Source organism: Camelina sativa, chromosome 18, assembly GCF_030686135.1.
Source record: "Camelina sativa cultivar CO46 ecotype springtype chromosome 18, ASM3068613v1".
In the NCBI taxonomy this organism is placed as follows: Eukaryota; Viridiplantae; Streptophyta; class Magnoliopsida; order Brassicales; family Brassicaceae; genus Camelina; species Camelina sativa.
In genome coordinates, this window is record NC_141897.1 from 14,048,621 (window position 1) to 14,296,088 (window position 247,468).

General features: G+C 34.8%; 31 protein-coding genes, 1 long non-coding RNA gene, 2 other non-coding genes and 8 pseudogenes across 52 annotated transcripts; 17 read left to right on the top strand and 25 right to left on the bottom strand.

Annotated features, from left to right (window-relative positions):
* Window positions 1-2,754: 2,754 nt before the first annotated feature.
* Window positions 2,755-3,709, bottom strand: LOC104761041 (protein transport protein Sec61 subunit gamma-1). Its single transcript, XM_019240311.2, has 3 exons — window positions 3,521-3,709; window positions 3,278-3,393; window positions 2,755-3,017 (listed from the first exon to the last, which is right to left on the bottom strand). Exons 1-2 carry the CDS (start codon window positions 3,612-3,614, stop codon window positions 3,278-3,280), a joined length of 210 nt encoding a protein of 69 aa, XP_019095856.1. The 5' UTR covers window positions 3,615-3,709; the 3' UTR covers window positions 2,755-3,017.
* Window positions 3,710-7,863: 4,154 nt separating this feature from the next.
* LOC104763345 (nuclear transcription factor Y subunit C-7 pseudogene) lies at window positions 7,864-8,710 on the bottom strand (annotated as a pseudogene). Its single transcript, XR_015588860.1, has one exon. The product of XR_015588860.1 is annotated as a nuclear transcription factor Y subunit C-7 pseudogene (transcript).
* A 1,074-nt stretch (window positions 8,711-9,784) lies between these two features.
* On the bottom strand, window positions 9,785-10,523 carry LOC104761042 (nuclear transcription factor Y subunit C-6 pseudogene; annotated as a pseudogene). The gene has a single exon (XR_015589361.1). The product of XR_015589361.1 is annotated as a nuclear transcription factor Y subunit C-6 pseudogene (transcript).
* Window positions 10,524-12,480: 1,957 nt separating this feature from the next.
* On the bottom strand, window positions 12,481-16,025 carry LOC104763346 (uncharacterized). The gene is made up of 3 exons (XM_087499213.1): window positions 15,721-16,025; window positions 12,840-14,918; window positions 12,481-12,748 (listed from the first exon to the last, which is right to left on the bottom strand). Exons 1-2 carry the CDS (start codon window positions 15,938-15,940, stop codon window positions 13,186-13,188), a joined length of 1,953 nt encoding a protein of 650 aa, XP_087355339.1. The 5' UTR covers window positions 15,941-16,025; the 3' UTR covers window positions 12,481-12,748; window positions 12,840-13,185.
* Window positions 16,026-27,724: 11,699 nt separating this feature from the next.
* Window positions 27,725-28,478, bottom strand: LOC104763347 (nuclear transcription factor Y subunit C-8 pseudogene; annotated as a pseudogene). Its single transcript, XR_015588861.1, has one exon. The product of XR_015588861.1 is annotated as a nuclear transcription factor Y subunit C-8 pseudogene (transcript).
* Window positions 28,479-40,319: 11,841 nt separating this feature from the next.
* Window positions 40,320-44,093, bottom strand: LOC147922898 (uncharacterized; annotated as a pseudogene).
* Window positions 44,094-45,460: 1,367 nt separating this feature from the next.
* On the bottom strand, window positions 45,461-48,393 carry LOC147922899 (uncharacterized; annotated as a pseudogene).
* A 2,833-nt stretch (window positions 48,394-51,226) lies between these two features.
* LOC147922900 (uncharacterized) lies at window positions 51,227-53,770 on the bottom strand. Its single transcript, XM_087497829.1, has 3 exons — window positions 53,441-53,770; window positions 51,901-53,010; window positions 51,227-51,454 (listed from the first exon to the last, which is right to left on the bottom strand). The coding sequence occupies exons 1-3, from the start codon at window positions 53,768-53,770 to the stop codon at window positions 51,227-51,229; spliced, it is 1,668 nt and encodes a 555-aa protein (XP_087353955.1).
* Window positions 53,771-55,091: 1,321 nt separating this feature from the next.
* On the top strand, window positions 55,092-61,295 carry LOC104761044 (uncharacterized). Of its 2 annotated transcripts, XM_010484062.2 has the most exons (3): window positions 55,092-55,475; window positions 55,961-57,244; window positions 57,427-61,295. In XM_010484062.2, the coding sequence occupies exons 2-3, from the start codon at window positions 56,722-56,724 to the stop codon at window positions 57,552-57,554; spliced, it is 651 nt and encodes a 216-aa protein (XP_010482364.2). In that variant the 5' UTR covers window positions 55,092-55,475; window positions 55,961-56,721; the 3' UTR covers window positions 57,555-61,295. The 2 variants fall into 2 exon arrangements, with proteins under 2 accessions (XP_010482364.2, XP_010482363.2); XM_010484061.2 differs by having other exon boundaries at window positions 55,099-55,475; window positions 55,961-61,295.
* LOC147922901 (uncharacterized) lies at window positions 59,959-60,941 on the top strand. The gene is made up of 2 exons (XM_087497830.1): window positions 59,959-60,163; window positions 60,595-60,941. The coding sequence occupies exons 1-2, from the start codon at window positions 59,959-59,961 to the stop codon at window positions 60,939-60,941; spliced, it is 552 nt and encodes a 183-aa protein (XP_087353956.1).
* Window positions 61,296-64,090: 2,795 nt separating the features above from the next.
* Window positions 64,091-64,197, bottom strand: LOC147922902 (small nucleolar RNA R71). The gene has a single exon (XR_015589891.1). It is a non-coding gene; the product is annotated as a small nucleolar RNA R71 (small nucleolar RNA).
* An 8,458-nt stretch (window positions 64,198-72,655) lies between these two features.
* Window positions 72,656-73,524, bottom strand: LOC147922903 (uncharacterized). Its single transcript, XR_015588862.1, has 3 exons — window positions 73,493-73,524; window positions 73,322-73,394; window positions 72,656-73,208 (listed from the first exon to the last, which is right to left on the bottom strand). It is a non-coding gene; the product is annotated as an uncharacterized LOC147922903 (long non-coding RNA).
* A 9,327-nt stretch (window positions 73,525-82,851) lies between these two features.
* Window positions 82,852-84,724, bottom strand: LOC104761045 (uncharacterized). 2 transcript variants are annotated; one of them, XM_087500293.1, is made up of 3 exons: window positions 84,551-84,724; window positions 84,381-84,433; window positions 82,852-84,055 (listed from the first exon to the last, which is right to left on the bottom strand). In XM_087500293.1, the coding sequence occupies exon 3, from the start codon at window positions 84,051-84,053 to the stop codon at window positions 83,115-83,117; it is 939 nt and encodes a 312-aa protein (XP_087356419.1). In that variant the 5' UTR covers window positions 84,054-84,055; window positions 84,381-84,433; window positions 84,551-84,724; the 3' UTR covers window positions 82,852-83,114. The 2 variants fall into 2 exon arrangements, with proteins under 2 accessions (XP_087356419.1, XP_019095614.1); XM_019240069.2 differs by lacking the exon at window positions 84,381-84,433 and having other exon boundaries at window positions 84,551-84,722.
* A 290-nt stretch (window positions 84,725-85,014) lies between these two features.
* On the bottom strand, window positions 85,015-87,003 carry LOC104761046 (protein NUCLEAR FUSION DEFECTIVE 4-like; annotated as a pseudogene). Its single transcript, XR_015589523.1, has 3 exons — window positions 86,638-87,003; window positions 85,653-86,385; window positions 85,015-85,547 (listed from the first exon to the last, which is right to left on the bottom strand). The product of XR_015589523.1 is annotated as a protein NUCLEAR FUSION DEFECTIVE 4-like (transcript).
* An 8,906-nt stretch (window positions 87,004-95,909) lies between these two features.
* LOC104761047 (CBS domain-containing protein CBSCBSPB5-like) lies at window positions 95,910-104,313 on the bottom strand. Of its 2 annotated transcripts, XM_010484064.3 has the most exons (15): window positions 104,008-104,313; window positions 103,742-103,915; window positions 98,655-98,835; window positions 98,434-98,566; window positions 98,174-98,344; window positions 97,978-98,056; window positions 97,755-97,868; window positions 97,596-97,662; window positions 97,412-97,517; window positions 97,278-97,336; window positions 97,005-97,114; window positions 96,803-96,921; window positions 96,626-96,711; window positions 96,447-96,536; window positions 95,910-96,327 (listed from the first exon to the last, which is right to left on the bottom strand). In XM_010484064.3, the coding sequence occupies exons 2-15, from the start codon at window positions 103,891-103,893 to the stop codon at window positions 96,148-96,150; spliced, it is 1,647 nt and encodes a 548-aa protein (XP_010482366.1). In that variant the 5' UTR covers window positions 103,894-103,915; window positions 104,008-104,313; the 3' UTR covers window positions 95,910-96,147. The 2 variants fall into 2 exon arrangements, with proteins under 2 accessions (XP_010482366.1, XP_087356148.1); XM_087500022.1 differs by lacking the exons at window positions 98,174-98,344; window positions 98,434-98,566; window positions 98,655-98,835; window positions 103,742-103,915; window positions 104,008-104,313 and having other exon boundaries at window positions 97,974-98,057.
* A 16,594-nt stretch (window positions 104,314-120,907) lies between these two features.
* Window positions 120,908-121,407, top strand: LOC109130623 (uncharacterized). The gene has a single exon (XM_019240440.2). The coding sequence runs from the start codon at window positions 121,061-121,063 to the stop codon at window positions 121,262-121,264; it is 204 nt and encodes a 67-aa protein (XP_019095985.1). The 5' UTR covers window positions 120,908-121,060; the 3' UTR covers window positions 121,265-121,407.
* A 1,031-nt stretch (window positions 121,408-122,438) lies between these two features.
* LOC104761048 (squamosa promoter-binding-like protein 13A) lies at window positions 122,439-125,079 on the bottom strand. The gene is made up of 4 exons (XM_010484065.3): window positions 124,583-125,079; window positions 123,501-124,008; window positions 123,284-123,417; window positions 122,439-123,195 (listed from the first exon to the last, which is right to left on the bottom strand). Exons 2-4 carry the CDS (start codon window positions 123,959-123,961, stop codon window positions 122,690-122,692), a joined length of 1,101 nt encoding a protein of 366 aa, XP_010482367.1. The 5' UTR covers window positions 123,962-124,008; window positions 124,583-125,079; the 3' UTR covers window positions 122,439-122,689.
* Window positions 125,080-126,266: 1,187 nt separating this feature from the next.
* Window positions 126,267-128,567, top strand: LOC104761052 (SUMO-activating enzyme subunit 1B-1). Its single transcript, XM_010484067.3, has 10 exons — window positions 126,267-126,508; window positions 126,759-126,810; window positions 126,913-127,108; window positions 127,204-127,283; window positions 127,364-127,480; window positions 127,596-127,646; window positions 127,743-127,809; window positions 127,882-127,985; window positions 128,069-128,173; window positions 128,272-128,567. The coding sequence occupies exons 1-10, from the start codon at window positions 126,426-126,428 to the stop codon at window positions 128,371-128,373; spliced, it is 957 nt and encodes a 318-aa protein (XP_010482369.1). The 5' UTR covers window positions 126,267-126,425; the 3' UTR covers window positions 128,374-128,567.
* A 140-nt stretch (window positions 128,568-128,707) lies between these two features.
* On the top strand, window positions 128,708-130,598 carry LOC104761051 (11-beta-hydroxysteroid dehydrogenase-like 4A). Of its 3 annotated transcripts, XM_087499077.1 has the most exons (8): window positions 128,708-128,848; window positions 128,924-129,184; window positions 129,272-129,464; window positions 129,546-129,631; window positions 129,807-129,938; window positions 130,017-130,145; window positions 130,229-130,336; window positions 130,435-130,598. In XM_087499077.1, exons 4-8 carry the CDS (start codon window positions 129,575-129,577, stop codon window positions 130,492-130,494), a joined length of 486 nt encoding a protein of 161 aa, XP_087355203.1. In that variant the 5' UTR covers window positions 128,708-128,848; window positions 128,924-129,184; window positions 129,272-129,464; window positions 129,546-129,574; the 3' UTR covers window positions 130,495-130,598. The 3 variants fall into 3 exon arrangements, with proteins under 3 accessions (XP_087355203.1, XP_087355201.1, XP_087355202.1); XM_087499075.1 differs by having other exon boundaries at window positions 130,229-130,598; XM_087499076.1 differs by having other exon boundaries at window positions 128,924-129,179; window positions 130,229-130,598.
* Window positions 130,496-132,580, bottom strand: LOC104761049 (11-beta-hydroxysteroid dehydrogenase 1A). The gene is made up of 6 exons (XM_010484066.3): window positions 132,103-132,580; window positions 131,760-131,952; window positions 131,559-131,644; window positions 131,332-131,463; window positions 131,066-131,230; window positions 130,496-130,976 (listed from the first exon to the last, which is right to left on the bottom strand). Exons 1-6 carry the CDS (start codon window positions 132,283-132,285, stop codon window positions 130,683-130,685), a joined length of 1,053 nt encoding a protein of 350 aa, XP_010482368.1. The 5' UTR covers window positions 132,286-132,580; the 3' UTR covers window positions 130,496-130,682.
* Window positions 132,581-136,559: 3,979 nt separating this feature from the next.
* LOC104761053 (uncharacterized) lies at window positions 136,560-137,508 on the top strand. The gene has a single exon (XM_010484068.2). The coding sequence runs from the start codon at window positions 136,737-136,739 to the stop codon at window positions 137,289-137,291; it is 555 nt and encodes a 184-aa protein (XP_010482370.1). The 5' UTR covers window positions 136,560-136,736; the 3' UTR covers window positions 137,292-137,508.
* Window positions 137,509-139,135: 1,627 nt separating this feature from the next.
* Window positions 139,136-140,464, bottom strand: LOC104761054 (HVA22-like protein e). The gene is made up of 5 exons (XM_010484070.2): window positions 140,297-140,464; window positions 140,094-140,120; window positions 139,881-140,003; window positions 139,649-139,781; window positions 139,136-139,370 (listed from the first exon to the last, which is right to left on the bottom strand). Exons 1-5 carry the CDS (start codon window positions 140,341-140,343, stop codon window positions 139,350-139,352), a joined length of 351 nt encoding a protein of 116 aa, XP_010482372.1. The 5' UTR covers window positions 140,344-140,464; the 3' UTR covers window positions 139,136-139,349.
* A 1,636-nt stretch (window positions 140,465-142,100) lies between these two features.
* On the bottom strand, window positions 142,101-144,556 carry LOC104761055 (heavy metal-associated isoprenylated plant protein 7-like). Of its 2 annotated transcripts, none has more exons than XM_010484071.2 (5): window positions 144,216-144,556; window positions 143,951-144,122; window positions 143,643-143,851; window positions 143,445-143,526; window positions 142,101-142,721 (listed from the first exon to the last, which is right to left on the bottom strand). In XM_010484071.2, the coding sequence occupies exons 1-5, from the start codon at window positions 144,222-144,224 to the stop codon at window positions 142,345-142,347; spliced, it is 849 nt and encodes a 282-aa protein (XP_010482373.1). In that variant the 5' UTR covers window positions 144,225-144,556; the 3' UTR covers window positions 142,101-142,344. The 2 variants fall into 2 exon arrangements, with proteins under 2 accessions (XP_010482373.1, XP_010482374.1); XM_010484072.3 differs by having other exon boundaries at window positions 142,516-142,735; window positions 144,216-144,549.
* Window positions 144,557-146,914: 2,358 nt separating this feature from the next.
* On the top strand, window positions 146,915-149,052 carry LOC104761056 (putative UDP-arabinopyranose mutase 4). Of its 2 annotated transcripts, none has more exons than XM_087499279.1 (3): window positions 146,915-147,550; window positions 147,647-147,897; window positions 148,308-149,052. In XM_087499279.1, exons 1-3 carry the CDS (start codon window positions 147,221-147,223, stop codon window positions 148,852-148,854), a joined length of 1,128 nt encoding a protein of 375 aa, XP_087355405.1. In that variant the 5' UTR covers window positions 146,915-147,220; the 3' UTR covers window positions 148,855-149,052. The 2 variants fall into 2 exon arrangements, with proteins under 2 accessions (XP_087355405.1, XP_087355404.1); XM_087499278.1 differs by having other exon boundaries at window positions 147,004-147,550; window positions 148,299-149,052.
* A 1,605-nt stretch (window positions 149,053-150,657) lies between these two features.
* Window positions 150,658-151,566, top strand: LOC104761057 (uncharacterized). Its single transcript, XM_010484073.2, has one exon. It carries the CDS (start codon window positions 150,772-150,774, stop codon window positions 151,321-151,323), a length of 552 nt encoding a protein of 183 aa, XP_010482375.1. The 5' UTR covers window positions 150,658-150,771; the 3' UTR covers window positions 151,324-151,566.
* A 1,110-nt stretch (window positions 151,567-152,676) lies between these two features.
* On the bottom strand, window positions 152,677-154,772 carry LOC104761058 (11-beta-hydroxysteroid dehydrogenase-like 6). The gene is made up of 6 exons (XM_010484074.3): window positions 154,527-154,772; window positions 154,266-154,458; window positions 153,895-153,980; window positions 153,664-153,795; window positions 153,398-153,562; window positions 152,677-153,093 (listed from the first exon to the last, which is right to left on the bottom strand). Exons 1-6 carry the CDS (start codon window positions 154,710-154,712, stop codon window positions 152,824-152,826), a joined length of 1,032 nt encoding a protein of 343 aa, XP_010482376.1. The 5' UTR covers window positions 154,713-154,772; the 3' UTR covers window positions 152,677-152,823.
* A 3,037-nt stretch (window positions 154,773-157,809) lies between these two features.
* On the top strand, window positions 157,810-163,568 carry LOC104761060 (protein MICRORCHIDIA 4). 3 transcript variants are annotated; one of them, XM_010484076.3, is made up of 21 exons: window positions 157,810-158,123; window positions 158,733-159,147; window positions 159,263-159,337; window positions 159,418-159,452; window positions 159,548-159,626; window positions 159,724-159,816; window positions 159,899-159,983; window positions 160,114-160,189; window positions 160,565-160,693; window positions 160,843-160,941; window positions 161,050-161,151; window positions 161,349-161,510; window positions 161,614-161,709; window positions 161,812-161,863; window positions 161,941-162,052; window positions 162,150-162,226; window positions 162,304-162,653; window positions 162,744-162,823; window positions 162,924-163,008; window positions 163,092-163,214; window positions 163,299-163,568. In XM_010484076.3, the coding sequence occupies exons 1-21, from the start codon at window positions 158,094-158,096 to the stop codon at window positions 163,353-163,355; spliced, it is 2,412 nt and encodes an 803-aa protein (XP_010482378.1). In that variant the 5' UTR covers window positions 157,810-158,093; the 3' UTR covers window positions 163,356-163,568. The 3 variants fall into 3 exon arrangements, with proteins under 3 accessions (XP_010482378.1, XP_010482379.2, XP_087354771.1); XM_010484077.3 differs by having other exon boundaries at window positions 157,891-158,123; window positions 158,730-159,147; XM_087498645.1 differs by lacking the exon at window positions 157,810-158,123 and having other exon boundaries at window positions 158,325-159,147.
* Window positions 163,569-163,865: 297 nt separating this feature from the next.
* On the bottom strand, window positions 163,866-165,736 carry LOC104761061 (bidirectional sugar transporter SWEET10-like). Its single transcript, XM_010484078.3, has 6 exons — window positions 165,396-165,736; window positions 165,218-165,254; window positions 164,921-165,131; window positions 164,667-164,828; window positions 164,450-164,569; window positions 163,866-164,338 (listed from the first exon to the last, which is right to left on the bottom strand). Exons 1-6 carry the CDS (start codon window positions 165,439-165,441, stop codon window positions 164,048-164,050), a joined length of 867 nt encoding a protein of 288 aa, XP_010482380.2. The 5' UTR covers window positions 165,442-165,736; the 3' UTR covers window positions 163,866-164,047.
* Window positions 165,737-177,118: 11,382 nt separating this feature from the next.
* Window positions 177,119-179,704, bottom strand: LOC104761062 (bidirectional sugar transporter SWEET13-like). The gene is made up of 6 exons (XM_010484079.2): window positions 179,169-179,704; window positions 179,015-179,051; window positions 178,712-178,925; window positions 178,409-178,570; window positions 178,109-178,228; window positions 177,119-177,647 (listed from the first exon to the last, which is right to left on the bottom strand). Exons 1-6 carry the CDS (start codon window positions 179,212-179,214, stop codon window positions 177,339-177,341), a joined length of 888 nt encoding a protein of 295 aa, XP_010482381.1. The 5' UTR covers window positions 179,215-179,704; the 3' UTR covers window positions 177,119-177,338.
* An 8,848-nt stretch (window positions 179,705-188,552) lies between these two features.
* On the top strand, window positions 188,553-189,215 carry LOC147922904 (secreted RxLR effector protein 161 pseudogene; annotated as a pseudogene).
* Window positions 189,216-196,223: 7,008 nt separating this feature from the next.
* On the top strand, window positions 196,224-197,772 carry LOC104763349 (uncharacterized). The gene has a single exon (XM_087498646.1). It carries the CDS (start codon window positions 196,451-196,453, stop codon window positions 196,970-196,972), a length of 522 nt encoding a protein of 173 aa, XP_087354772.1. The 5' UTR covers window positions 196,224-196,450; the 3' UTR covers window positions 196,973-197,772.
* A 663-nt stretch (window positions 197,773-198,435) lies between these two features.
* On the bottom strand, window positions 198,436-204,008 carry LOC104761063 (uncharacterized). 4 transcript variants are annotated; one of them, XM_087497593.1, is made up of 6 exons: window positions 203,557-204,008; window positions 202,910-203,232; window positions 202,639-202,725; window positions 202,102-202,431; window positions 200,671-202,002; window positions 198,436-198,744 (listed from the first exon to the last, which is right to left on the bottom strand). In XM_087497593.1, exons 4-5 carry the CDS (start codon window positions 202,138-202,140, stop codon window positions 200,923-200,925), a joined length of 1,119 nt encoding a protein of 372 aa, XP_087353719.1. In that variant the 5' UTR covers window positions 202,141-202,431; window positions 202,639-202,725; window positions 202,910-203,232; window positions 203,557-204,008; the 3' UTR covers window positions 198,436-198,744; window positions 200,671-200,922. The 4 variants fall into 4 exon arrangements, 3 of the variants coding, with proteins under 3 accessions (XP_087353719.1, XP_087353720.1, XP_087353721.1); XM_087497594.1 differs by having other exon boundaries at window positions 202,102-202,412; window positions 203,557-203,993; XM_087497595.1 differs by having other exon boundaries at window positions 202,102-202,412; window positions 202,639-202,742; window positions 202,844-203,232; window positions 203,557-203,993.
* LOC109130606 (uncharacterized) lies at window positions 199,640-200,576 on the bottom strand. The gene has a single exon (XM_019240324.2). The coding sequence runs from the start codon at window positions 200,437-200,439 to the stop codon at window positions 199,768-199,770; it is 672 nt and encodes a 223-aa protein (XP_019095869.2). The 5' UTR covers window positions 200,440-200,576; the 3' UTR covers window positions 199,640-199,767.
* Window positions 204,009-204,134: 126 nt separating the features above from the next.
* Window positions 204,135-204,206, top strand: TRNAQ-UUG (transfer RNA glutamine (anticodon UUG)). The gene has a single exon. It is a non-coding gene; the product is annotated as a tRNA-Gln (tRNA).
* Window positions 204,207-204,761: 555 nt separating this feature from the next.
* LOC104761064 (mitochondrial import inner membrane translocase subunit TIM8) lies at window positions 204,762-205,749 on the bottom strand. Its single transcript, XM_019240234.2, has 2 exons — window positions 205,592-205,749; window positions 204,762-205,164 (listed from the first exon to the last, which is right to left on the bottom strand). The coding sequence occupies exons 1-2, from the start codon at window positions 205,637-205,639 to the stop codon at window positions 204,979-204,981; spliced, it is 234 nt and encodes a 77-aa protein (XP_019095779.1). The 5' UTR covers window positions 205,640-205,749; the 3' UTR covers window positions 204,762-204,978.
* Window positions 205,750-208,401: 2,652 nt separating this feature from the next.
* Window positions 208,402-209,641, top strand: LOC104761065 (NAC domain-containing protein 83-like). The gene is made up of 3 exons (XM_010484085.3): window positions 208,402-208,612; window positions 208,696-208,967; window positions 209,310-209,641. The coding sequence occupies exons 1-3, from the start codon at window positions 208,426-208,428 to the stop codon at window positions 209,430-209,432; spliced, it is 582 nt and encodes a 193-aa protein (XP_010482387.2). The 5' UTR covers window positions 208,402-208,425; the 3' UTR covers window positions 209,433-209,641.
* A 1,108-nt stretch (window positions 209,642-210,749) lies between these two features.
* Window positions 210,750-212,339, top strand: LOC104761067 (uncharacterized). Its single transcript, XM_087497442.1, has 3 exons — window positions 210,750-211,575; window positions 211,808-211,872; window positions 211,948-212,339. Exons 1-3 carry the CDS (start codon window positions 210,963-210,965, stop codon window positions 212,110-212,112), a joined length of 843 nt encoding a protein of 280 aa, XP_087353568.1. The 5' UTR covers window positions 210,750-210,962; the 3' UTR covers window positions 212,113-212,339.
* A 1,745-nt stretch (window positions 212,340-214,084) lies between these two features.
* On the top strand, window positions 214,085-217,365 carry LOC104761068 (uncharacterized). Of its 2 annotated transcripts, none has more exons than XM_010484090.3 (11): window positions 214,085-214,565; window positions 214,647-214,732; window positions 214,900-215,008; window positions 215,114-215,181; window positions 215,292-215,369; window positions 215,907-215,971; window positions 216,211-216,277; window positions 216,367-216,549; window positions 216,718-216,774; window positions 216,877-216,972; window positions 217,062-217,365. In XM_010484090.3, the coding sequence occupies exons 1-11, from the start codon at window positions 214,253-214,255 to the stop codon at window positions 217,194-217,196; spliced, it is 1,257 nt and encodes a 418-aa protein (XP_010482392.3). In that variant the 5' UTR covers window positions 214,085-214,252; the 3' UTR covers window positions 217,197-217,365. The 2 variants fall into 2 exon arrangements, with proteins under 2 accessions (XP_010482392.3, XP_019095469.2); XM_019239924.2 differs by having other exon boundaries at window positions 214,150-214,565; window positions 214,897-215,008.
* Window positions 217,366-225,340: 7,975 nt separating this feature from the next.
* Window positions 225,341-226,288, top strand: LOC147922905 (uncharacterized). The gene is made up of 2 exons (XM_087497831.1): window positions 225,341-225,613; window positions 225,665-226,288. The coding sequence occupies exons 1-2, from the start codon at window positions 225,341-225,343 to the stop codon at window positions 226,286-226,288; spliced, it is 897 nt and encodes a 298-aa protein (XP_087353957.1).
* Window positions 226,289-228,781: 2,493 nt separating this feature from the next.
* On the top strand, window positions 228,782-233,095 carry LOC104761069 (pyruvate dehydrogenase E1 component subunit beta-1, mitochondrial). 2 transcript variants are annotated; one of them, XM_010484092.3, is made up of 15 exons: window positions 228,820-229,000; window positions 229,135-229,194; window positions 229,366-229,428; window positions 229,929-230,009; window positions 230,098-230,124; window positions 230,219-230,281; window positions 230,389-230,475; window positions 230,676-230,801; window positions 231,290-231,423; window positions 231,513-231,585; window positions 231,672-231,737; window positions 231,934-231,972; window positions 232,092-232,216; window positions 232,314-232,428; window positions 232,528-233,095. In XM_010484092.3, exons 2-15 carry the CDS (start codon window positions 229,144-229,146, stop codon window positions 232,576-232,578), a joined length of 1,101 nt encoding a protein of 366 aa, XP_010482394.2. In that variant the 5' UTR covers window positions 228,820-229,000; window positions 229,135-229,143; the 3' UTR covers window positions 232,579-233,095. The 2 variants fall into 2 exon arrangements, with proteins under 2 accessions (XP_087354773.1, XP_010482394.2); XM_087498647.1 differs by lacking the exon at window positions 230,098-230,124 and having other exon boundaries at window positions 228,782-229,000; window positions 229,929-230,013; window positions 230,200-230,281.
* Window positions 233,096-233,265: 170 nt separating this feature from the next.
* Window positions 233,266-236,773, bottom strand: LOC104761070 (putative serine/threonine-protein kinase At1g54610). The gene is made up of 7 exons (XM_010484093.3): window positions 236,125-236,773; window positions 235,765-236,049; window positions 234,956-235,273; window positions 234,506-234,733; window positions 234,218-234,318; window positions 233,985-234,111; window positions 233,266-233,841 (listed from the first exon to the last, which is right to left on the bottom strand). The coding sequence occupies exons 1-7, from the start codon at window positions 236,494-236,496 to the stop codon at window positions 233,515-233,517; spliced, it is 1,758 nt and encodes a 585-aa protein (XP_010482395.2). The 5' UTR covers window positions 236,497-236,773; the 3' UTR covers window positions 233,266-233,514.
* Window positions 236,774-246,283: 9,510 nt separating this feature from the next.
* LOC104763351 (uncharacterized) overlaps window positions 246,284-247,468 on the bottom strand; it is a 2,034-nt pseudogene continuing 849 nt past the window's right edge.

The window sequence follows — 247,468 nt, forward strand, 5'->3', positions numbered from 1 at the left end:
ATCATGACGCTATTTGGAGACATTCGCCATGTACACAAGCAAACTTAAGTTCTTGAAACGACACATATATCTTTATTTATTTTTAATAGTGAAAAATCTTTCAGGAGTTTGGTAGATCAGCACCCACAATAATGTAATTAAATTAGAGTCGAACCGTACCTCAAACTGTCGGGACTTACATATTTGAATTAGTATGAGACATATATATATATAGAGTTATTATTTTAGCCGCAAGTTTGTATTATTGTTGTGTTTGTTTCTTTTTGTTTCATGTTTAGAGCACCTCCGAAACGTAAATGCAACTTAACCACAAATAAACAATGATAACAATTCGAACCACAATGCAAAAAAGAAATGGTTACGAATCAAATCTATATTCACAGTTTAAATGTGATAGATCTCTTCTAAGTTATTTCTTTGGAGTTTTCAACTCAAAACCACAACTAATTATACTGAATCAATTGCTTCATGCTTTAAATATTTGTTGAAGTCCAATATAAACTTTGACGTGGAGTGGGTTCTTAATACGTGTAGTCTCTCTTTGCTAACTTGGAGACCGAACTACCACTTTGATGAGATTCTAAACCATTGGTTTCGAGATACAATAATGCAAGTCGTATAATAATTATATATTCATAGATAGAAGGAGATAGAGAATATAATGAGGAGAGGAGGTCAATCAAAATGGTAGAGAAATTTCTTTTGATCACTTCCATTAAACACCGTTAAGAAATGCAAGACGAGTCACATATGAACAATGTCCAACGGCGCACGAAATAACGATCTTTTATTTAAATACATTTTATGATATATGCCAATGATTTATTGGTATATGTTACCTTTTATTGTTATTTTATAGCGAGAATATATAAGACTCCTTCCAATTAATCATCAATTCTAAGCCAACCAGCTTATCAGCTTGTCTAAACCGACTAGACATGCTTTCTCGTATTACTTGATGTAGGTTTGTATAAAAGTGGTCACAATAGCCAAAAACTTGTTACCACTTCGTCATATAGTTTTCTTGTAGCGATTAAATATTGGATCTTAGATATTTTTCTTTTAACTTTATGAGATGCTAAACTAGAGAGGGTTCTATGTCGTCGAGTTAAAATCATGGACCGGCTAAAAAACAGTCTCAAAAAAAAAAACGAAAAAGTTCCATGACAAAAGAAAATAAAGAGAGAAGATGTTGGAGCAATTGAGAAATTATAGGATGACATGATGAGATTCCAAAGCTAAGTGGCCACATGCTTCATCATGAATTTGGGGAGTTTCACCAAAAGGAGTCAATAAAATTAATTGAAGGGAGAATTGCTGCATGTTCAAGATTTACCAATAAAGACCATTTTTAAAAAAGAGACCAACTTAATAATATAGAAAAAAGAAGAAGCATGTTAGGGGAAAATGCTTGGCCTCCTTTAGGCAAACCGTTCATGTGTTTCGTTGTGTGTGATTTTATTTTGTACCAAAATATATGTTAGTTTGGGCTCCCCAAACACACGCAATGTATATGTTGAGAGTATGAGATCACACCTGATGTGAATAGCTCACTACGGCCGTGACTCACAGTTTTGGGGTCCCTAGGCATAATTATTATTTCCCCCCTCCTTTATAAAGATCTGTAAATGTTACTTAAAATGAAATTTATGAATATATGATAGAATTTTTTGTGTTCCTAAAAAAAAAGAGAGTTTTTTGAAAGACGAAATCCCATTCAAAAGCTCAATTTAAAGCTATTATACTACAAAATATTATCAGTCTCTATATAGATAATATACATTATTAAACGTGATAATTGATTGACACAATTCGAATATATGATCAACTATAACATATATTTTTAAAGAAGAAAAAAACTATTATGAGTTATAAAGTTTAGTTACAAAGAAAACAATACATACTACATAACATATAGTCTAATTATTTATGTTCTTGTTATTGTTTGTGTACTTGTGTTATTGTTTTGTGTACTCGTGTTGTTGTTCAAATTTGAACTTGCATAAGAAATGTGTGAAAAGAAAAACGACAAAAAAAAATTGTAGAACGTACTCATGGGCCTTGTAATAAAATCAGAGAGGCATGAAGGAAATTTGTTTTTTTTACTTAACAAACATTTGATATATTATGTGTTTGTCTTGTTATCACAAAATCATGCTTTAGTTTAAATGCTATGAGCCTCAAGATTCATAAGAACAATGAACATTCTCATAAGACATAGAGTTAGGGTAAAAATAGAAAGTTATAAGCCATAGCATAATTTCCACAAGCTTAAACATCCTTTTACTTTTAATCTGACTCGCTAATTTCAAAAGAACAATTTTTTTTTCCCAGAAAGATGAAGTAGAAGATTGAGGAAAAGTTTGGAAAATAATACGCGATAGCATAATTACCACAAGCTAGCTAGCCCTGAGTCTACAGTGAACTAAAGACTAAATGCTACACTAGACTCTAAATGGTCTCAACTGGAACATGTTCTCTAGCTGTTTATGGTGGTCTCTACTCTTTCTATGCACTATTCTAAGTCGCCCCCTATCGTGATCTAGAATATCCAAGAACAAAATCATTGACTTATTCTGTTAAGCTCTAAAATCGGCAGAGAGCATTTATTTATATCCAATGTTTGTAGCTTTGTGCTCTAAATATTTGCATTGTGTTCAATGTTCATGTGCATAGATAGACTTTCAAAACAACCAAATCCACTATCACATTGTTTTTTTTAACCCAACTTTGGGGAGACCAAGGCGGCAGAGCTTTGGTTTTAAAAGAGAGAGGGACCAAGTGGCAGAGCCATTGGACTCTTGAGGTCCTCAACCATAACTTACTAAATTAGTTTGTTCTACATTCAAAACAAGTCTGATTTTTTGTTGTTTTTCTCAATTGTTAACCCAAAAAAAAAAGAACAAAAAAGAACATTAAAACAAAAGGAATCCGATTACACAAAACACTTGAAACAAGAAAAACCTCTAATCTTACTTTCCTCAAAACATAGAACCTGACTTTGTGTCCTTTGCTTTCTGCAAACACACACCAAACAAAGGCTTAGAAGAGTAGTTCCCCAAAGTACTAAGCACATCATGTAATAGAAGTAAGCAAATCTTATGCTAAGCAAAAATCTCTAACATGATCGGATTCTAGAGTTTCTATGTATCTTATACCAATCTCTCACTCAACTTGAAATGCTTCAGACTCAAGATCTTAAATTTATATCATATCACATAAACAGTGACATCTACACCAAGTATGCTCAATGCACAAAATCGAAGATTTGTTTTACCTAAGTAGCGCCGACGATGATGTTGTTGATTGGAATAAAGATGAGTTTCACAAAGAAGCCAACGAATCCCATCACTACAAACCCAATCGCAGTACGAACAGCCACTTTCGTGAATTCTAACAAACAACAACGAAAGCAAAATCAAAACATATTCTCACCAATACACAGATCTATCTTCCCGAATCGGAACAAGAGATCCACCAAATCGAAGGAAGAAGACGGAGATATATAAATTAGATTTACCTTTGCGATCTGGCTTGTGGCAACGCTTAACGAGACGAATGCTATCTTTAGCGAAGTCTCTGAGAGGATCAACTACGGAATCAATGGCGTCCATGGCAATTTCCTCTTTTGCTTTCGAATGATCGAGATCTCAATTTCTCTCTTTATTTTTTTGTTTGGTTACTTTTCTTAAGAACGTGTTGAAAGAACGTCACAACGGCCAATCACGAAGCGAGCTTTGATGACACGTAGGATAAGTTTACCACATCAGCATTATAATGGGCTCGTAATCAATATATAGGCCCAGATCCACTAATGCCAGATCCAGATCCTTTATATTGTTTTCTTTTTTAAAAATGTAAAATCATTAGGCTATAGACGATAAAAAACCAGGATTTTGGCATATAGCAATTTATTTTTGGGTTTGTTTACATACTAGTACATTTTAGAAATTTAATTGACAAACTAATACATTTACTCTTCAAAATTGGAAAGGGGTGTATTCAAAACAGAATTTGGGAGGATTTTGGAAGATTTACTGTGAATTTTTAAGGTAGTTTGATGGATTTATTATTATTTTATATTTTTGAAAAAAAAAATTAGTTTGTGATTTGATGAGATTTGGTGAGACTTGTGGGTTTTTAAGAGATTCTCAGTCCAAACGAGAGGTGTTCATATAACATAACACAAAGAATACATTGAACATATTCATATGTATAGAGGTTTGGTTTTTGGTTTTTTGGCAATTTGATCCGAACAGACACCACCGTAATTTGCATCATGAAGCCTTTACCCTAATCTTGAGAATATATATACCTAACAACTAATCCTAATAAAATAAAATAAAACAAGAACACACAAGAAAAACAAAGAAATGAGAAGAGAGAGCCCATAAACGAGAAAGGAGAAGAGAGAAAGCCCAGAAACGAGAGAGGAGAAGAGAACAGAGAAAGATAGAGAGAAAGAGCCCAGAATTTTGCAATTGGTAATTTGTTTTTTTTTTTAAACCAATTCTTCAAAAACACTCTCCGGAAGGTGAGATTTTTTAAATAGGATTTCCTTTACAAAAATGTACCCTCTCACAATCACTATTATGTTTTTCTAAAAAAAAGAGAATTTCATTTTGAATAACAGTGGATTTGTTATGATTTTTGCAAATTGTTGATTGAATAACAGTGGATTGTGAGTGATTTTGAATGATTTTCAACAAATTGCATATTCAATAACAGTAGATTTGAGATGTGATTTTAAAATCACTAGTTGAATACCAGGGGATTTAAAAAAAAATCACAAATCCTTCCAAATTCTGTTTTGAATACACCCTCTAGATGTTGTGTAAGGGCATCAATAGTGGAGTAACGGCCGAACATTTCTCAAAAAGATTAATTTTTTTTTTTAACATATTATTATTATTTATTTATATTTTAATAGTTGTTCCATTGAGCAAACAACACTTGTCATATATGATATGAGAATGGCTTCTCAAGTTACCATGGGAAGAAACTGTTTCCCTATTTTTTCTCTTTTCTCTCATCTTTTTATTATTTTTTATTAAGAGAATTTGTAGGAGAATCAACCACTAAAGATGGTCTAATAGAGAATGTGTGAGATATGAGAGATTGTGGGACATAGGCTTAGATGAGAAGATTACCAAAAAAGGGTATGTGTGTGGGTGAGAAATAAAGTTTTTTTTCTTTCAATCATAATTATTCAAATAATTGTTAATATATTTTTTTTTGAAATTTTTTTAGATACAAAAAAAATCTATATTTTTTTCTTTACAATTTGATAAGAATTTTATTTGATAATTTATATATATATTATATACATCTTATGTATTTGTACACTTTATTTAGTGTACAGATGTCTATACACTTTATTAAGTTTACAAACACACAATATTAAGTGTACATATGTAATTTGAACAAAACCATTGTGATACAAATATCTTAAACCCTAAGAATTAAACAAATTACACAAATTACATTTGTACACTTAATAATGTGTACATACATATGTATACTTATTAATGTGTACGGATACAAAATTTGTAAAAAATATTTAACGTTATCAAATAAAATTATCAAACAAAAAATATATCAAATTATAAAGAAAACAAACAGAGATTTTTATACATTTTTAAAATTTTCAAAAATCAATTTTAATTACCCAGCATTTTGTTTTTAAGATTGTAGGGAGCATATATTAAAAGAAAAAAATCAAAGACTCAATGACATTGTTGTAAATATAAAATGTTGATGAGGGTTGAAAGGTCATGTGAATAGTAGAAAACAGTAAAAAATGTGGAATTTGCTAATTGTAAATAGTGATTGTACTAATTTTACAATTATGTTTTGAAAAGTATCTATTTTTCCAAATAACTCTTTATTTTTTTGCTGTGATTGAGATTATCACTACCTCTGTTGACGAGTGATCTTTGAATTTTTTATTTTTATTTTTTTTTCTGAAATCGTCCAAAATACCAGCTCTAAGAGTGTGATTTTTTTTTGGTGAGATAGAGTGTGATTTGGTTAGTCATTTTTTCAACTAAAAGGGTAAAAGAAATTTTCTAAAACAGTTTCAATAGATTTTTTTATAGAAAAAATCTGATATTTTGAATAACACTGGATTTGATGGTTGAACTTAGTTATGGTTTAATGGTTTGTTGCTATCTTTGTTGACCTGTATTGTTATAATTCTAGACTAGATTTGATGTCAGTTTTAAAAATTATAAATGGATTAACAAGAGATTGTGAACTGTTTTAAATGATTTTAAATTAGTTTAAAGTTCAAAACATAGGATTTCAATTTTTTTTTCAAAAACAAATTTTTAACTGAATAACATGTGATTTTAAGAATACTCAAAAAATCTCTTTAAAATATCACGTTGAATACATACATATACAATTCATAAGACTAATAACAATAAGATAATTTATACTTTTATAAATTCTCAATTGAATATCATGTGATTTTAATATTACCCAAAAATCTCTTAAAATATCATGTTGAATATCTATATATATAATTCATAAACTAATTAACAATATGATAATTTATATATTTATCCTTAACAATTTTAATTTCTACACTGGTAAACGGGACGTTGACTGTAACAGTTCTCTCTTTTTCGTTGACCAAAACAACCAAAAATATTTTCTGAAAAGTAGGTATATGACGTACAAAATAAAACCTAGGTTTTTAAACCATTCAACAACTATATTATTCCTATTGTCCATTGAATCCACTCGGAATAACCTCTTTTTGCTTGATTATTACTAATATAATTATTAAAAACTATTTTATTTAGGAATTTTAACTCAAATTTATGATAAATTTTGACTTTTGGCCGGTCTACATAAACCTCATACACTTGGAACTATAGAAAATGTGAGATTCAGTTAATATCATTACAAGCAATGATATTTCTTATATGTTCACCAATAGTAACTCGGAATATGTTGTTAACAATATAATAAATTTGTAGGTCTATATATTGTCTTATCTAAATATTTTAAACTTTAATTTGAGAATAATTTTTAGACGTGAACCATGATTAAACTACATGATTAAACAATATCTAATAAGTTGTCATCTTTATCCCTATTTTCACAATAAAAATCATAACAGTAACAAATGTACGAAAAATCCATAACTTGAAAAAAAAAAACTCATGATAACAATACTTTGATATTTGAACAATTTTTTTGAAAAAATTGTTTAATCTCCAAACAGTAATTGGAGTAATTATGTTCATGAAATTTTATTTATGTTTTCCGGTTACTCACTTATACTCTCTGTAATGAAGTCATTTAAAGTAAAATATAAAATAAGTGTTAAGATGTTGTAGACCCTTTTTATATGAAGAAATATTTATTGCTTCTTAAAAGTAAAAATACTCCAAGATATCTTTTCTATCTATAATTTTTTTAAGTGGTCACATTTGGTTTTGAAATCTGTCTCCTAATTGGTTATTAGGATACGTAATTATTCTAAGAACCAATCATGTTTCATACTTATTTATCTTATCAACAACTATAGTCAAGGGGTGAAGTTAAACTATATGATCACTTAACATAATTAGCTTACCGGATAAACTAATATATCAAACACTCTAAGTCAGATTATTAAGTGATGACATTTTGATTTTCAAAAATTAAAAATAGGAGAATAAGATGTGTTCTACTTCGCCTTTGATTTTCTTCTCAAAACAGCATTATCTCTTAAAACCAAAATGCTGTGAATCTTTAAGAAAATTAGATTTAGGTTTCAAAGAGATATTTTGCTAGATCCTAAAGTAGTACAAAATATGATTTTGAGTTTTTGACTAAATTCGTTTGTCTTCGACATTGTTTTCATCAATATTCACATGAAAGACCAACGGTAACATTAACAACAGCAAAATACATAACATTAACAATCAAAAATACAAAACATAAACAACAAAGATACATATCCTCACAAAAAGAGATACAACCCTAAAAAAACCCAACCAAAACTTTTTAATTCCCGCTGTTTTCTTCAATCTCCCCAGCTGCCTCCTCTTGGTCACCAGCCGCCTCCTCTAGGTCACCAGCCGCCTCCTCTCCGTCACCAACCGCCTCCTCCTCCTCCCCATCACAAGGCGCAGCCGGCAACTCCTGCATCTGCGGCGGAATGAAATACATACCATTACAACCTACCACCGGATGTCCGAGCACCATTCCCGGCGGCAGGTCTTCACTGCAGGGAATTAGCATGTCCACAAAACGAGGATCAACAACGTTGACGGACTCGTCTCTTGGAACAATGTCAACAAGAAAGGTAAAACTCAAACCACGAGTCACTGCGACGGAGATGTCGGATCTCTTGAGCTTTTTTTGTCCCCTCTCCACGGTATTAAGCCACGATCGCATCGTGAGATCAACAATTAGCATCTCACAGGCCTTCGATAAGAGTATCGGAGCCTCCCCGGCGATCATGTTGACGTTGGGGTCCGACTTCATGATTTTCTTGATTCTCGCTGGTGGAAGCTCATGGTTTCGGGTATTAGAGGCGTTTCCAATCTGCTCAATACAAAAATCCCGTATCTGTAATGGGTAAGGTAGCGGCCGTGGGTAAAACGACGACAGCAGCAGGTTTGAGAATGATGGCCGCGGTAGCAACGGCCGCTGGTGATGGTCGGCGTTGGTTTCCATCTTATCTTTTAACTTTTAGTGGTTTTTTTTGGGTTCACTCACTGTCTAGGAGACTAGGGTTTCGTATTTAAAGGAGTAAAGCATAGTTGGGAAATTCATCAGTTCAGTGGGCTACGAAAGCAGCCCAATATTTTTTAAAATATAAAATTTCACTTTTGTTAATCTTAGTTTTTTTTTGTATGATATTTACTAATATATGTATCTCTTAGAGTGGTTATCTCTTACAGGTGGGTTAGTTGGAAGACGCCAAGCTGAGAAGTTTCCTGTAGGCAATCGAAAGTATGTTCAGTATCCAGATAGATAAGGTGATTTTTGTTTTTTGTTTTTTGTTTTTGAAGAATGCAAAATATGTGATGGATACAGTGTTTGAAACCGGAATGCTTGGCCTGTACGTTTTTTTACGCTATCATCCTCGAAGGAAAATTTTTGGAAGCATTTTAGAAAGAGTGGCACTTTGGTACCCGAACTATCATGTAAAACAAGATGCACATATAACCGAGTTGCAAACATGCCGTATCATATAACGCAATAGAACGTGATCAGACTCATCATACTAGATCTGATGTCTTAATTTAAAGGTAAAATACTAATCTATAAGCCACAAAACTCAATATAGATAACAATATTCCAAATCTATGATACCATAGGTTGTGGAAAAGAGATATATTTGAGTAAGATAGTTTTCACGATCATGCTTCGAATTTAATGATTCAAAGATTTTGTTCCTCCAAAGAAATGTTTTCGTTAATATCAACTTCAACCCTTAATTAGATGTTCATATCTTGAAAGAAATACAGTAACGTAAACATACCAAAATCATAGTAGAGTTTTTCTTTTCTTTTCAAAATGAAGAAACTCCCTATTGGTTATATATAATACACTCTATTATCGTATGAAATGAGTATTATATTTTTTTCTACCTATCATAGAGGACCATAAATATGAATCGTGTTAAAATGCTCAAACCAGATTATTGTTGATTGGTTATGGAATTATTGAAGACTTAAGCGTGGTCATAGAGATGGTTTTTTTCTTGTTGATTATTTGGCCTTTTAAATTGTTTCTGATGGGCTCATCCATATTCACATAAGGAAATTACTAAAAACACTTCAAAAGATAAATTCTCACCAGTCTTAAAAGAACTAAATAATAATTATTTGCCTTCCACATTGTTTACGATTCCGAAACCATATTCACATGAAAAACATATCCCAACAATTTAAAAACCAAAAAAAAATACTTAACCAAACTTCAAATCACCACAAAGGCGGTTTCAAACCCTAGTTTCCACCGCCGTTTCTTCCACTCCCCTCAGCCTCATCTTCTTCCTCACCAGCCTCCTCGGGCCACGCCTGCGTCGGCGGCGACGGATAAATTCCCGGTGGATAATAATACTGCGGTACACCGTCGGGATGTGGCATAGGCGCAAAGCCGGGATCAACGTCCTTAGGGACAACATCGAGAAGGAAGTCGTAGGTATAAGTGCTCGCCACTGCTGCGGATATATCCGATTTCTGAAGCGTGTGGTGTTTGTTCTCCTCGGCATGGCGCCACGAGCGGCTCGTGAGATCCATAATGAACATCTCGCAAGCCTTGGCAAAGAGGACCGGAGCGTCGGCTGAGACCATGTGCACATCAGGGTCGGCCTTCATAATCTTCTTTATTCGTGCCAATGGAAGCTGACGGTTTTTGAAATCTGTGACGTTTTCCATCTGCTCAATCCAGTAGTCACGTATGTTGGATGATTCCGTCTGCGGCTGCGGCTGCGAGTACGACGGTGGTAACTGGTTGTTGTTCTCCATTCTTTACAATTTCTAGGGATTTGTTTGTAGTCTGAAGGATTTTGATGAGAGGGTTTGCATATATTTAAAGGAAACCTAACGCGTAGATAGATACAGTGGGCTTCGAAGCAGCCAATATTTTGTCCAAAATGAAATCTTGACACATTTAATATTTGTTTAGAAGTATTTAGTATTAATAATAGTCTTATGTGTGTCAATGGTTGGTATTATAAAAAAGCAAAAAGAGTAAAGTGAAAAGTTTGTTTTTTTACTTAAGCAAATTAAGATGTGATTTTAAACAAAAATCTTAACTATGAAATACTCTAAAAAAGAGGGAAATAATAAGGAAAAGCTAAAAGGTATATGTTTTGCACAAAAAAAAAAAGCTAAAAGGTATATGTTTCTTAACCTATAAGATTGAAAGGTAAAAATAATATTTTTTGCTAAAAAAAAGTATTTTCTCATAGTAAAACGTAAAAGAAATTTCACTTTTTTTTTTGGCAAAATTTTCGTTCATTTAATTCGTATAGTAATACAAATTTAGAATTTAACATATTTTTCGGCAAACAAATTCTAAATATGTTAAAGCTTCAGCATGAAGAGCAGAATGACTGTTGTAGTTTCGCACAACCCGAAAGAACCATTTGTCCATTGTTGTCTAGTATTATCCAACCTGAGTTGGTAAATCTGTCTTGTATGAAGCCGCTATCAAAGTTACATTTTAGCCAACCTTGGGGGATGCCAATGTTACATTATTCTTCTATTTGGCAAGTCAAAAGAGTAACTAGTTGTAGGAATATTCTCTGTTGGTGTACCCGTAGCTTCATACCATTCATTTGCTTCATGTATCCTTTTTTTTTTGCTTCGGAGAGTGGAGAACGGCTGATCTTTCAAAAAATAAAATCATTTTGAGATTTCCAAATAAGCCACATCATCCAGAAGAGAAGTTTTTGTATATTAAGAGGGGCAGTCTTCTGTTGTTGAATTGGAGTAACATACACAGATTTGCTTCAAAGTCATCAGTGAAAAACATTTGCCTGCAAGTTAACATCAGTACATCGCCATACTGCTTCTGTAAACTGACAAGTGAAAAGCAAATGATTAATTGTCTCATCCCCCACTAACATAGTTGACAAACCAGATCAGCTGGAATATTCCTGGTTCTCAATCGTGTTGTTGTAGCAAGAGCCGCCGACAAACATCTCCATAGGAAGTATTTTAGTTTTGGAGTTATAGGTAGTTTCCAAACTGTTTGTTTGAGATCAATGTTTCCATTTGGTGGCTGAATAGCATCTGCTACCTGAACATCAACATGAGTAGCAATCCAATTAATATTTCTACAAAAGTTAATTTTGATGTTATAAAGCATTTTTATAAATAAATAATGCGTCCCATTTCCATATATGTTTCAGAAAGATTGTATTTCTTATTTCTTATATTTCAATCCCCAAAAATACTAAAAAAATAACAATAATTTCTTTTCTTTTTTATATACTTCAAAACCCAGTATTAAAATCACTAGCAAAATTAATAACATGCCTAAATTATATAATAGTAAAAACAACTCGAGAAAATTACTTATTAGCAAACAAAGCGTCAAAACTTATCACACCAAAAAAGAAAAGCGTCAAAACTTTGAACATGTTTACGGTGTGATGTGAATGTGTAATGCTCTTGTTCCTGAACGTTTATAATTATATTGCTGTGTCGTAGAAAAGCAAGGACGGGAATTGTTGTCGAACGCTCGCTTGTTTGATGAACCACCAAGTCAGAGAACTCATCACTTCCTATCCATGCAAGAATTGTTTTCTCAACAATCTCAGAACATAGAAGAGGTACGAAGGTCACTACTAAGCAGGTCTCAAGCACGGATGGAGATACCATAGTCTCTGGCTAGCTCACTACTGTTCTACACGTTTGGAAATGAATAAAATGGAAAGTCTGAAAAGTTTTGCACGGATGGAGTACCACAGTTTTTACTATGTGAGTATGAGACTGACACAAAAAAATATTCTCAGGGAACTATGAAAATTCTTTTGCTATTTTTCAATAATTTCTCTTGAATATTAAACATAAAATCAAAGTTTCATTCCAATCAGAAAACCCAGCATCAAGATACAATAGTTATTCCAACAACTTTCATGAAACAAAAGATAAAGCCACTGAATCAGTACCATACTAATACTGGACTCAGCTTCGATGAAGTTTCTTAAATCAAAAAAAAAAAAAAGCAAAAAACATAAAAGATATCTCCACCATCGAATTCTCCTCTTATATATCCCCTTGTACACCTGCACACAACAAACCTCGTTGTTACTTTCCATTTCAAGCTTTCCATATGCTTCATAATCAACTATAACATTGTTAATATTTTTCCACTACCTCATCAGCTTGCTCTCCTTTCCATTGCTTTTTCAACTTCTTTCATCTCCTCCTCAGTGAAAACTTTGAAAAGATCCGGTGACATAGCTGCTGGATCAAGTTCCAAGCCACCTTTTGGTGCATCCGGACCTTCTTCACCAGTAATTATTTTAAAAGACACCTGGTGAGAGAACCTGAAGAGTTCTCCCCTAGGGTATATCTTCCACGATTTATGCCTTTTGAATACGGTGCGGAGTCCTGCGACTTTAACAAGTGGTGCAACTTGCACACCTCCTTCGTCATCAATATCTTTCAGCACTTCTACCATGTCGTAATGGTTCATTTCTTCCGGTGAAGTGTAGACGTTCTATTCCGGTGACCATTTTCTAAACAGTGCCCACACACTTCCTTTTTTCGGATATATGTGCACCAATGCTTTATCACCTTTTTGCCACTCGACTCTATGTGAGAATGAGTGCAGCGTGTCGTACTTGATGCGTTTCCCAATTGAGAAGTTTCCGCTCGTCTTGTAGTAACCTGATTCGATCCATTTCATTGGACCCAGTTCGTCATTTTTCCTGCTGTTAAGCCAAGACATGCGCAGCTTAAACGGTTCCCGAGAGACAACCTTATGCACCAGTGCATAAATTCTTGGCATTCCATATTCATCATAAAGAGCCCATACCTCGTTTTCTTGAAAGGAATCTTTGGTTCGATCTTGGTCGAAGTCGTAGAAGTCTGGATCTGGGACGCTCATATCTACCACATAAGGGTCGTAGTACTCCTCATTAACAATCTCTACTCCTTCCCCTTCATCACCATTGTAGAAGTCTTGAAATGTTTCGACAGCTGCTGCTGCACCAATGTTGTTGCATAGAGAATCTTCCATCAGGTCTTCATCAAAATTGTACAAGTCAGGATCTGAGACACTCGTATCTACCACATAAGGGTCCTCCTCCTTTTTAACAATCTGTACTCTTTCCCCTCCATCACCATTATTGGAGTCTTGAAATGTTTCGGCAGCTGCACTAACGTTGTTGTGTTGAGAACCTTCCATCAGGTTTTCATCAAGATTGTAGAAGTCATTATCTGGAACATTCGTATCTACCAAATTAGGGTCCTCCTCCTCGTTAACAATCTCTACTCCTTCCCCTCCATCACCACTGTGGGAGTCTTGAAATGTTCCGGCAGCTGCACCAACGTTGTTGTGTTGAGAACCTTCCATCAGGTCTTCATCAAAATTGTAGAACTCATGAGCTGGAACATTGTTAAATTCAGTATCTAGGAGACTCATATCTACCATATCAAGGTCCTCCTCACTAATACCCTTTAATCTTTTCTCTTCTTCCCATTCCTCTTGAAGTGTTTTTGTTCCGGAAGACGATGCACCAATATTCTTGTATTGATGAGAAGCGGGAACGTACATGTCAAGACTCGTCTCTGCATCCAAAGCAATTTGAACCAAACTTGGAGTAAGCTCGTGCGTATCACCTCTGATCCCTGCGTTGTCTTCGCTGATTCTTCTTAACTGAGGAACATGAAGGTCATTTGTTGATAAAGGCTCCTTTCGTTTTCTTTCTCCTCCATTTATCACCCCTGATTGGTTTACAGGACCAGTAACTCCCGATGGAGAATCAGCATTTTCAAACCGAACTCTTGATGAAGGTTGAGCTTCGGGTCTCTCACGAACCTGCGTGTTCTTTTCTTCAGATATGTGTCTATAGGCATCCATAAGTATTTTCGTTGCTTCATCAGTGCCACCAATAGAGTCGTCAATGTCAGAGAAAATGGTTGAAGATAATATGGTGAAACGTCCAATAACTGTTTCAATATCCTCGGATGGGTCTGCTGATAAAATACCATACCAATCAACTTCACCATTGATCTTCTTCTCATAAGCCATATGCACGTCAAGCACTGCATTTAGACGGACAACACCACGAAGATTAGGATCAAGAGTCTTTGCCTTGACCGCAAACTCTTTGGCCGCATTTAAAGCACCAGCATTAAACATCTCCATAGCTATCGCTTTCGCTCTTCTAGCTTTTTCGATCCTTGCTTTGTCCATTTGTAGAATCTCTTCGTAGAAATAGCTAGATCCTATACAAGAGATAGACATTGTAAGTGCCGAAAATAATGCTAAAAGCAGAAAGTGGGAAAGCTTTTTCCCAAAGTACAAGTTTCATTATTCAACGTAAATCAAATCTTCAAGCCATTAGACCAACTTTACCCAGTAAAGGCAACATAGATAATTAACAATACCAAATCTATGCAACTATAAGTGATGGAAAGAGATATTGAAATAGTTTGTTTTGGAGCAAAAGTTCGTTAAATATAATAAAGCTTGAGATAGATCCCTTAAGATTTATGAATTCTTAGATAAATAATCGATCGAAATTTTGTTCCATAATAACGTAGGATTAGAGTTTGGAGGTGAGATCCGTTGAAAAAACAGATTTTTTTTTTTTTTTTTAAATGTAACATACATCTGCAAACTCAAAGAGTTCTAAAAGGCTTTACCATGATTGATCTCATTTATTCTACCACAAGCATAAACCAGTGATCAAATAAATTGACAGACCAAAACAACATTTTCTAAAATCTGGTATCCCTAAAAAATTCAGACCAAACTCCCACTAAATAACATGGAACCTATGTATATCAAAGGAGGTTTTGTAAATCACAGAAAACGTAGAAATTTAGAGAGAGAGAGAGCGAGAGAGAGAGAGAGAGAGAGAGAGAGAGAGAGAGAGAGAGAGAGAGAGAGAGAGAGAGAGAGAGAGAGAGAGAGAGAGAGAGAGAGAGAGAGAGAGAGATTTACAAACGAGCAAGAGACAAAGCACATATTAATCTAAAGAGCTAAAGAGAAGAAAAGACGATATGCACGGTCAAGAAACTATACCTCTGCGTTGAGAGTGAGATAGGAAGAACAGCTTCTGACTTGTGGGTGATTTTGTTCGTATCTTCTTCTTATTCTGTGACGTTGAAGTTAAAAAAACCTCGATCGAGAGATCAAATTTATAGGATGATGACTTGTGGGTGATTTTGTTATAATCTTCTTCTTCTTTAACGTTTTGAGAGATCAAATTTATAGGATGATGAAGGGGAGTTAGTGCATGCATATGAGAGATTATGAGATTTATGGTCTAAATTTTACAATGTTTTCTACCTTGACAAATCAGATATGCCTAATCATTTTTCCCCTTCAGTCAAAACACTCCTTTCTCGACTTTATATTGTTTCCATAAACAAAATCTCATATTGTAGAATAGAATCATTATATTTAGGCTTTTTATTAAATTTCTTTTCTAATTTAAAGAAAATGTACTTTTGACTAAAGAATATATATATATATATATATATATTTAATAATATCTAAAAAGGTAACCAGAGTATCTCTAAAAACCAAAACCCTTGATGATATTTGGAACTTTAGATACCTCTCTCTATATATGAAATAGGTGGGTCAATTGACCTGGGTAAATTATTGAAATAAGTCATTTTGCAGGTGAATCAAAAACGTATCCGCAGCAAAGTTGGTTTTCCTCTCTAAGAATGACTCTCCTAACCTAAGTTCGATCCTCTCATATCACACCAACAAGATGTTTTTTTTTTCAATCTCAACTGTTTTAAAACAATTATTATTGACCCCCCTAAAATTTTCTTCTGGTCCGCCACTACTAGTTGGCCGATGTTTTCCTCGTTTTGAAGTTGGTAGTGTTCAATTTGGCAGATGATCTTGGGATTGAATTTCACTTTCTACATTTTTTTTTTTAATTGTGCCGGGTTTTGTTTCTCTTTTTGTATTTTTGCTTCCTGGGGTATCCTTTGAAATTAAATGTACATGTCTAATTTGATGCCAAGTACGAGAGATTGTTGTCTTGTCACACTAATTGATAATATTTGTAGCAGTCAATCACGATGTAACAATTACAAGGCATATACATATATATATATATATATATATATATATATATATATATACTAGTACGAAGCCCGGACTACGTCCGGAAAAAAACATAATTCGATATAATTTAAATATAATTTGTTTTAAGAACATTAGTGTGCTTAATTAGAAATCAACACATTAGATAAAAAAAATTTAGATGAAAAAGCATATTCTCCATATGTACCAAAAGTCTATTACTGAAAAATGCATCACAACATTTTAAACCGGGAATGAAGTCTTAAAAAAAAAATTTGGATTAATGGCTTGCATCTTGTGCTTGTGTGGCTCGAATTTCTTTCAACTGTAATTTTAACAAATCAAACAGTCAAAATCGTTAGTGTATAGAAAGCACTTGAGTTTAAGTTTAAAACTATGACATCAATTGTTAATTAAAAACTAAATGAGAATTGATAACCTTCGGTAGGTCACGAACGATATAGATATTATCGATTTGATTTGTGTAAAGAGTTTTCTTTTCCAAATATGTTTCACACGGAACCCTGTGAAAACGAAACCATGTCTCTTCTCACAGTTAGTTTCTCAAACACTTTTTGAAGACCAAATTAATAATCGACAAAAATATGTGATAAGAACGAAACTATAATAATTTACAAAGTATAAAGCAAAATGATGTTAAAACGGAAACCGCGAACAAATACACAAAACCAAGAGACATGCAAATCTCGGAGATACAAACTTGATACCTTAATTGGAATTACAAAAGTTCTCTTCGTTCTCTTAGCCATACAAATGATCTCTAAGGAGAAGGGAGAGCGAGATGAATTCTGATTCTAGAAGGGAAAGCTACAAAAATAATGTAAGAATTGTTAATCTGCCATGGCGTAAATCAGACGGAAGAAAAAGTAGCTGACTGACTCGAATGTGAGAAATTTGGAAGTGTTAATTAAATAGATCGCTTAGAAGATGAAATAATATATATTAGCAAGAAACGGTTGCAAGACATGGGGATGCTCGTAAGGGAGACGGCGACAAAGAAGGCAAAAGTTTAGTGGTTATATTTTTTGTTTAAAATTATTTGTTTTCACAGTACTTAGATTTAATTGTCAAAAAAAGAAGATTTAATTATCTTTTTCTGAAAAATGGTAGTATATATCGTTTATTTTGTGCCACGATCTCTATTTTATGTTTTGCAATTATTTTCTAAAAATATTTATTTTTCTGATTTGTCAAAATTTAATTGGTGAAGTGACTTGTGGATTCTTCCTTTTTTGACAGATTTATTTGGTAGTATATATTATATCTTTGATCATTCAAAACATACATCATTTGTTTACTCCTCGGTTTTTATATCTATAACTGCAGTTTAACGGATATCTTTTAGTTTATTCATACAGTTAAATATATTGTAATTCGAATCTACCTTAAGGTTCTTGAGCAACTATTTCATTTGCAACCAGTAGTTATGAGTTTGTAACTTCCCTCTACGTTTTTCGTTTTCCTATTTCTTTGACTAATCTGGGTGATTCAAATGTGGGTTGCTCGGAAATATTCGTTAAATAGTGAGCTTAAAATCTATAGATCCATATATATTTTCCCTAGCTCTAAATAATATATTTCTTTTAATCTCAATTTCAACCTTATATGATGATATTGTAAGAAAATAATTACTTCTTACCTATGTATATGGTCTTATAGTTAGTAGGTTATTTAATTGAGTTTGTTATATTTTGATTTTAATAATCATTTGGTAACCCAAAGGACAAGTGTTAAGCTATATGTGATGTTTATGCTTATAAAGATAAGTGCTAAGCTACCTGTCATGCTAAAGCTTATAAGAGGACAATTGTTAAGTTGTATATTGTGTTTAGGTTCAATGAACCAAGCTTGAGAAGCAATGCTAGACACCTGTTCTCACACTTGTCACCATTGTCTTCATTTCTACTATAATTGATGGTTGAGATAAGTTTAGAAGAGAAAACCCTTGTGAAGAGTGAGGTCCTCGTCCCTCCAATAAATAGATGGTTTGCTCCATCACAAATCATCACAAGAACAAAACAACACATAGAGAAAAGAGTTTATAGAAAAGGGGAGAGAAACCTTATCTTCCACCTAAAGATCATCTAAGTGTTTCTTTTCAATTCTTCAAGCCATTAAAGAAGAAGAAACCATTCAAGGAAGCATCATTTCTACAATGAGTGGATGTATTACTTTAATCTTCTTTATGATTCTATTATGTGATTAATATAGATGTTGAAGATCTTGGGGTTTATGTTAAAAATATGTTTAACATGTGGTATCAGAGCTTATGGTTATGAACATTTAATTAATCCATTAAGAATCATAGATTTATGGTTTAAAGAAATGAAAATTAAAGCTTTAAGTTATGATGTTTGTACACTTGAATTTTTGTTTGATTTAAGCTTCAAGTTACAATCTTTGTTTAAATTAAAAAAAAAATTCTAAGTGATAAAAGATTGGTTTCTCTTAATGTGCATAATTAAGAAATTGATATCACCATAATGGGTTTATCTTATTATGATTTGCACATAGAAAACCAAAATATTTAAATTTTAATATGTTTATGTATTAGTTAGCTATCCACATGTAGACTATTGACATAAAACATGATCAATATTTTTTTAGAATGTTTGTATATGAGTTAATTAAGTATATCCACATATAACTTAATTAATCTGATACATCATTCAAGAAAATTTTCTGAAAGCTATGACATTAGAATATGTTATAATAACTATCCACATGAGCATTATAATTTGAAGTCATATGCATTCAATAATTTTTGTTAATGTGTTGTTTAAATTTTGAACCTCAATTAAAGCTTGTTATATCTCTAACTCGCAATATCATTTCTTGCTAGTTTGTCATCTATGGTCTCTACTGTTCTGATCCTCACTGGAACAACTTCTTAGAATGGAAAGAGAAAGTTGAGTTCACATTAGGAGTACTAGATATGGATTTAGCATTTTGTGAAAAAGAGCCGGATCCCTTAACTATAATTAGTACTGAGGAAGAAAATGCTCTCCATAAAGCTTGGGAGAAAGCAAACATCTAAGCATGATGTATTTAAAAATGACCATAGCTAGCAATATTAAAACTTCCGTTCCAGATGCTTATAAAGCGAAAGCTTACCTAGCATCTATAGAAGAGCGGTTTAAGACTGCAGACAAATCCCTTGTAGGAAAACTTATGGCAGATCCTAAAACCATTAAGTATGATGGGACAAGATCTATGGCATGAACATTGCATAGAAATGACCAACGTTTCGGCTAAACGAAAGAATTTAGGAATGACTGTGGACGATTCATTTTTTTCCAATTTATCCTAAATTCACTACCTCCTCAGTATGGATCATTTCAGATCAATTATAATGCAATTCATGAAAGGTGGACACATAATGAATTGGCTAATAAACTATTCCAAGAAGAGACTAGACTTGGTCGTGAAGGCATTAAATTTTTCCATTATGTTCAATGATCTGGACCTAAAGTTGGGAAAAAGGCATAAAAAGAGCCATCCAAGAGCACAACCCATAATGAACGATTTCGATCAAGTTAATCCGAAGAAAAAAGCAAATAAAGTTTACAGGTGCAACTTTTGTACAAAGGTTGGACACATTCAGAAAGATTGCCCTAAAAGAAGAGAATGATTTGAAAATAAAGGTAATCCTATGGGTTCTGTAATCCTATGTTTCTTCTAAAACTTGGTGGATTGATAGCGGTGCTAATGTACATGTAACGAATTTCTTACGATCCAACCATAAATTCAAGTGAAAACTACTTACTGATGGGAAATCGAGACAAGGATCCAGTTGAAGCTGTTGGCACCTATCGTCTCATTTTAGATGGTGGATTTTGTCTAGATTTATATCAGACTCTTTTATGTTCTATCCATTTCCCGTAATTTAGTTCCTGTAAGCAAACTTGATTTGGCTGGTTTTAAATCTACTCAAGGAGATGGTTGTTTTAATATTTCTGAACTCTAAACGAATTGGTTTTGTAATATTACTTGATGGTCTTTATATGTTAAAACAGGCTAATCAATCTTATGAGACACATCTCTCCTTGTATTCTGAAAGTAGACTTAAAAATAAAACATGTACTGATGACCCATATTTCTTTTGGCATAAATGCTTACGACATATTTTTTATGAAATAATTAAAAGATTGGTAAAAGATAGAGTCATTCCGAATCTTGATTTTACCAATAAGAAAATGTGTATAGATTGCATTAAAGATAAGCAAACTAAACACACTAAGAAATGAGCCACAAGAAGTACAATACACAACTTCTTGAAATCATACATATAGATTTTACGGACCATTTGAAGTTCCAATTTTTGGAGGTGAAAAGTAGTTCATCACCTTTCGGGTACTCGGGTCGGGTTCGGGTAGGAACCGATCGGGTTTGGGTTTTTCAGATAGAGGAGTGTAGGACCCAATAGGGTAAACAGAAAATATCGGTTTGGGTCTTACCGGGTTTGGGTGGTTCGGGTCTAAAATTTCAGAACCTATAAATACCCGGAAAATCGGTTATCATCCGGGTTCAGGTTTTTTTGCACCCGATTATCCGAAATTTAACCCGATAACCTGAATTTTACCCGATTACCCGGAAATTTTAATGTTAAATATTAAAATAAATTTTTAAAATAATTTTTCTTTAAAATTGTTTATTTTTTTAAAAAATATAGCTAAACATTTCAATATAATTTGGTTATTTTTAGTATTTTGATCTAGGAAGAACTTATATTTTTGAATTTTAAGTTGTAACTTTGAATAACTATGTTATAAATAAAAAAAATATAACTAGTATATTATGTATATTATCTTATTTCGGGTTTGTCGGGTACCCATTCGGTTCTCGGTTCGGTTTCGGGTTCGGTTCCGGTTCTTCGGGTTTAGGAGATTAGGACCCAATAGGGTATTCTACCAGTTTCGGGTTCGGATTCGGGTCTATATTTTCAGGTCGGTTCCGGTTCGGGTTTTTGGGTATGGTTTTTTTGCCCAGGCCTATAGGTTACCCTGAGAAGTTTAAAAGATACATGTTTTATTGTCCATCCCATAGTACAAGAATAGTAGAAACCAATAACACCAGATTTTTGAAAATGGTGAGATTAGTGGGAGTGATAAAGTTCGTGATATAACTATTCGGGAAACTATGGTTGATATTTCTCTACCCTTAGTTCCGAAAAATGTTGGGGTTCCTAGCATTGTTGAACCGTTAAACAATGAGGAAACCCCATTGAATGATCACACAATTCATGATGAAAATCTTGCCAATAATGATCATGAAGCACAAGAGGAATCATCATTAAGAAGATCAACTCGTACAAGGAGATCTGCTATTTCCGATGACTTTGTGATTTATCAAATAGAATATGGAGAAGAAAACATTAAAGATCCGGTTTCTTATTCACAAGCCATGAAAGATGTAAATTCTAATAAATGGATTGATGCTAGTAAAGATGAAATAGACTCACAGTCCATATGTGCCAACCAGAAGGATTCATAATCGAAGGCCAAGAAGATATGGTTTGCAAATTGAAGAAATCAATATATGGACTGAAAGAAGCTTCGAGGCAATGGTATTTAAAGTTTGATGAAACCATCATGAAATTCGGTTTCAAAGAAAATGTTGTGGATCCATGTATATACCTCAAAATCAGTGGGAGTAAGTTCATGTTTTTGGTATTATATGTTGATGATATCTTATTAGCTAGTAATGATCTTGGTCTACTACATGAGACTAAGAGTTATCTCTTTAAGAACTTTGATATGAAAGATATGGGTGAGGCATCCTATGTAATAGGAATTGAAATATTCCATGATAAATCACTAGGAATTTTAGGATTGTCTCAGAAAGCATATATTGATAAAGTTCTTGAGAGATTAGGCATACAGATGTGTTCTTCTAATGATGTTCCTATGCAAAAGGGTGACAAGCTTAACCTTATGCAATGTCCGCAAAACGAAATGAAACATAAAGAAATGGAAAAGTACCCTTATGCATCTCTTGTGGGAAGTTTGATGTATGCACAGGTCTGCACTCGACCTCATATTAGCCATGCAGTCGGAATGTTGGGTAGATTTCAGAGTAACCTAGGACTTGCTCATTGGAAATCTGCGAAAAAAGTTTTGAGATACCTAAAGGTAACAAGAAACTACATGTTGACATATCGAAAATCAACACATCCACATATTACGATTTTAAGACTCAGATTTTGGTGGATGTCAAGATTCTAGGCACTGTACTCTCCGTTATGTGTATCTCCTTGGTGGAGGTGCCATTTCATTGAAAAACCAAAAGTCAAGAATTGATTTATACATCCACCATGGAAGCTGAGTATGTAGCATGTTATGAGGCTTCTATTCAAAAAACATGGTTGCAGAATTTTGTGTCAGAGTTTGGGGTTTTGAATTTTGTTGATAAACCTCTAACTCTTTACTTAGACAATCAAGCTGCAATCTTCTTCTCCAAGCATGATAGAATATCTAAAGGAACCAAGCATATGGAACTATAATATCTATCATTAAAGCAAGATGTTAAAAGAGAAAAGTTTGTCATGTTACATAGGCACTGATCTAATGGTCGCAGACATATTTACGAAAGCATTACTTCCTAAGACATTTATGAAGTCTATCATTTAATTATGTTGTCTGTTCATGTTTTAGCCTATGTTTGACATTTATTAGAGCTCTCTTATGACTTTTACATTTTCTATATATATATTCTGTTTCCAACATGCGTACACATTATTGTTTGTTGGAATTATTGATAACAGAATACGTCTTAAAAGACATCAAAGAGACCATTAAAGATAACTCTTACTTATGGAATAATGTTTATGGTCTGGCTATGAAAAGTAGTCAATGTAGTAGTACATGAAAGGAATCATGTTGCAAAATGATGTGTGACCGCCATGACTCTCAGTGGTTACAAGATTAGCTAAGAAGCTTATGAAAGACCAAATGAAAATATAACATATTATGCCGACATTATGATTCCCGAATATAACCATTATACTAACGACTAAGTTGGAGAATGTAAGAAAATAATTATTTCTTACCCATTTATGTGGTTTTATTGTTAGGGTTGTTTAATTGGGTTTGTTATGTTTTGTTTTTAATAATCATTTGGTAACCAAAATTACAAGTGTTAAGCTATATGTCATGCTTATGATTATAAAGACAAGTTTTAAGCTACATGTCATACTAAAGCTTATAAGAGGACAAATGTTAAGTTGCATGTTGTGTTTATGTTCAATGAACAAAGCTTGAGGAGCAAAGAAATGTTAGACACTTGTCCTCACACTTGTCACCAATGTATTTATCTCTACTATGATTGATGGTTGAGATTAAATTAGAAGACAAAACCCTTATGAGGAGTGAGGTCCTCTTCCCTCCTATAAATAGATGGTTTATTCTATCATAAATCATCACAAGAACAAAACAACATATAAAGAAAATAGTTTATAGGAAAGGGGAGAGAAACCTTATCTTCCGCCTAAAGATCATTTAAGAGTTTCTTTTCAAGTCTTCAAGCCATTAAAAAGAAACCATTCAGAGAAACATCATTTTTACAATGAGTGGAGGTACTACTTTAATCTTCTTTATAATTTTATTATATGATTAATATAGATGTTTAAGATCTTGGAGTTCATGTTAAAAGTATTTTTAACAGATATAACTACATACAATTCATTTATGTTATATCTAAAAAACCTATAACAACGAATTGACGGTTTGAATCAGTTTGCACCACCCAAAATGTAGTTGCATAATAAAATCAAATAAATTTGCATACTAATGTCGTTGATAATTAAAAAGCTGGAAAAGCTAATTAAAACAGCTTTAGGTTTTGGAAAATATTTTTTGCTAGATCCTAAAACTTATTCTAACAGATTTTTCAAACACAAATTAAAGGTCCTAACTCATAACACAAAATGCCAAAATTTGGTTAAAATCCATATATATGAAAAGTACTTGTGAACAAGAACCAAGCACCAAAACAAAAAAATGGTAATAAAATCATAATCTAATTGAATAGATAGGTTGCCAAATTTTGTTAAAAGATTAAGATCAAAATAAACTGTTTTTCTCACGAAATTCCGTTAGAAAACCAAATAGGATTCACCAAATGAAAACAAACTGAAACTTTTTTCAAACAGATCTAAGGTTTCAAAATTAGGTTTGTTATTGCTAGATCTCGATATCTTGTTGCCTTTAGACCATCTCCGTCTTACCTACAAACACCTTGATAACTTCAACGTTCATTCATCTCATGCTTAACACCTTAGTGTTCATTTTTGTTTACAAAATAGCTAGATCATAACACAATCACTTTCCTCTATGGTTCTAACTGATTCCACAGAGACTGTCCTAGTGACTGAATCAAAACCTTTAAATCTCTGCTTACTAACTCAGAAAATCATTCTGAACCACATAGCAGAACTCTAGAATCAAATATGTTCCAAACACCTGAAACAGTCTTCGATTCAACAGCAATTTGTATGACTACAATAGATTGAATCTCAAAATGCACCGCTGTTGTTTCCAACAGGTCACGCCGCCTAACGTCCTAAGTCTAGGAAGAATTTCGACACAAAACTTCGTTCAATCTACTACACATAACAAATATTCAGCCAACAGTTTTGACAGTCACCATATTAGCTTACATTTGTTCAATTCACAATGACCTCTGATACACTGAATGTGAATTCCCACACTCGGTTATAGCTTCAGACAATCTTGATACATTCACATACTCCCTTGACTGCTATTATCAAGACTTTGTTTGATATATTCTAAGAATAACCACATGATTCTTGATTAAACTAGCTTCCAACTGACATTACCAATCCAGTTTAAGCTACACAATCATATTGATTTCTATCACTAAATGTAAACTCCACCTTGATACCAATTATCAATGCAACCTCATGTTTTCTCTTGATCATCATGTCAAACCGACAATGATGGCCTACTGTGCAAACTTTTAAGACCTTGAGTCTTCCACGTCTGAATTTCACTATAACCAGGTTATCTCATTTCTTGTGAAATTGAAGCCTTTAGTCATCACATCACTGGTTTTTCCTTATCAGCTTTCACCATGAGTCTGTACTTGTCTTCACAAAACTCATGTGTCACATCAGCTATGTCATGAGCTTGATCAGTTTCTGCAACATCCACATAAACCTGAACAATGACTACACACTTACATGTTATTCCAACAGTTGATCCATCCGTTCCTTTTGCTTCAGCACTCGTGTGCCACAGAATATCAAACAACAGACCTTGTAGTCTTGAGCCAATTTCTTCAGACTCCTTTCAGCTCCTTGATGATCTCCTTTAACGCCTGATCATCAACACTCTGAACCTTTCTTAGATTCACAAGAATCTAACCATTGACAATGATACTCACATCCTGCAATCAACTACACACTTTCTCAAATCTTAGCCAGACTTGAATTTCCTCAAAGATCCTAACCTGTCTTATTTCCAACAGATTAACCTGAAACTGTTTCATGCCCATCTGTAACTTCTTCTTTGCTCTGAACCAGAAAACCGTATTAATACTCAAACAACCATTAACACACCTAGGAATTCAAGCTTTATGGCGTCCCATTGTAGCAGAATATGGATTGTTCTAACTTCTGAAACTCGCACAAGCTGCATCAGACCTTCAGCAAACTGAATATACCAAAACACAACCTGAAATCCAGCATTGAATCTTGGATAATCCCTTGCAAAATCAACAGCCAAAATTTTGTGCTATACCAAGATTCTCATTCTCTTAACTCATGCAGACCATCAACAAATAGAAACAATTCTTCAGAACATCACACTTTGACCTTGTGACTAGAGGATACAGACTTGACGTCTTCAATATTTGAGCCGAAAGCAAGTAGAGGTTAACTCCACCTCAAACTAATCTCCAGTTGATTGCGCAACATTGATGTTCAACTCTCGAGCCATTGGAGGAGACATGCTGAGTTCATAAACCTGAAAACATCTGATCTTACCGGATCCGCTGTAGTGAATCTTCCTTCCTCCAACATCGACATTCTGAAACACAGAGCAGCCACCATCTTCTTCTTTCATGTTATTGTAGCACCATCTCTCTGAGAACTACAGATATGATATAAAACTATCATTTTCCTTCATAGATCTGAAAGCTTTCTCACAAAGCTTGTTCCTCAAGAACCTGAGGCTCTGATACCACTTGTTGTAAATCGATACAACAACTTTAGATTCAATCAAGTACTGATTGATGGATCTGACACAAGCTTTATACACGAAAATAGAGAGAACACATAAATAGAGAACACAGAGATTTGGTAACCCAGTTCACTGCATCAGCAGCTACGTCTGGGGAGGAAACAAAGTCCTCAACATCCACTATAGATCAAGAGTTACATATGTGTTATGGTTACAACATACTTCTCACACTCGTCTAACATCCTAGATCGAGTCTCACAAGAACAACATATGAAAGAAGAATAACAAGAGATTGAGCCTAGATACACCGAGAATCTACATCTCTCTCTAGCTATGTTCACCTCTTCAGAACCGCCTGAACTAGGGTTTGGCGCAACTGCTTTTGCTCTCTCTCTCTTTCTCTCTCATCTGTATGACCTTATGTATTTATACCTAATACATAGTCGGTTCTTGTATGGGCTTCAGACCAATATCTGGCCCAGTTTCTAACAGACTAAACATGCCCACATTAAACAAACATATACAAGCTTCTGATCCACTACAGATTCCTGTTTCAAGTTGGATCACATCTCAACATGAGGGATGGAGATGCTCTTATAATGACTGCAAACACACAGAGTTCTTAACAGGGACAATTAGTGATGTATAGAGTCTCTAATACTATTATTATCTTATGAAATTGTATGCATAAATTAATTAGAAGGATCATTAGAAGGTTATATGTTTCTATGAGTAATAATTGAAGACATTGCATTTATAAATTAATATGAAGCAAATATGCATAAACCATTAGATTGACATGAAAGACTGCACATAACATTTAACGATATTCAACCACAAAAAAACAAAAAACATAACATTTCACAACGACAACCACAAAACAAAAAACATAACTCATAAAAAAAGTTCAAATCCTTCCAAATGCGGTTACAAACCCAAATCGAAATATTAATTTCCTCCATTTCCTCCACTTCCCCCAGGCACATCCTCTCCCACAGGACACTCACCAGGCGCCACGGTCCAAGTTCCCGGACACGGCTCCAGTACGTCACCGAATATCCCACTACCATCAACAACAGGAGTTCCTATCACCATTCCGGGTGGCAGTTCTCCATCTTCGTGATCTGGCTTGGCCTTGGGCTCCTCCTCCTCATGGACAACATCAAGAAGAAAATCCATCGTGAACGTTCGACCCACTGCGGCGGCGATATCTGGTCCGCGGATCGTTCTGTGTTTGTTCTCCTGGGCATGGTTCCACGCACGCATGGTGAGATCCATGATGAACATTTCACTGGCCTTCGAGAAGACGACAGCAACCTCAGCTGCGAGCATAGACACATCCGGATCAAACTTAACGATTCTCTTTATCTTAGCCAAGGGAAACTCATGATTCTTGAAATCTAAGTCACCTTCCATCTTATTTAACCAGTAGCGTTTTAGCTTCGGGTTAACTTGGGGCGGCTGGTTACTTTTGTTCTCCATATTCACAGTTTTAAAGGTTTTTCTGGTTTGAAGGTCGAGATTTTGATGGGAGCTGGTGCACATATATAAAGGAAAACTGAAGTGTATACAAGATATGGTGGGGTGGGAATTAGCGAAACTTGTCACTGATATGTAATCATTACCCATTTATGATTTTGTTCAAATGTATCTTCTAATAAAAAGAAAGTGATTTATATTTACTTAAAGTGTATACCAATTAAGGGAATGTTTTTTTTTTAAATTATTGAATAAGGAAATATGTAAAGAAATTAGAAATATAACTATATATATATATATTTTTTCTATAAAAATGAAAGGTAAAAATTAGCTCTACCAACTATTTTCTTGTTATATACTGTACGTTTTTTTCTAATAAAAAAAGTATTGGTTAGCCAATCCATACTTTATTGTTATAATAACTATGCGAATACTATTTAATACAGTTATTTATTCAGTTTGACCAATACTAACTTTTTAATACTTGGTTGAAGAGTATGAAATTTGTGGTTTCTATTAGTTTTCTATTGGCAAATATCATGAGCTATATGGATCAGTAGATGTTTATTTTGAGATTTTTGTAGCGACTATTTCGTTCATAAGTTTTATTAAAGATGTGTATATTTTTCAATGGATTTCACCCGCAAGCGTTATTTTGTAGCGACTAAATGTATGTCATTAATCTTTGTATTATTACATTCCGCCTTACTCCAAATGATAATATTCCAGAAAATATTTACAATCATGCACACGATTAAAAAACAAAATAAAAAGCAATTTTTTTTAGTATGAGTATCAAAACCTTAAACTAGACTCAATTTAAAACAGAAGTGTAGGATACTAGGATCTATCATCTGAATACATGGAATAATAAAACACTTATTGATTGTAAGAAAGAAGATTAATTTGATTTTTTAATAAAACATAGTCATTAAAGTAAGTCGTAATAAATTAGTTAATACATAGGTGGCACCTCCATTAGGAAGAAAGAGAGCCAGAAAGGGTTTTTCTTCAAAGACACCATAGAGTGATTCACTTTTAAATTAAAATTTAAATCTATAATTCAATTGTACTGAAATATTAAGCTAAAAAAACCATTATATAAAAATTATATAATCTACAATTTTCCTACTGCCGATTGAAGGGGGATTTTGTATGAAACAGCTGGTAATGTACCTGTAGTATAAGATAATGATAGAATTAGGTTTACAGTAAACCGAATAAAGATGAAGAAGAATAGGAAGTTTACTTTCTTATTATCCTTGATTTGGAAATATCTTTATGTTTTGCTGCACAAAAAGAAAAGAAAAACCCTCACAATCATGCATAGGAGAAAGTAAGTTTGAGAAACAACAAACTACAATGATGTTTTGAAACAAATTTGTCTGTTATTTTAACCTTCAAAGACTAAGTAATTAATGTTTATTTTAACCTTCAAAGACTAAGTAATTAATGTTGTAATTGTTTGACTCATTAAACCCCACTTGAATGCATTCAATTCAAGATTGACCAAAAATTTACACATTAGTTTAATTGTTAATAAATAGTGTGTATATAACTTGAAGAGATTCGATTTTACCTTGTGTTCTTAACGATAGATCGTGTATTCATGGAGGAACTGCATTTGTTGCATGCATCGCCGGTTCTACACATGTGCAGGAGGTACAGTAGCTTAGGATCCACTCATTTTTTTTCTTTTTTTTTTCTTAACAAAATAGGGTCTAAATTTTGTTTTTTTCTCTCAATAAACATAGGAAAAAGGGACAGCTCAAAGTCCTCAAATATTTTGCATGTCATCATAAACATCATCGTACGTGAAAATAGAAAGGTCATACTCCGATGCTTTTCCTTAATTTTGCTTCACTTGTTTATCGGCGTTTGGTCGTGAAACTTATAACTGTAGTTAATTAGAGGGAAAACGTCCACGGAAGACTAAAAAAACCGATTAGGATTAATCAACACGTGGCACTCTTTGACATGCTGATATTGCATTCATAAGAAGAGAGTTAGACCATCTTCCAAAATACTATAGATTATAGAAGAAAAATATATGTATGTTTTTATTAGGGATCGTCGTCCATTCTTATTAGGGGTGGGCATATAAACTGAATCGAACCAAACCAAACTGAATCAATCGAACTCAAACTGACTCAAACCAAACCCAATCCTATACTCCAACCATTCAATTATGTTTCTTCTCAATCCAAATAGTTCGGTTCCATTTGGTTAAAAACAAACAAACCAATAACCCAATATATTTCTTAAATTAATTAATAATATTATTGAAATTATAAATATGTGATTTTATTTATTACCACTTGCATTTTGTTTTAATTTTACTTTATTTTAACTTTTATGATAAAATTAACTAAGTATAAATATAGATTTAATTATATATAATATTAGGTATTAATTTTGATTTTCAATATTTTCTAATTTATTTGGATTAATTAACTATTGTAAAACCATAACGAATAAAATTTTGTTACATTAATTAATTTTTAAAGCGAATTAAAACCAAACCAAACTAAAACAAAACCCAACCAAACCAAACCAAACAAAAACCGACCCGAACACAAACCAAACCAAACTAACTTTGGTTGAGTTTGGTTGGAGTTTTACCAAAACCAAATAAACTGAACCGAACCCAAACTTAAACCGAAATGCCCACCCCTAATTCTTATATTCTCACTGTTCGTGTATGATTGTTTTAAATTTACATATAGAACAAGATTAGGACTGCGGTACACCGTGGGACAAATAGTTTATAACTAAACATTCAAATTATATGTCGTATTTGTTGGTTAAATATGTTATAATTATATAATAATTGTTAATTTCATGGTTTAAAGTTTAAACCATATAATACCACTATATAATTTATTTTTTACATAATATTTATTTAATCAATTTAATTAGATATGTGTATTATCTGATACCGATAGTGTTAACAAAATAATGAAATGATGTTTTACCGGTGTAACACCAAATTAATGATATTTAAATTTATATAAATATAGACAAAATCCGTCCCGCTATATACCTTCATCCTGAGATATTTTAACTCACACTATATCATCTTAAATTTTAAAATTTACTGTTTTGTATTATAAATATTAGATTGAGTTGATGTGTTATTTATTAAGAATGTAACCATTTACATTTTATAAGATTGACGCTTCTTGTAAAGTTTAAATATTTGTAATACTTAGAATTCTTAAAACGGTTGATTATTTCTCATATTTGAAGTTTCGTAGAAGTTTAAATATATTATTACTATTTTAAAGGTCTTCTAACTTTTTTAAAAGTTGAAATATTTATAATATTTAAACTTTATATTCGAAACTTCATAAACATTTAAATATTTTTAATATTTTTAACATTTTATAAAGTTTAAATTTCTAAAAAATTTATATATTTCTAGATTTATAAAATATAAAATTTTATAATATATATATTTTTAAAAGTTTTAAATATTTATAATATTTAAATTTTTTAGAATCGGAATAAACCAAAAAGTTTTTAAGTTTGAATGCCTAATAAATCAAGTTTTCTACTTATTTGTATTATGAATCAATTTTGTCTTTTTTATATTATGACTCTGAACGATTGCCCAATTTTTGTAGGTGATGTTGGATATTGTACCAGTATTTTTTTTATTCATCTATTGAGTAATATATGTGTGTTTTTAAAATTTGTATTAAATCATATGCAGGAAAAAAATCACAATTTTTATTAACTAAATTTATTATAGAATAATTCAAGATATTTAATATATAAATTTAAATAAAAATGAAAAAGAATCATATATATATATTTGAATGAGGTAGAAAGATTTTCTTATTTTTTGAAATCTTATCTATAATTAATTTTGAAAAATTTGGTAACTAATATTAAAGTCAATGCATTGAATGCTAATTGTTTCCAAAATGATTTTTTTTTTGTCAAAAGTTAATGCAAAAATACTAATATAGATCCATCGCTTTAACTTAGAATTATATATTATCGGTTACTCTCTAAAGTAATTATTAAATAATACATTAATACAATAAAACTAGGATGTGTTGCTCTCCTCTTCTGACATATCAGCATCAATTTTAAGGTTGGTGCTGACACATTAATTAAAACAGTTAAGCAATCAAAATATAAGGATTAATACAACTCATCATGTACTGCCAATAGAAATTCAATTATGTTCCACGTAATACTATGTCTCTCACTATAACATCCGCCAACCAAATTGGGGATTTTGGGAGTGGGTATCGATCGACACCATCAATTTTGGTTCGATCGGGTTTTCTAAATTTTTCGTTTTGGTTTGGCTTATTTAGGAATCCCTAACCGCTGTATATAAGCGAAAGCTGACCTAGGGTCGTGGGAAAAAGATAGTTTTGGCCGTTCTCAAGAGTTGTGAAAAGGGGGGAAAGGGTTAGACAATGTTCGTGAGAGTTTTGGGAGTTTCTTGGCTTGGATTGCGCGATCTGTTGTTGTGGAGTGAATATTTTGTGATAGAAACAAAGGAGAAGAAGGGAGTTCCGTCTTCTTCATTTGTGAGGGGATGGATGGGAGATTTGTGGTGGATTGGGAGACACAAGGAGGCTTTCTCATGGATGTAATCCAGGTAAGTGTTTTTGTTTTAATGTTAGATCGATTAGAGAATTGATGGTTGTAGTCGATTAGGGATTTGCGGCAAGAAGAATCTTGAAAGAAGGCTTCGATCGCGATTTCTGGGTTGTAACAACTGTGGATGAACATCAAGGACTGGTTCTAGATGGCTACTTCGGAGCAACGTTTGGAAGATGAAACGGAGTCCGATTCGGCTGAAATTTGGTAGGTAACTTCGTGGTGCTACAAGCTTCATATCCAACGATAGGTTTGTGAAATGAACGGTCGGTTTGCCTTTTTTACTCCACCAAAACTTTGCTAGAGTACTATTTGTTTCTTCACAAATACTTTTTGATAATTTAAAGCAGTTTATTATATAGACCGGAAAGACTAGTGCCACAATTTTTAGAAGGAACTCCTTTCCAGCTTCTGATAGAAAACGAGTAGACCATCATTGATTTCTCTGGTTTACCTTTTCCACATCATAATTGAAAATTTCCTCTTTTTTTTTTTGCCAATAAGTTCAGGGAGACCCAGATACTTGCCATAACCTCTATCATTTTGAATATTTAGAATCTTTCGTAGTCTTGTTTTAACATGTTGTTTTACTCGGGAGCTAAAGCTGAATTGTTAAGGTTAACAGTTTGTCCTGAAATTCTCTCATAGTCCTGCAAAATCTTCATTATGGTAGAGCAAGTCTTTTTATGAGCATGAAAAAAAAGAGGGCATCATCTGCAAATAGTAGATAATTTAGTGTTTGACAGTAGTAGTAATGCTGAAAAATACTAAAAGAAACTATTATGGACATGTTTGTTTAAGAGACGCTGGATGAGCAAATGCGACAGAAAAATAGACATGGATAGAGTTATAACAGTCGCTGTTGCTGAGATGAAGAATCGTCGTACGGTTGAAATATGCTGCCCTAACGGTTGCTAGGCGTTCCGGCGATTCCTCCCTCTTCCAAGTGACACTTTTTTTTACTCGAGCATACATGTCCGTGTTTTTATCTTTCCTTCGTCGTTGTCATTTTGCCTTTTAACTGCCATCGTCCCTGTCGTTTTAATTGGTCACAGTCGCTTGTCGAGCGACTTTAAAAAGAATAGGGCCTATCAAAGTTGAACAATTAAAAAAACTAATAAACTCAAGAGATATGTACATATTATTATATTTAAATGAGTAAAATATTTTGATAGTGTATGATTTATTCAATAAAAAATTTAAAAATGTTAATGAAATTTAAGGAATTAATGTTTTATAGTTTCTTTTTTGTTATATAACTATTGTATAAATTAAAATTAATTAGCATAAGTGATTATACAATAATATGCTCATATGTGATTATGTCATTAAAGTTATATATCTCCTTGTTGATCAAAAAATAGATTATATAACAATCCGTGATTCTCGTGATTCTTTTACCTAATCAATTCTCATAATTGTGTCATAAAGTGATATCTCTTCTTGTTAACTTAATAAAACTAGGATTTAACCCGTGGTATGACAGTTATTTAATTTTATTTATAATCATATTTGATTTTAAACTTACATCTTTTGAATTTTTATTATTTTTTATATATAAGCGGTGATACAACTATTCTTAGAGTATTATAATTTTGTCAGGATAAAACACTAAAATTATGAAATATAACTGTTTGTATAATGTATAATTAATCAGAATAATGTTTTGTGTTTATTTAAAATAATACTATTATTGTTTTGTTCAATATATAATTATTTAATTTAACTGATTATTTATTTTTCAGTGTATACGGTTTAATGATTGATTTTTTTATGATTTTTTATTTTATTTTGGGACACATTTATAGAAAACAAATTTGCTATTAATAGGGAATTTAGGTAGAATTAATTAGTTTCAATAAAAAAATTGATTTTGTCAATTTACCATATTTTACTTATTGCTTTTATTACAATTTTGTAGGGACTAAATTTTTAAATAAGCAAAATTAAAAGTGTAGAACCCAAAATGTACTTCAAAAATGTATATATAGATTTACGAAATCTTTAACCAAATAGTAACCGACCTACTCATTGCCTTCTCATTTGATACATCGATCAATTATCAAACAAAATCCTTTTCACTTTTCTTCTCCAAACGAGGAGCATCATAGGCGGCTGTTACTTAATTGTTTTTCTCCAAACGAAGCTTCAACTTTTCCCAAATACTAATTTCTAAATTTTTGATAAGGATTAAACTGAGGCTTTTTTGGAGAACACATGGTCTTGGCCGCTTGATATTGTTTATCATTTCACTTTTTTTTTTTTTTTTTTCACAAAAAAAGCTTATCCAATGTCGTTGATTGTAAAAATGCAATAATACAGATAAAGACCTCATAGTGCATGATTTTTTTTTTTAAGACAGCATTAAGACGGGTAACTTTGATGGAGCCAAAGATTTCCTCTAACCAAGCAAATTCTTTATACTTCTTCACAGTGCTTTCACTCTTCTAGCTTCTTCTCGGTTGAAAAGTGATTCAAACATGAAAATAAATGGGTAAATTAAAAATAATTGTCACTGATTTTCAATCAAGTTGGAATGTAATTTTCTTTATTGTAGGACATAAGGAGTCTATGGGTTAATGGGTGTCAGTGTCACTTATGTATTTGTCAGTGATATTTTATTTTTTGTAAACTCATGTAGTGTCTTTCAGTTTTAATCATTAGATCATTCCCATCGGTCATACCGTTGGGATGTCTTTGAGTTTTTTTAATAAAAAAAATAAAAAATAAAGTTTTAATTGTATGACGAAGAAGTAGATATGGATGAGGATGGTATCGAGTTTGAGTTGGACCCGCTTTTAAACTTTGTAAATGTTTTTAAAAACTTTGTAAAAGCGTTTATAAGGTGTTTAAAAACCTTTTAAAAACATTTCTAAAAACATTTCTAAAAATATTTTGAAAACCTTTTAAAAACCTTATAAAAATCTTGTAAAAGCGTTTAAAATATGTTTAAAAAACTTTTTAAAACATTTTAAAACCTTTTAAAACTCTTTTCAAATCTTGTAAAAGCGTTTACAAGGTGTTTATAAGGTTTTTATGAGATTTCTATCTTATAAAACCTTTTAAACACTTTGTAAATTTTTTTTGGCGGGAAATTTTTTTTGTCGAAAATTTTTATCAAATTTTTTTTGGCGGGAAATTTTTTCGAATTTTTTTTTGCGGGAAAATATGTCGGAAATTATTTTGGCGGAATATTTTGTTTTTCTTTTTATTGAATAAAATATTTTTCATCTAAGGGTAAAATGGTTATTAAAAATTAAAGGAGGGCAAAAAAAAAATGACCAAAAAAGAGTATTTTTGAAAAAGACTATTTCAAAAGAGGTATTTTAAAAAAATTCTCTTATTTTAATATTATTTAAAATTGAAGACATTCATCTGAGTATTACCAATGGGAATGCTCTTAAAGAATAAAAAACCATTTTGCAAAAACCATTTTACCAATTGAAGACATTTATCTATGTTCGATCATCTTTGTTGACACCTTTGCTTTAACAACATAATTGTAATTAGAGCTTTGCTCCACCATCTCTGTTCATTGATTCGTCCATTTGCGTCATTTTCTCTTAGTGAAAAAAAAGAGTGATCAAAAAATGGAATAACAAAACTTTAATATTGCTAGGTTTCGTCATTTTAAAATAACCATATTCTTTTAAGATAGTTATACCCATTCATTCACCTCTCTTATTTAATAAACCAATCAAACAATGTCATGTCATATTAAATAAAATAAATATTAATAGATATTTAAAAAATCATTAAAGAAAAATTGGAATACATTAATTTAAGTAAATCCAAACTGACATATAATCTCGTTTAATTATAAAATATAAACCTTAATCCTCCTTTTAAAACTCAAACCAATATATATTTTCGTTTAGTTATAAAATCTAAAATCTAATTCTTATTTGTCAATCCAAACCAACATGTAATAATCTATTTTATTTGTAAAATCTAAACTTTAATTCTCATTTGTCAAACCAAACCAACATTTAATTTTGTGTAATTATAAAATATAAATTTTAACCCCTCTTAATTTATAAACCCAAACCTAAACCATAATTTTAATTTAATTAATCATGTGACACCTTGGTTTGTGGAGATGTTTAAAAGAATTGATTTGATCGCCTATATCACCAAAGTGCAATTATCTTTTCGGTCAAGGATCATCAGAGAACTCCAAAGTTAAGCGAGCTGGAGTAGTTTCAGGATGGCCGACCTTCCATGAAGTGATTGTCAGAATTGTGTGAGTGAGGACAAAGTACAAGGAAAGATCATATGACGATTTGCAGGAAGGTGGGCCCATGAACAAATATTAGACTTGAGGCCCACTAAGAGGTGGCGGTCGGGGCGTTACAAATTATAAAATTTAAACCTAACATCCCCTTTAATTTATAAACTCAAACTCAAACCTAAACCATAATTCTTTTTTATAAACAAAAATTGACAAATCATATCATTTAATTGTAAAATATAAATATATTTATAAACTTAAACTAGTATATAATCTTGTAAATCAAAACTTAATAACATCTTATTAATAGTTTTAAAATTATAAAAATATTTATTTTTTTTACTAGTTATTAGGTGGCATAATTTGATTGGTTGAAAGAGAAGATGGTGAACAAAAGGGCTCACCCCTAAGAGTGGACCTAAGTATTTTCCATCTTTTAAGTTGTTTAACCAACTTTATCCAGTAATCTTGATGCAAATAACAACTTTTACTTAGACGAAGAATAAATATTTATTTTACTTTGACGAAGAAAAGGAGTCATCATTAATGAAAATAACCATAACAGAAGAAACAGAAGAAAAATGCTTCACAAAAGATCTTGGTGCTTTGGTGGTCTACTGAAACGACCGCACCCGGATTCCCAATCCTCACACATGATCCACAGGAAACGATCTCACTAAACGGCGACCAAAAGCACATCCACCCCCGACCTAGGTCACTTCTCCACTTCTATACTCGGTTTGGACAACCAATTAAACCAAACCAGCCCAAAACCGCAAATTAAAACAATCTGGTCGAACCAGAAAAAGTTGGTGTCGATCGACACATTTCTGGTGTCGATCAACACCCATCCCCAAATCACACTATTTGGTTCACGGATGTTACAATTCTCCCCCACCAACAAGGATTCGTCCTCAAATCCCGCAGCACCGTCCATCCGTGAAGGACCTTTGTGCCACCGTCAACACGGCCCGCACGTCCTCCAACCGGACTGAACACCGTCAGCCAAGGTTTCGCGCATGCCGAGTACGCTCACCAGCTAACCCCTCTGGTCCCTCCTGATACATTTGCGACGCTCTTACGTGCCTCCTTGTAGAACTCTAGGCCACACACTCGCTGGCCTCAGTAACCTGCCCGACCACGACCACGACCATGCCCACATCCACGACCAACAACTCAATCATCTTTAACTGCTGCTATTCCAAGAACAGAGGCTAACAAACATAAAACAAACAAAAACCGCGCACCAAGACCGTCACGGCAAACGGTGTGAGCCCACTCAACTCCACACGCATCTGGGTTCGGCTCTGATACCACTTGTAACGCCCCGACCGTAATCTCTCAGTGTGCCCATGTCCAATTCCAGTCCATGGGCCCACTTTCCTTAATGGGTTTCACGTCCTCTCACTAGGCTCGTGAGCCCATCAATATCCGACAGTCGGTTTGCTACGTCTCGGAGAGGCTTTAAAGACTTGTTATCGTCCCTACAAATCACTACATGATCTTTCCCTGTGTTTTATCCTCACTTGCACAGTTCCAACAGTCACTTCCCGGAAGGTCACCCATCTTAAGACTACTCCAGCTCAAGCACGCTTAACTCTGGAGTTCTCTCAGGACCCTTGACCAAAAAGATAAGTGCACTTTGATAACATAGGTGGTCAAATCAATTCTTTTGAACCTCCCCGCAAGTCTCTGAAACCGGGGTGTCGCAACTAGGAAAAGATTATTACTATCATAAATAACAAAGAAAGAAGAGTGATGAAAAATGTTTTTCTATTTCCTGGATTGGCAAAAAGTTTGCTTAGTGTTTCGTAAATGATAACTCGTGCATATTAGTTTTTGTTCGAGAATAAGCAATGCATAATCTCAAAATCTAAGGGAAAGAAGATTACGAAGGTAAAGATGGTGTAGATAAGTTTTCCAATCAAACCGAACTTTTCTCAAGAGAGTGGAAAAATCACATTCGAAAGAGATATGATTATGCATGAGATACAAACAACACAAATAGAAGATTCAGATCAAATTCATGATATTTTCTTTCTTGCGTCAAAGACACCACAATCATATGAAGCGTCTGAGATAGTGGCATGGAGTGACGCAATAAGTGAAGAAAGCAGGATATTAGAATTGAATGAAGATTGGTATTATGTAAACAAATCAGAGAAGAAAAATGACATTGTCATGAAGATGAAGTTCAAAATGAAAAATTTGGAGTTGTCTTCTCCAGATTTGAAGAACTAAGAAGGAAATTTGGAGTGAAACAGAAACTCAATTAAACGGACTGTTGGAAGATAATTGAGTTTCTTAGTAATATTTTACTTAGGTCTATAAATTTCATACATTAGGTTTTGTGTCTGTTAGATGAGCGAAGAGTTACAACTCTTATTGTTTGTGTTGTTTCGGTTGTGTTTTGAGTAGAAGAGAGAATCATTTATCATTCTCTGTTCTTCTTATTTATTCATTCACTCATACTCTGTTTTGTAAATCAAAGTTCAACATTTACAAATCCATAATTGGTCAAGAGCATCACAATTACTTAACCAAGAATTATATTCTGTTTATGCAAACACTACAGGAAATGTGAGTATTAATAGCGGCCGTTAAACGCTACGAGTTTACAATTATAGCGTTTCCTAAAACGCTATAAGATCGCCCATTATAGTAGGTCAGACACTTTTAATAGCGGATTGCCGGTTTGCTATAGTTAACTGTACAACGATAGCGTTGTCTACTGTGCAATTGTTAATATTTATAATAATGTGATACAAATGTTATTAAAACTCATTAATTTGATTTTACCTATAGCAAAGATAGCAAATGTTTCGTGTTATTAGTTTGTTTTTAAATTATTCAAAATTTATTTATTAAAATTAATTACGAATTATTTATTATTTAGAATAAAAAATTTATTTTGAATATTTGTAAAAAAAAACCAATTAAAATTAATGCAAAATATATAAATATATTTAAATGTTTAGAAAACCATAACAAATTTTATTTTTTACAAAAACCACAAACACCTATCAATCTATCACTAACAAGCCTTCACAATCATCCCTACCATAAACACTATCATCATCACAAGCTTCATCATCCAAATCATCGACTTCTTGGACAGGCAAATGTGCAACACCTAAATTCTCTTCTGTTTCCAACTCATTATAGCCTCTAGGCGGTGCTCTCATAACAACATACCAATTTGAATTATCATCTTCCCTAGAATAGAAAACATGTTTTGCTTGAGAAGGTAGAATTGATGGATCTTTCAAATAGGTTGTTTGGTTCATATGAAGGTTGACAAGAGTGAAACCATCTTCCTCCTTCACACCATTCCCTGTGTTGGCCTAATTGCATCGAAACAGCGACACTTTGAATATGTGATAGTCCATAAGTAAAATCTCCTTTATCACTCCATAATATGTAAGCATATCAGCGACTTGTCTCATATATCGAGCACTTGATCTACACATGCTAAATGCTTCATAAGTTACTCCACTGTTTTGTGTCTTCCGCTTAACCACAACTGTGTGAAACCGTTGCCCATTAATGATAAATCCTTTATGTGCTAAAGCAACATTTCTTGGTCCAAATGCCAACCACCTTATCTCCTTAGAATGACTATTTGTTGAGTCTGAATGAATCTGCCACAATAAAATTCCAACCTTGATCATCAAGCTGAAGTACTAAAATGATAATCACGAATACCAGTCATCAAGATACAACCTAAGCTAACCAGTCACTAAGCAAAACATAATCATGAAACTAACAATCTGTGCCAAGAAAACTATTCATCCAGCTACAAGCTAAGCTAACCAGTCATCAATCAAAACATGATCATGAAGCTACCAATTTGTGCCAAGAAACCATTCATCAAGCTACAAGATAAGCTAACAATCTGGTCCAAGAAGACCAGCCATCAAGCTACAAGATAAGCTAACCAGTCATCAAGCAAAACATTATCATGAAGCTAACAAGCGAATCAGTCAATTTAACAAGCCGTATAACAAATAATCAAGAAGACAAGTTGCATCTGGAAACCTTTATTTTAAGCCATTGTGCAAAATGCTCAGTATGGTTTTTCCATAACAAAGTTTCATTTTTAGCACATCGAGCATCATTAGCTTGTAATTCTTCCAAATGCATCCTGATTTTACATTAAACAATAGTTTTGAGATTGAAATTATTATAATAATTAGTACATGAAACATAAAGGGTTACCTCTTACTCAATATAAGGATCCAAAGATGACATGTTCATTAGCACATAGCGATGTGCAATGTCTCTATCTTTATCTGATAGGGTAACTTCTATACCCTTCTGTAGAGGTCGACCTTCAACCACGCCTCTATCAGCCTCAATATCTTCATTGCGATTAATTGTTTCTTGAACTGGTACTGAATCTTTAAGGAACTCTAAACAAAATGCAACACATTCTCCAGCTAAATACCCCTCAACCATACATGCTTCTGGCCTTGCATGATTCTTAACAAAAGCCTTAAGTGTTTTCATGTACCTATAACTCAGTCACGAAATGAATATTAGTTGAACATAATTGCAGGAAATACATATATTGAAGCAAATGAGTACATCAAACCTTTGATAGATGAATTGGAAGGTGCAACATGATATCAAAAAAGGATGGAGGGAAGAAGCGCTCCAGTTGACACATTGTTTCCACAAACTCTGTCTCCATTGTCATTAGTTTCTCTGGGTCAATGATGCATTGCACAACCTGTTGAAGTAACTACATAATCTATTGATGGCAATCCTAGGACCCTTATGTAACAACCCTCTTAATGCAGCCGATAACAAGTTCTGTACTAGGACATGATGATCATGCGACTTTAAACTACCTATATTTGGAGGGTTAACTGAAACACTATCTGCAATATTACCACAATAACCATCAAGACCTGTAAACTTAGATAACCTTTGGCAGAAAATAGTCTTTTCTTTATTGGATAACCAGTAGGCTGCTGGAGGTAAGTATGTTTTCTTTCCCCTGACCTCTGTGCGCAAGTGATTTATGATACCAATATCTTCTAAGTCTTTTCTTGCTTTCAAACCATCTTTTGACTTAGCACTTTGCATCAAGATAGACAATATAACATCCGACACATTTTTTTCTACGTGCATAACATCAATATTATGAAGAACAGGCTAATCCTAACACATGAAGGAATACACTGTTAGGCTAGCTTATTCAGATTCAACAATAAGAGAATATAATTCGATTACTTTACTTTACCTTCCAGTAAAGTAGTTCAAAGAATATTGATCTCTTCTTACACCGCCATAGATCATTTAATTCTTCACACTCTTCTTCTTGATCCACCTCATCATCTTCCAACTCAGTTTTTTTTCTTTTCATTTCCTTGTCTAGAGGTTTTCCAAAATCATTTTTTAAAAGCTTGTAGTGTATCATATATTTCAGCGCCAGTTTGTATCCTTTTGGCATTCCCTTCCTCAACAGTGTTATCAAATCAAGCTTTTTTATATATTTAACGATGGCCAGGCGGTAGTCTCTTTCTATTCCCCATATAGACAAACTTACGGCTAAACTTAAGCCATCTGGAAGGTGTATCTTTTCCACATACATTGCAGGCTTGTTTCCCCTTCACTTTACATCCAGACAATGTTCCTAAGGCTGGATAGTCACTGATACTCCAAAGCAGCATGGCTCTAAGTGTGAAATTCTCTTTCGCAAATGAGTCATAGACTTCAATACCCTCAGCCCACAAATCTTTTAAATCGTCTATCAGTGGTGCCAAGTAAACATCTATGTTATTCCCAGGAGCTGTTGGACCAGGGATCAACAAAGTCAACATTATATTTTCAGCCTTCATACACATAGTCGGAGGCGTGTTATAGTTCACCAACAACACTGGCCATGTGCTGTGATTGGTTTTTTGCATGGAGAAAGGGTTCACCCCATCTGTAGAAATTCCAAGTCGAAGATTCCTTGGCTCAGCAGCAAAGTCTGGCCATGTAGCATTCACTTGTGCCCATGATATAGAATCAACGGGGTGTTGCATTGTACCATCTTCAGTGCCATTGGTATAGTGCCACCGCAAATCTTCAGCCATCTTTTTTGATCTAAATATCCTCCTAAATTTGTCCTTGATTGGAAAATATCTAAGGACCTTTGCTGGAATCCCAACCTTCATCTCATTACTGTGCTTATCCTTCTCCCATCTTGAAACTTTGCATCTTGGACAGCTATCTAACTTCTCAAACTCCTTCCTATATAGTATGCAATCATTCTTGCAAGCATGAATATTTTCGTATCCGAAACCAAATATCTTCAGAAATTTTTTGCTTGCAGCTAAACTCTTCGGAAGTACATTGACTTCAGGTAGCATGTCCTGAATTAAATCCAATAGCTGATCAAAGTAGTTCTCTGACACACCACTCTTAACCTTGAATCTGTAAAGTCCCATAATTGCTGAAACCTTTGTGTATTTGATACAATCAGAGTACAATGGAGTTTCAGCTTCTCTTAACTTTTTCCTAAACTCAGTTTCCTCTACTGCTTCACCGTCGTTTGCCTCTAATGCTTCATCATCATTCCTCTGATTTGGTTCAGCTTCACCCATAGAGAATGATGTCTTAAACAAGTCAAATGCCTCTGTTTCATGTTGAGGACCACTTTCTTCTGCAGATGGTCTTTTTTCACCATAAATACTCCAACAAGAAGGCTTATACTTCTTATCCATACCCCTTATCACTAGATGCTCAACAATTTCATCTATAGACTGATGGCATACATTGCGACAATCTCTACATGGGCATAGCATTTCAGACAGATTGCCCAATCTTCTTGCTGATGAATTGGCGAATTTCGTTACTCCTTCTAAGTAATCGATGCTATTCCTACATTGTAAATTGGAAAGGAATTTAGATTTCCATTTGGCAGCAAAAATAATTTCGTTGTAAGCTTGATTGAATTTACTGTATACCTTGGCAGAGAAATCCACGTCTTATCCATTTGGTCACGATGGAGATGGATCCATTCTGAAACGATTTGGTGAACACAAAGGAAGAGTTGGGGAAATTTTGGTAAACCCTAAAGATGAGTTGTGTTATGTAAGCTTGCTATCTCAGAGGTTAGTCACCATTGGCTAAGAACAATAACAGATCATATTAAAGTTAGCGAGACAGATCAACTGTGTAGGTTTCGCCAAGATTGCAATCTCGGAGATTACTGCTCATTGGCTAAGAACAATAACGGCTCAGATCAAATTTAGCGAGACAGATCAACAGTGTAGGTTTCGCCTAGATTGCAATCTCGGAGGTTAATGCTTATTGGCTAAGAACATTTAACGGACCATATCAAAGTTAGCGAGAGAGATCAACGGTGTACATTAATCGCGTCTATAATAAGAAAGGACGGCTGAGATCATAGTCGGCGTTATCTAACGGTGTAGGATTCATCCTATAATCTGGGAGGTTACTTCTCATTGGTTAAGAGTTGTTTTTTTCATTTTAAATTCGAAAATTATCATATAAAATAAATTATTTTTTAAAAAGATATCAATATAAGTATTTCAATGTTTAGGATAATATTTCTTATAATTATAAATTTCATAATTAAGAACAATTAATATAAATTAGTATTCCAACACTAAGTCTTAGTTTAGGGTTTAGGGTATAGGGTTTAGGGTTAGGGTTTAGACTTTGGAGTTAAGTGTTTATGTTTTGTACTTTAGGATTTAGAAATTTAACTATAATGTTTGAGGTTTAGAGTTTTAACTTTATGTTTTGAGTATAGAGCACAAAGGAAGCACAAAAATACAAATTTTTAGCAAACCGGTTTAGACATAACCTGTTTAATTTAGACATAATTGAACAAGTATAATTTAGACATAATCGATGGGATGTTGCTGGTTTCATCTACAAACCGGTTTGAACATAATCGATGGGATGTTGCTGGTTTCATCTCCAAACCGTTTCCAGCAACGGTTTAATTTAGACATCTCAAAGCGGTTTAATTTTCAAAATTTCCAGAACCGGTTTAATTAGCCATGACTAGTTTAATTTTCAAAATTCCCATCACTGGTCAAATTCCAACAATTGCTAATCAGTCATTAACCAAAATAAAAATTCATTACAATTACAATACAAATAAAAATAAAAATTCCAACAATTGCAACATCCCATCCATTCACACAAACTTTATTTTATCATTTGGCCATGCTACAACTGAACCTATTGCATCTGAAATGGTTTCAGTCTCTGAATTTGGCCTCCAAACCTTTGCATTACCAATCTTAGCCACTTCAACCGAGACCTTGCTTGCATTTGGACCTATGGGTACATGATGGCACGAGTCGTTCGGATCTGTTGAAACTACTCTTCCTTCAGCTACTTTACGTCCATAGTTGTTGCAATCTAAAAGATAACACTTCTGCTTTGGACTTCTAGTGGAACTATTGCTGCCTGGACTCTACAACTCAAAGAAAATAATAAAAGTAAGTTCCAACACCAATCAACAGACAAACAAATGAAATAACTTAATTCCAATAACATACCTAGACTTTAGGTAGTGTTGCATCTGTAGTGGTTGCAGCCGTGACTTCAATCTTTAGGATTGGCCATGCGATTTTCTCGTAATTGCATCACCAATTAAACTAGTTTCAGTAGTTGGCCTCCACAAATGAGCATTATCCTTGAAAACCTTCACAACTTCAATACAAACAGCACTTGGACATAGAGGTATATTGTTAACCTTCTCTTTGGAGTTAGTTGAGCACACAACACCTTCAACAATAACCTCATCGTCTTCATTAGTCCAATCATATATTTTGCATCTTCGAATTTCACCTTCCTTGTTTTGCTAAAATGTAAGAAGATAATGATTAGAGATATATCACTTCACCACAAGAAAAGAAGATTTGAAATATAAGAAGATAATGATTAGAGATATATCACTTTACCATGGATACATCTTCAGAAGCGACTGGATCCTTACACAAAATCACATTGTACATTGGCCAAGGTATTTTGCATCCCACAGCTTCCTTAAGATATAGCACATCGGTTGTAGGCCTCCAGAGAGAAGCTTCTGAGACTAGTACTGACTTAACAAGGACAGCCATTGCATTAGGACCAATTAGTATACGACCAATTTTGTACATCGGTTCAGCAGAACATAATTCTCCGTCACCAACAACTACATGTCCTGATTGAATCCAATCCAATATTTGCACTCTAACTCCTTTGAATCCACCAATACTCTCGGATGTTTCAGTATCACTATTACTTGTCTGAAATAAGGAAAAGGAATTCGTAAATGTCTTAGAACCAAACCAATTGACCGAACAATGACAATATGGATTACCTTCTTTCCAGCTAAGTCTCGGACAATGCCCCTTAACTCTTCAATCTCACTTTTCATTTCTGCCATGTTTGCGTCTCTAGATTGCAGAAATGCTAACTTAGTAGCCGTAATCCCTCTACCAAACCCCCTTACTCGTCCAGGTTTGTCTTTTCCCAAAATCTTGCTCACATCATCTTCCATTATGTTATCAGCAGTTGATGTAGAGTCCATTTGACTATCAAGTGATTGTATTTGTTCCTGATACAAACATTTAACAAGAAAACTCTGAGTGATTATGAAGTGATTGTAATCCATTAAGTATACACAATATAACAAGTTCCAGAATTCTTACAATAGTCTCAGCAAATTGAGGCTTCACAGGTCTACCATCAGCATGAGTGTGTCCCGCAATCCATACCTTACTCCTCGTCACCTTACTTGGGTCTCTACTCTTTTTTTCTTCTATATAAAGTACATACATATCTCAATACCATTTTATTCTAACAAGATATACAATATATATAGATATTTGACAACTATTATTACCATATCATCAGCTAAACGAAGCATTCCTTTGCGGCTGGTGGTGTTAGGAATATGATTTTGTTTCATCTTCCTGTACTTGTTACTTATTTCCTACATGATAAATATCAGTGTCATTAAATCTATCAGACATGACATATAAACAAGAAAGTTACTTAGTTGTAGATAACTAACCGTGAAACCTGAGTTAGTCTTGCTCCTAACCCAAGAGTTCCACACTTGAATGGATGGGATGTTGTTAGGTTTTACATCTATTCTCTTAGCAGCAGTCTTTGTAGCACGTACTTTTGACAATAGCCTTGACTTCCAAGCCCTGCAGATATTTCCCATTTGCTTCAAAATAACGACTCTCTGCCATTCTTCTTGCAAGTTAAACCTCCCCTGCATCACATACAACAAGCAAAGGTTAAACATGTTTCGTATCTGTTCAACAAAAAATAGTTGAATATATAAATGTATACCTGAATCTCTTCCCACATTGCTTGTTTAGTCACTGCATCAACTTTCCTCCAATCAGATATTGTAACCGGAACGTGTTCCCTCACAAGGACACCAAGAAAAGATGATAATGTTATTGAACCAGGTCCAACATGATCACCAAAGTCAGTGAAAGTAACTGAAACCTTTTCATTAGGATTTTCAGCCACTTTACGCATCTTTGTTGGTCCTCTTTTTTTTTTTTTTTCTTTCACTCTTTCCTCCGGTACCTGACTTCCTTCATCAGTGTTGCTAGGAATCGCATTATCTTGACCATTGCCAACACCATCTTCTTCCATATTGGCAGCTTCTTCTTGATCTTCCTGCTGTTCTTGTCCAGTCAAACAAGCTTCTCCTTCTATCTCAGAATCTTCTTTCTCATCTTCAGACATTGCTTTCTCAGTCTGATCAGCATCCGGTGTTACATCTTTCTCATTACCCTTCTCAGAATCTTCTTTCTCATCATCATACATTGCTTTCTCAGTCTAATCAGCATTCGGTGTTACATCTTTGTCATTAACCTTCTTAGAATCTTCTTTCTCATCTTCAGACATTGCTTGTGGTGTAACATCTTCTACCTCATCATCTTGAGCAGCCACTTTCTTGCTTCTCTTAGCCACTTTCTTTACTTTTCTTTTCTTATTCACCTTTAGTGTTGTTGCTGGAGCAACTTGTGCTGTTATCTCTTCTACATCTAAGCTTTGATTACGTCTACTACGACGAAGACCAACTTGACCTCCTCCTCTTGTCTTCGCCATTTCTAAAATTGATAAATGAAGAACAGTTTCAATCAACGTAAAATCGAAACCCACAAATCATAATCAAAACAGAAAATCAAAATTGAAACAAGAAATGTGCCAAACTACATCATGCATGTTCACCAAAACTAAGAATCAAAACCCAAAATCAAAATCGATACCCAAAATCACAAACTTCCGCATCAATGTTCACAAACCTTATCTTTAAATCACGATTCAGTCAAACATAGCATATACATACAAAACGTTATCTTATGGTGCTTTCAATACCCACATTTCCTGTAGTGAAAAATTGATTCATCTCTTTCCATTCAGAGGGGTAATTGACCATTGACGACGATAGCCAAAGCCCGACATAGTACGTACCCTCCAAAGAATGATTGGAAATGTCCAAATCTTATTTTTTTTCAAATCAACTGAGCTATGATCTAAGGATGGCAGAGAGATTATGAGTATCATTAAGATCATTGGTTAAGAGTCAATATCTTGATTTAATGGTATAGTCACCTAGTTGGTATAGTTTCATATTAGGCGCTCTTGCACCACCTTCCTTGGTAAATGAATCCCTATATTAGTAAAAGAGAAGTACAACTTCTCCCTATACCAAAAATGCCACTAAAACTTAGTCTAGAATTTGAGTCATTAAGGGTAAATTAGTTCTTCATCGTGTTTTGGGTCGGGTTAAATTTTTGAAATTACCCAAAAGCTAGCAATCGGATATTTCGTAGTCGGATTCTTAATGGGTTTGGTTTTTTAACCCATTCTCGAGTTTTTAGAAAACTTAATCTTTTGAATTAAAAATAAATAAAGCTTATCTTTCATTGTCATATCTGATCTAGGCAGGCAATTACGTCCTTTAAAGTTACAAGATTCAATCCCAAGTCAAATTAGATTATAGAAATATCATTTAATTTAGGAGATATCAATCTCTATAGAATATTGTTCAATCCTATAATTTAGGAAACTAATAAACTAATTAAAAAAGAATTTTTAATATATTAACAATAAAATCTAAATCAATCAATATAAATCCTACGGTAAACTTTAACAAAATTATCATATTTAATGTATCAATAACTAATTTTCCAAATCGCAAAGATCTGAAATTTTTGAAAGTGTTCTCAAAATATTTGAATTAATTTTTCATTTGAATGAGATTTTTTAAATTTCCAAATCGTAAATCTATTGAAACTCCATCCCTAAATAACTGTGAACAAAGCATTTAAATAGTGAACATTATATTACAGAATTAATTATGCAATATATTCTTAGAATATACCCTAATTGTTGATGCGAATCGTTTTGCTATAAATACAATGTTAGTCATCAAGGTTGAATCATTATACCTTCCACTATTTCTTTGTTGTCTATTTCATTTACCGTTTTTCCTATAAATGATGAATTCAAGAGTTTTACAATGTCACTCTCTATGGCGTTTGCCTTGGAGATTGACGTTATCATAGGCATGTTATCTATCGGCTTGGATTGTAAGTTATTCAAAGTTCTTTTTACTATTATAGGTATCATTGAATTTTTTACTATAGGTTTCAATGAATTTCTACTAGATTTAGAAGCTTATGTCTTGCTTTTTCTTAGGGGGTGTATTGAAACAATGATTTTGGAGGATTTGATGGGATTTAGAAAATTTGGAAGTTTGATAGATTTTAGGGGAGTTGATATGATTTATGGTAAAATTCTTTCAAATCCCACCTAAAACCATGAGATTTGTATTTCTGTATTTTTAACTAAACAAATCTTCCAAAATCCTCCAAAATCTTCCAGAATCCCTAAAACTTATTAAAATCCAAATCCACAAACTGTTTTGAATAACAGTGGATTTCAAAGTAGATTTTTAAATCATCAGTTGAATAACAGTGGATTTCATGAGACTTTTTAAAATCCATGATTGAATAACATAAGATTTGTAATTTTTACACAAATCACTTAGATCATGACTATCTTCTCTGCTACTCTCGGATGGGCTGCCCCAAATTTGGTATAAGCCTTTTCCATGTCATCTCTATTTCTCTTCATGTTAAAAATTTGTTACTAAATGCTGAGTCTAATGCTAAGTCTATTTCTCTTCAGGATTTGAATCTAATGTTGTAGGTTGTTCTTCCTGGTGGAATGTTTTTTCAATCATTTTTGGCATCCAATCGTATCTTACTTCTATTGAGGCCAAATGCTTCTTATGGTACGATTCTTATGAGGTTTAAACATATTTTAATGTGTAAAGGTGATTGTTTTTGTATGCTAACATGCTCTCTTTTTCTTTGTTTTCTTTAGGGCAGGAAGAAAAATTAACTTATAATTCTTATTTTTAGTATTCTAATGTTCTTAGATTTTATAGTATTTGGGAGAAATACTTTCAAAAAGCTTTCGGTGTTGGTAAGTTTAATATAGTAAAATTCATAAAAAAAATTAACAGTTAGGTTTTATATGGTGATAAAAAAAAAAAATAGGTCGTAATTGGTTATCTTTTGGTACTAAACCAAATCATTTATAAAACATTAACTCATATATATATATGGTTTATTGATTTTAGTTAATTTTTATGGTTTTAAATATATATATGTGGTTTTAATATATATATATTTTTTCAACCAAACATTAAATTAAATTAAAAGATGACTCCAAGGTTGGTTGCCCAAACCGGAGGAAAAGAGTTTACAAAAGTAAGTTCAGAAACTAAAGAATTAGAAGAGCGCGCCAGACAGTCTGCTCGCACGTTTGACGTCCTCGGAATCTGGGTCAGGGTGAAGGAGGAGAAGGATGATCTAAGGGAATGGAAATCTTCCAGTAAATTCGAGAAGGCTGGCCAATCATCGGGTGCCTACACCATCGCCACCAGCTCTGAGCAATCTGACTCGAAATTCTGACAATCTATCCCCACCGCCCGAAGAGACTCCATAGCCCATATCAAGGCTTGAAACTCTGAATGAAGAGGTGAAGGACTACGTCGAAGACTGCGTGCTCCCATAAGTAGTGTCCTATCTTCACGAATACCATACCACCATCCCAAACCCACCAATGGATCTGAACCTTTCCGGTAACCATCAACCTGGCAACGAGTAGAAAAATCCCGTACCTCCAGGGATGACTAAGGAGCCAAGTAATTCGCAGAGAAGGACTTGGCCTCCTCCCAAAGAAGTTTATCGTTTGACGCTAGATTTATAATATCAATTGGCTCTGCCTCGATTCCTTGAAAAATCTTCTTATTCCTATCTTTCCAAATTGTCCACAATATCCATGGAAGCACATATCCAATACCATAACCCCCAGAATGTGAAAAAGCCTTGCAATAGAGGAAATCTAGATTCGAGTACACTGATCCATAGGGAAATCCAGTCGAAGACAATTGAGCCGGAGATAACTCCCACACCATGTGCGAACATATACACTCAAAAAGAGCGTGATTAATAGACTCCACCGCAGAGCCGCACCAATGACACATAACATCACACCGGACACCCCGATGGGCGATCCGTTCCCTCACTGGAAGAGTACCAGACGCCACCTGCCAGAAAAAATGCTGGACCTTTGAGGGAACTTCAAGTTTCCACGCTTGTGCCCGCAAAGCTGTGCACGTTGGCCCGATTCGGCTTCCTTTTCTAATTCCCGTGCTAGCCTATAACCAGATCTCACCGAATACTTACCGGACTTAGTATAATGCCAAATCAGTCTATCCAATCTGAATGACTTACTAACCGACAAACTCCGTATAAGCGGAATGTCCGCTGGATCCATAAACTTCTCAAGAATAGGCAAGTGCCAATCCATTGTAAGGGAATTAATTAAGTGGTTGACCATCAGATTGGGATGTAGAACTCTCCCCCTACCATTCGCTGGTCTTGGCTGATGATCTGGGATCCAAGGATCCCTCCATACCGAAATATTACAACCCGAACCTACTATCCACCGTGCCCCTCGTTCCACTAGTCCCTTAGTTGAAAAAATGCTCCTCCACGCAATGGATGGAGAATATAGTTTAGTTGCCAATAAAGGATGTTTGTTCCTGAAATATCGACTGCGCATCACCCGAGCCATTAAAGAGTTTGGGTAATGAATCAGCCTCCAATACTGTTTAGCCAGCATTGCATCATTAAATTCTTCCAGAGCGCAAAATCCCAAACCCCCATCGCATTTGTCCTCATACATCTTATCCCGAGCTACCCATTGCATACCTTTAGCCTTATCATTAGACTTCCACCAGAAGTTTGATATGACACTCATAAGTTTGGTCGTTAACGCCTGTGGCAATTTATAGCATGACATAACATGAGTCAGGAGGGCTAACACAACTGATTTAATCATTAGTTCTTTACCCGCTTTTGATAAGTACTTCACCGACCAGCCATTAACTCGCTCATCCAGGCGATCATTAACATAACTGAAAACTTTAGTCCTCGAACCCTGAAGGTTTTCAGGTATACCCAAATAAGAACCCATACCGCCCTCTGTAAAAATACCAATTAGTGTTTTTATCCGAGTCCTTACATCAGGCGGAACTTTCTTACCGAACGTGATAGAGGATTTCTCCAAATTTACCTCTTGGTCCGACGCTTTCCCATAATTACGTATAATATCCATGACCACTTTACATTCAGACTCCTCTGCCTTACAAAAGAACAGACTATCATCAGCAAATAATAAATGCGAGATCAAAGGACAATCCTGAACAATCGATACGATACTGAAGAAACACACCACATAATCTATGAAATCCACCGCCTATCAAATCCTGTTTTAAACATAACCGCTTATAGGAAATCCGATTCAACACGGTCATACGCTTTACTCATATCCGTTTTGAATGCCAGAAACTCCGACTTACAGCGTTGGTTAGTATTTAATCCATGAAACATTTGCTGAGCAACTAAAATATTATCGGTAATCAGCCGACCAGAAACAAAAGCCGATTGCGTTTCTGAAACCAGAGACGGTAAAAACCGCTTAAGCCTAAAACATAAAACTTTTGAAATAATCTATAGCTCACATTACAAAGACTGATCGTCCAAAATTTCATCATACGTTGTGGTCGATCTACCTTGGGAATGAGACAAATATTCGTCTCATTAAGGCGAGGATCAAAACCATCCGTTCGAAAAAATTCTTTAACCAAAGCCACCAGATCCCCTTTTAAAGAAGACCAGAATCGTTGGAAAAATAGAGCCGTCATACCGTCAGGACCTGGAGATTTCTCAGGATGCATAGCAAATAAGGCTTTCCGAATCTCCGACTCTGTAATTTCCCTAGTTAGACTTCGGTTCATATTATCCGTAATGATAGGTGAAATCCCCTGAAGCATATATGATATACCACTTACATCAGATCTTTTAAAAAGCTCCTCAAAATATTTGGAAGCAATATTCTCCATTCCCGAGGGCGATTCATCCGAGACGTTATCTGGGCCAAATAAACCAACAATCTTATTCCGCACCCTCCTCTGCTTAGTCGAAGCATGAAAATATTTTGTATTTTTGTCGCCCACTCGTAGCTAGAATTTCCTACTCTTTTGTTGCCAATATATTTCCTCATCCCGATAAGCCTCTTTTAGTTTTCTCTCGATGCCCTGGATTTCTTCCTGAGAGATCGAGTCATCCATCTTTGCCTCCTGTAGAGCTATCTTAAGGGAAGAAATAAGAGACGGACCAGAAGACACATTATTCTTTCGCCACCACGAAATCGAATTCCGGCAATTCTTGATCTTATCCACGAAAGCCAGTATCCGAAAATTATTCGTATGCGCCCACCCTGACTCTACCGCTCCTAATAAGCCATCCTTCCCTAGCCAGCGTTTATCAAAATGGAACTGCCTAGTCCGTTGCGAAACTGTCCTTAGGCAGGTTGCCAAAATTGGGCAGTGATCGGAACCAACCATCTCCAAATAATCAACATTCAAATTGGGAAAGAAGCTATGCCAATCCTCATTACCTATGCACAATCTAATTGACACCGAACCACCTGGTTATTACACCGATTACCTCGCCAGGATAACTGTTCCCCATAGCACGGGAATTCCAACATACCACAATGAAAAATCATTGATGTAAAAGGCACAAAGGATGATGCTGGACGCAGAGCACCACCCCTTTTCTCATGATTCCCAATAAGTTCCTTAAAATCACCAATCATAAACCAAGGATCACTGCGAAAAGAACCAATATCCATTAACTTCTCCCAAACACTTACCCGATTTTGCGGGACAGGATCCCCATAGACAAAAGACAAAAAAACCAAATGTTGACCAAAGAACGCTTGTACATCGATTATGCGATCACTATCATATAAAATAGGAAGTTTTATTTCATCCATGAAAAATAAAGCTAACTCACCAGTAGGACCATGGGGATCAAACTGTATACAAATTATTATAACCAAACTTCTTCTGAAATTTTTGTAAATAAGAAAACAATTTTTAGTTTCTGATAAAAATAAAATGTCTGGCCTATGTTGCTGCCACAAGTCTCCCAAATATCCTTCTGTCAGATCAGCCCCTATGCCCTGACAGTTCCAACTCAGAATCTTCATGTTCTAGCCGGCGGTTTCGGGAGAGCCCCCATCCCTTTCTTGTTTGGACATCCCCCATCGGAAGGTTTGCCGCCCGCTGTATTGTTATCCTGTTTCCCCATCAGCCTCTGTTTGTTTCCATCACCTGCAGGTTTAGACAAACCCTTAGCAGGTTTAATATTTATAATACTAATATAATTTTACACTAAATAAAAATATTGCAAAAAAACATCAGAGAGAGCGATGGCGATGGCGATTGACGACCGTTTCTAATTTCTGCGATGTGTGTTTTCAATGAGGGAGGACGGAGAGAGGGTCTTTCGTGTCTTCCGGTGGGTTATTGGCCTTGGCGATGGACCGGAAGTCCATCTCCAGGGGGATGCGATTTTGTTTCTCCAAGGAGAGATTGGGCAGTATCGGGTGTTATCTAGTGGTTTCGATCTGATTCGATGGGAAACGATCTGGGGGTTAGGAGAATCCGATTTACAATCCTGGAGTTATCTGTTGGACTCTACTCTATGTATTGGGATTTTTTTGGTGTACGATTTTCATTCCTCACGGAGGATATCAAGGTGAGGATCCGATTGTTTTTTAACTATGGGATTGGTTACTGGTTCTCATTAAAGGTATTCATTTATGGGATCCTTAGAGATTCGATTTTTGGGTTTCATTCCGATTGTGCAAGGATTCGATTTATGATCATGGATCTCCTGAGTGAAGACCTGGTATCATTGAATCGAGATATGATTGATTCTTTCATCTGGTTAGGGACTGTGGGTATCAAGGTGAATATATTATGGTTTGTGGTTTATGGAAAGTTTCATTGCTATTCCCTACAATTTCACGATCCCGAAATCCTCAGTAATTCGATAGTATGGTTTGTTACTGGTTTTGTAGCGATATGCATATATTGTTCTTTAATTAATAGGTTTTGGGTGGTCATCGGATTATTTATTTGGACATTTGTCTTGCAAGAGTTTATTCTGTTCTCATCTTCTTGCAGTCGGATTTTTTTTGTTCTTTCTGGTCTGACTAGTGTTTTTCTCTTCTCCTACAGCTCTTTTCTATTGTTTCGGCTTCTGTGTTCTTTGTGCACTATGGCTCAACTGGCACTTAACAAAGGGAAAGCATCTTTACTACGCACTGAAACAGTAAATGTCTCTAACACTGTTCTGGCTCAAAGGATTCAGCAATTCTCTAGGACTCTTATTGGGAGATTGATGAATCCTTCGATCCAAAGGATGGAGTCTTTAGTTGCCAATCTACCCAAGATATGGAAGTTGGAGGATAGAGTGGTGGGACCAAACTTGGGTCAAGGCATTTTTGAGTTTAACTTTGAGGATGAAGCTGATCTTCAAGCAGTTTTGCAGAATGGGCCTTATCACTTTGATGGTTGGATGATCTCCTTGGTTAAGTGGGAGCCGATTATCTCTTCTACTTATCCCTCAGCTATCAATTTTTGGGTGAAGGTTGGTGGGATACCTTTGCATCTTTGGGAGACGGCAACGTTGCAAGCTATTGGTAAGAAGATTGGTACTCTTCGTGAGATTGATGGGAGCATCTGTGTCACGGTTAATGGCTTCAATCCACTCCTGTTCCAGTTGGTGGTGCCTTTTGATACGGGCGATGAGGTTGTTGTTTCTCTGGATTATGAGAAACTCACGGGTTTCTGTGATCATTGCTCTCGTCTAACTCATGAGGTGAGGGTGTGTCCAGAGCTACACAAAGTGATGGGTGCTCATGGTGGGGAAATTGTGACTGATAAGCGGGGAGGTCAGCGACATCAATCTGTGGCTAAACAATGGTCAGCTCATAGTGATGGTGGCTGGGAGAAGCCGAGGAAATTCGCGATTTAGTGCTGGTGATTTCGGTGGTTACAGTTCTCGTCAGCTGGAGATGTATCCAGCTCCGGCATGGGGTCAAAGGAGACAGTTGGGTGGGGAGTCTAGTGAATCCGGCGGTCAGAGAGGGCTTCAGTCTGTTGGTGGGGACATTCTCGGTTATGGAGCCTCCTTTCATCTTAATAGAAAGGGTGGTGGTCCGGTGTGGCCGAAGCCGTTGTATAAGGCGAAGAATTCTAGTAGTGAGAGGAGGGATAAGGATATTGACTATGAGGCTTCGGTGGCAGTAAAAGTGAGTGGTTCTGATGTGGATATGGAGGCTTCTCAACATCCAGGGGATGATACGACTTTAGTGGTTTCAGAGTTTGAGGAAGAAACAGATGATTTGTTGGAGGACGGTGAATATCCAGATGGTGATCCCATGGTGAATGGGGATTCTGAGTCGAGTAAGGGAGATGATACTATAGCGTCACATAGTGATGCAATTAATAATTTGCAAGGTACTTCTTCTTCTCTCCCTTTGAATTGGTTATGGGCGCCGTTAGTACCGCATTGGGTGATGTTAATTTAGAGAAAAAAGGTGTCCCAGCAAAGAAAGGTGTTAGAAACTCTAGGAGAATTGCATTGCCTTTGGCTTCTCCTGGGAATCGTTTAATTGCTAAGGTAATGTCTAAAACTGCAGGTGATGGTAACAAACAAAAGGTGATGGGAATACAGGGGAATAACTCTACGGGCGGTAAACCTTCGGGAGGTGGCCGCCAAGTTAAGAGAGGGATGGTGGCTCTCCCGAAACCACCGGCTCAAACGTGAATATTGGATCTTTTCGTATTGACTCTTGGTTTATGATCGGGGATTTTAATGATCTTGTGGGGAATCATGAGAAAAATGGTGGTGCTCTACGACCTTTGTCCTCTTTTGTGCCTTTTAATACAATGGTTCAGCACTATGGTATGTTAGAATTCCCTTGTTATGGTGAACCATTATCATGGAGAGGTGATCGGTGTAATAACCAGGTGGTTCGTTGTCGTTTAGATCGTGCGCTAGGCAATGAGGATTGTCATTGCTTCTTCCCACGCTCACAGGTCAAATATTTGGAGATAATTGGCTCTGATCACTCTCCCATTTTAGCTATGTTTCTGAAAACAATTTTAAAACGGAATGGGCAGTTTCGGTTTGATAAACGTTGGCTAGGGAAATATAGATTAACAAAGGTGGTCGAGTCAGGGTGGAACCGTACAAATAATTTCCGGATACCGGTTTTCGTGGATAAATTAAGGGATTGTAGGAACTCAATTTCTTGGTGGCGTAAAAATAATATTGTTCCTGGGCCTACGCTTATTTCTTCATTGAAGGCAGCTTTGCAGGAGGCGAAGATGGATGATACAATCTCGCAAGCGGAGATACGAAGCATTGAAGGTAAATTAAAAGAGGTTTACCGTGATGAGGAATTGTACTGGCAGCAGAAAAGTAGGAAATTTTGGTTAGGAGTTGGCGATAAAAAAACCAATTTTTTCATGCTTCTACTAAGCAGCGGCGGGTGAGGAACAAGATAGTTGGTTTGTTTTGTCCTGATAATGGTTGGGAGGAATCTTTGTAAGGGATAGAAAATATCGCTTCTAACTATTTCGTGGATCTTTTTAAGAAATCAGATGTGCAGGGCATCTCTGATATGCTTCAGGAGATCTCTCCAATCATTACGGATAGGATGAATAGGGACCTCATCCGTGAGATATCTGAATCGGAAGTTCGAAAAGCTCTGTTCGCCATGCATCCGGAAAAGACACCAGGACTAGATGGAATGACAGCTCTGTTTTTTCAACGATTTTGGCCTTCAATAAAAGGGGATTTGGTGACCTTGGTTCGAGATTTCTTTCGCACGGGTTGTTTTGATCCACGCTTAAATGAGACTAATATTTGTCTTATCCCGAAAATCGAGAGACCTCAGCGCATGACGTAATTTAGGCCGATTAGTCTATGTAATTTGTGTTACAAGATTATTTCCAAAGTATTGTGTTTTCGGTTAAAGCGGTTTCTTCCGTCTCTTGTTTCAGAGACTCAATCGGCCTTTGTTGTTGGTCGTTTAATAACAGATAACATTCTGATTGCTTAGAAAATGTTTCATGGGTCAAACACTAATCAACGTTGCCGATCAGAATTTATCGCCTTCAAAACGGATATGAGTAAAACATATGACCATGTTGAATGGAATTTTTTGGAAGCGGTCATGATTCGGTTGGGTTTTGATAAGAAATGGGTTTCTTGGATTATGTGGTGTGTTTCTTCCGTCTCGTCTAAAATCCTTCTTAATGGCCAGCCTCGTGGACATATTATACCACAACGGGGTTTGCGCCAGGGGGATCCTCTATCCCCGTATTTGTTTATACTTTGCACAGAGGTGTTAATCGCTAATATTAAAAAGGCTGAACGGGAAAAAAAGATTATGGGTATCACTCTAGCTCGGGATTGTCCCACCATTTCGCATTTATTGTTTGCGGATGATAGTTTGTTCTTCTGTAAAGCTGAGGCGACGGAATGTAAGACAGTTATGGAGATAATAAGAAATTATTGAAAGGCTTCGGGCCAAGAGGTTAATCTGGCGAAGTCTTCCATCATGTTTGGTAAAAGTGTTCCGTCTGAGATAATAACTCAGATAAAATCTGTTATTGGCATTTCTACGGAAGGTGGTATGGGTTCTTATTTGGGTATTCCCGAGAATCTTTAGGGCTCAAGAACTAAGGTTTTCGGTTATGTTAACGAGCGTCTGTATGAACGTGTGAATGGTTGGTCCGCAAAATATTTATCGAAAGGTGGTAAGGAGGTTATGATTAAATCGGTTGCGTTGGCCCTCCCAACACATGTTATGTCATGTTATAAGCTGCCGGAGGAACTGACTTCAAAATTAACAAGTGCTATTGCACGATTCTGGTGGAAATCTAATGATAAGGCACGAGGCTTACATTGGGTAGCCTGGGATAGAATGTGTGAGGAAACATGCGAAGGAGGTTTGGGTTTTTGTTCTCTAGAGCAGTTTAATGATGTGATGCTAGCCAAGCAGTATTGGAGGTTAATTAACTACCCATCGTCCTTAATGACTAGGGTAATGCGCGGTCGATATTTTAGGAATAAACATCCTCTAGCGGCCACGAAACCATACTCTCCCTCGTTTGCTTGGCGAAGTATTTACTCGACAAAAAGGTTGGTGGAATATGGGGCAATGGTGGTGATAGGTTCTGGGTGTAATACTTCAGTATGGAGAGACCCTTGGATGCCGGATAATCCACCGAGGCCAGCTAATGGTCGTGGGAAAGTGTTACACCCTAATTTAATGGTTAATCATTTAATTAATGCAGTTACTAAGGATTGGCATTTGCCTATTCTCGAGGAGTTTATGGATCCGGAGAAAATTCCGTTTATTCTTAGTATGCCGATTAGTATAAACCGGATAGATTAGTTTGGCATTTCACAAAAACAGGAAAATATTCGGTTAAATCGGGCTACCGACTTGCACGAGATTTGATTAGGGAAGTTGAGTATAGACCGACGTGTAATGCCCTTAAGGCACAAGCATGGAAACTTGAAGTTCCCTTGAAGCTTCAACATTTTTTCTAGCAGATAGCTTCTGGTTTTCTTCCAGTGCTGGAACGACTTGCTTATCGGGGTGTGCGGTGTGATACCCTTTGTAAGCAATGTGATTCTGTGATTGAAACTATTAATCATGCTCTTTTCGAGTGCCTTCATTCCCGTAGGATTTGAGAGTTGTCCCAGGTTAGATTACTTCCTGATGGTTTCCCTTATGATTCAGTGTATACAAATTTAGACTTTATTTACTGGCTGGCATCCTCTCAATCAGGAGTTTCGGATATTGGTTTCCGTCTTCCTTGGATTTTATGGTCAATTTGGAAAGATAGGAATAAAATTTTTTTTGAGGGAACACAAGCAAAGCCAATTGACGTGATTAATCAGGCTACTAATGATAGATTGTTGTGGGATGAGGCCAAGTCCTTTTCCGCGGGAATCCACGTTCCTCCGGTTTTATCGGAAATCTCGGACACCCCGGAAATCTCTTCTCGCTGTCAGGTCTATGGATCTTGGAAGGCCTCAGATCGGTTTACGGCGTTGGGTTGGTGGTATTACAATGGTATGGACAAGACGTTAGACGAAGCCCTTCCCCCCTTCACTCGGAATTACAAGCGTTGATTTGGGCTATGGAGTCTCTCCTCAATGCGGGTGTTATATGTCATGCTTATGAGACGGATTGTGTAGAGTTAGTGGCGATGGTGTAGTCTCCAGAGGAATGGCCTACTTTTTCCAATTTGCTAGATGATTTCACCCACTTCAGATCATCTCTTCCCGGCTTCACTCTTACCATGATTCGGCGAGCGTCAAATGTAAGGACAGACTGTCTTGCTCGTTCTTCGAGATCTTTAGTCTCAGAATTATCTTTTGTAAACTCTTATCTTCCAGTTTGGGCAACCAATCTAGGAGTCATTTTCTAATTTAATATTTTGGTTGAAAAAAAAAATATTTATAATACTACATCTATTGATTTTAGTTTATTTTTAATTTAAAAAATAACTCATAGATATATATATATATATATATATATATATATATATATATATATATATTTTTTTTTCAAATAAGAAAATAAAATAATGCTGATTTTCAGGAAATAATATGAAATCATTAAAATTTTAAACTGATTATGACTATACGGTTAAAAGAAAATTTCATGAGGTTAGGGGTTCAAAATTTGCATAATGATTACATCTATACGTTTATGATGATTGCATGATTTAAGGGGTTTAAATTTTTCATTTACGAAACACATAAGTGAATTCTTATGATTATTAGAGATTTTTTTTTATTAAATATTTTACAATCGAATAACATACTAACTATTGCTACTAAAACCAATAACAAAACCTCTATGAGAGGTTATTGTAAAATATCTCTTTTTAATTTTTAGAGACCATAACGATCACAATTATTTCTAATTTTATATTTGCTTGAAACATAAATTCTAATGCTAATTATAATGTAATTTTATCCAACCAATTGTGTATCCAAACTAGCTGTCCTACAATCAAGCGATAAATGTATTTCTTTTCACAAATAATTTCTTAGATTAATATGTTTATATTAAACTTTTGATATATCTATGATAATTCTCTAATTTACATGTTTTAAGTATTCCTTTTTGTCCATGTTTTACATTGTTTTTACCCTAACTTTAGTATTTTTAGGTCATTTACTGTAGGAATCCACATTTAGGCCGTTTAGGGTGTTGTATTCTTGCATTGGCATATTTTGGATGAAAACAGATGCTTAAGAGCCGAAAATGGGGAGAAACAAGATCAAATCCGAGCATGTACCCGAAGGAGCTATGAAGCAGGAAGAACAGTCTGAACACCAACCCGACTGAAGAGGATCTAAGAACAGAAAGAACAATCCGAGGACCTACCCGAAGAGCAACCCGAGCACATCCTCGTGCACCCCATCGAGCAGACCCTCGGGCAGGACTGGGAAGCTAGGGTTAATGGGTTTCCATATATAAACCTCCCCTCTTCTTCCTCTCGCCCTACCACGTCGCAGACCCTCATAACAGAGAGCGAGAGCTTCTGGGAGAGAAACTGAGCGACTCAAACTCTTTCTACACTTTGTTAGGATTTATTTTACATTTCTTTTGCTATTCTTTTAGATTTCGGTTCTATACCCTTCTACTCTACTCTATTATTAATACAATGCAATTCTCATTTATCTATGTTTTTGTGCTTCTTTCCATGAGATCTTAGTAGTGAAACAAAGTTTCTAGGGATGGGATAGACGATTTTCTGTTCTTGATTGGTTAGGATGTCTTAGCTTTGATATTTGTGTTTTATAAATTCCCTTCTAGATTGGTGTTCTTAATGCTATCAACAGACCGAGAGGTTGAGATTAGATCTAGGGTTTTTTACCATCGAGAGGTGTAGATGAAATGCTTGAATCAATCAATGCTATAGATTTACTCACTTAGCCTAAGAGATTAGATGAGTAAGGGGTTTATTGACAATAATGAATCGGTTTGTATTGCCTGCTTGGTCATGTTTCTCCAACGAGAGTTGGGTAGGGAAGTGATTAAGGTTGATTGTTTCTATCACGAGAGTGTTTTAACAAGATTTTAGAGATTCATTGTCTAGGGAATATTTGTTTGAGACATGTAAGACATCCATATTGGTCAGGAACACTTAGGAGTCGATTACCCCATCCTTAGGAGCTTTTGTATTTAGATTGTTTACATTATTATTCATCACTCGACCCCTTACCCGAACAGGTACACGATCACCTGCTTCGAGTATACCTTCGAGCTGTTCTTGCTTTCATTCTTTACTCGATCACTCCACCCGATCCTGTACTCGAATGCTTGCATCAAGTGCTTAGGTCGTGTGGTTCTTACTTATTTGCTTTCTTTTATTTATTTTAGGATTGTTAGATCAAACCCATTTATTGCTTGGCTTGATTTGCTTGTTTCTGATTGTATCTTATCTGCTAGCATAACAACCATTTATATTGATAACCCTTTGTACTACAACTGCATAGGGAATTGATACCCTGGGTGAAAATCCTGTTATCAATTTGGCGCCGTTGCCATTTGGTTGAAATTAAATTTGCTACGTTTAAGATTTCAGCACTTGCTAGATCAAGTTCTATCTTCCATGTTGGTTCGTTACTGACTTGTTTCCTTTCGTATTTGTTTGTTTTGCATTTCAGGTACAACCCGACCCGTCACTTGGTCCCCTGGATCGGTTTGACCCTCATGTACTCACTCGGTCAACTCCTTGTGCATGCAAACACGATCCAAGGGTAGCAAACACTTGAGTCCCTTCGTCGACAACATCGACAGACCTAGGCTGCTAAGTCAACCACAAGTCCATCAACCACAACCACCAACAATTGAGGAGGAGATGAATAATCAGAATGGTCCAACAGCTCTTCAAGAGAGGACCCACATAGGAGCAGGAGATGCTCCATCTACTCACAGTCAAAGACATGGTATTGTACCACCTGCTGTCCAGAACAATAACTTTGAGATCAAGAGTAGTCTCATCCAGATGATACAGAGCAACAAGTTTCATGGATTGCCAATGGAGGACCCATTGGACAATTTGGATGAGTTTGATAGGCTCTGTAGCCTAACTAAGATCAATGGAGTCAGTGAAAATGGATTCAAGCTCAAGCTTTTCCCATTCTCTTTGGGAGACAAAGCACACATCAGGGAGAAATCACTCCCCAAGGAGTCCATCACCACCTGGGAAGTATGCAAGAAGGCGTTTCTAGCCAAATTCTTCTCCAACTCCAGAATTGCAAGGCTGCAAAATGATATCTCCAGCTTTGTTCAGAAGAGCAATGAGACGTTCAGCGAAGCTTGGGAACATTTCAAGGGATACACTACCCGATGCCCTCATCATGGTTTCAGCAATGCTTCATTGCTAAGTACGCTATACCGAGTTGTGGTCCCAAAGATACAGATGTTGCTGGACACCGCAAGCAATGGTAACTTCCTCAACAAGGATGTCGATGAAGGCTGGGATCTAGTTGAGAACTTAGCTCAATCTGATGGCCATTACAATGAGGAATACGATCGCACTGTGCGATCTACTAGAGAGGAAGATGCCAAGTACCAGAGAGACATGAAATCCCTAAATGACAAGCTGGATAAACTCATGAACCAGCAGCAGCATGTCCATGCCATCTCAGAGGAAGAGCAGTTTCCGCAACAAGATGGGGAGAATGCTCAACTAGAGGATATGAACTACATTAACAACCACAGAGGTTACAACAAAGGGTACAACAACTACAAACCCAACCGGAACATGTCCTACCGTAACCCCAATGTTTTTAATCCTCAAGACCAAGTCTACCTATCCGTAGTCCAAGGGAACCAAAGCCAGAAAAAACCTTTTTTCAATACAATCAAGGCTATGCTCCTAAGCAGCAGTACTCCGGCAACTATAATCAACCGATTGCCCCACCTGGTTTCAAACAACAGCAAGGTCCGCAAAACCTATCTCACGAAGCTGATCTACGCGGACTCATTCAGCTAATGATACATAGTCAAGCATCGGCTGCAATGGACAACGCCAAACGTTTTGCCGAGATGAGCAAAAAGATCGATTCTGGATACAACGACTTGACTGCCAAGTATGATTCCCTCAACACTAAGCTGAGGTACCTAGAAGGCCACCACAACAACCAACCACCCCCAAAGATCAACCAGCTTCCAGGTAAAGCTGTTCAGAACCCAAAGGATTATGTCACTGCCCAAGACATTTTCCTTGATGATGATTATGAGGACTACATCACTGAGGATAGTGATGTTCAAGAAGGGGAGGCTATGGATCATATTGGGATGAATGAGTACCAGTACTACATATTCGAGTATGAACCTGAGCCTTTACCCAAGGAGCCTGATCGAGTTGATGATCGAGCACTAGTTCGAGAATCACAAATCAAGAACCACCCGAAGACAAACCCGATGGTGTTGATCGGATGATACATCGAGTAGAACTTCAGATGACAGATCAACCTGATTTGCTTGTAGCAGCAAAAGGGGAACTAGAGGAAACGTTCAATGCTGCTCTTGACATCCAATTAGAGGCGCTTGCAGAGCGTATGTCCAAGCGAAAAGCTCCACCTCCTAAGCTCTTACCACCACACGAACTTCGAGAGGAAATCATCAAGGAGACAGCTCAGCTAGAGATTGAGGTTAAGGAAGCTGTCAAGGAGATTGGTAATGCAATTCTGAGGAGTGGGATGTGTTTTGATCCCGAACTGCGAATTGAGGAAACATTGGAGGACCCCGGGTCTTTCACTTTGCCATGTTCAATAGGACCCCGGATTTTCGACAACTATTTGTGCGATTTGGGAGCTTCAGTCAGTATCATGCCACTGTCTGTTGCCAACAAGATGGGTTTTAGCAGTTTTAAACCTAGTAGTCTGTATTTGGTTCTAGCTGATAGCACAATCTGACACCCCATTGGCGTTCTGGAAGACTTACCTCTCAGGATTGGAAGAGTAGAAGTTCCTACTGATTTGATGATCCTTGATATGGATAAGGAACCAGATGATCCACTGATCCTAGGAAGACCATTCTTGGCAACAATAGGAGCAGTGATTGATGTGAAGCATGGGAGGATTCCATAACCTCTCCCTCCTAAAACCCATGCTTAAAGAGCATGAAGAGTCAAGGTTAGTGACTTAAAACAAGCTCACTTGGGAGGAATTCCCAAAAGTATCCTTTATTTTGTTTTAATTCTTATTTATTTATTTTATCTTATTTTCTATTTTTGCATATTTTCATTTATCTAACAAAAAAAAGAATAAAAGGAAGAAAGATAAATTTTGGGGAACCCGAGGCTCTACCTGAATACGTACCCGACGCGCCTGATCGTGTTCCCACTCAGGTGGCGAGTGGAGTACGAATTCCACAAACCCAAGCCCAAGTTGCTAACCCTCTTATCTTTAAAGGGACTAGAATCCTTCTCCTTCAGCAGCACAAATCGATAAGTCTCTCAACCCTAAAGCTTTTTGCATTCCTACTTTCTATTTCTCTCTCAAGGGAATTGAGACTTTTCAATTTCTTGGGAACTAACCCTCCTACTCTCGAAGTTTAGCTTTTCTCTCTTTTCAAGGATTCAACAATGACTCCAAAGGTGAAGACTTACCAAAAGAAGGGGAGCAGATCAACCTCCACCGCTGCTAGAACCGGAGGTGATGCCGCCGAAGCTCGCGATTCACAAGGAAGGGGAGATGATCCACATTTTCAACCGTTAGCTGGACGTTTCGCATCCCCAACCCGATGCTCAAACCGATCCACCACCCGAGAAGGTGCTCGAGCAACCGATCGTGTAGAGACCCACGTTCTTTCTCCCGACCCAGTAGCTGTTGCAATCCACTGATCTCCTTGATGTAGGGACCTATCTACGTCCGAGAGAACCGTTATTGATCCTATGGAGGTCGATTCTGATGCCAGTGGAGGAGAACCAGAGGAGATCCAAACCTCACGGTTAAGGAGCAGAGTTGCGGTTGCAAGAGGGAAGAGACCAGCCTTTGAAAGGGCTGAGAAGGTGGCCGAGAGAGCAGCTGAGGAAGAGAATCGAGACTCAGAGGAGGAGAGCCATGACCGAGAGGAGGAGCAGAGAGAACGCACACGCCTAGATTCGCGGAGGCGGAAGCAGAAAGAGGTGGAAACTCCGCGAAGCTCAAAGTCCTCTGCAATATGAGCTTTGTAGGAACTCGTTACCCTCACTGAGAAACTATGAAGCAATTGGGCATCGCTAGAGACGTTGAGTTCCTGTTTGACATGTGCCACATGGGCCAGATGATGCGAGCCAACCTCAAGGCTTATGAGGAGGAGACGGTACACTTCTTATCCACGCTACGGTTACACTTTTTCGAAGATCACCCAACCCTATTACCCGATGGGGGGATCGGGTTCATCACTTTCTTTGTGCGAAACAAGGAGTACCGGCTTACATTCAAGGAGATGGAGAAGCTGTATGATTTCAAGGCTGGGAGTGGAGAAAACATGGAGGTGAGTAAGGGAGAGATGAAGTCCCTATGGCTGACAATAGGAGACAAGCTTCCCTACAAGTCTACAAGCTCCAAATCTGCTCAAATAAGCAGCTCTGTTTTGAGGTACTTTTATAAGTCTCTAGCTTGCACCTTATTCGCTAGGAAGGAGACTGGGAATGTGAACGATCATGAGCTTCAGCTGCTAGACATTGCCTTGTGTGGAGTCTTAGACAATGCTAGGGTTGGTACACCGCTAGTAGGAGATGTTGCGGATACTAGCATGGTCTTTGTGCTGCTCGACCAGTTCCTCTACCTGAAGTCTTGGGCAATGAAAACTGAGAGGATAGATGGAGCTGGAGAGATCTCCATAGGAGGTTTGGTCACACCGATTTTGGTAGCTTGCGATGTGCCCCTAAAGGGAGTGGTTCATGAGCCGAGATGGCTAGACATTGACTACCTCACGCTGGCGAGATTCTTGGCTTATGAGAGGCCAAATGATATTTTCTTGTTCAAGTTTGTCCACCCAGCTGCCGGAGCCGCCCAAATGATCCTACCCAACGTCGTGTGCACCAAAGTCGAGCTAGGGGACAACATAGACTTCACACCACCTTTGGAGGAGCTGTACAATCCGGAGGAGGAATCCGAAGCTGAGGGAGAGCAAGCAGAGCAAGGACAGGGAAACAACTCGGATGAGTATGATTTTGAGGAGTATGTGTGCTCTCAAAAGCAACTTTTTGGGGTAAGGAAAGCTCACAAGAGGATTGGCTGGCTGAAAATGATGAACAAATTCCTAGCCAAGAAGGTAAAAGACCTCATTGGCTCAGTGAAGGTAATGGGAGGACAGATCAAGGAGCTGCAAGACAAGGCAAGCTGTGCCTCAGCTCCCACTTCGGCATATGCACCCACATGGATGGGAAGAAGCGGACCATTGGGAGGAATCCGAGGACTAGCACCTCCAGAGCCTCACAGGGCATCCTCCTACGAACCCCAAGCAGAGGAGGGTGTTATCAGACCAGATTCCTACCCGACGCCTAACCCGATGGGGTACACGATGCCCTATCCGATGCAACCTCCGAGTACACATCCGGGTGACCACTTAGGTACTTTTCCTCCGCCTTACCAGATGTCGTATCAGATGCCCTACTCGATGCACCCTGCAAGCGCCTATACGGGTGACCATTTCGGACCTCTACCACCATACCCATCATATTACCCAATGCCCTACCCGATGAGCTACGCGAGCACTTACCCGATCAATCCCTCGGATGCTGGTCCGAGCAGGTCGTCCGTGCGCATAACCGAGCTCTCTGATGAGCGAATCCCGACACCTGCTGAAGCCGGTGGCGACCCTGGCTACACGTTGGCAAGTATGGAGGCTGCTACAACCTCCTTCTTCACCAAACCATGAGGTACCACATTCATCCAACCTTTGTAAATAATATTGCATTTAATTTTATTTCATTTTGTGTGATTCTTGGGTTCTTTTTCAGATTTTTATTTACACAGGGACTATGTAACTTAAGTTTTGGGGAGGGTCCTAGAATGTATATAACATTGTGTTTTATTTTTTTATTTCAAATTTTTGCATGCTAGTTTTCTTCATTTGAGTCTGCATCTATATGCTAAAAAAAGTCCTAAAAATAAATTAAAAAACAAAAAACAAAAAACAAAAAAAAACAAAAAACAAAAAAAAACAAAAAAAAAGTGTTCATGTAGTTGCATTTTCATATTAGGATTGAGTCTAGATTGCTTCATATAGGATTGTTGCATATGCATTTTAGGGGACAATGATTAAAACCACCTTGTTTAATGCCAAACCTTAAGATTGAAGCTATAGCCCTTAATCACAGTTCATTGTTGCTAGATCAATCTTTGGAAAAAAAATGAAAAATCTTCGTTTAAAACCTTGTGTCTTTTGAAAGTTTCCTCCACTTGGTTGAACATTGAATCATCTCTATATTATTGGACTTAAACTGAACTTAAATTGTCTTGCTTATGGAATTTGAATACTTGCTCATGGTAACTCTAAACTCGGGTTAACACTCCATTTTTACCAATCTTTTCGTTTAACCCAATTCGTTTTTCCCTATCCTTGAACCCAAACCTTTCTTTCAAACCTTGTTGTGAATTGTTGAGTGAGGCCTTTTTATTGTGTTATTTGTTGTGAAACCTTGAGAGTATTGAGAACGACAAAGAACTGGATCTTGTTTTAGCTAAGTTTAGAATCATTTGGACTAGCTAATAGGATCGGTTTTGAAAGATAGGTGGTTAGCATGATTATTTGGGGTTGGGTTGAGGAATAAAAGAGAAATTAAAGAAGAAAGTCCCTAAGTCTCTAAGTAAAAAAAAAAAAGAGAAAAAGATCTACCTATAGTCTCCTAGAAAAGAAAAAAAAAATATATATATAAGAATATTATTAGGAGTTTAGCAAAGAAAAAAAAAAGAGTTAGATGTTTAAAGTTTAGACCTTAGGGATTATAAAAAAAAAGAGTTAAAATCAATGATGTGGATAGTTTTATTTTAGGGGGTTTGATAAAAAAAAAAAAAAAAAAAGTGAATGAGAAAAGGGGTAGATTATCAAGAGCTAAGCTTTGTATGCCCAAATTGTTCTCAATCTTAGATAGTTTTCACAACTGTCTAGCACTCATTCTTTTGACATTAAGCCACCCAAAGAAATTGTTTAAAAACCACCCTACCAAAAGCCTTACCCTTGAGCTTGATTCACCTTTCATTTGCAATAATTTACCAAACACTTTAATGAATTTGAAAGAGATGTTCTTTGGAATTGCAAGTCTTTACTTTTAGTTGGAGGATGAACTAGATCGATGCATGGTGATAAGCATAGAAAAATATTTGTAAGTATGTTGATTGATCTTAGCACCATTAAACTATCTTTAAGGACTATAGCTTGAATCCTTCGCTTAGCTCAAAAGGTTATGAGTCCCATGTTTAACCTCTTCTTCCTACTTCCTTGCTAGAGGACTAGCAAGATTTAAGTTTGGAGGTCTGATAACTCTCTAATTTACAAGTTTTAAGCATCCCTTTTTGTCCATGTTTTGCATTGTTTTTACCCTAACTTTAGCATTTTTAGGTCATTTACTGTAGGAATCCACATTTAGGGCATTTAGGGTGTTGCATTCTTGCATTTGCATATTTTGGATGAAAACAGGTGCTTAAGAGCCGAAAATGGGGAGAAACAAGGTCAAATCCGAGCATGTACCCGAAGGAGTTATGGAGCAGGAAGAACAGTCCGAACACCAACCCGATTGAAGAGGATCTAAGAACAGATAGAACAATCCGAGGACCTACCCGAAGAGCAACCCGAGCACATCCTCGTGCATCCCATCAAGCAGGACTGGCAAGCTAGGGTTAATGGTTTTCCATATATAAACCCCTCCTCTTCTTCCTCTCGCCCTAGCACGCCGCAGACCCTCAGAACAGAGAGCGAGAGCTTCTGGGAGAGAAACTGAGCGACTCAAACTCTTTCTATACTTTGTTAGGATTTATTTTACATTTCTCTTGCTATTCTTTTAGATTTCAGTTCTATACTCTTCTACTCTACTCTATTTTTAATACAATGCAATTCTCATTTATCTATGTTTTTGTGCTTCTTTCCATGAGATCTGAGTAGTGAAACAAAGTTTCTAGGGATGGGATAGACAATTTTGTGTTCTTGATCGGTTAGGATGTCTTAGCTTTGATATTTGTGTTTTATAAATTCCCTTCTAGATTGGTGTTCTTAATGCTATCAACAGACCGAGAGGTTGAGATTAGATCTAGGGTGTTTTACCATCGAGAGGTGTAGATGAAATGCTTGAATCAATCAATGCTATAGATTTACTCACTTAGCCTAAGAAATTAGATGAGTAAGGGGTTTATTGACAATAATGAATCGGTTTGTATTGCCTGTTTGGTCATGTTTCTCCAATGAGAGTTGGGTAGGGAAGTGATTAAGGTTGATTGTTTCTATCACAAGAGTGTTTTAACAAGATTTTAGAGATTCATTGTCTAGGGAATATTTGCTTGAGGCATGTAAGACATCCATATTGGTCAGGAACACTTAGGAGTCGATTACCCCATCCTTAGGAGCTTTCGTATTTAGATTGTTTACGTTTTTATTCATCACTCGACCCCTTACCCGAACAGGTACATGATCACCTGCTTCGAGTATACCTTAGAGCTGTTCTTGCTTTCCTTCTTTACTCGATCACTCCACCCAATCCTGTACTCGAAAGCTTGCATCGAGTGCTTAGATCTTGTGGTTCTTATTTATTTGCTTTCTTTTATTTATTTCAGGATTGTTAGATCAAACTCATTTATTGCTTGGCTTGACTTGCTTGTTTCTGATCAAATCTTATCTGCTAGCATAACAACCATTTGGATTGATAACCCTTTGTACTACAACTGCATAGGGAATTGATACCCTCGGTGAAAATCCTGTTATCAATCTCACAAATCATTTCTTAAATTAATATATTTACATCCTCAGTTCTAACGGACCCTTTTCTTATTTTTACTAAACTCATGACAGTATTAAAATTTTAAATATTTTTAACACTTTTTGTTCTACCAATACTCATTATAATACCATTTAGTGATTGTTTTATCATTTTTTATTTCCAAACTTATTACAAAATATGATTCTCCCTTATCCGATCGAATTATAGTAAAATGAAAATAAATATTGTATCCAATCCGTTATGAAGCACATATATCCGCAAGTTTTTTCCTATGCTGTTAAAATATTCACATTTTTTTCATTGTATCAAAATTCATTATATTACCATTTACTCGTTTTCTACTATTTTATCTAAATTCATTACACTAATGTATTAATCACTATGATGGACCGCACTATAGTGAAACAAAATTGTAATATATTTTCATTTATTATAAATCGATGTATCTGTAAATATTCTCCCTTGCTGTAATACGGATCAGATCCTAGTACTTTTTGATAAAATCATTGTCAACAGGATTAATATAATAAGATATCTTGTTGGTTTCCAACATCGATAATATGAACCATTATTAGAAATGAGCGTTTGGAGAGCAATACTTTTTGTGAGTAAAATTTGATTGAAGTGGACGAGGGGGATGCAAATTAATTAAATTATCTATCCCCATTCTAATAGACTTACTGTCCCCAACGAGAAATTGAGTTCCTTTTTGTAGTGCGAGTCCAGCTAACATGGAAGAGTAACCACAAGATTATTATCTAAAAGCACGTTCATCTAGAATAGATTCATCTTTGAAGTATTTGGTGATGTATCTTGTTTTGATCGGTTTTTATGTTTTTACTTTTTTTTCTGCTTTTCATATATATTTTATTGAGTCAATGAGTGTTTATTAGGGTCCTTTAGTTCTCAATCGAGCTTTTACAGGTTTTAAGAAAGTTTGGAGGAAAATGAGCCATCTTGATTAAAAATAAACATCAAAGAAGAAACATAAGAAAAATGCTTCACAAAAGATCTTGGTGGTCAGTACCGGTCTATCTCTTTCTGGTTCTTGACTGTCAGCTTCACAGAAGATTCTGGTTCTTGACTGCCAGTTTACAGATTGGTAAGGCACTATTTGGGCACTGTTTAAAAACTGGTCACTAATTTGGGACCTTTTAATTTCACTTGAAGTAATGAACAAATATGATATGGTAAAATTCTACGAGATTTTGATGAAGGAAGTGTGATGTTTGCACCGCTTGATCTAGCAGCTATGTCAAAGGAACTGGTGACGTAGCTGCCGGATCAAGAGGTGCAACCATCACACCTCCTTCATCAAAATCTTGCACAAGTCTACCACTTCATACTTGTTCATAACTTCTAATGACGTGAAAAGTCCTAAGGTGGTGATCAATTTGCAAACAGAGCCCAGATAATGTCTTCTCAGTCTACAAACGGGTGAAGAGAAACTCTAGTCACGAAAAACACAAACCAAATCACATTTATCAAAACGAAGTAGATGAGAATAAAACAAGAAACATCAAAAGCAAAGTAACAGTTTTATACTTGCTAAGAAGAAGATACCTTATTTTCTCCACATTCAAAATGAGAGATCCAAACACCAAAACCAGCAATGAGAGATATATATTCAATCAATCTGATACCATAAAAGAAAAAGAGATCTATTCATATTATGTAAAGACGAGAAAAAGAAGACTGATTCACTGTAGCGTAGGGTGATGAAGGTGAACATACCTCTACTATGAGGAGAATGTAGAGAAGAACACGACTTTGTTTTTCCTCCTTCCATAGATTACTGGATTTTATAAAGCTTCAAAACATATACAATTTATTTTTGCTTTATTCACAAATGCATCCAGTCAAAGTTTCCACTGCTCAATTTTATATGTTTCCATACTCAAAAATCTTAATTTACAAAATTAATCATTTTAAAGTATGTGTATAATTTATTTCTCTTTTTGCTTCATAAAAGAATCAGGAAAAAACAAAAAATTTGAATAAGACATATTTAAATCTCTCTAAACAGTAACAAGAGATTTATTTCAGATTTTTATTACATGTGTTTTGGTTACACTTTAATATGATTGTTTGAGGTCAACGTAAGGAATGTGGGTTATTATATCTCCGAAAATGTTAAAAAAAAAATTCTATCTACAAAAAATAGTAAGTGGCAAGATTTGGTTTTATCGTTATGATAAGTATTGTTCTAAGAACCAATCATGATGGTTCACTCCAAAATGTTTTCATAGGGTAAAACTATGTAATGTGAACATTTAAGAGGTCTAAACACAATTATCATAATAAACATTTTTTACTCGACCAAAACTTTGCTATAATACTGTTTATCTCTTCTCAAATACTTTTTGATAATTTAAAGCAGTTTATACTGGAAAGGCTTGTGCAACGGTTTTTAGAAAAATCTCCTTTCCAGCTTCTGATAGAAAATGAGTAGATCATCCTTGAGTTCTCTGGTTTACCTTTTCCACAATATAATTGAAAATTTTGCTTTTTCTTTTTGCCAATAAATTCAAGGAGACCCAGATAATTCTCACAACCTCGGTCATTTTTAATATTTAGAATCTTTCTTAGTCTTGTTTTAACATGTTGTTTTACTTGGGAGCCAAAGGTGATAGCTGACTTTTTAAGGTTAATAGTTTGTCCTTAAATTCTCTCATAGTCCTATAAAATCTTCATTATGGTAGAGCAAGACCTTTTATGAGCATGAAAAAAAAGGGCATCATCTACAAATAATAGATGATTTAGTGCTGAAGAAACTAATATCAAAATTGAACAATAAAAAACTAATAAACTCAAGAGATATGTATATAGAAGATCAATCATATTCATGATTAGATCAATCACTATCTCCATTAGATCAATTACCTCCTAGGAATATAAGATACGTATCTCCAGTTATGTTAACTAGTATATTGTATTTATTGTTGTACATTTACTCTAGCACGATCATACCCTGTATAAATACTAATCGTAAGAATCATCCATTCATATATACTTTACATGGTATCAAGAGCCTAGAGCCTAGATCTCTAAAACACTTATTATTTTCTTCTTCTTCTTTTGTTTTTCCCACCATGAGTTCATCCCCTCATGCTTTCGTTTCTGACACAATCATGGTTGACTCACACACCCTTCTTACAATCAACATGAGTAATGTTCCCAAACTTACTCCCACCAACTACCTTATGTGGAGCCTTCAAATGCATGCTCTTCTCGATGGGTATGGCCTTGTTGGTCATCTTGACGGTTCCATGGTGGTTCCAGAAGCCACTGTCACCATCGCTGCTACAACCTCTGAAAATCCGGCGTATAAACTCTAGAAAAGGCACGATCGTCTCATTTACAGCGCCCTTCTTGGTGACATTGCTATTGTGCAACAACCCATGGTCTCTCGCACCATTACTGCTCGTGACGTATGGGAGACCTTAGCCTCCACTTATGCCAATCCTATTTGTGCTCATATCCGCCAACTCAAGACTCATATCACTAATTGGAAGAAAGGTGACAAGACCATTTAAGTGTATCTTCAAGGTCTTATTACCAAATTTGATCAACTTGCAATTCTTGGCAAACCTGAAGGCATTGAAGATCAGATCGAGGTTATTCTTGGTGGTCTTCTAGAAGAATACAAATCTGTTGTTGATCAAATCGACGACAGAGACACTCCTCCGACGATTGCATATATTCATGAACGCTTGATTAATCATGAATCTAAGCTTCTCTATGTGCCATCTCTGTACTCTCCTCTCACTCCGGTCGTTGTCAATGCTGTTCAACGCACCAATAACAACAACAACACCAATCGCCATTCCAATCGTCCAAGGAACACCAACTGGTCGTCCTCTCCACAGTCCACTTGGGACAGGAACAACTCTCCTCTCCACACCATGTCTCGTCCTAATTCCCGTGGTCCTCGTCCTTATCTTGGGCGGTGTCAAATCTGTGGAACTTAGGGACACAGTGCTCGTCGTTGTCCTCAGCTGTCCACCTTTCAGGCTAGTTCTTCTCACACTTCTAACACCCCATGGCAACCCCGTGCAAACATGGCCGTAGGTGCTCCTTATACGGCAAGTAACTGGATTCTAGATAGTGGTGCAACGCATCACATCACGTCAGATCTTCACAACCTCTCCTTCGATCAAACTTACAACGGTGGTGATGATGTCATGATTGCAGATGGATCTACTCTTCCGGTCATTCATACGGGTTCCACTTCCCTTCCATCTTCTCATCGTGCTTTAGAGATTCATAAAGTGTTATATGTTTCTCATATACAGAAAAATCTTATTTCTGCCTATTGTCTCTGTAATGATAATCAAGTCTCTGTGCACCTGTTTCCTGCCCTTTTTCAGGTGAAGGATCTCAACACGGGGGTCCTATTGCTCCAAGGCGAAACCAAGAATGAGTTATATGAGTGGTCGGTCCCTGCTTCACAAGCCACTGCAATGTCTGTGTTTACTACCTCTAAAGCTCCTTTTTCCTCCTGGCATTCACGGGTTGGTCATCCGTCATCCTCCGTTTTGAATAAAGTTGTGTCTCAATTTTCTCTTCCTCTTTCTTCTTCAATGTCTTTTTCACAGTCATGTTCTGACTGCTTATTGAATAAATCTCCTAAGCTTCCCTTTACTCACTCTACCATCGTTTCTACTAAACCACTCGAATACATATTTACTGATGTTTGGACCTCTCCAATCACTTCTCATGATAACTACAAATATTATCTTGTACTTGTGGATCACTTTACTAGATATACCTGGCTCTACCCTCTTCAACTCAAATCACAAGTCAGAAACACTTTCATAGCTTTTAAAACCCTTGTCGAAAATAAATTTCAGACCCGCATTAGCACACTTTATTCCTACAATGGTGGTGAGTTTATTGCACTTCGTGAATTTTTGGCTGCTCATGGCATTTCTCACCTTACAACTCCTCTCCACACTCCTGAACATAATGGTCTATCAGAAAGGAAACACAGACATATTGTGGAAACTGGTCTCACTCTGCTGTCTCAAGCCTCGGTTCCTAAAAGCATTTGGCCATATGCTTTAGCTACAGCAGTGTACTTGATTAATCGTCTTCCTACACCAGTCCTTACAATGTCATCACCATTTGAGAAGCTTTTTGGGACTCGACCACATTATGAGAAGCTGCAAATTTTTGGCTGCCAATGTTACCCATGGTTACGTCTGTATGCTTCTCACAAGTTGGACAATCGATCGTTACCCTTTGTTTTTCTCGGCTACTCACTCTCCCAAAGTGCGTATTACTGTCTTCACCTACCATCGAATCGTCTATATGTCTCACGACATGTGGTTTTTGATGAATCCCGGTTCCCCTTCGTCTTTCCTATGCCGGTGGTCTCGACGACTTCTGATTCGACTTCTACTTCCTCTTCGCCACTCATAACTCCATTATCAACTTCGGTTTTGCCTTTTGCGCCTGTGATATCTCCCCCGTGCTTGGACCTTCACTCTTTGTCATCGTCATCCGCCTCTGGTTCGTCCTTCTCTCAGGTAAGTTCTTGAAACTCGATTTCCTCCTCTTTTCTCACTGAGCCCACTGCTCCTTCAAAAAATGGACCGCAACCCACGGCTCAACATCACTCTCAGCCACAAAGCCCATTACCAAATACGAGTCCATCAACGCCCATTAATACACCTCCATCGTCTTCGCCTCCTTCCCAACATGAAACTCCGACCACCAATACCAATCATTCTTCATCGTCCTCCTCTCGCCACAATTCTCTTGCTTCAAATAAAACCCAGACCTCTCCGTCAACATCCTCAAATTCCACAGCCTTGATCCACTCTCCACCCGTTCCTGCCCATCTTGACAACAACCATCCAATCCATACTCGAGCCAAATAGGGAATTGTTAAACCAAACCCACGGTATGTTCTCTCTGCCACTGTTGCTTCCTCACCCGACTATCAACCGCGTACTACTCACCAAGCTCTCCAAGATGAACGGTGGCGTCCAGCGTGACTGCTGAAATCAATGCTCAAATTCGAATGCATACATGGGATCTGGTACCACCTCTGTCTCCTCCAGTTACAATTGTGGGATGTCATTGGGTTTTTACAACCAAGTACAACCCGATGGCACCATCAGTTGACATAAAGCTCGCCTAGTCGCTAAAGGATATAATCAACAACAAGGCTTGGATTATGCTGAAACCTTCATTCCGGTAATCAAGACCACAACCATTCACATTGTTCTTGGCGTTGCCGTTGATCTCGATTGGCCGATCCGTCAACTTGACGTCAACAATGCGTTTCTTCAAGGAACTCTCACAGAGGAGGTATACATGTCTCAGCCTCCGGGATTTGTTGATCCTGATCGACCACATCACGTGCGCAGGTTACGTAAAGCTATATACGGTCTTAAGCAAGCTCCCCGCGCCTGGTATATTGAACTCCGGAATTATCTTGTTGCTACTGGATTTGTTAACTCGGTTGCTGACACCTCGTTATTTATCCTGAGAGCTGGTCCTTCTATTGTCTATATGTTGGTTATGTAGATGATATCTTAGTCACAGGAAACGATCAGACTCTTCTCAATGCGACGCTTGATGGACTGGCTACAAGGTTCTCCGTCAAGGACCATGAAGATTTGCATTACTTTATGGGTGTTGAAGCTACTCGCATTCCTACTGGTCTTCATCTTAATCAACAGAAGTACATACTTGATTTGCTGGCTTGAACAAACATGTTACTTGCAAAACCAGCTCTTACTCCGATGGCCACTACTCCAAAGTTCTCACAACACTCGGGCAACAAGCTTGCGGATCCAAGTGAATATCGAAGTATTGTGGGCAGTTTTCAATATCTGGCCTTTACAAGACCAGATAATTCTTATGCAGTCAATCGATTGTCTCAGTACATGCATTCACCAACAGATCAACATTGGCAAGCTGCGAAACGTGTTCTTAGGTACCTAAAGGGCACACCTACTCATGTTATTTTCTTAAAACGACATAATCCTCTCTCTGTACATGCTTATTCTGATGTGGATTGGGCAGGTGATGTAGATGATTACGTCTCTACTAATGCATATGTGACTTATCTTGGTCATAATCCTGTCTCCTGGTCCTCCAAAAAGCAGACAGAGGTTTTGCGGTCATCAACGGAGGCTGAATATCGGTCAGGTGCTAATACGGCTTCGGAACTCCGATGGTTCTGTTCACTCCTTACGGAGCTTGGTCTCTCATTACCATCAACGCCAACTGTCTATTGTGATAACATGGAACTGCTTATTTGTGTGCTAATCCTGTTTTCTACTCTAGGATGAAGCATATTGCCATTGATTACCATTTCATTCGGACTATGGTTCAAGATGGAGCTTTGCGTGTTGTTCATGTTTCTACTCGTGATCAATTGGCGGACTTACTTACCAAACCTCTCTCTCCTACTGTTCAAAGGACTTGACTTTCAAGATTGGAGTCTCCCCAAGACCCTCCATCTTGAGGGGCCTATAGAAGATCAATCATATTCATGATTAGATCAATCACTATCTCCATTAGATCAATTACCTCCTAGGAATATAAGACATATCTCCAGTTATGTTAACTAGTATATTATATTTATTGTTGTACATTTACTCTAGCACGATCATACCCTATATAAATACTAATCGTAATACTCAGTAAGAATCATCCATTCATATGTACTTTACAATGTATGTGTGATAATATTTATTTTTTTCGGCTCCAGCAAGATCAGTCTTCGAAATATTTCTTCACAGTGCTTTCACTCTTCTAGCTTCTTCTTTGTTGAAAATTGATTCAAACATGAAAATAAATAAATGGGTAAACTAAAAATATTTGTCACTGATTTCTAATCAAGTTGGGTGTAATCTTTTAATTGTAGAACATAATGAGTCTATGGGTTAATGGGTGTCTTTTATGTATTTGTCAGTAACGTTTACTTTCTATATATTCATGTAGTCTCATTCAGTTTTAATCATCAAACAATAAAATATTATTTCGCAAAACTATTCTTGTTCTCGGGTCTATCATCTTTGTTGACACCTCTGTTTTACCAACATATTTGGAATTAGAGCTTTGCTCTACAATTTATGTTCCTTGATTCGTCCATTTGTGTCATTTCCTCTTTACTGAAAAAAGGAGTGATCAGAAAATGAAACAACCAAAATTGAACATTGCAAGGTTCATCGTTTAAAAATAGCCATATTCTTTTAAAATGTTTAACAAACTTTATCCGGTAATCTCCATTGCAAATAACAATCACTTATTTACACGAAGAAGAAAATATTCCCTATATATTAATAGAAAAGCATTCAATTGAAAAAACTATTGAAAAAACTGATGTGTCGTCCTCAGAAAAGTCAAGACAAGTTTAGTTACTTAGCCTCATTTTAATTTATTATTTATAGCTATATGCAATTGTGTTTTTAATAAAAAAAAAACAAATGTGTTATTCTTAAAAATTTTATCACATAACTTTATTAATATAAATTAAGTTTAAGCTTTAAATCCCTTATATATTAATAGAGAAACATTCTATTGAAAAAGCTGATGTGTCGCCGCCACAGAGCTCGAGATAAATTTAGTTATTTAACCTCATTTTGATTTATTATTTACAGCTATATGTCATTGTGTTTTTAACAAAAAAAACAAAACCAAATGTCTTATTCTTAAAATTTTTATCACATAACTTTATTAATATAAATTAAGTTTAATCTTTAAATATATTTTATATATTAGAAAAATGATTTATTAAAATGCATTTGGGTTATCCGCAAATCTCACGAATTCAAGCGGGACAGATGTAAAGATATTTTGCGGTTTAAAATATTTAAACCCGTTGCGGGATGGCTTAGCGGACGGGTTTGACCGGGTTAAAAATTTTATTTAAATCATTTGGTTCATTAAATTTTAGTTTTTTCTGTGGCTTTATCTGATTTGATAGTTAAATATTTTGATAAAAATCTAACCGAACACTAATTCAGTTCACATTCGATCCAGATCTGCCATCATGTCAATCTAAAATTTATAGTAAAACTATTATTATTTTAAACGATGAATTCAAACCAATATATGTTTGTATAATAAATGTTATACTAAATAAATATATTTACAAATGTAATATCTCAAACAAAAATTTCATCGAGTGCAATAGCACGGGTTATTATCTAGTGTCATTTCCTCTTAGTGAAAAAAGGAGTGATCAGAAAATGAAACAACCAAAATTGAACATTGCCAGGTTCATCATTTAAAAATAGCCATATTCTTTTAAAATGTTTAACCAACTTTATTCGGTAATCTCCATTGCAAATAACAATCACTTAGATGAAGAATAAAATATTTATTTTATTATTTCAGTTAAATAGCAAAAGATAGTTATAGCTTACACTATTGGTGAAGCCTGAAGTAAAATTTTTGAAATATTTGGAGGTAGATATGAGTTTTAAAATTATATAACATATGATTCTTTCCAATCAGAAATACCTTGATACAAGATACAACCATATATGCTAAGAGCATCAAACAACACTCAAAAATAAAATAAAAAGTAAAGATAAATTCACTGAATTAGTACATAACCAATACTAACTCAACTTCATTAAAGTTCCTTGAATCAAATCTCAAAAGGAAAAAAAAAGAGAATGAAAACAAAAAAAAAAAACAAAAAAGGTTTTAAGCTTCCATGACAACCTTTACTTAATCCTCCCATTCACTCATCATATCCTCCCAAGTGAGAACTACGAGAAGATCCAGTGAAAAAAAGCTGTTGCATCAAGCTCCAAGCAAATGAGCAATCTTTAGGAAGCATATGCACACCTTTCATAACTTACATTGATTGTAGTCGTAGTCTTTTCAGCCCAAAAAACTTCCTGGATTAATCTCGAGTTCATCATGTCTCCCTCCATATTCTAGAATTATATTGATTTGGCGGCTCCTGTCATAAGATTTCTTCATAGATGTCCATGCATCACCCAATATCTTGTTTGCTTCATCAATGCTACCCATAGAGTCGCCAACGTCACAGATAATGTCAAGAACTAGTTTCTTTGTAACCATTTTTGATCGTTTTATGATCCGCATGCAGTTGGATCAACCGCTAAAACAGCATACCAATCAGTTGATTCACCGTTGATTTTTTTTTTGCAAAAGCGGTCCGCACATGAGGAACTACATTGAGACGGAGAGGACCACAAAGTTCAGAATCAAGATCTTTTTTCTTGACAACAATTTTTTTGGCTCCAGCAAGATCTCCCACTTTGTACTTATGTACATCAATATTTGCTCTTCTGGCTTCTTTTCTAAAGCATTCCGCTACTGATCTCATTTGCATCACTTGTGGGTCCGAATAGTGTTACAAGATCATGCAAAACAGTGAGATTGATCATTGAAACAACAACCCTGCCAACATGTCCTTAGCCTTAGTTCTCCATTCACACGCACAAATGACTCCAAAAGGCTTAGAACTCTCAGGAAACTCACAGGAAACTATTTCTCTTTTCTCAAACTCTTTGGAGGACAAAAAGTGGCTAATAGAAACAAGGGTGTTTGGTTTTCTCCTTAAATATCCGAGCCTAGGGTTTTCCACTAAACCAAGCCAAAAAGGAGATTAGAAACAGCCCGAGCACAAACCGCTAAATGGTGTCGACCGGTGTCTATGGACATCCAAACCGGAAATTTGATTTGTGGGTGTTACATGATGTCATTGATGTGTATTTCGCTTCCAAATATAAAACAGGATATGAGTAAACAAGATGGTTAGTTAACTCTTTATGCTAATTACAGTATTATGTTTTAATATTACATTCTATAACGTGAGCTCCAGTTTATACGTAAATTGCGTTCACATTTCCTACTATTGATCTATATCTTCCAATGAAACTTGTAGAAATTGCTTACATATATATCTTAGCATTATCTTCAAGTCTTTGAGACTCGGTGAAGCCTCAATTAAAACACCATTGTTAATTATTAGACACAACATGGACATGAGACATTGAGACGACAAATGACACACCGAGACAGTGTAGATGAGCGACTCAATCTCTGTGGTGGCCGGTGGGTCTGGCTTACTTTCTATTGTAGTATGCATATATGGAGATATGAGTTCTAAAATGATATAGAAAACATAAGATCAAAGTCTCATTACAATCTGAAAAACCCTGCTTCAAGATACAACCATATGCTAGGAGCATCAAACAACATCCAAAAACAAAATTAAAAGTAAAGATAAATTCACTGAATCAATACTGACTCAGCTTCAATGCAGTTTCTTGAATCAAATATAAAAAGCAACGAAAAAAAAAAAAAAAAAGCAGGGTATCAGACTCCGGTTAAAACCTTTGACTTAATCCTCTCATTCACTCATCTCGTCCTCAGTGAGAAGCTCGTCCTCCGAGAGATCCCCCCAAAGCTCCGGTGGCAAAGCTGCTGGATCAAGCTCCAAACAATCTTCTGGAACATTCTCACCTTCCTGACCAGTGAGCCTGTGATAGACCACCTGATGTGAAAACTTGAGCATTTCTTTGACTGAGAATGCCAACTGATCAGAATCGCGACGAAAGACAGATATGAATCCAGGGACCTTCACTAATGGCAAAACCATTACACCTAATTCCCTATCGAAGTCTTCAACCACTTCAACGATATCATACTCGTTCCGATCTTCTTCATCGTCCCAATCATCTTCGTCTCCCCAAGATGGCGACCAGTTTGTATACAAAGCCCACACATCACCTTTGGTTGGATAGATGTGAATAAACCCTTCAGCATCTTTTGTACACTTGAGTCTATGTGAGAATAGCTTGAGAGCTGTGGTGTTGATGCGTTCCCCGATTGAGAAGCGTCCGCTTGTCTTGGAAAAACCTGAATCAACCCAGTTCATTGTAGCCGGTTCCTCATCTTTGGTAATATCCAGCCAAGAAATACACAAGTTGAACGGTTCTTGAGAGACAACACTATGCACCAGTGCATATAGTCGGGGCTTTCCATCAATACCACCATAAGCTGCCCATACTTCGTTCTCTTTAAACGAAGCTTCAACTCGGTCCTTGTCAAAGTCATAGAAATCATTATCTATAACAAACTTAGATCGAAGAGGGCTTATCTCTTCAGCACCACCATTGTTGTCTTGAGAGGTAGATGAAATCTTCTTAAGGCGTTGTTTGATTCCATTCCAAGCCTTTTCAGCAGAAGCACCTCCAATTATATTTGGAGTATTCTCGAGTCTGTCACGTCTGCCTCTATTTTTGCGGATATTTTGTAGGAACCTATCGATATCGTCGCCAGCGTCCATTTCTTGAACAAAGTTGAACCGATAAGAGAGAAAGCTTTTTGAGTATAGTATAACAAATCAATGAAGACATAAGTTTTGTAAAACATAAGTTGAACCAAAATTCGTTATGGATCAATCATGAAATTTAAAATCCAACTAGATTGTTTGCATGCGCCCTAAAATTCGTTATAGATCAATCATGAAGTTTAAAATCCAACAAAATTGTTTTTCTAATTAATTAATATATTTTCCGTAAGATCTGTTTCAAATATAGATGTCCAGATCTAAAGAGGAACAAAAATACTTCAATAACTCATGAAAACAGATTCGGGTTTCAAAACCATGTACGTTTAGTTAGATCCGAAGATATTGATGTCTCTAAAATTGAAGCTAATAAATATCTGAAAACACCATCAAAAGAGAGATATTCATATCATATTACATAACATAATTGAGAAAGGAATGATGCATTGTAACGTATGTGATGAAAGTATATATATATATATATATATACATACCTCTACGTTGAAAAACAACCAAGAAAAGAACAGCTTTAGACTTGTAGTAGGTGATTTTGTTTATGCTTCTTCGTTAGATTAATCGATGAAGAAGCTCAATTTATAGAGCTTCGAACAGCATTTTTTTTTTTTTATGGTAAAATGTATCTAGTCAAAGTTTCCAGTGCTCAATTTTAAGTTATTTCCATTCTCAAACTCTGCAATTAGTGTTTGTCTAAATTAATCAATTTATAGTATATATGTGTTGGATTTATTTCTCTTTTTGCTTTATAAAAAAAAATTTGAACAAATTAAAGACTTATTTATTTCTCTATAAACTGTAATAAGATATTTTATTTATTATTTTTTTAACACAATTATCATAACACACAAAACTGTCTAAACGCATTGAACTCTTTTGACTAATTATCTTTTAATATCAACACATATAAACTCTAATTAGACATGTTTGATGGAACCGAAGCTTGTAGAAATTGCTTACATATATATCTTCGAAAGATCTAAATGACAAATGCTTACGCAATTACAAAATCTTTAAGTCTTTGAGACTCGGTGAAGCCTCAAGTAAAACTTCCTAGTCCTATAAACAACACTCAAACTAAACACCATGGCCATTAGACACAACATGGACATGAGACCACACGTGACTGAATAACAAACTGATCCCGTGCAGACGAGCGACTCAGTCTCTGTGGTGGTTCCAGCTTGCTTTCTGGCGTAGTAGTCATAGATGTTGCTAGCAATCACACCTGAGAAAACAAACGACCCAATAGGCAAAGCTGTAATCTGGAAATTATAGAGAGAACCAAAGCACTTCAAGCCACAAATGTCAGAGACTGAAGCAGGAGCAATGGCCCAATGAGCGCCATAACCCATTCCTATTACAATGGTGACTACGTAGATCTTCCCTGGCCAGTCTATTGCATAGTAGAAAAGCCCTAAAGACATTATCGCCTGAACCGCAGACATTGCCAATGTTCTTGGAAGTGAGAGTTTTCTTGTCAAGAAGAAGAAAGTGATGAAAACGTCAGTAAGAAACAGAGTTGCGTCTATAACATAATATGTTTGATGTGAAAGTGAAATGGTTTTGAGGGTTTTGTACCGTATGATTAGCTCAGAGAAGTAGCCACCAGCAACACGGCCAAGAAAATTCGAGATGCTGATCAGTGAGACAAATATCTTGGTGTTGTTGTAGAACCAGAGACATAAATATAAGCCAGAAGTCAGCTTGTCCCAAAGCTTGTAACAAGGTAAAATCTTCTCCTATACACGGTGCTCTTTTCTTCTCGGCAGTATGTCACTTCTCTCAATCAAAGTTTTAACCTCATGCTCATCCACATTGGAAGTTCCTTCTTCGGACTTCATTAAGGTGACATTATTACCATAGATGAAAACCGATGAAAAAGGGACAATAACCGGAACAACCATGAAAACGACAAGGATAGCTCCAGAGGTTGTGATAGTAGTTTGAGATATATCAACAAGACTCTGAAGTACCAACAGTCCTAGTAAATATACAGCAAGAACAACACAAAAACCGTAAATAGCCACAAGTTCGTTCTGCAACTCCTTTCATCAACGGGTCTAACAATGAATAGCAGAGCAAGAACCACTACTGGTGGTCCAAGAGCAACCATGAGAATAACCGAAGAATCATGAGAAGGGTTGAACATCAAATAAACCTGAGTCAAGATTGCTCCACTCAAACCAGAAAACCCTTTCAAGATTCCAACAACAGGACCACGGCTCTCCGGGAAGTTATGAATGCATGACACAAGCGATGCTGTATTGTAGTAGGTTTCTCCATTTGTTCCCACGAATATAGCAACAAACAACTGTACGAACAAAAGAAAAAAACTGTTACTTTCTATATATAGTTGACAAAACTAGAATCAAGAACATTAAATCAAGTGCTTGCTAAAGCAAGCAAGTCCCCAGAGTGGAATGAGATCAAACGTGGAATCAACTTAATGCTATAACCGATTAAAAATCTTAAGTATACCACAAATCAAAATTGGTTAAGAGCATCAAAATTACTTAAACCAAGAAAACGAATGTGTTTATGCAAAAATTGAATCATCTCTAACCATCCAGAGAGGCAAATTAGGCAATTGACCAGTGACGACGAGCCAAACAACACCATAGCCGAATCCGATGATTAGAACCACCCAGGAAGGTGAGACCTCAGATAAAGCACCGGAGACGAATCCGATGGCGTCACCGAGGTTCTTAGCAACGCCGAGTAGAGCGATCTGTTTCTGATTGTAACCAAGGGATGACTTGATCGCCGGAGACATAGAGCCGCCGAATAAATAACCGACGCCGGCTACGGATTGGATCCACATGGCACAGACGAAGACTAGCCATCGGTCGTTGGCTAGTAGCTCAAGTTTGTGACGCCAACAAGGCATAGTCAATGGCCTCAAAACAAAACAAAAAACACTAAGAAGTTTTCAGTTTTTTTTTTTTTATTTTTTTATTTTTTTTAGAAATAAGAAGTTTTAAGTTTTAACTAAAGAAATAAAACAAAGATCATTTTTGAGAATAAAATAACAAAAACCAATTCAAAAAATCCATGAGGACAAAATTATAAACTAATTGTAAACAGAAAAATAAAAAAAAAAAACAGATAAGATGACAATTTTGCATTACAATGACTTTTAAAAAACAAAATAATGAATTATTATTTGTTTTAAACAATTATATGAATTTTAATCTCTGCGCGTTTTGGTCCAAATCCAATTTGAAAAACTCCTACTTATTTTCGTTATCCCTATCTTTTCTAATATCATCAAAATTCCACTATACCTTTCTTATATTATATTATAAATTTAAATCCCAAAAAGAAAAAATAAAAATAATCAATAATAAAAACTCTTTATCCTCTCTCATTTGCCAAAAATGTAATAAAACGATCCGATATTGAGCTCCTCTCTCATTCTTACGATTTTGAATCATCTTCCGTCTCTTCTTCTTCTTCATCCACGATTAACACTCACTTGAAGGTAGTTTTAAACTCTCTTACTCTCTAGATTAGCAATGTGACAAAAATTACCTTAGATATAACATTAACATTGTTTAGTAAAATTGTTGTGGAATCTCAATTGGAATGATTGGAAAAATTGTAGATTTATAAATTTATTTGGTCTTTATGCTTGTTAAGGTTAGTAGACTAGTTTTCTTAGTGGATGAAGGTCTTGTGTTGGTTATTATGATTGAGAAAGGTTGAATTTGAGCTTGAATGCTGGATTTTGTAAAAATATTGAGAATTTCAGATCTGGGACAACTGGGACCATTTGGTACAACTATGTAGGAAATTAAGGATCCAAAAATTTGGTGCAACTGAGACAGATGTGTACAACTATGTTTATGAACTGCTACTAAAAAATGGAAATTGACTGTTTTCTTTCTCTTTCTTTTTCAGGTGACAATGCCAAAGACTTCAGTGATACGCTTTCTTTATGATGGATACTATTCAAGTATCAGAGAAGATGTACGATGGATTTCAAGAGAAGATAAGGAAGTTTATTCTTTTCTTATGAAGACATCATCTAGTGATGTATCATATGCTAAATTGGTTGAGAAGATATGTGAAAGACCCCGATCCGGTCTCGGCGTTCGTGATCACGACTTTCGTTTGACCCCATTCCCGGCCAAACATCCATTGATTTGACCTGTTTACTTAGCTTTGGCTCGCGTTCTTGCTTTGTAAACCTTTATACGCAGCGGAATGTAACTTTATCCTTGACTCATCCCTTTGTGACTTAGCCATACAACCAACCAACCCCATAGGCTTTGCACACATTAGAGACGGGGACTAATAGTCCCTTCGGGCACGGTGATCGGTTGCGCTATCGGCTTTCCGAACAACTCGTGTTCCCGAAGCTTGGCACTAAACATGGCGTTAGTTGACCCATCGGTCATACCTTTGAACCTTGATCGGCTCATCGGTCTTCGTATCAGAACCAGGTCCGATCGATCGATCCGACCCCATAATTGAATCGTCGATCAAATACCGACCAGGCCGATACTTTCGAACGACTTGTCGACCACCCGACCAGTCAATCCAACCTACGACTCGAATCGTTGATCATACGATCACCCGATCCGACTAGCGATTGAATTACTGATCAATCCTTGATCGATCTGTCCATTGGCGCGGATCGTCGATGACATTTTGATCGGCCCGACTCTATGATCGAATCGCTGATCATCCTGCGATCAGTATGACACCATCGTCAAACAGTCGCTTATCCTTTGATCGGTTTGACCTGATTGTCGAACCGTCACTCGTCTAATCGTACATTCAATAGAGAGGTAACATGCGTATCAGTTCGAACGAATATCGAAGTACTCGCCGAGCCGCACCTCATTTTCTTCTTAGGCATAGATGTACGATGGAGGGATGATGGTGTATTGAATGGGCTGGGCATCCATCCCATATATAAGACGCCAATGGGTGTGTTCCATGAAAGGGCACGCCCCTTCCTCGCCCCTTTTCGATGAGTGGCGTGTATTTGAAGAGTCGCATCCTTTTGATGGTGACCGCTCATGCTACCGAGCTACCACACTCCGCCAGCTCGAGTGTTAGCTAACCGGACCACCCATCTAGGTTAGCACCGGATCAGTTCACCGAGCTATGTTAACCAGCTCTTCCAGCTCGTCCAGCTGAGCTAGCTGGCATTCCAGCTGGTGTAGCTCAGCAGCTGAGCTACCTGGCATTCCAGTATGGTGTCGGTCGACACCAGATTGCCAGTGCTGGTCGATACCATCTGGTGTCGGTCAACACCCTTCTTCAGTTGCGATGGATGATGCAGATGTTTTGTATATTGCCTGGTTTGTTTTATTGATTGTTGTTTGTGGCATGTAGAGATCTTATTGTTTGTGTGTATAGCCCAGTAGATGGGAGGATTGTCTCACTGAGTATTTATAAAATACTCATGCATCTCAATTTTTTTTTGTGTTGCGGGTAAAGGCAAAGTGTGATCGTGGAATCAAGGCAATGAAGAGGAAGATGTTATAGTGGCTCGATTGGTTGTTGTATGGCTTCTGTTACATTGCTAGAGTTGGGTCAATAGAACATTGCTAGGTTGTTGGTTCTTTGTTCTTTGTTGTTTGGATTATTGGTTTAATACTGGTTATTGAATGTTGGTTATTTAGTGGTTTATTGGTATTGAATATCTTCTGCTGTTTTGTTTGATTGTGGTTAGGTGACTAGTGGGTATGTGACTACTAGTTTAGAGTATTTATTATTATTATTATTAATTATTTTTTAATATTTTTAAAAAAACGGATCGGGTAGTTTCAGCACTTGTCCCTCTCCTTTTATTACCAAAAAAAATATTTTCTTTTTTCTAATAATATAGTGTAAAACAAATGTTTTTCATGTTTTTGAACTTTTAAAGTTTACTGTTGTCATTATCTTATTATTAAACAAATAAATAAAATAAATTTCCAACGATTTAAAAGTATGTAAAGATGAAGGAGAAAGTCTGTGTATTTCATTCATCGAAACAGAGCATATATACAATCAATCGTATCTAATCAAATCTGCACAAATGGGAAGTTCTAGAACATGTATTGACACTGTATCACGCAAGAGAATATGCTAGTGTCTGGGCCCAATATACATCAGCTCGGCCCAATACCCCTCTCAAGTTGAAGTGGTAGGTCTCGAACGCCCAACTTGCCAAATAAGTAGTTAAACTGATACGACCTAAAGCTTTAGTTAAGAGATCAGCTAGTTGCTTTGCCGTCTTTGATCCCAGCCTTGATCTTATCGCGGACATAGTGACAATTTACTTTGATATGTTTGGTGCGTTCATGAAACACTAGATTGTTTGCTATATGAATCGCTGCTTGACTATCATAGTAGAAAGGGATCGCTTTATGTTGAGCAACGCCAACGCCAAGACATAGTATAAGCCATGTGAGTTTACGTTGAGTATAAGTCATGGCTCTGTACTCGGCTTCCGCGGAGGAAGAAGACAATGTATGTTGCTTCTTTATCTTCCAAGACACTAGTGAATCACCCAACATGATCACAAAAGTTGTTAACGACCTTCGAGTAAGCGGGCAAGAGGCATAATCTGAATCACAATAAGCAGAGAGCGAAAGATCACTTTAGAGCTGAACAATACTCCACAGCCAGGAGAGCCTTTGAGATAGCGGACCACTCGCAAAGCCGCCTGCCAATGTTGGGTGCATGGTTGTTGCATAAACTGAGCAATCATATGGACAACATAGCTAAGTTCAGGCCTAGTGATCACCAAGTAGACTAAGTGACCAACTAATCTTCGATAACGAGTCGGATCATCAAAGAATGCACCCTGTCGTTTGGCAATCCGTGATTCTGTTACAATGGTGTATCTTCCGGTTTTGCACCCATGAGTCCACGTTCTGAGAGTACATCTAACGCGTACTTACGTTGACACAAGTAGATTCCATCGTCTCCACGAGGTACTTTGATACAAGACCGGTGGTGAGACTCGTATGGGATAGATATGGCGGCTCCACAAGCTGGTTGTCGCTTCTCTATTGTGAAGAAATGATGGTCTAAGATGAAGATCTGACACGCTGGCGATCACTTCTCTCATGTGAGATCAAATGAGGGGTGTGATGGCGGAATGAAGTGCACCACAGAGTTGTGATAAGACTTTGATAAAACACAAGCTCTATGCCTTGATGACTCGCTCAAAAAGACAAAAGAACAAATGTTTACTAAGTAAAGGAATCCACCTAACTTAGATAAACAAAAACAAAGCCTAAGCTTCAAAGTAAGAAAACACTCTCTTTTATTTTCCTAAAATCTTCTATATCTTTACAATGAAACAAATGAGCCTTTTTATAGCTCTTACATATAATCTATATTAATTAAAAATATTTCTAAATTAATTACAAATCAATAACCATAATGGCGAAATCATAACAATGGTCATGATGAGGAATAATGGTGGATCTAGGATTTCTAGCAATATATCTGCCTTAGCAATCAATTTTTTCTTGTTTGGCTCGTAGAGAGTAGTTCAGGAAGTCCATCAGGAAATCTGTCTTGAAGTAGTTCAGCTACATGTTTAGCATATGTGATGATCGCATCATTCTCTACTACTTGAAAAAAGTTTTGTCCTCAAAACTAGATCCAGAATTTGCATTTTTTCTTTTTTTGTATTTTATTTGATCACAAAACGGAAACAAGAATAGTTTTTTTTTAAATAGATCTAAAAAAAATATCTTTAAATAAGAATACTTTTTAATTTTATTAACTCACAGAAATGAATTTTTTTTTTATATATAAACAAAGATGATATAAGATTTGAATCACTCCAACTTAAGATCACACAAGGATCAAGAGATTCCAAGCTTAACATGCGGAAGGTGGAAGGTGGAATTCACGAGCTGGGCGAATTCCGATTTCTCACGGCGAATTTTGATTTCTCACAGTGGATTTGTGCAAAGAGAAGAAGAAAGGGGATTGATAGAAATGGACGACAAAAAAAAGAAGAAGAAGAAGAAGACGAAATAGTTTCGAGAGAAGAAGAGCAAAATAAGATGAAACGAGATTGATCCTCCTCTGTAACTGTCGACTCGAGTCGGAGAAGAAGAAACAAGAGAAGAAAAAAAGAGAAGAAATAAATTAGGGGTTTGTTATGGATTTGGGGATTTAAGATCCCAAATTGATATGGATATCCATATTTAGATCCAAAATTAGGTTGGATATGTAAATATGAAAGAAACCTTAAATTTATTAGTCTTTTACTAGTTATCTAAATGAAAATAAACATTTACATACATTTTTTTATTAGGAGGGGCTAAATAGAATGGAAATAGAGATGAAGGGGACAGAGAGATTAGAATCCCAACTATATACAGTTAATTATAAAGTTAATTGCTCTCCTGTTTTTTTTTAATAATAAACTTGAACAATATGAATTTGAAGTTAGTCAACGAAAACTGTGTTACAGAGTAACAGAGAATATGCTGAAAAAATGTATTTAAAACTAAGATCATATAATGAGACATTATAGTTGTATAGTTTATTTTGGAAAAGAATTACAATGATTTATCAGAAATAGTTTAAAAAATGAAGGAATATAAACCTTAAAATCAATAGTAAGTTTTAAATGGGTAAGACAAATATGAATTACAAAGATAAAAATATATAATGGGGAGGAGAGAAAATAATTACTTTTTTATATAAAATTTGGTCACGCTAATTATATATCAAATTAGTAAGTCTTATAGACATATTGACATACATCTATATTAACATTTTTGAAGTACATTTTGTGTTATGCCATTTTAGTTTTGTTTATTTAAAAAATTATTTACAAAATTAACCCCTAAAATTTTTACAAAACTAACATTACTCCAGATTTTGTTTCCTAAATATTTTACATTTCATTTCAATTAAAAATATAACAGCAATCAATAAGGAAATAGAAACTATCATATATTTAACCATACATTATGTTGTGTTTTGAAGATATTATATATCTGAATCCTTTGTAAACAAAGAAAAAACAATTTGATTCTCATTTTGTTTTCCAAAATCTATGAGATTTGATTCTTAACGTAAGAAAAACTTCGATTGACAATTATTTAAATATTACAATTAACATATATAAACTTAATAAAAATTTTAATTACTACGAATGTAAAATTAAAAAATTAAAAATACTATATAATGTGGTTATATAGTAGATGAGTTATAAATAGAACATGTTGAAAATAATAAAATATTATTAAATTTGTGTTAACACGGGTTAAATACTTATTAATTATTTATCCACACTACTAATATTAGAAATATTTGACATAAAATCAAGTTGATTTAACTAAAATTGTATAAAATAATTAAATCATTAGGAAAAATGTGACTTAATCACAGCGTATAATTACTAATTATGTATTTAGATCCCTAATTTTTTGTTATAATAATTAAAAATCAAAATAGAATTTCAAACACTAAACAAAACAAACTAAATATACCAAACAAATGGTCATGAAATATATTGTGGGTTAAAAAATAATATAAATATTTAGCTGCACAAAAAATAGAAAATTTAGTTATTCCTATATTTACAAAATATTCAATATTTACCAAATATATACAACATAAAATATAAATTATAATAGAAATTATATGTCCGCGGTGTATCGCAGGTTAAAATCTAGTATGTAAATATAAGTTAAGCAGCCACATTGCATCCATGGGATTCAAACTCTCTCTTTTACAAGAAATAACTATTATACAACATCGCGCCAGCCAGGCCTTAAGCGCGGTGGGAACGGACTTCCGAAAAAGCCATCTCAGCCTTCGCGCCAAGCAAGACCGCCCTTGTCTCTCTCCTTTTATTACCAAAACAAAATGTTTTCTTTTGTCTAATAATATAGTGTAAAACAAATATATTTCATGTTTTTGAACTTTTAAAGTTTACAGTTGTCATTATCTTATTATTAAATAAATAAATGAAATCAATTTCCAACTATTTAAAAGTATGTAAAGATGAAGGAGAAAACCCCAATTGGTAACAACTGTTATTTGAGGCTGTAGAGACTTTGACTATAAAATTTTGGCTGTATAAAATTTGACTGCAGAGACTTTAGCTGTAAATACTTTAACTGTTAAAATCTGATTGTTAAAAAAAACTTTAAAAGGTGTGACTGTAATTTTATTAATAACAAAATCGTAAGAAAATATAAAAGTGATGATAAAAATAATAAATTTGTGAAGAGAAGTGGATGTCAAAAAAAAGAGAAAAAAATACTGATAATTAATCTGTAAAAAAAAATTTATGCAAATATATATATATATATATATTTATAGAGTTTTTAATCATGATAGAGGAAGAAAGAAAAAGTTTTTAAAATTTGTTAGATTTAAAGCATCATTTTAAAATTAAAAGAAATAAGAGAAATAAAGAAGGATAAAATAAAGTGGCTGTTGAAACTTTAAAAAATAAAAAAGTCATAAAAGTCTGGTCGGTAAATAAAATGCTTTTAAAACTTTTAAATGCTTATAAAGTTTTAAAAGTCTTCACCAATCACGACCAAAGTCTGTGTATTTCATTCATCGAACCAAAGCATGTATACAATCAATGTATCTAAATCTACACAACTGGGAAGTTCTAGAACATGTATCGACACTGTATCACGCAAGAAAATATGTTAGAATCTGGGCCCAATATACATCGGCTCGGCCCAATAAACTATTGATTATTTTTCTAAAATTAAGTCATTATTAAGTATGTTTACAAAACTCTCCAAAAAATAAATTATGGTAACTAACTTATTTATCTTCTTAGATTAAATTGCCTCTCTTTTTCCCTTTTATTATATGATTATGTTTTTATCTATGAGATTCAATTACAATATTATAAACATGTAAATGCAAAACACAATATGTAGAGTTCATTTTGAAAGTTTGAAATAGTCATAACCTAAACATAGTATGGCAAGATTATACGCAACATTCTCTTGAACAACGGTTGCACAATCTTCTAAACATGATTACAACGTTTTGGAACACTTTTATGATGGACTTATATTATATGCATATAGGAGAAGAATGAGAGACGTTGAGAATTCGCGTAAAGATTTTTTGTTTACTCTTTTTTTTTAACAATTGGTTTTCAGAAAGCAATGTTATCCACTAAACTACTCTTTTTGGATGCGAGTGTTAGAATAAATAACGTGAAACCATGTAAAGTTCCAAACTCTCTAGCCTCAATTCTTTATTACAACCTTTCGTTTCTTATTGGCACATGTGTAGACAAAAAAGAGAGTCAACTATCTCGAGCAACCAATGCAATGACATCAAAATTAAGGATGATAAGATATGGAGTCAACATAGTTACATTTTATAGATAGAATTCATTATTTGAAATAGAAACGAATCATGTAAAACCGGATGGATTCAAATGGATAGAACGAAGCAACTCATATAATTTGTATAAAATAGCTTAAACAACAAGTGGAATTAGAGAGTAGTCATTTTAAACTTCACGACTACAACTATGGTCTTCAGATCATTGGTTAGTAGGACATCAGATTTTATAGTAAACCATCAAAAGTTCAAACATGCTTCATCATTGGATTGTCTATGTCATTTCTATGCATCTCTTAAGGTGGTCGCTGGAGCATGAAAGGTAAGGTGATTTTTACCAACGCGTACATTTAACAAAATTAGTAAGAAAAAATGCTAATAGTTTGAACAATTGCAAAATTGTACTACGAAATGCTAAGAAAGATTCTTCATCATCATTTCAAAGGCTCATCAATAAGAGAAACTTCGGTGTTGTTCTCTCTTGACCAAATGCTCTTACATATCAAACTTACGAAGAAAATTTAAACTTTTGAATTGTCCAAACATTTACCAAATCAACCTTAAAAAAAAAAAACAAATCACCGTCAATACAAATAAATGTTCACTTATTTATATACAATTCATGTGTAAGGTTGAAAAACAAGAATAATGATGACAACAAGTTCAAAAACAACAAACACGAATTAATGAAGAGGTCTACTTCGCAAGCTTTGGTTTGAAAAATTGGTTTGCAAAAGCATTCAACTTTGTACCTCCCAAAAAAAAGAATCTGTTAGTTTGAGTGGCGTTTAAGGTACACCAAAACTCCAAGTCCAGCAGCAAGAGCAGCCCCGGCTGCAACCGTTTTGTAAGCGGCTGCCCATGAGTTTGACTGGTTGTAGTCCATATCCACTGTGCTTAGACCTCCCATGTGTCCTCTCTCTTCTGTGTAGTCCAAATGCAATTTCAAACCCTGCACCGTTTGGAATCCCAAACCAAAATATAAACTTCTTTAACACAAAATCCACATTAACCAAACCGAAAAAATAAGCACGTTCTTGAACCAAATAGAATGGATCTACAATCTATTACCTTCCAGCCTATTGATTTTGCGTGTTCTACAGCAGCTCCAAGATCATTATCTGATGCTAAAACGACTTTATCATTGTCTTCATCTTCGTACTATACACACCACAAAACATGTCAAGAACAGAAGCAGAACTTTTCCTCTTCTCGTTTGTTTAAAAAGTTTTCGAATAATAACTATGTACCATTATCTGAGGCAAGTTATCAGGCTCAATGTCATCCCCCATCCTTTGTAGGATTGCTGTTATCAGAGTTGTCAAGCTCTGTGTTTCTATAATTAGAAAGTAAAAAAAAAGGTTAATGGACTCTGCAGCATTGGCATAAAAGGTGTCCTAGTTTTCAAGTGTTATGAGTTAACGTACCACACATAAATCTATGCATTCGTCCCTTTTTATCTTGGAGTTTAAAAGCAAATGTGTTAGGATATGAGAATGATTTTGTCCCTTCTATCTCCGAAGATAATTTCAACGATTCTTCCTCACTGCCAAATAATATATATGGTTCAGTTTAATAAACCAGCCTACGGTCAAAACTAAATGGTTCAAAGGAACATGAGTAGAAAACCTCCTAGTTTCATCTCCATCTTCGTTAGGAGACAAAGCCATAGCAGAATCCCAAAACTTTTGCATCATTGAGTTTGCTGTCTCGTTATTTATTCCAGCTGTACTCCCAGCCTTGTCAAAAACAAGTAAACAGAGCTTATAACAAAACAAGATTCTCAACAAGAATGGCAACATCAAATACATCATGTTCTGTCTTTTCTCGGATTGTTTATCGATCTTGTCTCATGTTTCCAAGTTCAACTAAAAGAGAATGATAAAGGAAAAAAAGTTTTACCGTAGTAACGGCAGCATTAGTTATGTGGATCACATCAATCACAGCTACAACATCTCCATCTGTAGAAAATCATCAACATTAGTCAAGTGTTGAAATAACAATGTTTCCATACTTTTTTGCGGACGTTTTGTTACCTTTATCTAAAACAGGAAGATGCAGAAATTTTCCATTATGCATGATATGCAAGGCATCAACAATAGCCATATCAACAGTTGCAGATTCTGGATTCTGAGTCATAACCTATATAAAGAATCAACAGAGACAGGAAATGAGAATTGATTTAAATCTAAGGGAGGGATGACTTAAGGAAAACATTACCTTCTCCACAGTAGTTGTCTCTTGAGGAAGGTTTTGGGCTATCACCCGCATCAAGATGTCCTTTGAACTAACAAAAATTCACTATTCAATATCAAACCTTCACTAGAAAAGTTTGAAACAAAACCAAAGTAACAGAACAAGGGCATATATGACACTTACGTAAGAATCCCTACTAATTTGTTTTCAACCATAACCATGGCTGCACTAGACTGATATTCAACCATCTTCATGGTTACTCCTAACACCGTCTCATCCAATCCAACTTTTAAAACTCTGTACGTTTTCATTTCCAAATAGACTCGTTAAGCTTTGCATTGCTCTTTAATAAGAATCATAAGATCAAAGTGAATGATCATAGATTTTAAAAGGGGATATTACCTACTTTGTATTCTCTGGAATTATAGTTGAAAGTGAAGGCTTGAATATCCGTTCTCTGAGTGTCTCCATAAAGGTGTTTGGTCCTGTATCCAACAAAAACGCAATAAGAGACATATCTTTATGTTTAAACACAACCTATGCATGCAAGAAGACAATTTAAAGCTGTTCTGCAGTTGTGAAGGAATCAACTGGAGATATACCAGCGATAGATGTACCCCAGTTCTTTTCAACGCCTTCAACAGCTGCAGCAATGGCCTTACCCTTCTCAACTGATCTTTCCATGCGTGCAATTGCATCATACAAACACTTTGCAATATCGAGAAGTGAAATGACTTCTCCATTCTCTACAACCGGCAAATGTCTAAATTTGCCTGCAGATCAATTAGTCAGTTCATATCATGGAAATGAACATATGAAAGAAAAAGAAAGAAATATGTTCCCCTAATTAAGCATCACAAACCTTGAACCATCTTTTGAAGAGCTTCCACGGCAATAGTGTCAGACAAAACAAAAACAGGGTTCTTGGTCATAACTTTAGATACAGGTGTTTCTTCAAGATTGAGTTGTTTAGCAATTACTTTTGTTGCTATGTCCTTCAAAACCAAAAAGAGAGAAAAAAGATATATCTATTCAAGCCACCAATTACAAAAAGAGAGTGACACTAGTCATGAAATATTTTACCCTATCCGTAAGGATCCCACAAAGCAATGCATTAGAATCAGTCAGCAATAAGGCATCAACGCGACGTGCAGCCATCCTTCGGCAAGCTTCATATAGAGTTGTGCTATCGGGTACGGTAAGGGCCTTACACAACCTTAGTCTCTTTACAGTTCTCTCTCCACTCCTTTCCCCACTCAAGCTTCTAAAACAATTTGCAAAAAACATATTATACTTTAAAACGTGTATCTAATCAAATCGATAAAACTTGAATTATAAGAAACACTTTTCTTATTGATTTAGTAACTTCACAAAACTAAATCTTTCTCAAGCTCTTATGGAACAACTCTCCATAGACTTGTATTTATATGTAGAGATAAGACGACACCTTATTCTACTTGTATTAGGAAAACCTTACACAAATCCTTATTTGTGATTATCTCTTTAGACAACATTCTAGAAGAGATATCTTGTTTCCTAAGATACTTTGGAATTATCCAACATTCACCCCCTTAATTCCAACTTGAACTTGGGGAGACTTGTTTTCTTGAACTCCGATTAACTCTCGCATTTCCTTGAACTTGATCCTTGCTAACGCTTTAGTAAGGATGTCAGCTTTCTGTTCCTTCCCAGGTACGTGCTCCACCACAACTTGCTCCTCTTCTACACATTCACGAATGAAATGGTATCTCAAGAGTATATGCTTACTCCTTCCGTGAAATACCGGATTCTTGGTGAGTGCAATGGTCGACTTATTGTCAATCCTTAGTAAGATCTTCTCATCTAGACTTAGGATTTCATTTAACAGCTCCTTAAGCCAAATGGCTTGCTTCGCCGCTTCCGTTGCCGCCATAAACTCCGCCTCACACGACGACAATGCGACTGAGGAGAGTTTTTGTGAAGTCCATGTTATTAGTGATGACCCAAAGTAGAACATATGTCCGCCTGTACTTTTCCCGTCATCAATATCGGCGTTGTGACTAGAGTCACTGTAACCTACAACTTTTCTTGACCCATCTCTCTTAAAGAATAGTCCAAAGTTGGTGGTTCCTTTCACATACCTCAGAACTTGTTTAAGTGCTTGCCCATGTGATTCTCTCGGACTTTGCATGTACCGACTTAGAACACTCACGGCAAACGTCAAATCGGGTCTTGTGTGAATGAGATACCTTAGACAACCTATGGTTCTTCGATATCGTGTGGCATCGATCTCAGGTTCCTCTTCAGCCTTTGAGATCTTGACGTTAGGATCCATTGGCACAAGGGCCAAATTGCAATCGTCCATCTTTGTATCTTCAAGTATTCCTCGAGCATAGCCTTCTTGTTTTATTTGAATTCCATCAGCCCCTTGAATTACTTCTATACCAAGATAGTAAGTTAACTTCCCAAGATCCGACATCTCAAATTTCTTTGACATATCTTTCTTGAATTGTTCAATGACATCTCGAGAAGTACATGTTACAAACAAATCGTCAACATAAATTGCAACAATTAAGAAACTCTCCTTGTTTCTCTTTAGGTATACTGATGGTTCCTTCCTACACTTCTTGAAGCCCATCCCTTTAAAAACACTATCGAGTTTTATGTTCCAAGCTCTTGGAGCTTGTCGTAGCCCATACAACGCTTTATGGAGCTTATATACTCGATTTTCTTCTCCTTTCTTAACAAAACCCTCCGGTTGAGTAACATAAACCAGCTCATTTAGTTCTCCGTTCAAGAAAGCAGTCTTGACGTCTAGATGGTGTATCTCCCAGCCGCTTGTTGCCGCAATAGCTATGAGTAGCCTTATAGTCTCAATTCTAGCTACGGGTGCAAAGACTTCATCAAAGTCTATACCCTTTTGTTGAACATAGCCCTTTGCCACAAGCCTCACCTTAAACTTGTTTATCGAGCCGTCCGCAAGCTTCTTGACTTTATAAACCCACTTCACTCCTATGGGTTTAACACCATCTGGTTTATCGACTAACTCCCACGTCTTGTTTCTTACGATTGAGTCTAACTCAGCCTCCATTGCCTTTACCCATTCCTTTAAGCTCATTGCCTCTGTTAAGCTTCCGGGTTCTCCATCTAGAGTAAATAAAAGTTTTTCAACTTCTAGGTCAGCAAGTAAGACGTAATCATTGAGATATCTTGGTCTGTTAATAACACGACCGAATCTCGTCACTATCGGTTGATTTTCAGCTCCCATATCTCCATCTACAGCTTCTACGTTTTCATCATGGTGAATAGGCTCGTGGTAAGGATCGTGATTATAATGTTCGTGATCATGATTATCATTGTCCACATGTTCTTGATCTTCATCATCGTATCCAGCACCATCTTCTATCTCACCTCTATACGTTAGCTTAAACCTTCCAGGTTCTCCTTGGTTTTCAGATTCCTTTGTCAAAGCTGACCAGTCCCACATCTTCTTCTCATCAAACACCACATCTCTACTCACAAGTACCTTCTTTGTGATTGGGTCGTAAAGCCGGTAAGCTTTCGAACCCGGTTCAGTCCCAAGATTAATCACCATTCTCGACCTATCATCTAGCTTCTTTAGATGTGGTTCGGTGATTTTTGCGTATGCGACGCAACCAAACACTCTTAAGTGTTCAAGGTTTGGTTTTCTTAACGTGAGACATTCATACGGGGTCTGATTTTGTAATGCCTTTGTTGGGACTCGGTTGATCAAATACGTTGAATGACGTACGGCTTCACCCCACATATCATTCGGTATCTTCATGGCTTTAAGCAAACTTCTTGTCATCTCCATGAGAGTTCGATTTCTCCTTTCTACAACACCGTTTGGTTGTGGTGTGTAAGGTGCGGTTAGGTGTCTTGTAACACCGTTTTCTTCACAGAACATGTTGAAGTCATTCGAGGTAAATTCTCCTCCTCTATCGGTTCGAAAGGTTTGAAGCTTCTTTCCGGTTCTGTTCTCTACCATCTCTTTAAACCTTTTGAAACGATCGAGTGCCTCGCTCTTTTCCCTTAACAACATAACCCACATATATATTGAGAAATCATCAATTAGAACAAACACATATCTCTTCTTTGCTGGTGTCGCTGGTGTAATTGGTCCACACAAGTCGTTGTGTACTAACTCCAAAGCTTGAGTTGCACGGTAGGTTGCTTTAACCGGGAATGGATTTCTGATTTGCTTTCCGGTTAAGCAGGCGCTACACACACTCTTCTCGTGTGATGTTTGTGGAATCCCAACAACCATTTCTTTCTTCACCATGTTGTTCATAACACCAATACTAACATGTCCCAATCTCGCATGCCATATTTCTGTAGTGTTATCATCTTGTGACAGTAAACACTTAGGATATTCAATCTTCAATGAAGTCTTGTAGAGACGATTGGAAGATCTTTTAACTTGCAAGAGTAGTCTTCCAGCTGGATCCTTTAGTGTCAACGTATCACCTTTCATATTAACTTCACATCCATTCTCGGTTGCTTAACCAAGACTTATGATATTGTGTTTTAATTCTGGTATGTAGTAAATCTCTTTGAGTGATCTTCTCTCACCCATTTTAGCTACAAACGTTATGGAACCCTTTCCCATAATGTTGACGAACGAGCCATCGCCAAATTTTACTCTACCTGTGATAGACTCATCGATGCTTGTGAAGAATTCCTTGTTCCCGGACATATGGTTACTCGCTCCATTGTCTAGATACCAAACGCTTTTGTTATTAGTGTCATAGTTCTTTGGGAACACTTTATCTTCGTTCAAGAATACCACTTCATGAACATATAGTGCATCAGCTTCATGAGTCTCGTTTAGGTTTGTTTCTTGTTGTATTGGTTTATCTGGACACTTCGTTGCATAGTGCCCTGTTTTGTCGCATCGCCAACAAGTAATCTTAGAAAGATCCCTCTTCTTTTGATCTTTCTCTGAGACTTCTCCTCCTTGGCTTTGGTTTTGGTTATTAGATCTCCCTTGACCTCTACCTCTACCTCTTCCGCCCCTTCCTCTAGGGCCTCCTCGGGAGTTACCGTAACCTCCACGGTTATTGGTGTTGGCGAACATTAGTTTTCCTTGGTCTTCACTTGCAGAATTCTTCTTTACTCGTTCTTCATAAGCTTTGATCCTCCCTACTATGTCTTCAAAGCCAGTAGTTTTTAAATCAAGCACTTGTTCAAGAGATGCTACTATGTGAATGAATTTCTCTGGAAGTGCTGACAAAAACATCTTCACAAGTTTTGTTTCATCAAGGGTTTCCCCTAGAGAGGTCGCTTGGGCTGCTAAACCTGACATCTTCCCTATAAATTCATCCACCGTCTCTGAATTTCCCATTGTTAACCGATCAAGTTCAGCTTTTAGGGTTTGGAGTCTCGCTTCCTTCACCCGGTCTGCTCCCTGGTGACGAGACTTGATTGCATCCCATATGCTTTTCGCTAGATTCTGCTCTCCTATTTGTAAGATGAGTGCCTCGGGGATGGATTGGAATATCAGCGTCGTCGCGACGTCGTTTCTCTTTTGATCCTCGTCTCCTGGATCAATTGTCCCCCATACATCACTTACACGGAGTAAAACCTTCATCCGCATCGCCCAAACTGTGTAGTTTGACGTTGTTAACATCAGACATATTGTATCGTCGGAGCTCCAATGTCCTTTGTTCGTGGTGGAGGATTCTGCACATCCGTCATGGTTGATCACACACAGATCTCGATCTCAAAGCTTCAACACAAGCTCTGATACCAATTCAAATCGATAAAACTTGAATTATAAGAAACACTTTTCTTATTGATTTAGAAACTTCACAAAACTAAATCTCTCTCAAGCTCTTATAGAACAACTCTCCATAGACTTGTATTTATATGTAGAGATAAGACGACACCTTATTCTACTTGTATTAGGAAAACCTTACACAAATCCTTATTTGTGATTATCTCTTTAGACAACATTCTAGAAGAGATATCTTGTTTCCTAAGATACTTTGGAATTATCCAACATCTAAAACAGCCACAATATAAAGAAGAACAACACTCAATGAAGATTCAACAGCCAACAAAACAAGTGTCCTCCTAAAAGACAACAAAGAATACGGATAACACCTGAGACGAACACGTAATGAATAAAACATTTATGAAAATGTAATAAAGAGGTAATCAATGATTACATGGAAGAACGAGAAGATGTGAGAGATCTCCGAGGGAGGAGGTCAGAACCACCACCACCTTCGTTTTCAGGACCTTTCTTCCTCCCTTGAAATGAATTACCAGAGAACGAGAGGCTTTTTCTCGATGAACCACCAACACCTTTGTTTGCCATTTCAACTTTTTCCGATCAAATTCTAAAAAGGAAAAAAAAAGACAATCATCAGATTTTGAATATGGTTGCAATTTTCGAATAAACAAAAACAAAATTTCCCAATTGGAACATTACCAAATAATGTTTTCTCTTGGGAAATTTTTGGGAGATATATCAATTTACAGAGAAAAGAAAATTCGAAATGGCAAATTTTTGTAAGATCGATACGAAAGGAGGAGACCGAGAGGGAAAGCAAGAACCAAATCTGCCAGAGGAAAAAATAATTTAATATTAAAAAAAAAAATGCATGGGTGGTGGACATGGAACTTTCCTTCATTTGCCAATCTGTTATCGAACGAAACTACATATTTGCCCTTGAGAGTATTATTTATCAGGCGGGAACGACGACGGTATCATTGTTTTCTTCTCTAATATTGTATTAGGGGAGGTCCGTGCTATTTTTTTATTTTAACTTGTTTTTTTTGTTTATATAGTGTTTATTTGTATATTTGGGTTATACTGTAAATTGGAACTCTTAATAAAGTAATTTTAACTCTTAATTGTAAGAGAATAGACACTCTGAAATATCGGATATTAGTTTTGTAAGAGAATATATACACCGCAATATCGGATAGTAGTTTTGTAAGAGGATGTGTTTTTCAAAATCACTGTCCAAAAGTTGGTTCATGAGTACTCTTGTTTTAATAGAGATAATTTCAATTTTTTAAATGATTATTAAGGAAGCAACTTTAGACAACTTACAAAAATATCTCGCAATTACACACATTTGCTTTTTAGGACGGTTACGAAGTGAAAAAAAATTGTAAAAAACCAATTTAATTTATAGTTTGATAAAAATACTTGTTTTAACGGGTTTAACTCAAACTTTTTTATATTTTAAAATTTTTAAGAGTAAATATATTAATATTACTTAAATATTTTATAAACTTTAAATATATTATAATATTTTAAACTTTCGACAGAGTTCAAATATTTATAATAATTTAAACATTCAATCAAAATTTAAATATTTATAATATCTTAAACTTTTTAAAAAAACGTAAATATATTATAATATGTTTACTTTTTAAAAGTTTAAATATGTTCAAATATAGAACCAAATTAAACTGTTAAATTTGGATACTTGATAAATCAAGCTTCCTGCTCATTTATACTCAAAACATATTAGTTATATATTTATATTGATTATGAACTATATTCCAAAAGATTTAGTCGATGTGGGATATACAGTACGGGGGTGTATTCAACTTGATTTGTATAAAACTTACAAATCCTATGTTATTCAATCATGAATTCTTAAAAGTGTATTCAAATCCACTGTTATTGAACTGATGATTTCAAAATTTACTTTAAAATCCACTGATATTCAAAACAGTTTTTGGATTTGGGTTTTAATAAGTTTTAGGGATTCTCGAAGAGTTGGAATGATTTGTTTAGTTAAAAATACAGAAATCCAAATCTCATGGTTTTATGTGGGATTTGAAAGAATTTTAACATAAATTATATCAACTTTCCTAAAATCTATCAAATTTCAAATTTTCTAAATCCCACAAAATATTCCAAAATCATATTTTGAATACACCCCCCTACACTTTTCTGTAAATTAGTTTACAATTTTACATATATATAATTTCTGAGTTTTTTTATTCTTTCCATCTATTAAAGCGTGTAGAATTAGTAAGAATATGATTTTGGAAAATGTTGGTGAAGAGTGGTGCTATTAAAGCGTATCCACTATTCAAGTGTGTCAACCTGGTTATAAATATGTTGTCGCCCAAAGGGTATAATTGTCATTTAGAGAAATCGAAACTATAGGGTACTTTAATTTAAGTAAGCGATTCTTTAATGATTTTTAATGAAAAATGTACCAAATAAAAGTCATAGTCCAATTTGAGTGTAGGGATTACTTTTGCTTTAATAGCATAGATATATATATATATATCTCAAAACTGGTACGCCTGCTTTAATTCGTATATCTACGGAAGAAAATTGAAATAAATAATCGATCAGATTGCATATTAATGAGTCAGTATGGTTTATAGATTTTTTTTTTATTAATGAAAAAATAATAATTATAAGAAGGCATATTTCTTCATTAGTCGTACTTTTCGCAAATAAGTGTTTTTTCAAAGACAATTTATTTTGGTTGTCAAGTCTAAGAATTAATGTTCATATTTGTTACGAAAATAAATAAAAAATTTAAATTGTTGTAACAAAAAATGTTTTTAAAAAAACTAAAATTTGGTAGGTGCATTTATATGTTTTTAACGGAAATAATGTTATATTAAATACGATGCAATAACACAACTTTTGAATCTATCAACTATGTATAAATTATTTTATAAATAAGATATTCAAATATTTTAATAATTTATATTATACAAATTAATTAGCCTTTACGTCATTCATAAGGTTAGACATATATATATATATATATATATATAGTTTCAATTTAAAATTTTAAAATGTATGAGAAAATTATTTGGTGTTGAAATTCATTTAAAATTAGGCTTATATTGTTTAATCGTCCAACTGAAAAATGCATTTTATATAAATGAAATATCTATTTATAAGGTTTCTTATTTGAAAAACAAAAATGATTAATTTTGATAAGTTAAGTAAATATATATATATATATATATATATATATATATATATTATATCAATTAGTATTTAGTGCTTCGAATCTAGACTAATAATAAGTAGGAGCTATAAGGTTCTAAGGCTGTCCACATATGATTTTAAAAAACCAATAGAGATTAACCATTTTATCATTTAACATTTTTGAAATATACAATAGTTTTCTATATTATTAAAAAAAACTGAGTACATGTGGTGGCTATGTTGGTCTTCATGAATTGTACAAATCTTACGAGAAAATAGTCAATTATTTTGGTCTTGGAATTTGCTGAGAATAAGTTTGCGAGGAAGTAGACGAGGAAAGGGAAGAATAAGAGTATAACGAAAAAAATGGACGTTGAAAATAACGATGACAACTACCATGCAAATTTGACAATGAAGATGACGAGAAAGAATACGAAGAATAAATGCAAAAATACAAAGACATGAGTGGTGGCGTTCAATTGAATAAGAGAAAACAAAAATGGTTCATGATTCTTTTTATCAGATTTGATTCTTAAACACAATTGACGTTCATATATTTTTTAAGTCACTCCATAGCTGGTTACATGAAGCATTACAAATTGATGAAACTGTATGAGCTATGACATTGATGAATTTTTAATTGCTTAGATCGTTGAGCATACTTTCAAGAGCTTGTATTGAGTTTCTGAGCATAACTATAGCGTGGATTAATTTCCGAGTGCAAACTTATATTGATGTACATACCTGCCAAGATGTTTTAATCTTATGTTTGTTTAGCAGAGCTGAGGCAACGTGATTTCATGTTCCGCCTCTTTTGTGAACCAGACGCACTAACTAGACGCATATGCAAAATTGGTTCATGATTCATTTGATCAAATTTGATTCTTAAACATAACTGAATATAAGAAAACAAAATTGGTTCATGATTCTTTTGATCAGATTTAATTCTTAAACACAATTGATTTTTATATTTTTTTAATTGTGTATTTGAAATAAAATTATTGTCTTAATAATAATTTAAAGTTTTTATGAGATAATATTTCATAACTATCATCAATTGTATATAATTTCATCTAAATATATCAAATAAATCCATGCGTAGCGTGAGTTCAAAACTTTGTAAATAGTATTAAAAAATTAAAGTGTTTGGGAAGAAGAATAGTATAATTTATTAAATGAAAAATCTCTATATAATTAAAAGAGAAGTACATTTGGGTAAATGTCTGAAATCCTCTTTATATTTACAGTAATTGCCATCCAATTTGATAAGAAGGACTAGCCTTTTCGAAATTGAAAGGGATACAAACGTCAGAAAAAAAGGAGAATCAATTACCCGACCCGTTTAATCAAAGGTCCGCGTGTTTTACCAAGCCCGACATGTTGGTGGATGATATGTCTATATTTTGTCTCTCCTTAGCATATATTTATCATGCATTTAGCTAGGATAACACATTGTTTTGCTTCATTTTCTAGTCCTTTATATACACTTTGCATGTTTAGGTAGTTCTTGCATCATCCTTGCATACATTTTGCATTTTGGAGTATTTCAGGTATTTAGGAGACGTTGGAAGCCATTCTCGTCCGAGCCATTGTCGTCCGAGCCATTGTCGTCCGAGCCATTGTCAACCGAGCCACCCGTTCGAGCCGTTCCACTCGAGTGGGATTTAGCTTTCGACGTCTTCATCAAAGTCGTAGGGAATCGAGTTATCTTTCTAACTCCGTTTATTTCAAGCCAATCGGAGCTGTGGTTCAAGAGTTATCATCGTTTTAGTGAATGCGTATACACCACGCTCGAGCCATGCTCCCCCGCCACGCACTCCAGCTTGTTTGATCGAGCCATGCTCCCCCGCCACGCACTACAGCTTATCTGATCGAGCCATGCTCCCCCACCACGCGTTCCATTCGACGCGCACGGACTCGATCGTACATGACGGGAAGAAAGACGTTTGGTTTCACACGCTTCAGGAGATTACCAAACCGACGCTTTACCTTGTCGTTTTAAGTTTTAGGGCTTTCCATGTTGGACTACTATATATACATTTTGTTAAGTCTTTTCTGAGAGGAATCTTTTATCTCGTTTTGTTCTGAAGGTTTTACCCTAGCCACCAAAAAACGTTCTCAGACTTTGTATTCCGACACCTTTGAGTTTATTCAGTATTTTCATTTGATTTCTTTAACAAGTTGTTCTTTACTTTTAAATCTATCTAAGAATGCTTGTTTCAATGTTTTCTGGGTTTGCATCCTTGATGATGATTTTCGGATCTGAGTAGTGTAGTAGTTCTTGAGGATGAGATAGATTAGGTGGAAGATCTTAGGATGTAGAGTGTTTAAGTTTTGATTTGTATTATTTCCTTCTGGACTAGAGTTAGAAATACTTGTTTCTCTCTGATCAATTGGAACTAGGTTTTAGACATTTCCGCACCCAAAAGGTGTTCGATGAAATGTCTGACCAACTAGTGCCAGAGACTTATGTTCCTAGCCTAAGAGATTAGTTGTCTAGGATGTTTGTTGACGTGAATGAACTTGTTTTTCATACCATGCTTGATCATGTTTCTCTAGCGAGAGCTAGGTTTGGAAGTGGTTGAGTTTGAGTAGCTTCTGTCAAGAGATTGGATTAGCTAAGTTGTGATGTTCATTGTTTAGGGATAGTTTGCTTGTGGTATGTTAAACACTCTATAGACTAGGATACTCCACCAACATCAATTACTCCCATCCTTAGGACTTCTTTCTTTATGATTTTTATTACATTCCTGAGACTGTTTCGTTTCTTGATTTTTAGTTCATGCTTAGACTCGTCTCCGTTTTCATTCATTTTAGTTTCTCGTCATGCATTCTCATTTCTAGTTCTGTGACTCATTTCCGTTTTTGTATTGTCATCATTCTAGGACTGTTAGACAAACACTCTATTTGAATTGGCTTGACTTGTGATTTCTTGATTGCATCTTAATTGTTAGTAAAGTTTCCCAACTGGATTGACACCTTAAGTATTATAACTGCATAAGGTTAATTGAACCTACTAGGAGACACAAAAATCTTAGTATCAGTGGATCGGGTCAGCGAAATCGGATTATCTAACCCAAAATAAATTCAATTTGGTTCAATTTAAATTTGTGATTAAATTTTAAACTTCTTCCTCCTGCAAAACACGAAAGGAATATTCTTATCATATATTCGAGTAGTTTAAAACATTCATAATCAATCATATACTCAATCAATCACGCCCTAAATAATCTCTTCATAATGTCAAAAATATCCTAAATTGTTACGATCATATATTGAATCTTTCCCGTAAATCAATCATCATTCATTCTAAATTAGCAAACTATCCTTTTATGTTAAGCGTATCCAAGATTTTTTTGCCTTCACAAAGAAATAACATTAATACTTTTTAACCTAAACCCTAAACTACTATTCATTTATAAATATGGTTATCAAACTCACTCTGAAAATCATCAAAACACTTACCATTCCTCCTTTAAAAGTCGCTAAACACACAACAAGTATTGGCAATGGCTGCATCCTTTGCATTCCTCCGAGATGATAATTAGCCTTACCAGAGTTCATGGAAAGTTCAAGTTCGGGTTCTTCATACCTAGAAGACGTATACAGAAAAGTTTGGTGAAACCTTGGACATGGTATTCGCTAACGTTCAAGTGAAGTGAGTAAAAAGAATTTAATTTAAAACTATCACCATTTTGTACACATGCATATTCAAGTTTTATTCTTATAAAACTTACCAAATCTAATGTCATTTCAGGGTTTAAAGATCCACGCTTCCGTAAAAATAATTTTATGAACCGGTCCGAAACAAGATCATTCGAGGAGAGTGGAGATCAGTTGAACATTTTGGCTTAAGTATTTGCAGTGGTCAGTTCAAACCAACACATCATCGATATACGAAGTGAGTTTGATGACTCAAACCATTGTCATGAAGAAATAGAAATCATCAAAACATTTAATTTATTTAGTAACTTATTTTTAAAGTTCTTTGGCTGATTGAATGAAATAAACCCCTTCTTTTTCTGTTCTAGAAATCATAAAACAATGCAATTTATATTTAACGTATTTTAAACCACTTCGAAGATTATACTTTCGATACACTAACTTGAAAAATGTATCCAGTTCTGATTTTGCAGGGGTTTATTTCAAAAGTATGAAATGAAAAGCTGAATGTTCAGAATTTCAAATCGTTGGGGACAGACGGACAGTAACTGGAAATACTTAATGTTATGTGTTTTTGAAGTGCGCTAGCAATGTTTAAAACCATCATGTTGAGTACGTTCTATATTTTTTATAATCCGAAGTATGCTTCAATATTGTCTTTTTCATCATCTTGCTGGACTATTCTGTTTGGTTTGGATTATTTTTTTTTGTCTTTATACTATACAGATTGGATCTTTATCAGAGGTTGAATTAACAAAATTAAATTCAGTAAAATTGAGAACCAACCTTTTTAACCTGTTGACGTTGCCGACCATCCTACAACCATATTAGACGATGCACTATCTTCATGGATTTTCATCTGAAACATAATGAGAAGAATAATAGATATTAGAATAGACATAGTTCCTTATCTTTGTGCTTACACATAAAACGAACGGATTAGACAGTTCCTTAACTTTGTGAGTGATTCTCTGTTGTCAATTTGGTGTAAAATTCCATATGTTAAGAAAAAACAGATTATTTGAACACAACTAAATTGAAACAAATAATCACTTTGATTCATATTTAAACTTAAATTAAGGTCTCTGAGATGCATAGTTGCTTAAACGAATACAAACTTACAAAATTCATACTCGATTCTGAAATTGTATAAACCCTAAATTTTGAATTTTATTTTTCATGATTATCAATATATAATCGGAAATTATTGTCATCATATCTACAAATATCTTTTGAGTGATGTTTAATTCGAAAGGGGTAAAATTTGAAGATCAACAACCACAAAAATTACAAAGCGATTAAGTTGTGAATTGGTTAGATACAAACCTCGAACCAACAAGAATCGGGTGTTTCTGTTGGAGTCTCATTTTGATTAATCATACACAAGAGAATCAAGTATGAAAACAAGAGAGGAAAGAACAAAAAAAATAATCGGAAGAAGAAAGGGAAGAGAAGAAGAAGAGAGTTGTTGTGTAATGGGTCCTTATGTAGAATTAAAGGCCCAAATGTTAAATGAGTTATTTTGTGATGTTAGAAAAACAATTTCAGTAAGTAGGTTAAGGTTGTAGTATAAATGTTATCTTAAAATATTTATTACATATTTATTTCATGTATGGAATAAACATGTTAAAATAAAATATTTGTTGTAAACTAGAGAAATCGAAGGAGGTTTTCTCTTATTCTTATTATTCATTAAGTGTTCGATAATCATACATATATATAGTGAAGGAGAAACCCTTATCACTTTATGAAAACACTAAACCGACTAAGTCGAAAGGAGGCTGCCGATGGGCCTTCGGCCATGGGCCGTAAACTCTAGGACACACATGGACCGTGTATGGGCCGTGCATGGGCCGGTTATGGATATCCACCATCCAGTGTTTTACAACACTCCCCCTTGGATGACATAACCGTGCAAGCGCAAGGAATGATCTCCGAATGCGCTTGGGGGTGCTGCCTCATTCAAACCTTACTAGGAAAACCCATTGGGATAAAACCATAGTGATGGAAAAAGAGTACAATATGCATTACTCCCCTTGTTCCAAGCATCCCTAGAAGTCCTTAAGTCTTCGCATTCCAATCTGGTGCGCGAGCTTCTTGAATGTTGATGCCGGTAAAGACTTGGTGAAGAGATCGGCTGATTTGTCGCAGGATTGAACTTGTACCACTTGAACTTCTCCAGCCTTCTGTAACTCGTGTGTGAAGAAGAACTTGGGTTATATGTGCTTCGTCCGATCTCCCTTGATGTAACCTTCCTTAAGTTGTGCGATGCATGCCGTATTATCTTCATAAATAATAGATGCTTCCTTGTCATCGGCCATTCCACAATCTGATCGGATGTGTTGAGTCATCGACCTCAACCACACACACTCACGGCTGGCTTCATGCAGTGCTAAGATTTCGGCATGATTAGCTGAAGTCGCTGCAATGGTTTGCTTCATAGAACGCCACGAAATAGTTGTACCACCGTGTGTAAACACATAGCCGGTCTGAGACCTAACATTATGCGGATCCGATAGATAACCTGCATCAGCAAAACCAACTAAACCTTCTTTTTTATAGTTAGTATAATATAAACCCAAATCTAACGTTCCTTGTAGGTAACGTAATAAATGCTTAATACCGTCCCAGTGCCTTTGGGTTGGACAAGAGCTAAATCTAGCTAGGAGGTTCATGGCAAAACATATGTCCGGTCTAGTGTGGCTAGCCAAGAACATTAACGCTCCTATAGCACTGAGGTATGGCACTTCCGGTCCGAGAACTTCTTCATCGGCCATCTTTGGACCAAATGGATCTTTATCCAAATCAAGGCTCCTCACAACCATCGGGCTAGTCAATGGGTGAGCTTGGTCCATATTAAATCTCTTGAGTACATTTTCAGTATATGCCATTTGATGCACAAGGATTCCATCATTTATGTACTCAAGATGCAATCTCAAACAGAATTTTGTCTTGCCTAGGTCTTTCATTTCAAACTCTTTCTTTAGGTATTCAACTGTTTGGGCGATTTCCCCAGAGGTTCCTAGGATATTCAATCATCCACATATACTGCTATTATCACATACCCTTTGTTTGCAAACTTCTCGATAAAAATACATGGACTAATGGGATCATTCTTATAGCCCTCTTTGGCTAGGTACTCACTTAGCCTATTGTACCACATTCTCCCACTTTGTTTCAGTCCATAAAGGTATTTGTTTAGCCTTATGCAGTATTGTTCTCGAGAACCGCTCTTATCCTTGAGCTCTATACCCTCTGGTAATATTATATAAATCTCATTATCCAGTGGACCATATAAGTATGCGGTTACAACATCCATTAACTACAAATCAAGTTTTTCTCTTATAGCTAGACTTAGCAAATATCTAAAAGTTGTTGCATCCATCACAGGGGAGTATGTCTCCTCATAATTTATTCCTGGTCTTTGAGAGAATCCTTGTGCTACAGGTCGTGCCTTATATCTCACGATTTCATTATTCTCATTTCTCTTTCTTACAAAGACCCACTCATGTCCTACTGGCTTTATATCGATTGGTGTCCTTAAGATCAGACCAAACACATTCCTCTTCTTTAAAGATTTTAACTCCACGTCAATAGCTTCTTTCCATTTTAACCAATCTTTACTTTGAGTGCACTCTAATATAGACGTGGGTTCATGATCCTCATTTATTTCAAGTGCTATCTTATACGCAAATACTTCATCAATGTCGACATCTTTATGGTTCCATTGTATTCCAGACATGATATAATTGATCGAGATCTCATTATTATCAATACATTCAGGACCTTGAGGTTCTGTGTCCCAAACCTCATTTGGTACCTTAGGATTTGTCGCGGCCATGTCTATCATTTCTTTAACCTCGGTTTGATTTGCACCTTTCTTAGATTTCCGAGGGTTCTTATCTTTGGAACCTAATGGTCTACCTCGTTTCAAACGGATCTTAGACTCTGTAGCAACTTACTTATTGTGTTCCTTCTGAACATCAATACGTACTGGTGCATTACAAGCTGGTATGTACGATTTAGTTACTCTCTTTGGGTCAGCAAAGGAATCTGGCAATTGTATAGCTAGCTTTTGCAAATGTATTATCTTTTGGACCTCTGCATCACAGGCTAGAGTCTGAGGATCTTGCCAATTTAAGGATGTTTGATTCCATGTTATTTCTTTGACCAGCTTGTTATTCTCTCCACCCAACATAGGAAATTCGGATTCAGTAAACTGACAATCCGCGTATTTGGCCTTAAAGAAATCACCCGTAGTTGGCTCAAGATACTTAATAATGGTGGGAGAATCATATCCAACATAAACGGCACACCCGAATGTTCTCTGTGGTGGAGCAATCGGTACATAAACGGCACACCCAAATGTTCTTAGATGGGATATGTCTGGCTCATGACCTGTTAATAATTGGGATGGTGAATACTTATGTTCACTAGATGGCCTGATGCGTATCAGTTCTGCTGCATATAATACCGCGTGTTCCCAAGCCTACATAGGAAGCTGTGACCTCATAAGCAATGGCCGAGCAATCAATTGAATACGTTTAATGAAGGATTCAGCTAATCCATTTTTTGTATGGACATGTGCCACAGGATGTTCCACACTCACCCCCATGGACATACAATATTCATTAAACGCTTGGGATGTAAATTCACCAGCATTGTCTAGACGTATAGTCTTTAGTGGAAAATCTGGAAAGTGGGCTCGCAGACGTATAATATGGGCCAGCAATCTAGCAAACGCAAGGTTTCTAGTTGACAATAAGCAAACATGCGACCATCTGGTCGATGCATCTATCATGACCATAAAATATCTAAACGTCCCAAAAGGTGAGTGTATTGGTCCACATATATCTCCTTGTATCCTTTCCAGAAAATTTAAAGTCTCTTTAACGACTTTTACTGGTGACGGCCTTATAATAAGTTTCCCTTGTGCACATGCTACACACATGAGATGTCTAGGGATAACTTTTCTCTCTTTAAGAGTGTGCCCATTTGAATTCATTATTAACTTATGCATCATGTTAGAACCCGGATGGCCAAGCCGGTCATGCCATAAAGTGAATTGTTCATTGAACCTTTTGTTCATTGCCAAATTAGCTTCTATCGTATTAGCATGGTATAATCCAGTGGCTAGTGCGGGTATAGCCTCTAGGACTTTCTTATGTCCTTGGTGATTTAAGTAATAATAAGCTCCTTTTGAGCTGGTTGGATATAAGGCATCACTTAGTTCAAGATGTGTGCCTGGCCGTAGCCTTCAATTATCTTGCTATACCCACTGCTAATATTGGCATTGTTCTTGTCCTTAGCCATTTCTCAATATGGACAAGAATTATGTTTTAAACATAAACAAATATTTTTATAATGAAGGAACTAAAATAATTTAATTTAAACCAAATAATAACCAAAATAATAATCTAATCAAATAAAATTAAATTAAAACCACATTTGAGTTTAATTATCCTCTCTCAAACAATCAGAGGTTTCATAGTCCAATTGGTCATCCTTCTCATGGTCGAAATCACCTTCACTATCGAGATGAACCAGGTTAGCTTATGGTTCCTTTTTCAAACTCTCTTGATTGAGGTCAACAAGATGCTTAGGGGTTCTGCATGTCTTTACCCAGTCGCTATTCATTCCACATCTATGGCAAGTGGACTTGGTCTTATGTTACGGTTTAAATGTAGCGCGGCCTCTACCCCGACCACGACCAAAGACGAATCGGTTTCCATGGCCTTGACCACCAAAATTGTGTCCTTGATAGGTCCCACGACCAGGACCACCACGTCCACCTCTCCCACGGACACGGCCATACTTGTCCCTATGGACATAGTTAGACTCTTTAGTCTCTTTTGGCTCTTTAGGCTCGTTGGGATTTTTCTTTGCCACATCAACCTTGTGAGCTTCCGGTAATGGAGCTGTACCCAGAGGTCTCAAAGCACTATTCATCATCAATAGCTCATTGTTTTGCTCAGTAAGCAACAAACAAGAGATGAGGCATGCAAACGTCTTAAACCCCTTTTCACGATATTGTTGTTGAAGCAGTACGTTATTGGAGTGAAAGATAGAGAATGTCTTCTCTAGCAAGTCCTCCTCAGTCACCTCGGTACCACATAACTTTAGGATTGAGACTATCTTAAATAGCTCTGGGTTATACTCATCCACGGTTTTGAAATCCTGGATCCTTAAGTTTTTCCAATCAAATTGAGCCTTTGGTAGGAGCACCGTCTTTTGGTGTTCGTATCTGTTTTTCAACGCTGTCCAAAGGTCAAGAGGATCTTCAATAGTGAGGTACTGGTTTTTGAGACTCTCAGCAAGGTCATGGCGAATATGCATTATTGCCTTGTACTTGTTCTTTTCAGAACAGTCATTATCATCCTCAATGCACTCACAAAGATCCTTTGATTTTAGATTGATCTTAGTGTCCAATACCCACTGCAAGTAATTATCTCCAGAAACATTAAGGGCAGCATAGGAGAGATTGTTAAGTTTTGTCATTTTACAAAACAGAACATGCATCCGTTTATTAGCATGCAGTATTTGAGACCGAACCATGCAACATATTTAGGCCATGCGGTATTTGAGACTGAACCATGCCAATCACTTAGGGTCATGCGGTATTTGAGACCGAACCATGCCATGCTTATTTATACTCAAATTTTAGTGGCTTAGTATGCATGAAACAACAATCCTAGAAAACAATTTTAATCTAGCATGCAATGCTTTCCTTTTTACTAAATTTCTTTTTTTTTAAATTTTCCTTTTTCTAGATTAGGACAAAGACAAAATTTTAGGAAATATTTTTTTTTCTAGGATTTTAGGATAATGTCTAGAATTAATTTAGGGGTTATCCTAATTTAGTGTTTTAATTTTTTCAGGCAAACACATAATAATTTCCGATTTTAATTTCTTAGTTTTAGGGTTTGATTAAACAAACAAATTTAATCGTATTTAAACCTTAGAATAAACAACTTAATATTTTCTCTATGAATTTCGATTTAGGTTTCTTATTCTAAGGTTCTCATGCAACAAGCAAACAATCAAACATAATCGGATTTTAATCTTTGCATAATAGGTTTAATTTGCAAACAATCTAAGCAGCTCTAAACCTCACAATATCCGATTTTAAAGTTTTAAAGTTTTTAGGGTTTTAGGGTCTAAAGCTTAGGGTTTCTGTTTGTTGATTGTTTCCTTGTAGATTTTAGGGTTCCATTAGTTTTATTATCAGATTCGATTTCATAGGTTCTAAGGGGGTTTGATTATTGTTTACCTTCCACCGATTTGGGGTTGACTGGATTGAACCGGGAGCTAAAGACCTCGGTTTTACTTTTCTCTTGATCACGAACCTCGGCCTAGGTAGGAGGAAGAACCGATCACGAACTGCTGCTCCGAACAAAACTCACCCCGGACAAAATCGGACTACGTACTCGGACTAGTTGCGGACGAGAATCTGATCACGAACGGTAGCCGACAACAAACTTGGACGAACTCGGACGGATCACGGACAGGAACCGATCGCCGAGCTTTGGACGAACAAGGGTTTTGTGCGGCGGCGGTTTTAGTGTTTTTAGGGTTTTTCTCAGTTGGAGTTTTAGGGCAAACTCGTGCTGATAACGTGTTGTAAACTAGAGAAATCGAAGGAGGTTTTCTCTTGTTCTTATTATTCATTAAGTGTTCGATAATCATACATATATATAGTGAAGGACAAACCCTTATCACTTTAGGAAAACACTAAACCGACTAAGTACAAAGGAGGTTGCCAATGGGCCTTCGGCCATGGGCCGTAAACTTTAGGACGCACATGGACCGTGTATGGGTCGTGCATGGGCCAGTTATGGATATCCACCATCCAGTATTTTACAACAATATTATGTATGTACCGTAATTATCAGAATTTTGATTTTACTTAAAAGAATGGTTTTAAGTATTATTGAGTATTGACTGCTTTAAATATATTTTATAAGTCAGAAGAGTGATATTGTTCAAACAAAATCAGAGAAAGGGATTTAGTAAAATAACAAAAATCGTGTGAACTCAAGCATAGCATATGCGAACAAACTATATACTAGCTTAGGATGGTTTTGTGCAGGTTAAAAGTTTTTAAATCTATTGCGAGATGGATCTAGCATGACAGGTTTGAAGTTTAGAATATTAAACCAACACTAAAACAATTAATTTCATATATTATATATTTGTAATTATAGTTTATAATTAATTAAGTGACAAATTATATCTATACTTATTATATGAACTACAAAATATACCGATACAACAAAGAAAAATGATAATATGCTCCCGATTAACACTTTAAAAAATAAGAAAATTAAAATATATTAAAAATAAATAAATAAATCATCTTGCGGTGTAAGTTGCTGATCTTCAAATTTAGTACTATTAACGACCAACGAGAATCAAAATAATTAAACTATAAATAACACTACTAATTTAAAATTACTACAAAAATGTATTACATAATTTAAACATGTTATACTAAAAACAAGTAATGTTTAGTTAGTAAACTATACATACTTTCAAAATTATGTAAAAAAATATACTGCTATACCATTTTGGCTCCTTAGTAAAATAACATAACATATAAATGTATATATTTTTTACTTTCTTATACATAAAAATTCTACTTAATTAGTACCTAAAATTTAAAACATAATTATGATTTGTCCCACGGTGTACCGCGGGTTCAAACCTAGTAAATAAATAAACTGAGAACAATCTCACACATTAACACCAAAAACTTAATTTCAATTTATGCAGAGGATAGGTTACAAAATCTTTAGTCAAAGACGTAAAAATAGTATTGACTAACACATAAATCATAATTAATGGTGAAAGAAAAGCATTATCTTAATGAACAATGTATTACCATAATTAATGGTGAAAGGAGATCTGGTCGTATTCAGTATTCTACAGTGATAAGATGAGGAGATCTGGTGGTTTATAGAGCAAATGCAAATATGATTTATTTCACCATTAATTATAATTTGATCTAGTATTTGCATTTGCTCTATAAACCACCAGATCTCCTCATCTTATCACTGTAGAATACTGAATACGCCGATCATTCTAAGTGACCATTTTCTAGTAATACCAGTACTTTATTAGGTTACTTTCAGTCTTTTCTGATTGCTATGCTTCCATAATGCACAAAATAAATCATCTTTCACCATTTTCTTTCGTTTTTAGCCTTTTTCTACAATCACGAAAAAATTGTAGTTCATATAATTATTGGAAAAATAAAAGAGTCTCTCCAGTGATAACATTCTTAATCGATTATTTAAAATAATTTTACTATTAAACATTGTACATTATTACTCTCTTTGAGACTTTTGAGTACTCATATATTTCCTATCGCAAATTTAGTAAGATGTCCTTTTGTGTTTGATGTGGTAAACACATGCTAAAGTAACTTCACCAGTGAACATGATAAGTATTTCAACTTCAATGATATAGCTAGGTAAGATGAATGCAATAACGGATGCATGTTTTTTTGTTATTAAATAGCAAATTTGATGAACAACTAAATAAATAAATAAAAACTTGATTTACATTCTTTACTAGTACAAAAATCTTATAAAATAACATAATTAACAGGTAAGGTCCCATGTTATACATGCTATGTACACTATTTACCTTATTCTTACGTTCATTTGTTATAGTTTTCAAGCTCTTGCATTTGATGCTTATTTTAGGATTTTTCTCCATGTTTAAAACTTAGTGAATTTTAGAGTAATCCCTCATTTTTTTTAGTCAACTGTACAATCAATTGGTCACCATATTAACATGTACAATCAATTGGTCACCGCATCGACTTTCTCTCATTTCTAAGGTTTTCTCTGCTCATTAGGGATCAATTTGTTACTGTATAACTACCGATCGATCCAATGACTCCAAACAAACAAACAAACAAATATATTTTTGTCAAGGAAGAAAAAATGAATTTCATTCAAAAATTTTTACTTTGGGTTCGGTTTTTCAGGTGATTAGATCAGTACATATCTTTTGGTTCAAGGGCAAGGCTTAGTGTGATTGAACAAAAAGGTGAAAACATATGTACGGTTTCTTGTATTCAATTGACAGACTCCTTATTTTAGCTGTGCAACAGTATCCAATTTCCGCCCGTATCCTCTTAACTAAGAAGGGTTACTAACTTAGTACACTACTTTTGGAGCTGGCATCTACAATCCAAGGCCTGATGAACTCCCTAATGAAAAGGACGATGGCCATCTTATTTTGCTCATGGGTATTTGTAATCTAGCACTAAAACAGACGGCCTACATTTTCTGTTTTCGGACATAGTAAAATTACAATAGATCAACAGGAAGACTTTTTATGTCCTCATCGAACTAAAGAACATTAACAATAACTAAACTATAGAAAGTAGTTTGTATAATCTATGGGTAATTATGTATGATGACTTGATGATAGAAAGCTACCCAAAAAAAAAAAAACCCCGCTTCTGAAGGCATGAAAAATGTGCTTCTATCATATTCGTTAATAAAATTTGAATCTCGTTCCTATCTTCTTTTAGTCAAGGAGACCCAATGATTAAGTGATTAACAATACTAGAAAATGAGAGAGACCACCCAACAATCGTCTAACGAATCTCTCAGGACATTAACCAAAGACGAAGTCATGAACGACCAACAGTTTGACCACGACATTTATTGTCGTGTAACACCAAGTCACTAGGTATTATTTATGCCATTTCACCAACCGTACCCCAAGGGTTCAATATCACCAACCCAAGTATTATAACTTCTCTATCTCTCCCTCTCTTTTTATTATAACCTCTCTCTCTCTCTCTCTCTCTCTCTCTCTCTCTCTCTCTCTCTCTCTCTCTCTCTCTTTCTCTTTCGTTGGGATACAAAAGAAGGATAGGAACATGTCGGATTGGGTTGCGGCGGTGGTAGCGACCGTGTTGTTTGTGGTTCTGACGCCGGGATTGTTGTTTCAGGTTCCGGGCAACAACCACTTTGTAGACTTCGGGAAGATGGAAACGAGCGGATACTCAATCCTTCTCCACGCCTTCATCTACTTCGGCCTCGTCACTGTCTTCACCGTCGTCATCCACTTTCCAGGCACTTAATAATTCTACGTAATCTTTTTACTTACTACACAAATATTTCTTCTTTTTTTCTTACCTATATATATATGCTTTTTATTGACATTTTGTATATTATCAGTTTTACCATATTTTCCTATATTATTCACGTGATTATTATTATGCTATTGTTTTGTGCCGTACGTTATAATGGTATCAAGTGTAATTCACTTACCAAAATGATCAAAGAAGAAGAAAAAAAAACTTGCGATTGCATTTGCATATAAGAAACCTGTTTCGAAATTTCGAGTAATGACAAAATGGAGAGTTGACCGATTATACATTTTTATTACGAAATTTGATAAGTTAAAAGTATATAATTATTTCAAATGTTATTAAAAATTTATCCTAAAAAGACAGGGCAACAAACATAGGCGTATATAATATGAATCTCTTTGGAACGTCTCAGCAGCCATTTGCCCATTTCTATTATATCTGTTTTATCTTTTCGCCAAAAACAATGACAAAATAGCTATAATTGAACTGATCCCACTCCACTCCTGAGTATCAGGCTATCAGCCGTTGAATGACTGAATCTGCAACATGACAGTTCTGATATCACTTGTTGCAAATCTTGCATGAACCTTTACCACAATAGAAGCTTAATACTCTATACTCATAATAAATCCATCCGCATTCGAAGAACAAATCAATCGAATATATTCTATTCAAGAATAGAAATGAAACAGAAAAATAAAAATAAGATGGTGACTAACGAAGTTTACGATTTTAGATCAACCGGTTTTGATCGATCCTATGTCTAGGCCAGAACGAAATCTAGCAATCTTATCTACTACCTTAAGTTTACAATCTCATCGAGAGTTCCACAACTCTGAAGGTTCACACTTACAAGGACGACATCAAAATATGGCTCTTGTTCTGTTTTGACTAACAAATTACTAAAACGGGCCAACAACTAATTTAGTTCAATCTGTCTTCCATTTAATGTTGTTTACTCGAACTTAGCCAATTGACTTGAGTTAACAAATCAATAATATCTCTAGTTAAAAAATTACAAGCAAATAAAAATAAAACAAAGCCTCTAAAGAAAAAAAAGTTTGGAAATCCATATTAAAATGTTTGCCATATATGTAACCAGAAGCAAAGTTTGTATAGATTTGAAATGTTTTAAAATGCATATAACCCAAAAGGATAAGACTGGCTCTAAGATTCTATACTTGGAATAAGATGTGTACATAAAGAGTTATCTACTCTCAACTGTTACCTTGTAGCTAATTGGAGGTTACACGACCAATACAAACTACAAATCAACTAACAAAATGTCATTAAACACCCACAGTTCAGCATTTAACATAAACAATGATGACATAAAACATCGAAAATTGAAGGAGAAGAGGAGAGAGACACATAGAGATCTTTGTGATTCAACCTACCTACTTCTTTTTCCTACTACTCCCAATGAAACGGGAACGTCTGTGGAAGAGTGACAGTCTCATTACCGGATATAACCGATCCATCAGAGACTGCATTCACATTCTCAAACAATCCCGACCCGTAAAAAACTGTCTCTACTGCTTCTTGGGACAAAGAAAGTGGTGGCTGAAGCAAATGAGGGACTGAGGACGAGGAGGATGACAGAAGAGAGAGAGCACAATCAGAGTCATGGATGCAACTCGTCATTCTCTCACACAACGATGCTGTTCTAGAGCTTTCTTCTTCTTCTTGTAAGAAAGGGAACTGTTTCCCTGTGCTTCTATTGCTGTTCGGAGACGAAGAGATTGGAAACACTATCCCTGTCTTTGCGGGAGAAGAACCAACATAGCTCTGGTTCTGCCCGTAACTCGAACCATTGGCTGCCACAGCAACGCTTACAAGACTATTTCCCCAGCTCGGATTCACCACAGATGTAGTTGGAAACACATGTGAACCGCCCGAAAACTCAAGCAATTTGCTACCTGAAAAAATATAAAAGAATATGCTTCTTTATCAACCAGGGACACGTCTATTGGATCCAAGAAACCAAGTTTTCTTAAAGCAAGAAACCTTGAAAGCCGGTAAAGAAGTTCGCAGGACGAGTCATATGGTCAGGCTGAGGCTTCCGTCTTCTTCGGTTATGTCCATCAAGACGTTTCCTACAACTTCTCTTCCCTTCATCAAACTCTTCCAAAGAATGAAACCTAAGTAGACACAAATGTTAACATTATCATTACATAAAAACATGTTCACTAACACAACAGAAGAAGCTTAACCATTAATTTACCTGCTGCATTGCTGACAAAACCTCTGCTTATGGCCATTGATTGTAACCACAGGAGTTTTGGAATGAACCTCACAAACCTTATGTCTCTTATGATACTCTCTACAGTTACTAAAATCAGAATCACAACCATCCACAAGACAAATTGGCATCTGGTTGGTTCCAAGACCATTCCCTCTTGTCCTCTTCGAACTCAAGCTTCTTGAACTCTCAGGTTTTGCTATAACGCTCTCTTTCCACTTACTTAGACTTATCACTTGCTCTGTTGTATCACCAAAAACAGAGGAAGAGTTGCCAATGTTTCTTCCAAGTTTCAGATCAAATGAAAAATCCCCTTTGGGCTGTGTTGATGATGATGATGACCCACCAAACGAGATCGAACCATCCATTGGTGATAAATCCGGTACAGATTCTTGATCAAATCCAGATAAATACCCAGAGCTGAGTTTGAAGTTCCAATCCATTTTAAAGATGGTGTTTTTTTTACTCTTTTTCCTTGATTCTTCACTCACTGTAAACAAGAAAGAACACACAAACACAAAACACAATCTCAAGATTTCTCCTTTTTTATATGGTTACTCTAAATTCAAGAAAAAACACCAACAACAACTGTTAAACACAAAACTTAACATTTATGAAGGGGGAAAAAAAAAAGAGAAGCAGAAGCAAAAAAGCAAACACAAAGGTATGTGAATTTAAAAGGTACACTGAAATTACAGTTGAAGCTCTTTAACACAATTTTCTATATATTTTTCTTTATATATAAATAATCCCAAAAAAGGCAAACTTATAGTACTGTAAAAACAAAATGGGAAGTGCAGAAATATAGAACTAGAGAATAGATCCCACGAAATGGGAACAAAGCAAAAACAAGAAGAAAAAAATGAATAAATTTGCGGTTTTCAGTTTTTTTTTTTTTCATTTCATCATAATAAAAAGCCTTCCTTCATCTTTTTTTTTTGTTGTTGTCTACTCAATTCCAAACAAGAATTAAAAAAAAAATAATGCAATAAAGATTAAAGAAAGATGGAAACATGTAAAAGAAAAAATTATATAGAAATTAAGGAAAAGTTGAGAAAGCTTACCAAATCCATACACCTACCAGTAGAGTCAGTCAATAGAAGAAACTCTCCAATAGAGAAAAAAATATGTTTTAAAAAATTGGAGAAAGAGTGAAATAAAAGAAAAAGAAAGAGAAGATGGAGGGTTTGTAGTAAGTAGCAAGAGAAAGTGGAGACAACAAGTGTGGCTGCTGCATCAATAATGTAATAAGAGAGACATACAGAGATAGAAATAGAGATATAGAGAGAGAGAGAGTAGTTGATAGTAATTGCTATTACTAAGTTAAGTAATGATTTGCTTACTTTAATTGTTTCTTTGCTTACCTGATTTAGGGTTTATTGGATATCATTTTTATTTATTTTGAGTCAGTGAGAGAGAGAGAGAGAGAGAGAGAGAGAGATGAACAAAAGTGAAGAAGAAGAAATTGAGGAAAGTGACAGCTGTTGTTGTTTGGTCTTTTGCTAACTTTTTAGTCTTTTTGTTTACTTTTCTTTTTTTTTTTTCAATCTGCCATTTCAACAAAGTCTGAAGTCTCTGAACATCCGATTAAATTATGAATGAACAGAGCAAAAGGCTAAAAGACTATAGGGACAGACATGTAGTTTAAATGCTTGAAGTAAATTTTCAAAATACTCAAATATCTTGAATCCTACTGACCTTATCCAGTTATCCATAAACTACACTCCATGTCTCCATTATTATAGTGAAATAACTGTAAACTGATAAGTTAACAATAAGTTAACATAATTATTTTTGACTTAAATATGTGTGTAATTTTTGTACCGTTACATATTGGTTAGCAAAACCCAACATATTTGTATTTCTGTCATATAAAATATAGTGTTATGATTTGGCGTTTTAAACGTATCATTGTTATTCAACTAACTCATAATCAGTCCAAATAGGTCGTACTAGCTTGTGATGATAATCCAAAGTTTTTACTCTCTTCTTTTAACCATCCAAAAAAACTTACTTTAAACTTATGGTGAGATTTTTTAGATCTTTTGGAAAGTAATAGTAAAAGGTACATACTTATATAAGATGCTTAGTTGATTACGGAAAAAACATAGCATGTGAATGTTGTGCTCCGCATTAGACAACATCTTCTTCTGTTTTTTTCTTATTTTCTTCTATCTTTCCCCCATACGCGTTATTTCTTTGACTTACGCTCACAATCACATGTCACACTTTAATAATTTTTTGACATCATTTTTTTTTTCTTTTTTTTTTCTACTCAAAGCTAGCCTCAAAGTAGTTCTCATTTGTTAGAGAAAATAGTATAATATCTTGTCAAAAGGAAACAAAAAATGGAAAACGAAACAAATTACCCAATTATCATCAACTACCAACTAAAATTTAGAGAAATTCTCAATATACCACAATTTCAAATTTTGTTAACTATATATGTTCCAAAAAAAATACCATAAAATTTTAGTTCTTCAAAAACACCACAAACACAACTATTCATATTCAAAGAATTTTGAATTTAATTTTTAGGTTTAGGTTAACCAATTTAAATTAAGAGTATATTTTTTTAATGGGGTAAGGTTTAATATTTAAAGTTTAGTAAAACCAAAACTTTTAGTGATATTTTTGGAACATATGGAATTTAAGAAATGTCTTTAAATGTTTTAACTTTTCGAAATAGTTAATATGTGTTACTCTTTAATGGATTTAAAACTTATAAAATTGTCCCATTTTAATAACAGACCGGACCAAACCATGTAATAGTTATTTTCCGGTTAACAAAAACCAATAAAGCTCAGCGAGTCTCTCCGAAACATCATCTCTTCTTCATAGATCCGCGGGTTTTGATCATCTCTTAGAACAAACTGATAGGGTTTCACAAAAGCTCAGCTTTCGAGAATGGACGGAGAAGAGCTCACGGAGCAGGAAACTGCTCTATACGACCGCCAAATTAGAGTTTGGGGAGCTGGTGCTCAAAGGAGGTAACTTTACATTGGAATCTAACTTCTATAGCTGCAAGCTAGAACTGTTTTTTATTTGCTGTATGAGTCGCTTGGATAGTTTTGTCCACAATCAACTTTTGTAAGAAGATTCATGTTTTAATCCCTTTCTGGGTTTTGAGTTAAATTCTCTAATTTAATCAGAGCTTCTCTTGGGATAAGTGTTTCTTTGGATTTGATGATTTTGATATGTTCTGTTCTTATGTTAAATCTTTGTTTTGGATGTTTGCAGATTGAGTAAATGTCATGTATTGGTATCTGGGATTAAGGGGACTGTTGCCGAGGTAGCTCTTACTTTGAAAGTTCTCATCTTTACTGCTTATTTAGTGAATCTTTTATGTAGTAGGAGTGTAAGGCATCTTACTTGGTTTCTCTTTGGTGGGCAGTTTTGTAAGAACATTGTGTTGGCAGGAGTTGGTAGTGTGACTCTGTTGGATGATCGGTTGGTTACAGAGGAAGCCTTCAACGCAAACTTCTTGATTCTTCCGGATGAGAATGCTTATGCGGGCAAAACCGTAGCTGAGATTTGTTGTGATTCACTTAAGGAATTTAACCCTATGGTCCATGTTTCAATTGAAAAAGGTTCATCTCCCTTTCTTTCGTTTCTATCTAATCTCTGAGAATAAGCCAAATTAAATGATTGTAACATTGTATATTCTGTGCCCTCAAACTCTCAGGTGATTTGTCAACACTTGGTGTTGATTTTTTCGAGAAGTTTGATGTTGTGGTTATTGGCTACAGTTCCCGAGCTACTAAGGTACTGTATACCCTCCTTTGCGCAATTGCTTTATTTCGTTGCTATGTACATCACTTAAGATAATGTGCTTTGTTATGCAGAAAGCTGTAAATGAGAAATGTAGGAAGCTAACCAAACGTGTGGCGTTCTACACAGTTGATTGTAGAGGTTCATGTGGTGAAATATTTGTTGACCTGCAGAATTATAAGTACACAAAGGTACTTATCTCGTTTGCTCTTTTGGCAGCTGTATATGGCATGCGTTGTTGGTATATAATGATGTGTTAACTTTGCAATTTTTGTATTTTTTGTATTGTCAATTTTGGCTTCATAGAAAAAACTTGATGAAACTGTGGAATGTGAACTAACGTTTCCGAGTTTTGAGGTACAAACAAACTCGACTTGTCAGTTGCTCAGATCATACTATTGCATGATAAGTAATAGAATTGTAATTTATTCCTGGTTTTAATTTTTCCTCCAGGAAGCAGTTTCAGTACCATGGAAACCGATTCCAAGGAGAACAGCGAAGCTCTACTTTGCAAAGAGAGGTCTTGGCTCTAATCACTGAAAGCTTGGTTACTTCCAACATAACTAATCTTGTTTTCGTGATATTCTTGCAGTGATAGAACTATTTGAGGAAACTGAAGGGCGTAAACCTGGAGAATGTTCGCTGTCTGATCTCCCAAGAGTTTTGAAACTCAAAAACGAACTCTGTGAGGGAAATGTAAGTTTCTATAAACCTTATTTGTAAAGCTCTAGTAAGAACAGACTTTGCCTCTTAACTTTGACTCCGATATGTCGCAACAGTCGGTTAGCGAGAATCTTATTCCAGATAGCCTCTTGGAAAGACTTGTATCTGGTAAAACAGAATTCCCACCAGCTTGTGCCATCATTGGAGGGATTCTAGGACAGGTTCTTTATCTCTCTTCACTGAGGACTTTATTGGTTATATAGATAAGCATTTAGCAGAACTATCTGTGACTTAAAAGAAACTTGTATTGCATGTACAGGAGGTGATAAAAGTTATATCAGGCAAAGGAGAGCCGTTGAAGAACTTCTTCTACTTTGATGCAGAGGATGGGAAAGGTGTAATCGAGGACATATCCCATTAAGCCTCAACTTCTAATCCTTAAAGGTCCTGTGAGATGCTGCTCTTAGTAAGTTAGTCCTCTGTTGAAGATTGTATTTTAGAGTGCTTAGAACTTTGGCTCCTTGTCTTTTGTATCTACTACGTTCGGTTTAAAAGACAATCTGAAATCCACTAGCTACTTTATAATCCAATCTATGTGAAGGTATTAGTTCTAAATTCTGTCGGGGTTTTGTTGATATCAGTTTTTGCCTTTTTAGAGAAGTTGTCATTTTGTCAGTGGCATATCTATAGTTAACTGCAACTTTGAGAGCGTAAGATTGACTTTGTTATGGTTTTATTGCAGAATGACTTTGTTATGGTTTTATTGCAGAGTGACATACTCTGTCGTTCATAGAAATTTTAAACAAACAGAGTTGGAATTGGGAACCAAAAATTTGTACACAAGTTGAGAAAAATATTTGATAAAGACGTAAGTTGGATGAAGACAAAGATTGAAGGTAGAAAAGATGCCATATTATGATTCGTTTACCCTTGATTGTTAAATATTAATTAAGACAGTGACATTTCAACAGAAGAAAACTCAAAAGTCTACAAATTGTATAAACTAGCAACTTTTGGTGAAGGAGGATACAATCACAAAAGTCAAGGATATGGCTCTGTTCAACAAGATACTTAACATCCTTCTCCCTATTGTCACGGTTTCGTTTCTTTTAGTGTTTATGCCGTTTTCAATATTCTTCAAGCTCCTCAGCTTCATAAGAAGATACAAAGAGTCCGAGAAAGTCAATGGAAAAGTCGTCATCATCACCGGATCTTCCTCAGGAATTGGTGAGGTTAGTTGATTAAGTTACCCCTAGTTTCTACAAAGTTACCTTGAAATGCCTTATTTAAAGATACAAGTTTACTTAATAATGGTGTAGCACCTCGCGTATGAGTACGCACGTAGAGGAGCATACTTGACATTGGTAGCTCGGAGAGAGGACCGTCTGCGGGTGGTGGCTAATAGGTGACGAAGGCTTGGTTCACCAGACGTTGCTGTGGTGCGTGGTGATGTCTCAGTCATTGAAGACTGTAAACATTTCGTTCAAGAAACTATCGCTCGATTTGGAAGACGTGAGTTAGTAGCGATTATTCGAATAACTAATATTGCTTCTTGGTTAAACAATATAAGAATCTAAACAAAATTCAGAACAGTGGATCACCTGGTGAACAATGCGGGAATTATGGAGGCCAAACTGTTCGAGGACTATTCAGAAATTTCTGATGTTCTTCCCATTGTGGTATAAATTTTTGGATTTAATGCATACTTAATTCTTTTTCTACAGTTTATGAACTTTCACATAATCTACTCAAGTAGTCAAATCTTACTATTGTGTGTTCATTTTATAGACTCCATAATGGACTCAGTGAGCTTTCACAACTGACCTTGGTTCCAACGTTGTGAATAATTTGTAGAATACGAACTTTTGGGGACCGGTTTACGCCACACATTTCGCTATACCGCATCTCAAGAAAACCAACGGAAAGATCATAGCGGTTGCATCGCCTGCTGGATGGGCTGGAGTGCCAAGGATGAGCATATATGCTGTAAATGCTTCTTCTTCTTTTTTTTTTCTAAATAAACTAACTGTTACGTAATAAATGTTAAAAAACATTTTGATTCAGGCAAGCAAAGCAGCTATGATAAACTTTTACGAGACTCTTAGGATCGAGCTTCACCCACAAATTGGTGTGGCAATCGTGTTTCCGGGTCTAATCGAAAACGGAAATACCAATCCGGACCTTTTGACTGAGGTATTTTACTATTATCATATTTACAAAACGTTTGTGTCCTCTTTTATCTCCGTGTTTGTCACAATATGTATGTCTCCTCGCAGAAACAAGACTGGTCGCAAGTTGTGGCCATCGAGTCAGCAGCGGAATGCGCCAAAGCCGTTATTAATGGAATCTGCCGAGGGAAAACCTTTGTGACAGAGCCGTCGTGGGTTCGTTTCCTTTTCTGGCTTAGCGCTATCTGCCCAGAGCTTTTGATCTCTAAGCCTAAAAAGAATTGACCAGTTGTATTGTTTTCATGTAATTGCAGAACAGTAAAATAAAACTCAAGACATTTGGTTCGGACAATACATATCTAGAAGAGAGTTGACTTGTTCTACAAGCACTTTTTGTATTAGGCAACTTACTTATTCTTTGAAGACGCAGATAGTGTTAATATACATAGTCAAAAGTACTACCATTCACAAAAACAAACCTACATGTTTGATTATTATTACTGATTGCACATATTCTAAGATACGTACTTCTCATCTATCTTATTATGTAATCAACCTCACTCTACTCCGACTTGATTTCCGGCGGCCTCCTGATAGATTCCGGGTACAGAGCACTACGCACACCAGGAATGTCCATGATCCTCTTGTTGAGAGCATTTTCCTCGGACATACTACTTCCAGTCATATACAATAACCGACAACCCCACTCAATCAACTCCGGACATAGCACTTTCCAAAGATATGTCACCTTAAACCACGATGGCTCTGTCACATATCTCTGTTTGCGGCACACACCATTCACTATCGCCTTGGCGCATCCTGATGCAGATGCTACCGGAAATGGTCCTATTTGAACCTAGTCCCGGGAAAACAAACAAACATTACATTACCATTAACAACACATAATTCAACAATAATTGTTCAAGGACGTTAGATATGACTCACATCTCTGACGTCTTGGTTGACTATTAACTCGCCTTCACCGGATAAGTACTTGCCTTGTGTGAGCTCGGATTCGATATAACCAGGTGTGACGATTGTAATGTGTACATCGCCACCAAGTTCAATTCTCATCGTCTCGAAGAAGCTCAACAAAGCTGCTTTGCTTGCCTAATTAACATAGTATTATTAATTATAATATGTATAATAATATTGCTCAGTCCTTATAATGCTTACTTTACTAAGAAAAAAGTGTATATATATTTACTTACATTGTAAAAACTCATCCTTGGAGCGGTTAGCCACGCTGCAGAGGACGACATAGCCACGATCTTACCATTGCTTTGTCGAAGGTACGGAAGCGCAGCACGAGTAGTATAAACTGACCCCCAGAAGTTAGTATCCTAATAAATCACAAAACATTCATTGGAATATTACCAATATATGGTTTAGAATTGCTTGCTTAATATTTTATAAATCATCATTGTTATAACGTTACCAAAACTGCTTTGTTCCTGGTTATATCTTCAACATCCTCAAACATCGAGATCTGCGTTATCCCAGCGTTATTTACAAGATGATCCACTGCAAAGACCAAAGCAAGACAATTTCTCTTTTGTTATCCGGAACAAAACTTGTATGGTAACTAAAAAGTGGTCGGTTTTGACCATGCACGATTGATTGGTTAGCCCTGACTTACATCTACCGAAATGGGTGATGGTGTCATCAACGAGTCGTCTACAATCATCAGGTTTGGAGACATCAGCATGAACGGTGAAAACATTGGGAGATCCAATTTCACGAGCAATCTCTGCCACTTCTTCTAGACGATTCTTCCTTCGAGCGGTCAAGGCCAAACATGCACCTCTACTTGCATACTCGTATGCCAAGTGCTGATAACGTAATATACGCAATAAACAGATCAAATGAATAATATTCTAACTAATAATTAATTATTATTTTTAGGTCTACAACTATTAATTAAAAGAAGGTTAGAAGTTTCTATAACTAATTTTTTTTTAAAAAAGGGTTCATAACTAAACCTCGCCAATGCCGGAGGAAGCACCAGTGATAAGAACAACTTTCCCGTGAAGGTTTTCCGAGAAAATGGTCGAGAAAATAGACTGCACGAGCTTGAAGAAGTAAAAAGGAGGCAAGAAGAAGCAGAGACCAAAGAAGGTGAAGAAAGGCGCAGTTAGATTGAGGAAATCGTTTATCAATTCCATTTTTTGGATCAAAACACAATACGGATAATATGATAATGGCTCTTATCGAACATGATCTATACGTACGTTGTTTGAATATATATCTCCAAAATCAAATTGGATTTTTAGACACAAACGGTGATGGGACGAAGAGAGACAAGACACGAAGATCAGGTGGTAGTGTGGCAACATTGCATGGCAACGAGACGACACGTTGTGTCAAGATGTGGAAAACGCACGTCGACGACCTGTTCTTCTCGTTATCCACTTAACATCTATGGTAGATAAGATCGATTTTTCTTTCCACTTATAAGTTAGAAGTAGATTCCATAATTTTATAATAATTTTAACATATATTAGATTTATTAAAATATTTAATTTATGTTTTAAAAAATTATCCTTGTTATTTATTTTATTTTTAAATAAGTTTTCTGAATCATTTAAAATGAATGACTATTAATTAATTAAATATTAAACTGAAAATATTTGTTAATACGAAAGATTACTTTAAAATATTTAGTTTGTTTCGCCTTTCTTAGACACGTCTAGTTTTAGAAGATATTAATATTTTATAGATTATTTTAAAAGCGGACAAACTAACACATAATATCCATGCTCATCTGCATATTAATGTCCAAGCACTTCAAATAACTTGAATTTATCGAATAACTTTTTCTTAAGCCGAAACTCATCCTCTTCTTTCATTCTATGTGTAATTAATTTCATTAATTAGATAACTAAAGGTAGCATAAATAATTTTGATATTTAACACATAATGTCCATGTTCATCTGCATATTAATGTCCAAGCACTTCAAATAACTTGAATTTATCGAATAACTTTTTCTTAAGCCGAAACTCATCCTCTTCCTTCATTCTATGTGTAATTAATTTCATTAATTAGATAACTAAAGGTAGCATAAATAATTTTGATATTTATATATTACCAGCATGCTTCACATATGCTTAAATGTTTTATTATTATAATTTGAATGTTTTAGCAATAAAATATTTTAATCTTGATAAATTATATAAATGATTTCAAATGCATTTTTGTTCTAAAAGTAGAATTCTTTCTGTTTCTTGATTAATTTAATTTGGAAAAGAAAGTTCTCTGTTAGATATTTCTATATTTTGATCACGTACTTTATATATTGAACATACTAAATGCAAACTGAATTTTAGTTTAGAATTGAGTAAAACAATGTTATTAATATATAATTATATCAAATAAAGAACTACAGAAATGGTTATCGGAAACAAAGTTAATAAATACATACAAACACAGTTGTAACGTTAAGGAACAAATTTAAAGTAATAGTATTTGAAACAGTTAATATTTGTTTAAACTCATTTTCATAGGTAATACATACAAACACACTTGTATAAAATACAGCATGGGTAATAAATATCATAAATATTGTGACTAAGATATAAAATCTCTTAAAGTTTATGAATTATAATCTAAAACTAAAATTTTATATTAAAAATTTATCAAATGGATCAAAAGAAAAACAAATTACAACATTGATATACAAAATAGGCATTTGAAACAACATTTACAAGTGAGAATGTGTTATGTGCCTAAGACCTTCTTCATCTAACTCTTTCTAATGAATAACCACATTTCACATGTTCACTTCTATATATATGCTCCAAAATTTTGACTCAACTTATTTATTTCAAAACCTATAAATGTCAAATATATGAAAAAGTTAAATATTACAAAATTTAGAAAATTATGTGAGAGGTAGAATAAGATGTTTAATGAAGACTTTGTCTAGCTATTTATAGATAAATCTGTAGTAGTATGAGAGATTTTTCAGTTTTTTTTTAGTCAAACATCATAGGAGTTATGCTTATATTTCAAAGAATAAATATACCATCATTAAAGTGTATTCATATGATGAAAGATTTGTTTTTAAATTTTTACAAACATCATGGGAGTTACATTTTCAAGAATTAATATGCAATAAATTGTGTTAATGATTACTATTAAACAAAAATTAAATATTATATTGTTTTATATCTTGAAATTATTTTTGAATAAATTGATTTGATATTTTGGCACAAAAACTGTGAAAAAAATATTATACTTTTTGTCAAAAAATAATTTTTATAATAGTATAATATTTTTATAGCTTGAAATTAGTAAAGAATTTAATAACTATCACCTTATATTTTATATAAAATATTTAAACATGATACCTATGCGAAATTATAATGTTATGTTAATTATATAAAATATTGATAAATGATATCTATATATAATTACTAAAAATACATTGCATAAATGTCAATATATTTTTTAGTACAGAAATATCATTTAAATTTAGTAAACATGAAAATAATGTATGTACTTTTGAGAAAAATAAATTAAAAGAATTTAATAATTGAAAAGTGAGGACATGTGTCGAAAATATACGCTGCCAAATGTCATCGTGTTACGCAAAGTTAGGAGAAAATCTTCTCATATTATATAAGACTAGATACCAACTCGCACTATGCGCGGGATAAATCGATTTAAATAAAATATTATGAGTAAAATTATTAATTGAGATTTAAGATTTGTTTGTATAAAACAAAATATGTAATAAAAAACATTTCGTTTATTCAAATTTGCGTTTATTTTCTGTAAAATATGGTTCACTCGTGAAATATTTGAACTTGGAAAAGAATTTTAAGCTGGTGTAGAAAGTTTTGATGTCTTTTTGTGTTTCTAAAAATCAAAATCACATATTTTATGTTTCACATTATTATCAATATCACTATACCATTAAATAGATAAAGCAATATTTTTAAACTAATAGATTTAATTTAAACTAATTCTAAGTTTAAAAATGCAATGAGAAAAATGATAAAAGTGATAAATAAATGAATAATTTTTTTCTTGTTTGTAAAATGTAATTTACTTTTAATAAGTAAATATATTATAAAAATGATAATTAAATATATTTTTTAATTTAATGGTTGATTAAATCTTTCATTTTTAAAAATTAATAAAAAAATATTGGCTCATAATATTTTAGTGGCATATTTATGTAAATAACAATAAAAATTAAAGGCATTTATTAGAAAGATACATGAGTTTTGTGAACGCGACACCTCAATTTTTTTGTGAGAATACTTATCTATTAATATATAGGGGATTGTCGTTTCCTAACGTACCGGCGTTAAAGATGTCTTTTGTACTATTACTAACGATTTATTTTGAAGAAAAAAAATCACTATTAATTTTTGTTATTAAGATACCAATCCTGGATATTAATTAACAAATCAGAAGACTAACTGTTCACAAAAGAAATTAAATATCAAAACACTTTTAATAAATTTCGATTTTTTTTTCATATCTTATTTTAGGTTACAAATTTGACTCCAAATTTAATAAATTAATCGGTAAAATCAGGTCAATGTTATTTTAGACAATATTTGAAAGTTGGGAAATATTTATGCAGTATAGAATGATTGTCGTATAAATGTAGTGGCCGGGATTGCAAAACAGATAAGAACTACCACATATATCATATATGAGGGGCATCCGAAACTAAACTTTTTCTCATCACGTTTTATTTCCCCTAAAAGTCTCCTAATGGAACCCATGTTCGAAGGTTCCCATCCTAAACTGAAGCTTTAGAGGTCGAAGAAATTAGGGAAAACAGAGACTTTGAGAAACCGTGACCGTAGCCAAAAAGTACACTTGACTTAGTTTCTTTTATTTATGTTTTTATGTTTTTAGTTTTATTGCTATGAACACGAACATAGAGTAAAACCCTTCTTCGTACAATATATACTGTTTGTTGTTAAGTTGTCAATTATATTGTTATAGGGCTAGTAGATATATGAATATATTTGAATTCCTAACATGAACGAAATCTCATAGGAAGGACTGATCATGTCTTTTTTGTATTTTAATATATACTTTAAGACTTTCGGTTCCACTGGTAATTATATATTTCTACACATTTGATAGTTGGGGGCAAAAGACAAGCACATCACTTTTACTTTCGACGTGTGCACGTAAAAAAGTATACCATCTTAAGAATTGGTCCTCAACATGCTTTAATGCAGCTTTAAGGATTGGTCCTCTACATCCAATTTAACTACGCATTCGAAAATGAATTTGGTGAAAAACAACACAATATTAAAATTAGTAGAAAAGGCAATTAATAATTCAAAAGTGTTTGCTCGCCCACATGGTTACCAAGAGCTAAACTAAGTAAAATAAAATGCTCGGGCATGTGATTAGTTTAATCTTAACGATGAAGAACCCTTAAGCTTATATCATACCTCATGCTGCATGCAAGCACACACGCACTATAAGTATTATCGCAAAGTAGTCGAGCTATTTCATGTCCAGTCACATTCTTATCCTTTAACACTAAAGTTTTCTTTGTTACTTCTTCTTGATCAAGATATATTTCCATCTTTTTAGCAAACCTTGGTTACACTTATAGCTAGTTTTAGTGTGGTGATAATGGATAACGTAATCGCCATGCAAGAGACCCGATATAACTACGGATTAAGTACCTACAAGAAGCCATTTCTTCAATTTCTTGATCGCCTTTCGTTTTCTATTCTCGTAGTTGTTTTTTGCGTTATAGTATTTTTTAGCCCGCTTTGGCTTCAAGTTGTTAACAGTTTCTTGTTCACCATCCCTAGAGTTATTACATACTACATCTTAAACCCTAAGGTTTTATTCATTCTGACAAATGTCATTGTGATCACCCTCATCGGAGAATCAAGGATGTCTAGTTCAAGATCTTCTCTTCCAGCTAGCGAGTTATGCAAAGAATTCAGTGTGAGAAGCCAATTTTGTGACACGTGGTCTCATGGGAACGTGAGGGTAGAAATGGGATGTCAACGATTTTCGAAAGAGAATAGTCATCGACCGAGGCTCGACGAGGGTAAGAGATGGAAGCTTAGTCCGTTGCACGATATGGATCCATTGAACCAGAGGGCTGATGATCTGATCGCCCGTGTGAACAGACAGAGGAGGCTTGAAATTGGGTTTTTACATCATAGGCGGTAGCCGTATATCATAACAATACATGGACAAATGTGGAGATAAAGCATTTCGTGTTACCAAACCAATATAATATAATAACAAAATGCAACCTTTTTCTAAACAAAGTTATAATTTTGACGAGGTACCTAGCTATATGCATGATTCATTGGTATTGTATTGGTATGCGTAATGTACATGTGTAGTAATGATTATATGTGAATGGATATGATTCGTGAGACTACATAAGTATCTCGTTGAAAAGTATATGGTAAGAACATGATTAGACTAGAGACCGACGTTTTATTTGTGTCGTGGGTGCAAGTGCTCCATCAATTTTGTAAACTCTTAAAAAAAATGGTAGTTTAAGAACAAATTGAAAGAATTTGTTAGAAGTAGTCTTTTTGCTCCAAAAGTTCTAATTTCGAACCAATTTTTCTCCTAGTTAAAATCATTTTTGGATCCGCCAATGCATGAGATTTTGTGAAATGTATAGAACTAGATTGATTACCATATTTGTCGACAAAGAAGATCATTTTACCGACTATATTTTTACCTACTCCTCCCCCTTCTTGGATATTTTGATGTCTGTATGTTTTAATTAGTGTGTAAGGCTTAGGGCGTGAGACCAAGAGCTTAATATGACATTTTAAAGATTTAATTTGTGTGTTAAAGCTTTTTCGTGTGTTGATTTTAAATAAATGATTAATTTTTAGTCGACGGCCATTTGCATTACTTCTTTTTTTTGGGTAAAGATTTGCAAAACTTTAGTTGTATAAGAATACTATTTGATATCAAATGAATTCTATATAAAAAATAAAATAAAAAGGAAATGGTGGTAACTTGATTTGGAAATGACATGAACACCTCATCCGGCATAGATCGCGAGTGTAGGATAACTTTAAATTTAGGAAATACTCATTTTTCATTAGCCTTATGTTGGTGGTTTTGCTGGTGGAATAGGAAAAAAGATATAGCCTTTCTGGCTAAAACACACGAGAATCTTTTTTGCAGTATATAATTTGGATATGTTATTTATCTATCTATTTGTTTGATGTCCTAGATTTATTATACATATGATTCAAGAAAGTTTTCTTATGCACTGTACCGTGACATGATTCTTCCCTTGATATACTATCTTGTAGATTTTGTCAATGCTGACACTTGATGGCTTTTAGCTGCATTTAAAAAAAAAAGTCATTATCATTTGGCACAATCAAGAAGGTTCTCTGCCTAGAAGTGAAGAATTTATCTATCCGATGTATTCTTTGCTTGACTCAGTGATCGAACTAACCTTCAGAATTTGGTAAAAAAAAAAGTTTTTAATCAAGATATAATGTTAGGACAAAACAAAAAGTATAACAGTTAAATACTTAAATTTCTTAACCTTAATTTGTATTTCAGTATTTCTCATCTTCTAAATCTTAATTTGGTGACTTTGATTGCCATTCTACAATAACATTTCAACAACGACAGCCGACAGGAAATGTCAGAATTGTATTATTATTTGTTTCTCCAAAAGATCAAGAAGTTGCAACACGAGATGCCTATACGCAGACGATACGAGAGTGTTATCAACTTTCAAGCAACATGCGTCTCACCAATAGATTCCTAGTATGTATTAATTATATATTTGAAAATTGCATGCATAGTTTACAAGTTTTGTTAACATCTTTTATTTTATTTTGATTTTATGTATTTTATATGATGTGTTTGACAAATTTTCAATTTGATAATTCATTTCTTTCTGCTTGATTATTTAGTTAACATTCGTCATAAACCATTATTATTTTCTCATAAGATTACAATTTGTTTTTCTTCATTTTTATGCATCTTCCCTGTTCCGTCAGTAACATGTAAACACATATATATCTCTTAAAATAACATTTTTAATTAACGTCGGATGAAAGGTCTTTTAATTTTCACATACATTGAAGTAGGAAATAGCTCATAAGAATTCATAGTCTGAACCCATTTTTTCCGTAAGCCAAAAGAGAAATAAGACAAAAGAAAAAAAGCATAAAAGGTTAGAAACTTGGAGGCACCAACAGTGAAGCCGCTTTATGCCCCTTACTCTTTTTGACTTCACTCAGCCTGGTGCCCTACCTATATTCCAAACACCGAAATATAAAAACAAAAGAATATGACTAGTAAATACTAAATACTATACTTCTTAGTTTACTATATACGAAACCCAACAAGTCCATCGATGACAAAACCAGCCAATATTTTGGGATTGAACCGGTCATCCTACGGGCCAACCTGTTAAGGACAGGGTTTGGCCCGCACAAAGACTTTAATCCCACTATAACAACTTTTAATCAAGTGTATTTCACACTTTGGTCATCAAAAGAAAAAGGGAAAAATGATGAGAAGGATATGACCTTAGGTTTGAGGATGCCGTACTTCTTGAATTGTTCCCTCACGACCCTGTTATATATGAAAGCAGCCCCTCTAAACTGTGGCAGAACCAACCATGCCACGAACACTAACTTCGCCGTGTACCATATCGGTATCCTATCAATTATTCAAGATATTATCTCCCATTTTTCTCTATTTTAATAATTTACCATGACCACAAGAAATGAAGCATAGATATGATATGATTAATGTTACCACTCTAGGAGAGATTGAAGGATGAGTTCCGTGAGGGTAAGGAAAGAGTAGAGAATCCAATAAGCAAGCCATTGATCGTCATCTACTTTTGATGGACTCTCTATTGCTAGAACCGACGCATATCTTTACCAATATCATAAACAATCAAATTAAAACTTTAAGATAACACCAAACAAAAAAATGTATATTAGAAAACAATAGGAAATTACTTACAAGGGATAAAGCAGCATCACCACGGGTCTGCGTATGATCGTCCCAAGAAAACAAAAACACAAATATTATAATGAATACTGAAACTAAATAATTTTAATCAAAACATAATCAAACGATAAATTGAAGGAAAACTAAATAAGATAGAGAAAAACAATAAAAAAAAAAAAAGATATAGAAGAGGAGACGAATGAATAAATATATACCCAGCGAGAGAATGAAGAGCAGAGAGAGATGTCGATAGTTTTGTCATTTTTAAGAAGATGAACAACACAACAAAATCCAAATCAATCAAATGGAAAGAAGTCTTAAAAGAAGTTTCGAAATGCTCTTTGTTTTTCTGAAACAAGACGACCAGAGAGATCTTATTTATATTAAAACTGTCCTGGTTTGGACATCAACAGTTTTGAACAATTTGGTCCAAGTCCGAACCGGGACAATTTGGTATCGTTATTTCACATACCGAACCGATGAATCTAGTGTTTGAAATTTTAGTCTTGTATACCATATACTTTCGCATTTGGCTTTGCTATAACCGTAATGCCGGTTAATGAGAGCCAAATCAGATAGTCAGGTTTAGCTATTCTGGTTCGGTTTGTGTGGGATTAGTTTTGATGAGTAATATACCGGACACGTGGGAGTGAAAGAGACAGAGAGTATCGGATTCTAACTTGAGCGTGTCCGACATGTCACCGGCCAATAGAGGCCAGATGTCGGTGAGATTCTCTTTATTGTGATTTTCCATGCTTTCCTTTTATTTAAATTCCTTTAATTACCTATTAAGAAAGAAAAAATAGTTTACCAAAGTTAATCAAGAAAAAAAAACACATAACTAGTATAAATGTGCCAAGTATATATACTAATTCAATTCATATACATAACAAATCTTATTTTCTCATTAACTAAATTTTATCCAATAAACAAGAAAATATAATTATATACATGTATCTTTATTTTCTTACCAAAACTATATAGATATATAGTAAGGATAATAAAATAAAAAATTCTCTACATCTAAATGAGAATTTGTTAGAAATATATTTTTGAGATATCCCTTTTCAAAATATCTCATATTTGAATATTTTTATTTTACCTTCTTTTACACAATTACAATATGTTAGATTAAATTTTAAATTTTATTTTTAGGTTTGGGTTCTATATTTTATATTTAGAGTATAATTTTTAAGAAGTAGGATTTAGTATTTGGGGTTTATAATTTATAATTTGATCATTTTATATATTTAAAAGGGATATTTTTTAAAATGGACACCATGAAATGGTATTTTTGAAAATTTACATAAAAAGGGGTATTTTTGAAAATCTCCATATTTATATTTTGTATGAAGATTTCACAAATATTTCATAAATAGTGATAAAATCATATATATTAATTGTATATTGATTTTTTGCCATTATATTGTTTTGGTTCAGTTGCCATTGTAGATAAATGTTATACATGGGATTACCAGCAAACTTTTAATCTGTTAGTAAATTTTCACAGAAATGATTTTATCAAAAAAATTTCAAAAATTCTGTTGAAAATATTTTGACAGGCTAAGACCCTAGAAAAAAATACTATCAGTTTCTAACAGTTAGAAATTTTCGATATATCCAATTTTATCGACAGTTAAAGTTAAACAAGTTGGAAGCCCACATTTTAATAATAATTTCATAATTGTAGCCATGAATGATAGTGAAAAGTGGGATACTTTTCATAGATAATTTCATACACAATACACAAGTGAAAAGTGGAATAATCATAACTGAATATACAAAGAGGCCAATTGGTGAAGAGTCCAGTGGGTTTATTTCATCCTAATTTTCATAGATGTAGTTATGAACAAGAGGTGATGTAACGTTCGCTAAGGATAATTTAGTTAGTTCAGTCTAAGAAAAAATTTGTTTGACAAAAAAAGTTTCGAGTTTGAAGCTTACGATACGAGGGTGTCCGGTTTAATTAAACAATTCGTGTTTCTTTTTAGTTATGTGAGAATTGGAATTATTTGGAAATTTGTACGAAACTGATGTGTTTTTTGTGTTTCATTTCATTTAAAAATAATGTCGTGAGGTGATGAAATACACTAGGAGGACAATTATTTATTTTACATTTTTTTTAAAAAAATACGATCATTCAATTCGGTTGAAACAAAAAAAATAGTTACCAAAAAAAAAGAGTACATTCAAATTAAAATACGGCATATAGATAAAAGTAAAAATAAATAAATCCTACAAACCCATCAAACTGACGATTTTATTACATAATGGTACAAGCGTTGGGGTTCTCGTCACTGAATATCTGTGGTGGATACGCAAACATCTCCACGGGATACCTTGGTGGCTGGTACTGATACTCATTCTTCTTCAGGTCTACCACTTTGTTCCCCTCCACGGCCGCACCACCGCCCTCCTTGGCCTCTTTTCCTTCTTTGGGTTGTCCCTCTTCCTTTTTCTTCTCGTCCTTGTCTTTGGTTTCTTTTTCTTTTTCCGGAGGTTTTGGCGGCGGATCTTGCTTGACAACCGCGGCGTGCTTCCCGACCCTCTTGTAGACGAACTCAACTAGCTTTTCCGGTGTAAAAACTCCTTTGACGCTCACTTGTGATGCTTTAAAATCTGGTTCCACAGACTCCACTCCTATATAACACATACTAACATGTTTTGAATTTATTTTCTATATGAAAATGTAAAATAACTATATTATAAACAGAATTACTCCAAAAATGCAATGTACACTTATTTCAATTCTCTAGTTCCAACGTAATATTTTTTTGGCCTTTGAAATTTGATTTATTTTGGTAGGATTCCAATAAATTTCTACCTATAATAATTATTAATTAGTAACAATGTCCTGAAACAAAAACTTGTACAACTTATTGGTAGAAGAAAAGAACCAGAGTGTTTAGAACTTTGGGATTCTTGGGGAATAGGTGAAGTAAAACTAACGTAGTTGACTTAAGTTAAGACTCGATTCAACCCTATTCGAATTATGTAATCTTGAAATACTCAAAATAAGCAAAAAAATTTGTAAAGAAGAAAGAGTTGAAGCTATATGATTATAATAACAAAACTTAGGTGAATGAGTTTCATTTTCTAATGAAAGATTCACTAAACACATGCTCTTTCAAATTGCTATCTTTTAAAAAAGGACCTACATAGTACACACTTACAGTTCCAATTACAATAAAGAAATGGAATCATTTTATGACATACAGAAGAGTCCAAAACTTGATGTCCCAATTAAGTGTCGTCCCACAAATTCAGAATTAAAACTCAAGATTTAATACGAATTGTACCCAATTCAGAATATTTAAATGAAAAAATTTAAACAAGAAGAGTGGAGAAAAAAAAAATACAAACCTTTCATTCTCATGATTCTCTTTTGAATCTCCATGGCACATGCTTCACAATGCATGTGAACACTCAGCACCACTGTCACTACCTGTTTTTTTTCTCAGTGCCCACAAAACATTATTGTTAATTTCCACAGAACCAATCAACTCTCCTTCAAATTACAAATCAAGCCCCTAAAATCTTACAAATATTAAAAAAAAATACCTCTTCTTTTTTCTCCTCAGGTTTAGGCTTCTCCTCCTCCTTTTTCTCCGGTTCGTTTGGAACCGGTTTAGGCTCCGGAACCGGCGAGAGAAGCTCCACTTGACGGTGGCTCTTCCTCTGTAACCTTTCCAACACTTTTAATGGATCTGCCTTCTCTCCTTTCACCACAACTTTACTAGTTTTACAATCAGTTGTTACATCCTCCACTCCTATATATATCACATTTTCCCATTAGACCAAAACTTAGATTAAAATTTTCTAAGTACTAAAAACTAAAGAAGCACTGTAATGAGTAATAGTAGTGGTACCTTCAAAGCCTTTAAGACATCTATGGATCTTTTTAGCACAACCTTCACAATGCATAAAAATCTTAAGAACAATCTCTTGAGGCTCTTTCTTCTTCTCTTCTTCTTCAGGTTTCTTATCCTCTGGTTTCACTTGTGGCTCTTCAGCTTTCTTCTCCTCCATTTTCTTATCTTCCTGAAATGGCAAAAATAAGGAGTAATGAATTTGAGAAGTCAATAGTGTTTGTCTATGTAAATTTTGAAAAAGTTTGAAAAAAAACACACTAACCTCTCCCATTGAATTTAGTGTCAGTGTTGAGACTTGAGAGTTGAGTGGCACAGTTATTAAAGCTTTTTTTTTTTCTTTCTTTGTTTCTTTCTTTCTTTCTATGGACCGTCAGATTTGGTGCTTTTGATCTGTTTATATATTACACACACCACATATTTTTTTTTTCTTTTACCCCACGGAGACAGAGCGCATTTACTACCAATTTCGTATTTAAATACTGTATTTTTACTACTCTCTTTTTTTGTCACATTCAATTACTATTATTCATAGATTTTGTTGTTGTTGTCATTGCTTTGAATGTTTTGTTGTTTGTTAATGCTGGACTTGAATGTTTGCTTCACATAAAAAAATACTAATGGTGGTAAAAATACGTTATTTGAAAGGGATTTGAAACACAGAGAAAATGTGATGAAGAAAAAGTTCAAAATTTTTCTAGACGTTGTGTCATTTTCGAAACCTCTTATAATTGAACACGAAAATCTCGTGAAAGTGGAACAAATACTTGACTATATTTATTGAGATCTAGTCAAAAAGTACAACTATTTACTTGAGAATGGTTTATTGAATTCTGCCAAAAATAAATTAAACTCCTCTAATAATTTATCCACTATTTCGCACAACCTAGACTTTGATTTAAGTAACAAATGATATGTATTATTGCAAATGGCAGACCACAAAATAGGTAGAAATTCACATGGGGGGCGTAAATACTAAGTACTGGCAGAAAGACTTGGAATTTTATAAGAAGACATGTTGTATCCATGACAAATTATATTCTTTCGATGTCAGAAAACGCCTCAGTTTCCCTTTGAGATGATTAGAGAAATCTTAATGTGTATATCTTATGACCCCTAATTGAACCTTTCAATTGTATTCAGAAAAAAAAAGAAAGAATAAACGTACTAAAAAATACACAAATTTAGATGAGATATACCGATAACTATATCTTCACATACATAGCCGACATTTCGAATATTTAAGGAGCGCTAGAGGAGTGATGGGGCTAACCAACCGGCTAAGAAGCTCCCGCCTACGTAGACCAACAAGAGGCCATGCATCAATTAATAAGTACTATTCTTTTTATCGAGAAGTGAAATATTATAACAATAATTTTTTGCGATAATTTGTTATAATGGCACGATGTTTTTGAATCTAGAGAGTCTCGTCATGTGTTTTATTTTGGTTCCTTTCATCTCTCTCTCCCTTAAAATATTACTTTTACTTGTCCCATTAATTGTATGGTTTGGTGTTTTTAGTTGCAAATACCAAACCGGTTCTATCTTTGCTAGTATTTGGCAAGGCTTTACTAAAACGTATGTAGAAGACTTCCCTTTTGTACTAGACTTTGAAGAAAATATTCCATCAGGATATATTTCTATATATGGTATTATACTGAATCGGTTTTTTACCTAAACGATGAACTTAGTGGGCTTCCTTAAGTCCAGTAGTAGTTAAGGGACTTAGGGCGACTATATAGATTATCTAATCTTGTGATACGGGAACAGTCAAATTCCTTTCTAGAAGTTATTTTCGGTTTATCTACACGACAAAATTAGTTTACCTTTTAATGAATTTATCAGAAGAATCCCATGTGGGATGGTTGTAATGTAAGTTTTCGATCTAATACAATTGTTGGAGTTTGGAAGCCCAATCCAACTCCCCTATTAATATGATATTTTCCGTTTTGGGTCCAAGTGGCAAAGCCCGCACGGATTTCTTATTGGGCTCCTTCCTAAAAAGCCTCATACTAAGTATGTTTGGACTTGACTTATATATTAGAAACTTTTTTCTAATCTTTCGATGTGGGACGTTGGTTTGTACCCAACAATACTCTTCCTCAAACCAAGAACCACAAATTTTAGGTCTCCCCTTCAGTAAAATCTTGTCACCATTAATTGACACGTTGAGGGGCTTCTCCCACACTAATCATTAAGGCTTTACATACTTCTTAGGTCTATTTATTTCAACCTAGGCTCTGATACCACTTGTTGGGCTTTCCAAGCCCAAGCCAACTCCTCTATTAGTCTGATATTGTCTGCTTTGGGCCCAGGTGGCAAAGCCCGCACGGATTTTTTATTGGGTTTCTTCCCAAAAGGCCTCATACTAAGTAGGTTTGTACTTCACTTATATATTAGAAACTTCTTTTCTAATTTTTCGAAGTGGGACGTTGGTTTGTACCCAACAACAATGAGTTAGCGGACCTAAACATATTTACGTTATCTTTTTATTGATTGAAAAAAAAAAAAGAAATTGTGTTCACAATACACAACTTTTAGTTAATCTCTCTTCTTCAGAACTAAACGTGTATGTTTTACACATATATGTTTCTTCTCTCTAGTAGTGTTGAGAATAATTGAAAACATTGACATGATTGAATAGTGTGGTTCAACAATCGTTCAATGATTTATAAAAAAAAACCATTAAAAACAAAAAAAAAACAACCGTTCAACGAATCAACTGAACGGTCCATTAAGTCTACAATTTCCAAATTTTAAGCTATTGTTGTTCGACTTAATTCAGAAATTCCAAATCAGTATCTAAATTTTTTTCTTTCATTAACTAGTAAATAAAGGTACAATAAAGGCAGTTCTTCATCTGTTGGTTTATCTAAAGAAATTTATTTCGTACAGGTTACTGATAAGCACGTTAGGTAGTGTCCGATCCGTCTTTTGATATTTGGTTCAATAGCTAACTTGTTTAGAAACATCTATGTTTTTTAAGCAATTGGACAAAAGGTGGTATAATTTATATTAAATAGACTATATAGTTTAGAGCATTTAAAATGAACGTCGTCCTCTATCTTCTCGATAACGAGATTTAACCTAGTGATCGCAATATTCAAACAGCTACGATTATGAAGAAAATGTAGTTGATCATCAATTCACTTTTTTTATAAAGAAATTGATGAAGGAATTTGAGAACCGTTATATAAATCTCAAGCCATTCCCCTTAAGAACAATCACCTCACAACCGAGCTATTATTTAACTCTCTTAAGTACCAAAAAATGGCTGGCTACAACCTTGAAGCGATCGAAGCGGCACCTTTAAAGGACGATGTGGATATTGTGATCCCAACCATTAGGAGCCTCGACTTTCTTGAACAATGGAAACCATTTTTGCAGCATTACCACTTGATCATTGTCCAAGATGGAGACCCTTCGATCAATATCCGAGTTCCTGATGGTTATGACTACGAGCTCTACAACCGCAATGATATCAACAGGATCCTTGGTCCAAGAGCTAGTTGTATCTCCTACAAGGATGGTGGTTGTCGTTGCTTTGGCTTCATGGTGTCCAAAAAGAAATATATCTACACCATTGACGATGATTGCTTTGTAAGTCTCTTTTCCATTTCTATATGTTCATAATACGTTTTGATTTATAATTCATGCAACGTCATGCATTTTTTTCTTCTTGAAAACGTAAAAAAGGTGGCAAAGGATCCAAGTGGGAAAGAGATCAATGTGATAGCTCAGCACATAAAGAACCTTGAAACACCTTCAACACCACACTACTTTAACACTCTCTATGACCCTTTTAGAGATGGAACTGATTTCGTCAGAGGGTATCCTTTCAGTTTAAGGGAAGGTGTCCAAACCGCCATATCTCATGGCCTTTGGCTCAACATCCCTGATTACGATGCTCCAACCCAACTCGTAAAGCCCCGCGAACGTAACACCAGGTCATAATATACAAATTTCAACATCCATTCCAGCTTTATATTTAGGTTGGTTGTAGATTCTCGGTTTGGATAGGATGAAATTAAATAATTGATAACTAATACTTAAAAAAAAAAACTTATAAAAAAATTATAACCAGTTTCGTATATTAAATTATCAACTTGTTTCAATTCGGTAGGATGAAATTTGGTGTGATTCCTAAAGATATTTTACCAATTCTCAATGTTAAAAAAAATAATTCATTTGGTTTGATTTGTTTTGCCACCGTCCCTTATCTGTATTTTTCTGTAATGGTTAATATTAAAGAAAATGGTTTTTTTTTAAACAAAGAATTTGTTTAGCCAAGAAACTGTTAAGAGGATTTTTTTTGGTATTTACTATATGCATATAAATGCTACAATAGTCTTTGCAGATATGTTGATGCAGTGATGACAATCCCAAAAGGAGTATTGTACCCAATGTGTGGCATGAATCTTGCTTTCAACAGAGAGCTTATTGGACCTGCTATGTACTTCGGCCTTATGGGTGAAGGCCAGCCCATTTCCCGGTATGATGACATGTGGGCTGGTTGGGCAGCCAAGGTGGTGTGTGACCACTTGGGCTTTGGGGTCAAGACCGGTTTGCCGTATCTGTGGCACAGCAAAGCCAGTAACCCGTTCGTGAACCTGAAGAAAGAGCACAAGGGTCTCCACTGGCAAGAAGATATGGTTCCTTTCTTCCAAAACCTTCGTCTCTCCAAAGAATCTGACACCGCAACTAAATGCTATATGGAGATTTCGAAGATGACAAAAGAAAATCTCACTAAAGTGGATCCTTACTTTGAGAACTTGGCAGATGCAATGGTCACTTGGATTGAGGCGTGGGAGGAGCTTAACCCACCGGTTAAGAATGAGGCGTGCGATGAGGAGCTTAACCCGCCGGTTAAGAAGGGCAATGTCAAAGATGTCAAGGCCAAATGATGAAGATTATAGTGTGTGATGCTATTGTTACATGAATAAGTAATGCTTTGTTTTGAATAAGTAATGATGTGAGTTTATGATATGATATTGTATTTTACTTTTCTCTGTTTTAGATGTGCGTGCGTGATTATGTAATAACTTGATATATATGTATTGAGCGTGATGGGAAGCATAAGGATATCGTTATTTCTTATTTCATGGACGACTTGTTGATTTTGCGGTTATCTATCAAATTTTTTGTCGTTTAACGTGAAATAAAATTTTATCTCAACAATACGTATTGATATTGCCACCTCTGGGAGTGTCTTTCTAAGGTAGACGTAATATGAGGTAGGTTTTTTTACAGCCTGAAGTGTTTTTTTCTCTCGATATAATCTGTCCAAAAGTTAATTAAAGAATGAAAAAGATGTGGAAACAATTATATGTCATATATTGACTTTTTTCGGTTTTAAAGATGCACTACAATAATACTACATGACGAAAAAAAGAGATGCACTTCATGTTCCTAACTTACACGTCTGCTGTTTATCTTTTTCTCTTAAGACTTTTAATAGTAGTTTTTGTTATCTTATGTTATATAATAAGTTTTAAGTTGTTTGCATTTTTTTGTATTCCTAGTTAGTTGTTCTTCGAATGTTAACTCTTGCAAGGTACGTACGATCCCGGTTAGAGTTACCAATCTTTAAGAAATTTAGTTTCATCTAGTTTAAAATAAAGGCATTTTCATTGGGAGATACTAATTAAAAGAATTGCTGATAAAAAATAATATAATAATAAAAAGTAAGAGAGAATTATTTTTTGGATTGTTTTAATAAAAAATGTTTCTCAGACAAAGTAAACAAGTGTGATTTTTTTAATGATGCTATTAGTAAAAAATAATAAATATATATTTATGATTAAAATAATATGATTATATATATAATTTTATCTTATAGGCTAAATTCCTTGTACCGATTTTATATTTAATAAACATGAGTTGACCAAACCAAAAGTAGATACACTTCATACAAAATGTGGAAAACATGTCTCCTTATTTAAGTATTGATATTAACCGCAACCCAAAAAACTGTTGTTTGACATTGTTTTATACAGTATAAAGAATAGTGTAAATCTTTGACCATAAATTTTATAGGTTATTAAAAAAAAAATGCTAAACTAATCTTTCCAAGTCTATAGCAATATTTTCCTTCGAAATTTACACAACTGTCTTCGTATTCATTTAGAATCATTCAAAACTTTTTTAAAATTTTCATTTAGATTCTCAAATATTGAATAATAAATCCAACCGAACAGAGGACGTGTGTTCTCTCAGTAATTGAAAACAAATTAGAATACGTATTCTCGAAGGGAAAATCAGGTGGTATTCGCCTTAGTAAATGCAACGAAATTATTCGTTGACCAAATTGAATAAAACAAGCATATCAAATTACCAATAATATGTTTTGAAATGATATATTAAGTGATGTCAAAATAACAACACATTTGTCCTACAAAAAAAATAAAATAATAACAACACATTTGTTTATTAAGAAATATGTTGGAGATAACTAAGATTATCAGAATACATATATATTAATGAAAAATGTAGAAGACAAAAAAAAACTCAATTATGAGGGCATGAGTGCTTATATGGTGAAGTAAGGGTATATGCAAAAGTTAAGCCCGTCCTCATCAATTTGTCAATATCCACAGAAGTAAACCCATCTATTCATTCCCAATCAAAGATTATCTATATATAAGAGGGACACTAGGAGAAGCAGGTAAAGTATTTAACCAAAAAAAAAAAAAAAAAGGGGGGGGGGGGGGGGTCAACAAAAACTTGTATGACCCACAAAAAAAACACTTCTTGATCCTGTCATAGATAAGTAAATATTAAACCAATTAGATACATCATCTTCTCATACAAAGAGATCATCAATGAAGAATCCGGTGGTGAAGACATGGAGAAAAATGAAATCCTTTGGGCATACAAACTCTTCTACCACGGCCACGGTCAAGAAGAGCAAATCTTGGACAGGCTCTATTTCTCTAGAGGATGCTAATAGTAACGAATCAAAAGGTAAGATGAGGAGGAAAGAGTCTCCCCAACATGGGTTTTTCACGGTTTGCGTGGGTCCGACGAAACAAAGGGTCGTGGTGAAGACGAAATTGGTGAACCATCCATTGTTCAGGAACTTGTTAGAAGATGCAGAGAATGAATATGGATATAGAGGCGATGGACCCATTGTTCTTCCTTGCGAGGTTGACTTCTTCTTCAAGGTTTTAGCCGAGATGAAGTCTAACGATGGCCATGGTGATGATTATAATGATGATGACGATGATGATGGTTCGACCAGTTCTCCAATATGCGGGTTAGGTACTCCTTATAGATCATGTGGTGGTGGCGGTACCGATTCCATTGGCATTAGGCGAAACAGCTCGTACAAGCTTCTTCGACCTCCCTCCTTTTTCAAGTTGAATAGATTTTGAAGTTTTTTTTTTTCTTCTTTTTTCTTTTTTTTTCTATAGTTCATAACATTACCATATAATTTATTTTGTTTTAAATTGTGTGGAGTGGAATTGTGAAAGAAAACTCTCTCGCTTCTCCGGAATTTGAAAAAAAACTTGAATTCCTTTCAAAGATATGTATTTTTAATGTCGGCTTAGATCATATTTATAACACATTGTTATTATTGATATATTGTATGTACTCTAATCTAATTTGTTTTCTCATTTGTATCTTAAAGACTTAAACATACATGTTAAGAGGTTTTGGATGATTGAGACTTAATATGAGTTAAAGACATAACTAAAAGCGCTACATTTACTAGAAAAGAAAACAGAAGAAGCGGATTGAAGCTCTACACCAATCTAATAACATTCCTCCATTTTGTTATAAAATTATGTTTTCCTTTTATTGATTCAAATTATAATTTTGTATAATCTAAAATAATAAACATGAGTGAAATATTCAACTTTATCTTTGTTAAAAGAACATTATGATTTGAAAAAAAATTGAGACTTACATAAGAGTATTAATAGTTAATTAAGAAAAATGAATGTTTTAATATTAGAATACCTTTATAATATGTGTGAAAATATTTGAAAAGACGCATATAACGAAAAGAGTTGTTATTTTTCTTACATGATACTAAGAGGCACGCAGCATCAACCGCCAAATAGGTACTTGAAATATTCAAATGAGTGAATCGTAACCATCATATAGTTATATTTTACAGGCTTCATATTAATTTATTAATTGTATGACAACTCTAATCTTGGTTTGTATCCGGAACGAAATTATTATTTTTTCCCGTCAAAGAGGCGGCAGAGAAAGAATTGTGGCTCCTATTAAAAGTTGACAATGATGTAGTAAGACTGAGGTGTGGCTCATACCAAGTGTGAATTATGTTATCTAATTATAATGAATTTTATCTTAATTCTCCCTAGCTGACGGTGAATCATGCAATATGCGTTGCTCATGAGGTTTTCAAGCATTTCAGTCTCCTCACAAGCCATTTTATATGCACACCTTACGTAATAATAAAACAAGTTAGATATTCCAGCGTACGATCTTGGCAGGATTCGAACTCTTTGGTCTCGGATCTTGTATGAACAGTAACAAATCTTTAAAACCTTCCGGACGTAACAAACCGATTGTCGAATATAGATTGGCTCACGGACCTAGTGAAAAGACGTGAAACCCATTAAGAAAGATGGAATCATAGACTGGAATTAGACATGGAGCGTTACACCTCCAACATATATATGATCGTTTGTAGAGTTAATTTATACGACGAATCAGTATCATTTGTCAATTAATTAGTGACTAATCCACAATCAATATTAAGTGTAACTAATTAAAAGTTAAACACGATACATCATATAAGTCATTTCAATTTGGTCATATCCATCGAGAGTCCGTAGTCATCTTGTTTTGGTTAAAGTGAAAAGAACACAAGGCAAAGACTATAACGTCGATATAACTAATTAATAATGCGGTAAAGAGAAGAAGGATCTAAAGGCATTGGCTACATCAAGGATCTTCTTGGTAGGAGCCTCCGTCACTGGCAATGTTGATCCGGCCATCAGCAGCCAACGAGCTATGGACTCTGTTACTTCTGAACAAAACACCTTCCACAATATTACACAACCGATCCAGCCGGGTTCCAACAAGTACCTATCTCCTCTACACACACTCCTCATTATCGCCTTCGCACACCTCTCTGCTGATTCCACTGGCAATACGCTTACTTGCACCTAATTCATTCTCTCAATTTTACATAGCAGCTAGTAGTTTAAGGTAACTGTAACTGGTGAATTATATTTGACCGTAAATGGAAATGAATTGGATCCTAAATCAAACAAAGCTTAGTGAATAGCTGGATTCCATCAAAATATTACAGTTGACGTTGACAATAATTCTATATTTAAGTTCATGACTCTAACTATAACTTCTCATTCATTTTGATTTTATATAACCACAAATAATTATTAATTAAGCCCATACTCACATACTTTTTAATCATTCAAAATTTTTTGAAATTTAACCAGGAATGCTTACATCTCTAAGCTCTTTATCCACAACGAGTTCGCCATCCTTTGTCATGAACTTGCCTCGGCTCAATTCCGAGTCAACGACCCCCGGTGCTACTATCGTAACACCTATCTCTGATCCAAACTCTGTTCTTAGTGTTTCATAAAAGGCGATCAGAGCGGCTTTACTCGCCTGAATTCATTTACAGAAAATTAAGGTGTATATATCAAATGAATCTTTGAGATAACGCGGTTTAGTAAATTATAAGAGGCAAATGGATACAAAAATGTTACACAATAAAAGCTCAATCTAGGTGATGCAATGTAACCACATCCAGAAGCAACCGCGACAATCCTTCCTCTGGACTTCTTTAGGTATGGAGACGCATAGAATGTGCAATACACAGATCCCCAGAAGTTTATGTCCTATGCAACATAAGGAAAAAAATAAAAATTGTTACTAACTACAAAGGGTTAGTAGAAAACATATTATCTTAGAAAGATCTTTGGTCTGAGTCAATTGACCATAGCAGGCGAAGCCTTAGAGAGATCATCGATGTCTTCAAACAAATAGAGTGGAGCAACTCCAGCATTTGTCACTAGATGATCCACTGCTCAATTTAATCATTCAAAGAAAAATATTATTTTAGATTTTAGTTTACTCATATTCTCCTCCAGTACTTTTTTGGATTGTCCAATCTACTTATGTTGCGATTGATTCATATGAAAAATATAATTATATTTTCAAATATATATCACTTTTCATGTGTTTGCTATGTAAAGTGCAAAGTGTCAAAGGAAATTATGTTACTTACGTAAAAAGATACTAGAGAGCCTAGCAATATCTCATAATAAATTGTAAATGCAAACAAACCATTTAGTACTTATTGACTTACATCGGCCAAAATGAAGAACCGTGGTTCGGATAAAACGCTCACAGTCTTCTAGTTTGGAAACATCGGCGACTAAGGGCATGACTTCAGGGGAGCCATAGAGCTCAGCTAGAGCCGCGACATGGAAGAGAGGCTCTCTTCTTATGTCAACTAGTGCTAAATACGCTCCTCTCTTCCCATACTCATACGCTAGAGCCTATACACACACTATCACACCCATTTATACTTAACCCTAACCATGGATTTGTTTGTTTGTTGACTTACCTCGCCGATGCCAGAAGCTGCTCCGGTGATGACAACAACTCTTCCGGAGACATTTTCCGAGAACAGATTCCGGCAGATTGAGACAGCGGATTTGAGCCTCTGGTAAGTTGGGTAGAAGACGAGAAGTGCATACAAGGTTAAAAGAGGAAATAATAAGTTGATGATCTTGTTAACTGGATCCATCATCCATGCATGGACTTTGCTTCACTATGGTCTTTACTAGTCTACCTCTTTCTAATTTGTTCTGTTCTTTATTCTGTTGGAAGCTCTCATGGCAATGTGGCAATCATACAAGCTGATATGCCAACACGTGTTTGGGCATAATCTACACGACCTCAGTTACATATATGGTACAAGAGAATTTCAAAAGAGCGTTGAATGACGTGTGTAAGCAAAAATAGGGATGCGGACTGGGCTTAAAGACTATATTGTACAATTGTTCAAAAACACCCATTTTTTAACACTCTATAGCTCCGTCTTTTTTTCCACTTGACTATTTAACAATATTTGAATTTTAACCTTCACAATAATCTTTTTTTAATAAAATTTAACATCTTAACCTATTAATTTTATTTGTAATTTTTTTCTAATAATTTTATAAATACACAAAATTAAAATTATCAATTAATTTTAAATTACAATTAGGAAACTTACAGAAATTGTTTATTGATAATTTTATTTTATGTTTTAAATTATATTTGAAACTAATTTTTTAAAAATATCAGACACTAACTCAATCTTAGGCTGATAGTATTACAACGATAATGTCAGATCTTAATTTTGGGAGCAAAACACTAGAAATGAAGTAATTCCCTCCTCCATTCGGAGCTAGAAGCTCTACCTTGGGCTATAGAGTGTATCATGCTCAAATGTGTTGACTATCACAATTTTAGTCGGATTCCGCAGAGTTCGTCCCGCTAGTGTAAGCCTTTGAAGAATGGCTGTCGTTTTTCAACCTTTTCGATGAGTTCCAGTTGCTTAACACTTCCATTCCCCCCTTTTCTCCCTGTTTAAGATCTCTCATTCATATAATTCGAAGGTGGATTGTCTAACTCGTTCTTCCAGATTACTAGTCTTTAAGATTAATGATATATATATATATATATATATATATTTTAGCTAAGATAATTCATTGTTTTGCATCATTTATATTCTGTTTTGCATGTTGTGCATACTTAGGAAGTTCTTGTGTTAGTCTTGCATACATCCTGCATATTTGAGTTGTTTCAAGTGTTTATGAGATATCTATACCCTTGGGAGGAAAAGAAGAGAACAAATCTTCCTACTTGATCGACGCCATAGCTCATCCCACTCGATCGACGTCGTAGTTCATCCCACTTGATCGACGCTCATCATCCGACTCGACGTTGTACAACTGGTCACAGAGACGACTCTGGATGTAAGGTTTTTGTTTTATAAAAACTCACAAAAATTTTAAAGCTCTTAAACATATACTCCCTTTATCTCTAATAGAATGATGTTTTGATAATTTCACATATATTAAAAAAAAAGTTAAGGTTTATTTATAAATTAATTTATAATTATTTTTTGGTAGAAAAAAAAATATAAACCTTAGATGACATGCCATGTGGAGAAAAATAGAAAGTAAAAAAATCATTTCAGTTTTTTAATGTACATCATCAATCTTTTAGGAATAAGAAAAAATGTCAAAACATCAATCTATTATAGAAAAATGGAGTCTAATAATTTGACAAATTTTACTAAAAATTCCCATGTCCTAATCCATTACTTCACTTGCTTGGTCTGTGGGACAGGCTTGCTAAACCAAACTAACTTTGGTCTGAGTTTGGCTAGAGCTTTCAGAAAACTGAATTAATCGAACCGAACTCATATCAAATTCAAAAATAAACCACAATGTCCACCCCTAGTCATATGTTTGAGGAACATATTGAGATGATGTTGCTCTTTGGTGTGGATAGACTTAATTGAAAACAAATTGGGGAAATTAGAGGCCAAAGTCAACTTATCGAGGATGATGTTGCTCTTTGGTGTGGATAGATGGTAAATTCAAATATGTGTAATTTCTAAAATTTGGAAACAAGTTCAACGTGAGGGGCCAATTAAGGAGACTAGGAGAGGTCTAAGGGGGTTTGGTTTTGTTGATATACAACAAGTATTATCAAATCTTTTTATTTTTATAGTTTGTAAATAAATGGGGAATCTTTGTTAAAATTAAGGGTTCTATTGGTTTTTTTTTTTTGTTTTTTGATTAACATCAACTCTTCACTAACCAAATATCGTAGTTACACATTGTTCTGGTCAACAATTTTCTGAATCCATATTTGCACTATATAATACAACTTAGGATCATATATAGTTCAAACTAGAAAGAAATCACTTTAGTACTCTATCTCACACTTTGTTCTCTTCGCTTAGTATAAATGTAATAATCACTTTCTCAAATTGTTTGAGCATAATCATAATGTCTTGGATGATCGGGTCCAAATATGGAGTATAGATATGATATTTCTTTTATCAAAGACACTAGCTGATGGGAGTCTGACCAAGGAAAAGATTAATATCCATCGAAAAGTTTCTCACCCCACTTCCATCATACAATTAACCCTCAGTACTGCTCTCATACCCAGCCACATCACCTTTCTTTCCTTGTTCCTAAAAACCCGTCCAACTCCAAGTGGACGCCTCAGCTGACCAGAATCCATATGTATTACATTTAACCCAATCTTGAGGAGGAGAGGCGGCCATTTGATTACCATGTTTTTTTTTTGTCTCCCTTTGGGGTAATGGTTCACTTCTAGCCTTACATTCCTCCTCATCTTCCACTGCTTTATTCACCACTTCAAGGGCTGAGAACTTCTTTCAACTGAAAACAATATCAATTATATTTCCACAATCTTCAAATAAGCCAAGGAATTAATGAACTGTACATACTAACTTGAGAATGAGGTTTATCGATTTTTAGGGCATGGTGCAAATTGTGGTTGATATAGTCAGACCACTAATAGGGGTCTATTGGTGTTTAGACTCCAAAAACTGTAAGAATTTTGTTTGAAGTCTTAAAAATCACAAATTTTCTCTAATCAAACTTTCTTATATTAATGATGTCAAAAACATTTCTAAAATTTTCTTCAAAGTCTAACACCCTCATTTTGTTCTTTATGGGCCTTGTTGTTTAAAACCAACAAAATGTGCTTTCATTTTCTAAAAAGTAAGAGCCTATTTTAAAGTCCATAATTTCTATAATCATTAATTTAAGATAACGTTTACAATAAAATCTCAACCGTTCACTCCCGAAGATTTTGTCGATAGATTCTATGAAATGAACAAATCGTAATCCAATGAAATCTCAGTAGATAAGATTGAAATCTCAATAGATAAGATTGAAATCTTAAACAATAAAAAAAATCTATATTTTATGGTCAGTTTTACCCGATATATAAACTGAAGATAACTCAGAATCTAGAAAGAATAGTTCAGAGAATTATAAAGAATTTCTATACAAAAACAAGTTCTCTTGCAATTTGCTATTCAGAAGAGTCAACAACTTCATCAACAAAGTGAGATTTATGCTCTCGATAAATCTCGATGGTTCGTATTCGTAGATCAAGATATACGGTAAATACTCTAAAATTTTTCTAATTTTTTTGGTAAAACATCAAAATAACAAATGGAAAATATTGTTAAGATTCAGATGTTGATAAAAATCAACAACTAAATTGTTGAATCATAATGCAAAACAAATTTGGATTGACAAGATTAAATATTTTGGTAAAAAGCATTTGCTTTTGTATCTATATATATATATATATGCTATAATGGTATCCTAGCTACATGAACTTTTTTCTTTCTCGAGTCTGACAAAATTCACATCTATTCCAATCAAAACTATATCTATCTTTGATGTCACCTTTTCACATCTTCATTCTTTTATTTTGTTTTTTTTTTTCCGACGAGTTTTATGAGTTTATCGAACTTTCTTGGTTCTCGATTGTTTACAGCCAAAAAAAGAAAAGTCAGAAAAGGTGACTAAAACGACAGCGTTTCCAAATCAGTAAATTCGAATTGGCTTTTCAAGTTCTTATTAACCTTTTGCAGTTCTCGAGAGAGATCTTTTCCCAACTTTTCGAACAAAAAAAAAATAATCGATTCTTGTTCTTCTCTAATTCAAATCTTCTTCTTCGATTCTTGTTCTTGTTCGTTTTAATGGAAACTCGCGTGAAGCAGGAGATTCTGTTACCAACTTCGACTACTCTCTCTACTTGGAAACCCGCCGCTGGGAGCAGCATCGTTCCGCGGCGAGAATCCGGAGAAGTTATCGAAGTTAGTAGTAGCGACGACGACGAAGGAGGATCCGAGTTAGGGGAAACCGCTAACGATGTTGAAACCGTAGACCTAAGAACCGGTAACGATGTTTCTGGGACGAAGAGAGCGAGGGGTGATTCTGTAGCCTCGCCGGCGAAAAAGCTAGCGTTTATGATTCCGGATGATGAGGAAGGGTTTCCGCAGGTTTTGGCTCTCCCGGCTACTCCTTGTAACGTTGTGGCGGCGCCTTCTCCTTCGGCTTGGGGAAGTTGTAAGCAATTTTGGAAAGCTGGAGATTACGAAGGAACATCTGGTGGTGATTGGGAGGTTTCTGCTGGTAAAATTTGCTTTGTGTGATTTTGTTTATATTTCTCGGATTCTTTTGTTAATGGAACTTAGGAGAATAAATTGGGAATGTTAGTGATGGAGTTTGAGAAAACTTGTGGTTTTAGGTGGTTTTGATCATGTAAGAGTACATCCTAAGTTCCTGCATTCTAATGCAACTAGTCACAAATGGTCCCTTGGAGGTATGTAACTTTGATGCAATCTATTTTGAACAATGTTTTATGCAATGGAAATGGTGGTTAAACATTGTTATCTCTTGCAGCGTTTGCTGAGCTTTTGGACAATGCTTTGGATGAGGTGTGATGTTTTTTCTAATTCTTAGAACTATTATAAAGATGTGCATTTGTATTTTCTGGTTTGGTCGTATTGGTTTCTCATCTTTTGATTATCAGGTTCAAACTGGAGCTACATTTGTTAATGTAGACATGATCCAGAACAGGAAAGATGGAAGCAAGATGGTCTTGATTGAGGGTATACAGTTGATTTTTTGTATTTTTTGGAACAAATTTTGACATTGCAGCGCTTTCTTGATCCTCATCTATGGAGTTTCCTTATGTTTGAAATGCAGATGATGGAGGTGGGATGAATCCTGAAAAGATGCGGCACTGCATGTCTCTAGGATATTCTGCCAAGAGCAAACTTGCAGACACCATTGGACAATGTAATCATTTCTTTTTCCTGCAAGATAAATATATATATCAAATTTTAGTTCAGGACTCTTAAATTTAGGATACTTCTTATAGATGGTAATGGATTCAAGACTAGTACAATGAGACTCGGAGCTGATGTCATTGTTTTCTCACGTTGCAGTGGAAAAGATGGAAATAGGTTCGTTATCTATTACCACACCATTACCCCTTTCAGCTATCATATTTATATAGTATCGATTGAAAAAAATCAATAATGGCTATAGTTATATACATCTGACGATAATTCTGTTTACCTGATGTTTCTTAAGCTCGACACAGAGCATCGGCCTTCTATCATATACATTTCTAAAGAGCACCGGAAAAGAGGACATAGTTGTACCCATGGTAATCTACTTTTATTTCATTGTATGGAACTATGGGTAAAAATCCACTTGATAATTTCGAATGGTGATTGTTAGCATGTGATTCAATTGTGAGCATTAATTAAGTTACATACACCGTTCATTTCATTCTTTTGTTTGAAATACTGTTCTCATTTAACGTTAAAGGAAATGTAACACAGAAATACGTGTACTCATCTTTCAATTTCAGGAGCAAAATATATTATGCAGAGAAAGCTAACATTGTCCTGTTCTCAGGATATCACTCATATAATTAAAATGACTTCATAACCAAAACATATATTTTTTTTTAGTTTGGTAGGCTTTTGTAGTCAGTTTATCTCTTATAATCTTCTTCTGATGATAATTTAAATGAAAGCTTGACTATGAAAGAAGAGGTTCTGAATGGTGTCCAATAATGAGGTCTTCGGTTAGTGATTGGGATAAAAATGTGGACACAGTGGTTCAATGGTCGCCGTTTGCTACCGAAGAAGATCTTCTTCGTCAGGTAAAGCTCTTTCCTTTGTTCCATGAGAGCCTTTATTACAAGGAGAAGCAAAAGAAAAACAAAGGAGTCGGTTCCCAAACGCTACTACTTATATACTAATATCAATATGTGAGAATTTTCCCACTAATCTTTTGCTCTGATTATTGTAGTTTAATCTAGTGAAGAATCATGGCACAAGGATAATCATATATAACCTCTGGGAAGATGACCAAGGAATGCTAGAACTTGATTTTGACACTGATCCACATGTATGTGTTTTTAATTTTTTATTGCTGGACATACATTATACATAGATTACGTTCTGCAATGATGCAGAAGCTTCTGTGTCCATATAATTTACGTATGGTTTGTTGCAGGATATCCAGCTTCGAGGGGTCAATCGGGATGAGAAAAATATTGATATGGCTTCTCGATTCCCTAACTCTAGACATTTCCTGACATACAAGCACTCACTCAGGGTATAAATATTCTTTCCCTAGTTGTGGTAATTTTCGAAGTTAGTTTGGTTCAGTCTCCTGCTAAAATCACTATGATAGTTCTTAAATGATTGAAACTGGCGAATCTGGTGGTGGGTAGAATTTGAATGATTATGAATCTCATTAGTTGTTGGCTGCATTGTCGTTTCTCTTATTTGTTACCATTTTCATGTTCACAGAGTTACGCATCTATTCTCTACCTAAAGATTGCAAATGGGTTCCGTATCATTCTGCGAGGAAAAGATGTTGAGTATCACAACATAGTAAATGACATGATGCATACAGAAAAGATTACTTATCGACCAAAAGAAGGGGCTGATGGATGTGCTAAGTACTCAAATGTATGTTTTCATAATTTAACATAGTTAGAATTTTTCCTGTACTTTAATGATATCAAGCAGCTTATACCGAAATATTTGGCTGCGTGTGCGCAATCTTTCACAGTTGTCTGCTGTTGTGACCATTGGATTTGTGAAGGATGCAATACATCATGTGGATGTTCAAGGCTTTAATGTTTACCACAAAAATCGCCTTATTAAGGTTTCTGTTTCTTTTTGCTACTTTTTCCCACTCTACCTTAAAATGTGGCGGAAATAAGGTCAGCTTTACACTTTCGTTTAATATCTTCTCACTTGTTTTCAGCCATTTTGGAGGATATGGAATGCAGCAGGAAGTGATGGTCGTGGGGTCATCGGTATTGTTTTTAACTGGAAGGTCTAATATTTGATAAGCCTTATTGACGAAAAGTCTAATGTTAGTTCATTCTGCTAGGTGTCTTGGAAGCTAATTTCGTTGAGCCTGCCCATGATAAGCAAGGGTTTGAGCGCACAACAGTTTTGTCTAGACTTGAGGCACGGCTACTTCAGATGCAGAAGGATTATTGGTCTGATTCTCTTCTCGTGCTTTTTCAATCATGCTTCCTAAGCTTGGCTGGTTCATTGGACTATTCGGGTTGATGTTTACGTTCTGCTTTTACACAGGAAATCTAAATGTCACAAAATTGGATATGCTCCGAGGCAAGGCAAAAAGTCTGCTAAGAATACTGAAGAAGACAGAGGTAAAATATATTTTTACTGTACATCGACACTTTAACTTGTGCTGAACAATCTCTTGGAAATGTTTCCCACTTTGTAGAATCATCACCAGAATATGATCGTAAAGGAGCTGTCTCATCCAGGAGAAGGACCGCTGCTTCGAGCTTTAAAACTTCAACTGCTGCTACAAGCTTTAAAACTTCAACCGCAGCTTCAGAAAAATTCAACACAAGATCAAATGTGAATGGAGGAGGAAAAGGATCGGTGAAAGGTTCTAGAGACACCGGGTATAAATCATCAGAGAAAGGTGGTAAGCTTGGAAACTCCTCTTCCAAATCTAACCAACGCGCAAAGCCTCAAGGAGCTCGTGCTTTGGAGGTCATCAATAGTGATGATGACTATGATCCTGATTCTTCACCAGAAAGAAATGTCACTGACCTTCATGAGAAGGTCCCATCCTCTCTTTAGTTTTTTTCCCTATGGACACTTTCTCCAGTATATAGGATTTGAGAACGTAACCTTTTCTACTTCTTCTCTTAGAGTTCCGAACTACCAAAGCCTCAGTCTGGTTCGCCTACCCTCAGTCAATTGGAACAAGAGAATAAAGAGTTAAGAGAGAGGTTTGTTACCACCTAACCTACCATGTTAATTTGCCTATAAGATTTATGTTTCTTGTTTGTGTGAACATTGGAAGCTGCGTTTTTTATTTTTGTTTCTCAGGCTCGATAAAAAAGAAGAAGTTTTCCTGTTGCTACAAAAGGACGTGCGACGTGAGAAAGAGCTTCGCAAAACACTTGAAGCTGAGGTAACTTCTACTTTCTGACATTTACTGTGTCTGCCTGCAAACATATAACAACACTCACTGATTAATTCCTCCTGTCATTACAGGTTGAAACATTAAAGAAAAAGTTAGAAGAGACGGAGAAAGAGCAAGAGAATTTAATCGATGTTTTCTCACAGGAAAGAGACAGACGCGACATGGAGGAAGAAAATCTCAGAAATAAGCTAGAGGTTTTGATCATCCGTTCAAACAACATTTCTGTAATTAGTATCTTAGATTTCAAGAAATAAAATGACTTTACTTTGTGGTTGCAGGAGGCGTCAAACACAATCCAGAAGTTGTTAGATGGGAAAGCTGGAGGCAGAAGATAAAGCGTTGTAACCAGACGTTAGAGGTGCATTGATGATAGTACTGAGGGGCATCTTACATAATTGACTGAGTAGGTTGTTTGCTTTAAATCCTCTTTTTGTTGTGGTGTATGGTCTCTAGCCTGACCAAACCAGAGTTAGGAGAGAAGTGGGATATTGTTGTAAAGTGAGGTTATTGGTTTAATGTTTAAAAACATTTGAATTTGGTTCTCGGCATTTTCAACCTACCCGGACGCAACCTCTCCTTAATCCAACTAACTCACCAGTATTGGCTTGATTAGAATCATTATATTAACTTTTACAAATTCTCTTACATACATTATATGATTGTTAATATCTAAACTAATATAATGTGTCCCATAAAAATAAGATTAATATCTACCCAAATTAAGTAATAGTTTTTTTTTCTTTTTCTTTTTTTTTTGGTGCAAAGAATATAATAATTTTCTTTGTTTACTTATTAGAGCAACTACAGTATATCATTTTCTTTGTTACAAAGGAACCCATACATAATAGACAAACGACATATTCATTTATTTAAATTTAATAAGACATATTTTACATTCGAGATGAGAGAGGGAGAGATACACGGTGACGTTGACCAGACCCAAATTAAACATTGAACCCTAACTTAACATGCAAGCAAATTGAGAGACAAACACACACACATCGACTCTTGATAGTAAAAGAGCTAATTAATTCTTAGAAATGAGAAATGCTTCTTTGTTGTTAATCTTCTCAATGTCTCCTTTGATCTTCTCGTCTAGATCAATGGTATCTGCCATGTCTGCACTGTCCTGTGGCACCAAAGTTCTCATCTGTGAGTTGCAAACCATCGAACTTAGCCTCACAACGTCGACGACATGCTCAGATATGTCCTGAAGCTTGATCACTGACGGCTCCAGAACTTTCGTCCCAGGTTTCTTGTAGATCACGAAAAGTATCATCTGAAGCACTCCAAAGATGAAACCCAAAATATTTGGCAGCTGGAAGATATATATATGATCAAGATTAGAGAAAAAAACATTAGGTTTTAGCGAAAGACGATCATAATAATTAAGAGCTAGATACAAATATTAAGACTAGTAGACACTTACGGCAATGTTCATGTCTTTAAGGAGAAGCCCGTAGAAAAACCACATGATAGCTGATAAGGTTAGGAAGAAGGAGAGACCGAACGGCATGAACTCGGCACTCTTCGTTTTGATCACTTTCCTCTGTATGTCAATTAATATTTGATAAATATAATTTTTATAATCGATAACAAAAAAGAACAAAAAAATTTTAAATGGTAACTAAGAAAAAGAGGCTTACAATGATGCCAAGGGGAGCAACAAAAACAGACAGAGCAAATACCATACAAATGTATCCAAGAACTTGACCACGTTTATTGCCATGAGTCAGAAAGTACGTCAACAAGAAGATTAGGCCGAACGCGAAAACGTCCACAAAGAGAACGAACTTCACCGTTAGAATCTGCCATAATGGAAGAAGACGTTCCGTTAAAGATTTAGTAATTATTGTGTGTAAACTCAAGACAATAAGTTATATTCATATAGAATAAGGACCTTTTCCTTCTTAGGAGCGTAGAACAAGTACAAGGAGATGTAGACGATCTGTACGACAAAGGCAAAGGAGTTGATCGTGATCAACATCATAGCATCTTTCTTGATCATCGCGTAGTACAGCCATAGCATCGCACTGAACAGGGAAATCACGTAAGGAACCGACTGATACCCTTCAGATGATTTCCTCTTGTATATACGAATGAACGTCGGTCTAAATATATAAACAACACGTATAAATGCTTGAGTTAAAACGTATTTTTATACGAGAAATGTGCAAAAGAGTTATAGACTACTTACATTGGGGCAAGGCAGACGAAAAAGGAGATGATATTTCCTACAATTTCGTTATTGTTATGTTAGAATTTCACGATGTCTCATGTAAATGCATGCATTTTGAATGTATACGTAAACATGAGAAGATATACACTAAGTCACTAATTATAAAGAACAAGAACGCAAAAAAAAAAAAAAATACCTAGAATGCCAAAGACAGTAGCCAAGACGGCTTGTGAAATTGCCATTTTTAATCTCTCTCTCCAACGTAGTGAAATGCTTCTTTAGAATACAAAGAAAAGAAAAAACTTAATTATAATTAGAAACTCTCCCTCTCTCTCTTCCTCTATTAAAGAGAACGCAACTGAAAGAAAGAGTAAACTCTACAGAATCATACTGAGAATCTGTTCAAATGTATGATGCAATTCTTGATTGTGGAGTGTGGTGATTTATATAGGGAGGAGAGGAGAAAAGTGTATCAACTTGCAAAATGAGTCAGCGAGTGAGATAGATAGAAAGAGTTTGAACTCAATGGGGTTGTATAGTGGGAAAAAGAAAGAAACAACGAGCATTATCTATACTTTACAGTTGTATACTTCATACCCCATTGCCTCGGAAGGTTCCCTTTTTTTTTCACCTAAGCCTAACCTTACCCATCTTTTGATTTTATGATTCACGTACTTAATCCCTACAACTTAATATGTTACTTAGTTTCTTCGTTTTATGTAAATGGCTAAACCTTTTCTATGACGACCTTTTAGATCTAAGTTTTACTCGAGTACCCGTTTCCTCAAGAAGAATATATTGGTCAATATAGCATAATATAATACATAGATTAATAGATCCTGTTAGCATTAATCGTATATGAAATTTTAACCAAAAAAAACGCAATTGTGTATGAATTGCATCTGATCAATAAAGCAGTAAGTCTCTTGTAAATTTGCCATGAAATATTGCTCAAACATGTGAGGATTATAATCCTCTCAATTTCAAAAACTGTCACATAATTTCACTCTGTATATCTCTATATATAATATGGTTTCTTGGTGAAACAATACGTTCTCAGAACTTAATTGGGGAATGGGTACTATTTTGTATGCGTACACAAATATTTAAAACAGAAAAAACAGGGTGTTAAGAGATAGACGAGAGTAGAGATAGAGCATAATTGTGGGACATAGGAGATTGGTGGAGATTACTAGTTAGCCCTGCTTTTATTTTTGGTTTTGTTTTTTTTTTCTACATTTCTTTCTCTTTCTCTTTCTTTCTATATTAACATTTTTATTTCTTTTTCTTTTCATCACAATCCTCTTTTCCTAATTATTCAAATATTTATTAATATATCTTTTGTTTCCAAATTTTTTTTACATACAAAAAAATTATGTATTTTTCTTTATAATTTGATATGTATTTTGTTTTAATGATTTCAAATAGAATTTAATTCAAAATATTTATATTTGTGTACAGTTCAAACCATCCAACATGCCGTCCAGCAATATTTGTGTACAGTTTAAGCCATCCAGCAGCATATTTGATAGATTCAACCCGTCCAACAATATTTGTGTACGGTTCAAACTATCCAACATGTTAGATAGATTTAAAACGTCCAACAATATTTGTGTATGGTTTAAACTTTAAACCATCCAACATATTAGATAGATTCAAACTATCCAACAATATTTGTATCCGTACATCAAACTATCCAGCAATATTTGTATCCGTACACCTTATTAAGTGTACAGATGTCTGTACACATTATTAATTGTACAAATGTAATTTGTTTAATTTTTAGGGTTTTAGATGTCTTTACTGCAATAGTTGGTAAAAATTATATTTGTACACTTAATAATGTGTACCGTCATATGTACACTTAATTATGTGTATAGACATCTGTACACTTAATAAAGTGTATAGACATCTGTACACATAAAATATGTACGGATACAAAATATGTATATAATATATTTAAAAATTATTAAACAAAATTTATATCAAATTGTAAAGAAAAAAGTATAAAATTTTTTGTATCTAAGAAGTTTTCTAAAAAAAATATATATTAACAATTGTTTAAGAAATCAAGAAATAAAGAGAAAATGAAAGATACAATGACATGAAATGTAATTAAAAAGATTTTTGAATGGCAAAAAGACTGAGAAAATAGTCCAACAGTGATCAATGTGGTTTTTTCTAATTATAAATAGTGAGTGTATCTTTCTAATTATATATGAAAAATATATCATTTTTCCAAATAACTCATATAATATCTTCAATGAGTAGGGTAATTTCACTATCTTTTTATTCATCTAATGAAAAAAAAAAAAAAAACAAAGAAACGAATGATGTTGTGCGCACATTGATGTCGGCATGCGAAATTAACCTAAATCTTATCTCATAAATTCTGTGGGAAATAATCAAACCCTAAAACCTAAAATGGGTGGGTATCTATCCAACTCAGCAACTTATGAGCACTAAAACCTTAAAAATCTTGCAAGTACCATTCTGGTACATTCTAGTGGACCAAAGTTTTGGCCTTTCTGACGTGTCACCAACCAAGTAGGTGTTGAGATGTTTACTGTTTACAACTCTCTTTGCTTAGGGTTTTACTAGTGCAATGAGAGCAAGTTGGTCTTTTACCTAAACCGAATTGTCATGCTCATAGTTTGTTTTCTGAATTGAAAGGGGTGGTTTAGGGAAATACCCTTTTGAGATCTTTCCGCCAACATATTTACAAAAAGAAAAAAAAAAACAAAAAAAAAAACTATTTCCCCCAACATTATATTGAACTATGCAATTTTCTTTGAAGCAAATGATGAAAGCTGCAATAATCAATACAGTTGTACTAGGTGTGGATCCATAGTGTGTAAGTAGAGTTATTTGCTTTATCATTTTTTGTGATGTTAATCATTTTCTTTTTCTCGTTTTTGTCTTGTCTATATAGTAAACATGGTATATATGAAGTAACGTATGTTATGTCAACCATTTTAGTTATATGAAGTGCGTAAACCATCAAACCAGTTTAGGGTAAAGCCTACAATCGAAAATAAATGATCCTTAGACTAAACCATACGGGCCAACGAATCAGTCCTACAATTGAGCTAGCGGGGAATCAAAGAAACATAATTATAAGTTTTTTTTGGTTCTTTGTTTTTTTTGTTTGTTTTTTTTTTTTTTGGTATAAAAACCAAAATGCGAACATCTTTACAAGATTAACAAAGAGATAATATACTTGTACAATTTCTCTATTTTATAATATGGTATCGAAAACACAAAATACCTAAAATTGATATCATTTTTCAATAAAAAGTCGAATATCGTCTTTTCTATTTATTATATACCACTATTATTTAAATTGTCAATAATCACGTTTTGTAATACACATAACAAAACATTTCTTTGCTCGACAAGTTTCAACCCATAATTTAATTTATAATATGGAGAGTAACGCGATGTAATGAAGTCAAAACTTTGGTGAAAAAGAACTGCATAACTCGGTCGATTTTGATGCTCAGTTGAACATATCTCGATTACAAAGATATTACATCTTGTCCTCTTCTCATTTTGTAATGTAATAAATTTAGTTAGTTTTTCAGTGAGTAGAAATTTTTGAGGGAAACATTTTTGAGGGAGTACTTGGTTTTTCAATCATGTATAGACTGCCTTACTTTTCGTTTAGTGTGTATAGATGTTGAACCATATACAAATTTATGAAACTAGTAAAGAAAAACTCATGTAATCGATTTGCTTTAGTAATTCATTTATATCTAAAGTATGCCGTTCATTGTTCTTGTAATTACTTTTGTTTTTCTTTTTGGTTTCGGTTGACTTTTGGAGAAGTCCAACATATAAATTAAATTAACCATGTACAACTTTACAAACGAATAAAGTGAAATTTCTTAATATTTTTCTCGAAGATAATATACTTATAGTAAAATTCTATACGTATGAGTTTGGTACTCTCAGAATAAAATCTATTCGCAACGCCCATTGTCTTTGTTTTCTCGCATAGCTAATAGTTTTGCCATATTACTCCATATATGCTCTAAATTTTTCGAACCATTATTATTTGAACCATAATACGATTCTTTTATTTTAAAATTTCCTAATACATATATGATCAAGTGCACAACTAAAAAGATATTACAGAGTCTCGTTGGACAGTCATTATCTAGAAAGAAACCAACATTTTAGCGTGGTTCATATACCTTTTGGCTTTAGATCTTTATATATTCTTCGGTATTATGACAAGTGTCCTTTGAGGATATTTTATTACATCAGAAAATGAGTTTTATATATATATATATACTAGATTATGACCCACCCGATGTACGGGTTTAGAGTTTTTAAAATAAAATTAAATTTAACAAAGAATATAAAATAAATACTTTTAGTAAGTAAAAACTATCTATAAAAATAAATAGATACATGGAGTTGTCCAATGTGATATTTGGTGTAAAAGGTGCAACTTTGCGATTGAGACTATTAATAATGTTTTCTTTGAATACCCTCGCTCGTGTGAAATTTGGGATTTATCTCCGACTCTGGTCTCGTCAGAGGGTTTTCCATATGAGTTGATGTACTCAATTTTGGATTTTGTTTTCTGGAGGGATGCCTCTCAACAGGGTGATCTTGATCAATTTCTTCAATTACCATGGCGCTCTCTTTTACGGCAGTCATGTCAGCTCCATCTCCGTCTTTGGATGTCCAGGTTTCTTCACCTAGTTGTCAGATTGATAGTTTTTGGAAAGCAACCAATGTGCATTCAAGATTGGGCTGGTAGTGTTGCGTTGGTGAGGAGCGAACCTTGTTGTTGGGGGCCAAGTGTCTAAGACAAAGACCCTCCCCCCTACATTCAAAGTTAGAAGCGTTGTTGTGGGTCATGGAACGGATACGTGCTGCAGGGATCGCTTGTCAACATTTCAAGACGGATTGTGCTGAGTTACTCAATATTGTGCAGTCCCTGAAGATTGGTCGTCCTTCTCCAACCTGCTCGATGAGTTTAACTCACTAGAGTCCTTTCAACTATTCTATATCTCTTGGATCCCATGTACGTCAAATAAAAAGGCAGATTGTCTTTCCCGTGTTTCGCATTCTCTATCACTGAAATTTCTTTTGTAAAACCCTTCCCTCCAGCTTGGACAAATAATCGAGGAATTTCCTTTTAATTTATTGTTTTGTTGGAAAAAAAATAGATACACTTTTAGTTAAAGAAAATAGTTGTAGATGAGTTCAAAGTTATTAAAATAAAACTAAATTTAACAAAAAATATATATTTAATTCTTTTCATAAGTAAAACAATGTATAAAAGTAAAGAGATAAACTTTTAGTTATAGAAAATAGTTATTTTTTTTTTCTATAATACACTAATGTATATCCATTTACAAATCTACTATATACATTACCACTAAAAGTGTATTTGTACAAATAAATATATTTTACTGTTAAAATATATTCTTTAGTCTTTACTACTACCAACAAATTATCTTTATGAACACATTAAATAATCTATTATATATCTCTTCACTTTAATATTTTTATAGTTATAAAAATGCATATGTTAATATTACATACTCCTATCTTATATATTACAATATTAGCAGTCTTTTTGAATAAATTATTTGATTGGGGAAAAAAAGTATGAGACGATCTATTTTGTTTTTTTACTTCAACCATGTTTTTCTTTATGTAAAGGTTAGTATTTCTAATATTTTAGAAACAGTAATTAATTGTATATTTTCACAATCATTTTTTTTATCTTATATAAAAAGTAATTCTTTTTCTTGTAAAATTAGCAACTTAAAATTAAAATAAATAAACTATTTTATAATTTCGAATTTTATGATATATATATATATATATATATATAATTTTCTGATAATGATCTTTTTAAAATTTTAAAGCTGTTTAAATTTTATAATTTTCGTATAATGTCTTTTCATATTGTTAAAACTGTTAATAGTTTTGTTTTACATTTGGAAGTTTACAAATGTTTTTTTTTAGATTTTAAATAAATTTAGGTTTTCTTTTCTCTATTTTACTTTTATATAAAACTTTTTTATGGTAGGTTTTGAATTTTTACATTTTTATTTTTTAAAATATTAATAAATTTAGCATATGTCATAATCTTGTTAATGAGTAATTTTGACTATAGCTTTATATAATAGGATATATATAATGCATAGCTTAGATATATATTGTAAAAATGTGTGAGACAACTAAAATCTCAAAATACAAAATATTTTTTGGAATATATCGTAAATAGTTGCATGTTCTTTCCGTATAGATAGATCACTTTGAACTTCAATGCTAATGCAACAACATATACTGATTGATATACACATTAAATATACGATTACAATGAATTTTCTTAATTAGATACATATATACTTGAATTACTGATTTAAGTAGCAAGTGGTAGACCACTAATAAAGGGTAACTTAAAGATAATTAGGAACGACAATTGATGGTATCATATAAACAGACTGTAGCCAAAGGATACAATAGGAATCAAACTGTTCACCCCTAATACTACGAGCACCTTATTATTATTAATTGTTGGACGTAACATGGTTTTAGTTTGGCGATTGCCACTTAATTAAGAGTGGCCTTTATGATGTGTATGACATTGATGGCAGTGAAAGATACTGAGAATCTTTACAATCTAAGTGCAAACGAGAACGGATCCAGTGTCTTAGAGCCGAACTGTTTTTTTCTTTCCTAATTGGAAGAGAATGTTCTGTTTTACGTCTACACAAAGATTCCCTTATTCTTTTTTTGCTCGTCAGAGTAATGGACCGCCCTCACATAAGATCTTTGTATTCTTAAAAAGTGGTTAAAAAAAAAAAAAAAAAAAATCTTGAATATTCGATCATCATTGACATCTACGCACGATGGACATATTAAGGAATATACTTGACTCTCTTTTTTTCTATGAATGCTCTTTTCAGTTTTAATGACGTTTCTTGGTGTGGTTTCTTATTCATAAGTGGATTTGCAGAAAGTTTACTTTTTAATATTGATTAGTTAAAAGTTCTCGTTTTACAAAGACCTAACATTGGATTCTCGTTTACGTTCTCGGATATGTGATTGTTTTTAAGCCTTGATTAATAATATATAGGAGCTTCAACCAAATCATACTTAAAGTTTTTATATTCACACGTTAGAATTGGTAGATAAGGAATGTTTTCTTTTTTTATTTTGGTAGATAATGAATGCTTTCTTGAGAGAGAGTCCAATAACAAGATTTAGTGAGACAAGTTACATTAATCGTAGTAAGGCAAAATCAAATTAAGTAAATGAAAATTAGGAAAAAAAATCCAAATTTACCTTTCGTTTAACGGAAAACGTAGTTCTTTTCAGTAACATGTTATTTATTCATGTAAAGTGTTACTTTCTTATATGGTTTAATAATATTTGTTTATCACATGTCGTCTGAGGTTCTGAGCATCACCGGTAAAAATCATTATTTCCGTATAATTAAATAAAATGTTCAATATATCATCCAAAAGTGGTTAAAAGTTGATTAACAATCATTATTATTTTTCTATAGCTATTTTCTCAAATGCTCACCTAGAATTTGTTATTGGCTCCGAAAATACTCTTTATAAAATATCTAAGCCGCTTGAAGTCCGGTATAATTTTGCTTATGTAAGAAACATAATGCAACACATAGTGGACCAAAATCTCTTATGTGGTTCCGAAGCATTCCCTCTCTCTTTCCGATGCCACTTTGATTTTCTGACATCACATGGTCAAATAGGTAATAATTATAGGTTGCACTGCAGCGATCTAGTTTAGCTGCAGAGTATTATTCAGTAGGCTTTCCATTCAACTGGGCTTTGTGAAAACAAAAGGGCTTAATTTGAGGCTGTATATATTTCACTGTAACAATCATGTGGTGGTTACTTAAGACAAGCAATTTGATGCTATTGCTGTTGTCGGTTTTGTCGGATGTCACCTTTTGTCTTCAACCAGTCAACATCCATCGTTTCCTATCGAACTTCATCTTTAGGTCTCTCGAGTCTATGGCCATGAATGGAGAAATATGGTTTGTCATCGTTTTAGTGCACCGCTTCTCAATTATTACACCATTCAATTACAAATATTATCTGCATACGGTACTTGATTGTAAAAAGTGGGGAAAAAAGAAGAGAAATTTAACTAATAAGAAAAAGAGGAGAAAAAAAACTACATACGGCCGTAATAATGCACGTTACATAAATATTAAATGCTTTGAATAAGGGTGGTTCAATAGAACGTTTTTTCAATGAAGAACATATAAAAGCATCTCCAATCGTTCTTTATTTTTTCTCTATAATAGAAATCCTCTGTAATAGCGGTGAATTTTACTCCACTGATCTTCTATTTTCACCTCTAAAATAGAGATTGCTATTTTTTCCTCTATTTAGAGCATCTCCAATGGTCCTCTATTTTCACTTGTAAACTCCATTATAGAGTAGTTTTGCTCCAATTGATCTTTATTTTCACCTCATAATAGAGATTGCTATTTTTTCTCCTATTTTTAGAGGAACTCTATTTTTTCCTCTATAAATAGAGGTGAACTATTTTATTTGCAAAGTAGTCCTCTTAATCTTTAACTTCTTTTATTTATGACCAAAATAAAAAATATATATATTTTTAAGAACTAATAATACAAATTTAATAAAATAAGTATTTTTAAAAACTAATAATAGAAATTTAAGTATAAATATTTAGTCTAAAATACTGAGACTACCATTTGGAAAAGATAATTTCTATAAATTATAATATTTATTTTTCATTCAATCCATAATAATTATTTTAATACAAAAAACTAGTAACTTAATAATCCGGTAAATTACTTTGGGATTCACCAATATCGCTAAAATATTGTCCAAATGAACCAAATGATGTAGATGGAGGAGGAGCTTGTTGGTTTTGTTGTTGATTATTCCGCTTTTGTATAATCCGTGCTTGTTCAGCCTCAAAATAGCAGAAGATGATGACATTCGTTTCCAGGAATTTCTAGGTCGATTTAGAAAAATAAAAGACAAACAAGCTCATTTTTCACTTCGAAATGCATTAATTGATCATTTGTGGGAAAAATACAGTAATGCAGATGGTTAACAATCTATTATATTTTATAATTTTTGTACGATGTAATGCTATTTATAATAATAAATATTTAATTTAAATAAAAATAATAATTCTATAAAAGTGTTACAAATTTAAAGTAAAATGGATTAGTTTGCAATTTTTATAAATAAAATGTGTTAATTGTAAAATAATAAAAAAAAAAAGAATCTATTTGGAATATTTTTTTTAGGGGAAAAAACTGAGAAAACAATTTGAGCAAAACTCTCCTCTATTATAGAGATCCTCTATTATAGAGAAAAAAATAGGAGAAACCATTGGAGATGGTCTTATAGAGGAACTCTATTTTTTCTTACAGAGTGTTCCTCTATAAATAGAGGAACTCTATTATAGATGTGAGAATAGAGTACATTGGAGTAAAACTCACCTCTATTATAAAGATCTCTATTATAGAGGAAAAAATAAGGAAAACCATTAGAGATGGTCTAATTAGGTTCAAACAATACCATTTATGAATATATAAAGAAAAAAAGAGGTTGTGTACTTTTCATCATGTGATTAATTCAGGTGGACACATTGCAAACCAACGAACTGACATATTTTTTTTTTTTGGTGAAAAGAAGTGACATTGTTGTTAAAGATATATTAATATCTAGGATACATGCATTACGATGTACATGTATGATATATACACACCGAAGTAACATGATTTAGCTTTGCTTTTTCTTTTGCGATGAAAATTACATGAATTCATTTTTCAGTGTCTTTTTATGATAACCAATATATTTTAGAGGTTCAACCGACCGACGTCCGTAGTCTCTTCAAATCATCGACCAATATATATATATATATATATATATATATGTTAGTTCACTTCCCATTGCCAGCATTCGCATTCGTGATCATAAAAACATTAAACCTTCGGATAGCTAGTTGATTCATCGATTGAACTACTGACGTCCGGGAAGTTTTAGATTGTTTGTTTATTTTTTATTTTTAGTTTGATCAGCCAATCTAATACATATGGTATGAAAATTCACATTCCATCATTATTCTTTTCTATATTGTACTTGAATTCGGATGTGGTATGAAAAAGACTAGTTTTGTTCTAACCGGTTGAGAATCTAGTTATAACTGGTGCATAGCAAAGTGCATAGGTGCAAAATATAATGATATAGATTCGTTTTTATTTCGTGTCAATGAAAAATAATAAAATATGTATAGGTTGGAAGAATTATAAGCAAACAATGGACGTGGAATCTCGACAGGACGACCGTTGTGAAAGTATAAATGGGTACAAAAGACTTTTGTGTGTGTGGTAGACAGTTTGCTCCTCCCCTTTTGGGTTCCCATGTGAAACCTCATATGATCTTACGTAAGTACGTTTCTTTTCTTAATTTTGGACTGTAAGGAGATAACTGTTTTCTTTCGTCTTATATATGCTAATTCAAATCTATCCCTATTTACACATTACAATATCCGAGTTTTCTAAGGAGAAAGAACAAGAAAAATAATAATCATTGTAAGCTTCCATCGACTAGAAGAAGGTGTGAAAATTACTTGCTTTTTGCAAATTTTTTCTTTGACCGAAGAAAACCCTTAAAATGTTTGACAGAAATTGTATATGTTTATATTTTATATTTATCGTAAACATCTTTTAATTCAACTTTCTAGGGCGGCTATAGAAATCTGGTTTAACTTTCAAACCTCTTACTCAATTAATGATTTGACGCTAAAACCAAACAAAAATTGTTAGTTCTATAATGTTTTTTTTTGTTGTAAATTTGTGTAGCAAAGTCAAGAGGACAAATCTTAGGTGGAACCAGAACGATTCTGAAATTTTGAACCAGAACGATTCTGAAATTTTGATTCTGATTTTAGGTCCTTATTTTTGTTTGTTCATTACAGAGTTACGTAACTCTGTAATTATGCCTCTTTCATATTCATGTTCGATTTTCTACACTCGAGAAAATGAATTGTTTACCCGAACAATTTCTACTCTCTCTACTCTCGATTATCTAGTATGACTCATTATCATTTTATTTTTTTTGCATGTTATAATCATTACTTTAATTATATTGTGATGAGCTAGTGGAACCTATTTAAGTGTGACTGTGTGTAGTCTCTATGTGGGTTTAGGTTATAGAATGGTTTTTCTTATGTGTTCTAGAAAAACTTTTACACTTTACAACTTAACCATCCGTTTCCGTAAACGCTCTTAACAAAAAATTATACTCCCTCTGTATTTATTTAATTTTCGTTCTAGGTTATTTTGAGTAGATTAAGAATTTGAATAAGTTGACTATATTAACCTTACAAACAACATTAATTTTTTCAAAGTGATTCTTGAAATAGTTTTAGACGTGAGGCTATAATTGAGATTCTTTTACAAAACTTACATTGAAAAATGTGAACGACATGTATTGTAAAACATGAAAACAAATCTAGGACGACAATTAAAACAAAACGGAGGGGGTATATCATTAATTAGATGATAATCAGTTAAGCCTTCTACAGTTCTACCCAATTAAGACTTAAACCTCAATGTTTCACTTTCACACCGCTCATAAAAAAAGAAAGTACTTCAATTTTCAAGGACGCTAGGAGGTGGGCCTGTCCCGTTCAAGAGGGCCTTCCTTATAACGTGCACACAATTTGTCAAGGATTCGGAAGATTAATTACTGAAAATTCAGTTTTACAGTTGAAGTTGATAGTAAAAACTATAAAGTCTATAAAAAAAATCGCATGAGTTGGAAGATTTTTTTTTTGTTTTGAACAACCAGTTGGAAGATTAAGTACTGATTTTATTTTATTTTTCTTGTGACCAATCTAGAGAGGATTCAAATCTATTATAAATTTAGTTTAACAACTAATTTATTTATTGATCATAGCACAATTTCCAGATACCTGGAAAGAAAATGATGAGAAAAAAAGAAAAGAAAAGGAGTGGTACATGAGAGAACTAAATAAAAGAGACGAAGACCACAAAATCCGAATTAAAGGGAGAAGAAAAGTTAGCTAGAGCGCACAACTCAGACAATGCATTATTAATGAGTCTATATAAAAGAGTCACTACTTAAACTTGGTTTTGGTTCTGGACATCCTTGCTAGTCTGGTCTTCCCCATCGTTCATGTTCTGGCTCTTGACCTCGGTCACTTGAATCTGAGTCTCAAGAACATTGTGAACAGCAGGCGCTTGATGAACCGTCGAATCCGAAATCGGACCGGGTGTAATGGTTGTTAGCTTCGCTATATCGATGGAGTATTCGGACGCAACCGCTTTGGATTTGTCTGTCTTCTGAGCCACCGGAGTTTTGTAGTACTTGAAAATTATGTAGAGAATCATTTGAACAGCTCCTAAGAACGCGCCCAATACATTTGGAAGCTTCAATAATAAACAAAATATGTGTAAAGGACATTAATATTCCATCTATTGTCGACAAAAGAAGTTGGCAAAGAAAAATAACAAAGGAAAAATTACCGACATCGCAACAGAACAAATTATATTTTTTGTTTCTAGTACATATCTTATTGTACACTCAATTCCTTAGCACATTTAGTGGGGTTCCAATTATTTTATAATAATGCTACTAATGAAGCGAAATGTGTGCACGGTTTTAAATCATATATTCGTTGCCACGACATTCATATTCGACTAAAAGGTCTTTAAAAATATAGTTTGAAATGGGGAAAAAAGAAAAAGGTAACTACTGTATTTTACTTTATTAAAGAACCACCCACAATAATAATCTAATCATTTTATGTTGTGTTGTCCGTTACTATATGCCTAGAAATGATAGAAACAGAATATAAATAATAATTGAGAATTATATGAATAAAACTCACCGCAACGTAGAAGTCTTTAATAGCAAGACCGTAGAATAGCCACGTGACAGCGCTTAACGTAAGAAACAACGATAAAGAGAAGGGCATAAACTCCACACTTCTTGTACGTACCACCACTCTCTGCACCAAAATTAGTAGTTTTTAACTATTTTACTTTTCCCAAAGTGAAACTATATAATATACTCCATATAACCAGGAAAGGAAAGACAAAACAACTTTTTGTATTATTTAGGCCCACTATATAGTCTATATATAGGTCAAATTACGCAAAACATAGCTCGTTCGAACATATAAACGTACCATGATACTCAAAGGAGCTGCGAACACACTGACGGAAAATCCAACGCAAATCCCTCCGAGCACTTTCTCACGTGTGGAACCTTTGGTTAAGAGCTCGCAGACAAGAACAATGACAGCAAACCCCAAAAAGTTCAAGAGACCAAGAACTTTCAGAGTGGATATCTGCAACATAAGCATCTAGTTATTAGCAAGCCGGACACAAAAGCATTTACGTATGTGTATATACGTGCATGTTTATGATCAACGTGAAAGCTACAATAAAAACTTATATAAAGGTATAGAAAAAGATGTTTCAACACATACTCTGGTTTTCTTGTTAGCATAGGTTACAAAGAGGACGATGTAGATGGTTTCGATGACGCATCCGACAGCGTTTATGGTGATGAGAAGGAAACCTGATCCATCCTTTTGCATAGCGTAGTAAATCCAAAGCATGGCGCTGAAAATCGCGGAAAGATAGGGAAGAGACTGAAATCCTTCTGTAGATTTCTTCTTGACGATCCGTATAAAAGTGGGCCTAAATAATTCAAAAACAAAAAAAAAATTGAATTATTTCGAAACATCTACAAATATTGAGAGACTTTGTAAGAACATGTTGATGCTTACACTGGGGCCAAGAACACGACGAATGATATGATGTTACCTGCAAATTTATTGTGTAATAAACACTGTGAGTTTTAAAACGTAATTCAAAGTGTTGGTTGAGTTTGCTAGTATATATGATGAACCTTTCTGTCAATGCTTATATATACACACGTACCCATGATTCCGAACACAAACGCCCATACATTGTGAGTTAGAGCCATTTCTTGCTGTTTTTTCCCTTTGTTTGGTCGGACTATTGAAAAAATTATGTATGTGAAAAGAAGTATTAAAAGACCAAGATCAGAAAGAGAAAGACAGAGATCTTGGAACCTCTTCTAACCCTTGAAAGCCAAGCTCTAGTTTGTGAGTTTTAGCTATGAATTTACAATGCCAATGTTACAAGATATATATAGAGGGTTCACATGTGAAAGGGTGCAACGTTAGTACGTTTAAGACGACATCGTTTACAGAGCGGTGAGAGAAGGACATGTCACATTATTGGTCTCAGATATTTCTGATTGATGTTTTCTTTTAAATAGAAAATTAAATGTATGACATTTTCATGTGGTATGCACTCTTGGCGTCTATTTTATTAGTATCAAACTTTTTTTCTGATACCAAACTTAGATTTATATTTTATTATCGTACTCATACGAATGGAGCTTCAACAATTTTTTTCCTTTAAAACCAAAAAGAAAAACTTAAAAGAACGGTCGATAGAGGTTTACTTATAAAGCCATTTAACGAGTGGTCACTTATTGTTTAGCGGTAACCAATAAGCCCCGGATCGGGTGTTAGCTTTCTAGTGAACCATTCAAGCAATATATATCATTAATACGCCTTTTCATTCAATTTAAATCACCTTTTAACGTATATGATTCTCTAATTAATACTTAATCGGGAGAATCGAGCCAAACGATTCCCTAAATACTAACTTTTAGTTTTACTTCGTTAGCCAATCAACATATCTTAGCTCATGGCTGATATTAAGTCATTTCACAGAAATTTGAGTTAAAAATACTAGTTTATGACTTAAAACGACTTTAAGGACTTGTATGTTGGATTTGTTTATACCACTTGCAACAAATTATATATACTTTTGTATGTGTATCGAAATATTTTTAGTTAGCCGTATTAAATAGCTTGTAGAGAATATAAAATATTTCCTCTGTTTCATAATATAAAATGTTTTAGAGGTTTTTCTTTGTTTTATAATATAGGATGTTTTCAACTTTCTAGGTAACTTTTAAATTACTTTTCTATTTTCTTATTATTTATTTTATGCAGTCTTGTTTATGATTATGATTGGTTGAACTTTTTTAAAGTGGTTATTTATTAATCTGAAACGGAGGGAGTATGTTGTAACAACAAAGAAGTTTATAATATAGCAAAACATATATATCTAAAAAGAAAAAGTCACATGGAAGTTGCCATCGGACGGTACAACCTTCATAAATCCTAACCGTGATCGCTCCCTCTGTATTCATCGTACCAGTCAACATGAACACTTTCCATTGAGTATGCGCCACGTGTGCTATATTTTATGTTGCTTACGAGCATGTTAACTAATTAGGTCCGTAACTAATTTATTAATACCCTTATTATAGTCTCATTTGTGTTTATCTCTTCATCTTATTTAAAAAAAAAAGAAAAAAAAAACTTGTGTGACCAAAGTATATTCCTAATTTTTTATTCTTCCAAATAATCAATCTATTTATTACTAATTGCCTTAGTGAGTTGGTAATGTTTTAAAATATTTCATCCAAACAGAAACGATCTCATAGTTAACTAGTCATTTTAGAGTATAAACCACTAAAATTTTTAAACTTTAAGAAGAAGTGATTAAAAAGAAAAATATAAATAGTATACTTTTCACTTTTATGTATAATTTTTTCTACCATATAAAAAAAATTAAGAAATAAAATAAGAATAGAGCTGTATTGCGTTTTATCTTAACGTGACTGTCGTGTGGTTATAGGTAGGATTCAACATCATACTTCTTGATGTTCCACTTGGCTACTTTCCGTGTTATCTAAATTTATCTACATTTAATTTACACAAATGATATCATATCGAAGCAAATTGTCTCACTAACCTTTTCTTTTCTGTAAAATTAATCTATATTACTAATATTTGCTTCCACCAGCTTCCACAAAACTTTATCGACTAGTTTGTCAAAAATGAAAACATAAAGTTATAAAACATCACATGGGAATGTTATATATCGTCTATTTGAGCTGACTAAAGTTGATTGGTCACAAATTAATTGTTGCAATTTAGAGAAAGACAAAATAATTACACAAGTTTCCGATTTGTATCTTAATATATACTTGTTAAATAATTATTGTTGATATATACTTGTTATTTTAAAAATTAAGAAATTAGAAAGAGAGACTTGAATATTTTTGGCATATTTCATTTTTGGATAAATCTATGATTTCCATTTTGGTTCCGTATTTCAAGTCATTTACAAATATGTGCATATCGACTTTGTCAATAACCCTAAAGGTTGTTGTCCTATCGTTCTTTTTCTTATCAATTTGAAATCATGCAATGTAGTAAAGAGGTTATCACATCAGTTGATCGAGAGAAACACGTTTACAAAATTTATAACATTTCATCCCGATCATCATAGCCCCTACAGTGAAGTAAAATAATTAAAGTCTCTTGCATCTTCTTCTTCTTCTTCTTCTTCTTCTTCTTCTTTTTGACATCAGTCTCACTTGCATTTTCTTAAAACTTTGAAAGATGATGAAATTTCATGACATTTTAAAGTTAGGACCGCTTCTTTTCATGTCCTTTCGAAATGCAAAAGAAGACAATTTCTTATTATCAGTTTGACTTACTACTGAAAACTATATGTGTATGGGGTAATTCACATTTGGCATAAGTTTTGGTTAACAACTAATGAGAAGATAGTTTTTTTTTTTTTTGAAAAAGAATGAGACGATAGTTCCTTAATTATATTTATAGTCTTCTTGATTTTTTTATCAGTATATACCCCAGAGAATTGAATTAAAAACTTTCATACCCAATTTTTGAAATTCATCAAGATATTCAATCACCAGACTAGGAACTGTGAGACAAAAAAAAACAATTAACTTTTTCATGGAATGTAAAAAAAACAAGTATATAAATTTGTGGAAAAGATAAATAAAATTGATCACTGTAGTTCCATTCCATTGTTGTTGTCTCGTGATCGCCGTATCTATATATGAAAAAAAAAAAAAAAAAGCGTCAATCAATGTCAGAGCTTCTTGGGTGTGTGTGATGTGTGTGAATGTGCAATAGAATCAGTGTAAAATTGATAGTGATGATAGTGATGACTCATCGTTTGCTTTTACTGTCGTTTACCATTCCAAGACAGTCTCTTGGTAAGTGCAGATTAAAACAATACATGACTCTATCTACTCATATAGACAATGCCCGCCCGGTTCTATTGTGTGCCGTTCGTGCCCATGCCACTTGTCACCATGGACCGACGCTCACCTTTTTAAGCACATTTTTTTTATCTTTCTGTAATTTACCTTTTACTCTTTGTTTGCTCCTTGGCCATTTTTGTCCTTCACTAACAATTTTATTATTTTAACATCACATGAAAGAAAATATGCACGCAATTATATTGGAATTGATAATTTAGTGTGTTAGGTAGATTTGATCACAAGAAACAAGAATGATTTAAAGATGGTGAATGTCAAAGATAGTTAAATGTAATTCTTGTTACAAAGTAAAATTGTAAAATGTTTAAATTAAATATAAAACGATTTCTAAGGAGTTTGTAGGTTGCCAAAAAAATATAAATTCGTAGAAAACGAGACTATTAAAATAAATTGTAGAATACAACATAACTTGAACATAATAAAAAATAGTAAACCGTCAATTTTGTATAATATATCCAATGATTTTGTTTTAAGATGGTATCATGTGAATATTTTTTATTTGATTATTTCTACCTCTAAAAGACGTCTTTTAACATCTTTTAAACAAATTTGATAATTAAATATAGATGATCGATCTAGAGAAGAAGACTTTATGATTGGATATAGTATGTTTTATTTACTAATAGTCTTATTGATGCTATACAGAAATTAATTACTAAATAATACTACTACTATCAATTAAATTTACCTATTTTCGCTCAAGAACTTCGGACGGTAAAGTTATTATATTATGAGGTGGTGAAACATATGCATTGTAACAGCTAATTTCAGAAGAAGAAAAAATCAGCGTAAATTAAAAAATTAACGGTCCATTTTTAACCCCAATAGTTTGGAACGCCGGTTGACTGGTCATGTAATCATGAGTTATGTTTTATCTTTTTTATGCTCTCTCACACCATACTACAAAACTACAAATTGTTTTAGGAGATCATTCACCATAAAAGGAGTGCAAGTTAATTTTGAGAACGTTTTTCTCAAAAAGCTGGTAAATTAGACGTAGCGTTATACCATATACGTATGTGGCTTTTTAGCTCTAACAACATGGAATCAAATTAAGTGTCGATATATGAGTTAAAAAGATTTTAGCAATAAAACAAAAACTTTTGAATTTGCCGATTGATTGCAATGAATCATGTGGAAGCACTGAGATATTTTTGGAGTCTTCAGAACTCTTTTTTTTTTTTTGGTCAAATGGAGTCTTCAGAACTAAGTGAAGCATTTAAGTAAGTAAAGTGAGTCGCAGCAAAACGAAATAAATAGGTAAAGCAAAAGCACTAAGCTCCCTTGTCAAGTAAATAGTATATGAAGATGGTACGATACAAGGAACGATCAGGAACACATATTCTTACTTTCCCATCGAATAATGATATAATTAATCATTATGAAAAAATGATATAATTTTTAATAATATACAAGTATTAATGTATACTCCAAGGTCTGGTGTCTTGTTTTTTTGTTTGTTTTAAAAGCAGCCAAATTACTTAGCTTTCGTATTTCAAATGAAGGGCCCCACACTTGAATAAGATACTTCAGTTTAAAAAAGGGGAAATATTGCACTTTTTATATGTTTTCACAAACTAGCAAAATAAGAATCATATAATTAGTATTTTGAACGACAATAAACTAACATCTAACCTATCAAAATGTTGGGATAAGGTTGAAAGAAGGTTGAGTTGGAAGATAGTACTAGTTTTATTATAATTGGGTTTGTTAAGGAGATAAAGATCAAGTGTATTAGGAAATATCTAATATATGTGATTTCTAGTAGGATTAGAATTAACAAAGTCTTATATAAAGATGTGTTGAGATGTGACACAACTAATCAGATTGAGAGATTGAGGGTTGGAGAGAAACCTAAGTTTTGAGTTATTTTCTTTAGTAATAATAAAGAGAGTTATTCTTTATCTGAGTTCTTAAACTATCTTTTGATTTTATATTTGGTATCAGAGTCATTGCTCGATCATCGAAGAAATGCTTTCTTTACATCAAGATGGTGAATTTCCCAACCATGTGAGGTTGCAAGATCAATTAGGAGTCTTAGAGTCTCAATCCTAGCAACTGGTGCAAAAACTTCCTCAAAGTCCACTCCATATTTTTGCACATATCCTTTTGCTACTAGCCTAGCCTTGTATTTGTTGATACTTCCATCTGAATTCCTCTTTAGCTTAAATACCCACTTTAAACCAATTGGTTTTGCTCCAATGGGTAAGTCAACAAGATCCCAAGTTCTTAGCTTCTCTATTGATCCTATCTCATCCTCACAAGCTCTTATCCACTTCTTAGATTTCCTTGCTTCATAGAAGCTTGTAGGTTCATTGTTTAGACATAAAAGCATTAACTCACCTTCTTCTTCAGCAAGTAGGACATAATCCTCAAGATGTTTCGGTTTAAATATAACCATGAATGCTATCGTTGTAGCCTATTAACCGTGGTACATTTGATCTACCATACATTTCGGCCTATCTTATGGTAGATCAAATGTACCACGGTTAATAGGCTACAGCGATAGCAGTCATAATGTCGATCCAGATGATGGAAGGAGTACTTCAGGGCATATATTCTATTTTGGTAAGAGTCCGATCACATGGTGCTCGCAGAAACAGGATGTGATGACTTTATCTTCTTGCGAAGCAGAGTTTACGGCCAGGACTGAAGCTGCAAATCAAGCAATTTGGTTGCAGGATTTGTTGGTCGAGATCACCGGAGCTGCAGAAGAGAAGGTAACTATTCAGATTGATAACCAATCGACGATTGCTCTCACGAAGAACCCTGTCTTCCATGGGAGAAGTAAGCACATACATAGGCGTTATCACTTCATTAGAGAACGGGTTGAGAGTGGTCAGATTGTGGTTGAGCATGTCCCAGGAAATGAGCAGAGAGCAGACATTCTCACAAAAGCTTTAGAACTTGCGGTATCATCACCACCACAACCTAAAGAAGGAGGAGGCTCTTCCTCAATTGTTTGTCCTATGCTCAATACAAACAACTATACCGTATGGGCTTTGAAGACGAAAATCGCACTCAAAATTCATAAGGTCTGGGATGTTATAGAAGCAGAAGCCGACCAAGTCAACGAGAATAAAAACAATGTAGCGATGGCCTTGCTGTTTCAATCGATACCTGAGAGCCTAACTCTACAAGTTGGAGAACTCAGTACGGCGAAGAAGGTATGGGAAGCAATCCGAGCTAGAAACGTTGGAGCAGAACGTGTTAGAGAAGCTAGGCTGAAAACTCTAATGGCTGAGTTTGATCGATTGAAGATGCAAGAATCTGAGAGAATTGATGACTTTGTTGGTAAAATAGCTGAAATTGGATCGAAATTAGCTGCGTTAGGATCAAATATAGAGGAACCAAAGATTGTAAAGAAGTTTCTGAGCAGTCTTCCTCGCAGGAAATTCATTCATATAGTTGCCTCTCTAGAACAAGTTCTAGATTTAAACATTGTAAGCTTTGAAGATATCGTTGGCCGCCTAAAAACTTATGAAGAACGAATCAGTGGTGAAGAAGAAGTTCCGGAGGAACAGAACAAGCTGATGTTTGTGAATACGAATCAACAGGTGAACCAACAAGCAACACAACAATACAAGGAATACAATGGAGATTTTGGAAGTTACAGAGGAAGAGGTCGTGGAGGTAGATATGGCTACAGAGGTCAAGGAAGAGGATGTTTTGGAGGAAGAGACATGTCCCAAGTTACTTGTTTTAGGTGTGATCAATACGGACATTTTGCCTCACACTGTCCAGATAGACTGCTCAAGTTACAAGAGGCACAAGAAACGGATAACAAGGATACAAAGGATGCGGACGAACTTCTAATGCATGAGGTCGTATTTTTGAATGAGAAACGAGTTGTACCAAGTAAATTTGAGACTAGTACAAATAGAGATAGCACATGGTACCTTGATAATGGTGCTAGCAACCATATGACCGGAGATAGAAGGTATTTTAACAAGCTTGATCTGTCTGATACTGGAAAGGTTCGTTTTGGAGATGACTCAAGAGTTGATATAATGGGAAAAAGGAACAATCGCTTTCATAGATCAGAATGGGAAGCAAAGGGAGATGACTGATGTTTATTTTATTCCTGATTTGAGAAGCAATATAATCAGTCTTGGACAAGCTACAAAGTTGGGATGTGATGTACGCTTGAGAGGTAAGTATTTGACAATGAGAGATCAAGATGGAAATCTACTTGTCAAAACAGAGAAGTCTAGAAATTGCCTATACAAAGTTCAGATGGGGTTGCGAGATAATGCTTGTCTATACCTTACTGAAATAAGTGAGTCTGGTAAATGGCATGCGAGAATGGGACATGTGAACTATACAACCTTAGGATCGATGCTAGGTAAAGAATTGGTTCTAGGAGCGCCAAAATTCTCAGTACAAAAAGAAGTTTGTAACTCATGTTTGCTTGGAAAGCAGACTAGGCAAGAGTTTCCTCAGGAAGCTATTTTTTGAGCAACAAGGAGGTTAGAACTCTTACATGGCGATTTGTGTGGACCGATAACACCAACCACATCAGCTGGAAATAGGTACGTTTTCGTGATCATCGATGACTTCTCGAGATATATGTGGACTATGCTTCTAAAAGAGAAAGGAGACTCTTTTCAAAAATTTCAGAAGTTCAAAGCTGTAGTGGAGAAAGAAGTTGGGGAAACAATACAAATCTTCAGAACAGATAGAGGTGGAGAGTTTGTGTCTTAGGAATTTAATTCTTTTTGTGAAGCTTCTGGCATAAAACGGCACTTGACAGCTCCATATACACCACAACAGAATGGTGTTGTGGAAAGGAAAAACAGAACTTTGTTGGGAATGGCATGCCAAACTATCTTTGGGGAGAAGCTATTAGGCATTCTACATACCTTATCAACAGGATAGCAACTAGAGCTTTAAAAGAAAAAAATCCATATGAGTGTTATCGAGATAAAAAGCCTACAGTTCATCATATTAGGATTTTCGGTTGCATTGGCTATGCAAAGGTAGAGAAGCCTAACTTAAATAAGTTAGATGATAGAAGACGTATTCTTGTGAACTTGGGAACAGAACCTGGGTCTAAAGCGTATCGTTTGTTGGATCCGCAGTCAAAGAAAATTATTGTCAGTCGAGATGTTGTGTTTGATGAAACGAAAGGATGGCATTGGTCTCAAGAAAGCGCTACAGAAGGAAGTAATGAGAGTTTTAAGGTTAATTTTCATGGTTATGGTAAGCACGGTCTGCAGGAAAATGAAGAAGCTAGTGAGAAGGATCAGAATCAAGAAGAAGAAGAAAGTTTGAGTGAAACAGAACCTGATGATATTTCGGATACACATGGACGAATGATTAAGCGCGAGTTGATACAACCTGCAGGTCCGACTGCAGGTCAATCTGCAGTTTCTAACACTCCTAACGAGCCAGAGTTACGAAGGTCACAGCGGGAGAGAGTTAAACCGAAACATCTTGAGGATTATGTCCTACTTGCTGAAGAAGAAGGTGAGTTAATGCTTTTATGTCTAAACAATGAACCTACATGCTTCTATGAAGCAAGGAAATCTAAGGAGTGGATAAGAGCTTGTGAGGATGAGATAGGATCAATAGAGAAACTAAGAACTTGGGATCTTGTTGACTTACCCATTGGAGTAAAACCAATTAGTTTAAAGTGGGTATTTAAGCTAAAGAGGAATTCAGATGGAAGTATCAACAAATACAAGGCTAGGCTAGTAGCAAAAAGATATGTGCAAAAATATGGAGTGGACTTTGAGAAAGTTTTTGCACCAGTTTCTAGGATTGAGACTATAAGACTCCTAATTGATCTTGCAGCCTCACATGGTTTGGAAATTCACCATCTTGATGTAAAGACAATATTTCTTCATGGAGAGCTTAAGGCGACTGTTTTTGTTAGTCAACCTGAAGGTTTTGAGAAAAGAGGGAGTGAAGGAAAAGTCTACAAGCTTAACAAAGCCTTATATGGCTTAAGACAGGCACCTAGAGCTTGGAATAATAAGCTGAATCAAATTTTGGAAGAGTTGCAGTTTGTGAGGTGTTCAAAAGAACCTGCTGTGTATTGAAAGGATGCTGGTAAAGATGTCTTGTTTATAGGTGTCTATGTTGATGACTTGTTTGTCACAGGGACAAGTCTAACTATGGTTAACAGATTTAAGGAGGAGATGGCTGCTAACTTTGAGATGAGTAATCTTGGGAAATTGTCATATTACCTTGGAATGCAGGTTTGTCAACATTAAGATGGGATCACACTAAGTCAGGCTCGATATGCTCATAAGATTCTTGAAGAAGCAGGGATGTCAAACTGCAATTCAGTTCTTATTCCGTTGGAGACAGAGTTAAAATTATCTAAAGCTGTGAATGAAGAGGAGATTGATGCAACTTTGTATAAGAAGAATGTGGGGTGTCTACGCTATTTGCTCCATACTAGGCCAGATCTATCGTATTGTGTGGGGATACTGAGCAAATATATGCAGAGTCCAAGGCGATCACATGGTGTAGCAATGAAGCATTGCTTAAGATACTTAAGAGGAACCATACATTTTGGCCTATCTTATGGTAGATCAAATGTACCACGGTTAATAGGCTACAGCGATAGCAGTCATAATGTCGATCCAGACGATGGAAGGAGTACTTCAGGGCATATATTCTATCTTGGTAAGAGTCCGATCACATGGTGCTCGCAGAAACAGGATGTGGTGACTTTATCTTCTTGCGAAGCAGAGTTTATGGCCGGGACTGAAGCTGCAAAGCAAGCGATTTGGTTGCAGGATTTGTTGGTCGAGATCACCAGAGCTGCATAATAGAAGGTTACTATTCAGATTGATAACCAATCGGCGATTGCTCTCACGAAGAACCCTGTCTTCCATGGGAGAAGTAAGCACATACATAGGCGTTATCACTTCATTAGAGAACGGGTTGAGAGTGGTCAGATTGTGGTTGAGCATGTCCCGAGAAATGAGCAGAGAACAGACATTCTCACAAAAGCTTTAGACAAAAACAAGTTTAAGGTAATGAGAGATCTCTTGGGAGTTCAAGACTTGTCGAAACAGAGCTTCAAGCTTAAGGAGGAGTATGTTGGGATAAGCTTGAAGGAAGCTTGAGCTGGAAGATAGTCCTAGTCTTACTATAATTGGGTTTGTTAAGGAGACAAGAATCAAGTGTATTAGGAGATATCTAATATGTGTGATTCCTAGTAGGATTAGGATTAACAAAGTCAATTATAAGAATGTGTTGAGATGTGACACAACTAATCAGATTGAGAGATTGATAATTTGAGAGAAACCAAAGTTTTGAGTTATTTTCTTTAGTAATAATAAAGAGAGTCTTTATTTGAGTTCTTAAACTATCTTTTTTGATTCTATACAAAAGAGTAACAGAAATCGTTTGGTCGAAATATAAAGTGTGTGAAAATGACTTGAGAATTATAATTAAAACAAAAGTAAGATCTCCAAAAATTATTTTCATTTTTGTCAGTATTATTTTTCTATTTTTTTCGGTAAACCATTTGCATCTTCCTTAAGTATTCGAGGACAATCTTATTGTTGGCTCTGAATAATTATTAGCTTAAACGGGCTAATAATCAATTCCCAAGTAATTTGAAAGCTAGTTAATAATTGATTCTTTATAATCTTTAATAGTCTTGTGGGACTTGTAAAAGTCACAAAGGAACGTTTTCGCCTCCAATCAAGGGAATGCCTTATTCGACGGTCAAAATTCCTTCCCATGCATCCAACCAAGAAAAATGCTTTCTAACAGAATCTGCGAGAAAAGGAAAAAAAAAAATGATTTTTTCAGTAGTACGAAAGTTGAAAGCATTGGTAAGAAGAAACGAAAACACAAAAAGAAACTAAAGAAGATTTTTTTTTGTTTAGTGTATCACCATAACATATTCCCCTTAATTCATTGTCCGTTGAAAGTGCTTTACCCTTCTGTTGGATCTTTAATACTTTTTACTCTCAAAGTCTTTGCCTTTTTCATTTTCCCCGATCGTTTTTGATGGTTGAGCTTAAGTTCTTGACTCACTTCACTTCAAAGGCTCGTATACACATTCGTATGCATGGTATACGGCTCACCGGTTAGATTACCAAGAAACTCAAAATTGATTTTGTCCCACGTATCACCTTTTGACTTCAACTGCATGGAAAAAAAAACACAATCAAAACTGTTATAATATCCATAAGTATAAAATGACTCTGTTATATGAACTTTGACATGGTATGGTTGGGAACTAACATATTCAAAAATATTTTCTTAAACTTTGTTGGCAAATTTTCTTAAGGATTTGGAAGGCCTCAATATACATAAAAATATATTTTTTTTGTGCAAAAGGAGTAAGTCTTCTCTCCCATCTGTTTTTTTAGATATTTTTCTTTTATTTATTTTTTACGACCAAACATTATATATTATCAACTTTTTTTTGTTAGATTTTATTGTATGTATATATTTTCTTACATTAGTTTCATTTTCATTTTCCAAATACTGTCTACAACTTTCAAAACTACACAATACTACTTACTTACTATGCATTGAGTAAAACGAAAAACATGTAAAACAATACTTTTCATTGACAAAAAAACGATAATTTTTTTAAAAAAATCAAGAACTAACCATTTTATATTAATTTCGTTTATTTGGATTTTTTTTTTGTTACAACGAAATACGTACACAAGAAATGTATTGTATTTTGTTATATACTACTCCCTCCGTTTTATATTAGATTTTCAATGCAAATGTTTGGTAAATATTCTAATTTATCCATCTGTTTTAATGTTTTAGATAAAATGATTATCAATTTTTTTTTTGATTTTATCGTTTGTATATATATATTTTACATTAATTTCATTTTCATGGGTCGTTTTCCAAACACTGTCTACAGTTTTTAAAACTGCACAATACTACTTACTTATTATGCATCGATTGAAACGAAAAGCATATAAAATAATAGCATTCGTAAGAACTGATTCTACATTCTTAGATAAAATGATTCAACAAGTAGAATTTATGTCTGATGGTCCTATGATTTGATACTCGAGTTGCTATCTGATGTAAGGCTTGTGTTCCACGAAACTTCAGTTTAATGTTTCCTTGATTATTATTTATTCGGCTATGTTCTGAGATTTCAATCATCGTACCTAGACTTTATGGCTCTTGCAATCTTCCAATGTTAAAGTTTGTGAGACTAAGAAACAATCCCACTATATTTGTCTCAATTGACATTGTTTTAGGTTTGTCGTTTTAGATTTGCAATGCAAGTGTTTGGTAAATGTTCCAATTTTATCTAACTCTTTTAATATTTTAGATAAAATGATTATCAACTTTCTTTTTGTTTAATTTTATCGTCTGTATTTTTTGAATTTTGGTATCAACATCCTATCAACATAGAACTACTAAACAAAGAAGATGAAAAAAGTGATTAGAGAATGTTTTTATACATAAAAAAACCAATTTGATGTATAATTGATAGGAATCACAATCCTATTTATCAAAATTCAAATTTCGATTGGTGGTATGTCCTGGAAGATCAATGTAGTAGTAACTAATTTTGTTTGGTACTAATTTTTTTTAGATATATGTAGTCAATGTCAATTCATACACACAATGACACAAATATCAATGAAATCTTTTTGGGAATTTTTTGTTTTGTTACAAAAATTGATACATTTTTACAGTAAAAGAAAATGGTGGTCTTGCAACACTAAAATTTGTTGCAAAAAAGTTAATATATTATTGCAAATATGAGGATGCGATAAAATTGAGACATATTTTCTATTGTTGCTATTTGAGTGTTGTAAATTGGTATTTGTTGCACATATATTACAAAATTTACAATGAATAAAATTCTTGCTATATATGTCATATTAGTGCAACATTTTTTAGTAATAAATCTGTGGTATAATTGTGATGTACGTTCGCAACTTTCAATTGTTACAAACGATTGCGACAAAAAAATTGTAGCAAATATTATTACAAATTTACAATGAATAAATTTATTGTTATGTGTTGTATTATTGCAACAATATCTACAAAGCAAATTAGTGGTGCTTCTTAGAACTATAAAATTGTTATAAATAAATGCTACGTAACATAAAAAGCAAATATTGTTGCAAATTTGTAGTAATCACTTTTCCATATACATGACTAAAACCAAAAATGTTTCAAGTATTTTCTTCTAAAATCCATATTTCGCCGCGTTATATATTACAATAAATATAGTTGTAGTTTCATTTACCTATTAGTAAGATTGCAGTTTATTTTGTAACATTAATTTTAATCATAGCATTTTGCTTCTTTTTTTTTTGGCACATGAGTTATTAAAATACATTTTTTTCTTTCATATTTTCTTATAATAAGATTTAAAATTTAATATAATTTGTTACATAATTTAACATATTTTCTTGCAAATTAGCTATAATTTATAATTGTTGAAATATCTCTTACAAATTTTGTAATATATATATATATATATATATTGTAAAAATGTTGCTAATTTGTAATAGAAAGTAACAACAAAATTTTGTTGTTGTTATTCTGTAATAAATTTGCAATAAAATTGTGATGTGCAATTATTATTGCAAAAATATTGCAAACCGTGTTACAAATTTCTAAGGCATACTATCATTGCAAATATTACCTTTTACAGTACTTTTGTTTTTTTTTCTCTTAACTATTCTGACTTGATGAAAATAATCAAAATATCCTATTTTACTACATTTTTATTTCAAAAAACGTTATGGGCTTTAGGAGGCCTGATAGCATAAAATAATTTGCTTTTACTTCAGTCCATCTTTTACAGCTCAAAATTAGTATATATGTACGTACTAATTCCCTAGAATGAAAATGGTAACACTAACTATAATGCCTAGTGGCATGAATGTAGTTAATGCCCTCTAACTACTTTGGGAGAAATATCACTATCTTAACAGTTTTTTTTCTTAAGATTGTATACTCCAAGTTTTCAAATTTCTTCAGCTTCTGTTCCATTTAATTTGTTTTAAATAGATTATGCACTTTTTGGAGACATGCATCTAGCGTTCTATGACAAAAACTAATGCTAAAACATAAGGAAATACATGCATCATAACATCGAACCATACCATTGGATTCTTGCGTGTAGAGGTGGAAACCCTCTAAAGTTATAGTATTTTCAGATTCGCATGCATAACAAGACGACTTGGACTAAAAAGAAAAGAAAAAAAGAAAAAAATGATGATGTGAGTATGAATCACAGGACTCTGGACTTACACAGTCGTATGGAAACTTGAAAAAGATATCAATGACAATAGAGATATTATTGTACCTTGGAAATGATATAAATCTTTCGAAAACCGAAGCATAGAAAGTTTATGCGTTTGAATTGTGAATTTGTGATATACTTATATAGGTATACATCGAAGTAAAAACATTCATATATATATATATATTACTCGTGTTTGCCGGTATTGGTTTCAATTTTCAGATTTTTGTTCTGGTTTCGGTTCAATTTTTGTTTACTAAAATACAACTTAAAACTTCGAGAAGCTGGTAAGTTGGATAATGTTACCAAATTTGTTTATTAATATATACTTATATGGATAACAGTGGCAGTATCCAATACACATTTTCAAAGTAGTGTAGAACTTGTTATAATTCACCGCGTGCTTGCAATTAAAATCAATGTCGTTGACGTTACTCTCATATAAGTTGGCGTGTGTAAAACAAAGTAGTAATATTATTTGTCGACTGTCCTGAACGTATTTATTAGACTGTAAGAAACTTACATACTCTCCAGACTCCTCCAGTCCACAGACTCAGAGATGAGAGATCCATAAATACTTGTAATCCACATTTCGATCCACTTCTTTTGGAAAATAAAAGTATGGGTAGGGGAATTAATTTTTGTGCCTGCGAATTAATTATTTTGGAGTATATCATTAGTGCATGCAAAGATTTTATTTTATTGACATTGACATCGCATGCAAAAAAAAAAAAACTCAATATATTGATTACAGTAATGACGTTGGTTGTAACTTGTAAGGATGGACAGTGTAAGTAATGATGATGGAGCAGACGAGCAGTAGCAGTTTTTAAAAAAATTGGTTTGTAGTACTTTTTTTCCTATATAAAAACGTTAAAATGTCAAGCACTAGTAAAAATCAAAATTATAAAATATGTTTCAGTTTTATATTGAACGTTTTCCACTCATTTATAGTTGTTGATCGCAATATTAGTATTCGTTACACTCTTCTTAGTTTTGAAGAGTATTTATCACATTTGAAAATCCGATTGGTAATTGTGTAACGTGTATGATAGTTGGGTCTGGATAGTGGATATGTGCATTTAGTAGCGTAACTATACAGAACAATTCTTCTAGTATATATACAGAAAATCTAAAGCTTAAGGTTAAACAAAAAACATTATGATATAATGATTTAGGATTTAAGAAAATGACGAGTGAGTTTATATCCAAATAATTTTTTAAAAAATAATCAAAATAATTAAGAAAATGTCTAAAATAATTAAGAAATGCATTACAAATGATCATCATATCAGGCCATAGTGAAGGTAATGTTTTGATTTAGTTAATTGTTGTTTCTTGTAAGGAGACTATGAGATAACGTTGCTCTTTGTGTCTATTCTTTGAATTTAAACTTTACTAACTCTTTATGAAATTTGAGAAAGAAAAAATAAAAGTGATTCCATGTCGACAAAAATCAGTAAACTAAAGTTAAATATTTGAATGGCGATTGTGAACAAATTAAGTAATTATCGACACAAGTTCTCCATTTTAACACATTTCCGCTGGTTGCTTATAACTTTCATCAATGGCGTTACTTACTCTCATTTAATTAATTGACGTGTACATGTAAGCTAGTAAATTAATTTCCGGTTTAATTCTATGGCTAAGAAATTTATCTATATTTGTAAGATCCATATTTTTTGAAAAATATGAGAATGGAAAGTGGGAAACTAAAGTTTTGATAATACTGTTTCCTTTGTGCATGCAAATAGTTTTTTATGTTTATTTTATTTTTGGCATTGCATGAAAAGAAACTTAATTTATACCACGGATTATGATGGTAACAGAGAGAGAGAGAGAGAGAGGGAGAGCAGTTTTTGATTAGGTTCTTTTATCAATAATTTTAGATTATTTGTTTCGGTTGAACGTCATTCACTGAAAATATTTTGTTGATCACAATATCATTTGTATATATATATATATATATATATATATGTATATATATATATAGTTCTTCTATGTAACATGTTCCTACCATATCCGGTCCTAAGTAATGTGTATATGAAGTTCTGTATTATTTATCACATTTCAATCCAATTTGTAACTTGTAGTAAGAGTTAACGTGTACGTAGGATGAAAAATAAAAAAAATATATATATATTTCCAAACAACATTAGTAATGTGATAAGTTCAAACATCATTTAAAATTCCAGTTAACCATTTGGTAAGTTGTATCACACAATTGGGAACACGCGATGCAGCTTTTGAAAGTTGTCCCGATTAACATGTACTCCTTCTCTCTCATAAAAATTAATTGATGATTAGAATATTTTACATATTTTAAAAAAACAATGATTATTGAATTTAAATATATTTTTTTCTTTGACTAAAGATATATTATTTAATTTTAAATTAATAATAATTCAAAATTTTAAATATTTTCAATAATTAATTCTTGAAGTTTATAAAACATCAATCTTTATGGAACAAACATCAATCTTTATGAGACAGAAGGGGTAGTTTTTTTTATATATGTATAAAAAGGTTAATAAATCAACGAACATAATATATCGTCCACATCACAGTCATTGCATATTTGCATTATACCGCATTTGTGTTCTTTTCGACTGTTAACTCTCAGATTTCGAACATTCCTCTTCAGGTAAATGAAGAAGATGACTATGGCTCAAGTTAGCTTCTGACTATGGCTCAAGTTAGCTTCCTTCTATCGCCTATATCCTTCTATAAATCTAGAGGGACCTTCCATTGAAACCAACCCACAATCTTTTACAAAAAAAAAAAAAGAAACCACCAAAAAAAATGAAAAAAACAAACTCCCTAGCAAAAGCTCTCAAATCTGTCACAAAGAACCGAGAGAGAGGAAATACGTTTCGGTCACTCAGCAGCTACTTACTCTACGAAGAAGAAGAGAGTGGTTCTGCTCAAGGAAGTCTGAGCCATGGAGTCTACGGTGGTAATGGCCAAAGCAGCCCAAACAACGGTGGTTATGGTCAAAGCTACCCAAGTCCTGGATGTTACGGGCAAATCAACCCCTATCAAGGAAGTCCGAGCCATGGAGTCTACGGTGGTAATGGCCAAAGCAGCCCAAACAACGGTGGTTATGGTCAAAGCTACCCAAGTCCTGGACGTTACGGGCAAATCAACCCCTATCAAGGAAGTCCGAACCATGGAGTCTACGGTGGTAACGGTCAAAGCTACCCAAGTCCTGGACGTTATGGGCAACTCAACCCCTATCAAGGAAGTCCGAACCATGGAGTCTACGGTGGTAACGGTCAAAGCTACCCAAGTCCTGGACGTTACAGGCAAATCAACCCCTATTAAGGAAGTCCGAACCATGAAGTCTACGGTGGTTTTGGCCTTTTGGGCAAGGAAGTCAGAACCAGGGAAACCAAACCGGCTATGGAAGCCCCAATCAAGGAAACAACAGTGGTTACGGAAACTACGGTGGTAATGGAAGCCCCAATAATGGAAACACTGGTGGTTATCCTTATCAAGGAAGCGGTGCCTACAACTACAACTACCTCAATCCCATTTACGGTTCTTACGGACAAGGCAGTAGAAGTCCTTACCGTGGTCAAAGAAACCGGAGAAGCCCTAACCACGGCGGTAAGAACCAAAGAAGCCCTAGCTACGTCGGTAAGAACCGTCACGTCTCTCCAAGCAGCACTACCAGCCGTGGTTCCGAGACTGAAGGCGGTGAAAACAGCCCTAAGAACCCTGGTTCTGATAATTCTGACGGTGAAAACACCTACACCGCAGAGGAGAAAGAGGCATTGAAGAATTTCCCTGGAGGGAAGTTTCCTCCTGGTTAGGGCAGCAAGAAAGATCTTGCGTGGATTGCAGGTGATCACGAAGATGCCGGTAAGGCTTTTCAAGGTCTGGAAATCAAAGATGACAACGATGACTAAGGTGGCGGCTCTTCTCGGAGAGACGGAGACCCTCTCTCTCTCGCTAATAATGGTTTCGTACGTGTTTTAAGGATATTATTAGTTATGTGTTAATTACGTTTGTTTCTGATTTACCTTATCACGGTGCTGCTGTTTTAAATGACTTTGGTTTAATGTTGTCGAGTTTATCTTATGTGTGAGCACCGCTTATTATTATTAAGATATTATTATGATTGTTGTGTTTGTAGTAGTCCCTTGGGTTAATCTATTAATCTAGTGACTTTTGTTTAACGCTGTTCCTCATCGTGTTTTTGTTTCGTGAGATCTCATATCATATCAGCGAATGAGGATTATTGAAACAGAAATTAGTAAAAGGACATAATTATGTTTTGAGATCTTAACATATGTTCGACTATTTGCATTCAGCAGCTCGCACTTTGATGTATTTATAATATCTACTGTTTTGTTTATATAGTATATCCATGATCAATGTGAAATTTCCACACCATGCCAATTTTAAGTGACATTCTTTTTCGTTATAAGATATGTAATTATTTTCAAGTAAAAACAAAGTACTACACTTGCGAGGAACCAACCACCTGTCTCGGGTGAAGCGATTATCTAAACTATCATGTTTTCAGATTAGTTGAATAACATTTGTCAAAACAAAAATACATTAAAAAGTCGCATTCTACTTCGAGGTTAAGAGAATTTGACCAATATTATTAGGAATTTAGGATTTATGGTTTCGTTCTTGTACTTAAATCAACTAAAAAACTCATCTCTGTTCTTGTAGAGTTTCAGCTTTCAAGTTCCTCTTTTCGTTTGTGAAGTTGACAAATTAGCTAGCACACAAACCCACATGCAACAGGATCATATATCTTACTATATGTTAAATTTTTAAACTGGTGGCATTATGACCACTTACTTGACTGAGAAAAGAAGCATCAAAGCCGAAGCAATCATAAGTGGAAACAATATCAAGAAACACAGATCCTAACAAATGGAATGATGATGACCATTTGGTTTTATAACACACGACACAAAAGCTCAAACCAGACCTAACAAGTGGCATGGTGATAACCACTTGGTGAAGAACACAAATGGGTTTTAAATGGCGAGAGGCAAGGTGAGGCGACAGAGGGTAGGTTTGGCGCCCTGCGCCTAGGCGAGATTCGCCCTGCGTCTTTGGTGTATGAGGCGCAACTGCAAAAAACAGACATAAGGTTAGTCATAAATAATCGATTCCTTACCATGTAAGCACAACCTGAGTCTAAAACCAATAGCTTATCATTTGAAATGGAAACATAGAGAAAGATTTGAAAACAAAGAAAAAGCCAATCATGAGTCTGAAACAGAGAAATGAAAATAAAGTAGAAGCAAATCCAACGAAAGTTTAAAACTTAAACACAAAGCCTAAAAATCCATCTCATCATCATCAAACTCGTCATCTTTGACATAAACTTCAGTATCATCATCTCCTCATATGAAATCTTCTTCAGCTTCATCCTCATCATCTTCATCAATCAAAGTCATCGGAGTTAGAGATGTCCTTTCAGCCCTTGGAGTTGGAGTGGAGGTTGATGTTGTATTCTTCCCTTTCTCAGCTCTTGAAGACTTTGCCGATCCTGATGCTTTTTTGCCTCTAGTATTGTAGTTAGGTTCATTAGCCCCAGATGCTGTGCTTACTGCCTCCCATGTTAAATCACCATCTTCATACACTAGATCATTAAACTCATCAGCTGACTGCTCATCCATTCTTCATACCAACCATTCATTATAGTCATCAATATCTTGTAGGATGATGGGATCAATGGTGTCTTTCCTATTGTAGGGGCGTTGTAAAGCTCGATTGTATGTAACAAACACCATGTCATTCAAACGTTGTTGACCCAATCGATTTCTTTTCTTAGTATGGAGATGTTGAAACACGCTCCAGTTTCTCTCACATAAACAATCAAAAAAAAAAAAAAACTTTATAAATCTTAAAGATATAACAAACTCACCAGCTTTTATATAGTTTGATGCGTTATCAGTTATCACTTGGACAACATTAGATTCTCCAACTTCTTCCACCATACGATCAAGATGATCAAACAGCAAATGAGCATCTTTCACAACTGTTGATACATCAACTGATTTGACGAAGACTGATCCATTTGGCGAATTAACCAGAAAGTTGACAATGTCCTTTTGTACAACTGAATCACGCCATCCGTCAGACATGATTTAACAACCTTTACTTGACCATTCTGTTTTGTGCTCCACCAACTGCTTCTCTGTTTCTTTTACTTTTTTCTTCAGAAAAGGAACACGCAGCTCGTACATGGTTGGTGGCTTAAAGCCAGAACCATATTGACCAACTAACTCAAGTGAAGATTTGAAACTGTCATAGTTAACCGCATTAAAAGGAAGGCTTGCATCATAAAACCACCTTGCAATCTCTGCACATGCTCTGTCCCTAAGTTCTTTATCAGATTTTCCAAAAACTTCTTTTTTGTCTTTTCTTCCTTTTAAGACATCAGGAGGAGTTGGACATACATACTTGTCCATTGGACCCTTACGTTTCTTTGAAGGCGGTGGCTTACTAGTCTGACCTTCATCTTCATCTTCCTCATACTCATCGTATAAATTGGGTGGTGGTGGCATCATTTGAGTAGTGGCTTTAGCTTCAGCCTTCTTAAGCATGAAACTTCTGACTTCTTCCTTTATATGATCGGAAACCATAGTGCAGGCAGTAACATTTTTATAACCACCAACAATGTGCTGTTTTGCACGTTGTACTCCACCGCTTGTGATTTTTTTACAATAGTTACACACCCAACTACCAGGTTTGGAAGAAACAGGAGTTGCATGTTTCCTAGCTGGATCTTGTTCCTTAGTAGGAACTGAATCGGACATGATGAGTTGATGAAGAAGAGTTGGGAGATTAGAGAGTAGAGACTTAGATCAGAGAGGAAAAACTATCGTGAAACTACGAAGCTAATAGTGAAGTTTGACTTTATATGCAAAAAAAGTTTAGGGCTTCTAGCAATAAATTCACGGCAATCAACAAAATCATTCTAGAAACATTTTAAGTAAGCAAATATTGAGAAAATATTGAGAAGATATTGAGGTTTAACCATATATTACCTCCTACTATTGCAGGCGCTAAGCGAGATGAGGCGGGCTCCATGGCAAGACATCCTGAAGCGAAAGCCTTTGGTCTACCGCCTGGCCTCATCTACTAGAGGCGCTACACCCTTATAATCACCTCGCCTCTCGCCCAGGCGCGCCTAGGCGACACTTTTTTAAACACAAGAACACAACATAATTAAAGCAGACGGACTTAATAGTAGCATGACACAGCTAGGCACTTATTTGGACCCAATTCCTAGCTAGAGCTCAAGCAGAGATGGATGAATCCAGAAGGGAGCATATGGGATCAGTGGGATGAATCCAGAAGGGCGCAATGGTGGCTTTGGGTGTACCACGGGGATTGTAGGTGTGGACAGTACCAGAGCCAATATGGTAGCAACCGATTCCCGCCCCAATGTAATAGATGGAGTTAGGCCTGAGTCCCGGGAACATGCTCGCGGAGAGACAGAAGGCTTCACCCTTGCTAAGGAAGATGCAGAGATCTCCAATATCTTCAGTGTAAGAGAGGCCTCTGCTCTCCTCATCTTCTCTAAACACCATGAACCGCCTTGTTTCGATATGGACACTTTCCACTTCCTTGTCAATGTTCTCCTTGTGCAAACACCCGCGGTACCACTTGACAAAGAAAAACTCGCCAGAGGGTGACTCCACAAAGTGTTTGGTCATGAAACATGTCTCCAACATCTCCCACTCGGAGTCTGGGATCATAGGCAAGTTACAGAAGCTCAGCTGCTGATATTTGATCTTTTTGTTGTTGGTGAGATTCAAGGAACCCATGTAGAGACCCTTGTCACTCGCAAAGTAGAAAGCTTCGTCTCTTTTCGAATACATGAGATCGGAGGCTTGCAAGAGTGGGAAAGTGGTTTCGAAATGAGTCCACGTCGAGTCACAATTAGGCCTGCATACACTCAGATAAGACCTATCGAACTTTGTAGCCACAACGCAGTCGTCTTCGTCAGGAGAAGAAGACGAGAGAGCCACTTCTTTCAGAGCAAGACGAGGATAGAACTCAAGAGCAGGCAAGGATATGACTTTTGGTGATGAGACCCATGGCTTGAACACATCAGTGAGATGTAATGAAGTATCCTTCTTGCTCACACAAACAACCCATCCTTGCGATGCTCCCACTAGAACTTCTCCATCGATCTCCTTTGGATGCGTTTTCTCGCTGCTCTTCATTGTTCTCTCCGTCCTAGAATCGAATAACTTGTGCTTCACGGTTTTGCCACTCTCAGAAGGCTCTCCCACCTTCACACTACTCAGAAGCAAGTACGGAGACTCGGGCAGTGATGAGAAGAAGCGAGCAGTTTTACTGACCCTACAAGCCTGTCAATTTCCACACAAACAGAGTCAAAATTCAAAAAAGCATAATCAATCAAGAAACTATATGATATGGGGATAGAGATGAGTGTTGTGTTATCTTACAGATAGCTTGGAAGAGATTCGGCTGAGAAACAGAGCCATTGTTGTGTTTGGAGATCCCAAAAGAACCCTAGCAGTTGGTGGTTATGATGCCTTAACTCTCCCCTTCTCCATCTTCTCTCTCTTATAAAAAAAGGGCCACCTTGGCTTAGGAAAGTTTCCATTTTTCCTAACTAAACTAGTCCTTAGAGATTCCAAAGATCCCAAATATAGAAACTTTTGAAACCCCAAGTTTCCCATCTTCACTAATGATGAAGATTTAGTGAATTTAGGATTTTCCTTGTTGCAGTGGCAACTTTGACTCCCTTTTTTCGCTGTCAGCCAGAATCCGGCCTTGTAATAAATTACCAAGCCCATATAATTTAATTTTAAACTTTGAAAACTTTTTTTTTTAAGAAACTGTAAAATTGTAAAACTGTTTGATCCAAATGTTGGTTATTTTTAAATTTATAAAACATTACTAGGAATTACAGAGAAATAATAGCTTATCAAGTAGTTAGAGAAACTTCAGTCTGAAAAACATTACTAGGAATTGCATACCTTAGTGTAAAGAGAACCATCTTTTTGATTTCTCCAATAGCTTAGCTGGAATAGATTTGGCCAGTCAATCCACTGGAGGATAAGTTCCTGAAAAAAACAAATCTCTTGTTGGTATATATAAGCCAGAAAAAGGTTTTGTTTCACACGAAATTAGATTTAAAAACTCTATTTTGCTATCAGCTTTCTATCTCGAGGAAAAACATACAAGTTGAGGTTTAAAACTAGCAAATATATCAAGCCAATCATAACAATTATTACTCAATATGAGTACCTAGCATTCCATGCAGTTCGAAAGTCTGAGCTCAAGAGCAAAACAACTAAGCTATGCTTCATGACTTTACTCTCGGGAGTACAGGGGGGGGGGGGGGGGGGGGGGGGGGGGGGAAGAAGAGATATTCTTATTTTGAGACTCATTACATGCGTTTGGCATCTTTACATAACTGAACAAGTATATCGGTGGATATTCCCAATTTGTGATCTTGATTCCTGAACTTTCTTGAGGTTCCATCGTTAGGCTGGAGATGCACATTGGAGAAACCAGCTTCTTTATCCAGCAAGGCAAACTGTGAGGGGTGGATAAACCCTACTTCATCACTGAATTCAGAGATAAAAAATCACAATAATGTCATAGGAAATTCACAAAACTGAAACAGGATTGCACGTTACTATTATACCCAGATGGAGAAAAAAAAAACATTAATAATAATAGTCACATAAGAGGGTCAGATTCAAGAACATGCTCGAACTGCTTCAACAAGCCAAAGCAATCTTCTTCCGAGCATGGTGCTTGTCTCATAATTCCCCCGCACTTTGGATATATTATGATAAAAAGCAAGCATTATAAAACATTCATACGATACTGACATCTCTTGTGCAATTATATAAACTGAGACCCAATTGAGAAATAAAAGTGAGAACCTTAGTACAGTTTCTGCTCTTCTCCTTGTTCAAGTCGTCGGAAGCCACAAGGTCGCCCTCTCCACAGGATCTTCGAATTCTGAATCTGAGAAACTTACCTCCACGGAATCGGAATTCGATTGTTCCTTGGTGACGGTAGATTTCTTAGAAATTAGGGGTTTCGCCGGAGAAGATGGGTAAGGTCGGAGAGATTTGATCTCTCTGGTCATAATTTTTTTTTTTTTTTTATTCCCCTGACACATCCTTAAAGAGTATCGTTTTCGTTGAGTGAAAAAACACACATGAGAGACAAACATATCTTGTTTCTCCAACATAAAATTGTATTTAAAATTTATAGTTCTAATTTGGGTAAATTTTCTACGGGTTTAGCTTGTAAGAGAACGAATTTCAAAATTAATCTACATAAAATTTTTGAAAAAACGAATCTGGTAAAAGTTAAGTTGGTTTTTGTCAAACTTTCATATTGTATAGCTGGTTTTATCGGATGAATGGTTTTTTTGGCATTTCCTTGTGACGGAGGAAAGATTTGCGGAAACGTTTACGATTGAGTATTGTAAGGCTTCCATTCTCCAAAGTAAGGTTCTATGGTGTAGTGGTTAGCACTCTGGACTTTGAATCCAGCGACCTGGGTTCGACTCCCGGTAGGACCTTTATTTTTGCGCCCCATTTTTTTTTTCTCGTAGGTTCAGCCCATTTGCTAATATAATATAGATATATATGGGCCATCTTCCATACCATAATTACTTTTGGCAAGTGGCTTTTAAACGTAACAGTGACACAATATAGACAAATTGAAATGTGTCGAAGAAATTTGATTACTGGATTTAAAGATGCAGAAGCAGAAGCAGTCGATTTAATCAAACAAGGACTTGCTTTCCTAATTTGTTCATAGCTTAGCGGCTGAAATTATCAACCTTAGAAATTAGAATATAATTCTGTTACTGTCGTCAAATAAGAGATAACTTCTTACTCTACTCACTTTTTACCAAGTTTGTTCCACCTCTTTTATTATCTCAACACATTGCGCATCCACATAAAAAAACCCACAGGAATCCAAAAGTCTTACGGCCTTTGGTTCATGACTTCATTGGCCAACCATTATGTAACATGACATGATGATTGTTACTCTAATGTTTCCCAATTTCAACACAATCTCAATGTGATACAGAAACCTGCAACCACATCCTAGAACTACAGCTCTCTCCTTACTAAAATCACATTATCCCACATTTGTTTACCAATCTCAATGTGATACATAAACTAGCCATCAATCACATAACCAAACCATAAAGATTTCCTAAAAACACATATCCGAGAATACTCTTTGCAAAATCACTAGAGTGAAAGGAGTTCAACACTTGCCAAGAGCAACAAAAGGATCATAAAATCGGAAACAAGTATGATAAACAACTTCATCGAAACTCACTGCGACTGAAAGCGCTTCATGATGATCATACTCATATCCATGTAGCGTTGCGCGCAATGAGTGAGGCAAGAAGTCTCGCTTGAGCTGAACTTACTTCCCGGTGAGCTAGTGATGCATTTGTCCCAACACACACTTGTTAGTTTTGCCACCATTTCGTTCACCATCGCTCTCTCTTTCTCTTGCTGCCACAAACACACACAAACAATTCTATTACATTCCAACAAAACATAATAAACCCAAGACAAAAAAAAAAAGAACATTAATTTGAATAAACCCAGACAAAACCAATTCTTGCAAACACATATTTGAAAATCAAAACATTCAAATGCAACTTCATTCTAATCAAACCAACTAAACCACACAATTAGAAAGAACAGATCTTTAGACAATCCAAAGCTATTCTCTTCCTTAACGAGAGGATTCAAAGGAGATGGTTTCTAATGAATCCAGACAGGAGTTAAAAGACAGCTTCTAGTTACAATTTCGTTGTCTTAAAGCAGAGCATTAAGTTAAAATTACGAGACCAGAGCTAAAGCTTCCATGTGAATCGACTTTAAATTGGGAGAAACATATCAAGCATCCAAGAAAAAAAGCAAATCGGAGACTTACGTTAAGGAATTGAAGCAATTCAGGGTTGTTGGCGAGGCTGGGATCCATGTCGGTTGAGTTTGAGAGAGCGTCTCTGCTTGAAGAAGAAGAAGATGATGAAAGAAAGAATCAAAAGTTTTCTCAGCGACTGAAAACCCTAAAACAAAAACCCCCAAAGGATACAATTAAAAAAGTTCAAGAGACGCCGCTTACTTGCTTATTGGGTCAAAAGCCCAAATGTAACATAGTTTTAAGAGCTTTTGTGATTAGGAGATGGAAACTTTAATTGCTTATTGTTTTTAACCCATTAGATTAGAACTCTATATTCACGGACGACATTTTCCTTTTTACTATATTTTTTGCAGTATTGTTGGACAACCAATCAAATTAAGAATTACGTTTTAATTAAATGCATGTATGTATGTATGTTTTTTTTTTTTTTTTTTTTTTTTGTAATACAATTAAACACGAAGAAGAGACTAGAACTATATCAATATCAAGTTATCAACCCATCAAGTGACAAGATTACGTTATAAAAGAAATGAAACTTTTCAGTTTTCATCGATGTACTGTATGTATGTCGTTGCTTAAGCAATGTCGCCAAATCATATAAATTTAAAAGTAAAAGGAAAAACTGAAAACAAAATTAAATAAAGAAAATGGAAAAGCCAACATCTTCGAGGTGAAGAAAAGTACCAAATCCAAATTGCTGCGTGGGTGGAGTAAAACATATGATTCTAAATTGACTAATATAATTTTTAAGCTTTTCTATTGTTTTTATTAGTTAATTATATAGAACAAATAAAGCTTTCTCGAGTTTAAAAACATTAGAAAAAATTTCTCGATATTTTAATTTAATTATTATTTTATTTTATTTTGTAATCTTGAGTGATCTAGGTCAGCACTAAACCGAAAGTACATACGTACGTAACTAGAACATGTGTTCTACGTCTTCTACCCACAACAGACTTAATATGCTTGACTAATTTCAAAGGTGAGCCAGTCCAATAGAGAAAGCTTGCCTTACCAAATTTTTAACTAATTTTTACACTAAACTGAAAAAAAAAATGATAGAGCTTGTTTTGTAGTAATTAGACAACACAATCATCAAACAACATAGACGGACAGAGTCTCTTCTTCCTAGCATACACAGTCTCCTTCGTCTTCCGATCCCCCAAATATTACTGTTACTAGGTCATAAACAAGTTGGACTCAGCCTAGAATTAGAGCGAGTTGTTAACAAGTTAAACTTTTATCATTTATCAAATATAGCGTGGCATTCGAACTCAAGATCTTCAGCGAAAGGAATCTGAAATACTATCTTCCAAGTCCCAACCAGATTAAACTAATCGCAGTTCCTTAACAATGAAACAATCATCTTTATTCATTTCATTTTCTTTTCGTAGTCTTTTGAAAGACAGATTATGTAGCTTTATTTCTAGTGTATATAAAGAAAACATTATACAAAAAGGAGTAAAACCTAAATGCTCTTTGTAAAATTCAAAGTCTGATGCTGGAAAGTTGCATCAAAAAATTAGAACAACTTTGTTTTGGTGGGCTTTGGGAGCTTTATTGATCCAAGGAAAAAAAAAGAAGGATAAAAGGCAAAACCACCAGTCCAAAGACAAACATATATACAATAATATATCTAAAATAATTTAAATTAAAGAAGTGCATGAGAGTAGAAAATTGAGTCAGACCAACAATCTCATAACTTACTCCTTAAGTCAGCTGCCTCCTCAAATCTTTAAGTTGGGATCGACTTGGACTCTCTTTCAATTTCACTTTTGTTTTCCGAATATACTTTCTTTTCTTTTTTTTTTCTTTTTTCTTCATCATTACTTATGTCTATTTTACTTAGACTTCTTGTTTCTTAAAAAATGTATGGTACGCCCCGACATTATTATTTCACATGCGAAGTTATAAAGAAAGAAATTTCTGATTCCACGATGATATGCGTTTTCTTTTTTCACGTATAAATTTATCCCAAAAGTGGATTTTAATCTACAAAATTTTACGTTGAACGTCCAAACCTTTTCGTTTACCAATACATCTTTTAAGTAATTCATTTTTCTAATACGTATATCATTCCGACATCATTATTTCACAGGCACTTCTTTACTTTAAGAATAAAAAGGTCGCATGAATATTTTTACATGCATGATAGATAAGAGAGTTCCTAAACACGAATTTGTTTTGTTTTCTTATATATATTAGAATATAGATTTCTGATAAATATGCGTAGTGATATATATATATATATAGTATGTATACGAGCTTTTTAAACAAAAAAAAAAAGAGTACATAAAAAGCTTTCAAATGGTTAAATTAGTTTCGGGTCAAATCAATCGTTGTTAGTATTGCGCTCGTTTTAGTTATCGGTAATGAAACAGCGTGGATATATATAGGATTTTAGTTTTACCTTTGATTATTTCGTTGGTTGGGAAAAAAAAAATCAACTTTGCCCAAAAAAAGGAATTAATTACCTTTACCAAAAAAAATAAAGAAATAATTCCTTTTTTTTTTTCAAATAGAAATCTTAACAATGTTCTATTCGAAATCTTAACAACGTTGACTGCATGGGTATGCACAACAATTTTATTAGGGTGAGCCTCGCATTTAAATAAACAAAAATAAAACAATCTCTGAATTTGATGTTATATAAAAAATTATCTTTTTTTTTTTTTTTTTTTTAACATCATCAAAAATTATCTATTTATCTCTAGAAAATAATACGTAAAAAGTATCTTAAGGAAAAGTAGAATCCCCTTTTGCCAAACTAAAGGTGACACACTCATATAAGTATATAAACAACACTAAACCATACACAAAGGGATACTGATAAGGAAGCACTGATGGACATTTCTGCGCAGAGATTTGCCATGAACGGAAGAAGCATGAGACTCCCTCCTGGTTTTCGGTTTGATCCCGATGATGAAGATCTTGTGTTCGAGTATCTCGCCAAGAAGGTCCTCCACCGTCCGATGGACTTCGACCTCCCTGAGCTCCGTTCTTGCAATGTTGATCCTTGGGACTTGCTAGGTTTGCTACAAACTCTTTTCTCTAGTTATACCATATCACATTTTAATGTATTGCTCAATGTTGTACGTACACATTTGTTGTAGGTGAGAGGAACAAGGAAGTGTATTACTTCGTGAAGAAGGAAGAACGAGAGAGAAAGGGAAGAGAGACGTTATCAGGTTACTGGGAAGAGTGTGAAGAAGAGGAAGTAATGGAGGCTGGTGATCGTGAATGTAGTCATTTAGAAGGAAGGAGAAAGACATTTGCTTTCTATATTGGGAAAAGACCTCGAGGCACAATAACTCCATGGATCATGTATGAGTTCCGACTTCTTTCCTCTAGAGCTACAAGATGGTCATCGTCCCTTTTGCCTCGGGTGAGCCACTCGTCTCTTATTAGTTCGGACACCACATTGGACTCTTATCTTTGGGAAATTATTTATAACGCCACTAATGTTTCATGTAATTTACTTAAGAAACATAAAAGTTAGAGTAACACAAATTTCAGAAAAAGAAAAGAAAAAACTTCAACATATTTCAGCTTGAATATTTTCTAAAATGTCATTTTGATTTGATTTTTTGAAAAAAGAAAAATTAATATGCCAATATTTAAGGAATCCTATATTATGTGTCATTTTACTCGTCCTTAATATTTTTTCTGCAATATATACCAATGTTTTGATTAGTTTGGGTTTTTTTTTTTTTTTTTGGGTTTTCAGGGTGATTTAGGGAAATGGAGGGCAGTGAAGGTGGTGGTGAAGGAAGAGAATGAGGAAGAGATGGTGGAGGATGAGCACGAGTCGGATGAGTCTGATGGCGAAGAAGTTATTCAAAGCCGGTGACGATCATGGTTGATGCCATATATATGTATTGGTTTTGTGGTGAATCCGATCCATTTGAGTTTTAGTTAGTAACTTATAGTATTGTTAGAATATTAGAGACGATCTAAATGAAAATGAGGATATATGCTTAAATTTGTCTTATTATCTTCCAAGCCCTTTGGAATGTAATTAAGGTTGTGGTGAAAAATGCCACAAGTTGCTTTCACTCATCTCCCGTCTTATTTTGTTATCGTCCAATTATATATAGACTAAATTGTCTATTATCTTTCATCATTAGTGTTTTCTTTTTAAATCCGGGATTTATAAATCTAGGATTTTCTAAATCCATGCATGGTAAATTCGTGGGGATTATTGACTTGATTTGATCAAACAATGAGAGATCTGTAACCGTAGTTGATTAATTTAGCCTAATGAGCAGTATGCATGTATGTAATATTTTCCCATGTACTTCACCAGCACACAAGAGATATTAAGATTTAACTCACTTAAGACATATCAAGTTTGCACCAACCAATTTCATGTTGAGCAAGAAGCTTTTAGATTTTATCTTTAGCCCTCACACAAATCTTACTAACAAAACGGAGTCAAAGCAACTGAAAAAGCTCCCTTCTACTTCTGTATATATTCGGCGTGATCAAGTAGCATCGCATAGTTGTACATACATAGATGAGTGGGTTAAGACAAGTCTCCCTAACTGATAACTCCATCCTTGCCAGCAGGATCATTATGTCCAAGCAGCTCAGCTTCTCTTCAAATAGCTCTTTGGCATTAATTCTAATTCAATATCTTGGTCATAGTATATAAACGTTATGCTGTGAGAAAATATTCGTGTTCGCCAAGTTACTAGCCTACAGTTACAAATTTCTTACAACTAGCTAGAGGAATCTAATATGTGGACGTCAGGAAACATCGATGTGATGTTTTCAGAGGACAGTGACATTCAAGTCAATAAACGAATCCACGAAGCTTTGATAGAAAACTATAACATAAAAAAAAAAATTAAAAAAAAAACAAGAAGAAATATAAATGAGTTGTCATGACAACGGGTTTAAAATAAAAATCTGCGGTTGAGCGCGAGTCAACTAGATAGCCTTGAGATTACGGTTACCCAAAAGACTTCGAAGTTTATTTGTGGGGGTGGTTTTATATTGACCAAACAAAAATAATGTTACAGATATTGATGTTAAGACCAAACTGTAAGTCAAAAATGACAATAGGAATGAAGATGTCACTTAGAAACCAACTCCTGTATTTGCCAATATAAATCACTATTTACCAAAATTAGCAAATAAATTGCAACTAACCAATCAACCCATCACACAATCTCAACTCTATAATCTCACCTTCTCTCCCTTCTTCTTCTCGGATTCCTAAATATTATCTTTCACTCATCGTCCTCCCAATTTATTGGCTCTCTCTTCTCTCCTCTCCTTTGCCTATTTTCTAACATCTTCTCCCGCCACCCACCCCCTGCCGTATGATCTTTCTGGTGGCGGCGATTACACCATCAATTTGTTAGTTTTCATTAATATGGGTTGCGGTGGCTCGAGGCTTGGAGGTGTGGCGGCTGTCAGGGCCGGAGAAGGAGGCGTTGTGCCACTTCCGGCGGGAATACGTCCACTTCTAAGGCGAAGGTTAGAGGAGATGAAGAAAAGGAGCCATGCAAGCGTCTTGAAAGGGAGCCAGACGCAGTCTAAGAAGGAGCTTCTTCGTCACGGCTCTTCTGATGACGGAGAAGACACTGACGGCAGTCTGAAGTCGTCGGCTAAGGTGGCTCCGACACCTGATCATCACGTGGAAGAGAAGAAAGAGGTTATTTTAGAGAAGGTTCCGTCGAGAGATGATGTCAAAGAGGTGAATGAGGAAGAAGTGGTTGTTAAGAAACAAGAAGATGAAAATCATCAACAAGATGTTGTGAAGAAACAAGAGGAGGATAATAAAGAGGTTGTGAAGAAACAAGAAGAGGATATTCATCATGAGGATGTGACCATCAATGTTAAGAAGGAAGGAGAAGATGTCAAGAATCATGATGATGATGAAAGGAGTATCATGAGCAACTTTGATGAAAGAATGATAGGTCCTGGATCTCCAAGCTTTAGGGTTTATTGCATCGATGTTCCTTCTTCTGATGATGATGATGAAGGTAAATCATATGTCCTTATAATGGCACATATATATATATATATACAAGTATACGTACCAAATAGAAAGGTCAAGAATAATATAAATATCCGTATGTATATGATTGCTAGGAATGCTAGTTATTTTTTATCATGTAGTACTTTCACCTTTCTATGTATTTCTATGGTTGCCGATGCATCTTAAGGTTCGCAGTTGGGCTTATAATTGGAAAATTTATCTATTCACTAATGCAGAAAAAGATGGAGAAGACACAAGAAAATCGATGGAAACCGAAAGTGTCATGACAGAGATAAAAGAGGTGACTCACATTGATTCACATTATTGATTTGATTTATGTGAGGCTCGATAATAATGATATGTTTTGTATATTTAGGACGGAAGCATCGTCAAAAAGGAGAAAAGGGAAAGGAGAGGGAAGAGGTTTGGAATCGGATTGCCGAAGAAGTATTTAGCCAATGTGACTGCACCGTGCTATGCTGGTGGAGGATGCATGGGGAACACTCATTCTCGTTTGGTGCAAGAGAAACCGAGACAGTGATATCGATAAAAATTATATGTCGTTTGTCATCTGCCTTTATTTGTTGAAGTAAGAACGGTGAGGTGCACGTACACGTACGTGACTGTGAGTAATCAAAACCACCCAAGCACGGATACGAATTTAGACCTTTGATTTATTTCAACTTTTTAAGAGACCTTGTTTCAGAATCTGTACACCTCTTCTTCATATTTGCTTTCTTTGATCAGGGTAAGTTAGTGTTTGAAGAATTTACTTTTTCCATGTGGAAAGATGTAAGTAATTTAATTTGTGCAATTAAAAAGTGTTGTTTAAATATGAAACTTGTTGTTTAACAAAAAAAAAATTCAGATTACCCACTAAAAATAAAATTAGAGCAACATAGGAAAATGGCATTATATATAGAAGGAAAAAGAAAACATAGTAAAAGGTATAAGTAATTGAACTTGTGCTCTCTAATAACTGTAATATCTAATCGTCGGGGTACGTCGACAAAGCTGACCAGTCCGAAGACGATGGCACCATCTTCACCAAGTCTGAACAATCCGTAAAAAACGCCACATCTCGGAGGTCATGTTCTATCATGCACTGCATTGCCCAGATGAACGCTTCAACTTCAGCATGCAAAGGAGAGAGGTTACACCGGAACTTGGTGGCTTCCCTAGTCGGTGATGCATCCTGGGACGAACAAAGTCATCCCGCAACTGCAAACGGATCATTCACTTTCCAAGATGCATCTACAAAGTAGTGATAACCTGAAGAAAACAGCGAAAGATTAGCAACGGCCACCCTCTACTAGGGCCAAAGAAGGGAAAATGAGAGAATCCTCATAAACGCTCTCTACCTGAGCGTGCTGTTATGTTAACGTCTCACCTATCACTACCAAAACAATCTCCTTAAGCCGCTCATCAATATTTTCTGTATATAATTTAAAAGTGTAATCTAATCCAATTATTCATTATTACGAAACAAGATTTTAACTCTAAAACGATAACTAAAAAGAATTTGAGGGAATACAATTCAACACATGAAATTAGTATTTGACTCAATGTTCTAAAATACGCTAGGCGCTAGTTGGGCGGTGCACCACCGTTTAGCGTATAGCTGTATAATTGAAATAGCAAAACGAAAACAGAAAAAAACCAATTTTAATCTTCAAATTCTTCTTCTCCGTCGACTTGTAGTATCAAAATTCAAAACTCAAACCTAGTTTAACGATGTTAAGTATTATAGTTCTATAATCAACAAGACAACAACGATACTATAGACATGATAAAGCAAAAAAGAGAAAGATCATATAATCAAAACAAGAGAAGAGGAGTAAAGAAAACCTGAAGATTCTCTGAATATAGAATGAAGTTTGAGAAAAGTGTCACGGCAGTAGAAAACGAATAAAGCTTAGGGTTTCTTCAATTTATTGGTTTCGTTTTATAGCTTGATTGAAGGTTTAAAAAAAACAAAATACGGACGTATATGCGCTAACCGTATAATCGTCCGTATATACGTCGTATAAGTAAGCGAATTAGACCAACCCGTATACGTTAAAACGCTTAGACTATAAACGGTACAGTGGGTCACCATTTACCGTATACTCACCGTATATACGGCCGCATAGTCCGTAATTTAGAACATTGATTTGACTCATTTAAATAATTTTTTTTTTTGGTTTTTATAGTATAACTAATTGTAAGAATATATCGAACTTGAATAACTCGACTTTATAGATGATCATTTTCAAACATTTAATCATATAACATTTGATTTCAAACTCATGAAATTATTAAAATTCAAGAAGACTTTATTAAAAACAGGAAACTAATACTCCCTCCGTTTCATAATATAGGATGTTTAGAGAAGTATTTTTGTTTTATAATATAGGATGTTTTCAACTTTCTATGCAACTTTTAGATTAAATTTATTTATGATTGGTTAAATTTTTTAAAAATAACTATTTGAATGAAAGTAATAAATAACATTAAAATTCGGACAAAACAATAACATTTAAAATAGTTAAAGACAAATTAAATAACCCCTAGAAAGGTTTTTGCTCGATTCCGTCACAATTGTTAGATATTATTTGGGTTTATTTCAATCAATCTCTCAGCTCATTCGTAAAAATAAGGTTTCCTGCAGATCCAGGGGATTCAAAAAAAAAAAAAAAAAAATGGAGGAGTCACCGCACTCGAATTTGCTTCCCGAAGTCGATTCTTTACCCGATGGATTCGTCGACGGCGCTACAGAGCCACCACCTCTCAATTCTCCCAAGACCCAGGAAGAAACTTGTATCACAACAACAACAACAACAAACCATGAAGCTGTTGCTGTCGAGAAACCAGAGAAGCCGAGAACTTTCCCCGTTCCCTTGTGTGAAACTGATGGTAATGAAGACGACGACGTAGATGACCTAATTCAAGATTCGAGCAAGCTTAGCTTAGAGCATAAAGAAGAAGAAGCTTCTCCTCCTGTTTGTCAAACATGTGAGTAGTAAATGACCTAATTCAAGATTCAAGCAAGCCTTACTTCCTTTTGTAACCTGACGTTTGCTTTTGTTGAGTTAGTATCAGAAGGGTCAACTCAAAATCCAACCTTTGCTAAGGAAACAGAGTCGACTCAGAGTATGGATTCGCTCAAACCCAAGAAACAAGTTAGTATTTTTATGTGGTCTTTGATGAACTATCACTATCTTTGGGATATCGAAATGTTGATAGGATTGATTTTTGTGTGTGAAGTTGACAAGCAGGCCTTGCTTTGATGTTCATTGTTGCTTTGTTGAAGATTAATGTATCTGATTTGTGTTGATATTGAAAGCAGGAGACGGTTGAGACTAAGCGTAAAGGTTCAAAGAATATGTTTAAATCAGAGAAAGAGTTTCTTGAATTCATGCTAAAGTATCAGCAAGTACTTTCTGAAAGAGATTCTGGTAAATAAGAAATCAGTAAAGCCAAACCAGTTTTGTGTTACTGTCATTGTTATATGATTTATAGCCTGTGCTCATCTTTTTCTCCTTTTTTTTTCTTCACTGTAGCTATTACTGTCCGTGACAAGCTTGAGTCGCTTTGTAGAGAGTTACAACGTCAAAACAAAATGTTGATGGTATCTTCTTTCTTTCTTTTAGTTTACTCTACTTGGTGTGCCATATTTATTGTCTTGGTCTGAGGGACTAAGTTTTTGGTATGTGAATGGAATGTACCTTTGTGTAACAGGAAGAATGCAAGCGGGTGTCAACTGAGGGACAGAGTTTAAGATCAGATTTATCGACAAAGTTCCAGGATGCAATAAAGGTAGTTGAACACATTTTAATCCGATGTGAATTCTTTCCATCGTTTTGATATTTACTGAATATTGAAACTTTGAGCCATTTTGCCTTCGGTATTGGCAGTTCTAGAGAGGAACAAGTATTGTGTAAATAGCTTTTGTTTTGTGTTCCTAAGTAGGCAAATCCTAAATGCACATCATTCTTGATCCTTTTTCTGTTCCCTTATGAGATTATTTCCTTAATCTTCTGTGCTATATGTTTTGGAGAATCATGGAAACCTCTTTTTTCTTCTTTGTGAAACTCTCTACACTAATATTAGCCCATGTTAGTATCGAAATCTTACAGACCTATTTAGTCCTTTGAAATGATTTGGAACTCACTTTATATATAGCAGAAAATCGTCCATATTGGTTTCAATTTCAAGTAACAGATTGATAGAAATAAGTTTGATGAATTGCTTGTAGGCTTTTGCAACATCAGAAACTACGAAAAAGTCAGAATATTCCACTTATTTTTTCTTTTTCTTATATTGCCTACCTTCCTAATCCTCTTTGGTTAATAGGATGTGAGCATTAAGTTGGACGAGCAAAAGGATGAAAGCCTCGCACAACTAAAAGAAAATGAGATGTAAGCCAAACGAACTCCATCATAACGTTTTCACTTGTAAAATAAGAAAATTCTAGTATATTTACTATGTATGTATAGTTTTGTTGCAGATTAAGTCAAAAGAGCAGTACAAATATGCTCATCACATTCTCCAAACTATATTCTTACATGCGTATAAATTTTAAAACGGCTTCGCCTGTACCAGCTTGGTAACATATTATAAATGTCCTTCACAGTGGTTTTTTTTTTGTTAATTCCAGGTTGAGGACGAAGTTGAAGCACCTGGCTGATCAATATACACTTTCAGAACAACAACATGAGCAAAGAGTAATTTACAGATTCGTTTTTCCAACTATATATGAAGCATCATTTAGCCAAAATAAATAATTGGCTTAACTGTGATGTATACTTGACAGTTGAAGCAGAAGACACTTGAGCTACAGATATCTGCTTTAAAAATTAAACAGCACGAGGAGAAACTCATCCATGAACAATCTCAGATGAAAGTTTATGCGGACCAAGTTTCTCAGCTTTTATCTACTGAGAAAAATTTGCGGTTGCAGCTAACTGCTGATGGAGATAAATTCCAGCAGTTCCAGGTCTGCTCTCTTCCCCTTTTACACTTCCTAAATAAGTCTTTATCATCTTCTCGATTCAATATGATCACCAATAGTAATATTGCTTGATTTGGGTGTGATGCAATTCTCTTTTAATATTGTCGATATTATATGAAGAGAATGTAAAGTGAAAGACTTTTGGTTATGCAGGACGCGTTGGTGAAGAGCAACGAGGTGTTTGAAACATTCAAACAAGAAATCGATAAGGTCACACCATGTCCTGTCTTCATTGTTCTTTGAAAGACGAGACGTTTTATTTCTCTGAGATCTTATTAAACTTGATCCTGTGTCTATTGGTGTTTTGAGTAGATGTCAAAAGCAATCAAAGAACTTAGGAAAGAAAACGCATTCTTGAAGAGCAAAAGTGAGAAGTCTGATATCACTCTCATAGAACTCGTTGAAGAGGTAAAAACAAACGAAACCGTCTGGTTTTTTCATTGTAGATTTTGGTTATGAAATCAGTAAAATCACGGTTTTTGGTTGACATTAAACAGCGTGAAAGATTGAAGAAACTGTTGGAGAAGACTAAGAAACAGAAAGATAAACTTGAGTCGCTATGCAGATCCCTTCAAGCCGAAAGAAAACAGAAGGAAACTAACAGTGTCGATTCTGCTGCAGTTCAACCATGAAGTAGAGAAAGACTATGAATTAAAGTTTTTTTTGCTTGTTTTGTTTTGTCAGAGTTGAACTAATTAGCACTTCAGTTTATTTTTTTTATTTATTAAAAACTGCATTAGACACCAAATTCACTTGACAATGTCATTTAACATCAAATTGATTCCGCCCTTGGCGAGCAAAGTCTATTTTATTTCACAAAACTCAAATTGATAATACTTAATTAATTATGAACATATTATATAAACAAGAAAAACTTAAATTTACTTTCACAAGCAGTTAAGCTTTGTGTTTATTATAGAGAAAAATGTCAAAAAAAATCCCCAACTTTCAAATTGTGGCAAAAAAAAGCATCAACTTATGAAATGTCATTTAAATCACCAAGTTTTTATTGACTTTTTTTAAAAATAGCTAACTTTCGTTGACTAGGCCATTTAATGCACGACGTTAAATTTTCAGTTACACAACGATGACGGAGTTAACTTCCGTCAGTATTTCCGTTTAGGTTACGTCGTTTCATTAAAAAATAAGACAAAAATAATTTGAGTCCAGCAACAATTGAACTGCATACCTTTGAAACTCAAAACAAGCTCTCTACCATTGAGCCACAATAACATTATAATATTATACCAATCAGACATGTATATATATATATATATAGACAATCGATTAAAAATGGCAAAACACAAAATAATGTTATATTTATGTTATGTATTTATAAAATATATGTTATTATATCATTACTCTTTATATATATATATATATATATTAAATTTTAGTGTAAAATATATATATATATATATATAATATAAAGATTAAAAACTAAATATTTTACAAATACCAAATAAAATGTATGATCAATATGTCTTCTTTGGTATATATATGCAAAAAGCCATATTTAAAATTTACACTCTTTATCCTGAAGAATAAGATATTAATTTAAATATATGCACACTATAAATTATATATTTTATTTAGTATTTAATAATAAATAAAAATATAGCAAAGATAAAATTTATATTAGTTTTTGCTCTTTATATTTTATATCTATTATATTCTAAAACATTAATATAAATAAATATATATATAAATTAATGATATGATAACATATATATTATAGATGCATTACATATAACCGATTGTTTACGTATAAATATATTTCTGTTTGTAAGAATATATAGAAATGTAATTGTGGCTCAATGGTAGAGAGCTTGTTTTGAGTTTCAAAGGTAGGCAGTTCAATTTTTGCTGGGCTCAAATTATTTTTGTCTTATTCTTCTAATGAAACGACGTCGTTTTGGTTTAACGGAGATTCTGACAGAAGTTAACTCTGTCATCGTTGTGTAAATGAAAATTTAACGTTGTGCCTTATATGGCCGAATCAACGAAAGTTAGCTATTTTAAAAAAAAATCAACAAAAACCTGGTGATTTAAATGATATTTCATAAGTTGATGCTTTTTTTGGCCACAATTTGAAAGTTGAGGATTTTTTTGACATTTTTCCCGTTTATTATATATATAGTTTATAATTCAAAAAGTTATAAATATAATTTATTGTCCATGTAAAAAAACTAAAGAATAGAAAATAATATCAGATAATATGTCAAAAATGTAATTTAATTATTTTGACTTTTCTAATTATTACTTAAGTAAGTAATTTTCAATCAAATATTATTATTTCCTCTCAAATGATTAGGTTTTTTTAATTCTTATGCGAATGAATATTAAATTTGAAAAAAACTACAATATCCAATAGCTCAAAAATTTAATAATAGATTGTTCCTAGATTATAATCTTGGTGATATACATGTTGATTGATACATGTTTTTTTTTTGTTTACAGATTTAGCAGCTTTTACTACAATGATATGTTAATAATATTTAAAATTTTAATCACACCAACCATAAATGTAAGCATACAGAGTTAGGATTTGAAATCTAAAGAATATGTTAAAAATTCACTTACAAAAATAAATATAAACAAATTTATTGAAGAAAAGTTGGCATATAGTTTAAAAATAATTTCGTGGCAAAAAAATATTTTTATACCACATATGATATAAACCATCCAAAAAATTTAGCTACACTTTTCCAATTTTATAAAAGGAGGAATTTCATATACTAATTTTCAATACTATCCTCTTTCTAAGAATTTATTGAAAATGCTACTGAAAATCTGTTATTTATGTAAATATGTGTGTGAGCTAATAAAAATATACACAAATCATTTTTGAGCTATTGACCATTCATTTGGTTATCGAATCTTTAATAAATTTTGAGAATTTTTTTTTTCATAATCTCAATTAGGTAAAAAAAGAATAAGAAAATCAAAATACTCAAAATAATATACATTATATTATATATAAAAATTGAATAAAAAGCAAATAATCAAAACTTATACTTTGACATTATAACAATGATTTTTATTTTCATATGTATATTTAGTACAGAATTTTTGCAAGATGGAATGTAGTATATGTTATTTAGTTTTCTTTCATAATTATTAGAATATGTATAATGATAAACAAATTAAGTTAAAAATTAAATCTACACTTATCTTAACAATCTTTTTTTTCACAATCCTGTTAATGGCTAACTCTCAAAACCAAATTTTCAATTATAAGATTATATATATATACCAAAAAAATCCAATGGAATTACATTGATAATTTAATAAATTAGAAATTACTTTTCTTTTTTAAAAAATATACAAATAAGTATTTTTGTTACTTATGTATAGTTTTCTTGTTTATAATAGGTTTAGAAATTTTACTTTTTATTACTTTTAAATATTTTAGTAAATTTATAATTGATACATGTAGATATCAATTAACATGTGTCATGATTTTTTTGAAACTAAGCTTTATATAATAAGATAAGAATATAAGCTTTATTAAACTAAGCTTTAATTATATATGGACAATTCTTGGGTTCACACCCCTAGGGGTGAACCACTCTTATTCACCCCTTTAAATTAAGGAAACAAATCTTAATTGAGAAAATAAATTATATAGATAAATCAATTTTAAAATTATTAATTTAAATATGATATTACAGGTTTTAATTATTACATATAAACCCTAACCAATTTTTATAAACCCAAACCGACATATAATTTTGTTTAATTGTAAAATCTAAACCATAACCACTCTTTTATAAATCCAAACCGACATATAATTTTGTTTAATTGTAAAATCTAAACCCTAAATATTCTTTTATAAATCCAAACCGACATATAATTTCGTTTAATTGTAAAATCTAAACCCTAAACACTCTTTTGTAAACCCAAACCGACATATAATTTTATTTAATTGTAAAATCTAAACCCTAACCCCTCTTTTGTAAACACAAACCGTCATATAATTTTGTTTAATTATAAAATCTAAATTTTAATCATTCTTTATAAACTCAAACCGATATAAAAACTCTAAAATTACAAATTTAATTATAATAATCTTTTATAACTCAAACCGACATAATTTCCTTAATAAAAGATCTACATAATTTGTTTCTTAATTTGTATTATCTTTTATTTAAAATTTGATTTTTTTAATATGATATGACATGGCATATTGTTGTTTTCTGATTGGTTAATTAAGAGGGGAGTGAAAGAGAGTTGTTCACCCCTAGGGGTGAACTCAAGAATTTTTCAACTTGAAAACAACTTTTGTACAAAAATTTATTCGTAAGTGTTTGTTGAGATCAGTTATTGACGGACAAATTCACTCACTAGTTTGGTCTAGCTAAATCTATGCAATTAGATTTAAAAAAATAACATTATCAACTACAAAACTTCACCACTTCACCAACTGAAACAAATTTCACATCGTTTACAAAAGAGTTTTACATTCTTAGGTTTGGTAATGAGTTCAAAAAATAATGTTTAAAATTATTCTTGTCTTAAATATTAAGTTACCATAGAAAACTGATGGAAAATAAATATGAGATACTTATACATCAACATTTGTTAAAATGGAGGAAAATTACATACCCAAAACAAGATCGGGTTGAAATAGATATACGAATAAAATGTCTCAAATTTTGGAATGAGGAAAATTGCATCTTTACATGCAAATATGGTTAATGTGAGTGAGTAAACATATAATGAAGAGTAATAAACATAAAATTAGAGTAATAATAAGGTTAAGTTATGTTTAGTTGGATTTTTTGTGGGTTTGACTTTTGTGTGTTAGTCTTGTCTCGATTGATGGCAGTAAATACTTGGCAACTTTTTTTTTTTGTTTGTTGGTCAAACCGTTTGATTTTAGCTATCTTAGCTTCTAGTATATATATATATATATATATATATGGAAGATAAACTTGGTCAATTCATAAAGAAGATAAACTTGATCATGTAGGTGAATATATATAGTTTTAAGCAACTGTATATTGCGTGTATTTGTTTTTTCTTTCTTTAAGGCTTCAACCCTAGCTAATCTAGCTCCTATATTTTTCATACGTGGACATATAATATACGGTTATTTCTACTTTATTTTTATCATTATCATTATTTATATTTTGTTTAGTTTTGGTGGAAATTAATTACCAATTAAAAGGTGGTTTAATTATAACCTTTTTCATAATACTGTTTAAGCATAAATTATGAAAATAAATAGCGGGAGTCATAATACAAGTTTTCTTAAACACACGTAAATAAAAAAATTTGATGTAGTTGGTCGATAATTAAGACTAATAGCAGCAATGTAGTTGGTCACCATTGCTTCTTTACCGTCCGATCTTCATAATCACTATCCTCTTCATCAGAAGAAAGGCAGTCTAACTTAGGCTTAAATGCAATAACAAGAGCAAAAATAACCACAAAGTACTAATGAGAAGAAGTTCCTTTGTTATCAAGATTGAATAATTTATTATGAACTAAATTAATGCCCTACATCGGAGTAGCCTACATCACAACCAGACATATATCCTACCATTTGTGCTTTTCAAAGGCATCGACCGAGAGATCAGGAATTCGACCGCTGCAAGACGCCACAACAAAAGGTTTAGAAATCTAATGAGTCTTTGGTTGCAATGAGTCAGTGTATATCCTAAAGCTTTATCGTATCGTTTTCTTGTTTTTTATCCTTAATTTTTTGCCAAGAAATCGATTGTAGGGATTGAAAAAACAAAATTTTCATTTATATGATATTTGCAGTTTAGCAAAAAAAAAGAACTGAATTAATGTACTTGGGTCCTGGGATGTATACGACCACCATAAGTTATTATTTTATGTATACGACTACCATACGTACGTTTCAATGAATATTTTAAATGGGCGATGGTGACAAACCATACGGCAACGTTCACAATCTTTAAAGTTAATTAGGATAGCAAGAGTATTCTTCTCTACCTCTAGCCATCACAACTTCAAGCTTCAACCCTCCCAAGTCACAACCATTGAGTAGCAACGCCTTCTTTGGATCTTTTCTTAGATCAGTGAAAGCAAATCTGCAAAAAGAGAAAGCCAAAAAAAAAAAAAAGTCAGTCGTTTTGTTTGCATTTAACTTGAGTTTGTCCACAAATTGGATGAAGAAGCTAAGTTACAAACCCTAACCGGTTTACACTCTATGGGAACAAAAAGTCAAAACCCTTCTGATCTTGAAGGAGTAAATACATTACTAGAAAAATCAAAAATTTTGAAATCGAAATCTATTGTGCATCCTGAATGAGTAAATTACATAACTAGAAATTAAAAACGTGTTTTGTCTTTTAAAGTTCTTTCAAATTCCAATGACCAAAATAAACCATCGTTGAGTAATAAAGGTACTGGTTCATGATAGTAGTCTAACAGAGTGGTCAAAACTGAACCAAATTAATTAGAAAACGGTTGAATCATGGTTCGCATTTTATCTACTTTTAGGACAATGTCTCTAGAGTTATGTATAGCTAACCGATTCAGCTCAACTCTATCGAGAACATCGTTTTTATGAGTTTTTATTGCACGCATACCAAAAAGGTACAATTATGTCTACAATGGTAGAGCTAAACGATGTTGTCTTTTCTATTTGAAATATAGAAGCTAATCAGTATTCCATATGCGGTCTGCCCTGACCGCCCACATCCTATATATAGTTACATAAATGAGTTAAAAGAGTATGTGCATCGATCTTCTCATATAATAACTAGATGCACAGCACTCGAAGATTAATAACAGTAATATAATGGATTCCAATTCAACTAATTTTCAGATTTACAGTTGGTTTATTAATAGTCACGGTATTTTAGAATTCAGCAAATCACACGTAACATGTCATCTCAATCATCAGTTCATGTCTTTGTATGTATAACTTAGCCGTTTTATAAGTCATGTCATGTCTTTGTTGATTGATTTGCTTTTGAATGTTCAAGAATGACAAATGAGGTATATAGCTTTTATAAAAAGTTGGTCTATTTCAAGGAATAATTAATATGCTCTTCATATGTGGTAATGGGACAATGATCAAATATAGGTATTTATATATTTTTGTGCCCATACGTAGTTTAAAAGATATATATTAATTAAGTTTTGTCCAAAAATCACTTTCAAGTGCAAATGTCTTGAATGACTCAAGAAGAAGTCTAGTCGACCGCGTTCCAACTCCCAAAGTAAGAGATTAAGTTCAATTAGAACCAAATATGCAGATCCCTTCAAACTGAAAGAAAACAGAAGGAAACTAACAGTGTCGTTTCTGCTGCGGTTCAACCATGAAGCAGAGAAAGACTATGAATTAAGTTTTTTTGCTTGTTTTGTTTTGTCAGAGTTTTGAACTAATTACCACTTCAGATTATTTTTTTTATTTATAGAAAAACTGCAATTAGACGCCAAATTCACTTGACAATGTAATATACCATCAAATTGATTCTGCCCTTTGCGAGCTAATTCTATTTTATTTAACAAAACTCAAATTTGATAATACTTAATTACTTAATTAATTATGAACATATTTATATATTATAGAATATGGATATATTACACAAACATAAAAGGGATTCCTAAGTGAATTAGGGTGTAACAAGAATTACATAATACACATGAGATTAGGAATGATAGTTCCCTATATAAACGATGTCTTGGTGGAGACATAATAAAAAGCAAGCGCAAGAATATAAATCGCAAGGCAGAAAAATAAAGTTTCTTGACCACACGTCTACGTACGGCCATGAATAGAGAAGAGTTATCTTCTAAAAAAAAGGCGACCACCAACAATTATGATGCTTCCGTAATGATCTGATATTAAGCTGCTAGCTTGGCTCGCGTCTCAAGATTATACTACCCAACTCTTTCCTTAGTTTCCAAGAAATTTCGTTCTATCCTCACTTCAACGGAGCTTTACCAAACCCGAACTCTTTTAGGCCTCACCGATAATTGTTTTTACGTATGTTTACGAAGTTGTAACGACTAAAAACCACTCAGGACCGGCCCAGTGAAATTTGTGGCCCAATTCAAAACAATTTTTTTTCTTATGAATTTTATACAAAAAAAAATTAAAATTGAAACCAAATCTTAAAATTTTGGAAAATGAGGGCTATTTTGCAATAACAAAATAGATAATTTTACAAATTGAAATTAAATTTATAACTTTCATAAAAACTGAAGCCTTTTTTGCAATCAAAATATATTTTGAGACCTATTTTTGTTACTAAAAATCTCAAAAAATTTGGAGGCCCAACACCAATGTATCTTGAGAATATGTGAAGGGTCGGGTCTGAAAACACAAACACTACGTTGGTTTACTCTTTGTCTGAGACCAACTAGCTCCAAAAAAGTATTGGTGTCGATCTTTTATCTTGATTCTCCCTATTCATCAAGGTCGAACGTTGCAATGCTTGGTTTTGATAATAAACGTCATTGCCGGAGATAAGTGATAAGCATGTGTGGGAGCTGATACGTATGTGGGAGAGAAAGGCACTTGTGAAGAGCGGAAAAGAAGTGTGAGTAGAATGAAGAGTATAAATAGAGATAGAATAGTATTGTAGAGGATATCCTGCATGATCATTGAAATTGAAAGTTTGTTAGAGAGCTTGTGTGCTCTGTTCATGGTGGTAGGAGAGGAGAACTGTAACTCCGATCTTATCAGCTAGGGTTCATCGTTTGTATTAGGAATTGAGAAAGAGAGAAGAGATCTCATCTTCATTCTTATCAAATGGTGCGTTCGTGGTCACGGATCGAAACAACCGCCATGGAGATGGTTACGATTCCGATCTTTACCAGTGAAGATTTGCGTCCATGGCTTTCATGGCTGGAGGATTATTTTGAGCGAGAAGATTACAACGATTTAGAGAAACTCAATTTCGCTCAAAGTTTCATGGAAGACGAAGCCGAGTCTTGGTTCTATATGCGACAGAGGATATCTCTCGTTCAATCGTGGGAGCAATTGAAGAATCGGTTGTTATGGAGATTTGGTGATGTCAACGATCCCGAGTTACGTCAACTGATTGTTGAGAGAGACGCGGCAAAACGTCGGCAAACGCTGATCACATCGACTGTCATTAAAATCTCATAGCAGAAGCACAAAGTCTCAGAGGAGAGGAACAAATCGAATCAAGCTTGTGCAATGTCATGTGAGGAGAAAGGATCAGAGAAGGAGTTGGATTTGCAAATTGGTTCAGTAATAGAATCCAGTTGTGAATCGCAACCACGAGTCAAATCACAATTGCTGGACATTGTTTTCGATGTAAACGCAGTCACAAATGCGATTTTGCACTCTAGTTCTGATGTTGATGCATTGGTTATTGGTGAGGATTTCCACTCTAGTTCTGATGTTGATGCATTGGAACCAAGCCTTCAATTTAACAATGACGCATTGGTTATTGGTGAGGATTTCCACTCTAGTTCTGATGTTGATGCTTGGTTGATTCATCAAGAAGAGCAATTACAAGTTTTCTATGTTGAAGAAGCGTCTATGTTGTCTCCAAATTCAGAATATGTCACTCATCAGCAAATGGCATACCAAGTGTTCGAAAAAATGACTCCACAAAAAGAACAACTGAAATCATTGAAGAAGAGGAGATGTTTGAAAGCTTGGAGGTTCAAATTCAAATCTTTGAGATTCAAGTTCAAAAGTGGAGTAGAAGCTAGAGAGTTAGTCATCATTGACAAGTTATACAGGTTGAAGCCACATTTGTGAAGGAACATCACATTCTCAATGCAAGGGATACCATTTTTGGAGTGTTTTGGTTAAGCATAAATTTGTGTCCCAAGACCTGGATGTTTAAGTTCAAAACCAGAAATCTGCAACACAATATGAGAATGGGACTGAGGAACAAGTCACACATGTCAAGGTTGAGGTTCAAAAGGATGTTGAGATGGGACTCAAGAAGTATGCCACAACTTCTTAGCGTGTATATGCAGCTCATGAACAAGAAACATGAAAGAGAGCATGGAAACAGAGTGTTACCCATACACCAAAATTTTCAAGCTCTAGTTGAAGTGGCAGTTCTTCATATGGAGGGACGGCAGCAGGTATTGGTACAGTTTTGTGACGAACTTGGTGAAGAAGATAGACTAGTGTTGCACTTTGATCTTGGAGATGAGGTCTTACAATCAGTTAATTGGAGGAACGAGTGTGAGCTACAAGCTAGGACAGCACCATCGTTGGTTGTTGGAGATGGTTTTGATGTCCTACAAAGAGAGATGCAATAGACTTTCAAGGACTCAAGTGCAGCCACAACCATAGTCTTTCAATATTTTAAGAAACAGAAGTTTCGTAAAAGCTGGAAATTCAAGTATAAACAACAGGGCTACAAGAGGCATGGACGAGAGAAAACAGTGAGAAAGCAACATACGTTTAAGCTCGAATGCAGATTGTGGGATAAAGTTTGTGTCACAGCTTATACAAAGATGACTGACAAGTTGCAGTTCAACATGGGTTGGATATACCTGGAGCTTCATGGCATTCTTTCACTAATAAAACGAATCAATGGTACTCTCCAAATGGATTTGTTGATGCCTTACACTCTGGTTTTTGAGAGAAACTCCACTTTTTTCCTGCTGCAGAGGTGAATGAGTTACAATCTACAGACGTTCAACTAAACATGGAGCAGCAGGCAGTTCCAGAATGACAAATACTTTCTATTAGGCATCGTTGGAGACACAAGGACTGACCCAACTAGACCTTAGCATTCTATCTTGTCATCTGAGCACAAACGCATATCAGATGCTTTCCCTTAACGCTTGAGGACAAGCTTCTCTACATGGGAGGGTATAGATACGTACATACATAGAAGATGATGGTGCAAAAGAGTGAAGGTTGCTGAGCTACAGAAGAGTGTTGTAGAAGAGTGGGACGCATTCTCCTTATGTCATTGTTGGAGATGCCTAGAATGTTTCCAGCCACATCTATTTCTTCATTTAAAGCTTGAGGACAAGCTTTTCTAAAGGGGAAGGTATTGATAAGCATGTATGGGAGTTGATACGTATGTGGGAGAGAAAGGCACGTGTGAAGAGCAGATAAGAAGTGTGAGTAGAATTAAGAGTATAAATAGAGATAGAATAGTATTGTAGAGGACATCCTGCGTGATCATTGAAGTTGAGAGTTTGTTGGAGAGCTTGCGTGATCAGTTAATGGTGGTAGGAGAGGAGAGCTGTAACTTCGATCTTATCAGCTAGGGTTCATCGTTTGTATTAGGAATTGAGAAAGAGATAAGAGAGAAGAGATCTCATCTTCATTCTTATCAATAAGAATGTATCGTCTAACGTCATGGTCATTGACTGTCGTTCTCACACATTGCGTGAGGCACCAAGCACGCAAGTGGCACATGTGTTCCCATCTGCTTGCGTAGTTTGATGAAAAATTATATGTAATTGGAGGCCACAGAAATCTCGATTCAACGAATTGAGTAAAAGTTTTTGATACAAAGACCCAAACTTGGGAGTGTTTACAGATCCCTAGCAAAAAGTTATGTAGAAGCTTTAAGTACGATAGTGTTGGGTACGAAGGAATTATCTATGTGAGGTCCAACTACTTACAATAATACTGGATGGACTCTTGCATCATCTTATTGTGTGATAGAGAATGTGTTCTACCATTACAATAGCACGAGGATCGATTGGTATGATTACAAAGAAAAGTTATGGACAACTTTGAAATGTTTGGAAAAATTGCCTACTTGTCCTCGTATTTGAAATGGTAAACTGGTGGATTATGGAGGGAAAATGACAGTTTTATGGGAAGAGTATGTGTATGATAAGAACCACAAAAACGAAAAGAAAGTTTGGTGTGCGGAAATTACGATTGAAAGACGTCAAAAGGGAGAGATGGTTTGACGTTATCTTTACAACCAATGAGCCATACAGTTTAGTGCATGCTCTTGCTACTAGTTCCATTTGATGAATATGAAGTCATGATTGTTGTTGGTTCAGCTTTAAACCGAACCAAACCAAACCAATTGAACCGAAGAAGTTTTCCAATCGTGTAGGGTTTTGTGAATTTTGTGTAATGAATAATTTATGATTCGGTTTTGCATCCTTATGGATTCGGTTCGTTAAAAATATGCGAATCTCTCTGATTAAATAAAATTGAGTCACATCGCCTTTATACTCATTTTCAACAACAAAATGGAATAATAATATTGGAAAAAGAAAAAGTATATTAAGAAATGTCAACCATTGATGCTGACCAGTCTTGTTTAATCGGACGGCTCCTGTGAATATGATGATGAAGCAGACCTACTCACTCATATATTTTTTTCATCTAATTGAAATCATTTTTTTTTGTTGTGTGTTTAGAGAGAAAAAAAAACAGTGCCCTTTCGCTCACGCTTTGAGTCGTCTCTTCCTCTCTTCTTAATCCGCCGTCTCTCGTCTTTTCGCCGGCCTGGTTAGATCGTACAAACCTCAGGTAGTCGTTTCTTTCTGCCGTACCGATCTTCGTCTATTTCGCTTTCTCCGATTTTGTTTTCCTCCGGATTACGATTCATTTTTGTTAGTTAGATCTATGGGGCTTTTGATCATTCGTGTTTGATTATTTTTCAGTTAGGGAGAATGTTGGGAATTTTGAGGCAAAGAGCCATCGATGGAGGCTTGGCTGCTTCGGTATGATGATGATGATTCTACTCGTTTTTTTTCTTTTTCTTTTTCATTTGTAATCTGTTCTACGCTGATACGATTTGAGGTTTACTTTTGTTGGAGTTTTTTGGGATCGGATTTGGTTGATTTTGCCATCGTAATTATCTGTTTTTTTTTCGAAATTTGGATTTTGGTCAGACTCTTAGAAGGACGCGATCAGCATTGGTTTCTGCTAGGAGCTATGCAGCTGGTGCCAAAGAGGTAACTGTCTTTGAGCGGATTTTTTTTTTTTTTGATGTTTTTATATGCGATTCTTGTGTAGGTTTTGTTATGTTTCGTCGTTATGAGCTATGGAAGATATTTTGATCAATTTAGGATCATGTTGGCTACTGTTGACTATGTAGCTTACCTTTTTTGTGTTTACCCCCCCCATATTCGAGTTTAGTGAGCTATATTGGCTTTTGGCTTTTTCTTTTGGGTTCTCTCGTGGGTTCTGTCATGGAAAATGGTGGATTTTAGAGGACTCTCATAGATAATGTAGTAGTAACATTTTAGAAAAGCCAACGAGTGTGGCTTACGTTAGATTTTTGTATTTACAATTTTTGAGAGCCTTCATTTTTTTACATTGGAGCTGACTAGTAAAATCAAGCTGATGCGGCCTTTATTTATTGTCAATATATCTGACACAAATTTTTCCTTGTATAAGGATTTTCTCTGATTTATATTATTGCTTACATTTTTGTATGTAATTCCTTGTTTAGATGACAGTGAGAGATGCTCTAAATTCTGCTATTGATGAGGAAATGTCTGCAGATCCTAAAGTATTTGTCATGGGTGAAGAGGTTAGTTGCAGCTGACATGTTTGATTTATTCATCTGCCATTTCTAATCAAATATCTAAGAGTTTATCCTTTTTATCTTCTTTTTGTAGGTTGGCCAATATCAGGGTGCATACAAGGTTAGAATTATTTACAATGGTACTTGATTTTTCCACTTAATTATCTCTGTTTTTTACCCTGATCTGATGCTGGAGGTCTATCATGTACTCATAGATCACTAAAGGCCTTTTGGAGAAGTATGGTCCTGAGAGAGTATACGATACCCCTATTACTGAGGTTTGAAAATCTTATTCTATTATGTTGTAGTGTGCAGCTGCAATCCGTATGTCCATGTTTATAGATTGAGAAGATTTCTGACAGTCCATCTTTTAATCACTTTTTAGGCTGGATTTACTGGAATTGGAGTTGGTGCCGCCTACGCTGGGTTAAAGCCTGTTGTAGAATTTATGACGTTCAACTTCTCTATGCAGGTTGGCCTTGTCTTTCTGTATTTCGTTCATACTGCAGTTTGCCTCATTCTTTGACTTGATTATGCCTGTGGTACAAATATGTTTCCAGGCATCATTGACTTTTAATTTTCTTTCAGCATCTTATACGATTGACATTAAGGTGCACAAAATTCCTATTTATTTCCCAATGTGTATCTGAATATCTTTTGGACTTTTTTCAGGCAATTGATCATATCATCAATTCTGCTGCAAAGTCAAATTACATGTCTGCTGGACAGATAAATGTACCCATTGTCTTTAGAGGACCCAATGGTGCAGCTGCTGGTGTTGGAGCTCAACATTCTCAGGTAAATGTTAACGCAAGCTCTGTGCAACAAAATTTTCTTATAATGAATAATTTGTTGCTTTGCATTCCTTCAAACATTACCTTCAGCTTCTCTGAAACTGATAATGATAGTGGCATAGGATCAAGGAACTAAATTATGGCTTTAAAATGGATCAGATTTCCCCTAAATAATCAGGCATTCGGCTGTATGATTAAGATAAAGGTTCTTAGTACGGTGGCATGCAACTTTTTCTCTTGATGTGGCAATGCAAACATGAAAGTTTGACTGTTTGTCTCTCAGAAGGGCGTACAATATTGAACTGTATGACTTACTTGATGATACATGCATTTAGGAATTATCACTGTCTTTCTAGTGGGTCATTTCACTATATGACTAATATAATCAACAGAAACACAAAATATCAGGAATTATCCATGTTGATGACTGGCTGGATATTTCATTTGTACATCTGGATCTTAAATGGGGATATTCTGTTCTACATTTTGCAGTGTTATGCAGCATGGTACGCCTCAGTTCCTGGTTTGAAAGTTCTCGCTCCGTATTCAGCTGAAGATGCTCGTGGTCTTCTTAAAGCTGCCATTAGAGACCCTGACCCTGTTGTCTTCCTTGAAAACGAGTTACTGTAAGTAGCATGCCTAGCTTGAATTCTGACATCTAATTAGATCCCACAGTCACTTATTAATGTCCCTTTAATTTGGTTCGATCATGCAGATATGGTGAATCATTCCCTATTTCAGAAGAAGCACTCGATTCAAGTTTCTGTCTTCCCATAGGCAAAGCCAAGGTACAGTCACTCGGTATCTATATGTCTCTTTAATTTGTCTTCAATGTAGCAGTTGGATGCTTTAATGTTGTCTTGGCCTATAACAGATTGAACGAGAAGGAAAGGATGTAACGATAGTAACTTTCTCGAAGATGGTCGGTTTTGCTCTCAAGGTATGCCATTTTCCCACTTCCACGAGCACCTTTTAGTAATCAAAATTGAGAACTTTTTTGTTAGTTTCATGGCTATAACTCAAATCTTCCTTTTGTATGGATATTTGCCGCACATGCTTTGTTTTTACAAATTGGTGCTTCACTTTGTTCCGTGACTTCCGTCATTAACCTTTTTTTTTTATGTACCTGATTCTAGGCCGCTGAGAAGCTCGCAGAAGAGGGAATAAGCGCTGAGGTATGAAGATTTTAGATTTCAGATTTCTCTCTCTACCTAAAACCGATATTGTGATTCTGCTCAAGACCACTTCGTGAACTCTTAAGTTTTTTTTTTTTTTTTTTTTATAAAATGTTAAGGTAATAAATCTTCGGTCAATCCGTCCGCTTGACAGAGCCACCATCAATGCTTCAGTGAGGAAAACAAGTAGATTGGTAACAGTTGAAGAAGGTTTCCCTCAACATGGAGTCTGTGCAGAAATCTGGTTAGCTTCATTTCCTTCACTCAATAGAGATCTTAAATTCAGTTGGATTGTAGAAAATTTTTAAAACATGGGATTAAATTTTTTGGTTTTGGATCAGTGCGTCGGTTGTAGAAGAGAGCTTTTCATACTTGGATGCACCAGTGGAGAGGATTGCAGGAGCTGATGTTCCAATGCCTTATGCAGCTAACCTAGAGAGATTGGCTCTTCCTCAGGTTTGTACTGTCCCTTATTTTTTGCATAGAAACTTGTTCAAATGGTATATATACAGTATCTCGTTCTTTATTGATGAAATTGAGATTATAATGATGCAGGTAGAGGATATCGTTCGAGCAGCAAAGAGAGCTTGTTACAGATCGAAATAAAATCGTCAACATCAACACTTTTCTTCTTTGGATCTTTAAAGGGAAAGGAAAATAAGAAAAAAAAAAAAAAGGAGAAAAATGACCTCTCACTTTTGCTATAAAACCACCATTCCTCGTGATTTATTTCATCTTTTGCTATGATTCTTTGCTGCAGCGGTTTTCGTTCTTCTTTTTGTCCTTCCCAAGTTGATAATTCTAATCTTTGGGGTTTAATTGATGAAATTGATCGAGAACGCTAGTAAAGGAGTTCACAACACATGTTTTTTTTTTTCAACAAATAATGAATGAGGTGTGCCTAATTCAAGTTTTCGATTCTGGTATTGTTGTTTAAGGAGTGTAGGACGGAGTTAAATCCAATGATAGCATTGATAGTTTGGTTGATATGATTGTAATTTGATTTAAACGCGGTTGATCATCAACCCATATGGATAAAAAAAAAAAAAAAAAGCTTTGGTGTGAAAAAATGTTGCAGTAGGAGAAGAGATTCTCATTAAGTATTTAGGGAATTCAAAGAAAATGAGGTACATATTTGGCTGCATTGCATCTCGTGATTTTGCTATGCTTGTGTTGTCACAGCAAGAAGACAAATTTAAACAAGATCCAATTTATGAAGCAGCAATCAAGAAGACAAATTCACGACTTTTTTTTTTTTTTTTGCAACACTCTTGTCACAAGAGACAACACCAATCTTAGAAGCCTCAAAATCCATTTCAACAACTATACAGTTTAAAAGTAGGATTCTAATACTACCTGAATTATGTGTTTTTACATCAGAGTCAAAATCCATTTCTGCACTCTCTCTCTCTATTCTGCTACAAAGAATTTGAACTCCTTTCAAAAAAGCAATCTCTCTCCTCTGAATCGTAACGGAAGCAATCTCTTATTTTTGATGCACTGATATAACTCCCCCCACAGCTCATTTCTCATTCATCTATCCTATCTCCGGATCCCAAAAACTTCTGATCTGCTCCTGAAAAGTAAGTCCATCGATAGCCCGAGCGCTGGAGGAGGTTTAAGTCCCCATATGTACTTTCTAGAAGAAGCCCCACGAGCACCGTCTTTGTTTGATATCTTTCTCATTGATGTCCCTTCCCCGGACTTGTATGATCTCGATAATCCCAAAGAAGTCTCAGGCTTTCCACCAAATACTGATCTTTTCTTTGACTGATCTTCCATTGGGTGCCCAACTGCACCGTCCTGGTGAGGAGGCGGAAACTTCTCACTCTTGCTCTTTCCATTTGTTTGTGATATTGCTCTCCATCTCTGCAAACACACATTAGCAAGTGGAAACATTACAGAACCTTCTGCAGATTCTCACGTTGAAACGAAAAAGTACCACGCTCATATGATGACTGTGTTTATGTGTGTCCATTAGTGTAAATGGGGTAAGATGAGGATTTTCTCACATCTAAGTTTGATTGGCTCTCGGCGTTAGCTTCTGGGGCTGGAACAGCTCGCCCAGTGCGATTCCCACGATACCTTATTCTTCTGGCTCCATCAATACCACTACCTTTTCCAGCAAGACCCTTTTGCCTAGAATTACAATGAATGCAGCCACGAGAAGAGACCAATCACAAATTAATCTAATTGATAGCATGAGTATCAAGAAAGCCAAAAAAAAGATTAAAAAATTACATACCTTCTTGCCTCTTCGTCCCTCAGCTTTACATTCAGTTCTTTGGAAGGTGGATACTTTGGTAAACTTGAAGGATCACAAGGTAACGGTTCAGAAGTAAAGAACTGCACATGCCAACCAAATAATATAGCACTTTGATCAGCAAGTGAGCTTCTACTTTCATAAGATTTGATCACACACCAACCGACTTTTTTCTTATCCAAACCAAAACGAATGAAAAAAAAATGAACTCAAATTTTGAAGTTATCATATGTCAAACAATTGAAAGATTGCAAGACAAGGATTACTCACTTCACTACTCAAGGCCGAGGCAGAAGTTCCTCGATCAGCAGGATCTATAGCGAGAAGTGTCTCGACTAGATGCACAGAGGATGGAGGGAAACCATTAAAGGCTTCAGCCACACAGCGTTTGTACGGATGTTGCGGCTTAAAAAGAGTTGCGTTTGGCAGTTTGTACTTCTTCCAGTACGATTCTGAAGGGGAGCCACATAATTTGAATATCTTATGAAGTTGTTCGACCTACAAAGAACAAGTTAAGTAAGAAAAACGGTAACCAATCTTATTAATCTTTGGTTATACATTCCATTTGTAGTCCAAGATCATACACAAAGAGAAATCAATTCACCAAGAAGTATTCATTGCTCTCTATAATGCGACTCAGATAAGAGGGCCTACACATTTGTATCTAACAAAAACTAAAAAATTCTTAAGCAGAGTAACTAAAAACACGATTTTGTTTACCTCGGTTCTTCCTGGCATAACGGGCTTGCCAGCAAGTAACTCTGCCAAAATACAACCAGCACTCCAAAGATCAACAGCAGTTCCATAGTTGGTAGCTCCAAGAAGAAGCTCAGGAGGACGGTACCAGAGCGTGACAACACGACTAGTCATATTTTGCTTTTGCTTCGGGTCATAAAACGTAGCCAACCCAAAATCAGCAATCTTCAGTATTCCATCATTATCTATAAGAAGATTAGAACCTTTGATATCTCGATGTAAGACTCCTCGACTATGGCAATGCTCCAATCCAGATAGTAGCTGATTCATAAAGCATTTGACCTGAAGAACCATCAAGAAATAAAAACTCCATTATGAATGATCTAGATATAATACAAGTTTGTATCTTTGGTACTGTACTAATCAAACTAATCTGATTTTAATTACCTAACTTAAAATTAAAGTCAAATATGCACAGATAATAAAGGAACCTAATGAATGAAAGTCATGAAAGACGTTGAAAATTCACCAGAATCAGAAAACATAATTCAAAATTGGGTCCACCGACAAATAATTATAGGAGTAGTATCACCAAAAGCACAAAAGAAACAAAAACCAATCAGACGATAACATTACCATATGTGACCCAAAATAAAGTATCCTAAAGACAAAAAAAAAAAAAAAAGCCTTAAAAAACATTAAAATCATCGCAAGAAGGATATCTATCATTAACACATTAACTTCTTCCTTATATCTGTTTATCACAAATGAGATCAAATCCATACTCATATCTATCATTACTAACATCAGGATAAGGAAATTAAAAAACAGACCTGAGGAAGATCAAACTTGAAACCTTGAGTAGCAGCAAGACCAGAGAGATCATGATCCATATACTCAAAAACAAGGTAGAGACTACAAGAAACCCGAGAAGTAACCAAACCTTGAAGCTTAATAACATTAGGATGATCAAGCCTTCTCAGAACAAGAATCTCTCTAGCCATAAACTTAACACTCTCAGCTTCCAAATTATCAAACCTAACTTTCTTCAAAGCTACAATCTTCCCAGTCAATAGATCTTTCGCCTTGTACACATTACTATACGTTCCTTGCCCAATCTATATAAATAAAAATCAAAACTTTAATCAACCAAAAAAAAAACAAAACTTTCTAATTTACAGAACTGAGAGTACCTTCTCGAGCTTTTCGTAAGAGGTAGCTCGACGAGGTGTTAAGTCTTTGATTGAATCGCCGCAAGCAGCAATAAGCCACGGAGGCCATCCTTCTGGTGTCGAACGGAGACTCATACCCGGACGACGAGATGAACCGGCTGAGAAATCGCCCGTGTGCCATGTTCTCGCCGGCTGAATCTGAATCGAAGCCAAATCCTTTTTCTTCTTCTTATCTTCGATTTCCACTACAGAAACGGCGGTGGTGGTTGAAGCAGAAGAAGAAGGCAAATCATCGTCCGTCGTCTTACGGAGGTCTCCCGGAGGAGGTTCATCGGGATTGTTATTATTACGTTTGTTGTCTCCGGTGGATTCCTTGCATAAAACGCATCCCATCGGCTGAATCGATGAAGCTCTCTCTCTCTCTCTGTCTGTCTCTTTAGCTTAGCATTATCATCGCCGAAGAGCTCAAAGTTTTTTTTTTTTTTTTTTTTGGTTCCTCTTGAGGAGAGTGAGAGATTCGGGTTTTGTAAAAACGACGGCGTTTTCGAGGAGTGAGAGTCGAGTCTTTTGCACGTAGGAGTGAAAAATGGCGGTTTTCCGTTGACATATAACGGGTGGTTTGACGGTAAGATTTCTGAGGTAAACTCTGATATAAAAAAATTCATTTCTCTCTCTTATTTATTTATTTTAGGCAAAAGGTCTCTGAAAAAAGTGGTTAAAAGTTTTTTTTTTTTTTAAAGCTCTGTTTTTTATTTTATGTATTGTTATCATCTGTGAAAAAAATATTGAATTGAAGCACAAAAGTTATTCTACTTTTTTCTTTTTTTCTCAGATAAATTTGACTTTGTTGTAGTTTTTTTTAATATCATTTAAATATATTAGAATCATTTTGTCAACGAAAAAAATATTGCTGGAAATTTTAAAAAGAAAAAATTTTGTTTACGAATAAAATATGAAAAAGATGTGGTATGTTCTGATGTACACATAACTGATTGCTTTTTTAGCAAACTTGTTCAGTTGCAAAAAAAAAAATCTACAATTTCTAGCATGACATTTTTTCAAAAGAATGTTGCAAAAATTTATTTATTTGACTTTATCTAGTTTATATTGTATCCCTTCTAATAACACTGATTAAGAAGGGCAAAAAATAAATAATATAAAGATAATAGATCTCACTCAATCTTTAACCAGTCAAACATGAAAATAGTAAATAAAATGCGTATTCGATCACTCTCTCTTGAAGATTTACATTACCACATAGAAAGAAAGACAAAAATGTTACACAAAGTATCTCTTCGGTTTCGGTTAATAAAAAAAACATAAGTTTGGTACCTATCAATCAATTTTGGATTTCATAGAATTATGTACATCATCAGCAAGTACAGTTTTTTTTATTCATTATTGTAAGACCGACACGTGGACTAAACCAATCCATAATTGAAATTGTAGGATACGGACGAACCAAGTCTGTGTTTTGTTTGGTCTCTCTAGATTCCTTCCTCATTGCTGCACACTCCACTTTACTTATTTTTTTTGAGCTATTTGGTGTTTTAGTACATTTTACAAACTTAATTGTAAAATTAGTACTAACACTATTTACAATTAGAGAAACAACCGTTGACCAATTTTTGACACTATTTCTTGTTCATTTTTGGGTATCACTTATCAATTCAATTACCATTCATGCCATTCTACAGTAACTCCGACGATTTCTTATCTATTTAACCATAACGCAATACAGTTTCGCCTTATCAAATATATAGACTGTAAAAAGGTACTTCGCAAGGATAAAACTACCATTTTTCTTCGATCCCCCTATTTTTGATGACGAGAGCACTTAAAAAGCGTATAGGGTTACAATCATCTCTTTCCCGAAGTGAGCGATCTAGTAGATCTGCAGGATGTAAGAAAGCTGAAGGTGGACAATCATCCGTCGCCGGCGAAAGGCATAAAACTACCATCTTTGACGAAGGTTTGTTGTACTCGTAATTATTTTCCCTGGGTCAATCTTAAGAACCTTTTAAGTTGATTGCCCACCTTTCGTACTCATTCAATTATATTCCCGTGTGATTTTCCAGCTGGTTCTGAGGAGACGAATTCTATTCATTGGAACCCTAATCTCCCATATCGGCTTTTCGCAGTTGATCGACTACCCGATGGGGCTCGACTCAACATTCACTCGAAGCCCGAGTATTTGGGATTATTGGTTGAACTCCTCGATGGATGTGAAGCATGGAAGACTATCAGGTCCTCACAATTTGGGAGACTTTTCGATCTCCCGGTCGGGAGATGTTCGCACTCTGCGAAATTAATTCATGGCATGTTGGCTCGTAAGTTGGTGAAGAGAAAAAAACACGAATTGTGGTTCGTATATGGAGGATTTCCAATTCGGTTTTCACTGAGAGAGTTCCACCTTACAACCGGTTTGTCCTGTGGACCATTGCCTTCAGAGGCTCAAGTCGCTGAACACCACGACCCTGCCTACTTAAGTGTATGGAATAGCCTTTTTGGTTTCAAGAAGATTGTAATGGTTCAAGATGTTTTGGACATTCTTAGGGCTGATATGAATGCTGATCCAGAAAACCGGCTTACTCACTGGAAAAAGTTATGCCTTGCTTTGATTGTGTTAGTTGATGGTGTTGTTGTATGCAGCAACACCTTAAATGGTCGTATTTCTGGAGAATATGTCGAGATGCTGCACGATGTCGATTTCTTCCTGTCATACCCATGGGGTCGCTTGTCTTTTAGTCAGACATTGTCCAGGTTTGGTCCTGTTTTTGGTAAGGAAGATCCATTTGAGGAACTTCAGAAAAGGCTGGCACAGCAAACATCTTGCTGCTATGGTTTTCAACTCGCTCTGCAATTGCAAGTTCTCAACTCCATTCCTGCTTTATGTTGTAAGTTGAAGGACCCATTAGATTTAAGAAATTTCATTCAGAGGTCCTCCGAATGTGTAGCGAGCGCTAGTCTCATTAGAGAGTCTGACGTCAACGAGACTGAGAAGGATTTTTATGGTATTTCCAAAGGCGTCATTGACCAGGTTGGTTTTTCCCTTCAAGATATCAGATCATCTCACATCTGTCTACATATTATATGCCATCTCTCTCCGTTTTTTACCATCTTTGGTTGGCTGGATGGGTAACAACATAGTTACTGGGTATCCAGCATTTTTTTAGTCTTACTGGATGGATAACAAGATGTACACTGCGTCTTATTTTTACTGGATAGTTAACAAGATTAACACTGTATCATTTGGCAGGTAAATGGGTCTGACCACAAAGGAGCCCCTAACCATTATGTTCTGGACAACATGGATGTAGAGTGTGGTCCTGATATTCCAGATCCTGGTGTTCAGGTATTCCCAAAATAGTTTACTGAGTATCCACATTTTTCATAGGCTTGACTGGATGGTTAAAAAGATTTACACTGTATCATGTGGCAGGACCATGGGTCTTATCACGACGGAGCCCCTGTCCAAGATGAAAACCCAGAACCTGAAGATGTTAATGATTTTGTGGATGTAGATGTTCCTGACAGCATCGATGCATCCCATGTATTAAGCCTTTCTACACCAGCCACACATGTTCAGGTTTAACGTTTTTTTCCTTCGTTAACCTGATGCAAACTGCCTGATTATTGCTTTAACTGAGGTTTTAATCATTTCAGCCTATAAAAGAATCAAACGATGGCGGGAGTAGCGACTATGTCCTTAAATACCGCCACTTGTCTGCGATTGTTGCCGTGGGGCCAGCTTATTATGTTCATGAAACAACCAAACCTTGTCAGCCTCTACCACCAAAGCGTATTCCTAGACGTTCTCGGCTACTTGATGATGAAGATTTCATTGGGGATCATAGGATCAAAGCTCTTTCCAACAGCCGTAAGAAGAAACCAACAAATTCCCCATTCCCACTGGTCGATGAATCTGAGTTCCAGAAATGGAAGGTTGTACTTGATGAGGACAAGGATCAGTAAGTTAATATTTATCCTTTTGATGGATATGCAAACAATGATTTAGGTGTATTTTATCAAAACATGTCACACTTTATGTGTTTCATAGGTACTACACTGTATGCACTGGTCACAAACTCTCCAACCGACATTTCCTGGATATTGCAACCAAAGAAAAGTGGATCACAACAGAGGTAACAAAACTATATGGTCTTATCATTCAACTAACATATCCTTAAATTGGATGACCTTGTAATTATATCTTCCTGTCATGCATCATATCCAGGTAATTACGTCAATGCTTATGCGGCGTAGGGCAACAACTTTTGCAGCTAAAAGGGTAGTCTTCCTCGACCCCTAGTTTGTGGACTTACTTGTAACACACCATGAAGATTTCACCAAAAGTGATGAGAAGGAAAACTTCAATTGGGGGCCAAGTATCAAGGCTTATGTCGAAGGGAAGTCTACCGAGAAATTAATGAAATCTGCTTTCCTTAAAGATGTTGATGTTCTGTACGTCCCCATGAACTGGGGTTCTACTCATTGGGTAGGTTTGGTCATCAACTTGAAGCTTCTATCTATTGAGATCCTTGACCCGTTCGTTGAACCTTTCACCAATGATGTGGTAGCTTTCCAAATGGCTCCGGTTATACAATGTTTGCCTTGGGTACTAAAAAAGTTCGTCAAGTCTGACATATCGGAAAGCCTGAGTACTTCTCCTTTCATATGGTCTCGTACGCGTGGTTTATACAACAACAAGGGAGATGGAGATTGCGGCCCTGTGAGTGTCAAGTTTCTCGAAATGCACGCGTTTGGACTTGGTTTGATGGAAATGGCTGCACTTTCTGACGAGATTGTAGTATGCATTAGGAAGTCATATGCCATTGACACATATGTGTCATTCGTTGAAGGCGAGTAAGCCTAAAACTATTGTTCGTCATTTACCTTTACTGTATTGAAACTAAAAAGCTATGCCTTTGAACCTAGTAATATTGATGTAAGACTACTCTTTTGTTGGCTATGGAAGTTTATGTAAAATATGTAAAATACTTCGTAATGCTTCTGATGTTTGGATGGTTTATGTATTTATTAATTAATTGGCGTTTAGATGGTCTTTTATTTTCTTATATTATGTACACATATTTAAGAGTACGTGTATATATCCCGGCTACCTGTACACAAAAGTGTATTGCTCTTTAATGGATGGGCATGTATACTGAGCAATCCCCTAAGCTCCCAGTCCGTACTTAATTTAGCTGGATGGATCTGGCAACAAGGCATCCACTTGTGTAGTGGGCAGTATCTATGATCCAAGTGTGTAGAGTTTTAAAAACAAAAAAGCTGTTGATGTAATTAAGGCAGTAAACGAGTAGTAGTAAAGGTCATGAAATCAACATATATCACTATTTTAATCTGTCTAATCAATTGCAGAGCGTACTATTGATAACTGGATATCACTTGTGTTGAAGATATTATCTATCTTTTATTGTTTTTGATCAATGTTGGAGCCCATGTATTGCAAAATCTCGACAGAATATCAAAAATTGATACTTATGACACAATCTCAATCCGTCTAATCAAGTGCAGAGCGTTCAATTGATAGATGGATATCACTAGTGTTGAAGATATTATCTCCCTTTATTGTTTTTTATCAATGTTGGAACTTGGAACCCGTGTTTAAAATATTTTTTGCTTTAAAAATGGGTTAGATAGTTACACTTGCCCCATCTTATCTTTATCTAACTATTGTATACAGAATATCAAAACTTATATTTTCTAAAAACTATCATTCTGTCTAATCATGTCCATAAGTTTATCTCGATTGCTTGAGATAACTAGTTTTGCTAAACCAAAAATTGGAACACGTGTTTATAATATTCATTCTTTATAAAAACTCGAGGTTGTTACCGGTCAAATACAGCTGCATACAGATTACATGGACCAAATGTTAAATAACAAGACTTCGATACAACTATATCTTACATATCAATACCCAAAAACACATTAAAATGCACATTACAAATAATAATACAGAATAAAAAACAATAGGCTTATGGAAACCCTAGAGGATCTCACAAATTTTTTTCGACAACCACCAAATACGGCGATGCTTGCAGAAGATGTCTGTGTTTTCATACATTCGATAATGGCGTCTGAATTCAGAATAACAAATCTCAGCATAGTCTGGCGAAGGGAGCAATGCACCGGATGGATAGAGATAAGAATGTTCGTACATGTTATCTCGGGCCATCCTGTATCTAGAAAGCTCATAGATTAATATACGACCAATACGCCTAACACCCCCCGAGAGCAAAGGATAATGATTTGCACCAAACAGCGAAGGGTAACGGACAACCTTCTCCTCATTACCTTGACAAATACTAAGAACACCACAGGCAAGTGTTGCATCCGCTTCCTCTGGGACGTTGCGACTGAGTATACAAATCCCACTAGCTAGATCTCTCTCCTCTGCCATAACTCTTAGCCCTTCATAGTAGATGGCAATCTTGTTGCCGGAGTCATAGCATCTCAAGAAGAAACGCCGGTTACGCCATTCAATTTGGAGGTCGCCGTGTGGATACAATGATGTGTTGATTTCTGATGGATCCGTACATAGGCAGTAGATAGCAGCAGCCTTGAAAACTTGTTCATTGTAAACAGCTTTTTTCCCTCTTTGTCCTGCCCTCAAAATTGGACCGAGCACCCACCATCTGTCTTCACCTACAAGGGTTACTATCTTCAAAAACACATCTTCTGGCAAATCCGGCAACTTTTCTTCTTGTCCTAACATTTCGTTACTCTGACTTTACATATGACAATTTTAAATGTAGATGGCTAATTTTCAAAGAATCCCTAAAAACTCCTACTTAAATTGAGGAATTAGTCATGTACACCTATGTTACTGTACGACCTATGTACACACACATAGGCGTACAAGTAACTTTGATGGTACACTACTCTGCACTAGTCCAATAAGTTTGACTGTACACATACTAAGGAGTACATGATCCTAAAAAATTCCTATTTAAATTGCTGAATTAAGCAGGTACACATATTTTCCTATACGGTATTTGTACTCACACATAAGTGTACAGGTAACATTGTGTCAAATCAATACGGTACCCTACTCTACACTAGTCCAATAAGTTTGACTCTACACATACGAAGGAGTACATAATCTTTCAACAGTTAAGGACTAGTACCTATGTGTCCCACTAACTGTCATATGCTCACAACAGTTAAGAAATCAATTGTTATTTCCCCAACACCTTCTATTCTCTTAGTCCTTACACAAATTACTCATTTTATAAATAGTTTCTCTATTATATAGGCAAGGCTTAAAAGAGCATACTCAATATTTTAGAGATAATCATCGTGCATTAAGGTCCCCCATCTCCCTTCAATCCCCCATAGTGGAAATAATCCAATAACATCTATAATTGCCCACTTTATTCCATCGATGCCTTTCCCAGATCTGCCCGACGATATTTTAGTCAGTATTGTAAAAAGGGTTGCTAGGGATGACATCTCGTTCCTCGCTCCTATCTTGAAGTCTGGCCAGAGAGGGAAGAACTTCGTATATCTAGCCGAAGTACTATAGGAGGCATCTATATACTCATTAATTCAACATCCTCCTTTCATTTACACATCGTATTACACATCTGGTCGTCTCGCCGGACCAGGACGTTACCGTCCCTTTTTCGAGAGATGTCTCCAAGCCGGAAACAAGAGAGCAATCTACCACGAAGGGTTAAGGGTTGCCGCTGTAGAAAGGGACATTAAAGGTGCAATCGCCCTACTAAGCCTGAACATTCCTGAAGCCGGACATGCCACCCTTGCTTGTGTTATGCTCTCAATTTGCACCGGGGAAGAGGACATGGCCATCCAGTACCTACACCTATTTGGATCTCATCACCATCCGCTATTGTCTAAGGGTGTACGGTTTTGCGGGGAGGAAGTTATTAGGGAATTAATAAAATTTGATACCCCGTACAGTCATTCACTCGGGGAAACGTTCAGGTATCCCGAATGCCCAACTATCCCAAACCCTGACTGTGCTATTCTCTGCTGCTTGCAATTTGGCGTTTCAGGGCTACGGTATCGCGACTATGATATTAGGTGCGTCAATTGCTACATTTGGTGGTTGGCCAATAAAGTTTCAGAGCTTATTTAGTGTGTCTGGCCCCCCCTTTCTAATAAGTATCTCTCATCAAAATATAACTCCTTCTTAGAAGTTGTAATGCTTTGTTATGTTGTTTCGTTTTTTGAATAATCATTTGCTTCTGTATCCTATGTAAGCTTACTAATTTTATGTCGGATTCTATGTTAAATAATGTATTGTTGTTTACTGTTTTAATGTTAAATAATGTGTTAAAGAGAAAAGGAATACAAAAGTTTCAAGAGTCATTGTTTTTGTGACCACTTGTTGCAAATATATATTTACTTCAATATAGCATCAAGTGTCTTTTACACAGGCTAAAGGCAAGTGTTTCTCTCCATAACGCTACTATTTAAAACTATTTTTGATTTGATGGGTGATGAAGACTCTCGTTCACGCCAAAGGCCAACAAGTTTTGCGTCACATCAACCTAAAGGCTGGCACATTTTTTGTAGTGCACTTTAAATCAGAGAATTAATAAAATATTTGTTCCCAAATAACATATCTTAATATAACTTTCTATTAACACAGGAACTATTACATTTGACATTTACTAAAGAACATACTTACATCTGACTTTTACTAAAGCAGATCAAGGATACGCAATGCAGTCTCGTAGATGTAACACCCCTCGCAATGATAGTCTTCGCCGTGCACCTCACTACAGTCAGGGGTGTATAATTTTTTTGTTGATAGAAACTCCCACAGGTAACCGAATGTTTCTTCCAACGGCGGATCAAATCTCATCAAAGTCTCGATTAGTTCTTCACACATTCCTTCTATAACAATCGAGTAGATTTCATGGTAAGGATTACCACCAAATCTGTCAAATATAACATCAAATACGGCCCCAACCATGTCACCCCTACCCGCACACATCTGAAACATGGCATACGCTATGGTTGTCGGGCCATGTGATGGCACTAGTTGATCTAGGAGGTTTAGTGCACCGTGGACATCTTGATTTTTTGTTATCAGCCTGAGCGATTCGTAATATAAAGCCATTTCATTTTCATAACCCAAACATCGAACGAAGAATTGCCTACCTATCTCACCTTCATATATGTTTCTAGGTGTGTAGCACAAGGTGGAGATGTTCGCTGACTGTAAAACCTCCCTTGACAACGCCAAATCCCTTCCACGCTTGTTACTCCTTATAACTGGACCAAGGTAACTATAATTTTCATTTCCAAGCATTTTCAGTATTATCATGAAGATATCATATGGTATTTCTGATATTGACATTTTCTTATTTCCATACATTGAATATCTTCTATTTATAGTGGGTATGTCAAACCCATATCCAACTACTTTTTATTCGACCCACAAGTTGCCTGAGGTGCCTCACTGTACAACATCAAACGTGTATGGTTTGATGTACAACAATATTGACACACTTACCTCTGTACACCGATATATGAGTACGGGATATATTCAACTGGGAAGCATTATATAGTGAATTTGGATTATCTGTACACCCACATATGAATTTTGTTAGTGTACACCAATCATGTACTCAAATGGAGGTATACGGGTTGTTGACTGCGTGAATTCGTAACATCTGGGTACCATCTTCGATTATTTGTACACCCACATATGAATTTATTTAGTGTACACCAATCCCGTACTCAGATGGAGGTGTACGGGCTGTTGACTGCATAAATTCGTAATATCTGGTTACCATCTTCGCTTAACTGGGGTGACTGACTGCACAACTACATACGTGTATGGTTTCATGTACAACAATATTGACACACTTACTTCTGTACACTGTGTATTAGTACGGGATATATTGGACTACGAAGCATTAGATAGTGAATTCGGATTATCTGTACACCATCCCGTACTCAAACAAAGATGTACATAAAACTCCCTGTGTTAATGGTGTTCACACCGTACATTAGTTGAGTTACTTGATGTTAAAACCCCAGCAATACACATAATGCTGGATACCCGTACGGGGCTTAATTACCGATCAAACATTTAAGGAATCTACATTTAATTACCAAAAAACCATACACTCGTTCATCAAAAAACTTCAAAATCCGACAAAATACTTCACCGTCTACATCATCGGAGAGGAGCAGTACATGTTACCCTATTGTGTCCAAAACCACCGCAACGTCCACACTTGTTTGGTTGCCTCGACTTATTATTTCCCTGTAGTTACACATTGCAAACTATATTAGTTACTATATTTAGAATATAATTTGAATACATCTTAAACATTTCTATATTACCGAATACTCTCCTGCAGAGTGGATGCGCAACTTCGGGGGTCTCCCTGGTGGTCTCCTCGTTATCGGAGGACTCAAGCAGACAACTCACTTCCGCTGGATCTTGGACATGCAGTATAGATGTTCCTACTGTAGGAGTCCATGTTGATATCCTATACATCTGTCCAACAAGTGTCATGTACTCCAAACCCCTGTCATGAGCTGCAGCCATTGCGTGAGTGCAAGGGAACTTGAGCTTCTGAAACTCCATGCAGGAGCAGGTTTTGTCTTTCACTGACACAAGGAACTGTTTTCCATCCTTTGATGTAACCTCGAAATCCCATTCTCCTACAGCAAGTACACCCATCCCTAGTCCTCCTTTGAACCGTTTCAACAACTCTCTTTCAACTGCTATAGGTATATCACCAACAGTTCTCGAAATCTTTTTCCTACGTGATTCAAACCACCTAGCTAGCATTTTCCTACTAAACTCCAGCAATGCTACAACAGGACTACCTCTAGCTGGTATCAATGCATTGTTCAAGGACTCAGCAATGTTAGATGACATCAAATTATACCTCTCACCGGCAAAATGAGCTCTGCTCCAATTCTCGACGCCAATTTCTTCCAGGTATTCCCAACATCCTCTATTCCTTTTTTTAATCCTAGCATACTCAGCCGCAAAATCCTTCTTTCTATACATGTTTCCTGCCCTCCACACCAGTGAGGGTAGTCCACTTTTTTTCTTATACTTACCTTTCACATTTCTTTTAATGTGGACAAGACAGGCTCTATGATGTGATTGGGGATACACCTCTGAAATAGCTTTTAAGAGAGACGCATTTCTGTGAGAAACAAATGTTAGCTCATCACCATCAGGAACTATATCACTGAGCTTTTTCATAAACCATCACCATGAATCATCGTTCTCATTATCCACAACCTCAAATGCTACAGGGAATATCTGGAAATTTGCATCCTGGCAGCTAGCAGTAAGTAAACATCCCCTATATTTACCAAACAAGTGTGTCCCGTCCAC

Excerpts from the sequence above, each read along its gene's own strand:
- LOC104763349 (XM_087498646.1), top strand. The coding sequence starts at position 196,451 with ATGAAAAAAACAAACTCCCTAGCAAAAGCTCTCAAATCTGTCACAAAG.
- LOC104761070 (XM_010484093.3), bottom strand. The coding sequence starts at position 236,496 with ATGGGATGCGTTTTATGCAAGGAATCCACCGGAGACAACAAACGTAAT. Across the intron at positions 235,274-235,764 it reads TCAAGTTTGATCTTCCTCAG|GTCAAATGCTTTATGAATCA; the intron begins GTCTGTTTTTTA and ends ATGGTTCTTCAG. Across the intron at positions 234,319-234,505 it reads CCTCGGCCTTGAGTAGTGAA|TTCTTTACTTCTGAACCGTT; the intron begins GTGAGTAATCCT and ends TGGCATGTGCAG.
- LOC104761056 (XM_087499278.1), top strand. The coding sequence starts at position 147,221 with ATGGCTGGCTACAACCTTGAAGCGATCGAAGCGGCACCTTTAAAGGAC. Across the intron at positions 147,551-147,646 it reads CCATTGACGATGATTGCTTT|GTGGCAAAGGATCCAAGTGG; the intron begins GTAAGTCTCTTT and ends AACGTAAAAAAG. Across the intron at positions 147,898-148,298 it reads CCCCGCGAACGTAACACCAG|TCTTTGCAGATATGTTGATG; the intron begins GTCATAATATAC and ends ATGCTACAATAG.
- LOC109130623 (XM_019240440.2), top strand. The coding sequence starts at position 121,061 with ATGTCGGATTGGGTTGCGGCGGTGGTAGCGACCGTGTTGTTTGTGGTT.
- LOC104761049 (XM_010484066.3), bottom strand. The coding sequence starts at position 132,285 with ATGGAATTGATAAACGATTTCCTCAATCTAACTGCGCCTTTCTTCACC. Across the intron at positions 131,464-131,558 it reads CCAGGAACAAAGCAGTTTTG|GATACTAACTTCTGGGGGTC; the intron begins GTAACGTTATAA and ends GTGATTTATTAG. Across the intron at positions 131,231-131,331 it reads CAAGGATGAGTTTTTACAAT|GCAAGCAAAGCAGCTTTGTT; the intron begins GTAAGTAAATAT and ends TATGTTAATTAG.
- LOC104761053 (XM_010484068.2), top strand. The coding sequence starts at position 136,737 with ATGGATAACGTAATCGCCATGCAAGAGACCCGATATAACTACGGATTA.
- LOC104761064 (XM_019240234.2), bottom strand. The coding sequence starts at position 205,639 with ATGGATCCCAGCCTCGCCAACAACCCTGAATTGCTTCAATTCCTTAAC. Across the intron at positions 205,165-205,591 it reads AATTGCTTCAATTCCTTAAC|CAAGAGAAAGAGAGAGCGAT; the intron begins GTAAGTCTCCGA and ends TGTTTGTGGCAG.
- LOC104761063 (XM_087497593.1), bottom strand. The coding sequence starts at position 202,140 with ATGGCTCTGTTTCTCAGCCGAATCTCTTCCAAGCTATCT. Across the intron at positions 202,003-202,101 it reads GAATCTCTTCCAAGCTATCT|GCTTGTAGGGTCAGTAAAAC; the intron begins GTAAGATAACAC and ends GGAAATTGACAG.
- LOC104761044 (XM_010484061.2), top strand. The coding sequence starts at position 55,198 with ATGAGGGAGGACGGAGAGAGGGTCTTTCGTGTCTTCCGGTGGGTTATT. Across the intron at positions 55,476-55,960 it reads TCCTCACGGAGGATATCAAG|CTCTTTTCTATTGTTTCGGC; the intron begins GTGAGGATCCGA and ends CTTCTCCTACAG.
- LOC104761065 (XM_010484085.3), top strand. The coding sequence starts at position 208,426 with ATGGACATTTCTGCGCAGAGATTTGCCATGAACGGAAGAAGCATGAGA. Across the intron at positions 208,613-208,695 it reads TGATCCTTGGGACTTGCTAG|GTGAGAGGAACAAGGAAGTG; the intron begins GTTTGCTACAAA and ends CATTTGTTGTAG. Across the intron at positions 208,968-209,309 it reads CATCGTCCCTTTTGCCTCGG|GGTGATTTAGGGAAATGGAG; the intron begins GTGAGCCACTCG and ends TTGGGTTTTCAG.
- LOC104761047 (XM_010484064.3), bottom strand. The coding sequence starts at position 103,893 with ATGGCAAACAAAGGTGTTGGTGGTTCATCGAGAAAAAGCCTCTCGTTC. Across the intron at positions 98,057-98,173 it reads CTGGGGTACATCTATCGCTG|GACCAAACACCTTTATGGAG; the intron begins GTATATCTCCAG and ends TGTTGGATACAG. Across the intron at positions 96,537-96,625 it reads ATAACTTGCCTCAGATAATG|TACGAAGATGAAGACAATGA; the intron begins GTACATAGTTAT and ends TGGTGTGTATAG.
- LOC104763346 (XM_087499213.1), bottom strand. The coding sequence starts at position 15,940 with ATGCATGCACTAACTCCCCTTCATCATCCTATAAATTTGATCTCTCAA. Across the intron at positions 14,919-15,720 it reads ATCTCACTCTCAACGCAGAG|GATCTAGCTATTTCTACGAA; the intron begins GTATAGTTTCTT and ends TCTCTTGTATAG.
- LOC109130606 (XM_019240324.2), bottom strand. The coding sequence starts at position 200,439 with ATGTCCGATTCAGTTCCTACTAAGGAACAAGATCCAGCTAGGAAACAT.
- LOC104761041 (XM_019240311.2), bottom strand. The coding sequence starts at position 3,614 with ATGGACGCCATTGATTCCGTAGTTGATCCTCTCAGAGACTTCGCTAAA. Across the intron at positions 3,394-3,520 it reads CCACAAGCCAGATCGCAAAG|AATTCACGAAAGTGGCTGTT; the intron begins GTAAATCTAATT and ends GTTGTTTGTTAG.
- LOC104761068 (XM_019239924.2), top strand. The coding sequence starts at position 214,253 with ATGGAGGAGTCACCGCACTCGAATTTGCTTCCCGAAGTCGATTCTTTA. Across the intron at positions 215,009-215,113 it reads ACTTTCTGAAAGAGATTCTG|CTATTACTGTCCGTGACAAG; the intron begins GTAAATAAGAAA and ends TCTTCACTGTAG. Across the intron at positions 216,775-216,876 it reads TCAAACAAGAAATCGATAAG|ATGTCAAAAGCAATCAAAGA; the intron begins GTCACACCATGT and ends TGTTTTGAGTAG.
- LOC104761061 (XM_010484078.3), bottom strand. The coding sequence starts at position 165,441 with ATGGCAATTTCACAAGCCGTCTTGGCTACTGTCTTTGGCATTCTAG. Across the intron at positions 165,132-165,217 it reads TTCGTCTGCCTTGCCCCAAT|ACCGACGTTCATTCGTATAT; the intron begins GTAAGTAGTCTA and ends TTATATATTTAG. Across the intron at positions 164,339-164,449 it reads TTAAAGACATGAACATTGCC|CTGCCAAATATTTTGGGTTT; the intron begins GTAAGTGTCTAC and ends TATATCTTCCAG.
- LOC104761052 (XM_010484067.3), top strand. The coding sequence starts at position 126,426 with ATGGACGGAGAAGAGCTCACGGAGCAGGAAACTGCTCTATACGACCGC. Across the intron at positions 127,109-127,203 it reads CCATGTTTCAATTGAAAAAG|GTGATTTGTCAACACTTGGT; the intron begins GTTCATCTCCCT and ends TCAAACTCTCAG. Across the intron at positions 127,810-127,881 it reads GCTCTACTTTGCAAAGAGAG|TGATAGAACTATTTGAGGAA; the intron begins GTCTTGGCTCTA and ends ATATTCTTGCAG.
- LOC104761048 (XM_010484065.3), bottom strand. The coding sequence starts at position 123,961 with ATGGATTGGAACTTCAAACTCAGCTCTGGGTATTTATCTGGATTTGAT. Across the intron at positions 123,418-123,500 it reads TTTTGTCAGCAATGCAGCAG|GTTTCATTCTTTGGAAGAGT; the intron begins GTAAATTAATGG and ends GTGTCTACTTAG. Across the intron at positions 123,196-123,283 it reads CTTCTTTACCGGCTTTCAAG|GTAGCAAATTGCTTGAGTTT; the intron begins GTTTCTTGCTTT and ends ATATTTTTTCAG.
- LOC104761067 (XM_087497442.1), top strand. The coding sequence starts at position 210,963 with ATGGGTTGCGGTGGCTCGAGGCTTGGAGGTGTGGCGGCTGTCAGGGCC. Across the intron at positions 211,576-211,807 it reads TTCTGATGATGATGATGAAG|AAAAAGATGGAGAAGACACA; the intron begins GTAAATCATATG and ends TCACTAATGCAG. Across the intron at positions 211,873-211,947 it reads TCATGACAGAGATAAAAGAG|GACGGAAGCATCGTCAAAAA; the intron begins GTGACTCACATT and ends TTGTATATTTAG.
- LOC104761060 (XM_010484077.3), top strand. The coding sequence starts at position 158,094 with ATGGTTCGTATTCGTAGATCAAGATATACG. Across the intron at positions 160,190-160,564 it reads AGGACATAGTTGTACCCATG|CTTGACTATGAAAGAAGAGG; the intron begins GTAATCTACTTT and ends TTTAAATGAAAG. Across the intron at positions 161,511-161,613 it reads GATGTGCTAAGTACTCAAAT|TTGTCTGCTGTTGTGACCAT; the intron begins GTATGTTTTCAT and ends AATCTTTCACAG.
- LOC104761045 (XM_087500293.1), bottom strand. The coding sequence starts at position 84,053 with ATGGACGCTGGCGACGATATCGATAGGTTCCTACAAAATATCCGCAAA.
- LOC104761051 (XM_087499075.1), top strand. The coding sequence starts at position 129,575 with ATGGAGGCCAAACTGTTCGAGGACTATTCAGAAATTTCTGATGTTCTT. Across the intron at positions 129,632-129,806 it reads CTGATGTTCTTCCCATTGTG|AATACGAACTTTTGGGGACC; the intron begins GTATAAATTTTT and ends AATAATTTGTAG. Across the intron at positions 130,146-130,228 it reads ATCCGGACCTTTTGACTGAG|AAACAAGACTGGTCGCAAGT; the intron begins GTATTTTACTAT and ends GTCTCCTCGCAG.
- LOC147922901 (XM_087497830.1), top strand. The coding sequence starts at position 59,959 with ATGGTGGTGATAGGTTCTGGGTGTAATACTTCAGTATGGAGAGACCCT. Across the intron at positions 60,164-60,594 it reads GAAAATTCCGTTTATTCTTA|GAGTTTCGGATATTGGTTTC; the intron begins GTATGCCGATTA and ends CCTCTCAATCAG.
- LOC104761062 (XM_010484079.2), bottom strand. The coding sequence starts at position 179,214 with ATGGCTCTAACTCACAATGTATGGGCGTTTGTGTTCGGAATCATGG. Across the intron at positions 178,571-178,711 it reads ATGCTAACAAGAAAACCAGA|ATATCCACTCTGAAAGTTCT; the intron begins GTATGTGTTGAA and ends CTTATGTTGCAG. Across the intron at positions 178,229-178,408 it reads CAGCTCCTTTGAGTATCATG|AGAGTGGTGGTACGTACAAG; the intron begins GTACGTTTATAT and ends ATTTTGGTGCAG.
- LOC104761058 (XM_010484074.3), bottom strand. The coding sequence starts at position 154,712 with ATGATGGATCCAGTTAACAAGATCATCAACTTATTATTTCCTCTTTTA. Across the intron at positions 154,459-154,526 it reads CAGCTTCTGGCATCGGCGAG|GCTCTAGCGTATGAGTATGG; the intron begins GTAAGTCAACAA and ends GTGTGTGTATAG. Across the intron at positions 153,563-153,663 it reads CTAGATTGAGCTTTTATTGT|GCGAGTAAAGCCGCTCTGAT; the intron begins GTAACATTTTTG and ends AAATGAATTCAG.
- LOC147922905 (XM_087497831.1), top strand. The coding sequence starts at position 225,341 with ATGGAGATGGTTACGATTCCGATCTTTACCAGTGAAGATTTGCGTCCA. Across the intron at positions 225,614-225,664 it reads TGATTGTTGAGAGAGACGCG|CAGAAGCACAAAGTCTCAGA; the intron begins GCAAAACGTCGG and ends AAAATCTCATAG.
- LOC104761054 (XM_010484070.2), bottom strand. The coding sequence starts at position 140,343 with ATGACAAAACTATCGACATCTCTCTCTGCTCTTCATTCTCTCGCTGG. Across the intron at positions 140,121-140,296 it reads GCTCTTCATTCTCTCGCTGG|ACCCGTGGTGATGCTGCTTT; the intron begins GTATATATTTAT and ends GATCATACGCAG. Across the intron at positions 139,371-139,648 it reads ACGGCATCCTCAAACCTAAG|GTAGGGCACCAGGCTGAGTG; the intron begins GTCATATCCTTC and ends TTTGGAATATAG.
- LOC147922900 (XM_087497829.1), bottom strand. The coding sequence starts at position 53,770 with ATGGAGAATATTGCTTCCAAATATTTTGAGGAGCTTTTTAAAAGATCT. Across the intron at positions 53,011-53,440 it reads ATATTTGTCTCATTCCCAAG|GCAGAGGAGTCTGAATGTAA; the intron begins GTAGATCGACCA and ends TTCTTTTGTAAG. Across the intron at positions 51,455-51,900 it reads TTTCTGGCAGGTGGCGTCTG|GTTGATGGTTACCGGAAAGG; the intron begins GTACTCTTCCAG and ends ACTCGTTGCCAG.
- LOC104761057 (XM_010484073.2), top strand. The coding sequence starts at position 150,772 with ATGAAGAATCCGGTGGTGAAGACATGGAGAAAAATGAAATCCTTTGGG.
- LOC104761069 (XM_010484092.3), top strand. The coding sequence starts at position 229,144 with ATGTTGGGAATTTTGAGGCAAAGAGCCATCGATGGAGGCTTGGCTGCT. Across the intron at positions 230,010-230,097 it reads TATTTGTCATGGGTGAAGAG|GTTGGCCAATATCAGGGTGC; the intron begins GTTAGTTGCAGC and ends TTCTTTTTGTAG. Across the intron at positions 231,973-232,091 it reads AAGAGGGAATAAGCGCTGAG|GTAATAAATCTTCGGTCAAT; the intron begins GTATGAAGATTT and ends TAAAATGTTAAG.
- LOC104761055 (XM_010484071.2), bottom strand. Across the intron at positions 143,852-143,950 it reads ATGTCTTAAAGGCTTTGAAG|GAGTGGAGGATGTAACAACT; the intron begins GTACCACTACTA and ends TGATATATATAG. Across the intron at positions 142,722-143,444 it reads GAGAATCATGAGAATGAAAG|GAGTGGAGTCTGTGGAACCA; the intron begins GTTTGTATTTTT and ends TGTGTTATATAG.